We start from the raw sequence: 288,358 nt of genomic DNA, 5'->3' as shown, positions 1-288,358 counted from the left end.
TCCTACTGGGGAGGTAGAGAGAAATCCTACTGGGGAATTTTTCAACCATAACTTTTTACATTGCATTGAGTTCAAAAGTGCCTATTGCAAACGGCTATCAAAATGAAATGGCAGCTCAGAAAAGACAGCAGTGAGAGGAATTCCTTATTTGGGGACAGTGAAGTCTTTCACAAGTCACAGGGAGGTGTGTCATGTCTCTGCTCTCATTACCTGTTTAGACAGGCAGATGGTGAACCCTGCTTCCCAAAGACACCAAGAATCGAGAACTGCTACATTCTAGAGAGGATGCTCCTATCTAGTCTCCAAGTATCCTTCTGTGTGATCTTCCCCATGATGTGTCTGTTATAAGTCTGTTCACACGCTAGGATACGAAGGAGAATCAGTTCATTGCTGCCCCCTCACCCAGCCCCTTAAAACAGGACATTTGTCTTCCCTGCTTAGTGGCTGCCATACACTGTCCATAGGAAATATCTGGTGGAATTGGGGTGTTCCTTTTTCTACCCAATTCTTCCCTTTCCTGAGCAGAGAAAACAAAAATGGTCAAGGCTCTTCTCTCTATGTCTACAAAATACAAACTCCTCATGATAAAAGAAGAGAAATAATTAAGTTGTCACTGGGCTTTTCAACACAGTTCTCAATGTAACTAAGGGTAAACACTTCAAGGCTTGTTAAGCAAAGTTTTAAAAAATTTTGGCTGACTAATCTTTGGCTTTGGAAGATGATAATCAACATGCAAACAAAGTTTTGTTTTTCCTTAAAATCTTGAAAATTCATATTCAAGATAGAAACTAAAAATTGAACCAATCCCAAAGCTCTTTGCTTAATGTTAGACTTTATTTGGAATAGAGTTTTTATCTACGTGGGTGAATGGTGTAATAGTTCTGTCAAGAGAGCAAAGCTATGGGCAGGGCTTTATACGTACAGGGATGTTGCTAAAGGCAGCTTTGAAAAGTTTTCCATTTCATAGAATATGTTAGCCTGTCTTCTCAAGATAGCAAGAAAGTTGAAGTATTTCAAAAAATATTTCAATTTACATTTGTGTCCAAATTTTGGAAGAATATCACAAAGTATAATTAAGGTAATGGTAAACTCCACCTTCCCACACACATATTTTATTATAAATCGTCAATTAAAGTAAGGCATTTTTAAGTTTTGGACAGTTGAATTAATGACTAACTAACCATGCAACACCGTTAATTTTTAAAAAATCCTAGTGAAATGAAACTTTTTTGCTAATGAAATCAATTGAAAATTGTAAAATCTGTTTTCAAGAAGTAGCCTTTATTCTAAATGTTCTCATTATTGTTCTCGCTACAAATAATCTGAAACAATATTCTGAGCCCAAAAGCTATATTTGATTGTTAATACTGTTTTCCACCTGTGAGAAAATAGCTTCTCCCTTCACAGTACTGAAGCATGATTACTAAGAGTAATTTTATTATATTATCCAATTAGTTCTTTAGAGTTCTTTTTCTCTCTCCAATTATACTATAGTTGATAGTTTCTCCTTTTATAAAATCCTCCACAGTGCCTTTAGCAACAATGGTCAGACAAGATAATTAAGGGAAAAAAGCCAATTGAATAATTGAGTAAATAAATGATTTGAATTCTTCCCAAATTTATGACAATAATTATGATTATTGAGTAAAAGAGAGACCAATTTAGTTAGAAAGATCATATACTGTACCAACTTTTACCCAACTTGGAATGGAAAAAAGAAAATGCCCTAAACCATGTAGAAATCCTGAACTTCATAAAATAGTTTGTTTTGCAGTAAAGAACCACAAATTCTTTGCCATATATACTGACATTTCCTAATGTATTAACCCAACCAAAAAATAAAATAAAATAAAACCACTAAAGAGATAACTTACGAGAGGAGGTTAAAATTTTTATAAATATTAGAAATTCAGTGAGCAACTGGGTGAACTGAAGTGGATTGGACTGGATGGCACTGCAATGAATTTGTAGGATTAAAGTACAATGAAGACTAAACTCTGGATTCAAATCTTTCTAGCACTTAGAAAGCACCAGCTCTAAAAACAAAACGAAACAAACAAAAAAAACCCCAAAAACCAAAAAAAAAAAAAAAAAAATTCCACAGATCTCAATCTTTAAGATGATATGCTGCCCGTTTATACAGATAATTCTATTCTTATACCATTTTCCTATTTGTCAAAACTATTTCCCTGGACTGCGTATAAGCACAACATCAGATGGGAGGCAAGGTATGTTTCATATTTCCAGTATGTAAGTATACACACCTCTTGGGTGAATTTCTTGTCACTTGCAAGTTATACCATTCTTGTTATTTCTTTTAAAATTAAAATTAAAAGCTGCTAACATGAAACTATTTTTGTAAATGTCACCAAATGGAATCTCTTCTAAAGATCAACAGCATCATCATACAACACGCCTAAAAATGGAATGGTATTTATTCGTGCGTCACTTAGAGCCTCTTACATATTAAGTCCGCAGCCAACAACAAAACAGAGGACTCAAGGAACTTTAAAAAAAAAAAAAAATCTTTTGACCAAAATGAGTTATTAACTTAGCACTTTTTAAAATATCTGCTTTTTGTTTGTACATTCAAATTGATAGGCAATGTCCCCCAATTTATACAGTTCAAATATGAGGGGGATCCAGAGGTTTTACCTGAGCAGTGACAAAACCACCAGTTAACTCAGAGAAAATAAAATCTTCAAAGCACTCAACTGATTGAAACTGTGTAGAGAAGAAAACTGGCTGATTAAACATTTCCCTTTCCAACTGCATGTGGTGTGTTCTTATGGTAAATCACAGGGGCTAAATATTGTTCTCCATTGTGCACCCAGGTGGCAGCGAGACACCAACAATTACACACTGTAGCTAGGTGCCAAGGTTCATGCCTGAAATTAGTGTCAAAATGAAAGGACCAAAGAAAGTTAGGGTTAAAGGGGAGACAAGCTCATCCTCTACATTTTACCACCATCAACACAGCATGCAATAAGCAGATAAGCATTTGGAACACAGTTTCATTTTTGGAACTCTTAAGGACTGTTCAGCTGCTACTGTTACAATACTGACTGCAGAAATATTCCTTGTTTCTTTTTTGTTATTGGAGTATAATTGTTTTACAATGTTGTGTTAGTTTCTGCTGTACAAGGAAGTGAATCAGCTATCTGTATATATATATATCCCCTCCCTCTTGGACCTCCTTCCCATCCCCACCCCGATCCCACCCATCTCATTACCCATGCTTCATCCTCGCTTATCTCAACTAGGGATGCCCGAAGAATGGGGCTGCTTCAGCAGAGGACCCCCATATAAATTAGAGTGTACACATACGCTATCATGTTCACTGGTTCAGTGTGCAAACCTTCCAGGTTGCTTCACCCAGGAAAATTAGTACATGTTACATATGTATTATGTATTAGTAATACCTCCTTTAAGTAAGCCTTATAGTCATATCTATGTATACAAGTCATGGCTCTTATAGTCAATAAAATAGCTCCATAGCAGAGGTCAGATGTAGTAGTTGCTTTAAGAAATATCCACCTGGATTCTCCTATGAAGTAAACTTTCTACCTTAAGCATTGATTTTGAGAATCCATAAAAATATAGACCTATATATTTCCCTTGAGATTTCAAGGCTACATTTTTTAATATAATTGAGTAAAAACATAAATAAAATTAACCAGAAGAGCTGCTTGTTGATATAGGGGATTTGCACTAGGATTTTGAATGCTGAATTTGAATTTTATTGAAAAAAAAATCCAACATGAAGTATTAACTAATAAAACTTTATGATGGTTAAGAGAATGGCTCTTTTGTGGGGAGCAGTGGCCAGCAACTTCTGCATCGTGGGCCTGAATAGCGATGGAAAACATATACAAACAGAATACAATTGAATTTTCTCTTAGAAACACCAGAAAGTTCATTATATGTCTCATGTATTAATATTGATGAGTGACAATTTCTTCTCAGAAGAAGCAAAAATATATTTGAAAGTAAAGATTATTGTGTATATCTATACATCCCTTAATAGGATCCTTGACCCTTATTAAACATTTAAAGGTCTTTGAAGGCCCTGGGCTATAAATTTAGAAATATTATTTTCTTTTTCCCTGTGAACTTTCCGTCTGTTGTCCATCTCTCCCTCCTTGGGTCCTCTCTTGCCCTCATCCCAGCCTCAAATGTATATTAACTCTATGATCTATGCCAGGTGCTGTACTAGGCAGTGGGGCTCCTGCTTCCAAGCCTTCCAGTCTTAGATTTTTTACTTTCTTATTTTACTGTTGATTCTCTGAACTCTTGCCAACATGTCAGTTGGGTACATCTACAAACATTGAAGCAGCTGGTACACAGGAAATATGTGAAATGTTACCCACCCACAAATCACTTTGGTTGTTGCAAATGTCACATATCAACACAGATAAAAGAATTTTAGGATTTCATTTCTAAGACAGGGCTTTGACCCAGACACTGAAGCATGAGAGGCATTGAAAAAGCTGTGGCAAAACTGTTTCAGGTGCAGGAATGATCAGAGAAAATGCAAGGCAAACCTTGTGTGGGCAAGGAGCAGATCAGCCTTCCAGTGCAGAAAATTCCGGTTTAGAAATAGGCAATAATGCGATCGAAAAGAAAGACTGAAGCCAAATGGTGAGAAGTCTGAAGAAGTTTTGAAATTTGAAAATGTTATCTAATAGGTTCTGGGAAATTCATAGATGCAAAGGAAAATTACATAATGAAAGTATCAAAGTCCTTGTGAGTATCTGTTCTAAGGGCAGAGACTTGCCTGTTAGAGACAACTTCTTTTTCTCTAAACATCTTGAGCAGCCTAGGCCATCGAAAATGCTCAATAATGTTTGTTGAATGACTAGAAGAATGAATAGAGTCTGAAAGACCTGGGGTTTAAGTCCTCTCAGCTGCTTACTAGCTCTGTGACCTCCAGGGAGTTACTTAACTTCTTAAAGCCTCAGTTTCCTCATCTGCAAGGAGGGACAGTGATACTACCTTTCACATAATGTAACTGAAAGAATCAAGGTGAGGGCTTAGCACATTGACTGGTATATAGAAAATAAATGTTAGCCATTAATAATTAGAATTAGAGGTCCCTTAAAATAGTATAAGGAGCTTTGGAAGGAAGCGTAAAAAGCAGTAAAACCAACTTAGTGTCTGCTGCATCGTGGGTCTGAATATCAATAAGACAGCTTATTAAAACTCATTGTGATTGTTTTGCCAATATATTCCTCTAAATTGGTATGTATGCCTAGAATATATTTTAAGCCATTTAAAGAACAGGCAAGAGAAATACAAGTTCCAAAATGATATGGATTGTGATGTGACTGATGATATATGAGTATCTGGTAAGACTTCTATAATCTGCAAAATCAGGCAGGTAATAAATATTGAATCAATGGTGAATATTCAGTTAAGAGCTACAAGAATAGTATCTGGCATAGGGCAGGCACTGAATAAGTGTTTGTGGAATGAACAAATGAATATTTTCTAAATCTGTATGGGAAGACATTATTGTAATTTATTTGATGTCTATGTTTCAGATTTCCAGCAAACTGAATTCTTCTTCAAAGATTTCCTGAAAATCCAATACTTTTAAAGATGCCTGCAGTAAACTATGTTAAAACCCTTGAGATTGTGGTAATTAACTATACACCATATGTTCCTGACCATGGTAAGCTACCTTGTCTTCCTTTCTCTAAGGACACTCCTAGCTTTCTGGTATATTTTAGTCTTTGCTTTTGGACTGTGAACTCAATTGTCAGAAAAATACAGGAAATTCAAGGATTTATGAATCATCGTGCTTAAATAATGCCAAACAATATTAAGAATATAAATAATGGCTTAGAGATATTACTAAGAATGTAAAAAGGTTCTGTTTACTATATAGTATAGGATGATAAAGTCTAGCGCCTTTAGAACAACTTGGGTCATTATGAGTCTATATAGGCCTTCTTTTGATTAAAAAAATTAGAGACACCATTAAGCAAATAACAATTTTCACATTTTAAAATCTGAACAAATTTTAAATGTCTCAATTAATTATTAGTGAGTGATAGAGTATACAGTTAAGCGTTTGAGAAAAATTTTATTTTCTTAATTCATTCTGGTATCATTTAAACAAAAGTATTTGACTGATGGCTATGCAAATTAAAATCTGCTCTTGGATCTCGGAGGTGATTAAACACTAAACACCAGTAGATAAAACTTTACCATGTGACCTTGCCACCATGCTAGGATAGTAAGTTGGGGCAAATCCATGAGTTATCTAAGAGGTCCCCTCCTCTGCCACTTCTTTCTCTATAATAAATTTTCTAGAGGATGGTCAATGTAATTTGAGGTTTGCCAGCTGGCAAACTATTTTGTGGAAAATAAACTAACATAGCTGAAGGAAAGATTTTATTGAATTACGCAAGTAACTTGCCACTACTGGGAAAACCCTGTATCCTAATATCAACCACTTGAACAACATCCCAAGGCCAACTCAAATTTTTCAGCACTTCATACACAATTTCTAATAAAACAAGTTTGGGTTTTTTTTTTTTTACCCCAAAATCAGACAAATAGGTCAGACAATTACCTTCAAAGTCAATACAACTTTCTAGGTGACAGATAAGAATAATGGTACACCAAAAAGACAAAAACCAAAACTATAGGAGGCAGAAAGAAACTAAGAGTAACCAGTTACTCTGCAACACTGGTATCTGGAAAGGAATATTAACTACAAGAAGAAAGCAAACTTGGGAAATTTTAGTAAACACATTAGGAGAGGAGAATAATCTGATACTAGAGCTTAATTTTACTTTTATTAAAAAATGCACTTGCGGCATGTTAATTTAGCAATAATAGTATATTCTGTCTTTAAATATTCACTACAATCAAGCTAAACTGCATAAAAATTTTCTAATTAGCATTTAGAACAATGCAGTTTGGAAGATAATGGCTTTGTGTAACATACACAGAAAAAATGATTTAAGGATTTCATTTTGACTTACATGAAAATTAATATAATATGTCACAACTGCAGTTCCCAAAGTATTTGATTCTTTAAAAGCTATGTGATTAACTACTTGTGTCTACATCTCCTGAAAGAACTGAGGTGCAAAGATGTTTCTGGTAACATTAGCTGCAACCAAGTTACGTTTATATATCTTCACCTCCCTATTCAATAAAGATAGATATAGTAACTGCACATTTATGCACATATTTTTTATTTCTTAGTCCATTTAAAAATTTTTTAAAATACATGATAGCTGCAAGAAAAGTCAAGTCAGTTTTGTCATAGTGTATAGTAATAGTATCTATTCCTTCTGTTTTCTCAGCCCTCCCTGACTTACATGAATGACTGTTGTTTTCCTCTTTAAACCACAAACTATCATATGGAATATTCCTCCCTTTAAGATACACCTAAATCTTGTAAGGAATTACCAAATTAAAATAGGAGGAATCTGGAAATACTCACTGTTTTATCTCAGGAGTTCAATACAATTGCTTCAGCTGAGATAAATTCGTGAAGACTTTTCTAAAATACTTTTACATAAGGATAAAATGATTTCTATGTAAGAAACAATTACCAGCCACACATTATTATCACCAGAAAACTGTAAGCTAGAATGAGCAATAAAAACATCGTATTTGGAATGAGATATTAGAGAATAGCTATTAAAATATTTTACTCAATTTCTATTACACCTTAAAATGAAAGTCATCAAATTGTCATTACAGGCCTTTTCCCCAGATTCTTCAGAGACTGAATTTAATCATTTCAGGAATTTGAGTGCTACCCAACATTCACTTAAATCCTTTGAAATAACAGTAAAGCAAAATACAATGTGAAACTTATAAGACATTTTATATTACAATACGTCCGTATACACACATACATACATACCACATCCCGGGGAATACTGGTCTTTGCATACCTGGAATTAAATATTTCTTGTGAAATTAACCACTCATATAACGTATTACCTTCAAGAAGACCTAAGTAAGAAACCCAAGTTAAGAAGCCACAATTAAGCTTTGCAAAACCTCACTCTTAATAAAGCGCTAAAGTAGCAGTTTAAAAAAATACCTTCAAAAATCAATTTTCCGGAAATTACCTTTACCACAATTATTACTTGTACAACAGAGCATAGAACTTTTAACTGCTGTTCAACTAAAGAGCTAAACATTAGTTGAATTAGTCCAGTTATACTAATAAAGGACTAAAATAAACCTTACGTGTATTTTCAGAAAACTAGCACTCTTTGAAGAATTTTTAAACCGGAAGAGACCATCCATATCACCAAATCCTGTTTTTTCTTAACCAGTTCTAGAAATAAAATCTACATAAAATAGATAAAGATCATTTTAACTGATCCCCCAAATGATTTTTTTCTAAAATATAAAAGTCTGCTTATTTTCAAGGCTGAAAGTAAACATACAAAATACCTGATTCTATTTTGTTAATAAAACCTAGTCAATCTTTAGCAAATGACTAACAATAAAATTCCCTAAGATAGTTTCTTCTTTAAACCTTTTATGTGAAGAACAATAGTTTCAATTTTAAACAGTTTCATTCAGAAAGCAGTTTTCTAATGCTACTGGCAATAAGTACATGAAACGGTTTGAAAATTGCACTTTAAAAAATGTTTAATTGTTACCTTTCAATTCCAGGAGGATGCCGCTTCTTAGGGAGCCCATTTTTCCTGGAGATACTCAGTGCTGGCCGATTTAGAATAAAAACCATTAGCATATTACTATTAAAAGAAAAAACTACGCTACAAAGCCGCAATCTCTCTTGGATGGAAGCTGATGGCGCTTATAAGCCATAAATGCCTTTCCAGATACCTATTTTGTCATCATCGTCTTATTAGCAGAGTGTGTGCTCCCTGCAGCATCAGTTAAGCAGTTTTTAAGGGAACGGGGAAATGCATGAAGGCTCATCTGCTAAGCACGGCTGTATACTCCACAGCCTCTTAATCACCAAGGCTCTTTTTAACAAGGTTCTAGAATGCAAGGACGTCTGGGGACCATTAAGTAGCACATAGGCAGAACATTCTTGGGAGTCACCAATAACAGATACAACTTTCCCTCAAAGAACCGACAGGAGACTGAAGGCGACCGAGCCGTAGCACACCCGCCTGTTTCTGCCTCAGCTCTTGGCAGTTGTAAAGCGGAGGCCAGCCCCATCACAGAAACTACTCCTGACTTCTTACTGCCCCAGCAGAATCCAGGCATCTGAAGAAGGCCTGCTCCTGTTTCACAGACAGCCCCCACTAGAGAGAAAGGAAGGAAATGGAAGGGTTACCCTCTCGTTCTCTATCCACCTAAAGCCGCATCATCCGAACCACAAATGAAATGCTAATGGACGAGAAAGTGAATGCCAATTTCCTGCACTTTGCTCCAAGTTTCAGAGGCCCCTCCACAATAAAAGATAGCCGTATGTGGACGCTGCCTTGTTCCATACCATTAACTCAGAACAAAACATATTTTTAGTGGGACAGCGGTGTTTACTTGTTAGAACTGATGAATTGTTCGCCATTTATCACTTGCAGACAAAGACGTTCAGCCACAATTTTGGACATAAATCAAGGTACATGCTCTTCAATAAAAAAAAAAAAAAGACTGCTTAAGTCCCCCAAACCACAGAGATTGAGGTCAGACTGGCCATAGCAACCAAGAACAGGACTTGGGTCTCCAGAAGGACCTAGCAACCGATAAATGAGTTCAGATCTCTTTTCATCTCCACTGGTGTGAAAGCCAAAATTAAAAAGATTAGATCACCCTGCACCCACTACAAAAGGCGCCACAATGAAAAAGTCATTTCCAGCCTTTGAATCACATCAAATAAATAACATTCATCCCTGCTATAATGAACAACTTTCAAAGTAAATTGAATCTCCATAGTACTGCTTTCCCTGGCTGCACAGTATTTACATAACAATATATCACAGGAAGCTCAGAATGGGTCTTGTAAATGGGGAACTCGGGATAAAAAGCATCTTTAGCCCCGATTACTGTATACTCAGACAGCTTTCCAATTCCCCTCTTTTAAACAATGTGTTGTATCAGAAACACAAACAATGTTTTTAAATTGTGGGAAATGAAAGTTTTCAGTACATTTTTAAATGACTGGACTCACCCATTTTGTGGGGAACCGAGAATGTAGAAATCACTTAACCTCCTAAATCCATGCCCTGGATTCATTTTTGTGACAAAGAATACTCATCTATGTGTACACTTGCTTCTTTGTTCCTGCCAACAGTTTTTTACCCTAAATATCTCCTGAATTTTTATATATTACTTAAGATGAAACCAATTTGAAGATTTTCTTAGCATGTTTCTCATTCATTATTTGTCATTTCCTCGAAAGTATAAGGTATTCTCCATTGCCATAACAATAATATCTGTTAAGTTTCAGCAATATCTCCACACAAAATACTCATCTTCTACAGTCTAATTTTGACAAAATTTCTCCGGTCATTAACAAAAAAAATGTTAAAGACTAATATCCCCAAATACTTAAGCTTCCATAAACTATTGTACAATTAAAATATTTCAAATGGAGTGCATGCAAAAAAGAGTTAGATCTATGTTAAAAATATACCAGCATAATCTTATCTTTTTGAGACAGCCCACGTAGGCATTACTATTTGAACTCCACAGGGAATCTCATTAATTTTTAAAACTCTCTGACCTCAGTACAGTTGAGTGTAAAAATAATTACAAATTAAGAATGAAAGAGCATCACTTGAATTCTACACGGCCATATGTTCTATGTTGCCCAAAACATTGCCAACTATCATCAAACAGCATTTTTTCCAGATATGAATTTAAACAGCATGATAAATGTCACCAGACAGATATAAAAAGCAACTCACCCTGCTGCCCAGCCCCTCTCACACCTCACCTCCGATGATTCTAGTAACACAAAGCCCTGAGAACACAGGTTTGCAGGCAAGTGACAGCAGATGATACTCTGAGGCAAATATTTTCCTATTGAGACTCGCTTTCTATCTCAATGTCTCAGCCACAAGGATGCAAAAATACAAGAATCGGGGCATAAACATTTTCTTACCTAAAACTTGTCAGAGGGACGGTCCTTGGGTCCTTGTCATTACTGTCACCTCTGATGCCCCTCTCGCCACTGTAGAAATTGGCTGCACTGTGTTTATTGCTCTGTGCCTCAGTTACAGCTGTGGCACTCATCTGCCTGCATACAACCTAGGAGGGGAAATGAGAGAGAGAGTGAGAGAGTGAGAGGGAGGGAGGGAGTGGATGTGTGTGCTTGTGTGTGTGTGTGTGTGGGAGAGAGAGAGAGAGAGAGAGAGAGAGAGGGAACGGGAGAGACTGCTGACTTGAGACTAAGAACCTGAAACCTCCGGCCAAGACAAGCCTGAATAAAAATGATCAAAGCTCTGTCCTTCATCAGGAGAATAGACAGATATTTTTTTCTCCTCCACTGAAAAGTGGAACTGTCATTGGGGATTCTCACCAGGAAAGCGCAGCCAGAGGCAGACCTTCTCCAGGGTGTCAGCGCTGCCCAGTAGTCCGTGCAGAATACAGGTACCTATTGTTCCAGAGACAGATATGTAGCCAGCCAGTCAGACTCTGACAGATCTCAGCAAACCAGTGAGCCTGCCTTCATTTTAACTCCTTATTTACTAGTGCTTTTTGGTCAAATGCAAAGGTCTTCCCAACACCCACGAGAAATAAATGGAGATGATACAGATGAGCTCGTGGCAGGAACTAATCCTGTATCTTTTACAAAGAGGGACTTTTCACTACTATTACTGAAATGCTGAATTTGAAGCAACTATCTTATTCTTCTGGGGAGAAATGAAGCATTAGGTTACATGGGGAAGACTTAGCGAGTAAAAGAAAACCTTGACATCCAAGATGAACAGCACAGCCAATTTGAAAAAGGAAGACAGCAATTGGGGCTATGGGAAGCACCCTAGAATGTGAAGGGGGTTACCTGAGCCAAAGGGGTCCCAACATTTTTGCAGAGGGGTGTGGCACACGGAATTCCTTCTGCACAAAAGGCTGCCCCAGTAAACCACTGTTTTCCTAGAGGTTGGAGTCTTTTTGGTCTCTCTCTTTCTAGACCCCACTAGACATCTCAAGCACCCCCCAAACATCTCCCTTCCTCAGATCCTCACAAGTGTTCTAATTATACCGAAAGCAGTAAAACAAAATTAAGGAAGCTCAGAGAAAAATAACTTGTATTCTATATTCTCCCTGATGGATCCTGAGATCCAGAGAGTACATTTGATTCTCTAAATTCCTGGACCTTTCTAGATTACAGTGGGTTTCTAACCTTCATCTTCACGTATTAATTGAATAATTTTCTTCTAAGGAGTGAAAGAAGGCAAAATGCCTTGCATTTGATTGTTTAGCACTATTAGAAGTCAGGGAATAGAAAAAACAAAAGAAAGAAGTAGCTTCTCATTGAGCTAAAGTAAGAGATAGACTTATACACCCTACAAAGCCTTAATCTACCAGCACTTTGGACTTTTTTCCAGAATGAACATGAATTTCATTGATTGTTAACATTTACCCAAGAAACAGTGTGCATATTCTGATATGGTAGGTGTGCTACCAAGTCTATAAAATGGTTATGAAATTCCTTGGTAAAACCCACACTCAAGCATCACTTTACAAAGCCAGAGGGGAAATACTCAAAGCTATAGGAGGAGGTTTAACCATGCATGGCTCTTAATGGTAATGAGACATACAGTATATGTTTATGCACTGCCCAGCAGCTTCTTCTAAATATCTATAGAGTTGTTTTATTTATTGTTTTAGGAACCAAATAAGAGATTACATCATGATGTTTCAAAACTCTATTTAAAGAAAAGAAAAAAAGACCCAGGAAATACAGTTCCCTCCTTTCACACTGTCTCTTATCTTAAATGACAGCATTTTGAAACCAGTTCAAGTCATGCTAATTTACCTAGAACTCTGTGCAATTAATATAGAACTCTTTTAGAAGTTAAAATTGCTTGACGTGGTGACTTCTGAAAGTCTACCTTGTGTACTGTCCTCAGGGAGAGCTTCTATTATGCTCAGAAGGGAAAGGATGTCAAAAGACTTTACCCAAACAGGGAGAAAAGTATACAGGGTTTCTTACTAAGCTCATCTTCACCTATGAGACAGCAACGAAACAAGAGAATACTGTAGCCTGCTTTCTCTAGGTGGGATAAACCGATTTTTTTCAAACCCATTTTAAAGAACATGCATATCTTTGTAAGCTTAAGGGATAACCTAAATTAGCATGGCTATCTTACTAGCAAAATAGCAGGAGCCCATTCAGTGAAAGAAACTAAGATAGATTATAGGTGTACATATAGAACAGAACTGGATCACAGGGGAGGTGACACCTCACAGGCAAGGCTCCCACGACCACCTCAAATGCTGCAGTTTAAAAGGGGCATCTAAGCCTTGCTCCTGAGCATGTGATAAGACTTAGGTGTAAGTACATTTAATTAGAGCATTACCCAGGCCGCATCCAGATGTCATTATCTTTTACGTTTTTTTTTTTTTTTCCTATTGATCTTTCTGTCCAATTTCTGTTGTCTTCAAAAACCCAAGCCTGGTGTGCCAAACAGATTTTATATATTCAGCTCTTAACATGTTTGAATACAGACAGTTCTCACAGTCGGGGTCCATTATTTTCTGGAGGCATGTGCAGAGTGTTATCAACATTAATGAGAGTCATGTGCACATGGAAGTAAAAAACAGAGGATACGCTCAGGCAAAGTGTGTGTGTGTGTGCGTGTGTGTGTGTATAAACGGGAATCAGTATTTGAGCAAGGTACACATTTTTGTTGTTGTTGTTTCAGGAGTGGGGGAAAAGATCATTTTTTTCTCAATAAAATTCTTTGTGAAAACCCTGCTAGGATGTCTTTGTCCCTAGAACACCCCTGAAGCCTATTACACAGCCCTAAGTTTATAATTCACACTTCAGTCCCCAATTTGCCAAATAATTCATGTCAAGCAGAAGTCCAACATAAAGTGCCAACTGTTTCTTGAAAGGAAAGGAAAAAAAAAACTGTTTCATGTGCTGGGTTTTTGAGGACTAAACACACGAGGTTAGGGGCACCACTCATTAACAGTAGCAAGGGGCAGGCTAATTCCCCTGGTACTCCGCTTGTATTTTTCTCTTTTCATCCACATGGCTTGGACTGAGAGACATGAAATTAGGCTTCCCAGAAGAAATGTGAAAGGAAAACAGAATATCTTCATTATATTACGGACTATTCCAATTTTTATAATTCCCCCCCCCCGCCCCCCGCCCCAGGGCTTGCTACAAACACATTCAGTTACTCATTCACACCATAAACCTCATGCTGATAGAACTTCTAAGAGACACTCCGGGAACGTCGCAGGTAACCAGACTCCAGCAAAGTTAAAAATAGTCTCTCCACCAAATTAAATGTTGTCTAAGTTCTCCACACAGTTATTTGAATACAGAGAAGATCACCTCTGTGCATAATCTATAAATGGTTTGGATTACATACTAAAATTCTAATTAAAAGTTTTTGTCTTATCTCAGTTGGCCGATCTGAGATTAGAGAGTAAGTTCTGGTTCAGAGTGAAAGCTCATGTGGGATTGAGATTTCTGACGGCTGCAAGCTGGCAACTGACGGCAGTATTACAAAATATTTCTAATAGGAAGAAAATAATACAAAACTATGAGCACCTTCGGAAACCGCCTTTAGGCCCCGCGTATTTAGTGCCATAAAGAGATTCCCTGGGGACTTATTCCACAGAACTTTACTTTCTTGAGAGTTGGAGAGAAAGAGACACGAGAGATGAAATTTCTGTGGGGTGTGGAAATATTACTCTATTCAAAAGCAACATTAAAAATCTGATCATGCAACTGACTGATTAGAAAACACACCACGGAATATATAAATTTTCTTAATATTTAAGACCGAGGATGGAATAAATGCTCTTTATGTTTCCATTTAATTCACTAAGTGAAAACACTATTTCTAGGAGCACTGTTGTGAAAAGTCAGGGAAAATTTAACGGAAAATATTAGAGGCTAGTTTACAACATCCAAATGCCTGCAATATTTAACAGTATGGCCATTTGATAATTAATAGAGGGAAAAGTATGCATTTTCCCTAACAATTCCCTCACTGCAGCATAGTAATACATATTTTATAGAGTCTACCTAACCGACTTCCTGATATAGAGTTTAAATTAGATAAATATTTGGTTTCAGAAAAAATCAGTGAAATATTTTACTCGTTAATTAGTAAGCAATCAGATATTTTGAGGTGATTGTATTCTGTCTTCCTTAGTCTACAATAGCTGCTGGAAGTCAACTCTGAGAACATACATACAGAGAACAGAATGTTAATATTTTGAACAGTAACAAAGGGAAAGTATTTGCATTGTTCCATGTGTAAATGAAACAATATGTTTTCCATGTTTCCATAAATGTCCTCTTAAGTGGTCTCAGACATACAGCACCAATGAAACAAAAAAAAATTTAACATGGAGCTGATAGATGAGAGTTGATATTCAACACAAAAGCATTTTGAAGAAGTTGGGAAACTCCCAGAGGAAATTAGGCAGAAAAGTTGGTAAAGATTTCCTCGCATTTATTTTGTACAGCATTTAAAAAACCACAGAGTATTCCAGAACATGAATATTTCTTACAAGAAATTACAAATGGAAGTTTTGTTAATATTATCCTGTATCCTGTTCTTTGAGTGAATTAGGACCTTACCTGACTTCAGTGGCTGTTTCCAGAGCTTCACAGGAAGTGGGAGAGTGGCTGATACATGTGTAGCTTCAGCTGAAAGTGCTCTTCTCTCCTGCTTCTGTCATGTGCAGTCTTCCCCATCCAAGTCTTTTGATAAAAGTCAGGATAAAGCATGATTTATTAATATGGCAAAGTCATTACAATCCTGAGCTAAAATGTTATTGGAGCTTTCCCTAGCTACTGCTGTTTAAGGAAGTCTTTAAAAACCAATTTAATTTCCTTCCACCCAGTCAAGTTTTCTCCACAGATAATTGGTTTTCATTATATGCACAAAAAGCATCAGTGAAGTCTGTATGTATGAGGCATTTAAATATTTTCAAATGAAAGTCTGCATATATTTATGTTTGGGTACCCAAACACGTACTTCCATTCGATTCTATATCACTGACCATTAATGACACCCTTCTAACATGAGAGATTGCACTGTGAAAACTGTAAAGGCCGCACAAACAGCCAAGTTAGTCATTAGTAAGAGTAGGAGTTCAATAAAGTTAGAATGGTAGATGGCATATTCTTTTATTTTGAACAAATATATTATTATAAAGCAATGTATTCTCCCTGCTAATTGTGCTTAATTTTTGCATGCTCACAACTAGAATACTCCTGTTTTTATTTTCAAAGCCTTAATCATTTCACTGGGGAAAAAAAAAAAAGAAACTCTAATTTTTTTCTAATCATCATTTACACAACAGCCCTTTTAGGATTTATAGAACTCATCTCAATATATTTTTATCATCAAAAGTGTGTTTGAGATGCTAGTGCAGTCACTAATTGTTCATAAGTACCTTGAAACATTAGATTAGCAATGTTTATAATTGTCTAAGTACAGCATGACGATATGAAATCAATTACCATGCACATCAATCTTTGACATTTCAATGCATTACAACTGTAGTAAAGTTGCCATAAACTTTTTTTAAAAAGCCACAGTTTCTATTGCCTGAAAATCTAACTAATGAAGTAGTATTCAACTGCAAACATTGAAAAGATAAGCATCTAGCCTATGCAGTTTACTGGTTTACTTACTTGAGTATTCATCTTCCTCTGAATTAAGACTACTCTCGAATTTGCAGAATTTCACATTTGAGAATTCTTCAGTGACCTCATACTCCCTCTTCCACAGGTGAACTATTATTAAATAAAAAGTTCCCTATTTTGATATCCATATAATTCTTTTAAAAGTCATTTAACTTCTGAGAACTGATGAGATATTCTGAAACTTCTTCCTTGACTCAGGTGTCTGTTGCTGTCTGTTGTCAGATCAAATTCATCAGAGCACGATCTCCTTCCTTTTTTCCTCCTGAGGGTCCAGAGTGCTGAAGTGAGAATGGCTTCTCCCTGGTATTTATTCGCTTTTTGATTGGAAGGAGAGCGTTAGCATTTTTCAATTCGAAAGCAAGACAGACATAGTTTTCTAAGTTGAATTTGGGTCTGAGATTTGCTCCATTTCTGAATGAAAAACGAACCAAAATAAAACACACAGCAGAACAATTCGGTGTGCCTGATTCCATCAAGTCACTGTGATTTAAAAGAAAAAGACAATCAAATGAGAAAAGAAAGGAAACATTCTAAGCGAATTAGTTTCTTCGCTGTGTCCCACACTATCCCCTTAAACTCCTGACCTCTCTGCGTCTTCCTCCTGTTGAATAGTAACTATCTCTGACCAGATAACACTTAATGAAGCTAAGGTCAGGCTGCTTCCGAGTTGCCATTTGAAGTGATAACAAATCAGAAATGATAGCATCACACAGATTCATGAATTTTTTACCCCTGCAGTCACAAACATCAGACGTTTACTTTATAAAGAGAGCTTTTAGATCCTTCCTGCAGTTTCCATAGTGATTTCATTTTTTTCCCTTTTATCACAGATTGGCTGAAGAGCCGCTACCCTTTGTGCGTTAAAAGGCTTGTGCTACCAACTGTCGATATGAAAGGTAGCTGAGGCAGAGACGCAATATATATACTGCCAAAAATAATTGAAACAGAGACATGTTGGTGAAAGGTTCCAGAAGAATTTTTTTTCCTGTATCAATGTGATAGTACAGGAGAAAATAATTTTGCCTGAGTTCTCATAATTACTTTGAGTTAAATGTAGTTGTATTTTACGCTGTGTACCATACTTATATTAAAACACTCATCATACAGAACATAATCCTTTCATAAAAGGGTTTAATATACCTTACACTGTTCCAAGTGTCTGGGCTTGTTAAACATAAAAGTTCATTATGGAAAACATTTTCACTTCAGTTACTTTAGTTTTGGCTGCAATGTTTATTTCAGTGTTTATTCTTCTCATCTCTCAGCTGATTCAATTTTTTTTCTGTTAAGAAAAAGTGCACTGCATTTTCAAATTAGTCTAGACTGTCCTTAGTAAAACAGTAAAAACCTGGGGAAGAAATTCATGCATTCCTTTCTAGCTTTAACAAAGTAAGGGCTCGGTACTTAATTTGGTTGTATACTGTTTTAGGTACTTCTATTAAAATTGAGCATTTAAATGAATGTTAAATGTTACACTGGTTTTTCTTTCACCTCTCATATTATTTAATAATGTTGGCACCTGAATAATCCTAGTCATAGGTTGCTATAATCCTAGGAGAAATGTCTGCTAACTACTTATTAAATATATTGAATTCTTGTCACGATGCTATAGATGTTTTACAAGTAAACTTTTAGCTCTGAATATGTTTTTTAAGACTGTGAGGAAAATAGCACCATTGTCAATTACCACTCAAGTACATGTTCTATTTATGTATATTAAACTATTGAAATGGGAATAAATATAAAAATAAGTCACTTTAGAAAAAAAGAACATTTCTTTTTTGTTTGTTTGTTTGTTTTTGCGGTACGCAGGCCTCTCACTGTTGTGGCCTCTCCTGTTGCGGAGCACAGGCTCCGGACGCGCAGGCTTGAGTGGCCATGGCTCACGGGCCCAGCCGCTCCGCGGCATGTGGGATCCTCCCGGACCGGGGCATAAACCCGCGTTCCCTGCATCGGCAAGCGGACTCTCAACCACTGCGCCACCAGGGAAGCCCAAAAAAGAACATTTCTATGAAAGTACTTAAGCTATTTAATATGATATATTTGTATATATTTCATATTAAAACCTTTGAATTTCTAAAAGATCTAGAGATTTATGGGCTCTACCCTATGGTTATTACAATATATACTTTACTCCATCTCATTTTGTTTTAATATCCAAAGAACATATAGCCTAAATAGGCTAGCTATTTCTGAATTTTTATTCAGTGTGGACAAAATTACATACCGTAATAAGATTTCTTCTCCTTTTCATCCCACTTTCATCAGAGAAAATAGCTGTAACGTGGATTTTGAAAGAGAAAAATATAAGTTGACTTATATGGTGAGAATTCTAAAAGATAGTAAGGTAGGTAGATATGGTTAAAGGATATTATTTTAGTCAAGCTCTTTGAGGATCAAGGAATAGGGACTGCCTTGACTTAACCTGGCTAGTGGCATACTGGAGTGTAAGAAGATACAAAGTAATAAGTAACATAGAAATCTCCCACCAATCTACAGAACCATACTACTGAACTTCACAGAAGCTAAAATGTGAGTCAAAGAAGCACTAAAGACCTTGCCAGCTAGAATTTTGGCTTCAGTCATTGAACAAATTTTTATTGAACATGTCACATACCAGACACTTTGGTAGATGTTGGGTGTATATTCATAAATAAGACACATTATCTTTGCCTTCATGGAGCTTCTAGTCTGGGGAGGAGATAGAGGGAAAAAAGAATTAGCAAGCAAATAAAATATATATTATATTAAAGAAAATCACAGTGCCTCTGAGAACGACATCTATAATTCAAGACCTGAAGCATGAAGCTGCCATATACCAGTTGTGTGGGAGGAGTGTTCCAGTCAAAGGAAGATCATTCTTGTTTGAAGAAGATAAGGCCAGGGTGGATGCAGCAAAATGAGCAAGGGTGATGATGGTGGCTCGTGAGTTTGTTAGAGAGGGCACAGACTGTGGTTGAAAGTCAATTAGTCCTCACCGTACAATGAAGACAGGTGGAGATTTATAGCCAAGGAGCAGGGTGGGGGTCAGTGGGTGGAAAGTTATTAAGAGGAGAGAAACATCAAGGGTAAGGAGGATTCTAGCTAAACCAACTTGATGGGATTCTTGCTGAAGGCAGGCCAGAATGATATCAAGAGTGGGGGAGGATGAGGGACTTGATTAGATATAGAGGGTAATCAGATTTCAAGGGTGGTGGATTTTTCTAAACAGACTCAGCAGGATTCTTGCTAAAACTGGACTAAGCAGGCCAAGGACAGAGCCCAAGGTCAGGGCCTAGTCACAAAAGGGCTCAGAGGAACCTGTCCAGAGTTTGGTCATTCATTGAGAGAGTCTTTGTCATTGGTTAGGTAGAAATATGAGTTTACCAGATAAACACAGAAGAGCTGTCAGGCAGGCTTGAGGTTTATAATCTTGAATTTAAATGAAATAAAATGCTGGATGCATATTTGATTTTTTCCCTATGAACTTTAACTATTTAATTTGAGAAGGTACCAGTCTGGGGCTTTGCCAAGAAAAACAACAAAGGGATTAGATAAAATGAATTGGAAACATTTGCTAGACCATGGTTATATTAATGGATTATGGAATCTTGTCTTGGGAAGGAGGGAGGAGCAGCCTTTCCTTTCTCTTCAGGAATGAGAATCAGTTATGTTAATGGACTGTAGGTCTTTACAAGGTTGAAGATTGAGTGAATGAGATGGAAGGATGGGAGACTGCAGTCTGAAAATGAGATATTTGAAACTGAGATATCAGAGGAAGCATGGTTCCAGTCAAGGTCATGAGAGTACATAACCGCTACTGAATGAAGAAACAGGCCACTGGCAACAGGAAGTTAAAGACCTGAGAGGTATATAGGGTCAAGGAACAGGGTTGCCTTTCTGGAACACGGTAAACAATTCCTGAATAAAGAACTCTTGGTAAAGAACAGTGTGTTCTAAGAAGAATGTTCTTAGCACTTTCCAACTAAATCGTAAGGGTGATAAAATGGCCTTTGGAAGAAAGGAAAAAGGCCCAAAATTATAGAGAAGAAGCCATGTATGCCTAGTCAACAGTGGGTAAGAAGTACGTAAGTTCTCAAGTAACAGGAAATGTGTCACAAGTAATCAATGTACCTTCCAATGCATAGATATCAATGAGCAATATTTGGACAATAAATTGAAATGAGACACTCAACAAAGGAAGCAAGTATGATCTTGAAGTGTTTCTGATGTTTGACATGATAGGAATCACGATACAACTATGACAGTGAAAAGGAATACTTTGCTCAGAATCAATACATTTAAAGGAAGTGGTGGGAGTAGAACGCAGTGTGCCAGAAAAGAGGGTGTGCCCATAGACAGCTGCCTGGAGCTGCAGATCAAAAGAGCCTGGATAAAAATGAAAGAGAAAAGGAACAAGAAGACTAATGCCATTGGGGTGTCCTTTCTTCTTACTACAGAAGAAAGACATGACAATGCTGAGTAACTCCAATGATCTCCACTTTTTCAGAAAGTCCCCTTCTCTGCCAATGGAACAACCTGATACCTCCTAGTCAATCCCTGCAACAATTTTACCTCAGATGATGGAATAAGCAATGCATCGGGCAAAGTCCCTGAACTTCACTCTGACCAATGAGGAAACACTGAATTCTTTTAAAACAAAAATGTATTGAGATGTTATTATGTGTTTTGCTGGAAACCAGAAGTGGACCCTAAGGACCAAAGATAATATTTCTTGGGGTTAAAATGATGGTAGCCTAGGAAGAACATCCCTATTTCCTGTGGTTTGTAGTAGCCACAGAAAGGAAATATGTACTCTATTATGTAGATTTCAGAAAGTTTCAAGGAAATATAGATGGGATTCTGTGTGTACCAGGAGGAATACAAGAGGGAAGAGGTCTCAAGGGTGATGGGAAATGCTTAGAACCCCAACTCTGGCAAAAAAAAAAATGCTTAGAACCCCAACTCTGGCAAAAAAAAAAAAAAGAAGAAGAAGAAGAAGGAAAATGTGAAGAAAGCAGTATTGCTTGACAATATTCACTTTGAAAGTGCTTGACTGAATAAAGTCATATATAAAAGATAGAAAGAAAAGCATATATCCAAGGATGGAAAGCACAGGAGGGCAAAGATATATAAGATGCTGTCAGAAAGAAAAAGGCCAGACTGAATTGAGGTGTGTGAAAAGTGTAAGAAAAATGAAACAAGCATTTTAACTTGTTTAACCAACTTTTCTAGAAAAACAGGAAAGGGATCAACTCACTACTTGGGGCAAATGGAGTCATTCATTCATTCAGTTATTCAACAAGCTTTTACAGAGTCCCCACTGTGTAGTAGGTATTGTACAAGCATGAAGTTGGAAAGCACACACCTTGCCCTCAAATAAAATCAACAACAACGAATTTAAAAGTAAGAGTTACTAATAAATGAGTGCTTACCATGAGACAGGCACTTTTTAAAGCAGTTTCAGTGCATTAGCTATTGAATCCTACTAGCAACTCTATGGAGAGATACTAATATTATTTCCATTCTATAGATGAGGGTTTCTGATATAGAGAAAGGTTAACTAAATTGTTCAAAACCACACAATTTATACAGAAGGGCCAAGGTTTAAATCCAAGGTATCAGTCTGTAAAATTCATAAATCTCTTATCAGAACCCCCTGGAGCCAGACATGTTTTAGAATTCAGAATTTTGGGGGGGACTTCAGAAATATGAAATAATATATATACTTTCATTTCAAAAAATCCCCAATATAGTCTGAGGCAGTGGTTATGTTACCTTTATTAATAGTGTTGTAGTGAAACATATTTGTTTAATACTAAACGGGATAACAAATAGACTCTAAACTCCATCCCTCAGTTCAAGTTAAGATTTGTGGTCAAATGTGTTGTAGTATAAGTTGAGAGAGACAGAGAGAGAGAAAGGAAGAAAGAAAGAAAAGAGAGAAAGAAAGAAAAAGAAAGAAAGGAAGAAAGAAAGGAAGAAAGGAAGAAAGGAAGGAAGGAAGGAAGGAAGGAAGGGGAAGGAAGGAGAAAACTTGGTTTTCAGTTCTTTCTTAATTTAGCGATCATGGATAAAGAACCATGAACCTGTATTCTATATAAATTGCAGAGGGATAAAACAAGGGTGAAATTCAAAATATTTAACAACAGTATAGCTGGGGCACTCTCCAATGAGAATGAAAACTTGCATTGGGGTAAGATCCTAAAGACCTTTCCATGTCAACAATTAACTTCTTAGTTGTTATATTTTAAGGAAGTCCAAAGAATACCAGAGATGGGTCATGGGGCTGCCAAGGAGACCATGAATGGGAACACTGGGTGGAAAGGTAACCTTGAGGTAACAACTTTTTAAAACAAACAAGAGGAAAGATTTCAATATATTACCAGCAGTACCTTGGAGAGAGACCATTACATCATTTCAGCGTTGGCTGCTATAAATATGTACACAGAGTGGTACAGCAAAGAGAAGGAACATGTAATACATGGGAGTGATTATAGGGGGCAGGAAGGGGGTCAGAGAATATCTTCCTTATTACATTTATACTTTAAGAATGATAGAAATGATAGCAAACACTGATTGAGATCTTATACGTACTGGGTACTATTCTAATACTTTATACACATTAACTCCTTTAATCTTCACAACAGGAGGATAAGGGGGTGCTCTTTAAGGGGATGTTACTTTTATCCCCAGTTCACAGATGAGGAAACTGAGGCACAGAGCAGTTAAAAACATTTTGCAGGCTAAATGGTCACTAGGTGTTGGGGTCTGGATTTGAACCTAGGTAGTCTGTCTCCTGAGTCCACGTGCAAAAACACACCATACATACCATTTTGTAAGTGCAGCTTTACACATCACTCCCTCACATGGGACCAAGGATCTGAGCCCAGGATCAGATTACATTCATTTTTATAACCCCTGCACAGCACACCAGGTCATAGTAGGTGCACAATAAATAGTTGTTATTGCTGCTCTTATATGAGATAATGCTGGAGAGATTGTAAACAGTTAGGAGAAGTGAAGAAGAGGATTCTAGACAGAGAACACAGTGTGAGCAAAGGTAGGGAAACCTTTGGCAGCAACTCCTTTTGCGATTCTGTCTTCATTACCAAGGGAAATAATCCTCAAGATGAAAGGGATAACACTAACATGGGCTGCAAACTCGAAACATTCCATGGACTAGTCCTGCTGTATAAATGTGTGAAAATGCTAGGCTAAAATAGAAAGCTTAGTGAGGACTGGGTGGACTGGAGAGTGGATCTCCTACCCAAATTCAAATTCAGACTTTTGGAAGCACTAGTTTTGATGATGAACAGGTAGGACCATTTTTGGTCCTCTTAGGGTAAATAGATGAATGGGTAAAAGTCCAGATTATGGAACATGGGTAAATGGTGTACTCATACCCAAGAGAAAGGAGAAAAGTTACATTTCTGAGCCTATAAATCAATGAGTCTGACATCAACCTCTGGAGAAAATGCTAGTAGAGATAACTGAATGGATAAGTTATGAGCAATCAGCAAAGGAAACAGAAATAATTGGAAGGCCCCCTGGATTCTTTAGGAAATGAGTTTTCTTGAACAAAATATATTTCCTTCTTTGATAAGAGCTTCCAGACTAGCAGATCATTGTCTTAAAATCTCTTGCAGACGAGATGGAGAGCACTGAGACAGATCTGTAGCTAACAAACCTTGGCCTCTGTCCTCGGCCCTGGAGACAGTCTGTAAAGGGTATTATGTTGAAGTCAAGGGATCCAGCCAATGAGGGTACCATGAGGAGTGGGGGCTCATCCAGAGGTCACAGCCAGGTTGGTAAACTAACTTGAAACCACATCAGTATGTAGAGTAATAAGTAAGTAATAATTTTATTCCTTTACTGAGAGGCTACTTCAGGTCTAGGACTTTATTAAAAAGAACCTCTTTAAGTTCTCAACTTTCTTTTTAATAAAGAGGTTAGGTGATTTTGACCAATGCCATATAGTGGTAGGAGAAAACCCAAGAGTCTGAGTTTCTAGTTCCATGTTTTTTCCACAGCAACATGGCACCTGGAAGCTAATTCAGCTCTTTCTTCATGGTTCTGGGAACTAGAGGGAGATAGTGTTCATTATCCCACTAGATTCTATTGCCTTTCCCCAAGGCTGTAGGGTTCTAAGTAGAAAAAGCCAGGATCTGCAGGTCTGAAACGAGATTTCACCCTAAGTGGTATATTCTTCAAGTGTCATGTAGCAATGTCCTCCTTCTGAAGAATTTAGTCTGCTTCATGAGACAGACTGCATTTGACTTGCTGGTTTGTACTAAAAATCTGTTATTTTCTGGTTGATAGTCAAATCTATTAAACTGACAGAACTTTAAACCTTGTATGCAAATATTCTCCATCAACACATTAACAAAAGTTTGCTGTGCTGGTGAGCAGCAATTTTCAATCACAAGAGCGTGCGCATTTTCCTGTCATTTATAGCAGGGACCACCATAGGGGTCATTTTATAAACCACTTAAATACTCAGTACAAAAAAAAATTCTCAGTACATGTTCCATGGCAGGTAACACTGACACGAAATATTTCCCAAAGAGATCTCAAATAGCCTGCCTCTGTAGGATGACAAACAAAACTTCACCCATGCTGACTGAAGCTGAGCAGCTCCGCTAATTTCAAAACAGGAAGGGAAATTAAGATTTAGCACACCTTTCATATGCCAGGGGCTGTCATATCATCTACTCCCCACAGCTATCTGTAAAGTATTTTATTATTAAATACATATTTATCTGCATATTAAGGTACCAAGAAAGTGTTTCAAGGAGTCTATTAAATAGGTACTAATATTTCAAACTTTCAGATAAAGACACCGAGGTTCTAAGTGTAAGTCATCTGCCCAAGGTGTTAGCTAATAAGTGGAGGGGGCCAAGAACTGAACATAGATATGGCAAAGCTCTGTGCGCTCTTTCTGCTCTATAGGTATCATATGGATCAAAAGTGGTAACTTCTATATGATATAAAAAAATCATATTTAAGGAAAATAGACTTGAAAGTTGAAATGCTTTTATGTTATTTTCGTGGTGTCTATATAAAATCCATGTATTTTCAAGACATGATTTTTTTTTTTTTGTGTGGTACGCGGGCCTCTCTCACTGTTGTGGCCTCTCCCGTTGCGGAGCACAGGCTCCGGACGCGCAGGCTCAGCGGCCATGGCTCACGGGCCCAGCCGCTCCGCGGCATGTGGGATCTTCCCGGACCGGGACACAAACCCGTGTCCCCTGCATCGGCAGGTGGACTCTCAACCAGTGCGCCACCAGGGAAGCCCAAGACATGATTTTTTTAAATCATTCTATCTTGAAGCCAAGTCAATGAGAAAACTAGTCTTGATATACAAGCAAGGTTTGACACTGGGTCTAACCCTTGTCTTTTTCTGTGGCCAGGTATGGCTCGGAATGGACTTTGGGAAGGAAGTGTAGAAACCAGAGTTCTCACCACTGTTTCAGCACATATGCTCTCCGGGGAGCAGTTTCTTCATATGTAAAATGAGAAGCATTGAGCAGATCATTCCTGTAGCCCCTTCTGTAATTCTTAATTTCTTCACTTTCTTCTCTCAAAATTCAAAGTAGTGCTGGACGGGAGAATATCCAGCAGGCACTACAAAGTGGAATAAATATGAGAAATTCAAAATCAAAACCTGAAGCAAACTTCTCATTAGCTTCCAGAAGAAAAGGCCTAGATTACAATACATTTTTTAAAAATGTATTTCCCCCTGCTACCTCAGGCTTTCTGATTTAGTATAGGATCAAGGGTAAGAATAAGAAATGTGTGAGAAAATTTGATCGGCTTGTAATTCTAATCCAATTATAAGCAGTAAATGCCAAATATATCTTCTAAAATCCCATCATTAGATTCCTTGCTCATTTTTATAAGCTTAAGAGTTTAGATAGCTTTGATGCAAATTCTAGACTCCTGGGTACCTTTCATATTCAACCAACATAAGAAGCAAATATGCAAAATTTTACAAGATCAAAAACTCTTCCTCAAGGACACAATTAAATTCATTTATTTTCATCGTTTTTCTTTTTCTTTTTTCCTTTGCTTTACTTCATAATGTCTAAAATGAAGATCTTCATTTGCAGTAAGATAACACAGATGCCTGACACAAAGTTAGCAATCAATAAATGCTAAGCATCATTAATAATTCTTCCAACAAATATTTATAAAGTGCCTACTATGTGATAGGCACTGGGATGAGCACTGGGAATAAAATACTGTGCAAAAACAGCCATATTGTGGACCTTATAGCTAGTGGAGAAGATATTAAAATTGCAAAGGAAAGGGATAGATTCTGTGAGAAGATGCAACAGGACAGCTAGTCAAGGAGGCTAGAGAAAGCCCCTTTGAAGAGGAGACTATTGAGCTGAGATCTGAAGATGAGTGTTAGTTAAATAAGCAAAGGTAAGGGGCAAGTTTCTGCAGTCAGAGGAAAAAGCAAGTGCAAAGGCCCTGGAGTAGGAAAGTGCATGCCAAGCATGAGAGAAGTAAAGATTTTCTGCTCCAGAAAAACCAACTTAGAGGCGTGATGTAAGATGGAGCTGGAGATGTAGGTAAGAGCCAAACCACAGAAACGTTGGTTGACTATGTTTAGGAGTTCTGATTTTTATTCTAAAAGGAATGGGAAACTAGTCAAGAGCTTTAAGAAATAAGGCGGGTAGGAGAGGGAAAGTGATAGATTGTCCTTTCTGAATTCATTATTATGATTTTATATAATTTCTGAGAATTCCTTTAAGGTGTTTTCCTTTTATTTCCAATTCATATAACTTAGGGGGGGGTTTCTATTCCAGCCTCTCCAATTAGAAATGACTCCCTAAATAAAATGAGTCATTATGGTGGGCTTGGATTTAATTTCATCCATTGATGGGGCTGATGTAACCATATGCTCATAGTTTGCAGCCATAAGCACTCTGACTAACAGACTCAGAAACCAGGTAGGTTATCAAGCATTAACAGATCTAAGGCACTATATTTCTAGTTCTGTTATTACTTTTACTGAGAAAAGAAAAACACAATTTAAAATTAGGCATTTAATCCTCTAGATCTTAGGGGCCATTAGTTCCTACTTTCCTTTTAATATAAAGGCTAAAATATAAATTTTATAAGATAAATCTGGTTTTATTTATTTAATCATTATTAAAAATAATCACAAATAATGTATTGATCATTAAAATTTGTTGAAAGAAAAGGGATCAGAATAACTGGTAAACAAAAACATTGTTGTCAACCTGTTATGGTTATGTGAGATATGATTTTTTTCTGACCAACATGAAAAGGCATGGCTAAAATACTTTAAACAAGTGTTTAGGTTAAACTACTGAAATAGAAATATTTCTGGCTCTAATATGATGGTATGAAGTTAGTATTATCCTGCTGGAAATTCTCCTCCCTCAAAGAAATTAGTTGAATGTGAATAAGAAATTTAAGTTCTATATCTGATGAAATTAGGATACAGCTGAAACCTTACATCAGAAAATGGATGAATGGCTCCCAACAGCAGTATAGATCATATGGATGTATATGCAGAAGAATGAAGAGGTGAGGTCCCTCAGCTGCAGAGATCAGAAAGAGATATTAAATTATTCTTTCCCAAACATAAGTTAAGAATCTAAATATCTGCTCTACTACCATAAGAGTGATATGAACCAGCTAGAGACAGGAGTTTCCCCAGATCTGACTTTGTTCTGAAAAACAAAAGAACCCCAGCCAAAGAAGAATAATATAGAAAAGTCAAATTTTGCAGGAAGCAGAATGTGGCAGTGAGGAGAAAAGAGTTTGCATCATGAACCACCCCACAGTTGCTCTTTCTATTAATTGGGGAGACTTAAAGGCTAAACAAAGTCTCACATTCACCTGGGTCAAAAAGAAAATTCCTACTCAACTAAAGCATGATCTTAGGTCTTCCCTATTCACACACAGAAAACTCTTGCAAATGGTGGGTTCAGAAAAAAATTTTTTTACTTCAAGGTGAACAATCAAAAAGGACAGATAAGGATAACATATAGAGATACTGCAATAAAAAACTGAGAAAAGTAATCACTAATAATAGTGATAGATGAAGAGCGCTCACCAAAAAATTTTTGAAAAAAGGTTTCAATGGAGTAGATGAAAACTTTGACAAATATTTAAACGAAATAAATGATACTTCTACTATTAATATGACAATTGCTTCTAAGAAGCAAGAACACAACCTAGAATAGAGGACCCCAGGGAAGAGATGGTTAGGAAACTGGAGATGAAATATGAGCCCCCAGAGATCTGCAAAAAAAAAGTGAAAGAAAAATAAAAGCAAGAAATGAATATGAAATTAGGAGTATAAGAGAGTATAGACACTGCTGAAACACAGTAAGAGATACAAAGAACAGAAATAAGAAAAGTGAGTAAAATCAAATGGAAGGAAGAAAGAAAGAAAGGAAGAGGGCTTCCCTGGTGGTGCAGTGGTTGAGGGTCTGCCTGCCGATGCAGGGGATGCGGGTTCATGCCCCGGTCTGGGAGGATCCCACATGCCGCAGAGCGGCTGGGCCTGTGAGCCATGGCTGCTGGGCCTGTGCGTCTGGGGCCTGTGCTCTGCGACGGGAGAGACCGCAGCAGTGTGAGGCCTGCGTACCACCAAAAAAAAAAAAAAAAAAAAAAAAGAAAGGAAGAGCATGAGGGAGGAAAGGAGAGAGGGAAGGGAAAAAAATAAGGAGGATGCAGAGAAAAAAGGAACTCTAGTTATAGACAGGCAAAAAACAATCCAACATACACATAATTGGAGTCTCAGAAAAAGAAAACTGAAGTAATGAAATTGAACAAATGTTGAAATATATAAAGAATAATTTCTAAAAATGACAAAAGAATTTCATCTTCCTCCTGCAAAGCCACACTATTCCCCCCACACACACACAAAAAGGACTTCATATGCTTAATACTAAGAAGCTATTAGAATACCAAAACAAAGAATACATAGTTTCTCTGGTGAGTAACTTATAATAATTAAAATTTAAAAATCAGGTTGCCTTAAACTTCTCCAAAGCAACACACAACCTACAAAATCCTGAAGAACAGACAGTGTCACCCTATAATCTAAAGCTAGCCAAAATACCAGTTAGGCATAAAGATAATCAACAGTTTAAAATATTAAAGTATTCAGAGACTATTTCACATGAGAACTTCATGAAGAATCTACTAGAAAATAAACTTAAGCAAATTCAGAAATAACTGGAAAAAATGATGGCAAAAGACCACTGATTAAAATTGAATCCATTTAACTGCAGAATTAAGATTAAAACAAGTATGAGGATTATGTTTATATAAGAGAATATAATGATATAAACATGAAAAATTAGAAATGTTATAACTAACAACAGTTTGGAGAAGATAGGATAGAAGATTGGTGGTTTTCTCATATTTAATAGCTGGAAGTCAAAGGAAATCAATTAAAGCTGACACAACATGGAAAAAAAGTAAAAGTTTAATGTTAAAAAGGTAGTTACAAAAAGGTAAGTTTATCATCTAAAACTGGGTAGAAAGAGAGAAGGAGGGAAGAGGAGGAAGAAGCATTAGACATTTTCATTGTTACTTGTGGTAGGGAATTAAGAGACAGTGCCAAAAGAAATGAGGAGAAAGGAAATTATCAAAAGTTCTATAATGATAAGCAAGTACAAAAAATCCATAAATCTTCAAATTTATCAGAAGAAACATACATACACATAAAGCAGTTTAAAAACAAGGTACATGATGAAAGTATTTGAAAGTAATAAAAACAGAAGTTAAACATAAAGTAACAAACCTAACTAAGACCAAATATATCTAATCATACCATTAAATGTTAATGGTCCAATCTCACTTATTAAAAGAAAAAGATGTGTAGATAGTATAGCAGAGAAAACTCCCTTGTGTGCTATGTAAAAGATGGGTAAAGCAAAGAGATTCAGAAGGGTTGAGAACAAAAAGATGGGCAAATGTATAGCAAGTAACTATAAACCAAAAGAAACCAGGGTTGTGAACTTAATCTCAGACAAAGTTTGGTTCAGCACACAAAGTATTAATTAAGACAAATAAAGACACTTTATAATACCAAAGGGTACAATCCACAGAGAAAGTCTCAATATTGTAAGGACCGTTGGCCCGGGTGAAAGGAGGCCCCGGGGGGTAAGAGAAAACATCGACCAGTATGAGGTAGGAGAGGCATCGGGACATAACGACCTCACCTGTTCTGGAAATCAACAAGAGACTCCAACTTCCTGCCCAGAAAACAACGGGGCTGACGGGTAAGGAAAATGGGCTTATGCCCCACAACAGACCAACCAACACCTGGCCCTGCTGTATCCTCACCAAATAAGGAATTACCCTGTATAGCAAACCACCCCCTCCCCTTGCAAGCCGCCTTCTGCTTTTACCCCAATAAAAATCCCCCTCATCCAGTACTGGGCGCGACTTCTCTGGCCCCTTTCTCTCGGACCAGGGAACCTCGCCTGGGAGCGCTCCCTAATAAAGCTCACTTGAAGCTTTCCTCGGTTTCGCGGTGCCGTTTGTTAAGATCCGACCCTACAAATATCTAGTTACCAAATAATATATTAACATTCCTAAAACAAAAACTACGAGTGATACAACAAGGAATAGAGCCACATTAGCAGTTACTTCACTTTAGTCCATAACATACCAAAAGTACAAACATTATACATGAAGATATAGGAGGCCTAAAAAAATTAACATGGTGGTTCTAATGGATACGTATCAAGCCCTATTAACCTGAAAACAGAATATCTCTATTGTTAGATACTGAATGGTCATTAGAAAAAGACATATTTTAGGCCACAAAGTAAGCATCAAGTAACTCCAAGTATTAGCTAGTACTGAAAATATCACTTGATCCCAATCAGAAAACAAAAATCACCCATTACCCCAAAATTTAAAAGCTCACCCTCAAACAACTATTAGGTCAAAGAGAATATTCATAAAACAAAATTGCAGAATGTCTGAAAACTGATAATAAAAACTCTACATGTAAGAACTGCAGTTAAAGCAGCAATCATCAGTGAAGTCATACTTAAAAACGCACGTTAATAAACAAGAAGAATGAATTATGTCTCCAACTCATGAAATTAGAAACAGATTATAAGACAGACATAAGGAATCAGAAGATGAGTATATATTAAAGCAAAAGCTAGTTAATTAGAATATAGAATATATGGAGACCTAACAAATAAATCTAAAAGATGGTCTTTAAAAATAATGCAACAACAACATGCCCACATATAGCAAAATGGATAAACTATTAACTAATATAGTCAAGAAAGGAGGGGACATAAACCCAGAAAAGAAATAATTATAAATACAGAGGAAATGTAAGTGATCATATCAGATGACTCTGATCAACAACTTTTCCAAATTAATTTCAAAATCTGGTTGAAATGGATAATTTTCTAGGGAAGTATAACATTCCCAAGCTGACTTCAGAAGTGAGAGAAAATCTAAACTGATCAATTACTATAGAAGAAATAAAGAAATTTGTGAAATAGCTTCAGCTCCCCATCCCCTCCAAAAAAAGCCCAAGGCTCAGTTGGTTCACAGGAGAAGTTCTGACAAACTTTTAAAGAACAACTAATTATCATGCTATTTTAAATTGTTTCAGACCATAGAAAAGAGAAGGAAGCTTCCAATTGTTTTCTGGAGTAATAAAAACATTTATTCAGAAACCCAAAAACATTGTTCAGAAAGAAAACTACCAACCAATCAGATTTATGAACATTAATAAACAAATGTCATATAAAACATTATTATGTGGAAACAGTAAGCATGTTAAAAGGAATATACTATGACCAAGCAGGGTTTATTTCAGGAATGCAAGATTGATTCTTTATTTGGAAATCTATTACTATAGTTCATTATATTAGTAAGACAGATCTAAGGAGAAAAATCATAATTACTACCAAACATGCTAAAGTAAGTGCATGATAAAATTCAATATACATTCTTGAGAGACATTCTTGATAAAATAGAAATTATAGAAAAATATATGAACATAGCCTCCTTGCTTCCATCTTGCCCTTTCCCGCCCTAGTCTGTTCTTTATATGTTGACCACAGGGATGGCTTTTAAATGCTCGTGAAATCACATTCTTCCTCTGCTGATGACCCTCTAATGTTTCTTCATTGCATGCAGGGTAAAAACCAAGCCATCACAATTGCCACAGGCTGTCCACGACTGGCTGCACTGACTCTCAGGCACCATCTTCCATCACTCTCTCTTGCTCACTACTCAATCCATACTGGCCTCTCAGTTTTTTTCTTGGACATACCAAGTACACCTCTGCTTTAGGCCCTTTGTATCTGCCATTTCCTCTGCCTGGGAAAATTTTAGTCCACATAATGGCATTGTTCACGCCTCACTGTCTTCAATTCTTCTTTTTTGTTTCAAATGTCACTTTAGTGAGGATTTTCCTGATCTAAACATTTGAATTCTCACACCATATCCCCCTTGCTTGCTTTGTTTTTTTCCATAGCATTTATCATCTTCTACCATTCTATATAATTTGTTCCTGTTCTTATGTTTTAATTGTCTGCTCCCATTAGAATGTAACTTTCATAAGGTCAGATATTTTTGCCCATTTTGTTCTCTGTTTTGTTCATGGATATATAATAAATATAATAAACACCTATATAAAGTGTTTATTATATATAATAAACACCTACTGCTGAGCAAACAAATTAATGATATAGTATGCAAAAGTGTGAAAAAGCCCTTTTTGTATAGTTATGGATAAATTTCTAAGATATTTTAAAATGAAAAAAGTAAGAGGCAGTAGAATATGTAAAATATGCTTCTATTTTGTGTAGAAAAAGATGGAAGAGTTGGGGAGGAGAAAAGTGGGGAGAGCACTACCGGGGAGGGAAGAGATAAAATAGGTCTCTCTTTGTATAGGCGTGAACTATTTCTAGAAGTCTATACAAGAAACTGCTAAGATTCAATGCCTTTGGGTAGGACAGCTAGGTGGGTAAGGAACAGGGATGGGAGGGATACTGTTCATAATATAACCTTTTGTTTCTTCTAAATGTGACATATGAGACTATTTTGAAAACACCTTTTTCAAAAATAAATAAATAAATAATTTAAGTGACCAAACAGACATTATAGAGTTTAATGCCAATTAAACACACATACACATCCACACACAAGACATACAAAAATATATTTAAATGAATGAAATAACATCTTACCTTTTCCAAATTCTGCAGTAGGAGAAAACTACCCCAGAAGACATTTGTATATTACATAATTTAAGGTAGCTCTAGTGGACTTCAGAGTTTTGGGTTATTTTGCGGTTTTTTGTTGGTTTCATTTTTTATTTCTCTGCTCAGCATCCAGTCCCCTTCTTACAGTTTGCCCTTGATTTTGACTTTGAGGAACCACCTTTCCCAGTTCTTTCACCATGTGCTTCAGATTAAGCCAGTTAGTGCAGTCCTGCCTTCCTACAGGAGTTACTGGTTCAGATCTAAACTCTTCACCAACTGGGGCTAATCAATGACAACAAGACTCAACTCCAGAACTTTTGACGGATCTATTGAGGCACAGACTCTTATACTGGTCAGGTGTTGAATGGACATGAAATGGACAGGGGGTCACTATATGGACCTGAGAATATACTCAGTGAAAGCACAATGAGAAACAATTTTTTTTGAGAATATTTGAGACCCAGACCAAACCCTTCCTGAAAGTAGACAGCTCTACTCACGGACTTGTTCATACTGGTCCAACAAATTTCCTTTTTCCTTATATCAACTTAAGTAAGGTTATATGTCACTCATAACTAAGCAGTTTTGAGAGTAGCTGTTATTCTCCTGACCCATAAACTCTAGACTACTGAATTACTGAAAAGCTAGAAATTTTGTCCAATGTCACAGTTTTAGAATCGTTAAAACCAAGATTTAAATTCAGGATTGTCTGCCTCTAAAGACCTCATTCTTCCCACAACACCTTGATGTTGAGGCCTCAGATACCACTGAGAGAGAGAGAAAGACAAAGAGTGAGAGAGAGAGACAGACGGACATAAACAGAGAGAGAGAAGAGATAATGTTGTTGGACAACAACATAACATATGAAAAAAAAAAGCAATAACTAAAGGGGCAAAAACTCCCTGCACAAAGCTGATACAGCCATTAAATGGAATAGTCACACAATGTTAAAGACCTAAAGGTTATTTCATGCACCCACCAGCACTCTACCTGCTGAATGTATTTAAGCCACCTTTTAGGTTTTCTCTTATAGAATGTGACTAAAGACTTGAGTATGGGGGAAAGGGTGAAATTTCACTGACTTTCCTTCACATTTTTCCCTAAGTCCCTGAAGAATAGGAACACAGAGATAAACTAATGAAGTATAGTTAATAATTTAAGTTATGATTTATTCTTTAGAGCCAGCATTTCTTTTGACATTTTCTAAAAAGTGAACAAAAAACGTGCCCCAGCATTCCAAACTGCAGGTGGCATCAAAGGAACTAAAACCAAGAAGAAAGTTCCATTCATCAGCCTCCCGCTGGCCAACAATTTCTTCCGATAGGAGCTTGTGGAAGATCACTGTAAGACATGGTCAACCACTTTTTCATACTGTTTTCCTTGTTGGTAATAAAATTGATTTTCTGAAACATTCTTAGGGTTTTGTACACTATGAAGTGCTAGACAAATGAAGGGGTAATACTAATAACTGCTCTCATTATTAGAAAACGGTGGTTTAGAGCAATGATTCTCAACCATGGGTGACTCTGCCCTCCAGGAGACATTTCGCAATGTCTGGAGACATTTGTGGTTGTCACAGTTGGGGGTGGGGGGCAGTGGTGGGTTACTGGTATCTGGGTAGAGGCCAAAGATGCTACTAAATATCCTACAAATGCACAGGAAAGTCTCCCACGACAAAGAATTTCCCGCCCCAAACGTCAATGGTGTTGAGGTTGAGAAACTGATTTAGAGGAAGTGCAGTGTTTGTTTTGTGCAGCCACAGCGATATGACGTCATTGTGTGTGTGTGTGTGTGTGTGTGTGTGTGTGTGTGTGTTGGCAGAGGGGGGGATTTGTAGAGTCAAGATATTCTCTTCCATGCTCTTATAGGCACCCACTGGGCATCCAGCTTTCCGAGGCTGAACGTAGTGTGTCTGAGGTAAGCACTCTGCCAATCAAGTAATCATCTCCAATGGCAATTTCAGGCTGCCTTTATGGAAGAAACAGCTGATATTTATGTAGAAAAGATGGTTTCAGTAGTACATATAAAATTAGCCTCAAATCTGAGTGATTAAAGTATCTCCAGGGGGGTCTTTTGGTCGTTGCAGTTTGGGGTAGCCTCTTATCATCACTTTGGAAGTATTGCCACGTCTCCAGGATGTGCGTTTGTCCCATCTGCAATTTCAGCACCTATTTATCTCACAAGGATGGAAATGACTCTCTCTTTAAGCCTATGTTGCTATGTACTAATTTTCTAAGACTTTCTGTCTTCCCACACATTATGTCTCCCCACTCATCATCATTAATAGGTGAATAATCTTCCCAACCACCTGCGGCCACATTTCAACCTGAAGAGGCTCTTAGAAAATGCCTTTTAAATAAACTCATTAGCGAAATACGTACAATCAAATAACATGCTTAAAGGAAACAGAAATCCTAGGTAAAGAGTGGATCTGCTACCAAGAGTGGCTCTTCTTTCACAAACCTGAAAGGTCCTTCCAACAGAAGTGGAAGGTGATGACACGGAAACTTCTCACTGTTGCTGTCCTCCACTGAAACTCCACTGAGGGAGATGGTCATGGCAAAAATAGATTAATGAATAGTGATTCTTTCCTAGTCAAATCTGAATGTTTTGGCACAGTTCTATATTTTAGTGATAAATGTGGTTCAGACTTACTATTTTAAAACCAACTATTTAGAAAATAGAGTAAAGGAAAGTCCCTGGTTGCCCAGTGGTTAGGACTCTGTGCTTTCACTGCTGAGGGCCCGGGTTCAATCCTTGGTTGGGGAACCAAGATTCTGCAAGCCATGCAGTGCGACCAAAAAAAAAAAAAAAAGTAGAGTAAAAAAATAAAAACCCCCTTCACCCAGCTCCTGTAGTTTCTTCCTGCTTTAGAGATTTAGAGGAAACCACTGTTAACAGCTTTTTGTGAATCCTTCCATATCAATTTTATATCCCTTCATTCAGCAAATATTTATTGAGTACCTACAATGTGTTTGGCTGCTGGCGTTACAAGGGTGAACAGAAGAGATGTGGTTCCTGCTGTTTGGTACCTTATATTTTAGTGAAGGGAAGAAACAGAGAAAAAAAACAACTTCAGATTAACATGTAAATAAAAGAATTATCAACTGTGATCCGCTCAAAGAAAGAAATAAACACAGAGCTGGAAAAGAGAATATTGAGGGGTCCTGACCTAGGCAAAGGGATAAGCAAATGTTCTCAGAAAAACTAAAACTTGAAGGATAAGAAAAGGCAAGCAAAGAATGGGGAGAAAAGTTCTATAACTTGCTTTTCCACTTAATATATAATAGAATTTTGTCCATGTTAATTTGTAAATATTTATTCCCTCTTTTAATCAACAATCACTGAGACCCTACGTGCTAGTCCTGTTCCCTAAAGATGAACTAATGAACAATATCTTTGTTTCCATTGATCTTACAATCTAATGGCAGAGTTTCTATACCTATGATTAATTTTAATTCTGTGGTGTCATACAGTGATATTTACTTAGTTATGCCCCTATGGATGGACATTTTGATTCTTTCTAGTTTTTCACTATTACAATCAATGTTCCTGGAAACATTTTGTTCATATATGACTGTGCACATTTTTTGTAGGATAATTTCTAAGATTATTTACTATGTGACAGTACAATTATTAATGTGTCATTTACAGAATCCTCACAATCACACTTTAAACTATGTGAAGTTCTTATCCCCACTTTATCAATGAGGAGACCATAGGCGGAGAAACTTATTCAAGACTACATGATGGTAAGTGGCAGAGCATGGACATTAAGCCAGAGAGTCTGACTCCAGGATCTGCTATAGCCCCTCCCAGGAATTAGAGTCCTAGATTTTGTTTTTTGGTTATAAAAAAAACTCATAATATGTGTATATTTTCTAAAATTTGAGAAATACAAGTTTTAAAATTTTAAACCATTTTTTAACAGTAATTTATAATAAAAACATCATTCATTATCACATCCATTCAGGAAGTAAAAAGCAACTGAAAGCAATGTCATCATTAGTGACTCTACAAAAACACAGTCCTTTAAAATATTCCTGTCCTGCCCCATCTAGACCATTCCCTGGGGAGAGACTGGTAGACCAGTTGTACTTGGAACTCCACAAGCTCCCTGCAGTGAATGAGTAGCCAAGGTTCTGAGATTTCTGCTCTCACTACAACTGGCTTTCCAGCTGTTCCACTTTGTACTTCCAGCTGCAACCTTGTTTAACACTCCTCAGGAAGCAAAACAAGCCAACAAGATGGTCCAAAGAATGCTTCTAGGTTATAGGTCAGTGTCCTGAATCCTCAGATTCCAGGGCATCCCCTGGAAGTTCTGGTGCACTGTGGGGGAGCAGCACAGAACAGAGATTAAGGACACAGGCTCTAGAGTCAGATGGCCTAAGTCCAAAGATATATGACCGTGGACAAACAATTTAATCTTTCTGGGTGTTGGTTTCTTCATATGTAAAATAGAGAAAACATATTAGAACTTGATCCATATGTTATTAGCAGTAATTGTGAGCAGTATATTTAATATCTTTAAAGCACTTAAGGTAATGTTCTCAGAGTTAGCACTTAATAATGTTATTAGTTGTTGTATTACAAAGTCATCTCTAGGTCTCTCTAAGATTTCTTCCTTAGTTTCAAGCACTTAGTACTATCAGAAGATAAACATAATGCAAACATAGGGAAAAAAAAAAAAACTTGAACGGTCAGTCACCATTGGTTTTCTTTTCCTTTCTCTTTTTCTTTTTTTAGATCATGCCATGTGGCTTGCGGGATCTTAGTTCCCCGACCAGGGATCGAACCCGGGCTCCGGCAGTGAAAGTGCTGGGTCCTAACCACTGGATCACCAGGGAATTCCCACCATTGGTTTTCTAGAGCTAGCAGAATTGGAGTGATATTTTTCTTCTTACTTTTTCTTCCCTGTATTTTCTAAGTTGTCTTTACTGAATATGCGCTACTTCTAAAAAATTAGAATAAAAACATATTTTAAGCAATTTTCCACCAATTCAACTAGATGAGAGAAAATTGAATGATTAATCCCAGTTTTGAAAAATAGATGCTACAAATGTTATGCATGGTGGATTAGTTCTTAGTTGCTTAACCTCTCTTGACTGTTAGCTATTACCACCGTGATTGCAATCACCAACATCATCGTCCTCATCACCTAGTAGTGATACCTTAAATAAGCAGAGCAATTCTAATGTTAATCAAATCACTTGGACACTAAGTTCCCGCGTCTGTCAGGTAGGGTTAGTAACATCTGCTCCACCAATCCCAGTACTTCACAAGAAGATAAAATAATACAAAAATTTAAAATGAATTAATGAGATTGACATTGAGACATACATTAGGAAATCATTTACATAATTGACTCTCATAGTTATACATACTATTGTTTTATTCTGACAAGGTAATTGAGAGCTTTTATTACCCCACTTGAGGAATAAGGAAATGGAGGCATAGAGCATTTACAGTGGCTTCTCAACTCACACTGGATAGTAGTAGAGACTGAACTAAAAACTCAGTGTCCTGATGTCTGATCAGTTCTGTGACCTCTCTGTTCAATATTTATCTGCCTTAATCCAGAGAAGCCCTCTTCCGGCAACTGACAGCTTCTATACCTCTAATGATTGCAATCCTACTCCAAAGCAAGTCTTAGAACGTGGAGTAATATTTTAGAACCATTCAATGACCTTTTCAGTCCAACAATGCTAAGAGACACACTGAAAAGGTTTAGAAAGCATGGTGAGAAAAAAGGCATTTCCTACCACTGTTTATTGTCTCCCCCAATACTTCTACTCACCTATCCTTGAAAAATTAAGGTTCTAAATGTTATGGGGAAAGGTTTCCAATAGTGTTAGGCTGAAATGTAAAATAGGATATAAAGCTGAAGATAGATACATAAATAGATAGATAGACACAGAGTGCAATCTAAATATTGCATCTTTTAAAACGATTAAAAAAAGCCCAAATGTTCATAGTTAGTTGACATTTCACTAGTTATCATCTCTAAAAGTGAGAGTATGAGCAATTTTATTTTATTATTCTCGAAGGCATTTTTCAAATTTTCTACAATAAGCAGACATTACTCTTATGATTATGAAGAGTAAAAGATGCATGGATAGTAGTACAAGTTACAGATGTCTGCCCTGTAGACAGTGGCTACAGGGGCAGTGGCTGGGGTTAGGGAAGTAAGCACAGGTCTTCCTCCAACTCGAGGCCTAGTCCCTGATGGTTAACCCAGTTAGTTTAACCTATACTTAAACCTATGGTTTTACCCACATCCCTGGCTACTTATCAAATAAACCCAGCCCTGTGCAATTCAACCTGTGGCATGATTCTGGCCAGAGGTATTGGTCTAATTTAAACATGACCAGCACGTGGGGCTTCTGAGAAAGAAGGTGATCTGTTCATCTGAGAAAGCCAGAATTTTCTCTTTGGATCTGGCTGGTAGGATATGTAGATGTAAAGCCTAAAACTGCCAAGGCAGAATGGGAGAATCAGCCTCAGAATGAAGCTGACAAGTAAAGATGGGAAAGAAACAAAGACCTCTATGACATCCATGAACAGCTGAATCAAACCAACCCTGAAACCTGGCATACCTTTAGATGGTCCAGTTACAGAAGCCAACAGATCTCCTTCATCGTGAAAGCCAGTTTACCTTTTCTATTACTTATGCAATAGAGTCAGATGTGTGGGTATATGCCATACATATGAATTTATATAGAGAGACTCCTCTACATTAGTACCACAAATTTTTAAGTAAATGGGTTTATTAAGAATAACTTCCCCGGGCTTCCCGGGTGGCGCAGTGGTTGAGAGTCCACCTGCCGATGCAGGGGACACGGGTTCATGACCCGGTCCGGGAAGATCCCACATGCCGCGGAGCGGCTAGGCCTGTGAGCCATGGCCGCTGGGCCTGCGCGTCCGGAGCCTGTGCTCCGCGACGGGAGAGGCCGCACCAGAATAACTTCCCAACTGAGTTTTTTCTTCAGTATTTTCAATAAATAGGTATTGAATTAGATAATCTCTAGATCTACCTCTTGTATCTAAAAACCTATGCTTATCAATTCAAACTACAATGACATGAAATTTTTGAAGTTTAGATGTTTCAAACTTAAGCTTCGGGTGTTTTATGAAGCCATTTGATTTATGACAAACTTCTCCAATTTAGAGAAAATTCTGCCAGTTGTAGTTTTATGCATATGTATAGTCTTCAAAAGTGGAGAGAATAAACTCTAGTAAGATGGATAGAAAATGTAGACAAAGCTCATTAGCCTTGTCAGACATTTGATAAATAATTAGAAACCAACTGCCGTAAGATGTATGCATAAAGCCAACCTTTGATCTCTCTGAAAACAACTGTTCCTGCAACAATTTAAAACTGTAATCACATGTAATGTATCTTCAAGTATAGAACACATAAATGTTCTTTCAATTCTGCCTGAGTCTGGGTTATTTTCCAACTGATTGTTAGTTAAGAAGCAGATTCTATTCTATACCACATTTAAATAATGGGATAAATAGTTAGCATATAATTTGGGGACTAATCAGCAAAATGTTTATCATACACTAAAATGTAATCTTTCCCACATTAACTTGTTAGACTGTGGAAAGATTAACTACACCAAAGAAATATACTCATTAGCTTTTAATGATTGTAACAGACAGATACCATAGCTTTAAATTGCTTTTCAAAGTCTGGTTTCTATATTTATAATCAATGTTCTAACTAAACATTCATCATTATGAAGACAAATCCTGTAAGTCATACACATATTTCTGTCTCCCTATGACAGACATTGATTTAGAAAGGAGAGACCAGATCCAACCTCCAGGAAACAGCTGGTCTCCTTAGATAAGGAAATCATTGAACTGGCTTTTAATATTGTAAGAAAAAAGGAGAGAGAAAGGAAAAAAGGGAGACAGTAGAAGCAGACAACAAAACTCTGAACTATCTACCGGAGACAACACAATTTACAATTCACAGAACATAATTATATTTCTTGATAGTCAACTTTAAACTATCGGTTATATTTTCCCTGAAATCAAAATTGCCAGCTTTGCCATTGATAGTAAAATAAAATGTTCTGAGAACATCAGGTGGCATGAAAGAGTTAAAGGAGAAGAGTTGAAATCCTGGGGGTAATGAAGCTGCAATACCTGATAGGCCTCTCTTGAAAGCACAAATAGCAGTGAAACGTTGAAGAAAGCCAAACGCCCAGGGAACTGCTTTATTTCCCTCTTACGCTAATAGATCCCCGTTGCACAACGATTTAACCCATACAGATATATGATGTTATCAGAATATATGAGATTTTCCCAAGGTAATTGATGATGGAGCACGGTTTGCCCAAACTTCACAAGTTTTAGAAATGAAGGTACATTTTATTTTATAGTTGCCAGGAATGTTCCTCTTTAAGAAACAGACACAAATCAGATTCCCCTTCTAGTTTCCTCAGCAAAACTCTCTACTGGAATCTTCATAATATCAACATTAAAAGAAAAATTATCTCTTCTATATTTGGAACTAAATGTTGCCTTAAGACATGAAAATGTGTTAAGAAAAGACCATTTCAAGTTGCTCGGCTATGTTTAACCAATAGGTTTCCTCGGTCAACTTTTTTTTTTTTTTTTAGAATTGGAGCACTTGGAAGGGACTTAATTTTCATTACCAAATTTATAAAATACTTAAAAGCTCTGAGAATAAAAGTTCCACTGAGTATATGAAAGAAGGTACTTAGAAACTTTAAGGGCTGCGTGCTCTGCACAAATTCACAGGTAATGAAGAGAGCAGTTGCTTACATTGCATGCCACGCTGTTCCTTCTCGGCATACATTTGGTTTCCTTACAACTGAAAGGGATTTTAGGTAATGTACTTCTAGGATTATATGAGCCAATTGCTAATTTTCAATTAACACAAGTCCTGCAGAGAGGAGTTCACCCGCGTGGATAATACAAACCTGCAGACAATCCCCAAATCCTTGTTTGGGGGGATTAAAATGCATTATATGATTTAAAAATATATTTAACTGACTAATTCTATTTACCCTGCCCTAATACTAAAATGGGTTTGCTTGTCCAGGCCACACATCAGTGGTAACCTCTGAACGTTTCAATGATGAGGGAAACCTCCTTGGTTAAAAAAAAATTATGAATAAACACAAAATGGCTAATACTGACTTTTAAGAAGAATTATAAATGCGCAATGTATCATTATGTTTTACTGAAAAGCACATGTCACTTTAGAATGTATTATTAGTGGTAGAGTAGTAATGAAATCATCCATAATGCTAACATGCAAATACGATTACCTTTTCACTCAAAATTGCATATCATCTTCCATGTGCATTCTTAATTCTTATTCTTACATCTTTAAAAAAGAGAAACAGAGCATGAAAGAGAGCTAAGGTTGATAATAAGGAGAAGAAAGAATAGGAAAGGAGCCACAGGTGATGAAAGAGGGAGGTGAAGAGGAAAGGAATGGGGAGAAAGAAAAATCAAAAGACTGGATGGAAAGAGAGAACAAGAGATGAAGAACTCATTACAGACAAAATTAGGGGAAAAGTTAAGGAAACTAAGGTCAAGTGAGATCCTCAAAAAAGAGGCTACAAAAAGCCTCTCTTAGACAAGTCTTAAAAAAAAAACATCTGGATGCAGACAGACCAAGACTGGTACAGGGGCTACTTCCTACTGCAGCATCCCAGCACATGGCTTCAAGCTCAAAGCCATGCTATCATGGGATTGTGCCAACTTTCTTACCCACGTTGCCAGCCTAAAGGAGGACAAGCAGAAGGACAGAGAGATGCCTCGCAGTTGGATTAACTCCCTGTAAATAGACTTCCTGGGATTCCCCTGCATCGCGTCCTTTTGAATCTCATTGGTCAGCACATGGTCATAAGGCCACATGTAGCTATAAAAGCAGACAGGGGAATGCAGTCTAAAATCAGGCAGAAATGTGAGCAGCTGGCTTTGGGGTAGTGTTACCATACAGGAAGGGGAGAATGGAACAGCAGCTCTGACCCACTGCAAATTCTTGAGCTACTGGAGTATCATCTGCACTAGAAAACAGCAATCTGGACCCAGATTGTCCCTGATGAAATTCTGGCTCAGTCCCTTATGAGCGCTGTGGCCTTGTGCAAGAGTCTTTGTTCAATTCTTGTGAGGACTAAGTGAATGAATACATTGTAAAGCACTTGGAACTGTGCCTGGCACACAGTAAATACTCAAGATATGCTAATTAGTAATAGTTTATTTTCAAATATTTGTTTCTTCTGAAAAGAATGGTTTGTAGCTTCCTGGAATTCTGTGCATCTTTAACATGTGTGGAGATAAACGTCATGTTTAGAAAGTTTCTTGAGGATCTTAGCTATGGTGGTCTATTTGGTAAGGCTCCTCTAAAAGTCCCTTGACATTCAAAATGTGTCAGGTTTTAAATTCCTTCTGGTGGTAACATTTTGTGATTGCTTTATCTTTGTTATTTGAGAGATTAGGTAGGGCTGCATCCCTCCTTAAGGCCTGAAGGTTGTGTAACATTTGAAAACTGTGTTTATTTCATGATGCTGATACTTTTTCTAATGTCAAATATATTTTTTGTAATCAAGTTTGGGTCTTAGGGGATAATGCTCGTGAAGGCCAGCAAAAACAAAAGAGAGTCAAGGAAAAATCCTTCAGAAGTAAAAACATTAACCACTGTTAACAACTCCCAAACTATTCTTAGGAACTTGTGAGCAGGGGTTAGCACCTGCTTGGTCCCCGGTTGGTCACTGCGCTCCTTATCTAAGGATGCAGAGAAAATGCTAGGGGGTTGCTTAGCACATTTACATAGGTTGCCCCTTTTTATCTACCCTCCGCTTGGTGAGGTCCTATATTATCCTCCTTTCAACCATAAGAAAGCCGAAAGTTCAGGAAGACAAGACAATCAGCCTGAACACTCGAAGTGGTCAGTGGCTAATTTCACGCAGCCTCTTCAAACACATGCCGCCCCGCTTAGAAGTTAGTATACTGATGTAATTAAACTCCTAAAACTGGTTTTGAAAGGGATTGAGCAGCCCCAGAGAGGCACATGGCCAAAACCTCATCTCTGACTATAGGATGTGAGTTCTGTCTTTTCTGAGGGCCTGGAGAGAACATGTCATTTCAGTCAGATTATGCAGTAGGAACAGATTAATCTTTCTGTTTGCAGAACTGGTTTTTCAGTCACTTCAGTGGGCACTGATGTCATGTGTTGATATGCATGGAGGGTTTGTTTTGGGGAGAACAGGGGTTTGTTTTGTTTGGCTCAAGGAAAAAGATTTTATTGTTGGCTTTATGCTTGTGTGTGTGTGTGTGTGTGTGTGTGTGTGTGTTTGGACACCCAGGAGAGGGAGAAATGAAGCAGACTGGGGACAGGTTGACAGGACATCTGATGCACACTAGCTGAAGGGTGTACTCAAGTGTTTTTCATGGAAGGTGTAATCAGGTTTAGAAGCTGAAGAGCAGGGTTGCTGAAGGACTACAAAACTAAGGGCAGAAGCAATGCTGCTTTTAGGATGTAAAATACTGAGCATACTTTTCTAATCAAATCTCCGGGACAGAGAAAGGATTCTGTTGGTTAGCAAGTGTGGGTGCATAATGGTTTCACATATTCAACAGGCTCCTATTGAAGACCCATTATCTGCTACGCCAAGTTGGGAAACACTGCCACCTGGGCTTGGCATTAGGCTTCAAAAACTGCTAGACTTGGGACTATCAGACATCTGGATCTAGGATGAGGCACAGTTCTTGCACTTCAGAGGCTTATCATTTAGAAGACATCAACAGCCCCCCTTGAATTTTTTCTATATAAAAAGGGCATATCCATAAGTGATATGTAGAGGGACTGGAGTTAACATTGATCAGTATAACCCATTACATTTGCCCTCAACAAGTGGGCATATGGGGCAGGGAAGACAGAGGCAGTAAATAGGGATAACCTAAATGTCAGCAGAGCTCCCCTGCCTTTTGAAATAGCAAAAAAGTTACAACAACATAAATACATAAATACAAAAATACATAAATGCACAGATACATAACTAACTAAATAAATCCTTTCAGTTCCTCTTCTAAGTCCTCTGTGTGCCTTAACTCACTTAATCCTCACAACATCCCTTTGAATGATGAACCAAGAGGCACCTACCATTATAAACCCCACCATCCAAATAAAGACACTCTAACATAGAGTTAACACAAGTTAAGTAACTTGTTCAAGGCCAAACAACTAGTAAGGGAGGAGCTGGGATTTGAACCAGCTGCAAACAGAATTGGGTTAAATCACATTCCACGTGTGATGGGAGAGCCCCGTTCCTGCTGAGCTCTCCAGGAATTTCTGAGACAGGGTGGCAGCTTATATTTTTCCTCATCACCTTTGGCTCCAATTGCATGCTTTTGCTGAACTGTTGCAGTTCATAGATTGTCTTATCATCCTCTGCATACTTTCTTTGTTGTGTAGCTCAACACGATAGATTTGAAACACAACTCCTATATATATACATATATATTCACAAAATATATATATATTCACATAAGATCTTCATATGAGCCACAGAATTAACTGGACAATTTTGAAGGACTTGTAAAACAAAAATTAGATTTATGAGCAAAATCAGCTTTTTAATCCCATTATGCTTGAAATTAGGAATCATAACTACAAAACGGCATTCCGCAAATGGTCATATAAATGCGTTACTGGCTAGCACAACTTTTCAAAATGTGAATCTGAATACCTCAGATGAGGCCAGCACTTTCCAACTCACCGCAGGCCCCCGTCCCTGCTGTTGCAGGCAGGTCAGCTTCATTGGTTTGCATTGCCATTCTAGACCATGAAGCACTTCCATTTGCTATCCTCATAACTACTTCCTTGCCTTAAGCAAGTTTAATGCTTGGGTTGTCAGCTTTCAGAGTCCGGAGCTGAAAACCAGAAGGCAGAATGTAGGGTATGAGGTATTGAGAGCCTACTGTAAATTTCATCCATATTTCTCAAGCTGGAAAAAAAAAATCATTGCTAAATACTGTTTATTATTAATGTATCATTAATCATTTATTAATGAGAATAGAAAAAATCCTATCACTAAATAAGTTCCTCATTAAACAAAATAATATACAATTTGGTCCATGTACCTGGACTAGGGAGAGAAGCCGTGAATTTATGCAGGTGAAAGCTAGGCTTCTGGGAAAGAAAAAATTGGGAAAAGGAAGAACTATTAGAATTTTAAAGTAACTGGAACCTTTGGAGGACACCAACCAGTAAATTTAAATAAGGTGACCTGAGGCAGGCCGTCAAGCCTCCTCTGGATTTCCCCTGTCTTCTGAAAACCTAAGGGTCATGGCAGCTCCCATTCAACCATTTATTCATGCATTCAAGTATCAGGATCCATTCTGAATCAGGCACTGCTGAAGGTCCTTGAACTATAGAGGGAAACAAAACAGACAAAATCCCCTTACCTAGTAGGAAAATCCAGACCGTAAACAAAAACATAGATTATATAGATCTTATGTAAGAGTTTCAGAAAAGAAGTGCTCTAAAACAAAGAAAAACAAAACACACAAAAAATTAAAAAGCAAAACAAACAAACACGGGATCAAGGATGCAAGAGCCACTTACGAGTTTACCAAAGGTTTTGAGAGAGGGAGGGGCTTACATTAGAAACATTCAGAATTCAATATTCAGCTTCCTGTTCTTAGAGTGACCATCATTTCTGCTGCTCAGAACCTAACTCCTCACCAGCTGCCTCAGCCTTTCTTTTCTCCTATTTCTCCTCCTCCTTATCTGTCTCCTTTTACACACCCCTGTACCGATGTATTATGTATTTAAATTAGTTGAGTTCTCTTTGGTTTTCACTCTCCTGCCAACCTAGGCCCTCAGGTTCTCACCCTCCACCCTGTGGTATTTATCAAGTTATGTTCCTTACCCGGCTGGGAAATGTTAGGCAATTACCAAACCATCCTGAATCTACAGTTCATCTCTATTCCTTTTGTATTGTTCCTTTTTCCAACTTGGTTCTTAAATGTCTGTGCTGAGCCATTGCGTTCCATCTGGAAAGTGAATTGGAATAAGGTCATTACTTTGTATACTATTTACACAGTGATTTTTTTGCCCCCTCAAGCAGCAAGAACTTTGCTTAATGATATTTTATTTGAAATGTGAGGGAGATTTCCACATTCAATTTTTGCTAAGGACATAATATGTATTCTAGAACAAAATATATGTGCAGTTATCTGAGGAAAAAGTGACTTTTCTTTAACAAAAAAAGTAAATTTTCGGAAAAACTATTAGCAAATAGAACCATTCAGTTGAGAGTGGCAATAAGTAACTTTAGTTGTGGGTACTAAAGATAATGAACCGCTTATTTTTTGCTTATCGCTGGAAATGGCCAAATCATTATGGATCTCACTAGTAACTAATGATCTAAGACAACAGGGTTTGGCAAATGAGTATTTTATAGCTCAGTGAGTCTTTGAATGCAGGCTAGACCATTCAGGTATTTAAGTGTTATCCATGGCCTCTTAAATTGAACAAATGGGTCTATAATAATTAAAATACAGTAAATACCGGTGACACAATTCCTGAGTTTTCAAAGAGATTCTCTTTATTCCTAACGGAAGGAAATGAGGTGTTGCCTTGTTAGAAATGCACTGTTTACATGTAGAAGCATCTTGACAAGCTGGTGGAAGAGGCTCATTTGTGAGCCCATAGACCCTCGGCTTCCCTGCCTCTGCAGTTCCCCAGAGGTTTCCATGGAGGGGACAGTGAAAGGAGACAGCTGCCAAGCTCACTCTAATGCTTCTTTCTACGGCTTTCCATCTCAGTGAGCAGCCCTTTCACTTCCTGAGACTTCACCATCATATCACACTCTAGATCTCCATGCATCAGGGAAGTAAAAAGTAGTTTCTATTTCTAAAATGATTGGAAACACTCTACATACAGGAATGTCGTCTTCTCACCTTTGGGTGGATATCTCATCTTCACAGCAGAAAATGTTATTACAGACTCTTCTGGAGAAAGGAAGTTCAAACGAAACTCTTGATACATGACCATTTTAACTCTGGGTAGCAAATAGACATCAGGGGGAATTTCTTTTTTTTTTTTTTTTTTTTTGCGGTACGCGGGCCTCTCACTGTTGTGGCCTCTCCCGTTGCGGAGCACAGGCTCCGGACGCACAGGCTCAGCGGACATGGCTCACGGGCCCAGCCGCTCCGCGGCATGTGGGATCTTCCCGGACCGGGGCACGAACCCGCGACCCCTGCATCAGCAGGCAGACTCTCAACCACTGCGCCACCAGGGAAGCCAGTCAGGGGGAATTTCTATTGCTTTTAAAACATTTAAAGAGCCAAAGATATTATTAATTATAGCTTTGAAATATTTTGTTGACCTTTGGCTAAGAGTATATGAGAACACTGAACCAAAGTATAACAAAATGGCGCCGAAAGGAGGTCAAGCAGTGAGGTCAGGTGCTACCTTGTTGAAGTTTAATTAGTTGTACCTCTGAGTGAGAGAAACTACCTGAGCAACCACAATAAACTGGCTTGCGGGAAATAGAAAAAAATATATCCTTACAGGGACACTTTCAAGAAGATATGACCCAAAAAAGGATGCAGTCGATTTCTGATTGACTGTTTGGGGAATGTCATCTCCTAAAAGACAGGATTTGTGTCTTTTTCCGTTAATTCCAGAGTGAACCTAGTCCACGGCCCTTGCCAGATAAAGGTTCAAGCCGTTTACAGAATCACAGACTGAAGGAAGCTCAAGTGGCCATGGCCAAAAGTCCCCTGACTATAGGAAATACCCAATTCAAATAATTTAATTTTTTAAAAGGTAAATTTTTATCTTTTTATTTCCTCAGAAAAAAGTCCATAAGACATTCCAAACATTTTCTTAAAGGCAAGAAGGTCTTCCTGATATTGCAGGATGAACCCCTCTTAACCCGTCAAAAATAAGAGCAGAGAACAGCTGCTTAAATCCATTCAAATAATGTGGCTGCTTCCTTCCCATGAAGATGGTGATTAAGATCTTTCTCTCCCCAGGGTTCTCGGTCTAGGGAGAAAAACCTAGTTCTTTAACATTTCTTCACGAGACTCTTCCCCAGACCATTTAGTAACATTTAAAAATGATCCTTGGGTTTCCCTGGTGGTGCAGTGGTTGAGAGTCCGCCTGCCGATGCAGGGGACACGGGTTCGTGCCCCGGCCCGGGAAGATCCCACATGCCGCGGAGCCGCTGGGCCCGTGAGCCATGGCCGCTGAGCCTGCGCGTCCGGAGCCTGTGCTCCGCAACGGGAGAGGCCACAACAGTGAGAGGCCCGCGTACCGCAAAAAAAAAAAAAAAAAAGATCCCTTACAGGTCTCCTCCAAGTTCTCCTCAATACCCTTCCACTATAAGATTTATGCTTCTGAAAGTAGTGGGTTTTAACAGGCTTTCCCTCTTATTTTAAGCAGACCCCCTTCTCAAGAACAATCCTTCTTGTCTAGTATGCTATAGGGTCATCAACTGACCTGGTTTCCTGGGTTCTCAGGGAGGTCCTGGGATGTGGGGCTCATAGTACTAAAACCAAGAACGTCCCAAGCAAACTGGCACGAGCTGGTCATCCTACAAACAAAAGTCTAGCCTGCTCTGACTGGTGCGGGAGAGGGCAGGCGTCCCAGGGTCCCATCACTCTCCCCCTGAACCACTCTGACAGAGCTCCAAGGCTCCAAGGAGCTCATAGACTGAAAATCATGCTCTAAAGCACATTTAGAAGAATGCGAAGTGTAGAGCCAAGTTTCTCAGCAGCAGCACTACTCACATTTGGGGCAGGATAATTCTTTGTTGTGGGAGCTCTCCTGTGCATTGTAGGATGTGTTGCACCAGGTTGGCCCCGATTAGGTGGGTCATCAAATCAGTGTAGTAAGTCACACCCACAGTAAAATTTTTAAAAAAGAATGGAGAGATATAGAATAGGGTAGGATAGGATAGAATTAGATAGCCTGGGATGGGATGGGATGGGATGGGATAGAAGAGAAGAGAAAATAGAGTTTCACATATAGTAAGGGTAAGTATTATTTTGTTAAACGTTGGTCTCAGACACATACGTGTAATGTACATATATTAGGTCTCAATGTAAAATTATTTTTTACTATGAGCCATGATCAAAAAAGTTTTAAAACTTTTTTAACTTCTTGTTAGGCTCTGTCCATCCTATTTGTGCCTATTAATCCACATTAGGATGCTGTCACCCTCAACCTTGACCTGCCCACTCCACCTAGCCTCTGATACTTAGTTGCTATTCTTTTGCAAAATCAATCCCATGAGGGGCTTATATTTACATAGTTTTAATTATCCTACATGAATTACTTGTGAAACCTCTCCCTGTTTGCATGTATTGGCTTCTCCAATTTGTCAAGGTCACCTTGAACTTGATTTAAGTTCACAAAAGCAGGTGTCACTGACAGACTTAAGATGAATACATTTTATTCCACTATTTGAGTCACTCACTGTAATTCTGTAGGCTCTCAGGGAAATACTTGTGGGGTGCATGTTGCTCCTAGCTGGTAGCATGATATGTCTATGTCCCCTCAGGTTTTGTGAATACTGAAGGTGTTCAAATCCCAGCCATTTCTCCCTGTAGGCTTCATTTCATTGCTTTCTCTGAGCTCACTGCTATTTGGGCAAGGTAGTCTGCCCACGGCATTTTGCTTTAAATCAAGGTTGTCTAGTGTGTAGCTGACTTTCTCAGGTTATGCACAGACCACACCTCACAGATACAGCAATAATAAAACCAGGACTCAGGGGACCCTGGAAGAGTGCCCGGTAAAGAAAATCACTGACATTTTTGTTTTCCTGAAGCTGGGAGGACTGAGAGCAGGGTAGATTTGTAGGCCCTTGATCAGGGATCAGTTGGGCCATTAGAAAGAAATTATGGTGGGTTTGATTTTTAGTGGAAGTAAACCTTGCCAGCAGTCCATCGAAGACCATTTGTCTTGCTCCTCTATTCACTTATGGTCAGGAAGTAAAAGTCAGCACAGTGGAAGGATTTGTGCTTTTTGACCGATGCTGAGCATAACCAGCCTGGGCTAGTATGACCTCAAGGCCGGCCAGGGAACAGCCCTTCTCAGGAGGCCTATTTCTCTACAATAGTTCTGATCCAATCCCAGGTGGAGGTGGGGAGGACAGAGAGGGTGATTCAGGGACCGCACATCCCTCTTCTCATTTGTAGTCCGCGACTGTTTTGGATGGTATGGGTTGAACTGTGTCTCCCCAAAATTCACATGCTGAGATCCTAACCCCCAGCACGTCAGAATGAGACCTCTTTTGCAGATAAGGTCTTTATGGAAGTAATCAAGTTAAAGCGATGACATTAGGGTGGGCCCTAATAAGTACGACTGGTATCTTTATAAAAAGGGGAAACTTGGAGACAGACATGCACAGAGGGAGAAAACCATGTGAAGACTGCAGCTGTGCTGCCACAAGCAAGGAGAAGAGGCAAGGAGAGAAGCCCCCTTTCCTCAGAGCCCTCAGAAGGAACCAACTCTGCTGACGAACTGTGAGGCAATACATTTCTGTTGTTTAAGCCACCCAATCTTTGGTACTTTGTTACAGCAGTCCTAGCAAACAAGTACAGTGGGGAATGGAATCATTGTTTTCCCATCATCATGCACAAAAATACATGCACATAAATACACACACACACACATACATACCATACACACCCCACATACACACACTGAATATACCACACACCTGACATTTTCATTTCTCTTAATCATCTTTCTAATTCACCTTCGTTGCTAAACAAACAAACAAACAAACAAAAACCTCTTTAAAAGTATTTAGAATCTTGTAAAGTAAGATATCATTTAAACCAACTCTTTCTTTCTCTCTCTCTCAATCTCTTTCTCTTTCCTTTGAGGAAAAGAGTAGAAAAGTGTAAAGCACATGTCCTAGGTCACTAGCAGTTTTGAGAGCACAATCTAGCGTTTCTGCCTCAGAGTGCTTCACAGAAGAACTTCTCAAACTTTCATATGCTGATGCATGGAGAGCTGGGTAAAATGTTGATTCTGACTGATGCAGTAGATCTGGGGCGAGGCCTGAGATTCTGCATTTCTAACAAGCCCCCAGGTGAGGCTGACACTGCTGGTCTGCAGACCACACACTGACTAGCAGGTTTTACAGGAAAGCAGTGTTTCCCAAATCTGGTCCATCATTAGAAACCACCTCAGACCTACTGAAACCAGAATTTCCGGAGACAGAGCCCAAGACTCTTTTAGTTCAACAAAAATCCCTAGATAATTTAGATCATCATCAAGGTGTGGGAACCACTGCTCCATATCGTGCTGCCCTTTGATTGGATTTTCACACTCTGTGAGCAAGGAGGAGAGAATGAATGGAGTTCCAGAATCAAGCAACCCAGACCCAGACATCATGGCGACAAGGTCCCAGGAGGATTCTTGACCTGACTGGGTGTGAGTTAATAACCGTAACAACAAAGTTGGGTAAGCATTTACAGCCCTGTTTTGGGGAGGCAGGGGGCAACAGAAATGAATGAAAGAAGGCAAAGGAGGAGGAAGAGATGGTGGAGACACTAAATCCAATTAGAAATCTATTATGCCACAGACACACTTTGAGTTTCTAGGGGTACAACAAAGATCACTAATAGAATGAGATTTCTATTTGATGCTGGTAATTGAAGAACTCAAAAATGATAATATAATACTCACACCAGGCCCAGGTGATAGCACAGATGTGGGCTTCCCAGGATATGGACGAATTTCTATTCCAACTTTGTGAATGTGACCACAGCTATGATGCCTTGATATCAGATTTAAGGCCAGTTTCTGGATTAAGGATAAACAAGGCAATGTTTGCCAGGATGAAGCTCTTCAACATACTTAAATCTACGCATCGAGCTGAGTTGTGAGAGGTTACGGTTTATGCCTGGAGTGTGGTTCAAAGTTATCCGCCCTGTGGATGCTTGATAAATACTTGTTGAATATCTGATTTAACCCCACCATGAAAGCTGAGCTCATCTGTATTTTCTATAATCATGTCAGATACCTTGGAACCACAGAAGCTCCAGGGTGGGAGATTTCTCCCATCTCTGCAAGAACTCCCTGTGCTGCTTATAAATATGCTGATGAAAACCTGCATCAAAGAGAAAACACATTTCCATATTCCCAGCTTCCTTTATGATCAGAGAATGGATCAAAGAGAAAACACATCTCCCCATTCCTGTTTTTCTTTTCATTCCTGATTTAGAGGCCAAAAATGATTCACCTGTGGGAATAGAACAAGCAATGCAAAGTCCACTTAGGGGAAGAACCCCGTATGAGCTCGAGGTACAAGTATTTTCAAATTCTTTCCCCAGATGCACTTACATGGATAGAAAAATGTCTCAATTCTTTTACTTAATATATTCTATTTTACTAAAAGGTGATAATAACCATTTTTACATTTTGATACTTGAAATAAAAAGGAAAAGTATTGTAAGACTTAATATAGTGCATGATGATTTATCGAATTTTAGTTATAAGGCCTAAATTCAAAAACAATATTTGAGGATTTCAAATGCACCTTAGCTATAACTAAAAGATGAAAATGAATTTGCTCCTTTTAATTGAAAATGTTCTAAGATCCGTCTCAAAACTGACTCACTTCCTTGGTTGTTTAATTGATGATGACTAGGTTAAGTTTGAAGATTTTAATTGTTGACTTTTCTCTCAATATTTGCACGTCATTTCTTTTTGTTTTAGTTTTACAAACCCAGAAGTAAGAACCCATGCTGTGAACATGAGCAATTTTCCTAACAATTTAGTGTGAATTAAAGAAATTAAAATGTGCTGTTGTGTTTGTTTGAACGGCTTACCCAGGATTATAATATTAATGTTTCTGCTTTTCTTTTGTGAAGGTGCTATTGACCCTAAGACAACCTTATTACACATTTTAAAGCAAGTGCCTGCCCAGAAAACAAATACACGCTTTTACTTCACAGCTCCATTTAGATAAAGAACTTGGAATACATTTCAATATATTAAATAATTCAATCCGAATAACAATTTATGGACCAGAGTGAACTAAAATAAATACAATTTCTTAATATACAAAAAGTATTATAATTATTCATCCTGTTGCTAAGGGGATTATTAAACATGCCTTCCTAATTTGTAAAAGAAAGGAGGGCCGGCAGAGGGGAAAATAAAGGAAGGAAGGGAGGGAGGGAGTCAAGCAGCAATTTACTACGTAAATTTAAGTTCTCTTTAGCTTTAAATGAACCAGCTATGTCACTATGGATAACTTCTTGAAGATTAGCGTCTAGAAAATGAGGCTGTTGAATCAGATGGCATCTGAAATCCTTTCAGCTCTGTCATTCCATGATTCCATGCAAGAAAATCAGCCACAAAACGTTCATAGAAGTTTCCCTATAGATAGTCGGTACTGTGAATTTTACTTTGGAAAGCCAGAATTTCTAGAGTTCTCCCACATTTCTTTGTGGTGTTAAAAAATATCTCCAACTTTCACAAGGAGATTTTACAACTCGCATCGTGGGCTCAGAGCAGACATTTCCAGGGGCTGCAGCACGATCAGTTCTTCTTTTAACTTGAAAGAGAACTCTCTTACTTGAAGCTGCTTCACAGCTCGCCATGTGAAGACTCAACACTAAATGACCTCCAAACGCCTCCCCTACCTCCCCCTCCTACCTCCCTCCACGGCCCAATAAGCGTCTCAGGTAGCGGCACCAAAATCTTTCTGGTCTCTCGAGTCCAAGTTCTTTTCTACACCACTCATGACTGATAAATTTCTTGCTTGAATCTCTCCTTTCTTACGGGTTTGCATAGCCATCCATGTCATCATCACCTTATCATTTCAAAGCAAGTTTCCTTGGGACTACACACACACACACACACACACACACACACACACACACATACACATGCACACACACATAGACATATTACTTTTTTATTGAAGCGTAACTTCCATAGTCAAGTACACAGCTTGACAAATTTTAACTAACATACTGTAACATGTACTGCTTCACGAATTAACATATGTATTCACCAATGGAACCACCAGCCAGATGGAGGTAAAGAACATTTCCAGTACCCCAGCAGGCTACCTATCACCGTTTGCCAGCCCTTGTGACTTGATTTTCACAATTCCAAACATCGACATGTGTTAGAAGAAAGACTCTTCCCCATCCAGTATTTGGTCATGTCATGACCTCCTACGATGGCCTCGGTTTTCCACATCCCCTTCTTCATCTTGCTGTCTTCACACGGCTCAGTGATTCTTAGCCTGCCCCAACGCTCTCATTTCTTTCCACACAGAGCAGGCCCTGTCCTTAAGCACAATAAGAACAGCAAACATTCTGCCACTGGTATCCAGCCCCTACTACAGGCACACTCTGTACTTAGACTGAATATTCATTATTTCATTCAATCCCCACACATAACTTATTTGTTTCTGTAGACTCTGCTAATGTCTCTTTCAAGTCTCTATCTATTTAAACCTACTCCTCCAGAAAGGCTTTCTGATAGTAACAACAGCTGTTACTTACTGAGCGCCTGTTGTATGCCATCAACAGGGCCACCCATACAAGAATGGGAGAAATTACTAGTCTCACTTCTACAATTAAAGACGAGGCGACACACACAAGAACACTTCTAGGCAGTAATGAGGGGGATAGTCTTCATTTTACAGGTGAGGTTCACAGAGGCTAACTGTTATGCCTGGGATTACCCAGCAAGTAAATGGTGGAGATGGAGTCTAGCTCTAAAGCCTGTGTACTTTCCCCTTCTATTCTATGCAGTGCTTTCATTCAACAAATATTTATTGAGCTCCTACTATGTAGCCGGTGTTGTTCTATATACCCTGGACGCCCAGCAGTTAGAAAACAGATAAAAATCTCTGCTCTCAGGGAGATTACATTCTAGAGGGAAGGCAGCAAAAAAACCAGGATAACATAGTATTATTACATTGTATAAAATGCATTGGTGAAAAATAAAGGGAGGGGAATTGTGAGCATTGATATTGGTTGAGGTTGCAGTTTTAAAGAGGGGACAAAGTAGGCCTCACTGAGAAGGTGACTGAGTGAAGTCTTGAAGGATTTGAGGAAGCCAGCCATGCGTTTCTCTGGGGGAAGAGCATGCCAGGCGAGGGACCAGCAAATGTAAAAGCCCTGAGGTAGAAATAATGAGCTGACCAGTATGGAGTGAAAGAAGAAAAGAGCAGAAGAAAGGGGAGTCACAGAAGTAAGAGGGGCTGGTATCCAGATCGTGTAGGACCCTGGAGATCACTGGGATGATTTTGTCTTTTCCTTTTCATTATGGCTACAGAATGGCTCTATGTGTGTGTGTGTGTGCGCCTCTGTGTGCTTTTCCATATTGTTAGAAATTCAGATTTGCTTTATGTTTTTGTATGGACCATATCCCAACTAGATTATGTGCTACTTAAAGACAGAGAACACTTCTTATATTTCTTTGGAATTTCTCTGAGATTCCAAAATACTATACCAAAGAGGGCAAGTATAGCATCACTTCCCACCTCTTAAGCCCATAGCGTCTGTGACATTAATCCTTTCCTGCCATATACTGACATGGCCTCAGAATCCTAAAGAACTAATTACATTTCAAAGTGTTTCTGCATATCTATTACCTTTTTTTTACAACTGCATTCACAGTGGTAATCATTCAGTACATCAAAAACCATTTTAAAGCCTAACATTCTTCTCCACAGAAAATTTCTGGCTACATTACATCAACTGTGTGCATTATATTATGAACAATACACATCAACAAGGACAGTGAGATTGTAACTGTGTGGTTAGATTTATGAAACATACTACCCCAAATAAGACAGCAATAGAAAGTTTCGGTTTTCAACAGTCATTAATGGTATCACTGTAGATTGTGAGACCACAGCGCGCTAATTGCCAACACACTGTGCCAGTGCAAACATGAAACAGAATCCTTCTTGGATGCAAGCATATATCTAAGTCAGAAATCCTTAAGTGTAGTCCAGGAACACAAGCTATGTATTAGTTTATTCAATAAATATTTATTGGGACTGTACTCTGTACCAGAATTGGAAACACAGTGGTGAGCAAAAATATATAGTAGGTGCCACAATGGTTCTTCCTTTAATCAGATTGTCATACAGGTGCCACCATGATGTATGAACAAAAGGTACACATGCTATGAGAGCTGACAGGAAGGGAATTTGACCAGTCAGGTGAAGACTTATCTGAGAAAGTAAGGCTAAAGCTGAAATCTAAAGGACAAGTGGGTAATTAACTAGGCAAAATGTGGGGGGACAGTGCTCCAGAGAGAGGGGACAACCTGTGCAAAGGCCCTATGGTAGGAGGAGCATGGCAAGGACACATAGATCACTGGTGATATCACCACATTCCTCTCATGGAAAATGGGTATAGAGAAACTGAGAAGGAAAGTACAGATATCATACAGGAGATCCAGAAAGTGGCTACTGGAGACAAAACTGATGGAAGTAGGAGCAGGTATATCTTTTGACTGCAATTATTTCTTCTATCACCCATCCCAAGCTGTGCCTTCCATGTCCACTACCCAAGAGGTTGAATTTTGTTTAACATTGGAGTGCTAGAGTATCTGCCTCATTTCTTCAGAGACAGATGCAATAAACTGAAAGAACTAGACAAATAGCAAGATACATCTTAGGGATTGAATGAGTTGTTAAGTTGGGGGAAGAAAGAAAAGGTGGGGTGTGAAAGGTGGATCCTATAACAGCAGGAGAGAGCTCTAAGAAAAAGATCTCCTTCCTAATTCCATACTGAACACCAAGATACTACAGTGTCTATTGTACTCTTAAGAGTTGGCAAATTATTATTTCTTTTGAAATGCATATAATCAGGCTTATTATTATGACTATTTCTTACAGATAAAATTAATATTTTGAGGAAAATGTCAGTGATTTAAATCAAAAGGCTATATTGAAGGAGTTTTTAGGCACCTTATGAAGTCCTGGATTATTTGAATATTATTACTTTTTTGTTAATAGACAATCACTCTGATTTAGCATACAAAACTTCGAGCAATCAGCATAACTACTTAGTCATCCCAGTCTTGAAGTTTTTTCTGTGCGATGAATCTGAGACCCTGATGATATTTATTCATTACATTTTTAATGATATATCAGGTTACCATAGCAATTCTCGTTCCCTGGAAACTTCTTTCTTGCAACACACATTTACTGTATGCCACATTAACAGCCTGATCCTATTGTTTGAGCTGTCTCATTAGCTCGAGCAATCTAAAGCTATTTCAAAATGTTAACCAGTAACAATGTACAGAAAATATGATTATTTAGAAATAACATTTACTTAAGGAAGGAGCCCAGCAACAAATGACCCTTTGTCCACGAAGTTTTCCTTGACCCTGCAAACCATCATTTTCATTAAGTTTTAGAATACGTAGGGGTTTACAGCATTCAGTTTAATGACTGAAAATATGCTTTTTTATATTGTTCATTAATTATTCTTATCTTGGTCTCGTATCTCTCTCTATATTACAGTTACTATAAATTAGAAGCTGTGATGGACGGGTTGAATTGTGTTCCCTAAAAGGATGTTGAAGTCCAATCCCCCACTATCTGTGAATGTGACCTTATTTGGAGATAGGGTCTTTGCAGATGATCCAGTTAAGATGAGGTCATTAGGGTGGGCCCTAACCGAATAGGACTACATCCTTATAAAAAAAGGGGGGTAGATTTAGACACAAGAGACGGGTACAGAGGAAAGACAATGTGGAGACATAGGAAGACTGTCACATGATGATGAAGGCAGAGACTAGGCGATGCTTCTATAGGCCAACGAACACCAAGGATTGCCAGCAAACCACCAGAAGCTAGGAGAGGGCATCGAAAAGATCCTTTCATCAGAGCCCTCAGAAGAAACCAGACCTTAGGTCAGTACCTTGATCTAAGACTTCTGGCCTCCAGAGCTATTAGACAATAAACTTCTCTTGTCTAAGCCACCCAGTTTGTGGTACTTTCTTTCAGCAGCCCTAGGAAACTAATACAGAAGTCAACTCTAATATCTTAATTTGTATCCTTCTTAGTTTCTAAAGCAATGGATTTTATTTTTATTAAGAAGTAAAAGAATGCTTTAGCAGGAAGAGTTCTTTAAATCATTCATTTATTCACTTGTTCGCTTACCTATCCGATAAATACGAACCATCACATTCGCTGGGCAAGGTGCTAAGCATGGGGGGGAGGATCAGTAATAGACTCTTTCTTCCAGTTTCTAGTAATAACTTCCCTGTAGTTTCTGACGATCATCTAACAAAAACTGTTAGATAGTTTACATGTATTTTTCCATTTAATCCTCAGAACCAATCTATAACTGTAGGTATTATTGCCCCCAATTTTCTGAAAAGACCAAAATCACTATGGTTTAAAAAGTTTGAATAAGTTACCAACGATCACAAAGCCAGTAGGTCAGCAAAGCTCACAAAGCCAGTAAGTCAGCAATAGATCACGAAGCCAGTAACTAGAGTTTTTGGCATTTAAAGTCAAACCAGTCTGACTCTGCTACACATTTGTCTTCTACTTCATTCTGCCTCTGATAAGGTACTGGGGACAGAGGAAAATGAATGACTCTGACGTGAGGCAGACACACAGTAAGAAACAGAAAGAAGAGAGATGCAAAGCACTATAGGTGTTCAGTGAAGGAAGATGACAACTCTTTGGATGAATCAAAAAAAATAAAAAATAAAAAAAACACCCTAATGGAGGCTGAGAAATGGTCTCGGCAATTAGAAAGAGAGAGGGAGTGATAGTAGATAGAACAATGGCCCAAACTAAGGCAGATCATTGGAGTTGAAAACAAGCACCTCCAGGATGCTAGAGGCCATCAATACAGATGTTGCTAAGAAGAAGGCCTCTATATGGGGTAGGGTAAAGAAGAAACTTAGGTACTGAAGTCTCTGGATAAGACTAGTGTGTTCCCGTGGTACGGTACCTCTCCAAAAGATTGTATCCATTTTCAAGAGGAAGAGTTTTGCTGAGTGATGGTGGTAAAACAAAGATGTGGGAGTATCAGTGGGAATAATAGTTGGCTGATCCCTCTTCCTAAATAACTGACTCAAGATAGACTAAAGTGTACCCTTCAAAGAAGGTGGCTTCTAAGGAAATGATATCGTCACAGGAAAACACATTTCAATTAGGGGAGGATGGAAGAAGCATCTGAGGCAAAGGTGATGGTAGAATTTATCCCTAAATGAATAAGGATTCCATAGGTTATAATGAAAGGTGTTGGCTGGGTCAGAATTATAGATCTAACAGTGAAATCTTCTATCCTAATATATAGTGAGTGGACAGTGATGAACGCCACATGCTGAGCCTTGGTAAATCCCAACAACATAAGAAAAATATTATTTTTTCTCTATAGTTCCAAACTTTTGGTCTTCTTCATAAAGTGCTGCATTTTTTTCTCTTCATTGTAGAAGCCCTGGTGATGATCTTCATAATTCCTAATGAATTCAACTGAATGGAAGTTGGCTTTGATTAATATAATTAGGATCTGAGCTACACTATACACTGGCCTCCCTTCTCTCCTTCCACCTTTCTGAATATGGGCATGATGAAAAGATTTGGAAGAAAACAAATGTTTCTGATACAAATCTGTGATGATGTTTGATGACATTTGATGAGGAGAAGAAAAGCATTGGTCCTACTTTGCGGGCCTCTCACTGTTGTGGCCTCTCCCGTGGCGGAGCACAGGCTCCAGACGCGCAGGCTCAGTGGCCATGGCTCATGGGCCCAGCCTCTCCGCGGCATGTGGGATCTTCCCGGACCGGGGCACGAACCCGTATCCCCTGCATCGGCAGGCAGACTTTCAACCACTGCGCCACGAGGGAAGCCCCTACTTTCTGATCTAACATCAGAAGAGATAAATTCTGGTAACTCAAGTTGACGAACTTACTGGGAGGAAGAAAATAACAAGAGAACTAACAATCGCGAGACAATAAGAGAATACAAACCCAAGTATGATGCCCAAACAGAGAAGATCTTGGAAGGATAGTTTAAATACAAACATTGATTGTAAGCCCTGATAGCAAAACAAAACAGTCTCTGGCATTCCACTTTGTAGGATGAATTGGGCCCATCCTTGGGACACAATAGAAAGGATAGGACCAGAATCCTCCCTATATCTCTAGGGAAGCACAGCAAGACAGATGATTCCTGAACAAGTCTGAAATTAGAGTGTATTTAATTTCAAAGAATCTAAAGTTGATGTCTGAGATTAGAAATTATACCCCATTCACTGCTAGAGTTTTGAACCAATTAAGAGATAGACAGACGAGATGGAGACATCAGGCAGATGGAGACCAAAGTGTCAGCTTTATTGGCCTGTGGAAAACAGAGCTTAGGTGGGCAGCAACAAGGACTTCCTAATTTGAAGCTCAGAATTATAAAAACCTACTCACTGAATCACAGACAGCACTGCTACTGCAGACACTGGAAAGTCTAAGATCAAGGTGCCAACAGTTCAGCATCAGGTAAGGACTCTCCTCCTGGTTTGCAAATGGCTACCTTCTTGCTGCATCCTCACATGGTGGAGAGAGTTCTAGTCTCTTCTTATAAGGACACTAGTCCCATCATGAGACTCCGCCCTTATGACCTCATGTAAACCTAGTTACTTCCCAATGGCCCTACTTCCTAATATCATCACATTGGGGGTTAGGGTTTCAACATATGAATTTTGGGGAGACACATAATACCCAGGGAAGACCTGAACACTTATAATCTTGGTGGGCCTCCTTATAGCAGGTGACCTGAACTTAAGCAACAATGAGAACCTATGGGGGCAAAGGGGGAGATAAGAACAGGAAGGGCAGCGTCATTTCTATGAAAGTTTGCGAAAAGACATTGTGGGCCATCTTCTACCCATGACTCTATTTTTCTCCTTTCACAAGGTTTTAAAAATAACTAAATAAGACACCAACATTTAAAAATCAGGATATTCTACTTAAAATTCTGTGTTACTGTCTTCTGTAAAACCCTGGGTGGCCTGGCACCCTGAGCCCATACTGTAGCAAGACAACATCCACTGGGCAAATTGTTATTGGCTCTTCACCCCAGCCCCCGACCTGCATGCTTGACTCATTACTGCACTCATTTGGCCCTTGGAGGAATTCAGGTTAATAACCTTTCTCTAAGTAATAAACAGATTGTTTGTTTTGCCTTTGGACTCCTGCAGGAAGGTATTAAACAGGAAAGCTCAGGAGGAACAAATTGAGATGGAAAGAAGGGTGAAAGAAAAAATTTCAATATGCAAATTGGAAACTGGCCCACTTAGAGGAAGCAGGAAAAACGTAGTAACGGAAAGGATCAGGCAAATGGCAGTTGAACAGTCAAGAACCTGATTCTAGGGCAAGAAAATCAAGGATGTGGGACTGCTAGACACATGAAAAAAGGCAGTCAGGGAGAGTAATGCTGAGGAAACCAAAACACTGTTCATCCAAGAAAAATATTACTTCCAAAATCATTAACCTTCTTGCCAATGAGTCTCTGCAAAAGACAATGTTCTCTACAACCAACTGCAGTTTAAAAGTATTACCATGATCAAAGACAATTCAAAGTGCAAGGCAGAGAGAGACGTCGGGATGGACTGTGACAGAAAATCACCTCAAATCTGAGACAGATGCTTGTAGCCATGTGCTCTCACTGACTCCATTTTTTTGCTAATATTAGTGAGAAACGGAACCACTATGAATAAATTAAATACTCAGAACACCCACACATCTACAATAGCTCCCTGATTTAACTACTTCCCCTAGATTTGTTAGACAGCAAAATGTTATAGCATAGTGTCACTCTGTGGCTTCTATATCACTGAAGCCTGGTCAAAGTGGCCAGTTATATTGTTCAAAAAGTTACTTACCCACGATCTTGGGCCTGCATTTCAGTTAACTTCCACCAGATGGTAGTAAGCTGCACAACAGTGCTCATAATCGGCTGCAAAGCACAGAGGTTGGGAGTAGAGCTAGAGTGTAAAAGTAAATATTCTGGGCCCTGCCTACAAACATACTGATTCCATAGGTCTAAATAGGTTGGAGTTACAACTTAATTTTCTCATGTCTTTAAAAACTTTCCCTCAGGAGATTCTGACCTGCAGTCATCTGGGGAATCACTGGATTGACTGCAGCTTACAAATACGGTTTCCTCAGAAAATATTAATCACTTCAAAGTTAGAGATAAACACAAGAAATAAATTTTAAAAAGCAAACTAAATAAAACCATTATGATATTATTTCAAATGCTAATCCAGACTAGATTGTTCTGTGTAGGAATTAGTAAGCTATACAAAGCAAAAATGTAATAAAAGTAGCTTCCTATGCACTTTAAGTTGCTTTCAAACTAACTTTTTAATGAATCTCTAACCTGCAATGAATATCTGTAATGAATCCCTCTCTCAGCCTATCAAGGATCTGTGTTGGCTTCATATGTGGCATAGGACCTTTTATATAGTAGGGGTCACTCTTGTCTTATGAACTTAATGGTTGAATTTAGCAAGATAAAAATCTCAAGGCATCTAACACCTTGTTCACTATGAGCATATCTACTAATTAGGTAAGCCGTGTGATATCTCTGGGCCCTGATATGTCACATGAGATGAGAAGAAGGTTTTTACTAAAGTGTTAAATTGCCGGTGAGAATCACTTCACATCTAACAATAACAGTAAACAATGTAGGTAGTGCCAAACATTTATATATGTCAGGCACTGTTCTAAATAACATAAAGGTATTAGAACAAAAAATTTTTTTAGTTTGTATGGAAACACAAAGACCCTAAATAGCCAAAGCAATCTTGAGAAAGAAAAACGGAGCTGCAGGAATCAGGCTCCCCGACTTCAGACTATACTACAAAGCTATAGTAATCAAGTCAGTATGGTACTGGCACAAATACAGAAATAGATAAATGGAACAGGATAGAAAGCCCAGAAATAAACCCATGCACCTATGGTCAATTAATCTATGTCAAAGGAGGCAAGAATATACAGTGGAGAAAAGACAGTCTCTTCAGTAAGTGGTGCTGGGAAAACTGGACAGCCACATGTAAAAGAATGAAACTAGAACATTCTCTAACACCATACACAAAAATAAACTCAAAATGGATTAAAGACCTAAATGCAAGACCGAATACTATAAAACTCCTACAGGAAAACATAGGCAGAACACTCTTTGACAAAAATTGCAGCAAGATCTTTTTGGATCCATCTCCTAGAGTAATGGAAGTAAAAACAAAAATAAACAAATGGGACCTAATTAAACTTAAAAGTGTTTGCACAGCAAAGGAAATCATAAACAAAACAAAAAGACAACCTACAGAATGGGAGAAAATGTTTGTAAACAAGGGATTAATCTTCAAAATATACAAACAACCCAATAAAAAAATGAGCAGAAGATCTAAATAGACATTTCTCCAAAGAAGACATACAGATGGCCAATAGGCACATGAAAAGATGCTCAGCATCTGGCTTCCCTGGTGGCGCAGTGGTTAAGAATCTGCCTGCCAATGCAGGGGATACGGGTTTGAGCCCTGGTCTGGGAAGATCCCACATGCCGTGGAGCAACTCAGCCCATGTGCCACAACTACTAAGCTTGCGCTCTAGAGCCCATGAGCCACGACTACTGAGCTGGCGTGCCTCAACTACTGAAGCCTGCACACCTAGAGCCTGTGCTCTGCAACAAGAGAAGCCACTGCAATGAGAAGCCCACACACCGCAACAAAGAGTAGCCCCAACTTGCCACAACTAGAGAAAGCCTGTGTGCAGCAACGAACACCCAATGCAGCCAAAAATGAATAAATGAATGAATTTATTTTTTTAAAAAAAAAGATGCTCTACATCGCTAATTATTAGAAAAATGCAAATCAAAACTACAATGAGGTATCACCTCACACCAGTCAGAATGGCCATCATCAAAAAGCCTATAAATAATAAATACTGGAGAGGGTGTGGAGAAAAAGGAACCCTCCTGCACTGTTGGTGGGAATGTAAATTGATACAGCCACTATGGAGAACCGTATGGGGGCTCCTTAAAAAACTAAAAATATAGCTACCATATGATCATGCAATCCCACTGCTGGGCATATATCTGGAGAAAACCATAATTCAAAAAGACACTTGCACCCCAACGTTCATTGCAGCACTACTTACAATAGACAAGACATGGAAGCAACCTAAACGTCCATTGACAGATGAACTGATAAAGAAGATGGGGTGTGTATATATATATGTATATACACACACACACACAATGAAATATTATTCAGCCATAAAAAAGAATGAAATAATGTCATTTGCATCAACATGTATGGACCTAGAGATCATCATGCTAAGTGAAGTAAGCCAGACAGAGAAAGACAAATATCATATGATATTGCTCTTATGTGGAACCTAAAAAAATGATACAAATGAACTTATATACAGAACAGAAATAGACCCACAGACATAGAAAGCAAACTTATGGTTACCAAAGGGGAAAATGGGGGGAGGGATAAATTAGGAGACTGGGATTAACATGTGCACACTGCACACTGCTATATATAGAATAGATAACCAACAAGGACCTACTGTAAAGCACTATATTCAGTATTTTGTAATAACTTACAAGGGAAAAGAATCTGACAAAGAATATACATACATAAATATAAAAAAAAATATAAAAAACTGTACTTTGCTGTACACCTGAAACTAACACAACATTGTAAATCAATTATACTTCAATAAAAAAAGATAAATATGGGTATAAATATAAAATACATATATTTAACTATATCTTCCTAACAGTCTTTATAACAGCCTATAACCTAGAGCCCATTATTATCATTCCCAATTTATCAGTGAGGAATTGAGAGATAAAAAATTCAGTGACCCAGGAAGCAAGTAGCACATATCCATGTAGCAAATAAATGAAAGAGCCAGGATTTCAACCCCAAATGTATGCTGCTTCTCTAAGAACCAATGACTGTTTTTTTCTTCACTGGCTTGATTGAGCCTGGACTTGGTTTTAAAGTCAGTCATATTAAATTTTTAAATATAATAAGTCTTTGTCCTTTCTTAAATCTAAGGATACTAGGTATATTATTAGATGTTTAGAATTCTAGCTAGTCTCATTGGGATAGGCCATTATCTAAAATAGAACTTCCCTGTGGGTTTCTTGGCTATATAAAATAACCATCATTAGAGAGCATGCCCAGCCTATTTTGATAAACATTTATTGAGCATTTTCACGTTCTGCACTGGGGTGGAGGGGATAAAAAGATGGATTAGACACAGGCCTGAACTCAAAGACCCTGCATCCCAGAGGAGGGATGGGCACCGTATTTGCTGACACATACGTCTTGCGAGTTAAGATGAATGCTAACTTAACAAAGAATTTGGGGGGGGGGAATAAAAAACCCATATGAGCTTTTCTTTGTCAGATATATTTTGATAGTGATTTTACATAGTTCTGTGTGGAAAACATATTTTTGAACTTACATGCTGCGTACTGAAATCTAGTAAGAAAATTAATGGGCATCATTTATAGGCTGCTAACTAGAAAAAAATCCCACACCTAAAATAGAAAAATACTGGTATCAGTAAACACTAGCACCTATCAAGGGCTGTAGTGACAATAAATTTAAATCTCAAATGATAGGAGAATGACAACTGTGCCTTACTGTCTTTTTTCAAAAAACTACCAGCTCCACGTGAAACCTTAATGTTTGTTAGATGTTTTGTTTTGGCTCTTCTTGTACACTTCCCCAAATGTACGTTTTCTACATGTAATCACGCTCATTGGCTAGGTTGATATTTGGAAATTCTGTTTTGGGAGGTGGAAAGGGACATTAATGTACCCCATAAACATGGTTAGATAACTATTATAACACAGTTTAAAACTGTCATCATTAACAGCCAAAGGCTTTATGAAACTAGATGAAAGATGTACGATTGTCAGTAAAAAAGATGTGGAGAAGTTGGGGCAGAATATATGGATTTGGCAGTTAGCACGTAGGACAAAAGAAGAGGTGGAAGGGATTACCCATGGAGAAAATGTAGAATGAGAAGAAAATATTTGGGATGGAAGACTCAGAGTCTCTCTTTCTCTTTTATCAGAATTCATAGTGTTGGCCTCATGGCTGTTTTGGCTTTGTGAGAGCTGGATTGAAGCTTAATGATACGTGCACATACTAGAAAATCATTCAAACCATAGAACTCCTGCAGTGTTACTCTAAAGGCTCTGATAAAGTCTGCAGTACATACAAAAGGGCTCATAGTGAGAGTAGTTAGTATAGAGACCTTATTATGTAACAATTTGAAACATTCATTTGAAAAAGTCAATATATGCAGGGGATCATAAAAATGATACATATTTCACTCCGAGGTTTATTTTAACTAAATTTGTATGGAAAGTCAAAGCTTTTTTCTTTAAGTGTGGGTCTGCTGAATGGAGTTTCTTTTATTACTCTTCCCCAAAGCTTTTACCTTTTTTTCATCTGCTCCCAATTTAACAGCAATTTTTGTTTATGACTCAACTTTATTTAGCCTTTCTAAAGCAATTTAATTTTTATACAAATAACAACTCCTGTCTTCCCTCTCTCTCTCATATTTCATCGGTTTTATATAATATTTAATTAAATAACACCCAGTTTGGGAAGAAATACAACTGTTTCTTGGTAAGCACGCAAAGCGGCTGGTGAGAGTAAAGTGTGCAGGCAAACTGGGGAGTCCATTAAAAAGGCTTCCACTGCCCAGAACTGCTAACTTCCATCAGATATTTTAAACACATTTAAGTAGAAATAGAAAGGGATCTTTTCCAAAAGAGAAATATGATGTGATTTTACTCGAGGTTGCAAATTTCACTTTGAAAGTCAGTAGTTACGAGACACCCAATACTCAGCTGGAATTGCTAAGCCACTCTGAAAGTCTGTCTGAAATGTCAACCTCTCCATGAAGCCTTTCCTGACTCTCTACTGGCAGTGCTCTCTCCTTAGGAATCCCTTTAGCGATGTTTTTAGACCTTACTTATGGTATGTATCTCATTTTACATAACAGCGCAGAGATTTATCAACCACTCCTACCTCTCTTTATAGAGTATAAACTACTTGATAAAATGGACTATACCACTCTCATTTACATAATTTGCAAAGTCAAAGTGCTTGGCACATAATGGGCCTTCACGCTTTGTTGAAGGTGTGTGCATTTGTGTGTGTGTGTGGTGAGGTAGGAGGTGGGGCAATGGGGGGGCACAAAAAATATCTCTCTTTCCTTGTTTATAAATGCCCATCCTCCCATGAGATAAGGACGTGTTCCAGAGATTCCCACTCACCTCTTTCCACATCGCTGCATGTGTTGTTATGGTACAGTGTTTACCTGGCACTCTTCCCATAGACATCTCAGCAGTAGAGACTATATTTTATTTATCTTTAAGCCCAGTGTCTGCTACAGAGACCGCCACCTAGTGTGTATTGAGTAAATGTTTGTCGAATGAATAAACAAAAGACTGAATTGGAAAGTCTCCTAAAGAGTCACGGAGAGTAAGAAATAAAGAGGATACAAAACTGCCTCTAAGGAGAGTGAGTTTGACCCTTCCTTGACTATATAAGATATATTCAAACCTCTAATACATTTTTTTCCCAGAAGTGTATAAAATATTAAATTTTAGAGCCAGAGACGTCGTTAGAGATTATCTAGCCCAGTCCCTCTTAAAGATGAGTTAATGGATTGGTCCAGCATCAGCCAGCTAGTCATCAGAGTGAAACCAAAGCAACGGTCCGTTTTTTTGGCTATACCGACTCCAACTGCCTTTTAAAAAAGGTACATCAGTGGATCCTACAAATGAAGTTTTTGGCAATGAGAATCACTGCTAGGAGTTAAAGAGGATTATAGGGCATAAAGGTGGGGAAAAGGAGAGAGGGCAGAATGGGGGTCCCAGTTTAGGTCTGTCTGACTCCCAGGTGGCCCACATGGACCTCTGTGATGTGCTATTCTGTCTTGCTAGAAAGTGGCAGAATGAGGGCTCAGACTCAAATCTCCTTACCTCTTTACCAGAGGTCTGATATCTTCCCTGGTGGCGCAGTGGTTGAGAGTCCGCCTGCCGATGCAGGGGACGCGGGTTCGTGCCCCAGTCCGGGAAGATCCCACATGCCGCGGAGCGGCTGGGCCTGTGAGCCATGGCCGCTGAGCCTGCGCGTCCGGAGCCTGTGCTCTGCAACGGGAGAGGCCACAACAGTGAGAGGCCCACGTACAGCAAAAAAAAAAAAAAAGAAAAAAAGAAAACCACTTGTTCATAAATATGGCCGTAGAAAGTTTTGGAAATCAATTACAATTAAAAACAAAACCACAATAGAGCCTCCACAAAACAACATCACTTTCACCTGGCAGTAAATCTTTCCGCAACAAAATTGTAAAACTAAAAAGTCACATAAAAGATAAAATACAAGAAACTTAAGATGAATATGAAATGGGGTATTTGAAAGAGTTGAGCAGTTTTACCTAAGCCCAGAAACTTAAGTATTTAAAAGCAAGTGGGGTGGGTGTGAAAGAGCCTGTTTTTTGAAAACTACAGCTTAACAGCAAGAATGGGAAAATTATGATGAAACCCATAAAAAACTAGTTTCTAATTTAAACATTTAAAATTATCCTTTGGCTATATATGATCCGTTTTTGCTAATGATCTGTGTGTGCTTGAGAAGGTGTATTTCCTATAATCAGGGTGTGGAAGTTTTATACATGCATAAAATCTACCTTACTGATGAAATAAAATAAAATAAAATCATCCTTTGGGACTACGAAAAAAGAATCTCTTTGGAGGAGGCGAGATATCTGTTGTTGAAGGAGTCATAGCACTTTGGTTTTCGTTCTCAACACCAAAAAGCCATTTTAAAATGGAAAAATGTTAAGATTGCCCAAGGTGGGGATTTAAGCTCCTTTTGTAATATTCTCCTGTCATGCAGATATCAGTTCAACTGGTTGCCTATTTCTAAAGGACCCACTGGTTTGTAGCCCATCAGATCTGAAAGGTCCTGGCACACAGTAAGCACCGTAAATACCTATCAACTAAACAAGCAAATGAGTATCACACTCCAGAAAATGCTTGTGTTTTGGAGGGTGAATGTTGCTCTTTGGGGGGAAAGTTTTCCTGCTGCTTTTATCAGGAGAAATCCTCATAAAAGGAAGCTTGTGAGCTCTAGGAGTCCTTCCCTTGCTGGACATTTATAGCTAATGCTGGAGACTTAACTCTTTCTTAAATAGACAGGTCACTTGATCTCATTTTCTATCCCAAACCCCACACTGATATATATCCATTCTCTGCAGCAAACTGCAAGTATACAGCTGAACAGCAATGCAAAGGCCCACTGTAGAAGCTGAAGGATAAAAGTAGGTGTGCCCTGTGGGGGGGAGAGGAGGGAGAAATAAAATCAAAATCGAGAAGAGCAGTTCAACAATGACGGTAGGCACTGGGAAAATAAGAATGAGTAAGTCTAGAACCAAAGGAGCCTACAGTTTAGTGAGGGAGGCAGGCAAAGTCACACCCAGATCTAATATAAAATCCCATGTTTTATGACGGAAACATATCTAGGATCAGTGAGAACTGAGAGCAGAGGAATTTAGCCAGGTTCAGGGGAAGCTGCTGGAGTGGAGTGGAAGCCACACGAAAATGTCTGCAAGCATTGACGTGAAAGGCAGTGTCTCTGGAGGATGAGATGAAGTGTCCCAATCTCCTGGAGACTTTCTTGAATCTTTGCCTCATTCTCTAGAGGAATCCATTCTCCTGAGTTTGTCTAAAACTATCTTGTGTTGCTACAGACACAAGGCATTTCAAACCCTTTATTCGTTTGTTAAATATTTATTGGAGACTTCCTACGTCTAAAATTTTAGCTTCTTAAAAAATGCGAACGACAATAGGTTTAATCAGTTAAAGAAGGTAGATCGAAGTTGTGCTTAAAGTGACAAGCCTGAGGAGGAGAAAGTGTAAAATGCAGAATCCCTATTAAATATTAACAGAGGCTGGGAGCCCCGTGAATGTCAGGCTGCCACAGTAACTGAGGCAGCCTCTGAGCTGCCTGGGTGTAGCGGACCCCAGAGCTGGGCCAGGTCTTGTAGATTAGCACATAAGGGTTGGCTCTACTTGACTCTCTTTTTTCTCTCTTCTATCTTGGAAGAAGGAACAGTTGAAGCGTGGCAGGCAGAGAGGTGGTTCTGACAGACTGTAAGGTAGTCCCACAGAAGGGTGTTTGCTAGGTGTTCCAATCAGCATCTAATTGCAGATTTGATGCCTGGAGGGAGTGGGCAGCAGCACAGGGGTTTCTCAGGCTTCAGAGGCTCAAAGCGCCAAAACTGCTTGAGGCCATTTAGAAGCAAAGCTGCTAGTGGCTGCAGGGCCCTTTGAATCCTGGCGTCCTGGAGTGAATACCACGCCAGGGGCTCCAGACCCTGAAGGGAAGGGAACTGAGCCACAGCATAACAAGGCTGGAGTTCTTGAGGCTGAAGCTGCTATTTGAACCCTGGGGTGAGTGCAACCCCAGGTTTCCAACTCTGAAGTGGAAAGAAAAGTGGGCAAGCCCGTGACAAGCTGGGGCTCCAGAGGTTCCTTGAAAACTAGAGACTCTGCAGGGATTGATTTTCCCAGACCTTTGCATTCAAATTCAACAAGCAATTACCGACACGTAACAATTCCCTGGGACTGTGCAATGTGCTTCACGTGCAAACTTACATCATCTACTCTTTCGTTGGTGTTCCAAATTTGATCTTCTTTTTTGCTGTTATAATGATAATGTATACATACATTATCAAGTTATATTTTGCCAATAAAATATTTAATTTACTTAAGGACATAGCCTCCATTCTGGAGTTCTCTGGAGACCTATCCACTGGAAGAGGAACAGGCTACTGTGGAGTTTAGCTTCCCCTCCTGCCAGCTAGCCATCCTGTGATGACCTGAGCAAACTACAAGCACTTAGCAATGCACGAAGCAAGGAAGAGGGGCTGGGGGAGCTGGACACCTGCTATAAAGTTCTTACAGAAGAAAATAAAAGTAAAAGTGGAAAGGAGCTTAGGATAATCCAGTTTAATTCATTCATTTTAGAGAAGAGGGTTTTGGGAATCTGAGAGGCCAGGCAAATGCCCCAAATCATATATGTAGGTGTCCCTTTCTTAATAAATTTTTGCATTGCATATTTGGGGTTATTTTCCCAGAATAGTGGCATATACTTTTATTCCCAACTAAAAACACTTTTTTTCACAGCAACAAAGACACATAACCTCAACTCTGAATCCTGGCCTCCTTGCTCCACATTCCACCCGCTTGCCTCAGCACCTATGCTCAGCGTCATCCACAGAGTGAATCCTTCTCTCCCACTTCGTGTTAGCTAGGCTGTGTCAGCGCAGGCTGTTGCAACAGAACCATACTTACTGGGGCTTAGAACACAATTATCGCTCACTGTTCTGGAGGCTGGGCTGTCCAAGATCAAGGGGCTGGCATTTCTCGTGAGTGCCACTGGTGAGGTAGCCACTTCCTGGTGTGCAGACAGCTGTCTTCTCATTGCATATCCTCACGTGGCTAAGAGACAGAGAGAGAGAGAAAGCTAGAGCGAGAGCGAGAGCGAGAGAGAGAGAGAGAGAGAGAGAGAGAGAGAGAAAGGGAACATGTACATTCCTGTCTCTTGTCTTATAAGGGTATTAATCCCACCATGAGAGCTCCATTTTCATGACTATCTACCTCACAAATGCCCCATCTCCAAATACCATCATACCAGGTATTAGAAAGTCAACATATGAATTTGGGTGTGGGGTGTTGGGGACACAAACATTCAGTCTATAGCAGACACAGGCCAGGTCTTTTCCGGTGAAGTATCATATTCAAATATTGACCAAAGTGCACTTTCCCTCTGTAGTGAGCTGAGTGGTAACCCTCAAAAGATACGTTCATGTCCTAATGGCCAGAACCTGTAATTGTTACCTAATTTGCAAAAAGGATCTCTGCAGATGTAATTTTAAGTTAAGGATCTTGAGGTGAGGTTACCATCCCGGATTACCTGGGTAGACCCTAAATACAGTGACAAGTGTCATTATAACAGACACACAGAGGAGAAGACAGATACGGAGGAGGAGATATGAAGACACAGGCAGAGACTGGAGTGATGTGGCCTCAAGTCAAAGAATGTCCACAGCCACCAGAAGCTGGAAGAGGTAAGGAGCAGGTTCTCCCCTAGAGCCCCTGTCCGCACCTTGATTTCAGGCTTCTGGCCCTCAGAGCTGTGAGAGAATAAGTTTCTGTTGCTCTAAGACACCAGTTTGTGGAAATTCGTTATAGCACCCCTAGGAAACAAATACAGCCTCCAACGGAATACCCTGCTTCTTCTACCATAGCCATTTCTCCTCCTCTGAAATGTTATGAATCTGGTCACTTCAACACTGAGTGGGACTCAGACACCATGGAAATCAGTAGCCATACTTCTAATGTATGTATGTATATATATATATACATATATATATATATATATATATACACACTATTTTTTAATAAATTTCAGATGTTTTAGCTCAACCCTTAATTTTACGTTATTTTTAAAAAATCAGTTAATTAATTAATTAATTTATTTTTGGCTGTGTTAGGTCTTCGTTGCTGCGCATGGGCTTTCTCTAGTTGTGGCGAGCGGGGGCTACTCCTTGTTGCAGTGCGTGGGCTTCTCATTGCAGTGGCTTCTCTTGTTGTGGAGCATAGGCTCTAGGCGCGTGGACTTCAGTAGTTGTGGCACACGGGCCCTAGAGTGCACAGGCTTCAGTAGCTGTGGTGCATGGGCTCAGTAGTTGTGGCGCACTGGCTCTAGAGCACAGGCTCAGTAGTTGTGGCACAGGGGCTTAGTTGTTCCGCAGCATGTGGGATCTTCCTGGACCAGGGCTCGAACCTGTGTCCCCTACATTGGCAGGCAGATTCCTAACCACTGTGCCACCAGGGAAGTCCTCTAGTGTATATTTTTAAAGACTTCTTTTTCTAAAACAAATTAAGTGCATTAGGATGAGGATGGGTGTCCCAGCTCTATAACAAAGGGAAATACTAAACCAAAGTTCCTTGACTTTAAATTTAGAGCTTCCTTCCAATTTACCCATTTCCTCCCTTATTCAGTGTCCTGCAAAGTTCAACACAGGAATAGATGTGATGAGTCAGAAAATTAGACCAACGCAGCTCCTTGCAACGTACAGCAGCTGCCTTGTCCAAGCCTTCATTATTTTTTGGCTCGATCGCAGATGTAGCCTGTGTTGCTCTCTCTACTTCTCCAAACTCAAAGCCAATGTTTCTTAAATGGTTTCTTAAACTGTTTTTGTCCATGTCACTGTAAGAAGAACATTGTGTAGCAGTGCAAAATATATAAAAATAGAGCAATGCATGCTGATTTTTCTATTCTCTCTCTCTCTGTGTCACACACACACTTTCTCCATCTCTAAGTGTGGGCCATAACCCAACCTGCTGTAATCCATGCACTAAAGCTGTAAGCTGTACCCCATACTGATGCCAGGGTCACCTTTCTAAAATACAAATCTCATCATTTCACTCCCTTAATTAAAATCCTCCAATGGCCCCCATCACCTTCATTCATTCCAATGATACTTTTACATTGTGAATCTATAAGGGCCACTCTCTAATGACTAAGAGTTAAAAAGGTAAAAATACATAGTCTGTGCCATGACACTCAGAATATACATACATATATGTATAAATTTAAGATATATAAAACGCAAAAGCTTTAAAACCGTCTCCTGCTTTACCCTCTCAGGCAGCTGAATTCTCATACCCAGTACAGTATTATCAGGCACCCTGCTATTTACTCCCTTATCCTTCAAGATGCAAATCCTTTCACTTAATTCTTCTTTCTTTCCTTCTCCTTTCATTTCTTCAGTCATCCATCCATCATCCTCCAATCCTTAACTTCCTTCAATGACTGAAACTAGCTACTCTGAGCCCTTGTGAAGCTGACAGTCTAACTCAAAAACCCTTCCCAAATCCTCTTGGTAATCCTCCTCCCATAGCACAGGGAGAATATCTTTCTTGGTGCACTCCTCAACCATCCCATAATGGATGCTACACATCTCTAACTTCCCACAAGACTGTGAGCCCCTGGGGTTTCTTTTTTCTCTGTCAACTACTGATAGAGGTGTGTTGAAGTCTCTAACTATAATAGTGGATCTGTCTATTTCTCCTTGCAGTTCCATCATCTTTTTGCTCTATATCCCCACCACCAACACAGTACCTGGCCCATAGCAAGGCTTGAGGAAGAAATAAGGGAAGAAAGGATGAAGGAAAGAAGAAAAGAAGAAAAGAGGCTTCGTCCTTCATCCAGCCTGGAAGAGGGTGCAGCATGCCAGCCTCAGCTCTGGACAGCCATGTGGCTGACAGGGTCTTGGTGCTCCGGCCTGGTGTCAGGCCTGAGCCCCTGAGATGCGAGAGCTGAGTTCAGGACACTGGACCACCAGAGACCTCCCGGCCCCATGTAATATCAGTTGGTGAGGGTTCTCCCACAGACTTCTGTCTCAATGCTAAGACCCAGCTCCAACCAGCGGCCAGCAAGCTCCAGTGCGGGACACCCCATGCAAAACAACTAGCAAGACAGGAACACAACCCCACCCATTAGCACAGAGGCTGCCTAAAATCATAGTAAGTTCACAGACACCCCCAAACACACCACTGGATGTGGCTCTGCCCACCAGAAAGACAAAATACAGCCCCATGCACCAGAACACAGGCACCAGTCTCCTCCATCAGGAAGCCTACACAACCCACTGAACCAAACTTACCCACTGGGGACAGACACCAAAAATAATGGGAACTACGAACCTGAAGCCATGAAAAGGAGACCCCAAAACAGCAAGTTAAGCAAAATGAGAAGACAGAGAAATATGCAACAGATGAAGGAGCAAGGTAAAAACCCACCAGGCCAAACAAATGAAGAGGAAATAGGCAGTCTACCTGAAAAAGAATTCAGAGAAATGATAGTAAAGATGACCCAAAATCTTGTAAACAGAATGGAGAAAGTACAAGAAACATTTAACAAGGACCTAGAAGAACTATAGACCAAACAAAGAATGATGAACAACACAATAAATGAAATTTAAAAATCTCTAGAAGGAATCAAGAGCAGAGTAACTGAGGCACAAGAATGGATAAGTGACCTGGAAGATAAAACAGTGGAAGTAACTACCACAGAGCAGAATAAAGAAAAAAGAATGGAAAGAACTGAGGACAGTCTCAGAGAACTCTGGGATAACAGGAAACACAACAACATTCGAATTATAAGGGTTCGAGAAGAAGAATAGAAAAAGAAAGGATCTGAGAAAATATTTGAAGAGATTATAGTTGAAAACTTCCTAACATGGGAAAGGAAATAGTCTATCAACTCCAGGAAGCCCAGAGAGTCCCATACAGGATAAATCCAAGGACAAACACGACAAGACACATACTAACAAAACTATCAAAAATTAAATACAAAGAAAAAATATTAAAAGCAGCAAGGGAAAAGCAACAAATAACATACAAGGGAATCCCCATAAGGTCAACAGCTGATCTTTTGGCAGAAACTTGATCTTTCAGCAGAAACTCTGCAAGCCAGAAGGTAGTGGCAGGAGATATTTAAAGTGATGAAAGGGGAAACCCAAAGTACTCTACCCAGCAAGGATCTCACTCAGATTCGATGGAGAAATGAAACCCTTTACAGACAAGCAAAAGTTAAGAGAATTCAGCACAACCAAGCCAGCTTTACAACAAATGCTAAAGGAACTTCTCTAGGCAGGAAACACAAGAGAAGGAAAAGACCTCCAAAAACAAACCCAAAACAATTAAGAAAATGGTAATAGGAACATAAATATCGATAATTACCTTATATGTAAATGCATTAAATGCTCCAACTAAAAGGTAGACTGGCTGAATGGATACAAAAACAAGACCCATATATATGCTGTCTAGAAGAGACCCACTTCAGACCTAGGGACACATATGGACTGAAAGTGAGGGGATGGAATAAGATATTCTATGTAAATGGAAATCAAAAGAAAGCTGGAGTAGCAATTCTCACATCAGACAAAACAGACTTTAAAATAAAGACTATTACAAGACACAAAGAAGGACACTACATAATGATCAAGGGATTGATCCAAGAAGAAAATATAACCATTGTAAATATTTATGCACCCAATATAGGAGCACCTCAATACATAAGGCAAATGCTAACAGCCATAAAAGTGGAAATCGACAGTAACACAATCATAGTAGGGGGCTTTAAGACCCCACTTTCACCAATGGACAGATCATCCAAAATGAAAATAAATAAGGAAACACAAGCTTTAAATGATACATTAAACAAGATGGACTTAATGGATATTTATAGGACATTCCATCCAGAAACAACAGAATGCACTTTCTCAAGTGCTCAGGGAATATTCTCCAGGACAGATCATATCTTGGGTAACAAATCAAGCCTTGGTAAATTTAAGAAAATTGAAATCGTATCAAGTATCTTTTCCAGCCACAGTGCTATGAGACTAGATATCAATTACAGGAAAAAAACTGTAAAAAATACAGACACATGGAGGTTACACAATACACTATTTAATAACCAAGAGATCACTAAAGAAATCAAAGAGGAAATCAAACAATACCTAGACACAAATGACAATGAAAACACGATGACCCAAAACCTATGGGATGCAGCAAAAGCAGTTCTAACAGGGAAGCTTAGAGCAACAAAATCCTACCTCAAGAAACAAGAAACATCTCAAATAAACAACCTAACCTTACACCTAAAGCAATTAGAGAAAGAAGAACAAAAAACCCCCAAAGTTAGCAGAAGGAGACAAATCATAAAGATCAGATAAGAAATAAATGAAAAAGAAATGAAGGAAAGATCAATAAAACTAAAAGCTGGTTCTTTGAGATGATAAACAAAATTGATAAGCCATTAGCCAGACTCATCAAGAAAAAAAGGGAGAAGACTCAAATCAATAGAACTAGAAATGAAAAAGGAGAAGTAACAACTGAACACTGCAGAAATACAAAGGACCATGAGAGATCACTACAAGCAACTATATGCCAATAGAATGGACAACCTGGAAGAAATGGACAAATTCTTAGAAAAGAACAACCTTCTGAGACTGAACCAGGAAGAAATAGAAAATATAAACAGAACAATCACAAGCACTGAAATTGAGACTGTGATTAAAAATCTTCCAACAAACAAAAGCCCAGGATCAGATGGCTTCACAGGTGAATTCTATCAAACATTTAGATGAGAGCTAACACCCATCCTTCCCAAACTCTTCCAAAATATTGCAGAGGGAGGAACACTCCCAAACTCATTCTACAAGGCTACCATCACCCTGATACCAAAACCAGACAAACATGTCACAAAAAAAGAAAACTACAGGCCAATATCACTGATGAACATAGATGCAAAAAACCTCAACAAACTCCTAGCAAACAGAATCCAACAGCACATTAAAAGGATCATACACCATGATCAAGTGGGGTTTATCCCAGGAATGCAAGGATTCTTCAATATACGCAAATCAATCAATGTGATACACCATATTAATAAACTGAAGAATAAAAACCATATGATCATTTCAATGGATGCAGAAAAAGCTTTCAACAAAATTCAACACCCATTTATGATAAAAATTCTCCAGAAAGTAGGCATAGAGGGAAACTACCTCAACATAATAAAGGCCATATATGACAAACCAACAGCCAACATCATTCTCAGTGGTGAAAAACTGAAACCATTTCCTCTAAGATCAGGAATAAGACAAGGTTTTCCACTCTTACCACTATTATTCAACATAGCTTTGGAAGTTTTAGCCACGGCAATCAGAGAAGAAAAATATAATAAAAGGAATCCAAATTGGAAAAGAAGAAGTAAAACTGCCACTGTTTGCAGATGACATGATACTATACACAGAGAATCCTAAAGATGCTACCAGAAAACTACTAGAGCTAATCAATGAATCTGGTAAAGTAGCAGGATACAAAATTAATGCATAGAAATCTCTTGCATTCCTATACACTAATGATGAAAAATCTGAAAGAGAAATTAAGGAAACACTCCCACTTACCATTGCAATAAAAAGAATAAAATACTTAGGAATACACCTACCTAAGGAAACAAAAGACCTGTATGCAGAAAACTATAAGACACTGATGGAAGAAATTAAAGATGATACGAACAGTTGGAGAGATATACCATGTTCTTGGATTGGAAGAATCAACACTGTGAAAATGACTGTACTACCCAAAGCAATCTACAGATTCAATGCAATCCCTATGAAACTACCAATGGCGTTTTTCACAGAACTAGAACAAAAAATTTCTCAGTTTGTATGGAAACACAAAAGACCCCGAATAGCCAAAGCAATCTTGAGAAAGAAAAACGGAGCTGGAGGAATCGGGCTCCCAGACTTCAGACTATACTACAAAGCTACAGTAATCAAGTCAGTATGGTACTGGCAGAAAAACAGAAATATAGATCAGTGGAACAGGGTAGAAAGCCCAGAGGTAAACCCACTCACATGTGGTCACCTTATCTTTGATAAAGGAGGCAAGAATATACAATGGAGAAAAGACAACCTCTTCAATAAGTGACACTGGGAAAACTGGACAGCTACATGTAAAAGAATGAAATTAGAATACTCCCTAACACCATACACAAAAATACACTCAAAATGGATTAAAGACCTAAATGTAAGGCCAGACACTATAAAACTCTTAGAGGAAAACATAGGAAGAACACTCTTTGACATAAATCACAGCAAGATCTTTTTTGACCCATCTCCTAGAAAAATGGAAAGAAAAACAAAAATAAACAAATGGGACCTAATGAAACTTAAAAGCTTTTGCACAGCAAAGGAAACCATAAACAAGATGAAAAGCCAACCCTCAGAATGCGAGAAAATATTTGCAAATGAAGCATCTGACAAAGGATTAATCTCCAAAATATACAAGCAGTTCATGCAGCTCAACATCAAAAAAACAAACAACCCAATCCAAAAATGGGCAGAAGCCCTAAACAGACATTTCTCCAAAGAAGATATACAGATTGCCAAAAAACACATGAACGGATGCTCAACATCACTAATCATGAGAGAAATGCAAATCAAAACTACAGTGAGGTATCACCTCACACCAGTCAGAATGGCCATCATCAAAATATCTACAAACAATAAATACTGGAGAGGGTGTGGAGAAAAGGGAACCCTCTTGCACTGTTTGTGGGAATGTAAACTGATACAGCCACTATGGAGAACAGTAGGGAGGTTCCTTAAAATACTAAAAATAGAATTACCATACGACCCAGCAATTCCACTACTGGGCATATACCCTGAGAAAACCATAATTCAAAAAGAGTCATGTACCACAATGTTCATTGCAGGTCTATTTACAATAGCCAAGACATGGAAGCAACCCAAGTGTCCATCAACAGATGAATGGATAAAGAAGATGTGGCACATATATACAATGGAATATTACTCAGCCATGAAAAGAAATGAAATTGAGTTATTTGTAGTGAGGTGGATGGATCTACAGTTTTTTGTACAGAGTGAAGTCAGAAAGAGGAAAATACCATATGCTAACACATATATACGGAATCTAAAAAAAAAAAAAAAATGGAAAAAAAAAAATGGTTATGAAGAACCTAGGGCCAGGACAGGAATAAAGACACAGACATAAAGAATGGACTTGAGGACACAGGGAGGGGGAAGGGTAAGCTGAGATGAAGTGAGAGAGTGGCATGGACTTATATATACTACCAAATGTGAAATAGATAGCTAGTGGGAAGCAGTCTCATAGCACAGGGAGATCAGCTCGGTGTTTTGTGACCACTTAGAGGGGTGGGATAGGGAGGGTGGGAGGGAGACGCAAGAGGAAGGAGATATGGGGATATATGTATATGTATAGCTGATTCACTTTGTTATAAAGCAGAAACTAACACACCATTGTAAAGCAATTATACTCCAATAAAGATGTTAAAAAAAAAAAGATGTGGCACATATACACAATGGAATATTACTCAGCCATAAAAAGAAACAAAATTGAGTTATTTGTAATGAGGTGGATGGACGTAGAGTCTGTCATACAGAGTGAAGTAAGTCAGAAAGAGAAAAACAAATACCATATGCTAACACATATATATGGAATCTAAAAAAAAAAAAAGCTTCTGATGAACCTGGGGCAGGACGGGAGTAAAGACACAGACCTACTAGAGAATGGACTTGAGGACACGGGGAAGCGGAAGGGTAAGCTGGGATGAAGTGAGAGAGTGGCATGGACATATATACACTACCAAATGTAAAATAGCTAGCTAGTGGGAAGCAGATACATAGCACAGGGAGATCAGCTCGGTGCTCTGTGACCACCTAGAGGTGTGGGATAGGGAGGGTGGGAGGGAGACGCAAGAGCGAGGAGCTATGGGGATGTATGTATATCTGATTCACTTTGTTATACAGCAGAAACTAACACACCATTGTAAAGCAATTATACTCCAATAATTCATCTATGTTAAATAAAAGAAAAGAAGAAGAAAAGAGGAGGAGGTCAGAATAGGGTCACAAAACTGGCTTCTATCAGATGAAAAAAAAGAAGACATGGGATGAAGATTGTAATGTCAGTGGGGAGAGATTTAAAAAAAAAAATAGAACGCAGGGGAAGGGGAAACAAATGTCCCAATCCTTTGAAACCTAGATTAGAGGTAAATCCAGAAAGAATTTCCTCTTTTATGAAGCCATACAGCATTCAAACCCCTACCCCACAACCCAAAGCCTGGAGCAGGGACCATGAAATGTGCTTTCTCTTTTCTGGAAGCTAGGCTCATAAATGCACCGCTTCTCAGTCCCATTCCTTTGAATCAATTACTGCCTCCACCTGATGGAATCGAGTACCCGAATCATGTTGAAATTCAGCTGAAAGTAATTTTTGGAGTTTTCAAGTGCATAATGATGTCTCCAGTTCCCTGTGTCATGCTCTGATTCTAGGAAGTCCCACATTAGCACTTCAGGAAAGAAAAGATCCACGCTCTGCTTGAATCTTGCTGGTGTCATAAAGGATGCTTAATGCCTTGTAATGCAGACTTCTGTTTCACAGAAAAATTTCTCAATTTGTTTTGCACTGGAAAACTGCAAATGGATACCCTTAATCACACAGTCAGAGGGAAATCACTTGCGAGCAGGAAGACGGCTTTACTGAGACCTAATATGAGGGACCTAATTTAAGCGGTCATTTGATGATAAGGAAAGGATCTCTGCATTCTGCCAGCAGGTCTATTAGTGAGTGAGGCCTGGAGAGTTAATGAAACAGTATCTGGGTGTATGACTTCTAGACAGACTCACTATACATTACCTGAATACACCTTAAAATAGCGTATTACCTCTCTTTTTCTTTTGCCTCTAAATTTACAAGTCACCATCAATTTTGTGTCTTTTAGCTGTGATTCCCATTGAAGACCAGCTCATCTTTCATGTTAAAAAAAGAAAAAAAAAAAAAAGCTCACCAGTAGACTGCCCAATTGATACTGAGGATGACCAGCACGGTCTTCTCAGTGGCTTCGATTGTTAAATTCATTTTACTTTGTACGTGGCAGTTTTCAATGTCTTTGAAAAACACTTAGGGTCAAATTCAAGGTCAGACACAGGGGCCTAAGAACATTCATCCTGGTGAGGTACAAACCCCTCCATCACTACCAGCAGAGCAAGCAGACATCGTTTTTAGAAAAAAATATGTAATTGATTTTGCCTGCCCAAGGAAAAGAAAAACATCCCTTTGTGTAAGTATGTGGATATTCCTTGTCAGGTGAAATAATGCGTGAGTTAACTTTCCATCTTCAACTTGAAACGTCTTTGTCCCATAATGGTCATCCTGACCTCCCTGCAGTCATACATCTGCTTGAATTGGCTCTCATCAGCTTAATATTTTTCTATCTTTCCAACCAGATTACTTACTTCTGAATTTAACTCTCATTCTAAATTTTAGTCTCTTTCTCTTAAAATATGCCTTTCTCCATGTACCTAATTTTTGTGTGTGTAATAGTTGGTAAAGCAGTGAAAAAATATTGTGAGCAGCTGCTATCAGGTGGGGAAAAGGAGAAATGAAAGTAAGGCTCGGTTCTTTACTGTTACAAAATAGTGGAAAAGACATGAAACCCATATGTACGATAACAATGAGAAAAAATTTTGATCCAAAACACAAAGACAATTGCAAATTGAGAGAGAAAAATATTACAAATTGTGCCAATTTAAAAGTTCAAGTGCAATAATAAATGAGATGTTTTGTGAGAATTTTCAGGTACTGCTTCCTGGAAAAAAGCAAGAATTGCCGAATATGGTTTACTTCAGTCTGTGTGTGGGGGGGGGAGGGGCATTTCACCTCTCTTTGGTGTTAGCTTCCTTTATTTGCCAAAGGCACATTAATTGTATTTACCTTGACATTTATTTCCCTCCATTTGCAATCAGAACTCTTAATCCTAAAAGAGAAAATAGAAAATGCCTTATTTTATATCTGCTCTGTCTTTTCTATTTCCTATTATATTTATATCATTTCTTAACTATTTAATCTGATGGTCTCATATTACTGTTGAATATTCATATTTTGGTCTCAATATATTATTCATTACCACTCAAACCCACTTTCATCCTTTTAGAATTCATTCTCTTTCTTTCCTTCATCTAGGCTCCTCAAGTTTATTCATTACCTCCCATCCTGGTCTCTGTAATTCACCCATGTTGGTCTTTTGACATTCTGTCTCAAAACACTATTGAAACCCTATTTAAAACCTTGAATCGCAAATAATTTATTCCCCTACTCCATCAAGTCTACTGATTTCTAGTTCATCTCTGCCTCACATTCAAATGGCTGACTCTCATTTCCCCGTAAGCACTTTATAAACCTTTAACTAACATTATCTATTTCTTCCACAAAATTACATGTATTTTCATCTCTTTGTGAAGCCTGTTTTCTAATTGGTTTCGTTTATTTAGCTTATCTCTCCAATTGTCTTCTTTTATAGTCATTTTTCATAACTCTCCTTATTGTGCCACTTTTAATCATGGAAATGCACCTTGGTTTAAATGACCTGCAGATAAATACTGAAAATGCATATCTGCATAGTCTAAACTTGATTACCTAATGGTTTGGGTGAGGATAAAAGGAACATGAAGATAAATAGTCACCAGCCAGATTTAAATACATAACAGGCTTTGGCATTTATATTCCCATATCCAGTGCCTCCTATGGCCCCTCAACACTCATCTTTCTCAAGGCTAGAAACAGCAAAGCAATCCAAGATGCATTTTTCTCCCCAGTCCAAATGTTACTTTTCATTGGTAGAAGCCAGGCTCTTCAAACATGGAACAGACCATCTGTAAATCAAAAACTGAGTTTTGACCAAAGACAAAGAAATTTTAAGAAACTTTATGGTTTCTTAATGGTTCCATCAACACCTATTCACCTTGCATTGTTTTCAAATCACTTCCACGATTATACTTTGTTGAATCCACTGATATTCAATAAAAGGTGTTGATACAACAGTTAGGTCAAAAGCAAAAAAATAAAATTAGTCACCTAATGAAATTGTAAACATGATGCTAACATCATTTCTTAAAACCCTAAACAATTTTTTTTTTACCAGCTGAGCAGATCTCAATCAGCACTTTGCAGAATGATTCTGTTCAGAACACGGGGCCATTTGAATTCTTCTAAATTCACAATCTGGCTTATACCAAGGCAGGCCAAAGTGCCAGGCATGTTTTTCTTCATTTCAATGGTTGGCAGATCTTCTCTTTATTTCTTTGGAGAAAGAGATTCTCATCAGCAGGATACGTCGTATTCACAGAAAACAAATATTCCTACATCTGGTTCTGGGTTGTTTATAAATCAAAGGTTAAGTGCTTCACTGCTTCTAAACCAAAGATGTTCCAGTCCAGCCCCCGAGGCCTTCCTCTTCATGTTAGTCCATATTAACATTTACACCATTTGCCCTTTCAAAGCTCAGAGAACCTCGACTCAATCCAGTGCTCAGTTACACACATTCTGTACCTGTGGGCTTCACTAGGATTTTACCAGTGGCCATTGCCATGTGTATAAACTAGGAGGATCGTTGGGAATTTGCATAAATTGTATTAAAACCTGCATGCCTTTGCCTAAATTATGACATCTATCCAACGCAGTTTTACAATGGAAACTGAATTCTGGCTATCTCTTGGGTAGGTGCCTCCCTAAAAGTAGTTATCAACTCAAATGGCTGCAGAGAGGGTGCAGACAGATAATATACATGAGTGGGGCAGGCCAGTAGCTAAGAATAAAAAAATAGTGGACACTTTAGCGGACAAAGGGCAGAGCCTCAACAATAATCACTTAGCCAAAGAAAACACATCTCTGAGCCATAAGCAGCTGGAGGTACAGACCTACAGTTCTTATTACTATACAGGCAGAAACTGCTCCTGAGCTCCTCCCACAAACACATGTATAAAATGATGGTTTTCTCTACAAGGTACCCACTCCTCCCTCATGCGCAGTCACCTGTATTTACTACAAGCACCTAGGGCACTTGAGATTTCAACTGGTTTGGAGAAGCAAGGAGCATTGGGTGGGACCTTAAGACTGAGTGGTGAATTATAAAAAGGAACTCACCCTGCAGGCCCTTTCCTTCGGGAACCCAGACCAGCCAGGATGTGTGGGATGTATTCTCCTTCAACAGCAGCCATGTCTCCCAGGGAGAGGGCTGTAGGATAAAATATAGGACACTCAGTTCAATTTGAATTTCAGACAAACAAGAAATGATGTTTTAGTATGAGTATGTCCCAAATATTGCATGAGACATACTCACAGCAAAATATTGTTATTTATCTGAAATTCAAATTGAACTGGGCATCTTGTATTTTTATTTGCCACATCTGGCAACCCTCCCACTTCTTTCTGGGTAGTGCCTTCAGTCCCAGGTTGTCGTAGTCTCATGTGACAGCAGCAGGAAGATGGGGCAATCACTGGTAGAGTAGCGGTGGCGTTATGTGAACTCTAGAATCAACTGTACTGCCTAGGTTCAAATCCCCGCTCCACAACCTCATGAAAATGTATTTAACACCTGTACATCTATTAGCTTCCCAGTCTGCAGAATGGGGATGATGGTAAACACCCTACTTTTTGCATCTATTGAAAAGAGGAAATGAGATAATCCATACAAAAGTGTGAGGTTCCATGTTAGGCACACAGTAGGCACTCAATAAATGCTATAATCTCCACCGCCTGCCTTGTCTGGTACAGACAGTAATCTACTTGCTAATTATGGCTGCATTCTAGCCGATATTTAAAACTATTTTACTGATGTGATAAATACTTATTTGGCATCTCCCACATGCCCCTTATCTGGAAGAAAATATTATTTTAAATTCATATTTAGAAAAATACAGTTTTAAATTCTAATACAGAGCACCAGAAAATTCTTAGGTTACATTAAACTCACAGGATAGACTGTCAATTCTTCATTTGTTCCTCAGTCCTATTTATCTTTTTTTCTCCCCCTGGCTTCAGCTTATCAGAAGGAAATGTAAGAGCAGCAAACAGTCACTTGTTTTATCCACTAGACAGAACAGGACGCTATCTCCGTCGCAAATGATTTACTTGCCCCCCAGACACTCCCCGCTGCAACAGATGCACACACACACACACACACACACACACACACACACACACACATATCCGCCTGTCCCACCTCTATCCTCACCCTGGAACTCTGTGTCTTGGGACATTATTGTTCTCCTCTTAACATAATAAGCAGGAAACTTGCTCAAGGGGGCACAGAGGGAGCCAACTGGGGAGCTGAAATTGAGACTGTCCCAGTTCTTGGCTCCCTGCCCAGTGCTCTGTCCAACAGACCATAGTGGACACCTGGGTCTGCTGAATAGGGGCCCCACGGTTGCTAGGGCACAGAATGAAGCCAGAGTTGGAAAACTCTTATGATGCTCCCCATGGCGATTAATCTGTTTGAAGGTCTGGGCTCTGAACCTTGGATTCCAGGTCTGCATTCCTTCATAAAAGCTTATGTTTTGAAAGCCACAGTCAATGACCCTGTGAATTTAACTGGACGCATTCTTACAAAGAAACATCATAAAGGAAAGCTCCTAAGTGATCGGAATCTGCCAACCTGCTGTCTTGTGCTCCTGGCTCCCAGTATGGGGGCCCGGGAGAGGAGAATCCCGAGCCAAGTCAATTTTCACCGCTTGGGCTCCCAGTGTGGAATGCTGGGCTTCCTCAGAGGCACGGCTGTCATTCTGGATGCTCTTCTTAATGAAGGCTTAGGCGCTAATCTAAAAGGTCAGTGCCTGCTCACACCACAGCACCGGTGGCCACGCTTAAATACATATCCACGGCTGGCAGGGTAGTGTCTCTTTCAGACGTGAGGAAACCCACATCTCTCTAACCCAATAAGATGAAATCTATTTGCTCTTTGCTTTTAAAAGCTTCTAAGTCTTTATCCATTTCAGTGGATAAGCGAAAGGACAGGTAAATTCAAGTGCCACAGCCTCCTAGAAAGGACACTGTGACCTTTCTCTCTCTCTCTCTCTTTCTCTCATTAACTGCTTTCATGAGAACTAAGGAAATACAAGAAAAAATGATCAAATGATTCTGGTTTAGAAAGGAAAATGGTCTCCATTGTGTTTAACATTCTTCAGAAAGGTAGCCTCCAAGAAAGTGTGCTATACTTATTCTGATTAAATACATTCCATTCAGTCATTCAACCTTATTTACTGATCTGCCTCCTACCGGCTGTGTGCCTGCAGCTGAGCCAACGCTTCTACTTAGAGGGACATTAGAAGCAGGACCATGTGCATCAGAGACCATCTGCCTAGTTGAGGCACCTGTGATTCATTGGGCCTGAGTAACCTAGACCTCTAAAAAAGCAAGGCCAGCTGTAGACTCCTGGCTTTTACCTGCATAGCGTCCATTTTAACGAAGTGTGATAACATTCTGATTTTCCTTTCAAGAACTATGCTTCCTTTCCATTCTCAGTCTGTGTGACTGAGATGCGACCAATCCCACCTGCAACAGGGCATATAACCTAGGCTTAGGCAGTCAGCATTTTCCTTTCCTTTTGCCAGAATCATTGGTTTTACACTGTGCCTGAGACTCGACTTAGACCAACTAGAGTCAGGGGGGACTTTGCTAGAACTGTGAGGAAAACGGCACTCTCCTCCCACTGGGCTTGTGGGGCTGGGAGATCATGGATTGCCACCCCAGACGGAAAGCTGACCCGAATGAGATGAAGCAAAGCAGAGAGAAGCCGTGCTGAGCGATGAAGAGAGACTGATCTCTATTGATGTTAGAGACATACCTAGAGCCAGCTTTGCAGCAAGTCAGTAACAGCCCTGGTGATTTCAGGTACAAGAGCTGAGGCACCCGTCCTTTGGCCTAAGCCAGTGTGGACTGGGTTTCATCACTTGCAGCTGAAAGACTGTTGATAATGGTGCAAAAACATGTTGTGGAGACTGCCTAGATTCAAACTCTATAGTGAGAATTAAACGTACTACACATACTCATATGTATAAGCAACCACAAAGGATGTATGTGGTTTCTGTTCTTAGTCTCTGCTTCTCCTCACCAAAATGAAGGAACAGTCCCCATCTCTATCCCCACCCCTTCATCAAAACAGCTAAGCAAATAATTCTTGCCCATTCTGTACCCTTTTCACTATCTTCTACGTTGGCATTGTCCCAGATAGCTCTACTAGGTGATTGAATTTTTCGTATTTTTTGATTAGTTGGTTCTTTCTGTTTGTTTATTTGTTTGGGAGAAGGAGGTGGGTTTTGGGTTTTATTGCTTTTTGTTTGTTTGTTTTGGGGGGTATTTTTTGCTTATTAATGATCTAGATCAGAGATCAGACAACTATGGACTGGTAGACAAATCTGGCCCACTGCCTGTTTTTGTAAATTAAGTTTTACTCGAACACAGCTATGTTTGGTTTTTCTCATATTGTCTATGGCTGCCCTAGCACTACCAGGGCAGTGCTGAGTAATTGTGACAGAGACCACATAGACCACAAAGTCTGAAATATTTACTATCTGGTCATTGATGGAAAAAGTTTCTTGACCTCTCATCTAGATTATTAACCTGGGAATGACTGCAGCCTTTAGCACATGTGTGTTTTGTGTCTGCAGTGTCTTTGGTAGCTCTATTCTCCTTACACTCAGTATTCTTTTGCAGGCTATGGTGATGACAGGGGGAAGTTTAAACTCCTTTTGATTATAAAAGTCACTGCCGGGTCATATGGTAGTTCTATTGTTAGTTTTTTAAGGAACCTCCATACTGTTCTCCATAGTGGCTGTATCAACTTACATTCCCACCAACAGGGCAAGAGTGTTCCCTTTTCTCCACACCCTCTCCAGCAGTTATTGTTTCTACATTTTTTTATGATGGCCATTCTGACTGGTGTGAGATGATATCTCATTGTAGTTTTGATTTGCATTTCTCTAATGATTAGTGATGTCGAGCATTCTTTCATGTGTTTGTTGGCAATCTGCATATCTTGTTTGGAGAAATGTCTGTTTAGGTCTTCTGCCCATTTTGGGATTGGGTTGTTTGTTTTATTGATATTGAGCTACATGAGCTCCTTGTAAATTTTGGAGATTAATCCTTTGTCAGTTGCTTCATTTGCAAATATTTTCTCCCATTCTGAGGGCTGTCTTTTCATCGTTTATGGTTTCCTTTGCTGTGCAAAAGCATTTAAGTTTCACTAGGTCCCATTTGCTTATTTTTGTTTTCATTTCCATTTCTCTAGGAGGTGGGTCAAAAAGGATCTTGCTGTGATTTATGTCATAGAGTATTCTTCCTATGTTTTCCTCTAAGAGTTTTATAGTGTCTGGCCTTACATTTAGGTCTTTAATCCATTTTGAGTGTATTTTTGTGTATGGTGTTAGGGAGTGTTCTAATTTCATTCTTTTACATGCAGCTGTCCAGTCTTCCCAGCACCACTTATTGAAGAGGCTGTCTTTTCTCCATTGTATATTCTTGCCTCTTTTATCAAAAGTAAGGTGACCATATGTGCGTGGGTTTATCTCTGGGCTTTCTATCCTGTTCCACTGATCTATGTTTCTGTTTTTGTGCCAGTACCATACTGGCTTGATTACTGTATCACCTCACACCGGTCAGAATGGTCATCATCAAAAAATCTACAAACAATAAATGCTGGAGAGGGTGTGGGGAAAAGGGAACCCTCTTGCACTGTTGGTGGGAATGTAAATTGATACAGCCACTATGGAGCACAGTATGGAGGTTCCTTAAAAAACTAAAAATAGAACTACCATACGACCCAGCGATCCCACTACTGGGCATGTACCCTGAGAAAACTATATTTCGAAAAGAGTCATGTACCACGGTGTTCACTGCAGCTCTATTTACAATAGCCAGGACATGGAAGCAACCTGTGTCCATTGACAGATGAATGGATAAAGAAGATGTGGCACATATATACAATGGAATATTACTCAGCCATGAAAAGAAACGAAATTGGGTTATTTGTAGTGAGGTAGATGGACCTAGAGTCTGTCATACAGAGTGAAATTAAGTCAGAAAGAGAAAAACAAATACCGTGTGCTAACACATATATAAGGAATCTAAAAAAAAAAAAGGTCATGAAGAATCTAGGGGCAGAACGGGGAATAAAGACGCAGACCTACTAGAGAATGGACTGGAGGACACGGGGAGGGGGAAGGGTAAGATGGACAGAGTGAGAGAGTGGCATGGATGTATATACACTACCAAATGTAAAACCGATAGCTAGTGGGAAGCAGCAGCATAGCACAGGGAGATCAGCTCCGTGCTTTGTGACCACCTAGAGGGGTGGGATAGGGACGGTGGGTGGGAAGGAGATGCAAGAGGGAGGAGATATGGGGATATATGTATATGTATAGCTGATTCACTTTGTTATAAAGCAGAAACTAACACACCATTGTAAAGCAATTATACTCCAATAAAGATGTTAAAAAAAAAAAAGTCACTGCCTACCTAGAATGGAAATAGAAGCTAAAAAAGGATTTTCCTCTCCCTTCTCCCACCGCACTATGAAGAAACACAGACGCCATCTGTGCCAGATTGTTGGCAATTTGTTACTATTCTCTCCTTTAGATTATCCCATGTATCTTACAGCAGGGGTCCCCAAACCCCCGGCCGTGGACCTGTAGCGGTCCTCGGCCTGTTAGGAACCGGGCCGCACAGCAGGAGGTGAGCAGTGGGTGAGCAAGCAAAGCTTCATCTGCCGCTCCCCATCGCTCCCCATCGCTTGCATTATCGCCTGAACCATCCGCCCCTCCCCTGTCACCCTCCCCATTCGTGGAAAAATTGTCTTCCACGAAACCAGTCCCTGGTGCCACAAAGGTTGGGGACCGCTGTCTTACAGGCTAAACTTCTAGAAACTACATTTCCCAGAATCCTTTGCTAGCAAGTTTCCAGGCTAGTTGGCAACAATAAAAAGAACTCCCATGAAATGTAGAAGACAGAGGAGCAACAGAATGATAGTAGTGCTCTTCCAGCAGAATGGGGATGGGAATGCATGGGCTTTAGGTGGTGGGCAAAAAGTTTGGCAGTGGTCTCTGCAGATCACATAATTTAGTGTACCAAGCTGTGGTGAACATTCTGTGGGTCTTGCAGGAAACTTTAGTAGGAACCTGAGATCTAGCAGAGCCTTTTTCCTGACCTTTCAACCTCCAGATCTTCCAGAAGTTTTTTTAAGCATCCATTCCTAATGTTAACATCCCTCCTGTTTGAAATACCTAGAAGAGTTTCTGTTTGCCTGTCTGAGCCGTGACTGATACACCATAATATTCCCTGGATAACACAGTGTAATATTTCCATCAGCCCCAGAAGCAATGGATGACAGTGCTGTGGTTTCTTAATACCCCTGCATGTTTAGTTAGTGCGCCGATGTTTTAAATCACTAGGTGACGGATCCTAGCAATCTGCCGATTGATCATTGCTGGGCAGGCATTGTATGCTGCCGCTAAGTGCCACTATTGTTATGATCGTTCTGGCAGAAGGTGTGGTGTGTGCAAGGATGCAAAAGTGAGACTAGATGTGTACAAAGGACAGAGAGTAAATGTGGGCCCCCGAAGCATGAGCCCTGGGAAGACTAGAGAGGATGACGATGGAGGAGAAATTTTATGCTAAGCCAAAGTATTTAAAGTTAATATGACTGCCTGTTTCCTCAGCCTCCTGGAAAAGCAGAAAAAAGTAAATGAATGCACAAACCCATTGGCATTTATCTGACTGTATTTTCAAGAAAACTCAAAGTGACATCAAACTAGGGATAATGGGAATGGTGACCTGACTGCAGGGACACTGCATATGACAGTGACAAAAGCCCTGAACTGATTTCAGGAAAGGCAATTTCCAGGGCAGCTGCAGCCACAGCTGCCTGAATGACCTTGGCTGAGTCACCCTTCACAAGGTCTTAGCCCTTTTCTCCACGAAATGAACTAGACAACCTCAAAGGCTTTTTTTTCTTTTCTTTTTTTAAGGCAGTGATTCTATTATCCATGGCTTAAAGGGGATTGAGTCAATGGAGGGTCTCAGGAGCTGTGAGCAGATTAAGGCAACAGAAGCACAGATCTCATCCAAAGCACAAAGTTCTTTCTACCCTTGATAAGTTATCACAGAATCAATCTCACTCAGTGGACACCAGCGAAAGAGCCAAAGCGGCCATCAAGGTTTGCCTCCCTCCCTCCCTGTCTTGTTCCTGCTGTCCCATCTACAGCAGGATGGGTCTCTTTTTCTTTCTTTCTTTCTTTCTCTCTTTCTCCCTCCCTCCCCTCCCCGCCTCTCTCTCTTATACACATATACTCAGGAAGGCCTGACTTCAGTTGGGGAGAGAGAAAGCCAGGGGTAGGGGGAAATTACCGAAAAGAAAACAGACTATTACTAGCTTTTGGTATTCTCTCTGCCAGTTGTGCACAGACATCACTGTCACTGTCAAATTCGCTTTTCTGTAGGGAAGAGAAAGAGAAGGGACAAAGAGAAAGACAGTAAAGATGCTAACATGCTTTGTTAGGAAAATTTTTTAATTAACCTGGAACAGAGTCTACTGGAGTAGGAACATCCTCTATAGAGGACTTATATTCTCAGCTGTTTTCCAACTGTGACTTCTATAAAAATTAAGCTGTATAAAATGTTTTTAAAAAATATTTTTTCTATTCATTTACAGCTGATTTATTCAAAGCGCTGCCCCTTTTTTGGAGTAGGGTGTCAAACTAAAAAACATTATATATTTGAGATTTGAAGCTGTCATGGAATTATCAAAAGAGATTTAACACTTGATTCCAAATGTCCTTCTCTCTACAAAGGCAAACAGTGCTTTGGTATTTTAAGTGAGCCAAGTCCTTTTAATTAAGGAAAAAAAAGTCTTGTTATTTATCCATTCCCAATCAATCCTGCATTTCTTTGTATGACTTATTAATTTATTTACAAACTTTATTGGTGACCATGTGTTTGCTCCATTTGGGAAGGCTGCATGGCTGTCATCTGTTTAGTGTCTCTCTACAAGTCATTGTTTTGATAAAACAGCACAGTCTGCATTTATGAGTGTCAAAAGGGACTTCAGCAAGGACTTCAAATTAGACTCGCCAGCTGTGTGCTCCAGGAAATGGGAACTTATGGGCCCGTCTCACTGTCCCTTGACTCTGACAGTCTGACACACATACATATACCATTGTTTCTGTTTCTCTGAAGAGCTCTAATATAACCAGAATCTAGAATCTAGATTCTTCTCACAACTCCAAAGAAGTTTTTCTTGATATCCATGGAAGATGACCAGAGTGCAAATAAGAAAATTCTTAGCTGGTTGCAACACTTTACTGAAAGAGTGCCAATTAGTAAAACTATGTCAGTGTAGAAGGAAATCTTTAGGACATGCTTCAGGGCGCCACACTTGGTGCTGTCCTGTTCAACACTTCTGTCAGTGGCTTATGATATAGGATCATGCAAATCCAATTTGAGGATGAAATGAAGCCAGGAAGGGATAACTAACATGACAGATGACAGGATCAAGATTTTGACAGGTTGAGTTACTGTGCTGAAACTAACAAGAAAGATAATGGTAAAGCCTCACATTTTAGATTAAAAAAGTCAATAGTTACAGCACAGCTATAGATTTAGATTTATAAGGGTATATTTTAAATGGAAAATTTGAATTTTGTTCTTCGCAAGTTCAAAATGAATCCACAAAGTGACACAGTTCCTGTAAAATGTTAATAGTATTAAAATCAAAAGATAAAAATATTAATGCATCCTATGTAACGGTCTTTCTGTAATTTGCGTAAGTCTGAAAATATCAAAAATATCACAACTGATTCTAAGTGAAGATTCTTCTAAGTGAAGATTCCACACTTCATAAGGGACATGACAAAATAAAGCACGAAGGAGAAGGACAACTGGAAACGTTTAGAATTTATTTGCAACGAAGTGCAGTGTGAGAAACTGAGGGTTGATGTAACAGAGGAGAAGATATCGGACAAAAGAAAAAGAGGGATCTTCAAGTACTGAAAGGAAGAACTAGCCTTCTTTCCGTGCACTTCCAAACAGTAGAACTAAGATGCGAATATAGAAATTCCAGGTCAGTAAAAAGAAAGACTTTCTAAACATTGGAAATAGCTAACGAGAAATCTAAGGTATTCTGGGCAAAGAGAGGTTCCGTGGCTGAAAGTATCCAAGTTAGGCTACCTGATCACTTTATCTAGTGCCTTTCAAAAAGGACAGACCACGTCAATAACATTCCCCTACTCCTTCCATCTCACAAAACTAACAAAAGGGACAGGAAGTTAATTGGGCATGATCTGTTCTTGGTGAGCCATTGCTGACTCTTAGGAACCACCTAATTCTTTTCTAAGTGATTGCAAGTTGGTTAATAATTTTTCTTACGTTTTCTAAAGAAGGGTGTCAATTACACCATCTATTAATTTGGAATTAAATAATTGTGTTTTCAAGAATTATTTTCCTATAATCATGAGCACGAATAACTACCGCTGCTATTTTGTCTTATCATTTCTATTACTAGGCCATTCACTGTGATGTTTTAAATATTTAATCTCATGTAAATCTTGCAACAATTACCTGAAGCTCAGAGACCTTGGGTCTCTACCCCAGGACACTAGCTTGCAAAGAACAAAGCTAAGATTTAAGCCTAAATCCATCTGATTTCAAAGACCCTGCTCTGAGCTGCTATAATTTGTGGGCCTATCTCCACCAATGCCATACATATCCTTATTTTCCACCATGCTTTCTTTACGATGTCACCTACAGTGCTTTTCTACCTCCTCTCAATGCTCCCTACAAGATCCAGCTCACTCTCATCTCTGAGATAAAGTCTGCCCACACGGATTAGCTCAGGCTACAATGACCTTCTTTCTGTGTTAGATATTTTAGTTATGAGTGGAAGAAAATCAAGTTGAACTACTTTATGCAAAACGGAGAACTTTTTTACTCACAAGAGCAAATAGCAGAAAAGAAAGGGAGTAGATCCACTTTTTGAAACTTCAGGAACAAGAGACCAGAACCTTCCGATTTTCCCTCTCCCTGTCTCTCATCTTCACCTCTGTGTATGTCAGCTTCTTTGTCTCAAACTGGCCTTCCCCATAGGGCTAGAACTGAGGCCTCAGGCAGCTCTGAGTGTATATTCTCAGCCTCAGACCCAGAGAAAAAGTTTTTGGATTTTTTTTTAAATTACCTATATTGAGACATATTTAACATACAATAAATGTACCCATTTTAAGTGTACATTGTAATGAGTTTTGTCAAATGTATATGTCTATATGCAACCATCATTACAGCCTCAATATAGACTAGTCCCATCATGCCAGCTCAAGTTTTACAAAACCAAAAGAAGGACTCTGGTGAGTTTTGCATCAGTACGTGCTCTGTAAACCAATCACAAGGAGGTTGAGAACTAAGATGGACAGCCCCCACTAACATCAAATGCTGGAGTAGAGAAAGAACAAAAAGTTAAGGTCTATAGCCTAGAAAGAGCCCTTGGAGACATCATTATGAGTTTGAGGTGGGGGGGGAGGGAAACACACCCTATGTCATTCTTGGTCTAATTAGGAGACTGAAATTACACAGTAATTTTAACAGGTAAATTTTAAATATAAAATGCATTAACTATAGCAAGGGATTGGCTAATAAGAAGTAAAGAGAAGTCTAAAGAGTATCAAAACAGCTATTATAAGGAGCAGCCACTATCCCTAGGGCTGAGATAGAGCACCCAAGAGAGAGGCTTCCCCTAGGGTTGAGGTCTTCCAGACCGGCACACCAGAACTAGGAAGCAAAACCCTTTTTTTTTACAATGACAAAGCTTAACCTCATGCCAGCTGGCAAAGGAGAAATATGTAAAGGGCCCAGATCCATTTTCACAGACCATGCAAAAGGGATATATTTAGAACTGAGAGATAATACATCAATAATCAGCTCACACCTCAGTTCGTTTCTAGTAATCATCCTCTGAATTCCAACAGTACCCACTGGAATTTCATATTGATTACCTGCCTCCCTAGTTATTTCTTATATGTATCTGTACATAGACACACATAAATTGGTCTTTCCAACTAAGGAATTCCCAGAAGGTAAGGAACATGCCCTAAATTACTGTAGGCTTCCCTTCTACCCATCCCCATAGTATTTAGTACAATGCTAGGCCCACATGAGTACCTTTAATGCATGTCATGTATTGGCAGAGATTGTAAAATAACCCCAAACCCCTACACCAGAGTTGCAAAGCGGAAGCCTCCAGCCAAATCCATGCCACAAGCATGCTTGTTCATTGTTTAAATATTACTTGCACAGCATTTTTTTTAAATAGCGGTCAATATGCAAACTTGGAAATTTCACATAGAAACTGAGCATTCTGGAAAAATGGAAGGTGACGCAACAGCAGGCCCGCACAAGTTGGCTGGAGCTGACCATCAGCCTCTCCTCTCCTTTGTCATAGTCTTCAGATGGCCTGTTCATCTGAATCAAAGGTTGGGATCCTGTAAGTATTTGAGCTCTCTACCCCTACTCTATGGGACAGATCCCCTTAACTCCTTTTGTGGGTCAAGGAATGTAGAAAATAAGCACTAATTCGATATAAATATTTTGTAAATACTGATGATTTCTTAGTCCCTTCTTTTCACACACACATCAGAATTGCTGAGTACCTGAGTTCGTAAGAAAATTAACACAGGTTTTGAATTTAGGATCATTGATAAGGTATCGGAAGAAAAAATAGACAGAGAGTCTAGTTTTAAGAGCCATCACTGCTATTATCTAGCCAATAACCCAGCACATCTCACACTCTCCCTGATCTCAGTGTCCTGATCTGAAAGTAATAATAGGGCTAGTTCTGACACTGTGATTCTAAGAGGTTGTTACAAACAGAGGCTCTACTCATTTTGAATAATATGAGGACCTGGGCCTGGTAAAAGAATGCTTAATTAGGCAAGAGTTTTAATTAATTACTCAGGTTTTTAAACTTTTCTCTTTGCTGCTTTAAGAACACCATCTATTAACGCCTGCCTCTCTTGCGGATTGACAACTTTGCCATGGCTCTTTTATTACCAGGAAAACCACCAGAACAGCCTTTGAAAAGAGGCAACTGTATTGTAGTCTCATCCACAAGAGTAGGAATCTCAAGGAAAAAAAAAAATCTAAAAATGCAACTAGATTTGTTTAATTATCAAATATTTATTGACTGTCCAGCACTATACCGGCACTCTCCTGTAGGCTGTGTATACATGTGGGCCACCTCAGCATTATTACAAGCTATGCATCTCATTTACAATCAACACACACGTTAAACTTGGGTCCAAAGTGTTAATTATACTTTTAAAAATGAAAATTATATTTTAGTCAAGTGCATTAAAAATAGGCCCTTCAGAATGTGCCTATTTATTAATAAGGTCACTTAATTACTTTATCACACATTCAGATGTGTAAGGAAAATGTAGCTTATTTATTTATTAAGATACCGCACCCTCCCTCTGAGGTATTTGATACCTCATTATTTACTTATTTATTTGATACCTCATCCTCCCTCTGAGATTCTTCCTGCTGCGAAGAACCTTTTAATCCAAAAGGTAAATCAATCCAATGAAATTATTTCAGCAGCTCCTTTCACTGAATGCTATGTCTTGCTATTTCAGACCTCCTGAACCTTGCCGTCTCCTTCCGAGTGATGACTGGATGTGTGGAGTTGACCCGTGGAGAGATGGCAAGAACCCTGAATGCACAGAGGGTCCTCTGCATCCTTGCTGGTCTCTGTTACAAAGTGGCTGGACAGTGCTCCTCTCTGTTCTCTGAACCATCAGTCACACTTGACATAACTGATTACTCCCTTCTCCTTCAAATGCTTTCTTCATTTGGTTTCTGGCTACCTGTCTTAATCAGCTCAGGCTGCTATAACAGACTACCAAGGACTGGGTGGCTAAAACAACAAACATTTATCTCTCACAGTGCTGGAAGGTGGAAATCCAAGACCAGAGTGCTAGCATGGTTGGGTTCTGGTGAGGACCCTCTTTCTGGTTTGCAGTTGGTCATCTTCTGGCTGTGTCCTCACATGGGGGAGAGCAGAGAGAGAGAGAGAGAGAGAGAGAGAGGGAGAGAGGGAGACCCCATGTCTCCTCCTTTTAAAATAAGGGCATTGATCCCATTAATGAGAGCTCCACCCTCCTGACCTAATTCCTCCCAAAGGCCCCACCTCCAAATACCATCACACTGGGTATCATCACATCAACAGCTGCATTTTAGTCCACACATTCAGTCCATAACACCACTATTCTCTGCTGGTCTCCTCACTGGCCAACCCTTCTCAGTATCTTTTGTTAGTTGCTCCTGATCTCCTGACTTCTCAACATTACAGTCCCCAGGCTTCAGCTCTTTGTCCCCATCTCTTCTCTATTTACACGTATTCTCTAGGTGATCTTACCAGCTTCATGGTGTTAAAAAGCATCTAAATGCAGTAACTCTCAAATTTATATCTCTAGATAACACCTCTCTCTGGAAGTCCAACTCATTTGTCCTACTTTGACCCACAATTTCAGTTAGAAGGCTCAAAGTCATCTTAGATTCAACATGTCCAATTCTGAATTCCTGACTCAGAATTGTCCCCACATGTGTCCCTCCTATACTCTTGCCCATGTCATGTACATATCATTCCAGATGCTCAGGCCATAATCTTTGGAGCCATTTTCAACTCTTTTCTGATCTTATTTGCACCCATAAGTAAATCTTATTGGTTCTGCCTTCAAATATATCCAGAACCTGACCAGTTCTTATCAGCTCTTCTACCTGGTCTAAACCACCATCATTTATCACCTGGATAAATGAAAAGGCTCTATAATTGGCCTCCCTGCTTCCACCCTTGTTTCTCAAGCTATCTGCACCCAGCTAGTGTGATCCATTTAAAATATTATTTTTGAGTTCAAAACTCTGCTCAAAACCTTTTCATCTTACATAAAGTAAAAGCCTAGGTGCTTATCTGCTCTGTATCTTCTACCACCTCTCTGATCTCACTTTCTTCCTTGCTGATTCAAGTCAAACTGAGCTCCTAACTTTTCTATAAAGAGGGCAAGCAAACTCCAACCTCAGGGCCTTTGCACCTGCTGCTTCCCTAATGTAATACTCCCCTAAGATAGCCATATGGCTTCCTTCTCCATACCCTCAAGATCTGTATTTAAATATTATCTTATAAGTCCTTCCCAGATCACCCTTTATAAAATACTAATTCCTTTATCTGATACTTCTCATCTAATTCCCGTACTTTATTTTCTCCATAACATCTATCACCATCTGACATATGCCCTATACTTGCTTATTTATTTGTTGTCTATGTTTCCCCCACTGGGATAAAGCTTTTTTAACCATAGGGACTCAACTGGTTTTGTGAACTGCTGTACCTCCAGTACCCAGAGCACTGTACAGCACACAGTAGATGATCACTAAATGCTTGTTGAATGAATGAATGGACAGGTGACCTATGACATTTGTCTGAGCCTTAGCTCTTGAACATGATGTTAACACCCATTGTGTGGGTCTTTTGACCAAGTCTTGGCCTTTTGCCCCTAATTTCATTGCCACCTACAATGGCCTCTTCACCCTGACCCCAAAATGCCATTCATAGGCACCTTCAGCACCTTCACGTCCCCATCCTGGGGCACATGAAAACCTCTGCATAAGAACATCAAAGTCAAAGCACAAGGCGCTCTGCCTTGGACACATCTATCCACACACTGTCGGCTGCTACCCCAGTGCCCTCAACCCACGCCATGTGGAAACAGCTGTGTATGTAGCTTCACCTAATGAGCTACAGTCTTCCCCTGTAGTCGGGGGATGTGTGCTCTTAGTCTGAATGCTCTGTGGCTCTCCATACTTAACTGGGCCTTTGAAAAGATTTCCTCTTATGAAAAACCTAAACACACAGCACAGTTGGGAGAATTTCACAGTGAAGACTTACATACTCACCATTTAGTTTCTACCATGAACAAATATACTTTATCACGTATCTATCCATCAGCATACTTATCGTTAATTAGTTATATTTGTTTATGGTTTTTTATCTTGATGTAAAATTTACATACAATGAATTACACAAATCTGAGGTGTATATTTGTGGATGCTGACAAATGCATACACATACTTATCTCTGTGCTACCCAAACTTTTATCAAGATATCAGACCATTATCACCACCTCAGACAATTCCCTCAGGTCCCCTCCCACTCAGCTGTCCCCCACCACGTCCTCACCTCCCCAGAGGCAACCAGTGCTCTGATTTCTACCTCCCATAGATTAGATTTTCCTCTTCTAGAACTTCATATGGACGAATACTATTTGTGCTCTTTTTCATAAGGTTTCTTTCACATAACTGTGAGCAAACGGAACTAGTAGACAGTAAGTATGCTGAATTATTTAGCAGGAAGTATACAGATGTCTGCAATTTACTTTGAAATACATCAAAAAATAAGATGATGGATGGATGGATGGATGGATGGAGAGATGTCTGGGGGATTCATCCACGTTATTGCATGTAACAATAGTCCACCTTTTTTATTATTAAATAGTATTTCAGGGTATGACTATACCGCATTTTATCAATTTTCCTATTGATGGACACTTGAGCTATTTAGGCCTGTTATGAAAAAGCTGTTCTGAACACTCCCGTACAAATCTTTTTGTAGACATATGTTTTCATTTCTCTTGGGTAAATTCCTAGAATTGAAATCTCTGGGTCATAGAATATCCATATTTTTAGTTTCACTTAAAAAAGACAACAACGACTGCCAGACGTTTGTCAGAGTTTATGCCACAATACACTCTCACCAACAATGTATGAGATTTCCAGTTACTATCCAGTGACTGGGTAGCTTTAATGCCCAAAACATGCCTCCCTAGCTTCTGCTCTCAGGGGAAAGGAGAAAAGAAATGACCAGCTCCCTTTACCTGCATTCCCTTCTTCCCCAAATCCCTCCTCCTTTACTTCCCTTCCCATCTCCCTGCTTTGTCCACTTGCTCACAGGATCAGGGAGGGCCGTCTTCAGCTTTTCTATTTCCTCTACACCATGTCTTGTAGCAGTCTGGGTCCAACCAGGAGAGAGAAACCACATAGTAGGTTAAATGGGGGAAATTTAATATAAGAGTTATTATCTTTGATTAAAGAGAAACTGTAAGAGAAAGGAAATTCTGTCTGGTACCCTGGGGCTGAGGGAGAGCACCCAAGGAAGGACAAACTTGCAAGGGGTACAGACCTCATGGGAGGAGGGGTGGTTTGGTCCTTGGATAGCAGAGAAGTGAGCTGGCCTGGAGTTGCTGGGCAAACACTAGGCGACCCTATGGCGAGCAGGCAGGGGAGCAGACAGTCAGCAACCAGTGACAGAGGTGTGCAGTGAAAGTCGGGGTGCCAGAGGGTCTGGGGCAGAGGTCAGCAGAGTGCCCAGTCTGCCCAGGGTGGTGGAGAAGAAGGCGGTGTTTGCAGAAGGGATCACAGCTCGGTGTGTGACTCTCTGAGCTGTAGGCAGTCTGTAGGTTGCACAGGGTTTGGTTTCCATGTGGAGAGGGCTGCAGAAAGGTTAGCACCAGGCCAAAGCTGCAAAGTCACACAGGGACCCCGGGGCCTCTGGCTAGGCAGGCTCTCTGGGGTGCCTCACACCCACGCTGCTGACCTCAGTCCATCAGCAACTGCAGAAGTCTCTTCCTTTTGTAATGTCCCTCCAGTGCCCTCTACTGAGAAAGCTTACCACCGTGCTCGTGGTAAGGAGGAACGTTTACAGAATTTCACTGGCTCTCACAGAGCGTATATATTGAAGGGTGCATTTAGAGCTGAGAGGCAACAAATTGATAACTGACACAATGTCCTCCTTCTCTATTCCAGGCTTGGGCTCAGCCTTAACGATTAATGGGGAGTGGTACAGAGACAGATGGGCTTTCCAACTGCGGTAGACTGTATGCACAAAAAACCCCCACAATAATTCTTTTCTTCTCTGCATTCACAGCCCCTTGCAGCTCTCACCCTGAAGAGGGACAGTCTCTTTCTTCACTCCTTGAATCTAGGTCGGCCATATGTCTTGTTTTGGCCAATAAGACATCAGCAAACCAATAAAGACTTGAAAAGTGCTTGTTCATTGGAGCTTGCTCTCTCACCACTGGGAACAGAAATGCCATCACATGCATAAGCCCGATGGCCTTGGAGGATGAAGAACCATGCGGAGACAGGACTCAGTCATCCCAGAAATCCCAGCTCAGACCACCCTAGACCCTCTGGGGCCAGTGAAACCAGCCCAGACCAAAAGAACCACCCAGAAGACAACTCACAGAACAGAGGGAAATAATAAATGCTTGTTGTTTTAAGCCACCATGCTTGGGTATTTTCATGGAACAAAAATGACACAAAAATAATAAAACTTGTATTGAGAGTTATCCTAAAAATGTATGCTAATATATTAATATCATGAACAGTAAGATACTAATACTAAAAACTTCATTACAAGAAAAAAAAGCTTTGTTTCCCCTGAGGAACAGGTATGTTTGTTCCTTGAGGATCATTTGTCTTAGGAAATGGATCCTGTTTCCCTTTTCATTTGGATACCAAGAAACACAGAGCCAATCTGTGCTTCTCTTTAGCAACTGTGTCCTCTTATTTATGTTCAAACTCTTCCCCAAGTTTGACTCCCTATTCTGTTCCTGTTCCTGATTTATAACTCATTTATAATGTGTGTATTTTGGTTTATGTATTTGTATAATCGGTCTCAAATGATTGTTTGAAATGAGATTAGATATAAGCATATAAAACGAATGTAACCATTTACAGATATAATATTCAAACCATAAAATTCATAATACTCTCCTCTGTAATAAAGTTACTATGCTTTATTGTATGAAGTGTTCTTTTTGCAAAAGATCGAAATAAAATTGGTAAGCTCTGGATTAGAGGCGACAATTATCTTAAACTGAAAAGCACACAAACAAAAAATTTCCATTTTTATAAAATTTCAAATTTTTATGAAATTGAGAAGGATGGCTCTGTGTAGTTAGCATAAGTCAGAATACAAGTCCAAAACAAAACAAAACTGAGTTTCAGTAAGTCTTTAGACACAAAGTAAAACAATCTTCTGGTTTTCAAACATTCTAGTGCTTCTATTACTGCTAACCTAAGCTTGAAAGAACTTAGTTGTTCCTGCTTTTTAAAAACTATATGTAATTTTTAACCAGACATTTGGATAATGTTAAACCATTTTGCTGTGTTGCTCCATTCCTTTCCCAATCAAATTGTTCTTGAAAGAAATATAAGAAAGTTAATAGACCAAAACAAGTTACAGATCTTGAATTAACAAGAAGTGATCTTTTTAAAATGACAAGATTGCCCTTTTATGATAACAAATGTGGATCTACTATTTGAAAGTGGACCAGAATCCCAGACTGGGAGAGGGAGGCCAGTCAACTGTGAAATAGGTTGTCAAAAATATAAGTCTAAAATATGATTCAACCAGAAAAAAATAAAAATCCCAATTGTGTTGGAAAGTCTAAGTAAATGTTCATTTACTTAGCAGCACAAAATCAGCTGAGCCTCACTGGAGAAAAAGTTGGAATTCCACAAATAAAACTTTGCCACAGTGACAAATCTCCCCGTAATTGGAATTCTTCAAAATATTAAACATGTAATCCAAGAGTAATTGGAAGGCAGCACATGTTTCCATAATTAGCCCATCATTTTATTTACCTCATGTATAATACATGGCAGCCCACATCGTGAAATAAATTAACAGCTAAATGTCAAACCTGCCCTCTTCTTTAGGCCATCTGCTTAGGTGTTCAGACTGACACCCACTGGCATAAGAAATTATAGAGACCAGGGAAATCTGACCGTCAGAGAAGAGCTACTGGCAAATGGGTCAAACATCAGGACTTGTTCTTTCTGGCTTCCTCCTCCACTAGCTCCCCCACCATCAACTACCAAAGTCTAAGGATTTTATTTATATTACTACTGTTGCAAGTCTTTTTTTAAATTTATTTATTTTTCATTTATTTTTGGCTGCATTGGGTCTTTGTTGCTGCATGCAGCTTTCTCTAGTTGCATCGAGCAGGTGCTATTCTTTGTTGCGGTACGCGGGCTTCTCATTGCGGTGGCTTCTCTTGTTGCGGAGCACAGGCTCTAGACCGCAGGCTCAGTAGTTGTGGCACATGGGCTTAATTGCTCCACAGCATGTGGGATCTTCCCGGACCAGGGCTTGAACCCGTGTCCCCTGCATTGGCAGGCGGATTCTTAACCACTGCGCCACCAGGGAAGCCCCTGTTGCAAGTCTTGACCACATCTCAGGACACAGGGAATTGAATCAGATATTCTCTTACAAGAATGTGATCCTCACATTACCTTCAATTACATCACTGAAGAAAGAAAGACTATGGGTTCAGAGCCCATCATAGTTCCATCCATGAACCTTTCAGGAAGGAGAATTCTGGAGAATACTGACCAAGCTCCCTTTCTTCGTAACAACCAGGTCTACTAGTATTCTTTCTCCTCTGAAATCAACATTGGAAACTCAGATTGGTACCCCGATATCAGAGGGCAGTCGGGAAGTCTCAATCCCGGGGAGGCCTAGGGGCTAAAGAGCAAAAGCTAGAACCACTGCTCCTGGGTCCTCCAGCCTTCCTTCTCCACTCTGGGATCCCTACTGGTACAGCTCAGGAGAGCCAGGCCAAGGGGTTTGTACCCTTATTACTTTCCCATCGGCCCAAGCAAGAGCAATATCATCATTTTACCAATTACATAAACTTAGATTTTTCAAAGGCAAATTACTATCCAGCCATATCTTCCCTATCGCCTGCCACTGCTGTCCATCCTTCTCTTGCATAAACTTGGAGGCCCCTCTGATATATTTTCAAACTTCTCATCAGGTTCATTTCAGTAAGTGTCATTATTCAAAAAGGAAAGAAAGTGACTCAAGTGCCAATAATGCTGCTCCCCGCCCCGCAGAGTGGGAAGGGAAGCCAGCCGGTTGGTTTCACTCCCATAACACTGCTTTTGGGAGCAACCTGGATGAGAACCAGTAAGAAGGGCTGTGATACAACAAAATGCCAGATTAGGCTTGAATTTCAACTGTCATGTAAATACTTTCTGCGGTTTGGGACAAATTACATAACCATCTCATCTTCCTTCAAACAATAATAAAATAATAATTTATCGTAACACAACTTTCATCGCCATAGCTCAAATGCTTAGATTAGCTCCCTACCTACCTATCATGCTGTGATGGGAAAATTAATTAGCTAAATGTCTGTAAAGTGCTTTCAAGATGAAAAGTGCCATATGAGCGCTAAATGCCACCTATGAGTACCAATAAAGACAGCTGTCATAGAGAACATAATAGATCGGCAGGGGACGAGTGAATAGCCAGCTTGAGAAAGCAAGGTGACAAAAACGTAAATAAATACAGTGACCATACAGAAGAGTTCCCGCTTCATAGACTTTATTGTGCAAGAAAAGCAACAGGCACGCACATATGGAAGCAGACTTTTGGATCAGGACTAGAGCCAGTGGTATACTCAAAGGAGTGTCATTAAATCCACAGGACACTCTTGGGGAATTTTAGCACACACAGATGTTCTCAGAAGAGGTGTAATTCAGTGGATACGATGGACTGTTTCCCTGAAGACCACTGCCTTTGTCTAGACAAAAGAGATAAATAAATGCCTGTACTTATCCATAACTTTATAATTTTCCAAGTTCTTGCCTCATAGTCTGTCTCTCTTCACCTGCAGATGAACACTTATATCTGAGGTGGATACAGTGAGTTTTACTATTCCTGTTTTACAGACGAGGACATTGAATGTTAGGGATATTGATTTGATCAAAATTATAGAGTGAGCAATCAACGAAAGAAAGCTCCCGCCCAACCTTCTACCACAAACACAGTGTTCCTTCCAGGAGGCCATATCAGTTAATGTGCATTTTACAATTATAAGGCATTGCCAATATATCTCAAAAGATTTCAATATGTGTATATGCTCTAGCCAAACAATCTCACTTCTAGCAACTTATCCTAAGTAATTAATAAGATGCTCACAGATCTAGCTATCTAGATGTTCACTGAAGCACTATTTATAAAAGTGAGAGGTAGAGACAGCCCAAACGTTTACCAGAAATGATTGAATAAATACTATTACACCCAAAGGTGGAATATTAGGAGGCAGCCAATTAACATAGCACAGAAATATCTTTACTGACATGAAAATTTTCACCATATATTGTTAAATGTTGTACAATATCCTTTTAAAAATACTCTATGCACGTATCATAGAAAAATATCTAGAAGGCTATGCAGCCCACTATTCACAGTGAATACCCCTGGATGATGGGATTGTGGTGGTTTTCATTTTTGTCTATTGGATCATCTGTACTTTCAGATTTCATTTCATTTATTTGTACCAAAAAAATCACAAGAAAAAGCACTGCTGTAACCATTTAAGTCACTTGAAATCGCCACGAAGGGACTGGACTGCAGAAAGGCCAACTCATTTAAAATGCCTCCCTATAGGGCTTCCCTGGTGGCGCAGTGGTTGAGAGTCCACCTGCCAATGCGGGGCACACGGGTTCGTGCCCCGGTCCGGGAAGATCCCACATGCCGTGGAGCGGCTGGGCCCGTGAGCCATGGCCGCTGAGCCTGCGCGTCCGGAGCCCGTGCTCCGCAACGGGAGAGGCCACAACAGTGAGAGGCCCGCGTACTGCAAAAAATAAATAAATTAATTAAAATAAAATAAAATAAAATGCCTCCCTATAAATGGCCTGAACAAAGGCTGCTACTAGGGAGTGAAGGCGGGATGGCTCCATCCCACTGCCATTGTGTGGGGGGAGGTATGCGGCTGTCTCTTCAAGATACTGACTTCATTTCCTTCAGATATATACCCAGGAGTGGGACTGCTGGATCATATGGTAGTTCAATTTTTAGTTTTTTGAGGAATTGCCATACTGTTTTCCAAAATGGCTGCAGCAATGTATCTTCCCACCAACAGTGCACCAGGGTTCCCCTTTCTCCATATCTTCGCCAGCATATTTCTTGTTTTTTTGTTAAAAGTCATCCTAACAGGTGTGAGGTGATATCTCGTTGTAGTTTTGATTGCATTTCCCAGATGACTAGGGATTTTGAGCATCTTTTCATATACCTGTGGTCCATCTGGATGTCTTCTTTGGAAAAACATCCCTTCAGGTCCTTTGCCCTAAGCGGGCATTATCTTAGGTCACTATGTTTGTGGTAATTTGTTATGTAACAACAGAAAACTAATAGAGTTAGAAAGTGCTATAGAAACTATTTTGTCCATTTCCCTCATTTTATCATGAAGGAAGCCGAGACCCAGGAAGCTGTAGAATGTGGGGGGAAATTGTGGCAAAGCTGGAGCTAGAGTGCAGGTCACAGGGGTCCATGGTCCAGTGCCTTTTCCACCATCCTACTTCCCTGCTCCCAGCAAGCGTCCTAGGATCACTTTTATCCAGCCTGACTTAGAGTCTAAGAGGAAAGACAAGATTGTCAGTTGAGGTCCCTGCCAGCATTACAATTCTAATGTATTTCTTGAGTTCTAAAAATTGAACTGAAATTGATATTGAACACACAGACACTTCTCTAATTTAAAACAATCAATAATATTTATAACTTTCACCCAAGATTTAATATGCTGACAACACCATACAATCCACTGCACTCTCCAATAAGTGACAATTTCAGTTTTCAGTTCAGTGAAATTCAGCCAAATTTACCGTCTTCAAATTCCCTAGGAGGTCACACATGGGAGAATCTTTTAAGGCAGGGTTCTACAGTTTTCCCTAACTGAAGTGACTTAAATTGTTTGAAAATATATGAAGAAAGTTAAGAAACTTTTATGGAGAAAAGCCTATAAACCTTTAAATGTCAAATATTTTTACATTGTTTCTATGACAGAATGTCAACGTGCTATTACATGTATTTAATTCTAGTCACTTATTCTGAAGGCAATGCCATCGGTTTCATTTCTAGTAATTGTCACGACTAAGACAGACGTTAGCTCCTGCCTCCCTTGGGATTAATTGCGTATCATTAATAAATGTAGCGCAATTCGTGATGATGTGATGGATCACTGGGAACTTACAGAAGCATGAGGAACCAAGACTGAGTTTCCTCACTTTCTAAGGATGATTAAATTCAGGTACATTCAAGAAACAACCAAATCACAGTGTGTTTGCAAAGGGCCAGTTTTAAGATGACTCATGTGTTCCACGTTTATTTCAATTTCAATTGTATAATCCCGTTTTGGGGTTTGGATTTGGGTCTGGTTTTCCTCCCATTGCAGCTCTTTGGGACTGACTCATGGCTCCCCGATGGGATGCTGAGAGGTGATGCTGAATGGTGACTGATGATTCTTTCTGTTTACCTGAATATTTCATTCAAGAGGAGCCAAGGCCTTTAAAATGCACTACACGGTGCAATTTGTTCTTTTTCAATTCCTTGCTAATTAATTTCCACAAACAGGGTCTGGTACTCACTTGACTGCACAGTTTTTTTCCTGTATTTTGCAGACCTCAGCTTCGAAATCCCAGGTTCTTTGCAGAGTTTACCCTAGGGCAGTGCTGCCTAATACAACGCTTGGCAGTGATGGTGGAAATGTTCTCTGCATTGTCCAATATGGTAATCACTAGCCACATGTGGTTTGGGGCACTTGGAATTTGGCTAGTGTGACTGAAGAACTGAATTTTTTATTTTGCTGAACTTTAATTAATTTAAATTTAAATAACCATGTGTGGCTAGTGGCTACCGCAGTGGATAGCACAGCCCCAGGGATTTAGGTCAGGATTAACACAGGCTCTTTAAAAGTATAGCCAGGCCAGCACTAGGGGGTGGGGTGGTACAGACCCCTTAGATGTGTGCTTCTTCAAGACCTCTCACTTACTTTTGCAGTCTTGCTTTCGCTTCATTATCTGGCCATTCAACACATAAAGTACATGTAATGATGTCCCTTCTTTGCTTATAATAGTAATAATAATAATGGCTCCTATTTTTAGATTGCCTGTTGAGGGCCAGGTATCATACCAGACACAACTGCATAAAATCTCCTAAGAAAGGTTTCTGCACACATAGCTTCATGCATTTTACAAGTATAACAGTTGAAGCCAAATACATGAATCCACCCTGGTTTAGATGTGTTACTTGCAGCATTTGATGTTTCCCTTATAGCCATATATTTTACCTTGCAATATACCCTAATACTCAAAATCGGATAAAGTATTAGCATTACGTTTCTCTCCGTAAAAGCAGAACACGTTATGTATAATATTTCATCGTATAAAAGACATCTTCACTGCTTTCCTGCCAAGCTTTGGCTCTATTACTCTGTCAGTTTCTCCTGGTTTCTTTATAGCAAAGCACCAAGACCAATTGTGAGTGCGTGAAAAAAAATTAATCTGAAAGAGAGTTGGTGCCAAATACATGCCCCGAGATATTTTGGGTAAACTTGCCCCCAGAAATGAACCGCTTAGGAGAGAGAACAAGTTTCTTGGCAGAAGGGCGTGGGGCTGAAGGGTTCGACAACTGGACAATACAGTGACTAGGTCTAAAAATTCAGGGGGTACAAGATGCGGAAGACATCTGAGTTTTACGTAAATCTCTGGCTAAACCCACTCCTTCATTTTAGGGGACCCAGAACTGAGACCTTTAAGGATGGTACCATCTCCTCAGCAGTGATGAACAGCAACAGCCCCCACCAGCAATCCACCACTACTTACTACAGACTCTGCCTTCATGTTTTGCTCTGAACCTTTTATACCCAGTAAAACATTAAGGTGTTTATGATCAAGTGTAATTCAACCAAGTTGGTAAAGTACTATCATAAAGCTGAAGACTTAATAACAACCCGGGTTCAGAGACCGGCTGTCGCCAGCAGGCAGAGAGCTGTGGTGCACAAAAAACGCCAGTGTGTGTGATAAAAGCTTGACAGCCTTGCCTACACACAAACCAAAGAAAATAACGTGCCCGTGACAGCTACAACAGCAGCAATTTTAGACTTCCCACTGATGAAATGCATTTTGCAGTCGTAACTCTTGCGTAAATCTAGATGTCACTTTTTTTCACGTTCTAATTCTGCGATCCAGTGGATCATTGTGTAGACCCTCTACCTGCAAATGAGCTCGATAATGCAAAATGTGCACAAAGCATGGAGCTATCAGTGCCATCAGGGGTTTGGCTGCTGGGATTATTAACAGATATTTTTTCACCTAGAAGCACAGACTAAAATCAATCATTCTGATAACTAGGCATGGCATGAGCTGTCTGCACTTTCATTTCAATCTGATTAATCACATATACACAGACCTTTACCTTAAAGGAGCAACTGTTCACATTTAATCACAAAGAAACATCCAAGCATACCTCAGACATTACTAAATTTAACCACAATTGATGCTCCCTGTTTTAGCAAATATGTTTGTGATAATATGGGTTCCTGCATGTAAATGCATTGTTTCATTCTCTTTACAAACGCTAAAATCGAAGCTAAGTAAAATAGTCCACCGTGTTTTATATCGTGTATCATCTATTTGATGTTTTTGAAATTTCCATTATAGTCATATATTTTATTGCACAATTTATACTGATAATCACAGTACAGGTACATTATTAGCATTATATTTTCTTTAGTAAAGTAGAACATGCTAGATATCAGATTTCATCATGTTACTTGTCCTACTCCTTGCAAAGATTTGGTTGTATTACCCTGTCAATTTCTCCTGACTTCCATAATGCAAGAAAAAAAAAATACAGTCGTGGGCACAGGATTTTTTTTTTTCAGTCTGAAATAGAGTTGGGACCAAGTGACTCTCTCTTACGATCCTTACAACAGAGTTCGCAGGAAGCGTAACATTCTAGAAGGCACAGCTGTTGTTACTATAACAACAGAAAGGCTGAGTCTAAAGAGACTCTGATGATTCTCTGATTCTAAAGAGAATCATCTGTCCTTGAGGGCCGTCCACACGCCAGGATGATTCCTGGGTTCCTCTCTAAGAAGCGAAAGGTGAATTTAAACAAAGCAGAATTTGAAGAAGGTTTTGATTTATGAATGGGGCATAGGGCAGTCAGAACTTAGGGAAGACAGAAGGGCAGCTCAAGAGTTACAAGCTGCTTCTAGACCAAAGGTGCACAACTTCTATCAGAGAAGTCAGCTGCCAGAGCTGTAGGAAAATATCCTATTCCTGAGATATGTGTATAAAGTTAAGAACTGGTCAGAGGTGACACCAGCCAGAAGAAAGAATCACCCTCCAGTTGTCTGACCAAAGGACAAATAGCACCGCCTTCAGAAGGAAGTGAAGCCACTGGCCCAGGAATCAGTCCATCTAACACTTTGCCTCTTTCCTGCCTTAGCTTCTGCTTCATTGGCTTCTTTTCAGGTCCTTGATCTTCTGGGTCTTTTTGTCCCTCTTCCCATACTGGATTGATCTCCATTTGGGAGTCCACCCCAGCCTGTCTGCCATTCCAAAGAAAACCCTAGCAGGTCGCTAATCCCACTGTCCATCCCTAGTCTCTTGGTTCCAATTTCTTCCTACCTGAGCTCTAGTTTGGCCTCAACCTGGAGTTTTCTGACCCTCCCTGGATTGAACTTTGCCCCTTTTATGGTCAAACTGGGTCATTCGCTGATTCAGTCATTGTCCAGTGGGGGAGATTAATGTCCAGCCGTAAGTAAATAAACAGACACATAAATAAAATAAAAAATGGAGTGGCATGAACCTCCTTTTGTAGGGTGGTCAGCAAAGATATCTCTAAGGAGGTGATTTTTAACTTGAGGTACAGGAAGGGGAGAAGTAGCCAGCCACATTAACTTCATGTGCAGAACCTTGCAGCACAGGAAAGAGGCTGTGGTCGTAGAACAGAAAAACCAAGTGTGGCTTCTCAGTAGTGAGCTCCAGGTGGAGGGTCAGGAGATAACGGTGAGAGGTGGGTATGGGCCAGATCATGGAGAGATTTACAAGTCATGGTTAAAGAGTTTGGATTTCATTCTAAGTTTCTTGTGTGGCATGTTGTCACAAGACCCAAAGAGGCTTTTGGGACTCATTTCATCTGTCAGGTAGAAGGTAATTCTTTTGCTTTTTATCCATGCACCAACTTTTGTAAGTCAACTTGACTAATGTTTGTTTATAATTAGTGAGTAAACTGCTACTTTAATACTGCCAGCCTGGAAGAGGCCCCTTCAAGGCATGTTGAATTAACTGATGTGAATAGAAACAATGAATAAAAACACCTCCCTCTTTTAATGAGAACAGCAACTTCTATTTCCCTGGGTTTTTTCAGTCCCATAAGACCTTTTAAAGCAGAGTGAATGTATTCTGGTTCAAATGCTAGAAACATAACCTCGTCTAAACATAACCTCGTCTCTCTCTTGCTGGGTTGTTTTGAGAAGCCATTTTAGATCAATCTTCTTGAGTACAGAAGCTCCCAGCAGCTGCGGCTAAAACATACCCAACACCACTGCCAGGGTGGTCATTTTCCCTCCAAAGCGGTTCTCACACGGAACCAAAAGGCATTGTAACCCTTTATCTGACACATGGACCCTCCATGCTCTGGAACTGTTGATAAAGAAGCCCCAGAGCTCGTGCTCTGTAAGGACCTGGTTTTCCATCCTCATCTCAATGCGAAAGGTTGGGTAAAATGCCACTTCTCTAACTTGCCATTTCTAGACGGTTATAAAAAGTTTACATGGAGGGCTTCCCTGGTGGCACAGTGGTTGAGAGTCTGCCTGCTGATGCAGGGGACACGGGTTCGTGCCCCGGTCCGGGAAGATCCCACGTGCCGCGGAGCAGCTGGGCCCGTGAGCCATGGCCGCTGAGCCTGCGTGTCCGGAGCCTGTGCTCCGCAACGGGAGAGGCCACAACAGCGAGAGGTCCGCGTACCGCAAAAAAAAAAAAAAAAAAAAATGTTTACATGGATACTTTCTGAATCTATTCATATGTTCTGTCTGTACCACCTCCATACATACGTATTAGATTACGTATGTTTATTATTCACTTTACGAAGAAGCAAAGTTGTGAACACTGGATTTTATTCCAACTCTGTAACTAATCTGTTTTGTGACCAAATAAAACTTGTTTCCTCTCTAAGTGCTATTTTTTTATTTGCCAGATGACCTCTATAGATCCTTCCAGCTCTATTACTCTGTGGATCTCTATCAACAAGGACTCAGAAATAATGCCAGTATTAGTTACAGTAGGCTAAACTTGTTACAAATAGACCCAAAAGTGCAAGTGCTCAAACAAAACAGAATTTACTTCTCTTTTACACAATGGTGCAAGACAAGTATTCTAGAGCAGCTGACAGCTCTGCCCCCTCCTTTGATTCAGGGAACTGGTGCAACAATACTTGGTCTCCAAGGTCACTCTGCTAATAGCCCTACCAGCCCATCAGAAAGGCGACAAGTTGAAGTCCAGGGCCAGCTATCTCCTGCAAGGTAAATAAAGCAAAAATGATACACATCTCTCCTTCTTTCATTCTTCCGACAAGAGCTTAAACACATGGCTACACCTAGCTGTAAGGGAGGCTAGAATGTACAGCCCCAGGCTGGATTCAGACAGAAGTCCATTACTAAGAAGGGAATGCACTGGGTGAACAGACTGTAGTCTCTGCTTCATGCCCAACACCTGTAAGGTGCTTCAAAACCTATAAGGCTTTCCATCTGTTGAATTTCTACCACAGCTTTGTAAGATAGTTATTAAGATCTCCATGCTACAGAGATGAAACTACGTCCCAGAGAGATTAAGTAAAATATATGAGGTCTTACAATTAAGAGCTGAGCTGAGCTTCAATTTCAGGTCTGCTGGTCAGTGCTTTCTCTATTACAAATACTAAATTGAAATATTTGCATAGGAAGTAATCATTAGCATAAATCTGCATGAATATGATGGGGTTTGAAGAACAAAGAGGCTTTATTATGAAAAGCAATGGGAGAAGCAAGTGTTAAGAGGTCTCCAGATAACCAGGAGGGAATCTAAAGTGAATATATTTTTTAAAAAGTTGCTAAATAGTTTGCAGTTGAGGCACGTACTCATTTTGCTCTCACTCTTAGTTGGTCTACAAAGCACATGTAAGGACAGGGGTATTGCAAGAAACACTGTGGTTGGAAGTAAAAGTAAATCATTAAAGAAGGCCAGAGTCTAAAAATATTAAAAATAAAAGTTATATATGGTCATCTCACACAGAGAAGTGGTTTTGTAGTGGCAGTAGATTTGCAGAGAAAACAATATATACCTCCCTACCCCAACCCACCACAGGCATTCACAAATCATTTGCTGCTTCAACTATTTTATGCTTGCTATGAAAATCCAACCATAAACTGCCAATAAACCAGCCTCATGTCTTTGGAAGGAACAGTCAAGCAATCCCTAAGCACAACACTGAAAAACTGTACCTGGGTTCTTCCTTAGCTTAAGCCAAATTTCTTTGAAAATAAAGAATCCCTAAAGAATACATTAGGTCTAATTATTCCTAGTTTTAGTCTTCAAAAAGAATTGAAATAGTAGTATTTCAGGAGGATTTCTCTCCCACCTCTCTCCCTATTCACATTAATATGATTTCACAGTTTAGAAGTAAAGGTCCCGTTTCTCACAAATCTGTTCAAAATTGGTCATTTTTTACAGGGACGGTAGTGTTACGGATGACCAACTCTATATAAGAAAGGTTGTGATGGGTCTCAGAGCTTGGCCGTCATTCATCAAGCATTCAAGATGAACTCTCAGAAAAGGGATATCAGTGAAGCTCACCAAGTCAGTTATAATGTACCAGATGTGACAAGGTAATGTATTATTTCATACAGCAAGTTAATACAGTGCTGCTGTGCCCTTTCTGAGAAGGGTAGGAAAACTTATCAATGGATATGATTCCTTATGGAGAATTTTAAGAATTATGCCACCCTACATCCTATCATGACAAAGACTTTGCTAAGTCTTCTGGACATTTTCTCCTAATTCATCTTTATTCTAGACACTCCGGGCTGTACCGAGACACCTTTTGTCATCATTTAAGGGAAGCTGGGAATTCCGCCAAACTGCACCATCATGGCCTTTAAAAACTCTAACCATAACCAACTTACTTTAGCAATTTTTAGTGCTGTTTTGTTTTCATATCCAAGCCTGTCACTGTCGGGTTATATTTATTGAACACTTGTGTGTTTATAACACTGAATTCAGCAGATAACAGAGCAGAAAAGAGACAGAAGTGGAGGATTTTTACAAACTAGAGAAAAGAATCTAAATCTACTTCAAAAGCTAATAGCATTTTATAAATGCAGTTTATCCTAATGCTAATTTCTCTGGTCTTTTGTTTACACAAGAAAGCTCCAGGCTGGTTTATGGTGTCACATTTATCAGCCAGTAGAATATAAGCAAATCCCATTACACACGGATTCAGCCACCCAAATAAACCAAAATATGGATTACGATATCTTTTATGCTGCAATTTCTACTTAAAAACAGAAACATGATTTTAATACTCAGCAAATACAAAAGAAAAGCCAACTGGTTTTCTCACAATTCCTGCTTTGACTCTCATTGTCTGAGCCCTTGGGCTCATCAGTAACTATATAAGAAGGAAAAAAAAAATTAAAACATGATCACAAAATGATTCAAAGCCAAGAAAGTACAGTTACGGTGCCAAGCAGCCCTCTTTATATACTCAGACCATTCAGCATTCTCTCAAAATTCTGCAGATTCTCAGATGTTTCCGTCCTTATGTAACTTAGAAAATGCCTCTTCTTTATCATAATATCACTGTTTTTCATAATATCCAGCCCCTTTATTCCTTTCTTCCTCCTAAGGAAAAAGCAAAGCCTCATCTCCAGTTTCAGGACAGACCAAGTTCTAGGTGACGCGGTCAGAAAGGACCAGTGCCCATATTTATTGTACTTGTTCAAGGACTTTCACATTAAACACTCAAAGACCAAGGGTGTGGTTCTCCCACTGGGGTAATCGGGGCAGGTTTGTTAAAAACTTATCTACAGCAACTTCAATTAAAGGAGCTACCCTTTCAAACTTAAATGCCACAGGGAGAGTATATTGGTGAATATAAAGTTTCACCCTTTAAAATAGAAAAACCTAGTTCTGTTCAATCACCCCTCCTTTTGGTCTCTTTTTCTTAATGTATCTATCCATTAGAGCTTTGCCCACTTTTATCTAAATTACATTACCCTTTTTGCTGGTTCCAAAAGATCTCAAGGTCAATTATTAGAGCACAAACTCAACCATCACTTATCCATACATTCATTCACTGACTATTTGTCACGTGGATAACAGATCACACACACACACACACACACACAATCTTAGGGTTTGAGGATTACCAATACATAGCACTCTTCTTCCCCATCCAATTCTGACCCAGTTGGGAAATAGGGCAAAGGAGTAATAAATGAAGATCAAATTATCATTTTTTTGTGTGATAAAGCTGCTAGAGGAGACTGTGTCTAATCTGCAGACAAGAGGATTTCTTCATGCCAAACACCAGATTAAGGGAGGTTTATCACCCAGGCACAGGGGACTCCAAATGACCACAGCCCTCCCCTGTGAGTTGCAAAGCTCACCACCTGACCAAGAGCATTCCAGAGCACAAACTCACAGACCAGAGTTTGCTAAGAGAAAGTGGGGAGGAAAGGGTACAGCTATGCACATGCAATTCCTTACGCCCAAATCCTACCAATCAGGCAAGTGACTCCTTTCCCCCAGATGAGTGAGGGGCTGGAACAGGGCCGCGAGTGTCACACTTAGCAACGACCCCTCAAGTGGATGGAAGTATGGAGTAGGGCGCAAGTGCCTACAACTGCCACAGCATCCCCAAGGGGTTTACCCTCTTAGCCACTGTACTTCATTGCTAACCAGGGGCGTGAGTCTGCCCCTGGGAGAAAGAAATAGCACTGTCAGGACTTAGGGCCCTGCACGTACAAGGCCCCTCCATCCCCAGCATACACTGCTCCTTTGCAGATACTCCTGGCACCACTGACCCCAGAAGGTTCCAAATTGGGCGGAGCCATATACCAACTAAACCCACACTTGCTGTTTCCCCAGGTGCTGGCATCGCTCACTCCCGTACCTTCACTCAATTTTCACCTTATCAAGGATGCCTTTTCTGACCACGCTATTTAAAACTGAAAGTGCTCAGCCATCTCAGCGCCCCACCCCCCTTTCCCTGCTTTTATGTTTCTCCAAAGCATTGATTGGCACTTGACATGTCACTTTGCAATTATAAAAAATGTATTTGTTATTGGCTGTCTCCCCAGCTCCAATGTAAGCTCTTTGAGGGCCAGGCTTTGGGATTGCTTTGGTTATTGCTACATTTCCAGTGCTGGAACAGTATGTGGCGGCTAGTAGACACTAGTTAATATTTGTTGGATGAAAGAATGAATAAGGAGTCCCTCAGTCAGGCACAAAGCACCACAGGCTGCTGGAACCTGCAAGCTAAGACTCCCAGGAGTCCAGCCTCCTCCCCAAAGTTTGAAGCCATCTGTCCAGGCCCTCCATCTTCTCCAAACCTAATCTCCTTGATTCTTCCCTCAATATTCCCTGCCTGTGCACCAGATGTTGATACTCCTGAATTGAATTAACTTCCCAAACTTTAAAGCTTTTGTTTAGAGGAGCAGGACAGAATATACGGTCTTTGGGGACAGGACTTTACAGAGAGAGAAATGGGGGAAGGGGCATAGCTTTGTGTACCCATTTCTTCACTCAAATTCTCTCAGTTAAGTCATTTATCTCCCATGCCCTTATTCCAAGGGGCAAAGTCTAGAAGTATTACATGGATGGATTCCCCCCGTCACATGGAAGGAAGCATCAGATAGGGGGAATAAATCTTCCCAAACCCAAAATGTTATTTATAGTCCAGAGAATTTATGATCTAGAGACACAGACACATAAACTATTATTAAGAAAAATAAGTTATGTAATAATATTGGTATAAAGTGTCATGGGAACATAAATGAGGAAACAACCAATTCTATGTAGTTTGCTTATATCTGCCAATGTACTGTAAACTCAGGCTAGCTTTTTTTAAACATTAGCTATGTAACCACTAGTATATATATTTGTCCTAGAATAATTCCTTAATTTCGTAGAGTCCTTAATCTATTTGCAAAGTAAATTCTTACGTATCATCTCATTCAATCTTCACCTCCCCCGCCCTTGCCACTTAGGTATGTGCACAGCCTCACACACATGCAGAAGCACAAATACACAGGCACTTATACATACATGCGTGTGTGCGCACATGCACACACACAGTCAGGGATCTGTGGTGTCCCCCAGGGATCATGCTTTCTTGCTTCAGTCACAGCAACCACCACATATACCTGGGCACATGGCTGCCCCAATAAAGACCATAGTTCTTGATTGCCTTTCCATCTAGATGTGGTCCCAGAGTACAAGTATAACTGATGTATGTAACTAACAAGGGATTGGGAAGAGTGAACTCTTCCCTTTGCTCCTTCCTGTCCTTGGGAACGTGGCTTTCATGGTTGAAGTTGGAAGAGCCATCATGAGCCATAAGGTAGTTTTGAGAATGAGGCCACATCTGGCAGAACAAAATGGAAGAAACTTGTGTCCCTGACACGATGAAGGGCTATACTATCCCTGGGCCCTACTTTTAACCTTTATGTGAGAAATTAGTGAACCCCCATCTTGTTTAAGCCGCTGCTATTTTGGAATTTTAGGCATTCACAGACAAAACTAATTCTAGTCCACCCACCCACACACTCCTACGCTGCCCCCGTGGTAGAAATCTTTGTGCTTCCCTTTGTTTCTGGCTCAGGTGCTAAGAATGTCTTTCTTCCACTTATTTCTAACCTCTCTTATCCCTCCGTTGAACGATCACCTCAAATGTCACTTCACCCCCAAAGCTTTCTTCTTCTCATCCCTGGCCACTTTCTTAGACGGCCCAGGGCAACTTCTGCCAACTTTGATGGCCCACAGTGTAAGCTTCGATTAACTAACTTCTTCTCAAAAAAGTCATAAGCTTCTTAAAAGCAGGAATCAAAATTATTTTACTTGATATTCCCAGAGTCTAGCCACATGCCTGATGCAAAGACACAGCCTTCAGCACATATTGGATAAAGTAGGCAGGGTAAGTATTAATAACCCCATTTTACAGATGGAAAAACTGAGGTTAGCCACCTAAGTTAATATTCAAACTGTGTTTTCCTACTGTATGAAGATTCAAATTTAAAAATAATTATGATTTCAGGCACTTGGATATATCTTTCTGTTCCAGGCCATAGCTTGTTCACAAATAGACCCAGGCTTGGAGGAATAATTCATGGATGCCTGCTATGTTAGTTTCCTTCACTACTTAATTTAGGGCCCAACACATATTCCACAGTCCTATCGAGCAGCTAAAGGACCTACTGAGTTAGGGGAAGAGAAATCTCAGTCTCTTTAAGATTGAACCACAGTCAAGTTTCTTCACGCACATTTATTCTTCTGCTTCTGAGTTGAGCAATTTGTGACAAATTTTTTAGGAGGTGATAACAACTTTTATGCAGCTGTAGCATTTAACATAAACGGATTTTAACTTTTCTTGCATAGTCAGAGCCCCGTAAACCAACCTGTACATTTATCTAAATGACATGCAAATGGATTCATTACCAGATAAACTGAAAAATATGTTTTGCGATATGATATCCTAACAAATTCAGGAAAGATACCTAAATCCACGTATGAAAACTGGAAGACAATGATAAACTCCAAGGCCCACACTACTTAGGAAGGGAGTAGGCAGATTCCTCAGAAAAGGTCTGTCTCCTTCTCTTTCTGCCCCTCCGTCTCCCAGAAGAGCCTGGCCACATGGGTAGTAACGCAGCCAGGTATTTACTAGCTTTCTCTGGGGTCTTCTCTCTGACTCCAATTCACCCATTCATCCCCCAAGAAGCAGGTGCTTCACACAACCACAGTGGGAACCTCTGCACGTACATCAGACCGTTTTGCTCCCCTGCTCGAAGCCCTCCAGTGACCCTCCAGATGAGGGGGATTAAGTCCTCCCCAAGGCCCACTCAGCCCTGCTACATGGCCTGGTCCCTGACTACCCCCATCCATTTCTCCTCCCTCTGCCCCCCTTGGCTCATGCCACCCCAGCCTCACTACTCTTTGCAGCTGTTGACTTGCATTCCCTCTACCAGGAACAGTCTTTCCCAGGTATGTCATGTCTCACTCCCTTGATTCAATTAGATCTTTCATGAACAGGGAGGTGGTCCCTGATCACTAATCTAAGACAGCAGCCTCCATCACTTTCTTCCTACTGGCCCTCCTGTATTTTTGTTTACAGCAATCATTATTCCTGACATTACATCAACATCAATCAATCAATTGCTCTATTAATATCTCTCTATCATTTTCTTTTTTGTTTGTTTATTATCTATCTTCCCCACTGCAATGTAAGCTTCATGAGGGAATGGGCTTTGGTTGTCTTCTGCACCATAGAGCACTGTGCCTGGCATATGACAGACTCTCAATAAATATTGACTGAGCAAAACAAAATTGATTAGACAACTATCTGTTCTGTCTTAGGCCTTGTGCAGGATACGTACGATCAATACTGTCGCTGCTCTCATGATGTTGACAGTTTAAATGGAAAACAAGCTGCTATTATTTTTTAAGCATTCTGGGGAAAAATTATTTTGTCTCTGGTCTTAAAGGCTCCCTACCAATGTTAGAGGAACTACGTATCTAGTGTATTATTTGGTCCATTATGTAGAAGGTTGAAGAGCTAAATGCCCTTTAGGAAGTATATTTCAGCTATCTGTTGGTTCTATTTCCCCTTTGTGGTTTCAGCTATCAGGCTACGTAGGCAGAGACAGCTAATATGTCAGGTGGCTTCTCTCCCAGTTAATAAGAGAGAATTGGATTAATTCTAGTGTCTAGTTTTAGAGTTATCTTGGCCAATAAAGCAATATTATCAATAAATAACCGAATCTCTATAAAACATGTCCAGAATGCATAAAACAATATAAACGGCAAAGAGGACTCAAGAAATCTATAATAATAGATATAATAAAAATTAACACCTATTGAGTACTCTGTGTTCTAAGAACTACAAAAATAAGTGCATTTAATATATCACGATAATCTTAAGAGTTATCTTTCCACAGAGGAGGAAACTGAGGCACAGAGGGATTAACAACTTGCAGTGATGTAAGCAGAGAGGCAGAAGTGGCACCACGTGTGGCTCCACGCTTCTGTTTGTTCAGGCTGACGTGCTTTGAAGCTCTTCTGTCTACCTTGGCTTCTTCACCTGTGGGCACACTCCCGTCTTAAGGCACAGTCTTTGTTTCCCTTTCCCTTTCATGAATCTGGGGACTTTCCTGCTGTTCTGAGCTCTGCAGTGCCTTGTGCATCATGTGGCAGCTCTCCTTAGGTGATTGCTTCTGGCTCGTAGACTCTGCATGACATTGCCTTTCCCTCTGATAACACTGACAGAGTGAGGAATCTCTCTGTGAGTCTGTTCCAACCTGGTTCCAACCACACCTTGAATTAGACTTGACAGTAAGATCTCTTTAGAGATGTTGGGTCTCTCAGTTACAGCTACCAAATTCTGCCATATTGGTGAGAGCTGGCAGAGTGGAGGAACGTGCACAGTGCGCCTCCCACCGGCATCCCATGCCCTAGTTCTGCTCCTGCTGCTTTAGGATATGGACCACCGACAGCTGTCTTCTGGCTGTTCGACACATCACATACAGAGAACTCTTTACTTCCACTGCTTTGGTGGAGGATACAGAATGGCTGACAATCCTGATCACTTTGGCCAGAAATTGTTTCCTGGGATAACTAAGCACATTTTAAAGGTCAACACAGCGATCTGCTGGACAGTTATTCCTGGCAGTGCTGCCCCCTCCCACTTGGTTTGAGGTGAAGAGCGTCAGAGAAGAGATAAGCAGAATTTTACATCCTTCCCACATTCTAAGAGGACATCACCTTGCTATCAAGTGGGGAAATGAATCCTACTCATTGCTAAAGTGCACAAATTAGTCACCAAAGCAAAAATGTAGGTTTCTCTTTCTCTCTTTCTTTTACACACAAGGTGAATAAAAACCACTTCCGAGCAACAATTCAATACACCAGAAGTGGAAAATTACAGACACAGTTTGTAAATGTTCATGGATTGCAAAATACCAGAAAGAAAATCAATATAGTGATAAACATTGATTATAGTTGGAAGAAACTCATATTTATAGTTCTTTTCAAAAAATAAAACATGTTCCCCGAAGATGAAATTCTTCAAATATATATCAAAAACATGATTCAAGCCGTTATTTATTTGCAGTCAAATGATGCTATCAAGAAACCTATAGCTTACATGCGTCAGGACTGTGTCTGGCTCTATGCATCTGAATCTATTATAGAATCTTCTAGTTTAAAGGAATAACTAGAGGTTGTCTAATCCAGGCCCTCTAATTCTGGGATGAGAAATATTTAAACCACCCATCCAATAGATTATCTATTTCATATCCTATTTTAAAATCCTCCAGAGATGTACAGTCTCCAAAATTTTTTAAATTGCCTATTTAAATATTATCAGTTTGGTTGCTGGGTAATTCTATAGAGCTATCTTGAGGAGAAAGGCAGGGAGATTCAGGAATTACTGATGTCCAAATAACGACACAACAGAGGTGGGAGTGTGGTGGGCTAGAAGAAAATGAAAGGAATGATAAAGCTAGAAAAGTTTGGAAATTTTAAAGAATAAGTCAGACTGAGATTTCATTATCTGAGAAAAGAATAGAAAATATGCCTTACCAGGGATAGGGAAAAGGGATTTGTAGAAGTAAATTTATCCCATAATTTAAGAACTCAGAGCAGGAATCCTTCTATATGTGTCTGCCAATAAGGGTGCTGAGCAATCCAGCAGAAGTGGGGGGAAAGTGGCTGCGTTCAAGTTATCTATTGTGTGTAACAAAGCACTCCAAAACTCAGTGGCTTAAAACAACAACTATGTTATTATTATTGCACAAATTTGCAGGCCAGGTACCCCTTGGAAGAGTGGGGCACCTCTGGGTCTGTCAATCAGAACACCTGTATGTGGGCCCTCCAGATTTCTTACATGAGGAAATAGAAATAATACACTTCAGCCCCTTCTGTGTCATAGAACAATTACTGAGTGCTTCTTTGTGCTGGTCCATAGTATGTACTAGAGACCCCCAAAAAGCAAAATGGGAGCTTATACTCTATGGTAGAAAGACAGTATTGTAAACCTACAGGGGAATTTATGAAATTTTAGAAGACTTACTGATATGGGTATGATTAATGGTGTTAGAGTTCCGAGGAAATTTCATGGAGAGACAACTCCTAAGCAAGGTTTTCATGGGGGAGGAGGAGTTTATCAAGTGAACTAGAAAAAGCAAACAGAATGTGCAAAGATAGAGGAGGCTGAAGAACCATGATGGTGTGTGTGCGTGCGTGCGTGTGTGTGTCTGCAAGTATTTTAATGTGTTGAGGAAGAAAGAGGGGGAAATAAAATTGGAGAGGAAGGCAGCGGGCTTATCTTTTTAAAAATAATCTTGCATTCTATGTGCTTGATTCAGAAAGTTAGGGAAAGACATTGTAGGGTTTTTGTTTTGTTTCGGTTTGGTTTTTTTTGGTACGTGGGCCTCTCACTGTTGTGGCCTCTCCCGTTGCAGAGCACAGGCTCCGGACGCGCAGGCTCAGAGGCCATGGCTCACAGGCCCAGCTGCTCCGCGGCATGTGGGATCTTCCTGGACCAGGGCACGAACCCGTGTGCCCTGCATCGGCAGGCGGACTCTCAACCACTGCGCCACCAGGGAAGCCCCATTGTAGGGTTTTAAGTAGAGGTTAAACGGAGGTGATAAGGTTTCGTGTTTTAGGAGGATTTCTCTGGGCCACGTGGAGAGGTTGAGAGCCTCTCAACCAGGCCACCTCTCATTCTAAGTAAAGAGGAAGTTAAAGGTGTTGATAATTTAGCCATTATTCAGAAATCCTTTCTCGCAACTAAGTAACATTCCCCTTACTCATGCCCACATTCTCTTGTTGGAATACCTGCTGTTGATGCATCCAATTGTACTTCTGGCTTCTCTTTCTTCCCTCGGATCAAGAAGTCTTTCCCTCTTGACTGGCTAAGAATGTACCCAGCAGCCCTATTTCCTGCTGTAAGAAATATAGATCCGATGGGACATGCTCTCATTACAGCTTTAAGGCCCCCCTGCCCTATGAGTTCTGAGAGATCAAAACAGAAAGAAATGCTTTGGCTTTGGCGTAGAGCAGGTTCAAATGCGTACTCTTTTTATTATAGAATTTATTTCAGTTTGACATTCTTTAAGTTGTTGTTTCCTTCTACCATGTTATAAATCCTTCTGAGGCTGGAAACCACTTCCAAACCTTGCAGCTCTAAGCCTACGAAATCAGGCCATCATGGGCCAGTATCACCTTTAAGGTAAGTTCTTTATATGAGAGTAAGATTACTTTCTAAAATTAGAGAGGACTGTGTACATACAGTACATAGTTTTAAATGTGCAAATAAAATGCTTTTCTTGATAAATATGGAAGGTTGGAGTGAAATAGCTTTGAAAGTTGGGCATATAGAATTTTCTCAATTTATTTAGAAAAAAGATCTAAGAAAAGATTGAGATTAAGCCTGCATTCAGTCAATATTAAATAACTTTTGAAAGCATTAAATATCTCACTTATGAAAAAGTTCTTAATTCTAATTTTCTTTCATGATAAAAACTATATTTATTATTCAAATTAGCCATGTTAGGAGAAATAAGAGTAATACATTCAAGGTGGACAGGTTGAACAAGCAGATATTAATCATTTGTAATGCACGGTCCACTTTGATAGGAGATGAGAGAGCTAGCTGCAGCCAGCTGGCCGCTTGGCCCAGCTCCATAGGTGACCTGAGCCATGGTGAGAAAGCGTGGGTGTCTGATGAGCTGGAATGGATTTATTACGCCGGACACTTTTCTGTTTGAAATATCCTTGTTGCTGACCCCTTCAAGGCACCTTTTATTACAGGAAAAAAATTGCATTTGCCTTCAAGTACAACAGAGGATGCTCGCTAGAAAATTAATTTTATTTTTAATTAGGAGCTGTTCACATCATCTGGTTCATATCTCATCCTGTCAGCACACCGTGGTACTGCATTGTACATAAACAGGAATTTTTACCAGAAGAGTTCCTTTCTAGCAAAGATATATTTTACATAATGTCTATATTGCCATGCATGGGTTAATTCATTTCCTGAATATCATACCCTTATATTTCATTCAAAAGAGTCTTGGGAGAACTAGAATAATATTTTGACATTTAAGCAAAAAATAAAAGAAAAAATGTAAAAAAAGGAATGTTAACCATGAGAATCAGCTAGATATCAGTTTCTAGCTGAACATCAGAATCACCTGGAGATCTTTTAAAAAATACCATTATCTATGTTGCTCCCATTGGTATTTTTCTAAAAATATCTCAGGAGATTCTAGTGTGAAGCCAAGCTTGAAAACCACAGCACCAAAAGATTCTCTGGAGACATATAAGTTATACAGAGAGAAGTTTTTTGTTTGTTTGTTTGTTTTTGCGGTACACGGGCCTCTCACTGTTGTGGCCTCTCCCGTTGCAGAGCACAGGCTCCGGACACGCAGGCTCAGAGGCCGTGGCTCACCGGCCCAGCCGCTCTGCGGCATGTGGGATCTTCCCGGACCGGGGCACGAACCGCGTCCCCTGCATCGGCAGGCGGACTCTCAACCACTGCGCCACCAGGGAAGCCCACAGAGAGAAGTTTGAATAATCATATTTGAAAAATATTTTCTTCATGGCCTATTTTATTTGAGGCTTTCAAATAACATGTCCAATACTACACAAAACATTCTCTCCCAAATTAACTTTAACAATTACTAGGAGCCCATTGTAAGCAGAACACTTTACTTGATGCTGTAAGTTTATGTGAAATGGAGAAAAGCTTACCTCAAGCACAGTAAGACTTATCAGAAAGCTAATGAGTTAAATTTCAGGGCCTTCATGTTCACAGACCCATTCCAATAGCAATGTGTTGACATATTCATATATTTTTATAAAATCGGCAAAAATCATATAGTTTTATCACTGCTATTGCTTTCGCTCTAACTTCCCCATCAAACTTCTCCCTGTGCCTGGTGGTATCAGAGTGCTTAGTGACACTTTTGCAGCAAAGGGGAAGTGAAGTTGAGGATACATTTAGTTTTGGTTTAGTAGAATATATTTATGTGGTTTACTGTCATTTCTGTGTATATTTAAGTTATTGCTAGCTGTCCTAATATAGGAATGGCTTGCAGAAATACTACTACTGCCCATGCACTTAGTCACCCAAGTGACATGAAATTTCAGGGCTGACAAAAAACTCATCATGACATTGATGAAAAACTGGTTAATGAATGTTGTCAATTCTAAGGGAATTTGTGATTAGTCACTGCACATGAAAAGCTTGAAATGACCTGAAGTGTTACAGCCCATCTCTGAAAGAAACTAAATAGAAGCTTTCCCAAATTCAACAACAATTCCAATAATGTATCTGACATTACCAATGACAAAACTTTAAGATGAAAGAAACTTTTCATACCTTTCAATAATGAGTGCTGGAGGAAAGATAGGATTATCTTTTTATTTTTATTATTTTGCAAAATTGTTGTCATATTAAAAGCTAAAGAATGCAGCCAAAAAGTGGAGGGGGGGAGTATTATCAGTATGTGTCAGGAAGTAAGGTTGTTTTTAAGTTATTAATTTTATGGAGCTTATGATGTCTATGAACTTCACAGTTTTTTAAAAAACTTTAATTTGTTGTGGTTTCTTTTTTCAATCTAAATAAATATTCACTTTCATATAAATTTTTATACTTGTAATTTTGAACTCTCTTTCTCAAAGAGAGCCTCTTAAAACTTCAGCTCTCCCCCAGATCCACCCCTGCCTCAGAAACTCACAAGTGTTAGCCCATAATGACATGACCCAGAAACCAGCCATATGGTTAAGATTCCACCTTCCTCCAAAATTAAAGCATTTGGTTTCTAAGGAAGAGAAGACAAAGAGTGGGAAGTAGATGCTGATGGTAGAAGGTCAGTGGGAACAGAATACAAAGACAGGGGCTTGGGCTCCCCTGGTGGCGCAGTGGTTGAGAGTCTGCCTGCCGATGCAGGGGACACGGGTTCGTGCCCCGGTCCAGGAAGATCCCACATGCCGCGGAGCGGCTGGGCCCGTGAGCCATGGTCGCTGAGCCTGCGCGTCCGGAGTCTGTGCTCCGCAACGGGAGAGGCCACAACAGTGAGAGGCCCATGTACCGCAAAAAAAAAAAAAAAAAAAAAGAAAAGACAGGGTCTCTTTGGTCTGGAACAATGAAGGGTTACAATATTAAAATAGTGTTTATCACATTATATATACACAGCATTGAGCAGTTTCCAAAAATAAATCACATTGTAGTTGCGTTGTGCATGTATTGAATTCATAGCAGTCAGCTATACCAGCTGGGCCAAACAAATTACAAAGAGAGAAAGTAGCAATTTGCATCCTACAAGTACTCCAGCCTGTCACTGTGGTACGTGAATATCAGCCTACAGGCGAGTGTCATGTGCGACACCCAGATGTGCTGGTCCTTGGTTCTTGGGTCCCCAAGGACCTCGTATAGTGTCAGCATCTTCCTAGCTGAGGATGAGTCTAGTATTTTCAGGTACATGTGTTTTCATACAACATGGAGCCTAAACCAACTTCCTCATCTGACAATGATGATCATACTCAATTTTTGCCTTTTGTGCTGACTTTTCAACCTGAAATTTCCAAGTATATAAAAAAGTTGAAAGAACAGGGCAATGATTATCCAGTTTCCACAGCAAGTGTTCACATTTTGCCATATTTGCTTCATCTCTCATTCTCTCTATCCATCTCTACACCCTTATTTTTATATTTATATAAGTGTTAAAAGTTACAGACACCATGCCACTTCACCCCTTTGAAATACAGCTCCTGAAATAAGGACGTCCTCCTAACATCACCACGATGCCATCATCACACCTGATAAAGGTAACTCAATACGGTCCACGTGACCCATATTCAAAGTTCCTCAATTGTCCCTAGCATAATTTTTAGAGCTAGCTTTTTCAAATCATGATCTAATCAAGTTTCATACACTGCATTTAATTGATATGTCTCTGTTTAAAAGACCAGGCTCGATATCTTACAGGAGATCCCACATACTGAATGTATCTGATCGTTTCTTAACACTAATTAATTTGTTCTGTTGTCCCTTGACTTTCTTGTAACCAGAAGATCGGATCTATATGCTTGATTAGATGGAAGAATACTTCATAGGTGATTCTAAGTCCCAACTTTGGAACTTAATCTCATAAAATGCAACTTCACCATATCCTCTTAATTCATCCTCAATGGAACTCTTTAGAGCTCCATTCCATCCAGGAATTTCTATCTTTACAGATAAAGATATTAAGACTGAGGTGACTAACTGACTTGCCTAATGTCACACAACAATGAAATAACTGATGATTACAAAGAATCAGAATAACATGACTTAGGGCTTGCTCGTTTTAATCAGTCGGACAGTCTAAATGGGCACTTTCCTGAAGCTTGAGAGAGAACGTATTGGAAGAAACAGAGATCAAGGGACTATCTAAGTCACCTGAACTCAGTGGAGCCAGAACCCTGAGAGTCACCCATGACGGCACCCTCTCTCTTACATGTCACGTCCAAGCCTGTTGATTCCACCTCCAAAAAGAGATCTGAAGTCAGTCCTTTTTTCTCCATAGCCCTTGTCACCACTCTTACACAAACGTCCATCCTCTCTCACTGGGACAATTACAGTGTTTCCCTGCTTCTCCTTTCACTCTTGGTTCCCTCCGATGGTTCTCCACAAAGCTACAAGAAGAATCTTTTTTTAAATAGAAAATCTGATCACATTTCCCTCCTCCTAGCCCCACATACAGCTTAAACCTCTCTGATGATCTCCCATTGTGCTCATTATAAGGTCCACAGATGTTAATATGGCTAATAAGCCTCCTCCGCAGGATCTGGCTGTGTTTCCCTCTCTCAATCGTTTGCCTGCTTCTCTTCATGCCTTTTACTCAAATGACAGTCCTTCTTTGAAAAAGACGATCATGCCCTCTGTAGCCTTAGAACAATTGTTCACCTTGTTCCCTCTGCCTGGGACGCTGTCCCCTTAGCTCCACCATGCAGCTCCCCACATCAAGCGACTTTCTAGTCCCCCTTCAGTTCTCCAGTCAAATGTCTCTTCCTTAAGCAGGAACTCTTTCCTGACTTTGCAGCCCCGTCTGGGACCCCTATGATCCCCCATCATCAGGCCCTGTGCTTTACTTTCACAGGTCTAGCCATCATTTGTGATCTATATTTAGCCATCACCAGACTGAAAGCTCCGTGAGGACCGGGACTATGTGATTTCCATCACTGACTTGGCCCCTAGAAGGGGCTCATGAAGTTGCATTTCTTGAATAAACCAATGGAGCTTACATACCTAAATGCTTAAGGCTGGCCACCAAAAAAAAAAAATGGTGAAGGATGCAGAGGCCATAGCTCAGAAGACTGGGCCACTGCATGGGTGGGACCCAGCCACATGGAGGCCTCTCATGTACTTGTAGGACAAATGCTATATAAGCAAGGGGCCTAGAGCTAAGCAAACACCTTATAAACCTCAAAATCCTTAAAAATCTTAAAACCCTTCAATAACCATTCCAAAACATTACCACCTCTTGATGGATAAAGAAAGAATAAATCCAGGAGTGAGCTCAGGAGTGAGCTTCATCAACGCCCACCCCCATCCTTTTCCATCTCAAACCCCTCTGCCTGCATACCCATCCTTACCCTCTTTCCTCCAATCCCAGAGTACAAGGTATCCCTACCCCGTCTTTAAGAACAACCCCCCTGTATGCTGCTAATCCAATTCCCTCCCATCTCCTTCAACTTCTCTGCAAATTACTCTCCTTTTCTTAGGTCTCAAACTTACTCCTCTTCCTTAGGTCTCCTTCCTCTCTATGAACACGCTCAGGCCTCTGCCTCCCCAAGTATGAAATTCACCCTGACCCTGCCTCTTTCTCTAGCTGTGACCCTCTTTGTTGGGAGAGTAGTTGACATGCATTGTCTCTACTTCCTCACCTTCCATTCCTCCCACAGTGTCCTGGCTTCTGCCCCCACTGTTTCATCAGAAATGCTTCACCAAGTTCACCAATGAGCTCCATATTTTAAAACCTTTAAGGGACACTTTCTACCATTTTACTGAACTACTCTGCTGCATCTGGCAATGGAGATGACTCTGCTATTTGAAATTTTTTCTGCCTTTGGTACTTGTGGTTCCCTGCACCACTTGTCTTGGCCTCCTAGAGCACCTCATTCTCAGATTGGCTGGCCCAATGGTACTCCTTGGGTTCAAGGGGTTTCTTTCACTCTCTTCAATTATACATACTATATTGTATACTATATATACTATATTATATTATATTTTATATATATATATATATATATATACACACTGCCATCTATACGTTAATAACTTCTAGACTGACATCTCTCCAGAAGTTTTGATTGCTAGCTCCCCTCTTGAAAGTCTCAGAAGCATTTTAAAATTAACATGCTCCAGACCGAATTCATCTCCTGCGCCCACCTCCTAATTCTCCTTTGACTTTCCTCACCTCAGGTCCTCATTACCACACCACATACAGTCATCTGCTGGTATCCATGGGGGAGTGGTTCCAGGACCCACCACAGATACCAAAATTCACAGGTACTCAAGTCCCTTATATAAAATGGCATATAACCTATGTATATCCTCCCGATACTTCATCTCTAGATTACTTGTGACACCTAATACAATGCAAATGCTATGTAAATATTGTTTCTATAATAACAGTGCTACCTAAATAGTTGCCGATGTGCAGCAAATTCAAGGTTGGCTTTTCAGAACATTCTGGAATTTTTTTCTGACTATTTTTGATCTGCAATTGGTGGAATCCATGGATGCAGAACCTGTGGTTATGGAGGGCCAACTGTACCTGAGGAAAAATACCTGTGTAATGGTACTGTTCACTCAAAAAAGAACTGGGTAAGGGGAGGAATCTAGGGTGCAAAATTTAATAAGCACACGGAGAATCCTCACATCCGCTGAAGCGCTGTTTAGGTAATGTGCACGGATGACCCCATTTAGTTCTCACAGCTCTATGAAAGCCTGATTACCTCCACTCTCCATAGGAGGAAGCCAGTGCTCAGGGAAAAGGCCAAGGTCACCAGCCTATACATAGCAGAACAGAATTTAAAAGCAGCCCCAACTCCCTTCAAAGACTTGAGCACGCCACTCTATGGTACTGTCCCCTGATGATAAACTGAAACCTTGTGCCCTGCTACTTGCAGGCTGCCTGCTGCCCTTTCCCTTCACTGCACTCCCCCCACAGTCCCAAGGCACCCACCTCCTTGTGAGTTTGGCAAAAACACAGCATTTCATCTTACTTGGTTTCAAGGATCAGTTTGTGATCTGTAAGACAAAAAAAAAAAAAGTTCCTCTCAAGGGAAAGATTTGGCTTCCTTGACCCACCCCAGTAGCTGAGGGGAAGTTTCCAGCTGTCTGAATCGCACCAGCAAACCAGGCAAGAGCTGGTATGTGCACCAGGTTTCTTCCAGGCAGTGCCAAGTTCATTCTGTGAGCAGGGCAAGCTAGTGAGAGACAGATGAGAGAACTGAGAGAGGAGAAAGAGACGAACATGCAAAGTATCCATTTGAAGACTCCCATCAGGACCTTCTACCTTTTTCAAATTAGTATTAACGGTTTCTAATTTGAAAATTATCAAGCGGAGAGGCAAGGGTCAAGAGGAAAGCCATTTTATAAGCTTTACTTCAAGAGCCCTGCATGTTCCAGAGAGAATTATCTTTTGTTGTTTATATGGCCTTAGGTTTATTTCTCATTCAATGCAATACAAGTCCACACACACATACTTTTATTAATAGATTCCCTAGTTTTTCTCACTTTTCAACATGAATTTAAAACTTTCTTATGTGAGCTACATCTTAGCATCGCCCTAGCTTCCAAATAGGACTGTTTCAAGGGGAAAATTTCCTAAATATTCAGGCCATTTCTCTGGCATTGGGCCTTGCCCCTGGATCCTACACTCTGCTGAAGAACAGAGATGAAAATAAGGAAACAAAGATAAGTAAATAAAAGTTATAAATGCTATAAAGAAAGAAAAAGATGGAGAGGTGCTCTCTCTAGAAGAGGAGAGATTTATCTGTATGTGAATTATTTGACTTTATGGGAAACGAATGGTTGATAGTTAACATCAGGCTTGGATTTTCCATTACCTGTGTCCTAAATCCCACTCTCTATTCCTGTTAATTTGTGGAAGGCAAACCCAAGCCCTCCTGAACTTGGGGGCCTGAGCTCTTCTCTTTCTTATATCCTTAACTTCTCTTCTCTACTGGAGCCTTCTTGAAAGCGCTCAAACTTGTCATTCTCTCTTAACTTAAAAACAAGCTAACAAACAAGCACAACCTATGTGGATCCAAATAATCTCCCCCTTTTCCTCTTCAACCAAACATCAAACTGTATTCACTCTGCTTCATTTCCCACCTCACATTCTCTTATCAACTCACTGAAACCTGGCTACTCAAATAATTCCCTGCAAAGTCATCAAACATCTCCTTACCCCCATGTTGCCAGATCCTCAGGACACTGTCCACTAGGACACTTTTGATCGTATTTCTTGCAGCATTAGGCCTTCTGGATCACTCCTGTCCTTTCGAAACTCTCTTTCCTGGGCTTCTGACACCACTCTCTCCTTCCTTCCCCAGCCTGTCTCTACCTCTTCTCAGTCACCCTTTTTTCAGGCTTATCTTCTTCTGCCTGGATCTTAAATGTTAACGTTTACTAGATTCCTTCTCAGGCCCCCTTCTCTTCTCTTGCTACCTAATTTACCCGAGGGACTCTTCCACTCCCATGGCTTCTGGCACTACATAAACATCGATGTCCCCCCAACCTGCATCTCTGGATCTCGCTTTTTGAGTCAGAAGAAGACCTGAGGTTGAATCTTCCTTGTGCTGTGTATTAGCTGACTGGCTTGAGCCATCACAAACTCTTAGTGCCCCCGTACTCTCATTTTAGGAGTACATATAACAACAAAACTTCACTTGTATGGTGGTGGTGAAACCGATCACAATTAGTTTGCCTGGCCCTTTCTCAGTCACCTCCTCTGTAAAATGAGGAAGTCTATCCATATCACCTGCATGGACCTGTCTCCGCTTTAAACTCAATAACCCAATGATAAAGGTATAAAGACTCATTACAATGCCCCCCTCATGTTAAGGGATCCTTTGCCAACATCCACTCAAAAAGAGGCACCAGCCATGTCAAATGTCTTACATAAGGCTTATCTAAATCCACCAAGAAGAGAAAAGAATTTCCCATCTTACTGATTGGAAAGGAGTAAGACAAATCCATGAATTATGCTCATAGCACAATACTAGGAGGGTGAAAACCACTGCAAATGCCAGTCCCCCTCAGGTGCTTCTAGAATAGAAAGGGCTAGCATCTCCTTTAAAAGAGCAGTGCTGGAACAAAGTATGTACTTTAGAAAGCGAAGATGTTGGGGAAAAGACAAAGGTAAGAGATGTGAACCACATCCCTTGGATCCACTTTAGTCATATTCTGTTTAAGCAGAAATATTCTGATCTCAAAAATCTCCCAAAGAATACTGCATGGCAGAGTTTCATTCTACACCGCCTGAAAGGCATTTGGTCATCACTCATTCAGAAACTCCTGAAATTATTTGTTGAGTGACTGTTATGTTCCAGGCACTGTGCTAAACACACACGAACACACTCTGGGATAAAATAGTAAACAAGACAGACAAGCTCCTCATCCTCCAGAAGCTTCATTCTGCTGGGGAGAAAGACAAAATGCACAAGTAAGACCTAAACGCTGAGAAAGCGCCAGGCATTCCCCCGGCCAGGAGAGGCACATTCCAGACAGAGAGCCAAAGCCAGAGGCAGGAAGAGGCAGAAGGCAGTGCGCCTGGAGCAGACCGAGCGAGGGAACGGGAGGGAGAACTGGAAGAGACCGAAGAGGTAGGCAGGGGCCCGATCATAAAGGTCCTTAGGACTTTACTGAGCACCTACTACCACGCAAGGCGCTTTTCAAGAAGCATTTCATGCTGCTTCTATTACTTCCATAGTATTTTCAAAAAGTGGGTCAAGAAATCAATTTGGTGGATTAACACTGTTTAGTGACACAATAGAAAAAACCAGAATACTAAATATGAAAGTGCATTACATAGTAGGGATGGATAAGTATTATCTGTGGGAACTTCATTTCACCTACATACGCATGCACGTGTATACATGTACCAGCCGAACCTCAGCACTGCTGTCGTGCACTGTAAGCTGTTTAACGGCATCTCTGGCCCCCAGCAGATGCTCACATACACTCCCCACACCAGGGTGGGACAACCACAAATGTCTCCAGACATTGCCAAATATCTCCTGGTGAGCAAAATCTTTCCCAGTGAGAACGACTGTACTAGTTGTAAAATGTTCCCGACAATGGCTCACGGTCTCTTAATTCCATCTCGGCCACTGTCTCCTCCTCCTACTTCATGTTCTCTACCTCCTATCCCTTCTCGCTTACCACCTCTTCACCAGAAACTCAAGACCCGAACAATTCTCTAAGTAACGCTTTGGAAATCTGCAGATCATTATCTTTGTAGACAGGGCCCCGTTGCAGAGGTGGCAGCCTAATGGGCACCCAACAGGTGTGTGCCTGTGCTTTCAGGACCTCTCTCTCCTTCATCTTTCTCCCGGTCTTTCTTTATGTATTCTGTATGTATATTCAGAAACTCGAGGTTATGGAAAGAAACCTTATCCTCTGGCAAAGTGTTGGAGTGGAAGGAGTGGGTGTAGTAAACCAGAAGACTTTTGAAAATATCTGCTAGACGAAAGAAGGCAAGAAGTGCTCGCAGCGGTGGCGAGCTAGGAATGACCTAACAGGTCTTTTCCATCCCTAATTTCTTTGCTTCCCCGGCTCTGTGATGCCTCTCTGCTCCCTGCTGTGTGCATCTGCTGTCTGTCTCACACTTGCCCCCTCCCCCTGCAGAGGACGTTCTCTGTTACTGACACCCACTCCCTCTCCCCCAGGAGGCTGCCGACGTCCCCCTGCTGTGTGCAGCCACCATGCCTTTCTCTCTCCTCTCCTGCTGTTCCTGTGTCCACCATCACTCTCTCTTTCTATGAGTCCTCATCTTGGCTCCTTTTATATAAGCTAGACTGTTTTCATTTTTCAGTCTCCGGCGCACACTCTCAGCTAGCTTTCCCGTTCCCCTTCCTTCCTGACCCACAGTCTCTAGTCTCTCATCGGGATTTTCTCCTTCTTTCTTCCTGGCAAGAAGCTTTCTCCTCAGTTCTCTCTTCATTCTCCACAAACCTGCACAGACACATGCAGACAAATACTTCCTCACCCTAGATATTCCATAAACGTGCTCGTGGAAAAGAGATCAAATACACAGTCGCTCTTCTTCCAAGAGCTTTTGCAAATGCAGCTCTGTTCAAACTCGCTTGTTCTGCACGTGCTTGCTGGCTCACCTCTAGCAGAGCATGGATGTCTAGAGAGGACGCAGGTCACACCTCCCCAGTCCTGGACGCTCAGGGTGGCCAGTCAGTAATTTTGAAAAGACAATGTTGCTAGCAACACAGGTGGCACAGGCGGCTAAGACTCTCCGGTTAAACTCTTGAATGTCGTACTCGCTGAGTTTTCTGTCTCTTTCTCCCATGGCTCTGACAAAAATCACCATTAGGCAGACTTCATTGTGTTTCCCGTGCTCATGTGCCTGTGGAAGAATGGGAGGTCTTTCAAATGGGCCTTACATGTAGCCAGTGTGCTTCTACCTTTGTCCGCCAGGACCCACCAGACAACGATAAAACCATGGTGTATGGTGTAGGTGTTTTGGAACATTTGCACCCAGTATTCCCTGAGCAGCTTATAACAAGCCCAGGAGGAGGGAGGAGAAGGAATAAGGGGGAAAAAAACCCAACAACTTTAAATGACTCACTACTACAAATAGGCACCATAAGGGGGTTTTATATACATAATCTCATTTAACTTTTCAGGGCAGCCATACAGAGTTACTATGCTGATCCATGCTCACAAAGACGAAGAGATTGGGGCTTATCCAGCTGGTGCATGGTAGAGTCAGGCTCATGCACTTATCTATTCAACAATAATTTATTTTGAGCCTTGACTGTGAGCTCAAGCCTTGACTGTTTTAGGCCCCGCATTCCACGGAATCTCTTTGCCAAGGGAGCAAAAACTTGCATATAAATATATACAACCTGCATTACTAACAATGAGAAGAGGAAACAAAATTAAATTCAAGCCGAATAGCACAGGGAGATCAGCTCGGTGCTTTGTGATCGCCTGGAGGGGTGGGATAGGGAGGGTGGGAGGGAGGGAGACGCAAGAGGGAAGAGATATGGGAACATGTGTACATGTATAACTGATTCACTTTGTTATAAAGCAGAAACTGACACACCATTGTAAAGCAATTATACTCCAATAAAGATGTTTAAAAAAAAAACAACTAAATTCAATCTCACTCACACCCAAAGAACCCAGACCTACAATGGCATAAAGAGTATAAAGGAATATGTACCCTAGTTATCAAACATACTGCAGTTATCTGTCAGAAATGCCTATTTTGAATTTTCTGCCTTATGTACCAGGTATTAGCTTTCTTCATGAAAGAGTAACTTTCTAAGCCCAGGTTAAATAAGTCTCAGAGAAGAGACACCTTAAAATAAAGACCCGGGCTCAGAGTACAAATGCAAAATCGATGGCCTGCCCAGTTCAGCTGGGTCAACTGGCGCTCTGATGCACACACACCTGGTGAGAAGCCATCCTGGGTGGCATTTGTCCCCTGAAGGGCTGCACGTGCTCTGTAATAACCTTCCCTGTCAGGACACACAGCCCTCATCTGTGCCTTCCACTTCCCAGTGTTTATGCCTTTCTCTTCTGGCCTGGAAAAAAAAAAGGGCACTGAGATAGTTGTCTTTCTATTATGGGAAGGAAATGTCCCTCAAGCTGGGAAGGGAGAGGTGAGGAGAGCTGTCACGTGAAGCCCTCTGGAAACGCAGGGGCTGTGCGCCTGCATGTCCTCCCACTGGGTCCCCACAAGCACTGCCAAAGGCCGTCAACAGCATTCACATCCCATAAAGAAGCTCCTTACAACTGCTAATGCAGAGCAGATAATGAAGGCAGGCCAGGAAGTGCTCAACAAAGTGATAATAGGGAAATTATGACATCTGCGGCCCCATTTGGTCTCTAGTCAATAAAGCACACGGCCCAAATAACTCTCCCATTTCCCCAGAACTGCTGGAAACAGGGCTGGTCCCGCTAATAGGCGAGGTTCGGAACATAATATATGAGAACCGTGTTCCATCTCACACTCACGTCAGCCTGCCGTCCTCTCCCCTCACCCTAAACAGCATAAGCTCCAACACAATTACAGACTCCATTTCACAGCCCTCATGCTTCCTACATTCACCTGCTTCTGGGCCCCTTTGCCAGACATATCTGTATGCAAGGCAGTGTATTTTTTTCCTCTAAGACCTAACTTAAAAGAAGAGGGTTGCTCCCTTTAAAATCGCATTGCAAACACTCATCTGAGCTTTTCAAGAGTCTAATGTTTAGATCTCCCCTTTCTGACCTAGTCCGAGAATGTGGTGCTTCTCCTCTATTGTGAGAGGAGAGGAGCTTCTTAGCTCAGGAAGAGCGAGTTAAACACTGACAACAGAGATAGTGTCTTTGGAGAGCACCGGTGGGGAGAGTCTTGTATGCTGCCAGCAATCCAGTCTCACGGAACTGAAATGAAAAGCTTTTTGTTTTTTTAAAGAGCAAAACTCAAAAATACGAAGGCCTGAGGTTTGGGGGTGGGGTAGTGAATAAGCCAATCACTTTAGCATGAACATGTGGAACCAACTCTTTGTTAATAAAGATCAAAACATGAGGAATACAGAGTGAGTAACACAGAGTGAGTAGTCACCTGCCATCATGACATCCCTTCAAATGTATCCCGGGAACACGTTTGCCCAATGAATGAGAATCAGGATTGTTGTCATAGAATTTCTAATTTCAGTCATGTCTAAATATGTAACTCATCAGCTAACACAATCATAATATTCCTTCAACTACAATCTGAATTTTATTTTAACCAGCCACCAAAGAGGAAAGAATAATCCCACGCTAAGGGAACGTGCCTTTAAAACAAACCTTGAATGTTGAATGCTTTGTCCTACACATCTACAGGAGATGTCACTTGAAGAGTGACACGAGCTTCAGAACATGCTCACTCTCAGATTCAATATAAAATGTAATTCTCTGCAGAAACACTGTCCAGAAAGCTAATAAGGGGACATCTAGAACTAGGACTTTATTTTATTGTGCACATGCATGTGCCTTTATTTACAACCTCTTCCGTCACGGTGTTGGAATACAAACAAAGAATACATGGAGAGGGCTTCCCTGGTGGCGCAGTGGTTGAGAGTCCGCCTGCTGATGCAGGGGACACGAGCTCGTGCCCTGGTCTGGGAGGATCCCACATGCCGCGGAGCGGCTGGGCCCGTGAGCCATGGCCGCTGAGCCTGCGCGTCCGGAGCCTGTGCTCCACAATGGGAGAGGCCACAACAGTGAGAGGCCTGCGTACCGCAAAAAAAAAAGAATGCATGGAGAAAGAATTTATTGAGTAGAACACATAAAAATGGATATAATACTAAACTAGGAAAAGGGACAACTCACAGACCTAATAAGAGCTTGATAGCCAAGAGAACTGGGGAGAAAGCTTAAGGAAGAGAGGAGGCTGGAGGGTAAACTGTGAAATGTCTCAAGCGTCTGGATGACAACAGCCACTTCGCCTAACGTGGCTGTCAGGAACACTTCATAACTGATGCACATTCTACTGGTGCCCTCTCACCCTGCAAGAAAGCTTCTTGGGTTTACTGAGAGAAGCAGTCCAATGATGATAACCTCATCCATTCACGTGCCTTTTCATTACAGCTGTTATTTATAAAATGTTGATATCTACGGTCTTCGAATACTCAGCCTCGAAGGTGGACAGGGAGATGGACAGCAGAGGGTCAGGTCTGGAAGACGAGTCCTGCGTTGGAGTAAGCATTAGTGGTACAGTAACTAGAGGCGGTCTCAGGTTAGAAAATGGAGAGGAAGAGCTGGGGTGCAATGGGAGAGGGGGAACAAGAAGGGTGACTATAGCATCGCTAAAAAGTCATCATTTCCTAAAAGAGAGAATGACAAACTGTTAGTCTAACTAGATTCTAGCCAGGTCTTTAGATAGCTTAGAGAAAGTATGCAAGGGCAGACCACAGACACAAATTGGTAACCTGAGAGCTGAATTTAGTCTGCAGACGTGTTTTGTTTGGCCTGCACCATTTATTTAGCTTGAAATTCTGCAGATTGGCCATTTAGGCTGGGCTCAGCTGGGCGGTTCTCTAGTCTTGGCTGGGCTTCCTTGTGTATCAGCAGTCACCTGTAAGCTTTGCTGATTGTGGCGGGACACTGTCACATCTCTAGACAAGGACAACTGGGCTAACTCAACTCTGGTCCATGTGGTCTTTTATTCTCCAGTAAGCTAGCCTGGGCTTGATCATATGGTGGTTGGGCAGAGTTTCAAGAGGGTAAGAGGAAGCACACAAGAAACAGCACTTTGTCACTTTCACAGCATTCTATTTGCAAAGTAATTTATAAAGTCAATCTGGGTTTTAAGGGTGAAAAAATAGGTTTCATCTCTTGATGGGAAGCAGTACAAAGGCCCTTTGCAAAGGGAAGCAGATGTCGGGATGAATGAACAATTGCAGCCATTTTTGCATGTGCTTTCCTACATCTGGTCACTATGCCTGCATTCCTAAGTGACAATAATCATCTGAACCCAAGTTATGGTTGCACCTTCTATGTGACTATGCCCAACAAGGATCCTGGCACTCCTCAGTACTTTCCTCTAGTTACAACCAGCCAACCTGATACATTTACATTTCCTGTTCCTCCCCTATTATCTTCTCATTTTATTAAGTGAATAGAAGGGAAGAAAGTGAGCTAATATATCCTTCCAGGTAGATTAAGGGATCTATCCTTTCAATGTATCTCTTGTTCTTTTTTCCTCATAACAAAATTTTTCCTTTCATGAGCATTTCTCTTGGCCCTACTTATTTTAATACTGCTTATACATTCTGACATTTAATGAAAATGGATACCATTTCTAGGGGATAAAATTGCCCACAAAGACTCCTTTAAGGCGTCAGGGCCTAGGTATGGCACAGAGGAATCCCGAAGTCAAATAGGTATGGCTGGGCAGTCCTATAATAGCTCATATCTGTCCACTGATAAGGAGCAGAAAGGCTGAGTATATTTTGAACACACTTTTCAAAATCTCTGCAGTAGAAAAAGAAATTATTCAGATCATAAAGTTCCTAAACGTCCCCTCCTTCCTCTACTGCTACTTGTTTCATCAGTGATTCCAGGCAAGGGAAATCACTTCTGCTGTATCTGTGGCCTGACCATGGAATTCCATCCCTAATTCAATTTCCTTCTCCTCTGTTCCTCTCACCTCCAAGTGTAGAAATCACACTCATCTTTCAGATTCAATTCCAAGGCCATCTGAACCTCCTGTGACTTTTCCCTCTCTCCTATAACTTGTACCTTACATCTTCACAAGACATTCTGCCTTCGTAAGTGAATTTGTAGTTCGTATGTACCCATCTCACCCTCTCTTCACTTATCACCCAGTAAACTGCAATTGTCACTCTACCCTTCGAGTGTCTAGGATAATGTTTTCCATATTGCAGACTCTGAAGACTTGTCAGAGGAATAAGGGAATTCATGATCTTAATCTTGGTTTATTACCAACCTTGCATTAATTTGCATGGTGCCTTTATCTGTTTCAAAATGCTGGCACATGTATTATTTCATTTTATCCTTCACAGTAACCATGAAGCTTCAGTAAGAGGATTATGATCGCATGTTTGGATTAGGAAATAGAGGACTATAGTAGTTACATGATTTGTCTAAGGTCACCCAGGTAATGAGTGACTGGGCTAGGATCAAAACCCAGATCTCTTGGCTTTAGTTCAGTGTCCTTTGTTCTCATGGACTCAGTGACAGCTCTCTAATTTAAAAATTAAATATAAACGATGTGGCATTTGGGGGAGGAGGGCCCTTCCGAGAAGTCAAAGGTCATTAGGAGGCCACAGTGCCTCAAAATTTCCTTGGGCTGGCTGCTACGGGTATCTACGTCAGTGGGCCATCAACACAGTCAAAGTCCCTCCCCACACAGAGATTCCTACTGAGAGCTAATCTTTAATAGATTGAATATGGCAAGTTGCCAGTTCCCAAGCTAGTTTCCTTCTGGCTCCATAAACCTAATGATTTTTTCTAGCTAAGATAGATAACAAAACAACAGAAGCTTGCATAGTGTCCTTCACCATAATTTCATTTGAATGGAGTCTCAGAATATCCCTGATGGTAGGTTATTGTCACTCCCATTTTACAGATGAAGAAATCAAGGCTCAAAGATTAAATGACTTGACCCAGAGTCACCTAGTTAGAGAAGAGCAGAGACTTGAACCCAAGGGTCTCTGCAAATCCTGTGCCATCCATCTGCTGGCTATGGAATACTTTCTAATATTCATCTCCATGAAGATCTGAAGGCAATTCTAGAACAGTCTGCAGGGAATGAGATCAATTTTCTCCGCTCTTTCTCTCTTCACTAAATCTCCTGCAGTCACTTGATGCCAACAGCTTTACTCCCTTGGCCAAGCAATGCATCTACCTTCAGACAGTTGAGTGAGACAGTCAGGAACATTGTCTTGTCTTGCAAAGTGGGCCTAATAAAGAGAAAGTGCTTCCTGGCGGGGGGTGAGGAAATTAAATGAGATCATTTTCATAAATGGCTTGGTTTAGTGCCCGGCAAATAGTAAGTTCTCCATAATGTTGCTAATGATGACAATGATGAAGACAATATTATTGATGCATTCGTAAGAAGCTACTAACTTATGAGCCTTAACACAAAACAATCTGGAAGAAAAGCATTTCTGGGAAACACAGTATAAATCAGTCATCCCATTTGAGAATCAGTGATCATAGAATGAATGTATAAACCACAAAATGATTGCTTTAGGTAGATTGAGGGATGAATGGTATGTGAATGTTTGTCACTGACTCATTTATTCACTTACTCAATATATATGTTAGGAACTGGTGATGCGAACATGAATAAGATATAGACCTGCTTTACAACTTCAAATAGAAAATACTTGGCACAGGGTAATAGATAACATTTATTAAACATGTAACACTGTTCAAAGAACTTCACACGTATTACACTATTCAACACACAGTAATCCTCTGGATTAATTCTGTTATTATCCTTCATTTTACAGAGGAGGAAACTGAGACAGATTAAGTAACTTACTTGAGATCACATCGCTAAGTGGCAAAAGTGAGACCCAAACCCAAGGAGTCTGACTGCAAAGCCAGTATGCTCTTAACTACCGCTCTACACTGTCTCTTGGTAAGGACTCAATAAACAGATTTTGAAGTCAACTAATATTTGCAAAGAGAGAGCAAAGAATAACTGAGCAGGACCCAATGGGGCCTTCAGAGGACAGGCCCCTCCCCCCAGGTCCTCTGCTTTAGCTCCTCTCAGAAGTACTTAGATAACTGTATTTGATGCACATTTCCTGAGTTGTTTTACAGATGCTAAAACCCCTACCAAATGGAAGAAGTTAACTACTTGATGACCATGAAAAAGTAGCCTCCAGACCTACTGGAGCCTGAGGACTGATAAGGTGAACCCCTGCGACACTGACCTGTTACCTTACCATCAACCTATCCAGAATTGTGCACGAGGTTATCACATGCTCTGAGACTCCCCTCACTCACCGTGCATTGAAAATGCTTTCCCAAAACCCATCGGGCAGTTTGGGCTTTTTGAGCATGGGCTGCCCTGGACTCCTCATCTGGCACCCTAAAAATAAACCCTTCACCGCAACCTGGTATCAGGAGATTGGCTTTACTGCACACCCAGAGAGCAAACCCACGTTTGGTTTGGTAACATACATGCTTGAGCAGAAATGTCCCCAGGATATGAAGACACTGTAAAGTCAACAGGGATGGTCTCTGAGCTTCCCTGGTGGCGCAGTGGTTAAGAATCCGCCTGCCAATGCAGGGGACACGGGTTCGAGCCCTGGTCCGGGAAGATCCCACATGCTGCAAAGCAACTAAGCCCACGAGCTACAACTACTGAGCCCGCATGCCACAACTACTGAAGCCCACGTGCCTAGAGCCCGTGCTCTGCAACGAGAGAAGCCACCACAATGAGAAGCCCGCGCACCCAATGAAGAGTAGCTCCCACTCACCGCAACCAGAGAAAAGCCCGCACGCAGCAACGAAAACCCAACCCAGCCAAAAATAAAATAAATAAATTTATAAAAAAAAACAGGGGTGGTCTCTGTCTGGGGACGGGGAGGGGGATACCCTGACACACAGCAGAGAAGGCTTCAGAGAAGGGCCTTAGGAATGCTCCTAAGGAAACACTGATAGAGAAAAGAAAGGGCATTTCAGAGGAAAGTTACAGCATCTGCAAAGATTCAAAGTGCCCATGGAAAATTACATCCAGGATTCCAACACAGGAGGCCTGTAGCATTTCCCTTTACTTAAAATGGGGTTAGGGATCCCCTTTCAAAATGGAGGCAGGGATTGCCCATCAAAGGTGGTAGGGAGCGAGGATTCTTCCATCTGCCTCACTCACTCGAGCTATGAGGAGCTCTCAGAGCCGGGGTCCCACACAGGGCCCTGTGCTCAACGCATAGTAACATGTTCTGCGTGAACAAATAAGCCCCCGTTCCCAACTGGATAGGGGCTGCAGACAAAGCGGGAACAGGACCTCTGAAGCTGGAATGTGTGCTAAAGGTAGATACTTCTGGAGACGGGATGGGAAAGGAGCGATAGGGGAAAATGGAAACTCTAGTAGCCAGGATCCCTTTTATCCAAAGTATTATAGAACCTGTCCTTCTCCCAAGCATCTCTCCTGGCCCCAGGGAAAGCTAGCCTACCTTACTTTCCCCATTTTATTCCACTACCTCTAATGATTTTTTAAAAACCTTTTACACTGAAGGGCAAGGAAAGTGGGAAAAGAAAGGTGCTGCATTCTCCCAAGCACACTCCATGCACCTACCTAAGCCATTTGTACCAGCCCCAGGTGGAGCCTTCACTTACAAATGCAAAAGAGAAAAACAAAGGCACGCTAAGATGCTGACCCTCAATCTTCGAGCTCTCAAAGGACTGTTGGAAGATATATCTACATTTCAAAGGAAAACCAGACTCAGACCGCCCTGAGTATTTGTAGGAAGATCTGAGTCAAGAACTTTAGGATAGAGTCTGGATTATCAGGAGAAAGAGAGTTCAGTCTGCAGAAAGAATGGGAGATGGACACCTGGTCAAGGGAATCTTTGGAAATAATCAAAATAGCCCACCAGTCTCTGTGACTATGTTTGTGGACCCCTAGCGGTCAAGGAAACTGAAATGGAAACCACTTTTCTAGTGTGAATGCCTGAGCAGATGCCAGTCCAGGCAGACAATGGCACCTGTCAAAGATACAGACCCCTCCTCCAATCAATGCTTACCGTACATAGTTCCTAGGACCTCAGTGAGGACACCCAGGACAGACCACCAGGGTCGCGGTGTACGGTTGTAAACATTGTAGCTTTATGGGTAACCCAAGACAACCCTGTGGTATCTCCTGTCAGGGATTATGCTTCTGCCTTCTGGCAGACAGACAGGTCCACATAGAAATTAAGTTCAGTTATAGAGAAATAAACATAAGTTTCTTGCACACTGGAACCAAGATCCACACCTGTTCCTCATCCTCCCTATTCTAACAGCCTGAGTCTGTTAAACTACAGGATTTACCCTCTTTCAACCCTAATACCCTGTCTGTCACCAAGTATTGCCACTTTAGAAATGTTTGTTTGGAATTATCTTCCCCTCTCCATTCTCTCTGCTAAGTTATCTTTGCCCCTAAACTGTTATAATCCATGTCATTAGAGATATTTATGCAGGTTCCTGGGTCTTAGGAATCAGCCTCATCAGGTCCAAGTCCATGAAGCATTCTTCTCTCACAACTTCTGGCAGCCCCTCATCTCTGTTCTCTGAAGTGGTACTTCACAGCCCAGATCCTATGTATTCTCCAATTTCCTCTTAGGTAATCACTTGTTTTCCTAGCTAGAGTTTTCTTCCTCCAGGGCAAAACCAATGTGTAAACATTTTTAATCCAGGAAAGAAAAAAGAAATAAGCATATTATGTGCCAACAACTATGCTAGAAGGGTTCCCACATGAGTTCTCATTCACTTCTGACAAAAACCCTTCCAGGTATGGTTGCAGGGTATGTTATGTCAAAGCTTAATTTTCCAAATGTTAAAAACATAATTCTTATATAAACATATAGTGAGTATGTGCCAAATTTTGTTTAGCTCATTATTAAGGAAACTAGCAGGATGGTTAAACCAGTTCAAAAGAGTTATGAAAAACAAGAATTATAGTCAGTGGGGTGGAGGGGGGAAGGGAATTTGGGGAAAAAAAGAAATGCTGAGAAAGTACTGTTAAGTTAGTTGCAAAACTAGTTAATGTCCTACAAGGCAATAAAACCACCACTTTTGTGGCAATCTTCTCCATTGGACAGACGTGTATATCATCACATCTTATTAATTTTCCAGAATTGGAAAATATCTGGACCCTAATCAATTACGCACATTTACATTTCCCTAAATAGTCAGATGTCCTTCAGGTGGACTTTTTAGAAAATATTCTTAACATGCCATTAAAAGATCACTATATATTCTTTCTGCCTGATTTCCTGTTTCAAGAGTTTTTAACAGTAGGTATAATTTATTCCCACTTTACAGATGTGGACACTGAGGTTCAGAGTAGTGAAGTCCCTTGCTATGACCACGAATAAGCAGAAGAACCATATATCAGTGCTAAAGTTTGTCTGATTCCAAAGCCCAACTCTCTTCTACTATATTATACAGTTAGGCACATAACATACAGTTAGGTATTCAATAACTATTTCCAAATTGATTGACACAGGAGTAGCATTCAAAGGCTTAGTTCTTAAAATACTAGTTGGATAGTTAATCCCTGTCCCAAGGTGCTTAACTTACTCATTGGCAAATCTTATACACACAGTAAAAGGGAATTTGGATGATGGTCCTTCAATTCTAGGTCAGATCCTACATTCTAGAAAGGCAAGCAACCGTCTTGATTGCCTCTCTACTGTAAGCAAGATTGTCTTAGATGCAGATATAGCACTTTAACTTTGTACCACTTCTCCTTAGATAATCATTCAACAAATATTTTTGATCACCTACTGGACACCAGGAACCCTAGTCCCACCAGTGCCAAACTTCAAGTTAATATATTTTAAGACATATAAAAGTAAATATTTTGTTTTGAGAGGTGTAAGATTTTATTTCAGATGATCAGAAATAACCTAGTGTTAAGTAATGAAGTCACTTATTAAAACTGAAAGCTGTCTTGGTAGTTAGGCGATCATGTTGACTTCCTTTTCTTTAATTCTAGTAATTTCCTTCCCTACTGAGGAGTACCATCAAAGGTGGCATTTGGTAACCGGCAATGAAAGAGAAACACTATTATTTTTCTTTTCAAGACAAATGCAACGCATTTGCATTTGGGAAGAGCTGAACAATTCTGCAGTAAGCTATAGCCCCTTTCCTTTATATATAACTTCAGTAAATCCACTACTTTCTTCTTACGGAACACTAATTCTCATGCTCATCTGTATGGTTGTAGTACTGATTCTGGACAGCAGAGGTCACTGTTAACAGATACACTGGATTACTGAATTTTAATAAATGCAAAAGAGCTGGAGAAGGAAGCAGTTTTACCTAAATTCTGTACTCTGTGGTCAATGTACAAAATGACCAAAAATGTCATGCATCCTTTGAGACCCTCACCACCTCCTTCCCACCACACACATACTAGAAAAAAGAGTTATCAGAAAGAGAGCGTTTACTGGCATTCCACTGATGAAAAAAATAGGAAATTGGTATACTAAGGAAGAGGTTAGCAGCTGCCTGGTTAACAGTACATAAGTAATCAGGAGACTATTCTCTTTAAAAACTGACATTAGAAAATCCCCATCTTTACCTAGTGATAACACAGGCGTGAAAATGAGACTCAGATTACAAAACAGCTATTGATTAGAAATCACCTGTTAGCCTGACTGTATAACTAAAAGAACCCTAGGATTTGAGGTTCCCCACCTTTGGTTTGATCAATTGCTGGTAATATTAATAAAACATCCAAATCATAAATAAGAGTTCAAGTCAAGAGTACTAAATTCTAGGTAGCTCTTAACATCTGAAGATTGGACTCTTAGTATCCAGGCCCTAACTGGCCAGTGGTTCTCAAGCTTTAATCTGCAGCAAAATCACCTGGAAGTTCTTGTTAAAACACAGACTGCAGGTCCCATCCCCTGGGTCCTGATCCAGTAAGTCTGAAGTGGGGCCCAATAACCTGCAGTTCTAACTGGTTCTCAGGTGAAGTTACTGCTGGTCCAGGGACCACTCTTTGAGAACCACCGCTCTCTACCAAAGCCTGCATTACACAACCAACACAACACCATGGCCAGATATAGGGGGAGAAAAGCTTTATTCTATTAATTCTAGAGCTCAACAAGACACATTCTGGTTGGCTGGAACTCAACGTAAGAACACTATTATTCTGTTGATATTTTAATCATGTCCTGTGTCATCCCATTATTTTTCTTCTGCCCTTATCTCCATGTTACCAAATGTTTTACTGGTTATGTTGCTGCTTCCTATCAACCTGTCCAGTACCTTAGTGCCTGTGCTGAATTCTTTATCTCAAGTTAAACAGCTCTGTAACAGAGTTATAATTTCTGGAACATTGAACTTAGAGCAATAGACAAAAATCATAAAGAGACAAAGAGAGTAAGTAAAGCTGTGAGCTAATGAGAAGTGTTTTATTGAGAACAGCCAGAAAAGGCCTCCCTAAATCTAGATTTTCTAAATATGGAACTGAGTTCCCCCTCCTTTGGCCTGTTGTTTTGCTCAGTCATTAGCAGGCAGGCTGGATCTTGACTGGGCATTAAATAGGCTGCTGTAACACGACATAAACTTCCACGCTAACAGAGAGAACTATCTCAGCAGTAAAAATATGGACAGTGAATATAATGCAACAGCCACAGCAAAATATCACTGACTCATGAATTCATCTCTCAGTCTCCCAGAAATATATATTAGTGCTTTTATAGTTACATTCATTGGGTCAGATGGAGGCAGGTGAATAGCCACAGTACAGCTAAAGGGTCTTTAGTGCCCTCATGAAAGAATTCACCTCATTTCTCAGGGCTGTGAGTGACTGAAAATAAGAAATTACAATGGAAATCACACTGCAATCTTCACTCTAGGCTAGGTTACAATGAAGACTATAATAATACATAATAAATATGCAGCAAACCATGCCTGTTAAAGGAGACGTTCCTCTGCAGGCGCCGAGGACTCATCCATCGTGGCTCATACAATAGGCCAACAGCTCCACGTGGCAGGAGCCATGCAACTCACGGGTAATTACGGGCATGAGAATTTCCTGTGCGCGGAAAAAAAGGAAGTAAACGTGCCTTTAACAATACAGGCCCGTACACACTTGCTTTGCATGCAAAACTGTCCTGTTATAACACTGTCACCCTTGCCTCTTGAGATGAATATTTATAAAGAAGCTTCTGGAACAACAGCTTCATTTTAGACCCAGGCTGCAATCAAATACGTTAGGTTTAAAGGGCCAAGACTTCAGAATGTTAGGATGTCCAGGACGAGGATGACTGAGAGGCAAGATGAATTCTAACCATAACTTCAACACAGTACTTTAGAAACAGTATTTTATTAATTCACTCCACATACAGCCTTCTCCAGACAGACAGAATTTGCATTTTAACTAATTCACTTTGTGATAAATATCAGAAATGGAGGAGTGTGCGCCATGAGCGAATAAAAAGCCTAGAGAAATTCCTGTCCACTGGATTCTGGGGCGGTGCAGCCTCTCAGGTCTGTAATTGTCGTGTACTGTCAGCAGCTTGCTGCAAAGCACAGAGCATATGGCATCCTCCAAGGATTTGCTACCATTTTTTTTAACATGTGAGTCAGTTGGTTACTCTAGCTCCTCGGTGGGATAATTCAAACAGCTGATCCCAACCAACTTAAAGGTGGGAAAACGCTCTGTCTTAACTTTCTATCTCACTGGTTTGCGTAGCGTCACAGCATTTTATCTGTGGCTAATGTAGTAGTTCCTAGCTAATTGACCTCACTACCTCTGAAATAAAGAATGGAAAAATTCATTCTGTCCACAGGACACATCAGAACCAAACAGGTAGAGTTATATTCTTATGTGCCAAAAATTAGCTTTTATCAAATGGCATCTTAGATGAAAATAAATTGCAAATTTGTTTTTATTTCACTAACACTGAGAGATATTGGGAATGTCATCGATCTAAGATCAGCTCTGCTTAGAGAAAGAAAAATCTAAGAGACTTTTAAATAATTTTAGTCTTAGTCAAAATCTTGTAATGCAATTTATAGAATAATATTTTCCTTCAATCTATTCTTTGTTTTGTTTTGATCAGAACAGGAGGATGTCTACTGTGATTTTACTAACTATGATATTATGGACACTTAACATAGAGCAAGGTCATGAATATCAGACTTCTTTGAGTTCTTATCTTTCATGGTTCACAGATCTCATCTCTTCTTTGATCATCAGGGCTGCTCCCAAATTGAATCTGTTTTTCTCTCCCTTCTCTCTCTATAGCCAACCATTCCAATCTGGACCAAGAGATTAATGAAATCATGGCTACAGTGAAAAAGAACCCAGTGAACCAAAGGATGATAAATGAGTAAATAAATTTCAAAGAATTTTAGAACAGAAAATAATATGCCTAAGAAGGAAAGTAAATAGAAATACAGATCTGGCAATCAAACTTGAGTATCATATACATTTATGGATAATGAAAAAACAGGAAAAAAAAACACCTCCAAACAGAGTTTAACCCCAAAGGGAATCTTTAAAACAGAAAAATGTTTTCACAGCATTTTATTGACATAATTTTCAACCATTCCAATCTATAGCCAACCATTCCAATCTGGACCAAGAGATTAATGAAATCATGGCTACAGTGAAAAAGAACCCAGTGAACCAAAGGATGATAAATGAGTAAATAAATTTCAAAGAATTTTAGAACAGAAAATAATATGCCTAAGAAGGAAAGTAAATAGAAATACAGATCTGGCAATCAAACTTGAGTATCATATACATTTATGGATAATGAAAAAACAGGAAAAAGAAACACCTCCAAACAGAGTTTAACCCCAAAGGGAATCTTTAAAACAGAAAAATGTTTTCACAGCATTTTATTGACACAATTTTCAAGTTTACATTTAACTGTGACTAAAATGGTAAATGAATTCTAGGTTAGACTCAAAGAACGTATGAGTTGATCCTGGGCAGGCACGGCAAAGACAACTGAATTCAGACACAAGTAATTCCCCCCTCTTTCTAAACAATGGCTGTAGTTTCATTAAAATGTCTTCATCAGATAACAAATAAATGACGTAATATAGAATGACACCAAGGAGAAAACCATGACATTCTTCATAACTGTCCAGCTGCCTCAAAAAAAGGCACATGTTGGCCAAGGGCTTTCCAAATGCCAGTGGCTCTCCCAGATCTCCTGGTTGCAACTGTCAGGAGACTTGGGGTACCAACACGATTTCTCATGGTTTTATATGACAGCTCCAAGTATCCAGCTGCCATGATTCAATTAAAGGAAAACAAAAACAAGACTGGGGTTTATGTCCTGCTTTTCTCTCCTGGCTTATCCAGGGCAAGGTCTCCCTGTGCTTCCAGCAGCTGTGCCCCCCACTCCCTCCTGATGCCTTATCAACCATCTCACAGTTCTCAGAAAAGCCAGGGAGGCATCTGCTCCAGCTGAGAAGTGATGGGAAATTTTTAAGAGAAAGGATAGCAAGGCAGCAGAGAGAAATTTTAATGACTAAGTAGAAAGGAAGGTAAAAGAAAAAATAAATAAAAGGAAGGCAAGAGAGATTAGATGATGCTTAGCTACAGCACAGGTAGGAAAGAGTGGCTCACTACAGGCCAGTCCACAGCTTTTCTGAACCTAAGAACAAAATGCAGCAGCCAGCTGCCATCACCAAGACTGTCACAGGCACTGGAACCCTCCTTTCTTTAAGCAGCTAGACTGTACTAGGAGCATTCAGCTTGAACAGATACAGAAACATCAGCCCTGGAACTAAAACCAATGTCCAGAAGCCTCCATGAATGTACCATTGTGTGCAACTCCTGAGAGGGTGACACAGTACACTGTGCTCAAATATTCTACCTTGTGGTCCCCTATGTGCAATACTTATTAAAAGAGACAGCATTAAATGTGAAAACAGACGGTTGGCGCTTTTTTTTAAAGCTGAACAAGTACAAGGTATTACTATCACAATATTTAATAAGAACATGACTGTCATTTTCCTGAGTTTGATTTATTAAAAAAATATGCAATCAATATTTGAAAGCAGCGGTCATTAAAAGAGTGATCTTTGCAAAATGCAAACTGTATTACAATCCACCCCTACCCACCTTCCTTCTACAAGCATTTCTCTGCTTACGCTTCACTGTTCCCCGGAGAGAAAAGACCCCTGGAAAGCTCTCTACTAGACCGCTGTCTGCTCCTGCAGCCCCATCTCATGCCCCTTCTCCGGGCTGAGCCACGCTGCCCGGTTCCTCACACTCACCAAGCTCCTGCTGCCACAGGGTCTTCCACATGCTGTTCCTTCAATGTAGGACACTCTTCCCTTAAACTATTGGCCAACTAACCTCTCTTCTTCCCCCAGATCTTAGTTCCAGAGCCGCTTTCTCAGAGAAGCATTCCCTGATCTCCCTAATGGAGCTAATCCCACTGGAACAGGCTCTTGGCATCCCATGTGCTGCTCTCTCCCTACTGTAACCCCATGCACTTGACATCTGAATGATGTCTGTCTCCCTCAGAAAACTAAGGTTCATGAGAGTAGGGAGCGTGTCAGCTTTACTTACCATTTGTCTCAGCACCAAGAATAGTGTTTGACCCACAGCAGATGCTCAATAATCATTGAATGAATGAACGAACAGATAAATAAATAAATAAAAATAGAAAACACTGATCCATCATCAGGAAGTTAGCCAGCTTGTTTCATCTCAAAAACTAAGTTTTTGCATTGCAGTTCTTCATTAAAGATTCATTCATTGATTGATTTATCCAATCAGTATTTATTGTGCTTTCTGCTAAGTAGACTACATATAAAAATAAACAAAATACAATGCTTGCTCTCAGAGCATTTCTAGGTTCTGTAAAGTGCCAGATGGTAAATATTTTCAGTATCTCAGGCCAGACGATCTCGGTCACAACTACGCAACTCTACCCTGTAGTACAAAAGAAGCCACGGGGGATACATAAATGAATGAACATGGCTGTGTTCCAATAAAACTTTATTTATAAAAACAAGTAGTTGACTTTGGTTTAGTTGGTTGTTGGTTGGCTGTAGCTTGTCATCCCCTGCTCTAGGAGAAGTAACAGGACATATGTGTAGACATATGTAAGACTTTAATTCACATTAAATCCTTTGATTCCACAGACATATGATGGGTCCCTACTATGGGCCATGCACTGGGTTAGGTTTTTGTGGGACACTCAAGATCAAGAAGGCTGGACTTGCCCAGGGGAAGTTCATCATGTAAGGAAAGAGACCCTCATGCCCATTCATTTTTAAGACAGCTTGAAAAGGATGTAGGATTAAAGTCACTACATAACACAGTAAAAACAAAGTATTCTGAAATCTCAGAAGAGGCAGGGATGCAGGCATTTGGTCTCCTGAAAGATTCATCACTGGTAAGTGGCATGTGGAAAGCCATGCTTTAGAAAGAGAATCTGAATGCCTTGGGTTGGGTGGATGCTAGGGAAACAGGCAGGGGGGCAGGAGGCCATGTAAGAGCCTGTGAGTAGAGCTGGGTAGAAGGCTCTGAGCTGGTGTGGTGGCTGCTGAAATGGGGAAGAAAGGACAGATTCCAGCGACACTGCAGAGGTTCCATCTGTGAGACTGATATGCTAATTGGTTTATACTGTAGCGATATGGCAGGGCTGTCCTTCAACTTACAGAGATAATGCCACAAACGTGCCGTCAGAACTTGAGCTCAGGGCTGTTTATCTACCAGTGGTGACGGACCAAGGCCCTGAGTCATCGAAACTCCATCTACCAGGTCATCCTATGACCCACACGGATTTATAAATAAAAGACCAAGGTTAGGAACAGAGTGAACAAGTGAGAAACATGGTTTGCCTGCATTTATGCTCTAACCAGCCTACTCTCAAAGCATCGTGGATGAATAAGCCCCTTCCATAAAAGATTCTATTTTATGTGTGATTCTGAGTCCAAGAGGGACCATCTCTTGGTCACTGCCTTTAAAAACCAGGCCTTCTCTGGAAGACCCAGTTCTAAGCTTACTAACCAGAGCCTGGTTTGCAACCTGTTCTTCCCTGGGTCTGGACAGCTGTTCCAGGTATGCGGGCTTATGGGCCTGAGAGACCTGAGGAAGAATTCCTCGACACCCCAAGAGGTACGCTGCTTCAAGCGATGAGCCAACTGCTCCAGCAGTCACTTCTTCTAACACCCTCTGATGGAAATGCTGATGAGAGTGAAAACATGAAAGGGAAGGAAGGGAGGCCGGCCCCAGGGGAGGCGGAGAACCAAGGGGGCAGTAGAAAGCACCACTGACTAATCATCCTGATTCATCCAGATCTCTTGGACCATCTTTCACATCTCAGTTGTTTTACAAAGCTCTGTGGGAACCTTCATCAAGTCTCCTCCACCTGAGAGCCCACATCCTGTTCCCCAGCAGGCTATTCTTCACAAAGAATCACCAAGAAGTGGGCTGGGCCTGGGGGCTCCGAGCTCCAGTTCCAGCTCCAGTGAGAAACTAACGACAGGTTATTTTCTCTCTTGACACTTCTGCTTCACCCTCAGAGTCTCACAGAAGGGGAAGCACCATTCATCACCCCTAAACATGATTTTATTGGCACGATCCCTGACTCAAGTTAGAGAAACCACACATTATTCTTTTCCACAGTTGTGAACAATGTAAGGGTGGGGAAGCAGAAACCCCAGGGTCGAACCTTCCCAGCGCAGCTGATGGTCTGATGTTGGGTAAGTCACCCAACCGCTATAAGCAAGCATCTGTAACTCAACTCTAAGATGGGAATAGTGGCTAGGAGCATGGAAAAGGACTTGGGAAATGATAATAGTCTTTCTAGCTCTTATGAGAGGAGGCATGGAATTTGGAGTAAGATTCAAATTCATGTTCTGCTCCTTAGGTGAAATGCATGACCTCTTAGAACACTCATCTCTTCTTCTGCATGAAGGGGAGAGTGCCACCTCAAGGGACTCTTAGAGGGTGCAGTGACATAATGTGTGGGAGAGTTCTGTAAACTGTAAAGTACAGGACAGATGTGGCTGTTGTTCCCATAGCAGTATTTTTTTTTTTTATAAAGTGGAGGTACTTTTTTCAATGTGGGAAATATGATATGAATAAGGCACACTGGAAAGTTTTTGGGTTTTTAAAAATTATTTACTTATTTATTTATTTTTGTCTGTGTTGGGTCTTCGTTGCTGTGCGCAGGCTTTCTCTAGTTGCAGCGAGCAGGGGCTGCTCTTCGTTGTGGTGCACGGGCTTCTCATTGCGGTGGCTTCTCTTGTTGCGGAGCACGGGCTCTAGGTGCGTGGGCTTCAGTAGTTGCGGCTCGTGGGCTTCGGTAGTTGTGGCACGCGGGCTCAGTAGTTGTGGCTCGCGGGCTCTAGAGTGCAGGCTCAGTAGCTGTGGCGCACGGGCTTAGTTGCTCTGTGGCACGTGGGATCTTCCTGGACCAGGGCTCGAACCTGTGTGCCCTGCATTGGCAGGTGGATTCTTAACCACCAGGCCACGAGGGAAGCCCCCCATACCAGTATTTGATAAATCACTAGCCAAGTTCAATTCTATCTGTGTTCTGAGAAAAGTACAGAAAGGACATAAAAAGGAGACAGAGACAACAGCACTCGACGCTGGGGAGATTATGAAGATTATATTTCTCTATGCCAGTAAATTAATTCTTAATGGAGAACTCCTGAGGAGAGAAATCGGCTAAAGCTGAGAGGCCAACTGGAGCACTTTCCAAGGAGAAAGTCATCTTCCTCAGATCAAGTCTGAACTTTGCCAGGTGTGGTTCATTGGATAGTTGAACCTCAAAGAGACTCCAGTCCCAGTGTAAGGTTGTCATTTGTCTCAAAAAGAAGAGAAAACTTCAACTTATTTTTCTGTCAGCAACATAAGCCCTCTGCAGCTCGACAAACTGCAGCTGCTTTTGTACAATATTCTGCACACACTTGAACTAAACCGGATGATGAGAAAAGAATGTAATTGCTGGAGTTAGATCGATTGGAATTCCAGTCCACTGAGAACTTGCACAACCATGGACACACTGTTCAAGCTCTCTGAGCCTTTTCCCTTCAACTATAAAATAAAGACTAGGGTTCATTCCTCATAGGCCTGCAGTGAGGGGCAACACGTCAGCCAAACCCTCAAGAGAGTGCTACTTAGAGCCTTGGATAAAAAGAGTCCCCTATGCTGGAAGAAACTATGAATGGGGATCAGAAGTCTCTTTGTAACTTTAAATAGTAAGTATTGTTAGTGTTCATGGATTAATAACTTATAAATAAATGCATATTTGCAAAAGCCACAGATATGAACCATTTTTTGCTAACCTTTTATTTTCCTTTTCCTTCTCTTTTAAGACCTCAGATGCATAAAGTTTGGTTGACCATCCTCATCTCCCCTCACCTCCACACTAAAGGATTCAATGTATATTCCTCCATTTCACCTCCTACAAGTGTGTCTGTGTGCACATGCTTGGAGAGAGAGAGAGAGGTTGAGCTTTTCTGTTGTTTGCCTTGATTTTACATATTGATTCCCCTCGTGACAGACACATCACAGGGTGGACCCAGTGATCGGTATTCCACAAACACCATGGCAATGAACAGCTTCGTGAGGGTATCTATATGGCCCCAAGTCAGCTTGTCAAAAAAGTCTGTTCTCAGAAGCTGAATTTCTAGGTTATGAGATATGTACACGCTTAAATGCATTACGTAGAGCCAAATTCTCTCCAGAGTGGCTGCTCTAATTATGCTTCACTCTTAAGTACACGAAAGGTATGTGCATCCTCACATCTTTGCCAGCACTGGGTATGATTTGACTGCCTAATTTTTGCCTACCTGTTGGGTCTAAAGTGGTAACTCATTGTCATTTTAATTTGTATTTCTCTGATTACTCGTGAGCATTTTGTCATTTATTAGCCAATCAGATTTCTCCTTTGGAAGTTACCTATTTAACCCCTATTTCCCATTTTTCTATTTTTTTATTGCTGATTTACCATAATTTCTCGCTCAATTCTAGATAATAACCCTTTGTTGGTTTTAGACATCACAGATTTTTCCCACTCTCGACTTTGTATGTCCCGAGTTGAGCATATATCTTTGGTTTTGATATAGTCCAATCTGTCAATATTACGGTTTGTGATTAGGGGTCTTGTTTGAGAATCCCTTGCCTATCTGGAGATCACAAAAATACCCCTTTACTTCACACCAGAGTCTAGAACCAAGGAAAGAGTAGGTGAGTGTCACCTGCCATGTGAGGCCCTAGCTCTCCTCTTGTCTTTTATGTCCTGTAGTGTTATTGCTTCCTATTTCTCCTTGGTTATTAGGCACTGACATGTCTTTTTCCCCCTACTATATCAATCCCTATTCTCAACTGTTTTCATAAAAGTATGGGTAAATATATTTATTATGGCTGATAAGATTAAGGGCATAACTCTTCTCACGGTATCTTTATTTTTAAGAGAGAATATTTTAATGATACGCTAGTACACAAGAGAGTATGGTATTGTGAAAGAAAAAAAAAAAAGCATGAATCTTTGTGTTGGGCAGACCTAAATTTGAATTGACTGTCAATTACTTTGTAATGTTAATCAAATCATTTAACCTCTCCGTGTGGCTTTTGGGAACAATAACAACTTGATAAAATATACTAGTTAGAAATAATAATGAAAATAATAATAACTACTATATAGGATCTATTGGTTAGAAAAGACTAGATTATACTAAGGCCATAAATGCATGCTGAAATCGCAAGGGATTAACCAAACAAAGGTTTCTTTCTCTCTCACAGCATCCAGGAATGGTGACTGTTGGCAACTTACAGCCAAAGCCATCCACTGTGTTCAGAGAAAGGAAGGTGCTGCTCCCAAGGCTATGCTCCCCACCCAGGACAGCCTACATAGAATGACTGGCTGGGATAGGCTGTGAAGGTCCAGGCCCATTGCCTCAAGGGAGGACAACTCAGGGCCATCCCCATGCTAGAGCTCCATAAAGGACCGGCCAAGTCTTCTGTTGCCAGACAACTTCATGGCAGTTTATCTTCTCCCTTTCTCCAATCCTATTCCTTCACAGGTGTTGTACCTGGGAACACCCAGCAATAAAATGCCTGCAAGTCCCTGCCCGAGAGTCTGTCTCCTGGGGAATCAGACCTAAGAGGCTTGGTACTGGAAGGCCTTCTAGGATGCCGACTCTAACATGGGACTTTAGAGATGAATCACCGGTGTTCCAGCTGGCAAGGAAAGCCCCATCACTTCCGGCAGGTGAAGTACTAATAGCCCCTGGCATACTGCGGTGGTACAAACTTTTCAAATGTTCACTGATGGTGAAACAGAACGGGATCGCAGTGAAATAAAATACATCAGCAGATGTAATACCTAAGGAGCTTGAGAGGTTTGGGGAAAATGATAATTAGAAGGGGTACGGAATTGAGTGGCTATTATTGGGTCCTATCAATGCACTGGAGAAAGACAATGAAAATCTAAGGATGGTTTATCTCTAATTTAAGGTGAATTGTGAAAACCAGAGGGCTTCCTTGGCAGTGCATGAAAAGGCTCTTACCTACTGCTGGCAGAGGGCAGAAAAGCTGAGGATTAGGCTAGGACTTTATTACAGGGAGGTGAGAGTACCAGTGAAGGTTGAATTCTTAGCCCTAGCAAGTCTGCTACGCCAAGGTCAGGAACCTAATTGGGAAGAAGTGGGACCCAAAACCTGGTATGGGTACACCTGGATCAATGCATTTGAAAACCTTGAGTCCCCAGATTCCCCAGAACCTCTATCACCTGCAGAAGTGTCCCGCAGCGGTGTCTCTGATGGGGGGGGATCAATACAGTTTGGATGGATGCATTCTCTTCCGATCCTATCAGGTCGGCAGATCTGAAGCAGTTTGAATTCACATGGGACAAAAAAAAAAACTGCATACATTTGTGATCTTACCTCAGGGTTATGTAAATTCTCCCACTCTCTGTTATAATACAGTCTGAAGGGAAGTGGGCCATCTGGACACTCCTCAGAACATCATATTGGTCGGCTACATCAATGACTTTTTTTTTTTTTTTTTTTTGCAGTACCCGGGCCTCTCACTGCTGTGGCCTCTCCCGTTGCGGAGCACAGGCTCCGGGCGCGCAGGCTCAGCGGCCATGGCCCACGGGCCCAGCCGCTCCGCGGCATGCGGGATCTTCCCGGACCGGGGCACAAACCCGTGTCCCCTACATCGGCAGGCGGACTCTCAACCACTGCGCCACCAGGGAAGCCGAACATCAATGACTTTACGTTAACTGGAAATGATGAGCAAGATATGGCAAGTTGTTTGGAGGCATTAGTAACTCTATGAGAATTCAAGGGCTCCCTGCCTTAGTGAAGATTTTAGGAACCTAGCAACGTGGGACCTCCCAGAACATCCCCTCCAAAATAAAGGGCAAATTACGGCATTTCACGCCTCTACCCCTGTGAAGGAAGTGCTCTGGAGATGGATCACCTGCATACCAGCTGACAAGGAAAACCCCAGGGTTTTGGGTTCTAGAGGCAACATAGTTTATGCTTAGATATTCTGCTCCAACCCATTCACCACATGACATAGAAGACTGCCTGAGCAGATCCAGGCCTCAGCGCAAGCAGGCCTGCTGCTTGGGCCACACCACCTGCCAGTCCCTATGGTGATAGAGGTATCTCTGGCTGGGAATCCCACTCTCTGCATGGAGTGTGTAGTAAAGAATTTAACCTTGTAAACATTTTACAGGGTTAAATTCTATGGCTCCTGGAAGGTAATCAACACTTGCAAGGTGTCTTGGGCTAGCCATACAGTAACAAAGTGATTTCAAGTCACAATGTGATTTCACCTTAAGGTGGCAGCTACCTCTGCCAGAAAGATCCACAATGTGATTTCGAGTGAAGGCTTTGAGTCATATGACATCAGTGGACCTGGAGACTGAGATCAAGCATGCGGGCAATCAATCTTCTCTATGTAACAGAGCCCAATTAAGAACTCTGAAGACCTAGGTTTGGATGATTTCCCTGGTTGGCAATACTCCTGTGTGTATCATCACACATCAATGCTGGGAAAGTGCTGTATTCTGATGACTCCTCAGGATGAGGACAACTTAGACTCCACATTCGCTACTTCCCCAGACTCTGTCCTAGGTAATTTTTTCCTTGGCTGATTTTAATTTGTATCCTTTCCCTGCAATAAGTCATAACTATGAGTTTAATAGCTTTCAGAAAATTCTCTTAGTCTTTCCAGAAAATTATCAAAGCTGAGGGCAGTTTTAGAAACCCCCCCAGACATGCAGTTGGTGTCGAAAGTAAGGACAGTCTTATGGGAGACTACTTCCTCTAACTTTGTAGTTGGCCTAAACTCCTTGCCTGGAGCTATGGGGCAAGGCCTAATAGGAGAACTACAGTGTAGACCCCTTAGGATTCTGGAGCAAGGCCACGCCATCTGCATTGGAGAATTATACACTACTCAAGAAACAGTTCTCGGCATGCCACTGGGCCTTAGAGACTGAGTGTCTGAACTCCAGTGACCGTGTGGCTAGAACTGCCCTTCATGAGTTGACCCTGGCATGTGCTGCAAATCATAAGGTTGAACAGCCCATAACAATCTATCATGAGATGGAAAAAGTACATCCGGGGTCAGGCACAAGCAAGGTCATACATAACCAGTGAGCTGTACTAGCAAGTGGTCCAGACCCCCATATCAACACTGTTGCACCATCACCTCCCCTCAACTCACACCTGCGGTCCCACAGTGGGGTCCCTTAGAACCAGCTGGTGAACAAAGAAAAAAGACGGTGCTTGCTTTACAAATGAATTGATTCAGTGTGTAAATACGAACCGAAAATGGACTTCAGCTGTCTTGAAAGATAACAGTGAGAGAAAATCTTCCCATTGGACAGAACTTTGGGTGGTCTTCTGCTTTCTGTGGCAAAATAATATACAAGCTCTTGGACAGTCGTGAATGGCTACAGTGGTTGGTCAGAGGCATGGAAGTTAAAGATTGGAAGATCAGGATAAGCGGGTCTTGGAAAAAGTCAGGTACATGGACCTTGGAACACCCACAATGTAAAAGGCATTTATTGAACAACCAACTTGGCAGGAGAGGCAGAAAAGGAGATACGATGACAGAGTAGTATGAAAGTCAGAAAGAGATTTGAAGATGCTACACTGCTGGCTTTGAAGATGGAGGAAGGGGCCATAAACCAAGTCAAGTAGGCAGCCTCTAGATGCTGGAAAAGTGAAGGAGACAGATCTTCCCTAATGCTTGCTAGAAAGTTCCAACAGGGCAACGAACTCTACATTTACATGGCATCACTAGCGTGTAACATGAGGCTTTCTGCAAAGTAGGCACTTGGTAAATATTAACGGATAAGTGAAAGAATCACTGAATTAAATCTTCACATGCATGATTCTCTGCCGTCATACACTATGTGTGAGCTCTGTTCTGTCTTTGGAATGACCTTTCTCTCTCCTGATAAATCTCGAAAAGTTCTACCCATCCAGAGCAATGTCTACTGTGAAACCCTCTCTTCTCCCCAACACGGTTAACTTCGAAATGTGCTTCCTTCACTGTTCAAACATACTTCCTCCACAGCATTTACTACGGTGAGCTGTATTTATTTATATACCTGATATCCCGTAAGACTGTGAGGACCTTAGAGGATGGGGGTGATGAATTATTTATCCAGGTATCCCCTAGAGTCTGGTACATAATAAATTGTTGAACATTTGTTGAATGAATAAGTGAATGAAGGGTGAAGGAGGGACAATTACAAGTCTGTGCAGAGTGATTTCAAAACCCAGGGGAAGAATCTGTAGAAACCAGCTAGGGAAGAGATTTTCCCTGCGAGAGAGCCAAGGGCTGGGTTTCTGGGGACCAGCCAGAGGAGCGGTTGGGGAGGCATCTTTGATGTTGCTGCACAACAGCCTAAAACCCAGAAGAGGAATGTTTAATTGTAGGGATGACAACATGAATCCAGTGGTTCCTCCTTGGACCATGAGACTCAGAAAGGAGGCGCCGATTACATCAGACTTCCCAAAGCTCCTAGCCCCAGCCCCCTGGGGACTATGTCTGAGCAGTGTACACTCTAACAGACAAGTAGACACGGGCTCTGAAATCAGGTTGCCTGGGCTCAGATCTCAGCTCTGCCACCTACTAGTTGTGTGACCTGGGTCTCAGTGTTTACATTTTCTATGCCTCAATTTCTTCATCTGTAAAATGGGGATAATAATAATACATACCACTAGGGATGTCTTTTTGAAGTTTAAAATAGATGCTATATGACATGTGTTTAGAATACTGCCTGGTACATTAAAAGCAAACAACCAGGATAAGTTATATGTATGAAAAGTTCAGACTATCATTTAGAATCATCTAAGAAAGGCTCTCAGGACTATATAAAAGAGATTTCTGAATACTCTCTAAAAAACACAGAAATGGTGACTCAGACTGTTACAGAACTTTTTAAGATTCCTGTAAACTTTGTAAGTCCCCAAGGGCTTATATATTTTGCTAACCTTTATTTATAGTCCCACAGAGGTCAGCAGTTAAAATCTCTAAATAGAGTCTCTATGAGTTGATCTGGGGGGCATTAATGAAGAGGGGAGATAAAAACGATCATTCAGCTACGAAATCTGTTTTGGCAGAAGGGCTGCCCCCAATGTCAAGCGGATGCTGGCACCTGAAAGAAGAAAGGGAAGTAAGCCGACTCCCCAGGGCGCGGGAACTATAGGAGTGAAGGCAACAAGGGCCTTCCCAGGATAAAGAATGAGCTCCGAGGACTTAACCTGCAGGCACGCAGCTCCCTGACCATGTCCAAAAGTGACCTCCTCATCTCTGCCTCCAAGTGTCCCATTTTCTGGCAGATAACCATTCTTTAAGTGTGTCACAATAATGAACTTGAAATTGTTTTTGTTATTTACTTTCTTCCCTTTTATTCTTCATATAAAGCCTATCACCAAATGTTATCTGTTTTTCTATTTCTAAATTTTTTCCATTTTATTATTGAAATATAAAACTTGTAAAAGTATATGTCCACTTTAAAGAACAATAACAAGTACCTGTGTACCCCTCCATCCAGCTTAAGAAACAGAATACTAGGAGGGCCTTAGATGTCCCTAATGGGTTTCACTCTGATAATCTTAATGACTTCTTACTTCACCAGTTCCCATGGATTCACCCTCACTGCTCTAATTTCATTGTTGTCATCAGATTATCATTACCTCATGCTAAGACCAGAGCCGTAACTACTTCATTCATTCAAAATATTATTGGCACCCCCTACTAGATGAGCAGCATGCTGGACCTTACTGATATCAAAGTTGAAGCCCTGCCCTCCAGGAGGTTAGACTTGAGGGTCCAGACAGACCAGAGATGGACAAGTACAACCAAATGTCATGAACACATGACAGAGGTAGCACAGGCTGGGGGAGATCCTTGGTTTGTCTCCCTGTCTCCTATCTCTCCAACCCTCCTGCACTCCATTTTTATTACATTATACTCCTAGTCTAGGATTAACAATAATTTCCCTCTACCTGGCCTAATAACCTTCCAGGAGCTGGCACAAGCGAGTGTGCATCAGGTGTAGATCTGACTCTAAGCTCTCACCCTCACAAGCTGTGTGTCATCTTAGAAACCTCTTAACCTCTCTGAGCTTCGGGATCCTCATCAGTAAAATGAAAATCATGATACCATCTCCTACTGAGTTAGTGTAGGGATGGATTCCATGATAAATGTGGAAGTATTTTGTCAACTAAAAAGCACTATGTAAATGTTTTATGGGATGTTCTCTTTCTCCCCCTTTGTCCTCGTTAAAATGTATCCTCATTTAAGATGCAACAGTATGTCTTCCAAGAACCCTGAAGCTTCCAGTCAATCTCTTTGCTCCATTGACCCCTCTTGTTATTTTGGTCAGCACCACATATCTTGGGCTGTGCTGACTTTACAGGAGTGAGTTTAGTTTCTCAAAGCAGGCTGTGAGCACTCTGATAGTAGTATCATGTCTCATGTTTTCCTAGTGTTCTCCCAAGACCTAAAACTTTCTTTAACACTGAGAACTTTCTCACATATTCATTGCTTATTGAGCAGAGTATGACCAGCACAATGTTAGAAATCAACTGTAGAAACAGTTCTGATGTTATTTTTATATATTTCAGCCAAAATTTGTTATGAAATTAAAATGGCTGCAATGAAGAAAATACCAGCAATACCTGAATATCTAATGTGTTGTTAAATTGACATCAAATGAGGAATTAGAAGTTCCAAATTTGAGGGACTTTCCTGGTAGCGCAGTGGTTAAGAATCATCCTGCCAATGCAAGGGACACAGTTTTGAGCCCAGGTCCAGAAAGATCCCACATGCTGCGGAGCAACTAAGCCAGTGCGCCACAACTACTGAGCCTGCGCGCCACAACTACCGAAGCCCGTGGGCCTAGACCCCATGCTCTGCAACAAGAGAAGCCACCACAATGAGAAGCCCACACACTGCAACGAAGAGCAGCCCCTGCTCACCGAAACTAGAGAAAGCCCGCACGTGGCAACGAAGACCCAATGCAGCCCAAAATAAATAAATAAAATAAATAAATTTATTAAAAAAAGAAAAAAGAAGTTCCACATTTGGGTTTACATTCCCCATCATTGACTGCATTCCCTCAGACAAACCTTTCAGTGTAGCCATATGCCTCAGTCTTGGCATCTGCAAAATGAAGTCATTAACAGTTGCCTATCAATTCTGAACGAATTAAGGTTCAATATATTCTATGAATAAGGCTTTGTAATGCCATGATCTTCTAGAAATAAAGAAAGGAGTCAAACATTGTTCTGGGTAAAGATTTTTTGGATATGACACAAAAAGCACAAGCAACAAAAGCGAAACTAGGTAAGTGCAATTGCATCAAACTAGAAATCTTCTTCAAGTAAAAGCAAAAATAAACAGACTGAAAAGTCAACCCACAGAATAGGAGAACATATTTGCAAATCATCTATCTGATAAGGGGTTAATATCCAAAATATATAAGGAACTCAAACAACCGAAGAGCAAAACAAAACAAAATAACCCAATTAAAAAATGGGCAAGGCACACAAACAGACATTTCTCAAAAGAAGACGTACAAAAGGCCAAAACATATGAAAAGATACTCAACATTACTAATCATTAGGAAAATACAAATCAAAACCACAGTGAAATACCACCTCACACTTGTTAGAATGGCCGTTATCAAAAAGATAGAAGTTTTGACAAGGATGTGGAGAAAAGGGAACTCTTGTACACTGCTTACAAGAATGTAAATCGTTACAGCCATTATTGACAACAGTATGGAAGTTTCTCAAAAAATTAAAAATAGAACTGCCAAATGATCCAGTAACCCCACTTCTTGTTATATATCCAAAGGAAAGGAAATCCGTCTCTCGAAGAGGTATTTGTAGTACCATGTTCGCTGCAGCATTATTCACAATAGCTAAAATATGGAAACAACTTAAATGTCCACTGACGGATGAGTGTGTGTGTGTGTGTGTGTGTGTGTGTGTGTGTGTGTAAATGGAATGTTACTCAGCCTTAAAAAAGATGGAAATCCTGCCTGTTGAGACAACATAGATGAACCTGGAGGACATTATGTTAATGGAAATAAGCCAGGTGCAGAAAAACAAATACTGTATGACCTCACTTATATGTGGAATTTAAAATAGTTGAAGTCATAGTAACAGAGAGCAGAATGTTGGTTACCAGGGTTTAGGGGGAAGGGGAAATGGAGAGATGTTGGTCAAAGGGTACAAAGTTTCTGTTTTACAAGATGAATGAGTTATGGAGAACTAATGTACAGCAATGTGACCATAGTTAGCAATACATTATCATGTACTTTAAATATGCTAAGAGGGTAGATCTTAAGTGTCCTCGCCCCTCACCCCACACACAAACGGTAACTATGTGAGTGATGGATACATTAATTAGCTTGACTGTGATCATTTCACAATGCATACATATATCAAAACATCACGTTGTATACCTTAAATACATACAATTCTTACTTATCGACTATACCTCAATAAAGCTAGAAAATGGGTCAAATATATTCAATATATCTTTATATTTATTACTGCTTCAGCTTTATCCCAAATTAGCCACAGATATCATCATAGACATCCACCACGGATGAAGTGAATTCCAAAATCTGTTTTACTTAGCCTAAAAAAAACTGAAAAGGTTTGAGAGTGAGAGGATACACATGGAACTGCAGAGAGGGGAGGGGATGCTGGTAGAACAAAGAAAGCTTCTAAATCGCACCCTGAAAGCCTTGTTTTCCTCAGTCCAGATTCCTTCTCATGCCCCCGATCGTCAAGCTTTAAAGTGAGAAAGAACAAATTGCTCTGAATGCCAGAGAAATTATGATTCCTTTCTCATCATTTCCCTTTGATTTTATGATTAGCAGTTGGCAATCTAAAACAGAACCTATTTTGGGATGAACTGGGAGATTAGGTTTGACATAAATACACTACCATGTGTAAAATAGCTAGCTAGTGGGAACCTGCTGTATAGCACAGGGAGCTCAGCTTGGTGCTCTGTGATGACCTAGTTGGGTGGGATGGGGGGGTGGGAGGGAGGTCCAAGAGGGAGGGGATATATCTATGCATATAGCTGATTCACTTCATTGTACAGCAGAAACTAACACAGCATTGTAAAGCAAGTATACTCCAATCAATCGATCAATCAATAAAATAGAACCTTATAAAACAGAGTCAGAATTCTGACTTTTAATTTTTTTTAAGGTGTTCTGCTTTCCGTATCCAGAGTTTGTCTATATTTTGAAAAGTTCACATTGACTATTGGTAGAACTCCAACCATGCACCAATAGTTGGTGTTAAAGGTAAATAAATAAACCATTGCCATGAATTAATGTACCTTATCATTTCTTAAAGGAAAGGTGCAGAGTGGAGCAGAAGAGGATAAGATTTAGAACCAGAAACACCCAATTTGCAACCCAGTTACTTCCCATCTAGATCATGGGCAAGTTACCTTCTCCAAGACTTAGTTTTCTCATCTATACAATTTACCCTACAAGACTGATGTAAGAATTAGAGTGAATGTATGTAAAACATCATCACAGTATTTCTCTGAGTAGTTACACAATGTTAAAGATCTTTCTAGGCTAGCAGCTTGCATTAAATTACCTTTAATCTAGTTTTCCATATCTCTATTTCCACTGGCCTTGACCCTAGCGGTCGGGGGAAAAGTGATCACAATATCCGGGCAAGGAGGAAGGAAAAGAATAGTGTTTGAAAAAAAAAAAAGCATGTTCAATATTATCGTTATTTTGAATTGGATAATTTGGTTTATTAGGGACATGTTTCCAGGTTCTCTATAGGAGCCATGGTCCATCTTCCTGGTCATTTAGATTTTGTTTCAGGTGGGTTGAGGTTTTGTTGTTTTTGTCACTGTTGTTTTAATGAATGCCAGAACTGATCATCGTCACCCTAGAATAACTTCCGAGCAGACATAGTTTTAACAACCAGCATTAACTGTGGCTATAGATTTCCTGGTTGCATCTGCACGGCCGCTGCTTATAACGCTAGAGTTCAGAAAGGTAACGAGTGTCTGACAGCACACTTCTGGCATTTGAAGATTTTATTTGACAGTATCAACTGCAGTTAACTGAACACCCACCAAGCAAACTTGATAAGAGTATCTCTTGTGGTTTTGAGAGTCAGTCTGATACTGCCTCTCAAAAGAGGTTTGGGCTCCAAATTCACAACAGCTGGTCCCACCCCTGATTCTACATTGGATTTGCTCTGTGACCTCGAGTATTTTATTGAAGCTCTTTGGCACTGGGCAGCATCCGTAAAATTGGGGCAGTATCACTGTAATACAGTGTCAACTCACAGCTGGGTGGCATGGCATTCCTATTACAAGCAATGGGATGGAAGCACTACTAAATATGGAATAAATCTTTTGGCTGACAAACTGAGCTGGGAAGGCAGGTCATAAACCCAGAGGAAAAATGAGGAAATAAACTCAGTGGAATTACCATGGATTACTAAGACTTCTACAAATATAGTTTTAGATAGACTAGTGTAATGATGACAGTTAAGAGTCAGGAGGACCCTGTGCCCACATCAGAATAGAAGGACAGGGAGACTGGGGACTCTAGCTGGCCTCCATTTTAACACTTAAAGCTACAGTTATGGTGCTTTTGCTGGACATCACGGTCAGTTCATTTGCATGTTCCTGTCTGATTGGCTGAATTCAGGCTTTGACATGGCTTTTGGCTCTAACAGTAGGTGAGACTCGTGCTATCAAGAAAAGTCACATATGCAAATAGCCCTCAGCTTCTGGCTCTTATCAGCTGCAACCATAGGGGAGGAGGGGAGCTGTGGTGTGTCTGTTTATGAATTCAGTGGCCTAGAGCCCAGGGAAATATGGCGATTCTTTATTGCCACAGCTACTACCTCCTGATAAATGGAAGAGAGACTGTGGCTGTGAGAAAGAGATCAAAGTTACTGCACTAGGCTAGGATGTCTCATGAAAGTGCTGCTGCGTAGGAGCATGTGCTGGGGAAGGCACCTGGACGGAACCAGAGGATGGAAGAGAATCCTGTCACTGTCTCCGTAAAGTAGTAAAGCAAACCCCCACATGCAAACATGATGCAATGAGAGGATTCGATTTGAGAATCGGGGTGCAGAACGCGGTACGACTCCTGACATTGGGCAATATCCCCGGTCAGGGGTGTTCAAGGTGTCCTCTACACACTGAGCCACCACCTATGGCAACACAAATACAGAAATTGAGGGTAAGTATCTACAGACTTTTATAGCAGTTTCCTAGAATGTCCATTGAATCTAACACTAAAAAAAATTGGGCTTGTATTTTGTATGTCTTTTAAAATTTTTTATGTTTCTAATACTTCGTTTTTATTATGCTTTACAAAAGTATTGGTTTATGAAAGATTTGGAAATTAAATTTTCAAAAATGATCTTCACTACATATAACAGGTTGAGAAGCAACAGTCTCATTCTCAGCCCATATTAGTCCCTTTAGGTTAACGGGCTTTGCAAACACACATGCTCCAGGCTGCATGTGATCTCAGTAAGTATCTCTTATGCACGAAATAGCATGTTGGTAGGAAAGGAAGCAGATATAGTGTAAGTAGAGCCAGAGAAAAGACTATAATCAGAATGTCTGTGTTATAAAGCGGTAGATTTAGATTCAATGTATGTATCAGTCTGGGTTTAATCAGGAGACAGAAAGTCACACAGTAATTTAAACAGGGGAAGTTTAATTTGAAGAATAAATTAATTATGGTAGAGGAAACAATACAAAGATGTAGAGAGCACTCTAAAGGGTGCCCTAGGGCTGAGGGAGAGGACCCACAACTGGGGATCAGACCTCACTGGAGGAAATGGAGGGCTGAGAAGTCTGCCGGGTTGCCTGATCCAGAGCTGGCCTACCGCTGCAGAGCAAGCAGGTACCAGCCTCCACGTACAGCTGTGTCAAAGCTGGGGGCAGGGAGGTGGACACTGCTGGAGGTACGAGACCTGGAGTGGGCAGTGTTTAAATCACGAGGGCCAGGGCAAGGTGGTCACCAGGCCCAGGGCAGGCTGTGCATTGGCACACACTAGGCACATGGCCGGGACAGAGCAACACCAGTCATGTGAGCCCCCTCCTCCTCCCGCAGAGCTCCTCCAGCGCCCTCTACTGGCAACGGTTAACAGCATGCTCACTGTAAAGGGGAAATGCTTACTGCCCAGTCCACTATTACAGAACAGGAACTCAAGGCTGAATGCGGAGCTAAGGGCCCATACACTGATAACTGGTGTAAGATTAGAAGGAACACAACTACACACAACTATCACAACGGATGATGAGGAGAACTGACTTAAGAGGCAATTCCTCATAATAACTCAATATGTCTTATTATCCCCATTTTACATATGAGAAAACTAAGGTTCAGAGAGGTTAACTAACTCACCCCAAGCCACAAAGCTAAAAAAGTGGTGGAACTGGGATTTTAACCCTGGAAATCAGGGTTAAATTAGAATCCTCTCTTTTTAACCATCATGTGATGATGCTTGTTGTTGTGGGATAATAAGTAATAACAGCTAACACTCACTGAGAACTTACTAATGTCAGGCATTAGGTTGAGTACTCTATAGCCCTATTCTCATTTCATCTTCATCACATGCCTATGAAATAGAGACTATGGCTATCCCCTCCCTTTTGGAGATGAAGAAATAGAGCTTCACAAGGTTAATTACTTTGCCCATGGTTGCCCAGCTAGCAGGTGGTTTTGCTTCCAGGTACTCTTGCTTCTGACCTTGTGCACATAACTACGCACTTCTCTTTGTACAGGAGGAGTAAGAGAGGAAAGAACGCGGTGGTCAGAAGCATCAAAGAAGGCTTTGGCAGAGAGGTGAAGCCTAAGCTGGACTTTAAGGTCTGGCAGGATTTGAATGAGCAAAAGTGCAGAGCAGGTTTGCTTATTTGGCATACAAACATTTTTTGTCTTTATTATAATGCACTTCCACACCTTTAAAAATCTAGAGATTTCATAAAAAATCTGGATTTCTAGCTTCTAAAAATGTGGAAGATATGTCAATACTAGGCTATACTGTGATGTGGCACCCTTAACTAGGGCCTAGTAGTGCCTGTGCCCTGTAGACCCAGTGTGCCTGGTCCAGCTTGCCATGCTCCCCAGCACTCCCTGTTGTCTCACACCCATCTGCTTCACCCATTTATTGTTTCACTACATGGCCCCTGTGGGAAAGTGAGACTGAATGCAGAGGCAGAGAATCTCAGGCTGGAGAGAAAGCATGTGGAAAGGCCTGAAAGCAGAGTTTATCATGCTGTGTGTCTGTGTGCACACGCATGCACACATGTGTGTAGTCCAAGTCAGAGAAAAAGTAGGGGAGTAAGAAGTGAGTGGCAGCACCACCTAGAGCAGAATGGACAGATTTGATGGGAGTCGAGCAACGGAATCAAGGAAGGACAGAGACGCATTTCAGCAGCGAGATCTATACGCATGACTCCTCTCAGGAGTTCTGGACCTGGGGGTGTGACATTTTGAAAGTTGAGCTGGGTAGGAGAGATTACATAAGGGAGAAGTGGGTGGGGAGAAGACTTGGGAGGACATTGCGATGACCCGCATGGAAAGCAATGAGAGTCTTAGACCAAGAAGGAACTCTTGCTTCTGCCTGGTTCAGCCAGGAAATATTTAGCACCCTGTCTAGCTCTGTTTACTTCAGTCATCCCTGGCACAGTAAGCGGAGTGGGAAAAGGTGATGTTTGGGCTAGAGGGCTGATCTGGAAAAGAGATGATTCTTCACTGCTTAACAGATGGGGGAGATTAAACAGCAGAGTGCTGGCAAATAGAGAAATGTCACAAAAGGAGTCTGCAATAACCTTAAGCCATGAGTGTCTCTTTTCTTTTCCTTCTACTCAGTCTACACCCAATCCTTGCAACTTCCTGTACACTTAATAAAAATAGTGTACGTGAAAGCAGTTTGCATAAGCTGGGCACCTAGCAGGTGCTCAGTAAATGTTAGCCTGGATTGAGACAGACATTTCAGTTTGCCCATCTATATTTCTGTCAGGTCTGCAAAGACCAGCTTCAGCTGTAATAGATTCAGTACTTCGAAGGCATTACCACAGCTCAAGAGGAAGGAAACCACTAATGAGGAGAAACTGCAGCAAGAGGAATAGGATGAAAGAATAACACACATTTTTATTCCTACAGGAAATAATTGCCTAGAAATCACATAAACTTTCCCAAGTTGAAAAAGAATACTGCACTTCAAATTCCCTCTGAAAGCACATGATCTAGTGACCACGTTTTAACCCTGAGTTGAGTTGTTTGGCATAGCAAATACAATAACAACCAAAGTCAATACAATATACTCTTTCCGTTGAGCATTTCCTTTCATCAGTGGGTTTCAAAGGGTTGATGTCAGTATGGGCCTGAAATACCCCAGCCCAAAGCATTTAAGTTATGGGGACATGAAGAATTTCTTCTCCCATGTTAAATTTTTTATGGGAACAGCGTGATATAGTATAAAGAGTATTAATATAAAACATCAAGAATTCTACTACTAACCTGGCCAGGTATTGAGACTTTGGACAAGTCACTCTACCTCTCTGGGTCTCAACATCTCCCTATAAGACAAGAGGAGATTAGAGGAGATCAGTGATTTCCAAATCGAGGTGGATAACAGAATCACGTGGTGGGCTTTTAGAAACACAGATTCCTGGGCTCTACTCACAGAATATCTTGAGATGGAGCCAAAATCAGGCCCTTAACAAAGAATCACAACATCTCAGTGGCATACATCAACAAATACTTAAGTCACAAGTCTGTGGACTGGTTGGCCATCAGCTGATCTCAGCTGGGCTCAGCTGGAGGGCTCTGCTGATCCTGGCTGGCCCAGTGACATCTGGAGGGGCAGCTGGGGCTTGAAATTTGAGGGCTGGGATCCACGGGGGTAGCCCAGCTCTGAGCAATGTGTATCTTATCCTACTCCAGGGACCAGCATGCTATATTGGGCATGTTTTCTCACAGCAATAGCAGAGGTGCACAGGAGCCAGCCTAACTTCACAAGAGCATTTCTAGCCTCTACTACATCATGTCTGTTTAATATCCAGTTGAGCGAAGCCAAGCCTAGGCTAACATCAGAGGGGAAAAGTATGTTCTTCCCATAGAAATTAGGAGGACAGAGTGAATAGTTTTCAAGAATAATCCAATCTGCCACAGGATGCCAAAAAACTGTATATGGTTTTTTTTGTTTGTTTTTTTTGTTTTTTTTTTTTTTGCGGTACGCGGGCCTCTCACTGTTGCGGCCTCTCCCGTTGCGGAGCACAGGCTCCGGACGCGCAGGCTCAGTGGCCATGGCTCACGGGCCTAGCCGCTCCGCGGCATGTGGGATCTTCCCAGACCGGGGCTCAAACCCGCGTCCCCTGCATCGGCAGGCGGACCCTCAACCACTGCGCCACCAGGGAAGCCCTGTATATGTTTTTTAATCCTGGATACACAGTCAGGAATAAATGATCTGTAAGGTATTTTCTGGTCTATCATCCTAAAAGATGCTATAAATTGGAAGAGAAACTGAAATTGGGTTGAAGAAAAGGCAATCTGGTAATCTGGGCAGGGGAGATAAACGAATTCTTATCACCATCCAGCAAAAGCCATCACTGAAGGAAATATGGGAGACTGTCCTGCTAGGAGCATCTGTTCTCTTCCAAAGACTTCGTATGAGCTTTCTTGTTTTGTTCCAGACAAAACCCCTGCTAGTTAGGTGTTATGACCCTCATCCTTTTTCCTTCTTCTTTTAGACAAAGAACATGGCAAAGAAAGATGAATCCTCTTGCTTAAGGCCACACAGCTCAAACATTGCAGCACGAGGTTTCTATCCCCATTTGGCTGCAGAGTCCCTGCTCCTGTCACTGCACGTCCACTGCCTTAACATGGGTTCCTACAAGGACCTACCCAGAGTCAGAGACCCTAAAAACTTCCTGAGAACCCTAATATCTCCATGCCTCCTACAGAAGGTTTTGCATCTCTGGTGGCATTTATTCAGTTTTATAACATGGTCACTTACTAGTTGAGAGTGCCTGGGCAGGTTACTTAAAACCGGGCAAGTGCCTCAGTTTTCTCTTCTATAAACCAGGTATAATAGAACCTGCCTCATAGGGTCTCTGTAATGAGTAAATGAGTCGATAACTGTAATACTATGTATTATGTATATATACAAAATCTGGCACATGGTAAGTGTTAATTAGGTGCTTATTAAACAAATAATGCTCTCATTTGTACACCTATCTTGTGTATAGGATATAGAGCGATGAGTCTCAAAACATGTTCCATAGAACATATTGCACACCAAGTGAATTAGAGACTCTGGGGATGGATTCGAGCGATCTGAGGTTTACCCAGTCCTCCAGGTGATTCAGATGCATGCTAAAGTAAGTTAAGAATCCTTCTGGCTCTTATTCGAGAGTTCAATAAATAAACATCGAAGTAATTAATGGTATTTGACACTTATTGAGCCCTCCAATGCATCAGGTACTACACTAGACACGTTTAATCCTCCCAAACGCCCAATGAGGTAATTGCTATTATTATGCCCAACCTGCAGATGAGAAAAACTGAGGCACAGGGTAACAGCGAGTAAATCGGCAGATCTGAGATTTGAACCCATTCTGTCTAACATCAGAATCCACACTCTTCAACCTCACACCACACGACTAAAGGAATGATGTTGAGTAAGTCAAGCATGGACAAAGCTCTGGCTTCGGGCACCAACCTGCCCTCCATAAGCACCCACCCTCTGTAGGGATTTATGGGCAGAGAGTAGCTGCTCTTCTCTAGGATCAGAAACAACTGCAGCGTCTCCCATCTGCTGGAGCCTCAACCTCCACCTTGCTGGATGCTAGACCCCACCTGCCATAATCTCCCCAAATTTGCTTAACCTTCCTGCCTTGGCTGCCTTCCTAGACTCACTCTCTGTTTTTAGATGCCTGATGTTCAGGATTCTACCAGATTTGCCGTTTTCTTTGGTCTCCAACGAAACTTGGGTTTCCCACCAAGCCCCTCCCACATCTCTGACCTCTTGCTTGGCCATCCCTGGATGTGCCCAGAAAAATATACAGAAACTGTTACTGTTACCTGACTTCTCAGAAACACACACACTCCTAAACATATTAAGAGTTTTGTGAGAGACTCATAGGACTGTCTTACTTGGCAAATTTTAAAGCCACACTATCGACTTGTGCCTGGTTCCTAAAACACAAAATGAAATATCCTGGGTTTTGGCAAAGGGACCATTTTTAAGGGCAGCTGTTGACTCTCAGAATGTGTATTTCTTTGAGGACAGTTATGTGAGATTATATAATCTTCTCCCTCCATTCACTGCCATTTTGTCTGGGCCATTTCAGCTTTCATCACAGCCATAACACATATGCTTGTGTGCGAAGTGCCCACCGCTAAATGCCCATGCAGGGAGGAGAGCAATAAAGGAAACCTTGATCTCACCTGGCATGGAGGCCAGCAAGGCTAGCCAAAGAAGGAGACAAGAGAAAGAGCCCGGCTCAAAAGGGGCACCACCCTCCCTCCCCAGGCCTCAGAAAGAGGCTTCAGACAGAGTGAGAACGGCAGACAGAGGATGCCTGTGCACATGTGCTGTCAAGAAGGGCTCGCAGAGTCCAAGGATGCCCCGGAGGAGAGAGCAGCTGCTTTTGTTTCCTCGGAGGCAGAGCCCAGTAGGGAGTGGGTAAGCCAGGAGCCAGGGAGACAATTACTAGAAAGGCATTCCCTGGTGTTCTAATGAGGCAATTAGAGCCACTGAGGTTTCCAATGTCAGAGCAGGACAGGGCTCTGAAGACCCCAGGCCAACACCCTCGTTTTGCAGAAGAGGTAACTGAGGCCCAGATGGGGAGAGTGACTTGCCCAGAGTCACAGAGCCAATTAGGGCTGGGAACGGAACCGTAATTCTCTGCCTCTGCCAGAACCACCCTACCCACTGAAGGGCCGCCTCTGAGGGCCGGTGGAGGAGGAAGTGGCTCATGGCAGTAGAAGCGTTTTCACTCTGAGCAGCCTGGCTGTGGGATTCCCTCGGGGGCACAGTCCACGTTCAGGAGGCCTAAGCAGTCGCTGACCAGAAGCCTGGGGTCTGGGTGGGGAGGTGCGAGGGGCTGAGGAGGGGATGGAGGCGAGGGTGACAGTGAAGTGCGCTGCGTCAGATACTATGAGGCTATGACTTACCTCCCTGTGCCACGTACTGTCATATCCCTGCCACTGCCAACAAAAACATGCCTCATCTCTGCATTTCTAAGGAGCCCATTCCCAGGGTTCTCAGGGGATCCTAGGAGGCAGAGAGTCCCAAGATGCCTGAGTTTAGAATTCTGAGGGACCTCCCAGGCCTGGAGGCCACTAAGCCTCACAGTATTTCCTTAGTCCTTAACAAGCCCAATAAATCTGCTCACAAAAGGCGAAGAAAGAACCTGAAGAACGTGCCCTGCCTTCGCCCCACTACCCCCCTGCTCCCTGCACACTCGTCCGCCTAAATGGCCTCTTAGTGCGCCCTTCTCCCTGAACAGGCTCAGCAATTTGCATCTCTGCTGTTCTCCTTTTTAAAATGACAGAAAAACACTCAGCAGAATGGGGCCTGCCAGGGCCAGGCTTCTGCCCACAGCAACAGAGGCACAGAAGGCAACCTGACGTTTAGCCGACGTGACCTTCCCATCTGTTCACACATACCACAAAACAGACTTTAATAGATGAGGTTTGGAGAGGGGGGCATGAGGAAGGGATCGAAGGAGAAAAGGCACCGCGATCTTTTTATCATGTACGACTTAGTCAACATTTTCGTACGTGGATTCTCGTGCGTGAGTCGCTGGAGAAGACGGGCTTCCGGACACGCTACCCCAACCATGTGGCACCTGGCGTACTGAGTACTGTGAGGCTGAAGGGCACTCTGAACTCCTCCCTTGGCCGAAACAGGTCATAAAACCCTCCTGTGAGAGGTGTCCTCCCCCATCCTGAGGGAAGGAGCACCCTCACCTCTGAAGACAAAGGGAGGCCGAGAAGAACCTGAACTAAGAGGCCTTGCTGAGCTCCCCTGCTTTAGCACCCCTAACCTCACACCCCTTACCCCGTCAGCTTCCTCTACCACTGTGCACTCTTCGTCAAGCCTGGCAAAAGAACACTCAGCTCTAACTGTTTCTTTGGGTCCTTATTTCTTTATGAAGGCTCCTGTGTCATGTAAAACAACTAAATCTGTATGCTTTTCTCCCGTTCATCTGTCTTCCTCAGTTTAATACTCAGACCCAGCCGAGAACCCTAAGAGAGATGAGAAAAACCTTTTCCTTCCCCACAGAGACCAGTGATAAGCCCTCAGTGGTGGGTTTTCTTCCCCCCTTTCTCTAGCCTTTCAAGGGGGAAGGAAAAAGATATGTGAGAACTATATATCTAATGTATTGTTGTTCTTTATTGCAATTAATTCTTCAACACCCCAATATTCTCATGCTGTAGAGGAGCCTGTTGTGCATCAGAGAGGTTAAATATCTCACCCGAGGATACCTGAGATTCAACACCCCTATGCTTTTCCATACCGCTTAGCTCTGTGGCTTTCTAAAGGTGCTATATTTAGGGAAATGGAGAAGATATTGTCACTCAAAAGCCTACATGTTCTTCCAATTAAAAAGATATGCTGAAAGGACCTCTTCTGTTTATCTTTTTTATATAATATACCCACTAGCACTTTCAGCTGTCAGTAATATTGCTCACTATACATTCGCAGACAGAATGAAGGAATTCATCAGAAGGTAGAAACACTCCACAGCAACTACATAAGAAGCCCTACGGTGGGACTGGGCACTTCATCCGTGTTCATGAGGCACGAAGAGCAGTGGCAGGTGCATGTGGAGTGTGGCTAAAAGAAATGTGGTTCTCAACTTGGAGCTGTATGTGAAATACAGGCAGTCTGTAGGGCGGTGAGGGTATGTGATATGTTTTTTAGAAGGGCCATTTTCCCCCTAGGGTTCTAAAGGGCCAGAAAATAATCTTACAGAATATAAAGCAGATAATTCAGGCTTCAGTGTGGTTCAGGTGGAATCAGACTCCGCCCCGTTTACAAACAGAGGTGAGCCCCACTCCGCATTCTGCCAACAGCCAGGCTCTGTCATCCTTCACTGCCTTCTGAGAAGTGCATCTGCTTTGAACTTGGGAGCAGGCACTCAGGACTGAGACTAACAGCCAGAGGCTGGAGACTCGCACTGGGGAATCTCTTGGCCTGTTCTTCAAGGTCTGTGGGAGATGCTGGGAGCAAGACTGAGAGGAAGGTATGGAGATTTCCCATACACCTCCTGCTCTCAGACATGCACAGCCTCCCACATCTGCACATCAACTGTGGTAAATGTACCACTCTGGTGGAGGATGTTGATGTGGATAAAGGGGGAGGATTTCTTGATTTTCTGTCCTGTCATGTGGGAGATGGCAGTGCATGAACTGGGCCAGTGCTAAAGTCTGATGGGACTTGGCACTTCCAGATGCAAGATATTTTCTCCTCAAGCTAATGGATGTGGGATGGGGAATTAGACCTCCCACTGCCAGATCACAGGGCTGAACATCCATTCCTCAAAGAGCTCTTAGACAAGTTTTCTTCTCATATACATGACTGCCCAGAGGGTGCCCAGAGCTTACAGTCAGTAAATCTCATCCTAAAATCTTAGTCTTTGATGGCGTGAGTATAACCAGGAAAACCTATATTTCAAACCTTCCCTTGTTTTGCAAGAGGTAGGGGCTATTCAAATGAGATTTTTATAAAATTGAGCACATGAACCAAGCTGCTTTAAGCACTGGTGTCAACAGAGGCCAGCGGGGAGAGGGCATGCTATCATTCTTATGGACTGCGGTTCCATTGTTGTACCTCAAGAGGAGACTTTGGTGAGTGTATGGAGATAGAAGTATAGGCAAAGATACTAGATTTTCATGAATTTCTAGCATAGCACTTGCCACATGTAAGTACTCAACTAACTGTAAGAATGAATGATTGGGATTCTCAGCATTGGTAGCTAGGAGATATTGTCCCAGGCAGAAACAAGTTAAGTCTGAAAATGGAGATGAAAGTGGATAGACCATTCAACTAACAGGCAGGAGAGAGATGGCCTATGTGCGGCATTCCTTTATAGGTCTCCAGACATAACTGAGGTACATATTAAGGGGTGGAGGGAGAGTAATATTCTATTTGGTTGGGAGAAATTAACTCAAACGTTGGAGTCTATAGCCAGGTGAAGTATACACACACATTGTTTTCAGGCTTTAAAGGGTAAGTGTCCCCCTGTTGGTGGAAATGTAAATTGGTGCATCCACTATGGAAAACAGTATGGCAGTTTCTCAAAAACTAAAAATAGAACTACCACACGACCCAGCAATTCCACTACTGGGTATATATCTGAAAAAAACAAAAACACGAATTTGAAAAGATACACGCACCCCAATGTTCATAGCAGCATTATTTACAGTTGCCAAGATATGGAAGCAACCTAAGTGTCCATCAACAGATGAATGGATAAGGAACATGTGATATATATACACACACACATACACACAGTGGAATACTACTTAGCCATAAAAAACAATGAAATTTTGCCATTTGCAGCATCATGGATGAAACTGGAGGGCATTATGCTGAGTGAAAGAAGTCAGACAGAGAAAGACAAATACAGGATGATGTCACTTACATGTGGACTCTAAAAACCCAACAAACCAGTGAGTATAACAAAAAAGAAGCAGACTCCCAGACATAGAGAACAAACTAGTGCTTACCAGTGGGGGGCAGGGGCAATATAGGTGTCGGGGAGTGGGAGGTACAAACTATTGACTCTAAGATAGGTTCAAGGATGTATTGTACAACATGGGGAATGCAGCCAATATTTTATAAAAATTGTAAATGGAGTTTAACCATTAAAAATTGTATAAAACATCTTAAAAATTAAAAAAGAAAAAGTGTTCCCAAGTCCTATTTTTCCAAGTTAAAAAAAAAAAGTACAAGCTCAACCTTGCCAAAATTATATTTTGAAACCATTTGAATTGCCATTTTCTTCAGGAATACAAAAAGCTTCAGGATATCAAATTACTGAAAACCATTAAATCATTTGAAATCATATCCAGCACCAAGTTATGAAGGACTAATTGAGCCTGAAAGTTCTAAAATGTCAAACCCGAAAGTGAAAAAATAAATAAATAATAATCATAAAAGAAAAATACTAGTAGAAAACACTAAAAGAAAAAGAAAGTAAAAAGTGATTTTCAACTACTCTATAAATTATTTTCTTTCATCTCTAGTCTGATGGGAGCTTCTTTAAAAAGCCAAGAACCAGAATATCACCCCAAGACATCTGGTCCTCTCATCGTTTCGTGAAGTGCAGATGGAGCGTCCTATGTGGTCTTGGTAAAAGAATTGGTCACGCTCATTAGCCTGGGCAGATTTAGGTTTCAAATAATAAGCTAAATTGAGAACTACCAAGAGACCAACTCCTGCAAAAGCAGCACTATAGCCTGAAGGGGGACATGCCAATTTTTGATTAATTAAAAAGGTTATTAAATTGTTCGGATGGCATGTTAATGAACAATCTGCATGGCACTCAATCAAAACCACACCTCCCAGCCTTAATTACAGGACCCTTATATTGAAAAGAATCTGGGTGAGCCCGCAAGGGATCTTGAAGTGTATCAGACTTGAATATAATACGATCATGGTCAAGCCAGGACAAATCCCATGAAGAAAGATGGTAGTTAAGCTTATAATGTAAACTCTTTCAGGAGAAAGGTGCTGCTGATTCCAGCCAGCTTAGAGACACTGAGATGTTAGCATTAGAGAGATACAATAGACGCTGTGCCTTTATAATACATTTTGTACCCAAGAGGTCCAAGTGCTCGGTATATTTTAACTCACATTTTCCCCAATCCTGGTGGTAAAATTAGAAGCCAGAAATGATTGTTTTTTATTTCATAAAGTGTACCTGAATTTATAGTTTGAGACACTGTAATATCTACCATCTACTTTAGAGTTCCAATGCCAGAAAAAGACAGTACTTCTGCCTGGATCAATGATTCTCAAAGTGTGGAACACATGGGGCCTTCTCATAACCCTCAGCCTAATCTACCATTGCAAGTCTCTGCTTTAGTCTTTTGGGGTGAATTACCCATAATTCCATAGGCCTTAGATTATATGTACAACCAAGGTTGATTTTCCAGTGAATTCCTAAATCAGTTAAAAGTCACTAAAATTTGGCATTCATAAACTAAAACTAAGTAGCTCCTAAAGTTTATTGAGGAATATAATTCAATATCCATCTAAGACATCTGACTGCCATACGGTGTTTGGCAGGGATGAAAACTTCTATTGTGTATAATAACTTGCAGATTACTGGAAATCCCACAAAATTCAGAAAGTATGATTTGTTTTTATTACCTCAAGAATTTTCTCAAGCTGATTATGATTTGAATAACTGTGATTATTCCTTTTGAATTAAAAATTGCTGTTTAATTTATTTCTATCTTTATCAAGGTAGGTTGTTGTGGATTGTTTGGTTAACCCTATAGTATTCTTTTGCTTTTGATGTTTATTTTTTATTTATTTATTTTTCCTTATTAGTCATCCATTTTATACACATCAGTGTTTACATCTCAATCCCAATTACCAATTCATCACACCCCCACCCCCACCCCCCGCCACTTTCCCCCCTTGGTGTCCATACGTATTTCATCTACTTCTGTGTCTCAATTTCTGCTCGGCAAACTGGTTCATCTGTACCATTATCTAGGTTCCACATATATGTGTTAATATACGATATTTGTTTTTCTCTTTCTGACTTACTTCACTCTGTATGACAGTCTCTAGATACATCCACGTCTCAACAAATGACCCAGTTTCATTCCTTTTTATGGCTGAGTAATATTCCATTGTATATATGTACCCCTTCTTCTTTATCCATTCGTCTGTCAATGGGCATTTAGGTTGCTTCCATGACCTGGCTACTGTAAATAGTGATGCAATGAACATTGGGGTGCATGTGTCTTTTTGAATAATGGTTTTCTCTGGGTATATGCCCAGTAGTGAGATACCTGGGTCATATAGTAATTCTATTTTTAGTTCTTTAAGGAACCTCCATACTGTCCTCCATAGTGGCTGTATCAATTTACATTCCCACCAACAGTGCAAGAGAGTTCCCTTTTCTCCACACTCTCTCCAGCATTTGTTGTTTGTGGATTTTCTGATGATGCCCATTCTAACTGGTGTGGGGTGATACCTCATTGTAGATTTGATTTGCATTTCTCTAATAATTAGTGATGCTGAGCAGCTTTTCATGTGCTTCTTGGCCATCTGTATGTCTTCTTTGGAGAAATGTCTATTTAGGTCTTCTGCCCATTTTTGGATTCGGTTGTTTGTTTTTCTAATATTGAGCTGCAAGAGCTGTTTATATATTTTGGACATTAATCCTTTGTCCGATGATTCATTTGTAAATATTTTCTCCCATTCTGAGGGTTGTCTTTTGGTCTTGTTTATGGTCTCCTTTGCTGTGCAAAAGCTTTTAAGTTTCAATAGGTCCCATTTGTTTACTTTTGTTTTTATTTCCATTAGTCGAGGAGGTGGTTCAAAAAAGATTTTGCTGTGATTTATGTCAAAGAGTGTTCTTCCTATGTCTTCCTCAAAGTTTTATAGTGCCCAGTCTTACATTTAGGTCTCAAATCTATTTTGAGTTTATTTTTGTGTATGGTGTTTGGGAGTGTTCTAATTTCATTCTTTTACAGGTAGCTGTCCAGTTTTCCCAGCACCACTTATTAAAGACACTGTCTTTTCTCCATTGTATATCCTTGCCTCATTTGGCATAGATTAGTTAATCATAGGAGCGTGGGTTTATCTCTGGGCTGTCTATCCTGTTCCATTGATCTATATTTCTGTTTTTGTGCCAGTACCATATTGTCTTGATTACTGTAGCTTTGTAGTATAGTCTGAAGACAGGGAGTCTGATTCCTCCAGCTCCGTTTTTCTTTCCCAAGATTGCTTTGGCTATTCGGAGTCTTTTGTGTCTCCATACAAATTTTAAGACTTTTTGTCTAGCTCTGTAAAAAATGCCATTGGTAATCTGACAGGGATTGCACTGAATCTGTAGATTGCCTTCGGTAGTATAGTCATTTTCACAATGTTGATTCTTCCACTTTAAGAACATGGTATATCTCTCCATCTGTTGGTATCATCTTCCATTTCTTCCATCAGTGTCTTATAGTTTTCTGCATACAGGTCTTTTGTCTCCTTAGGTAGGTGTATTCCTAGGTATTTTATTCTTTTTGTTGCAGTGGTAAATGGAAGTGTTTCTTTAATTTCTCTTTTAGATTTTTCTCATTAGTATATAGGAATGCAAGAGATTTCTGTGCATTAATTTTGTATCCTGCAACTTTACCAGATTTATTGATTAGCTCTAGTAGTTTTCTGCTGGCATCTTTAGGATTCTCTATGTATAGTATCATGTCACCTGCAAACAGTGACAGTTTTACTTCTTCTTTTCCAAATTGTATTACTTTTATTTCTTTTTCTTCTCTGATTGCCGTGGCTAGGACTTCCAAAACTATGTTGAATAATAGTGGTGAGAGTGGACATCCTTGTCTCGTTCCTTATCTTACAGGAAATGCTTTCAGTTTTTCACCATTGAGAATGGTCTTTGCTGTGGGTTTGTTGTATATGGCCTTTATTACGTTGAAGTAGGTTCCCTCTATGCCCACTTTCTGGAGAGTTTTTATCATAAATGGGTGTTGAATTTTGTCAAAAGCTTTTTCTGCATCTATTGAGATGATCATATAGTTTTTATTCTTCAATTTGTTAGTATGGTGTATCACACTGATTGATTTGCGTATACTGAAGAATCCTTGCATCTCTGGGATAAATCCCAGTTGATCATGGTGTATGATCCTTTTAATATGTTGTTGGATTCTGTTTGCTTGTATTTTGTTGAGGATTTTTGCATCTATATTCATCAGTGATATTGGTCTGTAGTTTTCTTTTTTTGTAGTAACTTTGGTTTTGGTTTCATGGTGATGGTGGCCTCACAGAATGAGTTTGGGAGTTTTCCTTGCTCTGCAATTTTTTGGAAGAGTTTGAGAAGGATGTGTGTTAGCTCTTCCCTAAATGTTTGATAGAATTCACCTGTGAAGCCATCTGGTCCTGGACTTTTGTTTGTTGGAAGATTTTTAATCACAGTTTTAATTTCATTACTTGTGATTGGTCTGTTCATATTTTCTATTTCTTCCTGGTTCAGTCTTCGAAGGTTATACCTTTCTAAGAATTTGTCATTTCTTCCAGGTTGTCCATTTTATTGGCATAGAGTTGCTTGTGGTAGTATTTTAGGATGCTTTGTATTTCTGTGATGTCTCTTGTAAGTTGTCCTTTTTCATTTCTAATTTTATTGATTTGAGTCCTCTCCCGCTTTTTCTTGATGAGTCTGGCTAATGGTTTATCAATTTTGTTTATCTTCTCAAAGAACTAGCTTGTGGTTTTATAGATCTTTGCTATTATTTTCTTTGTTTCTGTTTCATTTATTCCTGCTCTGATCTTTATGATTTCTTTCCTTCTGCTAATTTTGGGTTTTGTTCTTCTTTCTCTAGTTCCTTTAGGTGTAAGGTTAGATTCTTTATTTGAGATTTTTCTTGTTTCTTGAGTTAGGCTTGTGTAGCTATAAACTTCCCTCTTAGAACTGCTTTTTCTGCATCCCATAGGTTTTGGATCATCGTGTTTTCATTGTCATTTGTCTCTAAGTATGTTTTCTTTCCTCTTTGATTTCTTCAGTGATCTCTTGGTTAGTTAGTATCGTATTGTTTAGCCTCCATGTGTTTGTGTTTTTTACCTTTTTTTCCCTGTAATTGATTTGTAATCTCATAGGGTTTTGGTAAGAAAAGATGCTTGATATGATTTCAATTTTCTTAAATTTACTGAGGCTTGATTTGTGACCCAAGATGTAATCTATCCTGGAGAATGTTCCGTGTGCAGTTGAGAAGAAAGTTTAATCTGCTTTTTTTGGATGGAATGTCCTATAAATATCAAGTAAATCTATCTGGTCTATTGTGTCATTTAAAGCTTCTGTTTCCTTATTAATTTTCTGTTTGGATGATCTGTCCATTGGTGTAACTGAGGTTTTAAAGTCCCCCACTATAATTGTGTTACTGTCGATTTTCTCTTTTATAGCTGTTAGCAGTTGCTTTATATATTGAGGTGCTCCTATATTGGGTGCATATATATTTATAATTGTTATATCTTCTTCTTGGATTGATCCCTTGATCATCATATACTGTCCTCCCTTGTCTCTTGTAACATTCTTTATTTTAAAGTCTATTTTATCTGATATGAGTATTGCTACTCCAGCTTTCTTTTGATTTTTCATTTGCATGGAATATCTTTTTCTATCCCCTCACTTCCAGTCTGTATGTGTCCCTAGGTCTGAAGTGGGTCCCTTGTAGACAGCACATATATGGGTCTTGTTTTTGTATCCATTCAGCAAGCCTGTGTGTTTTGGTTGGGGCATTTAATCCATTCACGTTTAAGGTAATTATCGATATATATGTTCCTATGAACATTTTCTTAACTGTTTTAGGTTTGTTTTTGTAGTTCCTTTTGTCTCTTGTGTTTCCCACTTAGAGAAGTTCCTTTAGCATTTGTTGTAGAGCTGGTTTGGTGGTGCTGAATTTTCTTAGCTTTTGCTTGTCTGTAAAGCTTTTGATTTCTCCATCGAATCTGAATGAGATCCTTGCCAGGTATAGTAATCTTGGTTGTAGGTTCTTCCCTTTCATCATTTTAAGTATATCATGCCATTCCTTTCTGGCTTGTAGAGTTTCTGCTGATAAATCAGCTGCTAACCTTATGGTAGTTCCCTTGTATGTTATTTGTCATTTTTCCCTTGCTGCTCTCAATAATTTTTCTTTATCTTTAATTTTTGCCAATTTGATTACTATGTGTCTCGGCGTGTTTCTCCTTGGGTTTATTCTGTATGGGACTCCTGCCCTTCTTGGATTTGGGTGGTTATTTCCTTTCCCATGGTAGGGAAGTTTTTGACTATACCCTCTCCAAATATTTTCTCAGGTACCTTCTCTTTCTCTTCTTCTGCGACCCCTATAATGTGAATGTTCTTGCATTTAATGCTGTCCCAGAGGTCTCTTAGGCTGTCTTCATTTCTTTTCATTCTTTTTTCTTTATTTTGTTCTGCAGCAGTGAATTCCACCATTCTGTCTTCCAGGTCACTTATCCGTTCTTCTGCCTCAGTTATTCTGCTATCTATTCCTTCTAGTGTATTTTTCATTTCAGTTATTGTATTGTTCATCTCTGTTTATTTGTTCTTTAATTCTTCTAGATCTTTATTAAACATTTCTTGCATCTTCTCATTCTTTGCCTCCATTTTTTTCTGAGGTCCTGGATCATCTTCACTATCATTCTGAATTCTTTTTCTGGAAGGTTGCCTATCTCCACTTCATTTAGTTGTTTTTCTGAGGTTTTATCTTGTTCCTTCATCTGGTACATAGCCCTCTGCCTTTTCATCTTGTCTATCTTTCTGTGAATGTGGTTTTTCTTCCACAGGCTGCAGGACTGTAGTTCTTCTTGTTTCTGCTGTCTGCCCTCTGGTGGATGTGGCTATCTAAGAGGCTTTGCGAAGTTTCCTGATGAGAGGGAATGGTGGTGGGTAGAGCTGGCTGTTGCTCTGGTGGGCAGAGCTCAGTAAAACTTTAATCCGCTTGTGTGCTGATGGGTGGGGCTGGGTTCCCTCCCTGTTGGCTGTTTGGCCTGAGGTGACCCAACACTGGAGCCTACCCATGCTCTTTGGTGGGGCTAATGGCGGACTCTGGGAGGGCTCACGCCAAGGAGTACTTCCCAGAACTTCTGCTGCCAGTGTCCTTGTCCCTTGGTGAGCCACAGCTGCCCCCAGCCTCTGCAGGAGACCCTCCAACACTAGCAGGTAGTGGTTCAGTCTCCTTTGGGGTCACTGCTCCTTCCCCTGGGTCCCGATGTGCACACTACTTTCTGTATGCCCTCCAAGAGTGGAGTCTTTGTTTCCCCCAGTCCTGCTGAAGTCCTGCAATCAAATCCCAGTAGCCTTCAAAGTCTGATTCTCTAGGAATTCCTCCTCCCATTGCCAGACCCCCAGGTTGGGAAGCCTGACGTATGGCTCAAAACCTTCACTCCAGTTGGTGGACTTCTGTGGTGTAAGTCTTCTCCTTTGTGAGTCACCCACCCAGCAGTTATGGGATTTGATTTTTATTGTGATAGCACCCCTTCTACCGTCTCATTGCGGCTTCTCCTTTGTCTTTGCATGTGGGGTATCTTTTTTTGGTGAGTTCCAGTGTCTTCCTGTCGATGATTGTTCAGCAGTTAGTTGTGATTCCAGTGTTCTTGAAAGAGGGAGTGAGAGCATGTCCTTCTACTCTGCCATCTTAAACCAGTCTAACCATATAGTATTATTCTTAGGCACTGTCATGTTCTTATTATGGCTTTTCTCATTAGAAAGTAGAAATGAGCGGAGTTTCTTGTACTATGGACTGTGGGTTTCTTGTACTGTCTTGTGGGGTACAGTAAAATGCAATGGAAAGCCATTAATCTAGAAAAACAATAGGGGGAAGCAGTTGAATTATAGTTTCAGACATACTTTGACTATTTCTTAGAGCTAATAAATGAAGAAAAATTGAGGTAAGTCAGAAACCAATAGTTTTTACACTGTTCTAAAATTTTGCCTTTAAAACAAATGAACTGATTAAATAAATAAACATTCATTAAGCATTTATTTTGGACTGGTACTGTGTTGTGGGCGTTTTCCATTAATTCCCTCAAATGAGAGTTGCCAGATTCAGCAAATAACCAGTTAAATATGAATTTCACCTAGACAACAAATAATTTTTTTACTGTAAATTTGTCCCATCCAATATTTGGTACATACTTACACTAAAAAATTATTTGTTTATTTGAAATTCAAATTTAATTGGGTGTTCTATATTTTATCTAGCCACCTCATCCCAAGCAATCTTGTATTTTTATTAAGAGCCAAAAAGTTTAGTAAAACAGGGTTTGTCTTAAGTGCTGAGTCACACTGATTGGTATTGCCTGTCTGGAATGATCTGAGACTGTTAAGTCTTGGTTCAGTCAGAGAAAAAAAAGTCATGATCAATTGGTGATGTCTGCCATGGATAAGTAACAAGGATTTACTGATACAGATAATAAATTTTTGCTATCTCTTCCTTAGGGGCTAAAATAGAACCTCTATCTTGTAAAGTCCTGCTAGAAGTTATACATTGATTGCGCAACTCCCTAGTGTGAAATCTTAAAATCCTTCAATGTCTTCCACTGCTCTTTGGATAAAGACCAAATTGAGTTCTTAACATGGTTTGTAAGGTGCTAGATGCTGCCAACTTCCTAGCATAGCCTTTTGCCATGTTCCCCCTCACTTTCTGTGTTCCAGCCTTCCTGGCTTTGGTCAGGGTCTTTAAGTAGGTTTTTACCTCTGCCTGGAAACCCCTTGCTCCTTTTCTTTACCCAAATGACTTTTGCCCATTCTTTAGATCCCAACTCAAACATCTGTCCTCAGGTAAACTTCCTAACATCCCGTAGAAGGTCAAGAACCATTTAATGGACTGCCAGGGTCCCATGATCCAGGGACAACTTCCCTGGGAGAACAAACGGCGCGCATCAGCCTGTTGTAACGTCACACACCGGCCTCTGCCACCGCAGGCTCACCCCACATTCTGTACCCCGCCCTCCCCCCAGTCTGAGTGAACCACAGCCCCCTAATCAGCTGCTCCTTTAACCCCATTCTGTTTGGGCAGGAACAGACACCCTCAGGTAACCTACATGCAGAGGCGGGCAAAATCCAAAGCTGAACTCCAGGAGCTGTACAAAGAAAGAAGAGAAAGGAAAATTTCTCCCAGCAGCCTCAGGAACAGTGGATTAAATCTCCACAATCAACTTGATGTACTCTGCATCTGTGGAATACCTGAATAGACAACGAATCATTCCAAAATTGAGGCAGTGGACTTTGGGAGCAACTGTAGACTTGGAGTTTGCTTTCTGCATCTAATTTGTTTCTGGTTTTATGTTTATTGTAGCTTAGTATTTAGAGTTTATTATCACTGGTAGATTTGTTTACTGATTTGGTTGCTCCCTTCCATTTTGCTTTTTTATATAGAGATGTATATATTTTTTTTCCTTTTTCTCTTTTTGTGAGTGTGTATGTGTATGCTTCTTTGTGTGATTTTGTCTGTATAGCTTTGCTTTTACCATTTGTCCTAGGAGTCTGTCTGTGCTTTTTTTTTTTTTAAATATAGTTTTTAGCGCTTGTTATCATTAGTGGATTTGTTTTTTGTTTGGTTGCTCTCTTCTTTCTTTCTTTTTTCTTCTATTGCTTTTTAATTTTTTTGTTTTTTATAAATTTTTAAATTTTTTATTTTAATAATTTTATTTCTATTTATTTATTTTCTATATTTCCTTCTTTTTTCCTCCCTTTTCTTCTGAGCCGTGTGGCTGCCAGGGTCTTGGTGCTCCGGCCGGGTGTCAGGCCTGTGCTTCTGAGTGGGAGAGCCGAGTTCTGGACATTGCTCCACCAGAAACTTCCCAGCTCCACGTAATATCAAACAGTGAAGGCTCTCCCAGAGATCTCCATCTCAATGCTAAGACCCAGCTCCACTCAACAACAGCAAGCTCCAGTGCTGGACACCCCATGCCAAACAACTAGCAAGACAGAAACACAACCCCACCCATTAGCAGAGAGGCTGCCTAAAATCATAATAAGGTCACAGACACCCCAAAACACACCAGTGGACATGGTCCTGCCCACCAGAAAGACCAGATACAGCCTCATCCACCAGAACACAGGCACCAGGCACCAGGAAGCCTACACAAACCACTGAACCAACATTACCCACTGGGGGCAGACCCCCAAAACAATGGGAATGATGAACATGCAGCCTGTGAAACGGAGACCCCAAACACAGTAAGTTAAGCAAAATGAGAAGACAGAGAAATACACAGCAGATGAAGGAGCAAGGTAAAATCCCACCAGACCAAACAAATGAAGTGGAAATAGGCAGTCTATCTGAAAAAGAATTCAGAGTAATGATGGTAAAGATGATGCAAAATCTTGGAAATAGACTGGAGAAAATACAAGAAACATTTAACAAGGACCTAGAAGAACTAGAGAGTAAACAAACAATGATGAACAACAGAATAAATGAAATTAAAAATTCTCTAGAAGGAATGAAGAGGAGAATAACTGAGGCAGAAGAATGGATACATGACCTGGAAGATAAAATAGTAGAAATAACTATGGCAGAGCAGAATAAAAAAGAATGAAAAGAACTGAGGACAGTCTTACAGACCTCTGGGACATTAAACACATAAATATTCAAATTATAGGGGTCCCAGGGGAAGAAGATAAAAAGAAAGGGACTGAGAAAATACCTGAAGAGATTATAGTTGAAAACTTCACTAATATGGGAAAGAAAATAGTCAGTCAAGTCCAGGAAGTGCAGAGTGTCCCATACAGGCTAAATCCAAGGAGAAACACACCAAGACACATATTAATCAAACTATCAAAAATTAAGTACAAAGAAAAAATATCAAAAGCAGCAAGGGGAAAAACAACAAATAACATACAAGGGAATCCCCATAAGGTTAACAGCCAATCATTCAGCAGAAACCCTGCAAGCCAGAAGGGAGTGGCATGATATATTTAAAGTCATGAAAGGGAAGAACCTACAACCAAGATTACTCTACCTGGCCAGGATCTCTTTCAGATTCGACGGAGAAATCAAAAGCTTTACAGGCAAGCAAAAGCTAAGAAAATTCAGCACCACCAAACCAGCTCTACAACAAATGCTAAAGGAACTTCTCTAAGTGGGAAACACAGGAGGAAAAAAGGACCTGCAAAAACAAGCCCATAACAAATAAGAAAATGGTAATAAGAACATAAATATTGAAAACTACCTTAAATGTGAATGGATTAAATGCTCCAACCAAAAGACACAGGCTCACTGAAAGGATAGAAAAACAAGACCCATATATATGCTGTCTACAAGGGACCCACTTCAGACCTAGGGACACATACAGACTAAAGTGAGGGGATGGAAAAAGATATTCTATGCAAATGGAAATCAAAAGAAAGCTGGAGTAGCAACAGTCATATCAGATAAAATAGACTTTAAAATAAAGAATGTTACAAGAGACAAGGAAGGACAATACATAATGATCAAGGGATCAATCCAAGAAGAAGATATAACAATTATAAATATATATGGACCCAAAAGAGGAGCACCTCAGTACATAAGGCAACTGCTAAAAGCTCTAAAAGAGGAAATCGACAGTAACACAATAATAGTGGGGGACTTCAACACCTCACTTACACCAATAGACAGATCATCCAGACAGAAAAGTAATAAAGAAACACAAGCTTTAAATAACACAATAAAGCAGAGAGATTTACTTGATATTTATAGGACATTCTATCCAAAACCAGCAGATTACACATTCTTCTCAAGTGCACATGGAACATTCTCCAGGATACATCACACCGTGGGTCACAAATCAAGCCTCAGTAAATTTAAGAAAATTGAAATCATACCAAGCATCTTTTCCAACCACCATGCTATGAGATTAGAAATCAGTTACATGGAAAAAAACATTAAAAAAAACACAAACACATGGAGGCTAAACAATACATTACTAAATAATCAAGAGATCACTGAAGACATCAAAGAGAAAATAAAAAAATACATAGAGACAAATTACAATGAACTCACGATGATCCAAAACCTGTGGGATGGGGCTTCTCTGGTGGCGCAGTGCTTGGGAGTCTGTCTGCCAATGCAGGGGACATGGGTTCAAGCCCTGGTACAGTAAGATCCCACATGCCATGGAGCAACTGGGTCCATGTGCCACAACTACTGAGACTGCACTCCAGAGCCCATGAGCCACAACTCCTGAGCCCGCAAACTGCAACTGCTGAAGCCCACACACCTGGAGCCTGTGCTCTACAACATGAGAAGCCACCACAATGAGAAGCCAGCGCACCACAATAAAGAACAGCCCCCACTCACTGCAACTACAGAAAGCCTACGTGCAGCAATGGAGACTGAACGCAGCCAAAAATAAATAAAATTTTTTAAAAAAAGAAAGAAAAAGCTTTCAAAACCTATGGGATGCAGCAAAAGCAGTTCTAAGAGGGAAGTTTATAGCTGTACAAGCCGACCTCAAGAAACAAGAAAACCTCAAGAAACAAGAAAAATCTCAAATAAACAATCTAACCTTACACCTAAAGGAACTAGAGAAAGAAGAACAAACAAAACCCAAAGTTAGCAGAAGGAAAGAAATCATAAAGATCAGAGCAGAAATAAATGAAATAGAAACAAAGAAAAAAATAGCAAAGATCAAAAAAACTAAAAGCTGGTTCTTTGAGAAGATAAACAAAATTGATAAACCTTTAGCCAGACTCATCAAGAAAAAGAGGGAGAGGACTTAAATCAATAAAATTAGAAATGAAAAAGAAGTTACAAAAGACACTGCAGAAATACAAAGCATCCTAAGAGACTACTACAAGCAGCTCTATGCCAATAAAATGGATAACCTGAAAGAAATGGACAAATTCTTAGAAAGGTATAACCTTCTAAGACTGAACCAGGAATAGAAAATATGAACAGACCAATCACAAGTAATGAAATTAAAACTGTGATTAAAAATCTTCCAACAAACAAAAGTCCAGGACCAGATGGCTTCACAGGTGAATTCTATCAAATATTTAGAGAAGAGCTAACACACATCCTTCTGAAACTCTTCCAAAAAATTGTAGAGGAAAGAACACTTCCAAACTCATTCTATGAGGCCAGCATCACACTGATACCAAAACCAGACAAAAATACTACAAAAAAAGAAAATTACAGACCAATCACTGATGAATATAGATGCAAAAATCCTCAACAAAATACTAGCAAACAGAATGCAACAATATATTAAAAGGATCATACACCATGATCAAGTGGGATTTATCCCAAGGACGTAAGGATTCTTCAATATACACAAATCAATCAATATGATAAACCATATGAAGAAATTGAAGAATAAACACCATATGATCATCTCAATCGATGCAGAAAAAGCTTTTGACAAAATTCAACACCAATTTATGAAAAAACTCTCCAGAAAGTGGGCATAGAGGGAACCTACTTCAACATAATAAAGGCCATATATGACAAACCCACAGCAAACATCATTCTCAATGGTGAAAAACTGAAAGCATTCCCTCTAGGATCAGGAACAAGACAAGGATGTCCACTCTCACCACTATTATTCAACATAGTTTTGGAAGTCCTAGCCACGGCAATCAGAGAAGAAAAAGAAATAAAAGTAATACAAAATAGAAAAGAAGAAGTAAAACTGTTACTGTTTGCAGATGACATGATACTATACATAGAGAATCCTAAAGATGCCACCAGAAAACTACTAGAGCTAATCAATAAATCTGGTAAAGTTGCAGGATACAAAATTAATGTAGAAATCTCTTGCATTCCTATACACTAATGAGAAAAATCTGGAAGAGAAATCAAAAACACACTTCAATTTACCAGTGCAACAAAAAGAATAAAATACCTAGGAATAAACCTACCTACGGAAGTAAAAGACCTGTACTCAGAAAATTATAAGACACTGATGAAAGAAATCAAAGATGACACAAACAGATGAAGAGATATACCATGTTCTTAGATTGGAAGAATCAATAGGGTGAAAATGTCTATACTACCCAAAGCAATCTAGATTCAATGAAATCCCTATCAAATTACCAGTGGCATTTTTTACAGAACTAAAATCTTAAAATTTGTATGGAGACACAAAAGACTCTGAATGGCCAAAGCAGTCTTGAGGGAAAAAAACAGAGCTGGAGGAATCAGACTCCCTGTCTTCAGACTATAGTACAAAGCTACAGTAATCAAGACAATATGGTACTGGCACAAAAACAGAAATATAGATCAATGAAACAGGATAGAAAGCTCAGAGATAAACCCACGCACCTATGGTCAACTAATCTATGACAAAGGAGGCAAGGATATACCTATATATGGAGAAAAGACAGTCTCTTCAATAAGTGGTGCTGGGAAAATTGGACAGCTGCATGTAAAAGAATGAAATTAGAACACTCCCAAACACCATACACAAAAATAAACTCAAAATGGATTCGAGACCTAAATGTAACACCGGACATTATAAAACTCTTAGAGGAAAACAAAGGAAGAACACTTTTTGACATAAATCACAGCAAGATCTTTTTTGATCTACTTCCAAGAGTAATGGAAATAAAAACAAAAAATAAACAAATGGGACCTAATGAAACTTAAAAGCTTTTGCAAAGCAAGAGAAACTACAAACAAGACGAAAAGCCAACCCTCAGAATGGAAGAAAATATTTTCAAATGAATCAACAGACAAAGGATTAATCTCCAAAATATATAAACAGCTCGTGCAGCTCAATATTATAAAAACAAACAACCCAATCCAAAAATGGGCAGAAGACCTAAATAGACATTTCTCCAAACAAGATATACAGATGGCCAAGAAGCACATGAAAAGCTGCTCAACATCACTAATTACTAGAGAAATGCAAATCAAAACTACAATGAGGTATCACCTCACACCAGTTAGAATGGGCATCATCAGAAAATCTACAAACAACAAATGTTGGAGAGGATGTGGAGAAAAGGGAACCCTCTTGCACTGTTGGTGGGAATGTAAATTGATATAGCCACTATGGAGAACAGTATGGAGGTTCCTTAAAAAACTAATAATAGGGCTTCCCTGGTGGCGCAGTGGTTGAGAGTCCGCCTGTTGATGCAGGGGACATGGGTTCGTGCCCTGGTCTGGGAAGATCCCACATGCCGTGGAGTGGCTGGGCCCATGAGCCATGGCCGCTGAGCCTGCGCGTCCGGAGCCTGTGCTCCACAACGGGAGAGGCCACGACAGTGAGAGGCCCACATACCACAAAAAAAAAAAAAAAGACACATGCACCCCAATATTCATTGCAGCACTATTTACAATAGTGAGGTCATGATAGCAACCTAAATGCCCAGTGACAGACGAATGGATAAAGAAGAAGTGGTATATATATATATAATGGAATATTACTCAGCCATAAAAAGGAACGAAATTGGGTCATTTGCAGAGACTGGATGGGTCTAGAGACTGTCATGCAGAGTGAGGTAAGTCAGAAAGAGAAAAACATGTATCGTATATTGATGCACATATGTGGAACCTAGAAAAATGGTACAGATGAACTGGATTGCAGGACAGAAATAGAGACACAGATGTAGAGAACAAACGTATGGACACCAAAGGGAGCAAGTGGCAGTGGGGGTGGTGAGGTGATGGTGAGATGAATTGGGAGATCGGGATTGACATATATACACTAATATGTAAAAAATAGATAACTAATTAGATGCTGCTGTATAAAAAATAAGTAAAATAAAATTCAAAAAAAAAAGAGAACCATTTAATGTAGACTCATAGAAACTATCACGTTTGTGAAAATTATTTGTGTCAATATTTAATATGTTTTTCCTCCTTGACTAGACTGTAGAATTCTTGAAAGCAGCATCGGTCAGCATTTGTTTTATTCACCATTCTATCCACAGAATTCAGATTAGTGTCTGCCATATACTACCTTTCACATTATATATTTGTTGAATGAATAAATTTATCGGCTTAATGAGTTCTATATTATAAAAACTCTTAGTAGTTCATTTAAAAGACAAGCTAATTTTATTTACTTTTCTTTCTTAGGCCATAATTATAAATTCAGGTAGAACAGTAAAAATGCAATAAATAAAATAAGCATTATTTCTCCCAGTACAAATCAAAATAACTCTTTAAGTTGTACATTTGCCAAGGTACTTTTAAATGTTTCCTTAGGAAAAACACTTTGGTGAACAGTTGAATATAGTAGAAGGAGAGTTCTTCCTTTTTTTGTTATTATTAAACTACTACAATTTTTGTTGAATACATTCTAACCATCATCCTTTGATAAACATTTTATTCGGTTTACCCATCTGTAATAGTTTATGATATGTCAGCTTGGTTAGGCTACAGTTCTCAGTGATTCCACCAAACACTAATCTAGGTGGTTCTGTGAAGGTATTTTGCAGATGTAATTAAATCCCTAACCAACTGACTTTAGTTAAAGTCCAAAAATATCCAGGATTTCATACTATATAATATGGGTAGAACTGTTATGTATATTTTACAATAAAATTTAAAAAAAAATCAGGGCTGAGGCTTCTCCCAAAAGCAGAAGAAATTCTGTCTTTGGACAATAGCTTCAGCCCTTGCTTATGAATTCCAGATGGCTCATGACCTTCCCTTCCTTACAGATTTCAGACTTGCTTAGCCAGCCTCCACATTCATGTAAGCCAATTCTTTGTAATAAATCCGTTTATATGTCTATCTATCTATCTACCTATCTATCTATCTATCTATCTATCATCTATCTATCTACATCTCCTACTGGTTCTATTGATACTTCTTTGGTTGAACCCTGATATACCATACATCAGTCTACACAATCACACAAGTCTTGACAATTCTTGTGTCCAGAACATTTAAAATATAAATGGACACTGAAATGGATAGGATAGAGCTAAAAGCATTGCTGGTTGCAGAACTTTTACAGTCCAGGTCACTCCCTAGCTCTGCCTCACCCCAAACCAAGCAAAGTTACAAGAAATAACTTACTGTAACTTTCAAGCTAAACCAATACAAACTAGTTTTTAAAATATCATAGGAATAACAATATGGAAAAATGTAGCTGCTGGCTCTAGAACTCATTTCAAGAAAAGCTTTATCTCTGTTGTGAAGAGACTTTGATAAGCTACATTACAGTAAATATTAAGCCCTAAATGCAGATGGAACTTTTCTGTATGAGGGAAATGGAAAAACTCAGTTATACTGGAGGATATATTGGAGGAAGATGAATTGCATGGGGAAAGCAACAAGAAGGCTAACTGCTGCATCCTCTGTGAGCAAATCCTGTATTGATCCCTTACCCCTTTCCCTGATTCTTTAATAAAGTTACTAAACTCAGGTTCAAGTGAAGTTTTTAAAAAGCCAAGGAGGGAACTGGGCTTCATGCAGACTGATGTGGCAACATGGTGGCTCAGCAGAGAGAAGGGGAGGGGAGGTGAGGGCAGGGGAGAGAGAGAGAGAGAAAGAGAGAGCAGGGAGAGAGGGAGAGAATGAAGGAGGAAGTAAGCTTACTCCCTCGAACTCCCAAGCCCGCCCCCACCACTACCAGCATCATCACCCCCAGCCACATAGGGAGGGCTATCAGTGCTCGCTGGGCCACAGAACTGTGGTTCTTGGGAAGTTATCCAGCTCTCCTAGGCGGGAGTGAGAAGGGCATTGGTTAATATCTAGTTACCCAAGCATGATGTCATGTCTATAATACTTAGGCATTTCCAGGAAGCTGAAAGTTTTACCTAATTGGCCTAGTGTTAAATTGTTAATAGGTCATTGTACATTCCCCAAGGCAGCAGCCAAATATCAAATTGCCTAATTAGCTATAAAATATTTCAAATATTGTTAAAATTCATAGCAGGTTCAGATTCAACAACTTCTGTCTTGATATGCTTAAAAAGATAAATATTTACAAGCCACTAAGTATATTGAAAATTTCCTACTTTGGTGTGAACCCTTCGAAACTCTTGCCTGTTAACGTTTTCTGGTAAGTGTTTAACAAAAGAAGCAAGAAAAGGGTCTCCTCTCTTCTAATATTTATGACTATACTCACTGGAATTTCCCAAGTGAGTTTTCAGGTACCTGGTTCCCTTCCTGGCATTGTATATGGTGGCTTGGAGACAAGGTACAGACTGGCCAGAAATACATTGCTATCTGAGATTCCTGGCAGTGTTTTTTTCTGTGCTTGTTCAGTCCAATTCAACTAATTTATGGTTCAGACTCTGTGTTATGTGATAGCAACAGAGATGATTAATATATAGTGCCAGTGCTCTGTGAGTTCAACATCTAAATAATTAAATGCCATTCACATGATAGGAGTACAATAGAGGCAGAGAATAATGGAGAGAGCGGTTGGCTCTTTCTGGGGTTGATGGGAGGTCAGGGAAGGTTTCACAGAGGTAGCCTCATGTGATGACATAATTTGAACTCAATAAATTAGAAATTTAAAAGTTAAGATGCATTTTAAACAGTATTAAAAAGCTAGGGATGAGTTGTACAAGGAAACCTTAAACTGGAGAATATTAATGGGCAACTAACTGCTACTTAGCTCAATAACATTCATGAGGAATTGGAAAAGGAAAGGGCAGCTCGAATAAACAAAAAATGGATTAAGTACCTTAGTGCTTTTGGTGGTTGATAATTAAAGAACTGCTATCGTGACAAGACATAGCACTGCAGACTCGACCTTAGGTCCTAGGGGCAGTTAGATGCCTTGAAAGTCAGCATTTTAAAGATGAGTAAGGATCTAGTATGTGTGCTTGAGACAGCTGCATTTCTTTGTTGCTCTAGTTGTGTTGTATCTAGTTCTAGTACCTTTGTTCCCAGCTGCATTGCTACCACCTTACACATAGCAGGTGGTCAATAAATAATATGAGTAAGAGCCATCATTTTTTACTGAGTTCAGCTTCTTATGTGTCAGGACTGCTCTCTCTTGGTATTAACAAATCTGAACGAGGAGTCACATAGAGAACTTATATTCCCAGAACTTATATTCAACATGCAAGTATACACTCTCCATGGGCAACTTCATTTGGTGTCATGGTTTCAGCTTCAAAGTAGTTAAAATAATCTTCAAATGCTTATGTCCTAAACTCTGTCTTTCAAAGATTTATGAGTTTAAAGGCATACTTGCTCCTCCTATAAAAACTCTAAGAAACAAAGTTCACGGAGTAGAAAAATATAAATTAATGGAAAGAAAAAAAACAGAAAAAGATGGAGGGAGCTGGAAGGTTAAGTAACTTATCCAAACACCCACAACAGGAGAGTTATCCAGGCAGGATTTAAACCCATGGCTGCCTGTTGAATGAGGGTAGTGGTAAAAAGCAAAGAAGTTTTGAAAATCAGGCAACTCAACATCCCAGGAAGGTAGCAACATTAGGGTGAATCACTTCACTTCCTATGCCTTTCTCAAAACACTTATAAGAAACATCAAGCAAAGAGTTACTTTTGCCTCTTTCTTTCTTTCTTCATTTTTTTCTTGACCAATTTCTGGATAGGTACTTTTGGCAAAGAAATAGCTTTAAAATGAAGCTATATAACTACCTTAAATGTAAATGCATTAAATGCTCCAACCAAAAGACATACACTGGCTGAATGGATACAAAAACAACACCCGTATATATGCTGTCTACAGCAGACCCACTTCAGACCTAGGGACACATACAGACTGAAAGTGAGGGGATGGAAGAAGATATTCCATGCAAATGGAAATCAAAAGAAAGCTGGAGTAGCAGTTCTCATATCAGACAAAATAGACTTTAAAATAAAGTCTATTACAAGAGACAGAGAAGGACATTACATAATGATCAAGGGATCAATCCAAAAAGAAGATATAACAATTGGAAATATTTATGCACCCAACACAGGAGCACCTCAGTACATAAGACAAATGCTAACAGCCATAAAAGGGGAAATCGACAATAACACAATCATAGTAGGGGACTTAAACACCCCACTTTAAACAATGGACACATCATCTAAAATGAAAATAAATGAGGAAACACAGTTTTAAATGATACATTAAACAAGATGGACTTAACTGATATTTATCACACATACCATCCACAAACAACAGAATACACTTTCTTCTCAAGTGTTCATGTAACATTTCCAGGATAGATCATACCTTGGGTCACAAATCAAGCCTTGGTAAATTTAAGAAAATTGAAAATGTATCAAGTATCTTTTCTGACCACAACACTATGAGACTACACATCAATTACAGGAAAAAAGCTGTAAAAAATACAAACACACAGAGGCTAAACTGTATACTACTAAATAACAAAGAGATCACTGAAAAAATCAAACAGGAAATCAAAAAATACCCAGGAACAAATGACAATGAAAACATGATGACCCAAAACCTACAGGATGCAACAAAAGCAGTTCTAAGAGGGAAGTTAATAGCAATACAATCCTACCTCAAGAAACAAGAAACATTTCAAATAAACAACCCAAACTTACACCTACAGCAATTAGAGAAAGAAGAACAAAAAATCCCCAAAGTTAGCAGAAGGAAAGAAATCATAAAGATCAGACCAGAAATAAATGAAATAGAAACAAAGAAAAAAATAGCAAAGATCAATAAAACTAAAAGCTGGTTCTTTGAGAAGATAAACAAAATTGATAAACCATTAGCCAGACTCATCAAGAAAAAATGGGAGAAGACTCAAACCAATAGAATTAGAAATGAAAAAGGAGAAGTAACAACTGACACTGCAGAAAAACAAAGGATCAGTACAAGCAACTATATGCCAATAAAATGGAAAACTTGGAAGAAATGGATAAATTCTTAGAAAAGCACAACCTTCTGAGACTGAACCAGGAAGAAATAGAAAATATAAACTGACCAATCACAAGCACTGAAATTGAAACTGTGATTAAAAATCTTCCAACAAAAAAAGCCCAGAACCAGATGGCTTCAAAGTGAATTTTATCAAACATTTACAGAACAGCTAAGACCTATCCTTCTCAAACTCTTCCAAATTATAGCAGAGGGAGGAACACTCCCAAACTCATGCTACAAGGCCACCATCACCCTGATACTAAAACCAGACAAAGATGTCACAAAAAAAGAAAACTACATGACAGTATACTGATGAACATAGATGCAAAACTCCTCAACAAAATACTAGCAAACAGAATCCAACAGAACATTAAAAGGATCATATAGCATGATCAAGTGGGGTTTATCCCAGGAATGCATGGATTCTTCAATATATGCAAATCTCAATGTGATAAACCATATTAACAAACTGAAGGAGAAAAACCATATGATCCTCTCAACAGATGCAGAAAAACCTCTCGACAAAATTCAACACCCATTTATGATAAAAACCCTCCAGAAAGTAGGCATTCAGGGAACTTACCTCAACATAATAAAGGCCATATATGACAAACCCACAGCCATCATCATTCTCAATAGTGAAAAACTGAAACCATTTCCTCTAAGATCAGGAACAAGACAAGGTTGTGCAATGTCACTACTATTATTCAATATAGTTTTGGAAGTTTTAGCCACAGAAATCAGAGAAGAAAAAGAAATAAAAGGAATCCAAACTGGAAAAGAAGAAGTAAAGTTGTCACTGTTTGCAGATGACATAATACTATACATACAGAATCCTAAAGATGCTACCACAAAACTACTAGAGCTAATCAATAGATTTGGTAAAGTAGCAGGATACAAAATTAATGCACAGAAATCTCTTGCATTCCTATACACTAATGATGAAAACTCTGAAAGAGAAATTAAGGAAACACTCCCATTTACCACTACAACAAAAAGAATAAAATACCTAGGAATACACCTACCTAAGGAGACAAAATACCTGTATGCAGAAAACTATGACACTGATGAAACAAATTAAAGATGATACAAACAGATGGAAAGATATACCATGTTCTTGGATTGGAAGAATCAACACTGTGAAAATGACTATACTACCCAAAGCAATCTACAGATTCATGCAATACCTATCGGACTACCAATGGCATTTTTCACAGAACAAGAACAAAAAATTTCTCAATTTGTATGGAAACACAAAAGACCCCAAATAGCCAAAGCAATCTGATAAAGAAAAACAGAGCTGGAGGAATCAGGCTCCCTGACTTCAGACTATACTACAAAGCTACAATAATCAAGCCAGTATGGTACTGGCACAAAAACAGAAATACAGATCAGTGAAATCGGACAGAAAGCTCAGAGATAAACCCATGCACATATGGTCACCTTATCTTTGATAAAGGAGGCAAGAATATACAGTGGAGGAAAGACAGACTCTTCAATAAGTGGTGCTGGGAAAACTGGACAGCTACATGGAAAAGAATGAAATTAGAACACTCCCTAACACCATACACAAAAATAAACTCAAAATGGATTAAAGACCTAAATGTAAGGCCAGAAACTATAAAACTCTTAGAGGAAAACATAGGCAGAACACTCTATGATATAAATTACAGCAAGATCTTTTTTGACCCACCTCCAAGAGAAATGGAAATGAAAACAAAAATAAGCAAATGGGACCTAGTGAAACTTAAAAGCTTTTGCACATCAAAGGAAATCAGAAACAAGATGAAAAGACAACCTTCAGAATGGGAGAAAATATTTGCAAATGAAGCAACTGACAAAGGATTAATCTCCAAAATTTACAAGCAGCTCATGCAGCTCAATATCAAAAAAACAAACAACCCAATCCAAAAATGGGCAGAAGACCTAAATAGACATTTCTCCAAACAAGATATACAGATTACCAAGAAACACATGAAAGGATGCTCAACATCACTAATCATTAGAGAAATGCAAATCAAAACTACAATGAGGTATCACCTCACACCAGTCAGAATGGCCATCATCAAAAAATCTACAAACAATAAATGCTGGACAGGGTGTGGAGAAAAGGGAACCCTCTTGCACTGTTGGTAGGAAAGCAAATTGATACAGCCACTATGGAGAACAGTATGGAGGTTCCTTAAAAAACTAAAAATGGAACTACCGTACAACCCAGCAATCCCACTACTGGGCATATACCCTGAGAAAACCGTGATTCAAAAGGAGTCATGTACCACAATGTTCATTGCAGCTCTGTTTACAATAGCCAGGACATGGAAGCAACCTAAGTGTCCACTGATAGATGAATGGATAAAGAAGATGTGGCACATATATACAATATAATATTACTCAGCCATAAAAGGAAATGAAATTGAGTTATTTGTAGTGAGGTGGATGGACCTAGAGTCTGTCACACAGAGTGAAGTCAGAAAGAGAGAAACAAATACCGTATGCTAACACATATATATGGAATCTAAAAACAAAAACAAAATGGTTCTGAAGAACCTAGATGTAGGACAGGAATAAAGACACAGACGTAGAGAATGGACTTCAGGACACCGGGAGGAGGAAGGGTAAGCTGGGATGAAGTGAGAGAGTGGCATGGACATATATACACTACCAAATATAAAATAGATAGCTAGTGGGAAGCAGCCGCATAGCACAGGGAGATCAGCTCCCTGTTCTGTGACCACCTAGAGGGATGAGATAGGGAGGGTGGGAGGGAGATACAAGAGGGAGGAGATATGGAGATATATGTATATGTATAGCTGATTCACTTTGTTATAAAGCAGAAACTAACACACCATTGTAAAGCAATTATACTCCAATAAAGATGTCAAAAAAATTTTCAAGAGATTAGCTCATTTATAGAATTGACATTGTCTTAAAAGACAGTATTTGGGAGTCCTCACAATTTATAGGATTCAAGCTTTTATGTACTATGCACATTTTTCCATGTCCTACAGTCTTGGAGGACACCTCTCTGGCAGTGTTATATCCACTGTGTGGTCTCTTTTCACATGTCTCCTGTGTTCACTAGACTGAAATATTTATTAATACTCATCTCTGTCTCCCAAGTTATAACTTTCCTAAATTTAGATGCCTTTTAGGACATATTTCCTCACTTTAAAAGAGGGGAGAATACTTTAATCTCATATACATTTCTGTGAGGAAAAGCTCATAATTCTAAATTAAATAACATGAAAGGAATAGAAAAGAGGTGTTATGTGGAATTGAAGAGAGATTTAATCAAAAAAGCTTATCTTGGAGAAAACTGACACGTCAGAACTTTAAAATATCCAAACATTACACATATCTGAGCAATAAAATTCTATTCACAGAAAGGCTCTGTCTCCTTGATCACAATGACTAGAAATATGAAAGAGGTAATAAGGGCATAAATTGAGTTGCAAATGAACATAGGTAACCTGAGTTGCAAGGGTAAGATACTGACATAAAATCATGTAAAAACATGCCTCTGTTTGAGTTAAGGCAGATGATCATTAAGTGTTTCAAGGGTACAGGAAGTAGATGAGAGAGGAACAAGGTACACAGTGGAATATGTTATTGGCACTTGCCTTTTTTTTGTTGACTCTCCTCTGAAAAATAAGAGGAAGAAATAAACAGTTCGTTCCAAATAAAAGCATAATGTCGGCAAGGAAGGAGAACAAAAATTGGGACCCCTTTCATAATATACTCTGTGGTGCAGCTTGATCCATATTTGTGAAAACTGGAACCATAAGATTCCAAAGGACATCTCACCAATCAGCGACAGTGTTGCTTTACATCCCTCCACCACTTCATGCAAAAGGAACTAAATTAGGAAATGAAAGTATAAGGGGAGGTAGGGAAGGAGTTCTTTTGGGATACACAATATCAATCATTCTTCTTTCATTGGGCCATCCTTCTTCACATTAAAATGCAAATGTATACACGTGCACAAGGCAGGTACTTAAAAAGTGATGAGGAAGCATACAGAGAAGGCACACATCTGTGCAAAACTGTATCGGTAGCAGCGGTCATATGAGACTTGCTATATTCATTAAAGTGGTATATTTCTAAATTCCATCCCCCAGAAACAAGAATATAATTGAAATTGTCATGAGAAGGGAGAGTATTAAAGTCTGAATGATTATATTAGGTTTTCTTTGGACGTTTGCAAGACAATAGTGCTTGTGTCCTTCATTCAATGTTTGCAATGTTGAGAGATGTATTTCAACTTTCTTTAAGATATATAATTCTTCTAAAAAGATTTAATGGGATTTGCAGTTTGTTGTTTTGATAATTATGTAAATAAAAATGCAAAAGAAAAAAAATGCAGTTATATAAAACATCAAAGGACGTTATGATAAGAAGAAACATGATGATCCACAGGCCAAAACGTCAACTGACGTCATGGAAAATTTGTTAATACCCTGACCTTTACCCAAGCATGGTGGGCAAAACACTAGTCCTAAGGATGATGTGCATGCATGCTATATACACACACACACACACACACACACACACACAGATACACACACACACACAGAGATACACACACACACAGATACACACACACACACACACACACACACACACACACACACGGTTCCATTAGGGAAGAAGTTTGGGAAACACTTTTGATTATAACTCCTCCCACATTCCTCTTGGTAGTTCGTTAATGCTGAACCTTTGGAGATTTTTGAATTTTAACTCAGAATTTCCCAAACTTATTTGAGCATGGACCTTTCCACAACATACATATTCATTTTGTTTTTTGTGTTTTTGTTTTTGTCAGACAACTTATTAAATATTATGGAAACCACTGGTTTGTGGAACACCTTAGAAAGTACTGTTATAACCAGCATCTGATCATGTATATGGTGTGGTCTGAAGAACATATAAAGGTCCCTCCTGACTCACTGTTATAAGGTCTAAAATATCAATAACTCTTAGAGGCTGTTGGACTTTGGAGGTCTTTATTAATAAACAAATATCCCAGGAATCAAAGCCAAGAGATAATAACTTGTTAGCACAGCCAGTGATCAATGTGAATCCTAACTAGCTCCCTAATTGCCTAGATGCTATCCAATTTCCAGTGGAGAGAAGAGGCTGGCAAGGTCAGGAGTGAACACACACTCTGCTGCTATTAGTACATCTAGACAGTCTCTCCAAATTGTGGATTTCTTTGTCATAAATATTGCTTCAATATATTATGTCCATTACTACCAATCTAGCCCAGACTTTTGTAACCCCAAGCCTGTCTCTTCCAGGCTCTCTTAATCTTAACCATCATGCACATACCCACCAAACAGATCCCCCTCAAATGCCACTTTTCTCCTCTGCTGAAGAATCTTGAACGATTCTCCACTGCCCATCAAGTTACTACTCTCACCCCAGCACTCAAAAGCAAACCTATCCATATTCCTCTGCCTTTAATTTTCATTGCTCCCCTTCCCTTCACTGTATACAGCTTCTTAAAGTTTTCTCTATGAGTTCCAGGCTCTTCCTGTTTCCCTTTATTTTCTTTTCACATTCTCCTAACATTCTTTCTCACTTCCTATCCAGACTCCACTTATCTTTCAAGTACTACTCCCCTCAAGAAGGCTTCTAGTAACTTCACCCAGCATGGCTCTCTCTCTTTCCTGTACCACAGAGTTGAGGGTGTTGTTAAATGCATTTAGCATTTGATTGTGTAATTCTATTTTATTCTCCATTACGATTGTGTATGTTTTGTTCCCCTCTCACCACTCCTTGCTTCTAAACACAAGTCTCTTCACTGTTGTGGCCTCTCCCGTTGCGGAGCACAGGCTCTGGACGCGCAGGCTCAGCGGCCATGGCTCACGGGCCTAGCCGCTCCGCGGCATGTGGGATCTTCCCGGACCGGGGCACGAACCTGTGTCCCCTGCATCAGCAGGTGGACTCTCAACCACTGCGCCACCAGAAAAGCCCCACAAGTCTCTTCAGAGAGCAAACCTTAATTTGTACTCCCTACTGCATTTATCATGTACTGAAACACAAGAAACACTTCCTCAGTGATTGACTGAAATGAAAACAAAATGATAATTATAAATGGATATGACACAGTTATTAAAGCATGCTAGAGAGAAACTTCCCTTGATAATACTTAATTGGCATTAACTTTAAGATATTCTCTACTATAAGTAGCAAACTTACATGCCATTATAGACTAGTCTATAATTCATCACTTCAGACCAACTTCCCCCAAACAAACTCAAAGACCTCTTTCCTCTCAGAACGGATGGAAACAAAGAACCAAGCATGGCTCTTAGGTTTCATACCTCCACAGTCCAGGGTTATGTGTATGTGCAGACAGACTCTAATTGCTTTGGATATGACCTCAATCAATCCAAAACCCCTTTGCACTACTTTGACAATCTCTGCATGGCTGCCATGAACTTTCAGAGCGTGCATGATGTGACAACAGAGGCCAGGTTCCTCCTAAAGCTGGTCAAAGAGGGCATGGTGAAGGTTCTCAGCAAAGGCATCCATTGTGAATTTTGAATACAGAAAACCTCACTTGAAAATATAATTCTGACTCTGAAGGCTGTTTTTCATAGCCTTCTCGATGCATTTCATCCTGCAAATACTTTGAAGTGCAGCTGCTGTTTTTAACTTTTAATTTAAAAAACAAAACATAAAAACAATTTAGCTCTTCCCACTTTTCCCCCTATTTATTTGAGGTCAGTGTTTTTTGCACAAAATTGTGTAAGTTAATTTTGAAGATTGAATTGGAAAGACTTTTCAAAGAGAATTGTATGTAATGATGTTTTATTGTATTTTTTAAAGTCATTTAATTTGAAAGTTATTTAATTATCCCTGCCTCTTTATATTCATGCCCTTATGTAATCCCATTTTCTTGAGTGTGGGTGGGACCTATGACTTGCTTTTAACCAATAGACTATGGCACAGGGATGGGATGTCATTTCCATGTTTATGTTACATAAGATTGTAACTTCTATCTTGCTAGCTAATTCTCTTTTCACTTTTCAGCTAGCATGCTCTGATGAGGCAAGTAGCCATTTTGGAGAGGCCCACATGGCAAAGAACTGAGGGTGGCCTCCAGCGTACAGTAAGCTAGGAACTGAGGCCCTTATTCCACTGGAACAACCCCCCAGAAACAGAATTTTGCTAACAAACACATGAGCTTGTTAGCAGGTCCTTCCCCGGCTGATTCCTCAGATGAGACCCAGCCCTGACCAACACCTTGATGGCAGCCCATGAGAGACCCTGATGCAGAGAACCCAGCTAAGCTGTGCCCAGAGTCCTGACACACCAAAGCTGTGAAATGATCACAGGGTATTGTTTTAAGTCACCAAGTTTGTAGTAATTTATATGCAGCAATGGATAATAAATATAGGGTGTTAAAGAATATCTGTGTGATTCTTTCCATTGAAGATGTACCTGTCAAAAGAACCAAACTTGTGATTCAAATATTCAGTGTGGAATCGCGCATCACGGAAGCTCATACAATCATGCTGGAGAGATTAAGAATGTCTTACATAATACCTGGTAGAAGCTTGAAAGTATAGACAGCTATCACTGACCATTCACATTATAACTTTGTTTGAAACCTGGCCCCAGTGTTCAAAAAGTAAAGTTTAGAAGAGGCTGGGAATTTGTTCACTTTAAAAGAGTCTATATCAGTTGTCTCTGACAAAGGCCACACATTTTTAAAGGAGCTAAAGCTTCATAGTATAACACTAAGGTGAGCATGTCATGACTAAGTATATGAATTATATTTGATGTACATTAATTGGTAAACATCTCCTAGCTAGATAGTCAATGGGAGAGAAAACTGAAGGGTTTGAAAAGCTAGGGAGTAGAGAATTGCTAATTAGAAAAAAAACTGTGGCTCTTTTTACAGGCTTACATCTCACACCACTACATGATTGGCTCTTTGTTATAGTTTGGTTCGTTATTATTTAGCAGCTGGGGGGGTCCACAGACATTTTGAATCTTTCTCCTAGGAATTTATGGTTTCTTTGGTGAAACAGTAGTTCCTAGACTTTTGGATTTCAAGAACCAGGAAAAAAAAAAAGGTAGTTGGATGAATAGATGGATTGAGTATTTTGCCATAGACAGTAAGCTTCATTTTGCCAAGTTAGTACATTAAAACAACAACAGCAAACGTGTTGTCACTGTCACTTCATAAAGAAAGGACAACTCAACCACAAGTAGTAAAGTCATAATCTCAAAATAAAACAGAACTTTAATTTCAATAAATCCATCTTTAAGAAAAATTCACCACATTGTCCATAGTTTTCTCTTTTCCTGGTAGTTCATCACAGCATTTGGTAGTCCTGGGCTAAAGGAATATCCTAAGAGAGCAGAAGCTAAGAGACTTTTGACCTAAGACTACCTGGAACGCCTCTAAGGAGGTTCAACTCGTTTAGGAAATTCAAGGTGAGCTTCTTTTTGTAAGGTACAAGTGACAATAGCTGATGATTACGGAGAAGTTTACCAAAGGTATGTGTTTCTTTCAGCCTTGAAGTACATATTCAGACCTTTTAAAATGTAGTGATTACCAGGCTCAGATATTTTAACAAAATTCCTCCCTGTTCCCCCATAGGACAGACATGGTTGGGCAGAAATGTTACTCTGATCATTGTCTCAGTTATCTCCTCTTCTGGGAGGCCAGGTTTCTGTGACCCGGAAGTGACAATCCAGCCACCACTGCGTCCAGGCAGCAGCCATCTTGAATCAAGGTACGGAAGCTCAAGGAAGTAACCTCTGGAGGCTTCCAAACCCAAGCCTAAAATGTCAAGTGATGGCAAGCATCACATCCACATTTTACACCCCTCCTTAAGGAACAAAACTAAGTGCCCACAGGACCTACAAGTCCCCAGAGATCAACAGACTCTCTGGTGCACTCTGACAGCAGAAGCGCATCATGGCTGGATAGGTAGCAGCCTCTGATCTCCAAATATGTCTGTGGGTGAACGTGCAGCAGGCTGCTCAGCCGCTGATGCTGACAGGACTTTGGAATATATCATAGGACTTAACTGGAAAGTGCGTGATCCTCCCACGGATTTACTTCCTTTCTCTTTCTTTGGAGGTGACCTCTCCTGGTGCCTATTCGCGCTCTCAGACACCTTGGGGAGCCGCTGCCTTGGGGAGCCGCTGCTGAGGGAAGCACACAGGCGTCTGTTGTGGAAAAGAGCAGTACCTGAGACGGATATCAGGGCCAACATGAAGCTGATTGGCACACGTTAAAATGCAACATAATAGTGTATTTGTCGCAGTGGCCCTCTCCTGCCGTTGGCTCATGAGGAATAATGATGGCTCACTGACAGAAGCAGGGACTCGCCCGCTTCATAACATTGTCGTGCTGACGGTTTGAAGAGCCCCACCGTCACTTGCATGTGGCTGGGAACAGCAGCCATTCACGCTTTCAGGCAGGGTGCTGAAAACAGACCCACTGCCACGCACAATGCTGGCCATTCTGAAAGGCTTAAGTAAAGCATTCTCTGCCATAATTTCCATTGTGGTTCTTCCCCACTGTTTATATAATACGGCCAGGAGTGGGAGCGGTGCAAACAACAAACACGGGAGCTGAGTTTTCCAGGGAGAGGATTACCAAGCTTCCTACAGAGGCAGGCATGCCACAGCACACACAGCCTCCTGCCTTATTAAAGCAGCCCTTTCCTGGGAAAAGAACATTGCCAGGGAAATAATGCATTAATTTGGCATTTCCTTAGGTCTCACTCAGCATGCAGTGTGCTTCCCTAAGCATGAAAACAGCACATCTTCACAGAAACGTTTCTAAAATGATGTGCCTACTCATAGAAAAGATCAATTTGAATAGATTCAATCCCCAAGAGGGCAATTCAATAAGAAAAGTTTTCAACTAAAGTCAAGACAGATTGTCCAACTAGTTTTCAAGCCCAGCATAGACCATTATCTTTGTCCATATTTCAGCTTATCAACCTTCTCTCGTTCCCTCTCCCACTATGTATATACAGGCACATACACACATTTATTTGTAGCTCTTGGTACACTGAGAACAAAGCTCTTGCTATGTCAGCATAAAGGCCATTGCTGTTCAAGTGAGGGAAAAAAAGTGTGCTCCAATATAGGGAACAGAAACCTAAAGTTACTGAATGTGACTTTTGCCTGAGAGACTATATTGGGGTTGTTGAAAGTTAGAATAAGAGAGATGAAATAGTATTATAAACTGGGGGTTGGGGGAGGATTGAGAAAGAAAGAGAGAGATTGGTTGAGTAAAACGCTAGCTGGTGGCTACAGTGTTGAAAACACAGATCAGAGAGGTGAAAGGCCATACTTAGTGCAGAACAGCCAAAATGGAATTAGACTTTAAAAGTACAATTAGCAGGGCTTCCCTGGTGGCGCAGTGGTTGGGAGTCCGCCTGCCGATGCAGGGGACGCGGGTTCGTGCCCTGGTCCGGGGGGGATCCCACATGCCGCGGAGCAGCTGGGCCCGTGAGCCATGGCCGCTGAGCCTGCGCGTCCGGAGCCTGTGCTCCGCAGCGGGAGAGGCCACAACAGTGAGAGGCCCCCGTACCGCAAAAAAAAAAAAAAGTACAATTAGCAGACTGAGGGCCAGAAGCCATGCATTGCAACAGGAAGTGATCATTTTAAATGGCTAAGGAGAGGATAGAAATCCAGAAGTCAGTGCTGCTGAGGAGGGAGGCTGGAACGCCCCGAATCAAGTACAAGAGGACAAAACACACGACCCACCAACACTAGGATTCATTGAGTGAAAAATCCAACAGCTATGTTTTTTTTCTTTTCCTTTCATTCATACCTCAAGTGTTGTTGCAACTGAATTTCCCAGGCTGTTTCTTGCCTGGTTTTTACCACGGAGACCTAACTGCTGTTAAAGCAGAAAGCTAAAAATCCTCTAAGACCTGATTCCAATATTCTCTGCATTTTCTGAGCCAATGACTTATGATACCATAGATACAGGACTTATTATTGCCATCCTCCATCCCTTCATAAGTGCCTGAGAACAATCTGTCCCAAGTAACTTTAATACATACAAAATCAGGAACCATGCTGGTTAAGTTAGCTCATTAGGTAAGAGCCCCATACTAAGAAGCAAAGAGTATAAAGTAGTGGTTTCCCAATGTGGCTGCCCATTAGAATCACCTGGACAGCGTGTTAAAACTCCCCATTCCAGTGATGTAGACCAAAGGACACACATTTTCAGTTATCTTGATCCTGGTAACCACTTTATGATGTCTATGTACATCAAGTCATCACATTTAAAATTTTAAATATATACAATTACATTTGTCAACTATTCCTCAATAAACTTTTAAAATAAAGTTTTAAAACAGAAAAAGAAAAAGGAAAACCAACAGCACACATGCATACAAAATACCCCATTCCAAGGCTCTATCCTAGACCAATGAAATGAAAATTTCTGGGGTGAGACAGAAGAATTCTTTTTTTTTTTTAAGCTTGAGAACCACTGGTATTGAGAAATCCCTGTGGCCTCAACAACTTTAATCAGCTCCACACTCCTGGATGGCAGTCTCAACCCCATCCTGTCCAAGCCCTCAAATATTGGCCAGTAAACCTTAGAAACCTCCAAAGTAAACGTGGATAGCCCAGCACCAATCCTTCTCCTCACCCGGCAGAGGCACTCTTAGGTACCAACAGAGTCAAAAGCTTGATGATAAAGGCCAACAGAGGTGGTTTCAGAAAGCAAGCAGCAGATTCAAGTTTGCAAAAGAAATTTCACCCATGAAATAAATGTGAGCTTTTATGTCCTTCCACCTAACCTCTTGTATAATATATATCCTCTAAACACTATTGCAGGTATCATTTCAGGGCCAAAAGTGGGGAGCTTTCTACTCAATTTTGTGGGCTGACAAACAGTAACTGGACCACTACTAGTGCTTTTCTGACCTTCGGGATTTTTGCTGTATGTTGAACATTCTTCCTTAGTGAGAAGTAACCCACTAACATTCAAGGTTTGCTCTGATCCCACAGGCTTCTTCTTTATTCTTAGGGACTCAAATCAGAAAGCAATTCCAAAAATTCCCTGCTTGATTTTTTTTTTTGTATCAATTGAAGTCAGAAAGGCTGAGGGAGCTCTTCCTTAATCCAAACACACAAAATGGTACTATATATATAATGCTTTCTATATTGTCATATATTTGCTACATCATGCACTACAAACCCCTTTTCTACAGTAAATTTTTATGCCTCCGTTCTTTATGAGGATGATTTTGTTAATCCTGACTTTAAAACTTACTTCTGAGTCAAAATCCCACCACCTCCTAAAACTCTTTAACATATTTCCCTCTACACCATTCTCCTTATTTCTTAATTCTTATAATTCTCCTGAATTATTCTGGCATTTGTGCTATTATATCTTTTTTTAAAAACTTGCAATGGCTCCCCAATGCCCACTGAATGAAGTTCAAGCTCCACAGGCTGCCTTTCAAAATATTCCATAATCTGCTTCCAACCTTAATTCCTAGTCTTTTAGTTAACTGACCTCTTACTGTCCCTGAAACACGCCATGCATGGGCCCATCAATGCACTGTGCAAGTGCAATTCCCTTCACAGTGACGGTCATCTCCCCACTTCTCTATGCTAGACTCGTTGAATAAAAGGGTTATCTTGCTTGATCCCAGGGCATGAGTCCTTAACCTGAAGTCTATCCACTTGCTGGGGTCTTTAAATGGATTTATAAGGTATGCATACCTCTTGAAATCATTGTGCATGCACACAGTAGGCTGGACCTTTGGTGGTCTGTACTAAACTTTGCCTCCCAGTATTCATGTGTGTGTGTATTTTCCTCCCGTGAACTTGGGTAAGCTCTGTGATCTACTTTAATAGAATTTGGAAGAAGTGTCTCTGTGCCAGTTTTGAGATCTAGCCTTAAGATTTCAACCTTTGAGGAAAGCCAGCTGCCATGTAAAAATCCCGGCGACTCTGAGACCACCAGACTGTTGGAAGTCCAAGCAGCCACATGGAGATGCCCATGAGGAAGACATCTGAAGCCGATGGCCAAAAGCTAGCAGCTGCCACCAGCTTCCAGCCATGTGAGTGAGGGCTTTTTGGAATTTCCAGCTTCCCTAGTGTCCCAGTGACACCAGATGAAGCAGAAGAATCACCTGCCAATGAACAGAATCATGAGAAATTTTTAAAAAACAAAAACTGTTGTTTGGGGGTAGTTTCTTCCACAGTAGCAGACAGTAAAACAGAAGATACGTGGATGCTACTGAGTGCAGATTTTTCTGGGAAAAGGGTTCAGATTCTCAAAGGAATTAGTGACACAAGACAAGTTAAGTATCTTTATATGAGGAGATCCCCGTAAAGCATTTAAAATAGCACCAGCCATATGGTAAGCACTCAGTAAGCCTTTAGCTATTATTATTATTATGCAGCCAACAGTCCACTCTAAGTATTTCAAGGAAGAATTTCAGGAAGGCAAGTCATCGCTATGGTTGAGAGAGAAGCCAAAATTATAATAAAAAAGAAACAAAAACAAAAATCTGTGCATTAAATCTGATGGGTGAGTAGAAAATAGGATAAACAGCCCTGAATCAGGAAACTCAGAAATAGGGTGGCCAAAGTTTCAAAAGATCATATGGGAAAATTCAAGGTGTAGCTTGAACAGAAAGTGTGCACTAAGAATCCCCCTTTTCCCGCTCTATACAAAGCACTTAACGACATCCTGGACCGCCCTGATCAGTTTGGAGTAAAGGCCCTAGGATGGAAGAATGGGCGCCGATCAGGCTGACTTTTGGATGGAGAGGAGGTAAGTTGCAGGAGTGCATGCCCAACAGCCCCTACATTTTCAGTGAGGCAGGAACTCATTCTCTCTGAGTGACCAGGGATGGGAAGGGTACTGGGAAGACTGGTGAAGGTTCCAAATGTCCATTGTAGGAACAGGAAGAGCAGCCAGCCAGAGATGAGTGAAATGATGGCCAGGTAGCATGGAGGGCTCAACTATAGCTGCAGGGCTTAGAATGAAATGTAGATCACTGCTCATAAACAGAAATCTCACCAGAATTCTTCCTTGATTTGCAAAAATGATACACAGGCAGTAATCTGTGCCTGGAGATGATGGGTGGAAGCAGGAAGGCCATTTGCCAGCACTGCTGTCAGGAGGAATTAGGCACTGGGTTTGAGAGCAACCCACATGACTGTCAAAGTCCGTCCTGCCCAAGGACTTCCTAGCATTTGTTGGCTTCTTGACCTTGGACAGATTACTTAGCCATTCTGTGCTTCAGTCTCCTCATTTGGAGACTCAGAATGACCGTTTTGAGATTATATAAAAATCATGCAGGGAAAAAAAACAGCTGGAGGAATCAGACTCCCTTACTTCACACTATAGTACAAAGCTACAGTAATCAAGACAATATGGTACTGGCACAAAAACAGAAATATAGATCAATGGAACAGGATAGAAAGCCCAGAGATAAACCCACACACTTATGGTCACTTTTTTTTTTTATAAAGGAGGCAAGAATATGCAGTGTAGAAAGACAGCCTCTTCAATAAGTGGTGCTGGGAAAACTGGACAGCTACGTGTAAAAGAATGAAATTAGAACACTCCCTAACACCATACACAAAAATAAACTCCAAATGGATGAGAGACCTAAATGTAAGACCGGACACTATAAAGCTCTTAGAGGAAAACATAGGAAGAACACTCTTTGGCATAAATCGCAGCAAGATCTTTTTTGATCCACCTCCTAGAGAAATGGAAATAAAAACAAAAATAAACAAATGGGACCTAACGAAACTTAAAAGCTTTTGCAAAGCAAAGGAAACTACAAACAAGATGAAAAGACAACCCTCAGAATGGGAGAAAATATTTGCAAACGAATCAACGGACAAAGGATTAATCTCCAAAATGTATGAACAGCTCATGCAGCTCAATATTAAAGAAACAAACAACCGAATCCAAAAATGGGCAGAAGACCTAAATAGACATTTCTCCAAAGAAGACATACAGATGGCCAAGAAGCACATGAAAAGCTGCTCAACATCGCTAATTATTAGAGAAATGCAAATCAAAACTACAATGAGGTATCACCTCACACCAGTTAGAATGGGCATCATCAGAAAATCTACAAACAACAAATGCTGAAGAGGGTGTGGAGAAAAGGGAACCCTCTTGCACTGTTGGTGGGAATGTAAATTGATATAGCCACTATGGAGAACAGTATGGAGGTTCCTTAAAAAACTAAAAATAGAATTACCATATGATCCAGCAATCCCACTATTGGGCATATTACCCAGAGAAAACCATAATTCAAAAAGACACATGCACCCCAATGTTCATTGCAGCACTATTTACAATAGCCAGGTCATGAAAGCAACGTAAATGCCCACTGCCAGACGAATGGATAAAGAAGATGTGGTAAATATATACAATGGAATATTACTCAGCCATAAAAGGGAATGAAATTGGGTCATTTGTAGAGACGTGGATGGATCTAGAGACTGTCATACAGAGTGAAGTAAGTCAGAAAGAGAAAACCAAATATCGTCTATTAACGCATGTATGTGGAACCTAGAAAAATGGTACAGATGAACTGGTTTGCAGGGCAGAAACAGAGACACAGATGTAGAGAACAAACATATGGACACCAAGGGGGGAAAGTGGCGGGGGGGTGGTGGTGGTGGTGGGATGAATCGGGAGATTGGTATTGACATGTATACACTAATATGTATAAAATAGATAACTAATAAGAACCTGCTGTATAAAAATATAAATAAAATAAAATTTTTTAAAAATCATGCATTTAAAGGACTTGTTACAATGTTAGCCATTATTATTATTTCACAAACACAAAAAGACACAAAAATAGTGTCTTTTCCTTTTTGAGACTCAAGTCCCATTCTCTGGAATGCCTTGTGAATTTTATACCTCTGTTATTATGCACACCCAAAGCCTGTTCCTTTAAAATGTAAATGCGCATCTCTATGCTTACGTATTCATACAGTAGTTTCCACAGATACCATCATCAAAGGCTACTGGAATCTGTTGTCAAAAGTTCTGTCCGGCTTTACACATTCATTCTTGTACTTCTCATCCACACCAATAAAAAGCTGAATTCTAGTGTTGATTTCTCCAGTCAGTCAATGATGTTTCCCTTTCCTTTGGGGATAAAGTGATCACATACACACACACACCACACACCTTGTAGAGCTTAAATAAGAGAATTCATATAGTGGAAAAGTCAATGAATATAAAATCTCACCAGGCAAGCTGTGACGGTTCATTTTATGTGTCAGTGTGGCTGAGCTACAGAGCCCAGCTATTTGGTAAAACAGTATTCTGGATGGTTCTGGAGGGGATTCGTGGATGAGATTTACATTTAAGTTCATAGACTTTGAGTAAAGCACATTGCCCTCCCAATATGATGGGCCTCATCCAATCAACTGAAGGAATTAAAATAACAAACGACTGGGCTTCCCTGGTGGCGCAGTGGTTGAGAGTCCGCCTGCCGATGCTGGGGACACGGGTTCATGCCTTGGTCCGGGAAGATCCCACATGCCGCGAAGCAGCTGGGCCCGTGAGCCATGGCCACTGAGCCTGCGCGTCCGGAGCCTGTGCTCCGCAACAGGAGAGGCCACAACAGTGAGAGGCCCGCATACCGCACAAAAAAAAATAAATAACAAATGGCTGAACTCCTCTGAGCAAGAGGGGATTTGGCCAGCTGATGGCCTTCATATTTCCTCTGAACATTTCCTCTGTAACATTAGCTCTTCTGTGTCTCCACCCTGCCAGCCCATCCTGCAGACTTTGGACTTGATGGTCTCCATAATCACCTGAGCCAGTTCGTTAAAATAAATCTCTCCATATATATATACACACACACATCCTATTGGTTCTGTTTCTCTGGAAAACCCTGACTAGTACACTAGTTATTTCTGATGTTCTCCTGATGGGCCACTTGAGGGCCTAAGGTGATTGAAGCTTATTTAATGGAGACCTAACAGGTAACAATATATAGCATACTCTTGGCCCCAAATTCTTTTTTGACTGTGAATTTATGGAAATACAGAAACATTTCCTCAGCATCTGGAGATTAAGAAAGGCATTAAATCAAACTTGATGCCCTTCGGGTTTGTGAATTTTATTCTCCTATGGCAGCACCATTCTGCCTATCAGTTTGTGGAATGCTTTACCTCTAGAACAATAGTCTCAGGTTCTTGTAATACCTACATTTCACTCAAGGCTTTTAGCAAAATCTGCCATCTCAGAGATAATATTCTTTCCACATCACCCATATCTGGGGGCCTCTAGGTTCCATGCTAGCTAGCATTTCTCCTATATTTCAGGCAATACAACTCTCTGTATTATTTGTCAGAAAGACTCTGTCATACATATTCAGGAAACATTTGACTGGGAGACAAACGCAGTGAACATTATGCTGTAAGTAGAAGTGGCTCCTATCCATTCTTTCTGTCCCATTTCAGATAATAATGACTATCTGTCTATCCTTTAAATGAGTATTTCTGGACCGCAGGCAGAAACATTTTTAAAAAATCACTAAATACCCAACTTATTATTCAATTTCCCATCTTGCCTTGGTTTAATGACAGATTTCTTTCTCACTGTATTTGTTCATTATTTTCCACTTTCTTCTGCTCTTCCGTATTTGCTCTTATTGTTCTTTGTGGGTTTCTGTTTTGTTGCTCTTACCTTCTCCTTCCTTTTCTCAGACCTTTTTTCAGCTGAACTACAAAGAGCATTCCACTGTTTTTTAATTCAGCTTTTGCCCACTGAAGCTCTTTCCCTAGCTGTAAAAATATCACCTCCCCAAATTTATACTCCCCCCAGTAATTTTATTACCCATCCATTATACAACGGTTGCTTATTATCTCCTTTCTTCATAACCTTTTTCTTAGTAGTTGAGAAAATTAGGAAAAGTTAGCTAAACAATGATCATTTCTGGCTGTTCATTATCATTCCTCATAATTATTAACCACAGGAGATGTGAATACCAAGTAATATGATCCATTTCTAGTTGTAGGAGCTCCAAGTCTAACTTCTCTGCCTTCAGCTTGTTCACCTGTAAAGGGAGTTTTATAACAATGATAATACATGCCTTGGAGGACGAGGGTTAGGATTACATAAGATTAGCATATTAGAGCATGTTATAGACTATGAAAGTGTTAATACAAAGTTAGTATCTAGTCATCCAGGTGTGTATTCACCCAGAGACTTCCTGGGTGAATACAGGAAGATTAAAAATTAAATTAAAAACTCTGCCATAACAAGTAAATAAAGAAACTAAACAGCACACAATTAACAAACTTAGTCTCAATTGTGCTACATTCTTTCTGTCACCTAGAAACTAATTAGTACGACATAATCACATACTTCCTGCCCAGTAAACATACAAGTCCCAGAGGAACAAATGATTTGTATCATGAATCACTGGCCACTGCTTACTGGTAATTATCATATAAATGAGGTTCTTCAAGTTGACCTCTGATTCCCTAGTTCTTTTCTGAGACAGCAAAGATACACCACTTATGCAAAAACTTGATAAAATTTAAATTACTTTTCTATTTTCTAGCCTCGCCTTCTGGATAGTCTTTTGAAAAAAAGATCACCACCCCTACAAAAGCCCATCAAAACAGGTTCTAAAATACTAAAATATTAGTGCACAGTGGTATGTTTCGAAATGGCTTCCACAATTAAAAAAGAAAATTCAAGAAAATCTGTAATAAAGCTCCAAGAGTCAACATTCACCTTGGCTGTATGCAAGAGGCTGTCTTCAAACTTTTCTGGGTGAGCCAACAAGTCAAAGTGAGAGCAAGACACCCAGCTCTGTCCCTGATTAGCTAGAAGAATTTTGTCAGTCACCCGACTCATCTCACCCATGGTCTCTTCCTTTGTACAATTAAGCAACTAGGTTTTAGGGCTCCTCCTGCCTTAACATTTCTTGATTATGCATCTTGAAGAAAGAAATATACACGTCACATACCTTAAATATCATTTAAAATAGCTGTTCTCAACATGAGCTGCACTGTGGACTCACCTTGGGAGCTTTAAAAAAATACTGACGCTGAGGATCCCCCCGCAGAGAGTGGGAATTAATTGGTCTGGGTGCAGCCTAGCCACAAAGGATTGCAAAAGCTCTAATGTGTAGCCAAGATCAAGAAGCACTTATTAATTACTACATCCTTTTTGGATGTGGGTAGTTTCCTCTCTTTTCTTTCCTCATCTGAAGAAGCTAAATTATCTCTCTGAGGCTGCCTTGTCATTAAAACATAGAGACCTGACCTGCGCTGCATGATTGCAGAAACCCTGCGCGAAGCAGCAGCAGCAGCGAAGATTCCTGGCAGGGCGCTGGCTCCCAGGATGGACACAACAAAGAGTCATTTATTTCCTTCCTCCTACTTCCCAGGCCCCCAAGACCTCCAAAGACTAAAGGTCCAAAGAGTAGTGGACCACTCTCCACTACTTATCAAATATTGGTGTATTTCTACAAGAACTCAAATAAATTTTCTGAAGTAGAATTTTCCAAACTATTCCATCGACTCAAATGAAAACATGCTGAGGGCAGAGATCCCATCACCATTATTTCCCCAATACTTAGAACAAATTTTATTCAATGGAGAGCTAAACTGGTCAATGTTTCTATAGGCCTTTGGTCTCTGTCCCTCACGCCACCCCCAACACACACACACACACACACACACACACACACACACACACCCCACGTGCTTCACCATCTTTCCTTAACTCTGCTTTTCACTGATGTAAAGGATCTGAGCCTGGACCACGTCTTTCTCTTTCCCCTCATTATGGTCTCTCTACTACTTATCACTGGAGATACCACCCTATAGATAGCATCGTATAGATAATGTCATATAGAAAGTCTCAATAAAATACTGGTTGGATGCATGAATAAGTGGACTCAGACTTCCTCATACATGAGTTTGGAATATGATTACAGAAATATTAAGAAATGACAGAATTAGAGAAAACATACCTAAAAACCTGACTTTGTGGATGTGCAAAGCCACCTGAGGTGTGCTTTTGTAGCCCTAATGAGAGCCTCCATTCAGTGACAGGAGGGCCCCCCAAATCAACAAAAAGATGAAGGTGAAATTTTTTATCACACTGAGCCTCCACCAGAGGAGTCTCTGTTCATAGCATTTGCCAGCCCAGTCCTTGATTTCAGAGATCATTACGTGACAGACACGCAGGGCCAGAAATAGAAGAGGAGAACAATATTCTATCAGCCAATGTTCTTAGTCAATCAGAATAATTCCTGTGTTTTCTCTTTCAAGAGGAGAAGGTGGAATGGAGGATGGTTAAAGGATGAAGTTATCAGTGAACAAGGAAAAAAAGACAAATTTCTAATGTTCCATTCTTTCCGCCCATCAGCTCCAATAATAACAGTGCCTACTTCATCATTTTGTTCATACAGTCAAATATTCTCTGAGGATTTTGACCAGGAGTCTTCAACTACCCTCCTGATTGCTGAACAAGTCGGGCTGTCTTTGGCATTTTGTTCCTGTGCTCATTGATGACTTGAGAAACAAGTATGTTATGAAATACTTAACAGTGGGTAAGATTGTTGAACTGTCTGGCATGCCACTCTTATGTGCCTTTATAAATCAATTCAGCACAAAATGGTGTTTATCCTGACTAATCGTATCTGAAAATTACAGACTGAATAATCACTTGTGATTATAGAAACTTTAAGGGGGCCGTCTTCATGACGCTCTGCATGGGCCGTTTTCTAAACCCAGCATGTTCACAAGTCTAGAATGAACAGGAAGGAAATATTCAGAACAAACCAGATGGCTTTAAAGAAGCAAAGCTCTTTTAAAAGACTGGGTAAATAGGTCATGTTCTTCCTAAGGAAACCAAACTTAGTCCTGGGCATCCCTAGACAAGGAGTGAGGTGGGGGTAAAGCACAGCTCTTCTTCCCCAGGGAAACAGAGGTGATTCATCCACCTTGAGGAGGGCCTAGTGCTCATTCAGCCCACTGGGGAAACATTTAGTGAACTTGAGCAGCAATTTGCTAAATGAGTGGTAATTTCCTTAATGAATCTTTTCCCAAAACCTTTGTGAAGATAATTAGGTGTAATTTCAGAGGTGGAAAAAGGCTTGAAGGGGCCAGAAATGACTTGCCCACAGTCACACCATGAACTTTAGAGATTTCACAGCTGCTTCTTAAGCCACTGGACTGTACGCTTGACTCTAAAAGAGAGATGATGAACTGGGGCACATGCCTGAATAAATCATCAGAGCAACTGCCACAGGCTTGCTTCCAGAGCCATCCACGTTATTAATGGGAACCTGCCTGATACAGTCACATTTTCCTTCTGCCCTTTACATACTACTGTTGGTTATTCACAGATGTTGAATAACCAAGAGAAATGGCGCTTTTTAACTTTTTGAAATAAGAGACTAAATCAATCACATTCTACTCAAAAGGCAATTCCCTGAATATGTAAATTTCAAAGGAATATTAGAAAGGCTTCATTTTCTTTGTCCCCTGTATTTTTTTAACAGCACGCAGGTTAAAAAGCAGTGAAAATAGTTTCCCTAGAAGTATTTTTTGTTTCTCTATGGAGTAGGATCAGAAGTTTTTGCTTCACCTCATCTTTTTACATTATCTTTCATAATACCTTTGAAGATTATGGCACTGTTTAGAATAGGACTTAACTGATTTTAAGTACGGGAAACAGAATTGTGCAAGAGGAAGTGGACAGGCTTAAGAATTGTAAAATCCTGGGTTCAAATTCCAGCTCTGCTGCTAGCCTTGAATCGATTCTTTCACAATACTGCACTGCAGTTTCTTAACCTCTTCATAAAATGGGAGGAACAACACCTATCTCATACGGTTGCTGTACACACAGAATCAATGCCACACACAGTGCCTGGTTCATCGGAGTTTCTCCAAGTCATGAACCCTCTCTTCCTCTCACAATTTTAATCAGTCCAAATCCTGGTATAGTCCCAATCAGTTTCAATTTTGTGGAGATGTGAGAAAACTCAGCCAACCATACTACAAAAGCATTGCGAACAAGAATGCCAAACAAGGTAAGAATCAAAGGTGTTTGGGGACAGGGAGAGTGAGCTGGAATCATCCTCACCTGGCCATTTACATGGAACCTCAGGCAAACTCCTCTCCATGTCAGTTTCTTCATCCGAGAAAAACAGTCAAAATAGTACTTGCTATTCAGACTTCACACGTTGTTTCAGAGAACCAAATAATGTGCTTAGTAAATGATGAAAGTGTCAAGTATAATTCTTAAAGGTAATATAACAATAAGATCATGGGTAATTTCATTTCACCTGCTTTCAGCTATATGCATTCAAAACTTATTTCTTTGTATAAGAATGCTATACTTTACTTCTGTTATTTTCTTGAACAAAGGCTATATGATCTTTTTTTTTTTTTCTGGCTGCGTTGGGTCTTCGTTGCTGCGCGCGAGCTTTCTCTAGTTGCGGCGAGCGGGGGCTACTCTTCGTTGCCATGCACGGGCCTTTCATTGCGGTGGCGTCTCTTGTTGTGGAGCACTGGCTCTAGGTGCGCGGGCTTCAGTAGTTGTGGCACATGGGCTCAGGAGTTGTGGCTCGTGGGCTCAGCAGTTGTGGCTCATGGGCTCTAGAGCGCAGGCTCAGTAGTTGTGGCGCGTGGGCTTAGTTGCCCTGCAGCATGTGGGATCTTCCTGGACCAGGGCTCGATCCCGTGTCCCCTGCATTAGCAGGCAGATTCTTAACCACTGCGGCCACCAGGGAAGCCCTAAGGCTATATGATCTTTAACTTTGATCTACAAAAAATAATTGTGTACGTAGTTGTGTTTGTACACACACACACACACACACACACATACATAAAGGACATGGGATGATAAGAGATATCTTTGAGGAAGAAAGCATTTAAAATTTATTTAGAGTTTTTCTATGTTTTTTAAGGGTTGGAAACCACTGAAGAAGTAATTTTTAAACTTTAAAGCTGATGGAAATTAATCACAGAATATTATTAATAACAATAGTTTATGTTTATTGGGCAACTACCAGGTATCAGGTATTGGTCTAAACTCTTTTTTTTAACCTCCTTCATCCTCAGGATGATCTTCTGATGTAGGTCCTAAAATTACTCCCATTTTCCAGGTGAGAAAACTGTGACGCAGAGAGGCTAAATAATCTGCCCTAGGTCACCGAGCTGATAGGTGGCAGGCCCAGGATTTAAACTCATATCATCCACTTCCAGAGTCTGCCCTCTTAAGCACCATGTGCTTTTGTTTACATTTCAAGAGATCAACCCTGCTACTGAATTGAGCTCAAAACTTTACCAGGCATAGAAGGAAAGAATACAAAGTAAATATAAGATAAAGCTGTCCATCTCAAGGGTGTTTCAGTAACTCTATAAAAATTAAGATAACTTCTAAAACAATACACAAATACATCTTAATATAGTGCCAATGCCACATTAGGGACTAAAGAAAAAGAGTAATTACAGAAAGTATGGTGCAAACCTACTCTAAGAATGAATTAGTGGAAAAGGCCAGTGAATGGGTTGTCAGAGAGGAGGATGTGCGTGTGCTGGGGTAGGGGATATTTCCAGGAGAGACTACACAGCGTGAAGCACGGAACTGTGTCCTCTTGAGTAAAGTTGCCTATTTTTAGGAGGAAAAAAAATGTACAGATGACACAAGTGGTAGCGGTTGGTAGAAGACCATTCTTCTTGACTCAAGTGCAAACTGCAAAATCAACAGAGAGAAAAGGGTCACATCTTGGGGTGAGTAGTCTTCATCAAGAGCTGTCAGCAACCAATTCGTCATCAGCCTCCACATGCTCTCTGTTGTACCCGGTGTGGAGAGGGCAAGCAGGAAATTACGTCTTCCTGTAGGGAAATCTCCCCATCTAAGAAGTTTTATAATTATGGATAGATACATGAAGTGGCCAAAGAACTCTGGTGAGTGATGTTATCAGCAAGTACAAAACAATAAAATGTATTCCCAAGCTATTTAAGTACGGGAGAGAGAGCCCACTAGTCTGTTCTCATCTGTAGACTAGAAGCAAGAGGCAATTCTGGCTTCACGTGTAGCTTGATGGAGAGGCCACCTCATTGGCACTGGAACCATTTGCCTTTGTTTCTTTCTTCCCCTCTGCCTTCCTTTTTATACTGACTTCATTATCACATAGATCATACGATGGCTGTGGCTGCTCTACACACTTCATAACTTCAGGAAAATTGGAAAAATAAGATTCGTTTTCTCTTTATCTCATAAAAAAAAACCCAGAATTAATTCTCATTGGCTTTTACTGGCTTGACTCTTTTGTGTGGCTATTCCCAAACGAATTGCTGACTGGTGCATCCTAAGTCAAATATTCCATCTAAGGAATTCTGATGCTGGAGTCAGTTTCATACGCGTTCATAGCGAGGCAGGTTCACTACCCCAAGTAAAATTAGGATATTGCCAGACAAAGATAGATCACCAATCCCCAGCCAACCCACAGACACATGAGTGAGATTAAATGCATGGTGTTTTGGGGTGGTTTATTACACAGCACTATTGTGACATTTGCTGATTATTCCATCCTGTTTCCTCCTGTTTAAACATACCTTCCTTCAAAACCCAATTCCAATGTTACTTCCTCCTTGTACTTTTTTTGATTTCTTCCTTTTGAAAGTATCACCTCCTGTCTCTGAACTTTCCTATTGTTTTATCTATACTTCTCTTAAAGCACTCATCTTCTTCCCTTCCCTCTGCGTTTTATTTTGTATTTATGCTTTACTTCCCCATTTAGAATATCTACTACTTGAGGGCAAGATAGATGATTCATTTACATGTGACTCTATTATGTTTTGAATGGAATATTCAATTAACTTCTGTTTAGGTTCTTAAAAAAAAAACAAAAAAACAAAACCAGATTTGACCCTGGGCCCTGCAAGATAGAGGCAGCAGAATTTAATTCAAATAGTTACAAAAATAAATAGAAGGGGAAAGAACCCTGAAAGTAGGATGCCACCACAAATATAATGAGTCATGAAATTGAACAGCTCCTGCCCAAAAGGGGATTAATAAGAGATAATTATATCTCTCTCCAGATCGGGAGGGCCCCCCTCCCCTTCCACTACTACCAGCCTAAGCCACGCCACCGTCATCTCTTCTTGGGCCACTAGACTAGTCTTCTGCCTAGTGTCCCTACTTACATGCTGGGCAACCTGCGATCTCTTCCATATAGTGGTCAGAGGAATCTTTGCAAAATATAAACCAGGTGTTTTCTTGCCCCTGCTTAAAATTCTTTATTGTGCTGAGAATAAAATCCAAACTCCCTAATTTCATGATCTGGCCTCTGCCCACTTTTTTTCTTTTAAATTTATTCATTTATTTATTTATTTTTGACTGTGTTGGGTCTTCGTTGCTGTGTGGGGGCTTTCTCTAGTTGCAGTGAGCAGGGGCTACTCTTCGCTGCAGTGCACAGACTTCTCATTGTGGTGGCTTCCCTTGCTGCGGAACATGGGCTCTAGGTGTGCAGGCTCAGTAGTTGTGGCTCGTGGGCTCTGGAGCACAGGCTCACTAGTTGTGACGCGCGGGCTTAGTTGCTCTGCAGCATGTGGGATCTTCCCAGACCAGGGTTCGAACCCGTGTCCCCTGCTTTGGCAGGTGGATTCTTAATCACTGCACCACCAGGGAAGCCCTGCCCCACTCTTCTTAACTTGTCTTATACAATCTCATCTTCTCCACACTCTGGTAACTGTGACTTTCCTCCTGTGTTTAGGATATGTCAAGTGTGTTCATACCTTAAGGATCTCACTCCTGCTGTTTCCTCACCTGGTGTGCAGTGCCTCCATGACTTTGTAGGACTGGCTTCTTCTGGTCACTCAGGTCTCAGCTCCCATGTCAACTCATCAAAGAGGTCTTCTCTGAACACACTAGCTCACGTTGTCCCCACTCTCCCAACAAGCCACTCTCTTGAAATTAATGCGTTCATCTATTTGTTCACTCTAGAACAAGCTAGAATGTGACCCACTGTCCTTCAGCTTACATTCTTGTAAGTGGTAAGATTCTGCGGTTTTGAGATTGGGCTCTGGAGTTAGACTGTTTGGATCTGACCTTGGGCAAGTTATTTATGTTAGGCAATTTTCTTGAGCCTCAATTTTCTCATTTGTGAAATGGAAATAATATAGGAAATTACCTCATAGGTTTGTTGTCAGTTCATATGTAAAAAGCAATTAGAACCATCCCAGGCACATAGTGAACACTATAAATGTTCAGCCTTATTATTGCTGTTGTATTACTATTCACCATTGTATCCCAATGCCTAGGACACTATTGGTCATGCAGTCAGCACTCAATAAATATTTGTTGAGTAACTGACTGAATAAATAAATGAATGGATGATGGAACTGTCTATGAGACCCAATAACCTCATTTCAAGGTAAAAAATTCATCTGATTCTATTTCTCATGACCTAAATCCACTGTATTATTGACTTAGAACCAAAGGAGAAACCACTGTATACATGAATCACATAAAAACAAGTCTGATCATTTCCTAGAATTTATTCAGGAAGCCAAAATATATCCCAAACTGAAAACTCATAGGAAATCCAATTCCAGAGAATGAAAGAAAATCTTCAGAACTTTCAGGTCCCAAGATCTGGCTGGGGATAGCACAGTGAGGCTAACTCCAAGCACAGCATTTTGTCAAAGTGGCCCAACATGGTCTGGAAGACCAACCTGGCATTTCCAATGACAGCTTGACTGCAGTGCCCCTCAGGGCATCAGCCTCTTGGCCCTGTTCACTGGTTTATAATGGAGGGTAGGGATGAATAATCCATCCAAACCAAGTTTACACTTACTTTTCCTTGCTCTCCTCAAGAATAAGCTTCCCTGCTTGGCACTGCTTTTATGTCCCCAAAGTCCCACTTATGACTTTGAATACATTCCCATTAATACCAGACACGAAAAGAATCCAACCAAAATTAGACACCAACATGACTTGTGCTCTTCCACAAGCAAGATCCTGGTGACAAACCCCAGCCCAGCTCCCCTTAGGCTAGCTCCACCGCCAAGAGCAGCGAACTGAGCTCGTCACCTTCTTGAAGTTTAAATTGTGACAGATACACACCTATAACTGCAAAAACAGAAGCACATTAAAATACATCCTTGTAAATAATATTTTACATTACCTCTCTTCAATATTATGCCCTCAATTTTTTATTGCAAAAAATATTTGGCCCTGGAATTAGGGGAAAGAGCATTTAACTCAAATATTTGTAAAAATAAAGAAAAAAAAGAAAGCAGGATTCCATTACAAATATAAGCTGCTTTCTGTTGTAAGTCGAGAGTGAGCAATATTAAAACTGAAATAACCTCAGGTTTGTGCCCATTTTAATGTTCAGCTACTGCAGAAGCCTCACTAAGTTTACTTCAAAATCATTTCCAGTGTTTATTTGGAACTTTTTTGGAGAAAACTTACTGCTAGTGCTTTCAATCAGGAGCTGGATAACAGTTCACCTCTACCGGAAACAACGCTGGCAGCAGCCTGGCCTCGCAATAACTCACAAAGGATGGAGCCCTTGGCTAAGCCAGGTAGCTACCTTTCCAGAACGTAACAATGATGGCAAAGGACGGCACAGTTCACCTACAGACCCGCTGGATGATTACTAGTGAGTGCACTATCACCTCTGCAGTTTCATTACTTGTATTAAGAGGAAGAGGCGGGCTTCCCTGGTGGCGCAGTGGTTAAGAGTCCGTCTGCAAATGCAGGGGACATGGGTTCATGCCCCGGTCCGGGAAGATCCCACATGCCATGGAGCGGCTGAGCCTGCGCATCCGGAGCCTGCGCGTCCGGAGCCTGTGCTCCGCAACGGGAGTGGCCACAACAGTGAGAGGCCCACTTACCGCAAAAAAAAAAAAAAAAAGGAGAAGAGGCTTCAACTGCACCGTGACCCGACTAAGCTGAGCCTAAAAAATCATGGCGCCTTGTCTGTCTTTCCCTTAGCTCATTCCATGACCACAAGCAAATCACTCACTTCCTCTGCCCACGCCCCAACTTCTCCTAACTGTAAAGAGGGCAAAATAACAAAATAACGTCCATAGCTAACACGATCTTTAATCTGCATTGATTTTTGAATGCTCCATACATAACAAAATTAACAGGTAAAAATATACAACATTTTAAAGACTCCTTTTGTGCATATTTAAAGAATTTAATAAGGATGATCACTGTTCTAATCCTAGTTCCACCACTAATTAGCTGTATCTTAACCCATCTGAGGCTTGGTTTGCTCCTTTCTGAAAAATTTTTTTAAAAATCCTACCCTTTCTTGCAGCTTTTGTGATAATCATATAAGGTTATACATATAAAAGTACTTTTAAAAATATAAATTATTATGAAAATGTACAAGCAGTAACAGGAGTCCAGCCAAAAATCCAAAGTGTACCTTGATCTCTCTCTCTCTCGATTGCCATGCTACAAGAACTCGGCTTCTCTTCCCCGAATCACAAAACACCAATACATGAAAAATGACTCTGCCCTTTAGAAACTGCTCCTTCAAACCAGTAACCAAGAATGTGTATCTTCTCTTGCCTCCCACAAAAAGCATAACAAAAAATAGTTCAGCCTCTGGAGAATATGCAGTTATCAAAAATCAAAATGAAAACTCAAAGGAAAAAGAAAGAAATAGCAACACTTCCCAACAGTAGGTAAATACATTTTTGATAGATCGGAACTAGGAACAACTGTCTGGAGGAGGAACGTTCTAGCAGGCATTGTTCTCAGCAAGCAAAAAGCAGATGCCACCCCACATTTTGTGACATATTTATGACTACCGCACACCCTTTTGGGGGAGCAAATTGATGACTCTTCTACCCAACACAATCACCTGGGGTGTGCCAAGACCAGCCGCGATCAATCATGCTGATGTGATTTGTTTCGCCTCATTCAGGCGCTGCCTCCCCTTCAATCCCACGTCCAAGAGGAAGAAGGTGAAAAAGACGGAGTAGCCAAGGCATCTCTCATCAGTTTTTTTTAAATGCCAAGAGTTATAGTGTTTGGGGGTATTGCTGCTGGATACGGAAGTGTTTTATCTCCTTCAAACTGGCCAAACAAATGGGGGACTGTGTTAATCCCATTTCAGTCAAGTGCCACCTATTCCATATTTACAACTATGCGCATAAAGCTGTGTCACAAGGTAACGTTCCGCTCTGCATAAGATTTAAAAATCAGAACACACACTGCCGAAAGCTGGATTAATGATGGAAATTCACACCAACAATGGATAGAAGTGGCTATTGCCAAAATACACTTGAGCACACAACCAGACTGGAATTAACTCTTTAGATTAGAGAGAACTGGATATTTATTCATAAGCATGTATTGAGCATCTATTGAGCGCTAGACAATGCATTATGCAATGATGTTTCCTTCTTTTCAAGCAAGTGATTAAAATGCACCAAGTCTTCCATGATTGAATCCCAAATTTATCTCTCACCGCAGCCTCTTTGATATCCTCTCTTCCAACAATCTCGAAGTAGTCACTTTGCACAACTTGCATTCTCTTGCTTTTACTCAAGCTGTACCCTCCTCCCACGCATCCCTCTCTTCCTTGCTGCCAAAGTCCTATGCATTTTTAAGGACCCTGTTCACATACCACCTCCTCCGTGAGCTCTTCCTAGATTTTCTATCCTTGACCGTCACCAATTTCCCCCTTTTCTCTTTCAATTTCACATAACTTGTATACTTCATAATTCTTACCTCAATCTGATTTTTTGCAGACTTAGCTCTGGGAGGCTTATCTACAGAATCAATTGATCGTATACCTGTGGAGAACAGGTGCCAGCCATGTCTTATTCAACTTTGTTCACCTTCTACATCTAGTAGGTAAAAGATTGTCATGATGAAAAAAAGAAAAGTGCACTGGTTCAATAGGATTAATTGTTCCCAAAGATACCACCCTCATTTAGGGAGAACGCCATGGTATGTTAACACTTCCGTGCCAATTCTTCCTCAGGCTAGTTATGTTATTAGATTTTATTTCTGGGAAAGCACTAAGAAGGACTAGCAGATACCACTCCACCTTCCCCTCATCAAGCTAGGCACCATCATAAAGAATTATCCCTGAGGGAGCCTGACCCTAGAGCTGTCTGCCCTGCCACAGCCATTGCCAAGAATGAGAACCGCAACACTTCCCCTTCACCTCACCATTTATTCCCATCTCTGATAACCTCGACTGACAGAAATCTTCTAGCTCAAAGATCTTCACACTTGGAAATGTTTTCGCCTTGTCGGTGCAAGTGTTTGTTCATCAAAAGCAGTGGATAAGCTGCTAGTTTTTCATGTTTTGAACTTTCTGTTCCTTGGGGTAAAAATACAGAGAAGGGGCACTCAGCAGCCCAGATATGGTCTTTGTACCAGCATTTTCGCTTTAGGATGTGTGGTTTATGTGCTATGTGAAAAAGCTATGTAATAAAAGGAGAAGGGAAAAAATACTCACTAGTGACAAGAAAACTTAGATACAAAATTGACCCCCCAAAGCCAGTCATCTACTGGTAGGCTTTATGGCTGAAGAGCTGTGTAAGAACATGGAAAGTATCAGGGGCGAGGGGGACAGAAATTGAGGACTGTAATTGCAAAGGCAGAAACTTTGCACAATATTTCCTTCTCAATATAACACTCCCAGCAGAGAGAGATTTAAACCTCAAATGTGAGAAATACTCTCGAACTATTTATTTTTATTCATCTAATAACCTACATTCTGTGATGTATTGGTGGCACAGTTCAGTTGAACATATACGTGAGATTTTAAATGGTAATGGAACAGCATTCATTATAACCATAGGCACAAGATCACCAGGCCAGAAAAGCTGGATTATGGCCCAAATGGCTTAAATTTTCAGTATTTTTTATTTATAGGAGACTGTGTTGCCTAAAAACTGACCTCCAAAGCAATTACAGGAATATATGCATATATACATACTCATTCTAAAGAAGAGGAGAAGTTGAACAAATTACGTTATTTACTCACTGTACCAAAATAAACACCATCTAAAGAAATTATGAACAACTCCTAGCTAAATATCAAATGCTAATGTCCATAATAGGTGGTATCAATTCTTAGATTAATCTGTAAGGGTCCTCTTTACCAAGTAACCAACTACTAAAGCTAAGAATTTGTTGAATTAGGATGTGGTGGGATTTTCTTTTTTATCATGTTCAAAAGAAAATAATGAAATTCTTCAATTTCCATAGTCTTGAATTTCTATTAAATTTTCAATAACCCTGGGGTCATTCTTCCTTGGCCAGAGTTCTGGCTCTGTCTCATAGAAGCTGTGTGACTTTGGGAAAGTTGCCTAATTTCTCTGTGTCTGTTTTCTTATATATAAAATGAGGATTAAAATAGTATATGCCCCATTAGATTGTCATGAAAATTAAAATAGTTAATACATATAAACTGATCAGGCTAGGGTCAAAAACACAATATATACTCCATAAAGTTGGCTGATTTTGTGGGGGAAGTTGGGGGTAGAGTCACAGAGTCAGTTAATACTTTTCTGTTGTGATTTCAGTATCCATTATATTTAAATTCTGAAGAGGGTGCTGACCCTTACATTTTCTCACTGTTTCTTCCCTTTCTAGATGGTAGCCAATGCCATATTTCAACCATAATGTATACACCAAAGTGCTCACATGTAATTTTCAAGAAAAGGAAGTAACTTCACCGTTATTCTCAAACTGTAACAAAATCAAGTCATACCTTCAACAACTTCTGTGTTATTGAGACGCTAAAACTATCCATAACATAGAGATAATAAAAGATTCAGGAAAGGTTCCTAACCTTTGAGGTTGACATCGTGGAAAACAATAGTGCCCTTTCCTCAACAGATCCCTGGGTGGCTCTGAATAGCCGGACCATGGGTCCAAGCCAGGGAGCAGCTCTGCAGCTCCCAATTCTCCTCTTCATAATCTGTCATCATCATATGATATTGTTTTAAGATGTTCTTAATGCAGGCAATTTTTTTATATGAAATCTATATGCTATTATAAATGGTAGAATAAAATATTTGCCAGGTATACAAAAAAGAAGTATTTATATATATGCACTTTATAATACCTTAACTTTCAGCATTATTCACCTACCAAACAAAAACAAAACCCAGTATCTTTCTGGTAATTACACTGAGGTGTAAATTTCCATGAGGTTCACAAGACAAGGATACTAAACATAAAACAGTCAACTGAAGAGTGATACACTTTTCTTAAGGTTTTCTTTGTCAAATTGTTTGCAAATTACAAAAGTAATATTGAAATTAAGATTAAAATTGGAAATGGAAAAAAAGAAAATAAAAAAAGTAAAAGTTAATAATTAACCTCCAGCCATCATCATTTTTATCTCTTCCAATGAGATAACCAAGTTAACAGCTGCTAAATAGTCTGTTACATACATGCTCATTAAAAATACACAAATGTACAGAAGATACCTGCTGTTTGTTTTACAAAAATTAGTTCATAATACACACATTATTACAAAATTGATTTTTGTCACCTAATAAGACATCATGGATATCCTTCTCCATGTTTAGATATAGATCGAACACTTTATTTTTTAATATGTGCATAATACTCTACATTATAGATGTCCCACAAATTATTCCCCTAATTGTTAATACTCAGGTTTCTTTCCAGTAAATTTTTAACCACAACAAAAGGTTGGATCTTTGCATATTTATGTTTTTCAAATGAGAGATTGCTGAGTGAAAGAAAAGTTGTACTTTTATTTTTAGTAGATTTTGCCATATTACTCCCATCAGCAGTGTATGAATGCACTTGCTTCCCACCATCTTTGCCAGAACTGAGTGTTATTATTTCCTCTGATTTTTGCTATTCAGACAGGTGAAAAAGACATCTCATTGTTATTTTAATTCATATTTCCCAATGTGAAATTTTAGTGTTGAGTCACTCTTACCATTGAACAACATTTTATCATATTTCTCTAAATTAGGGTTTCTCGACCCCTGCACTATTAATATTTTGGGCCAGATTATTTTTTGTTGTTAAAGCCTGTCTCATAAACATTGTAAGATGCTGAGTAGTATCCCTGGCCTCTACCCACTAGACGCCAGTAGCACCACGACCTCTATTAATGACACCCAAAATGTCTCCAGACATTGCCAGAATCACCCCCAGTGGAGAACCTCTGCTCTAAATGCTTAAATTAGAAAGATTGTAATTTTTTAATTTACTTATTAAATTTAATAAACAACAAGATTTCAGAAATCACCTCCAAGACATTTTTTCAAGGTAGATAAATTTCAAAACCTTCTCAATAATCTCAAAATATAAGTGAATATATGGCAAAGACAAGGCATGATGAACACATCTTTAGGTACACAATTAATTTTACCCTAGCAAGACTAAGAGTAGACCCTTCTAACACACAGAAGGGAAGTTATTCAAAACCTGGGCATAATACCTACTTTAATTTCAAAGTCAATAGCCTTTTTTTCATTTCATTCCAACTCCCTGTTTATAACTTGTGAACTGGTAAAGATAAAAAAGAGTTGTTAAATATTTAAATATCTATTCACTGACAAAATCTCAAGTGAGGCTGTTTCTTTTGATTATTACAGTATTTTGATTCACTTTGATTTCCTAATCCAAAATAGACAAATGATTTTCCTAGAACTTCCTATAATTGGAGGAAGGACTTGCTCTTTTGTTAGGAAATCAGGTTCCAAAGTATCTTTGCTATTTGAAAAATATGGAACATTCTAATTGTTTTTAGTTACAGAGCAAATTTTCCCACCCTCAGAAGAGAAACATATGAAGAACAGAAAAAGCATAAGAAAAGTTTAATTGAAATTCAATAATAAAAGCAAGAACTAATATAACAATTCATTATTTTTACCTATTCTTACAAATAGGTTGAATGCTGCCTTATTTATAGAAGTGATAACATGAGGCACAAAGAGACACATAGCAAGTACTCTGCAAAGAGACTGACCTTTAGCAATTTATTCCAGGCGTAATTTTCTGGCTTTAATTAGAGGTCAGTATTCCTTTCTGATGAATTCATAAATAATAATAAAAAGGCACCAGCTAGTCCCACCAGGCTTCGGGGTTCCAATTCTCTATAACAGCAAAAGGGATGGTTTTAAAAAGGCAAAATGCCAGTCATGAGATCTATGTGACTATTGACAAAATCCTGACAACAGCACTACAGTGAATCAATCAACAATGCAAAGAGCTGACCAAAACAGAAATGTGGAAACCTGCCCTCCTTTGCAGGCTGTGGGCTTTTGTGATAAAATCGCATGGCCTGACAAAATCTCCCTGCGTTGTCACATCACTGGCTTCCCGCACATGCCACCCTTATCAAAGTCCATTTTTGAATTCTAGATTTTTGGAGCTTGAAACTATTCACAAAGTTTATGTTGAAAGAGAAAATTAAAGTTTCTTACTTATGGCTCTGCTCACTCTCTACCCTCTTCCTTGAAAGAGAATTTTTTTTTCCAAGCTCCTAAAAATATGTTAACTGAACAGTTTGTGTTCTATGAGTTGATAAGTCAATTAACAGCTTATATTTTCGTCACGTTGCTGCTCATTACCAGCTCTTTCAGGTAGCTGTGTTTAATTATTAGAGTCCAGAAATGAATTGAAAAACAACATTCCCAACTAATGTTGCTTGGTTTCCTATTATAAGCATTTTAAAAAATCTTTATAAATCACTAGATTAAATAACAAACAATTGTTGGTGTTCTTCCAATTACAGCACCTCCAGCAAAAACTCCAATACACAGAAGCGAGTTGAATTATGATTAATTTATTAATAGATTTGGAACAGCATATAATGAGGTGGTTGATATTGAATCCACTTAAATGTATTTAAATAATCAGATTTCAGAGAGTTTTAAAAATTAAGCTAACTTTTCCCTAAGAGAACTCAAAATCAAAAAAGCAGAGAAGGAAGTAATCAGACAAGCCGTGGCTGGCCAGCCCACAGAGGCACTTGAGACAATCACACAGCTTTGAGAAAGAGCCTACCCACCACCTACCTCCTGCTGGTTACATTAGGAGCGCTTACCTCTGCCCAACACAATGGGTGGTCTGATGCAATCATTCTAAAGTGGTGGACCAGAACGAGGAGGTCAGACAGGCTCCTGGAGATCTAGACAGTTTGTTAAGTGTAGCGGTGGGAGGGGGGGGGGCGGGGAGAGGGTGGACTGACTTTTGTGGTAAATTCTGCTTTTTCTATCTCTAATATCTGTAAGGAAAATATAAAGTGTCTGTTCTTGTGATGAAAGCAAGTATTAAATAGGTTAATATTATTTGTTTCTAAGAAAAGTTACCATTACTGGCATATCCTTTGTGGTCTATTTCTGAACTTTTAAATGGCTTCTTAATGTATTTTACTCATTAAGAGAAATAGTGGTACGTCAAAAAATTATATGTAAGTTGCCCATCAAGTAAGGTCATGGAGAGAGAGATGAACATTTACACTATTATTTTTTGTCAGTTCCAGATTTAAATAATTAATTAGGGCTTGAAGCCTGATTTTAATCTCACACGTCATTCCTCACTCCCCTATATATTGTCCCTTGTAAGATTTGTACAATTGTAAGAAATTAATTTTGTGATTATTTTTTAATGACTGTATACCTGCAAGAACACATAAATTCCTGAAGTCACAGACTTAGGGAATTAGTCACAAGTCTCATCTATGGCTTTATTGCCAGGGCCGAGCACAGTGCCCGCACACAGCAGAAACTCGGAAAGTTCCTATTCTCCATTCAAGAGACAAAGATTGGCAGAATGGATGAAAACACATGACCCAACTCTATGCCGTCTACAAGACTCACTTGAGATCCAAAGACACAAACAGGTTAAACATGAAAGCATGGAAAAAGATATTCCATGCAAATAGTAACCAAAAGAGAGCCAGAGGAGCTATCCTAATATGGGACAAACAGCCTTGAAAACAAAAAAAGGGTTACAAGAGAAAAAGGACATTATATATTAATAAAATATTCAATAAAGCAAGAAGATATAACAATTATAAACATTTCTGCACCTAATGACAGGCCATCAAAATATATGAAGCAAAAAACAACAGAATTGAAGGGAAAAATAGGCAGTTCCATAATAATAGTTGGAGACTTCAATACCCCACTCACAATAATGAGAAAAACGAGACAGAAGATAAAGAAAGAAATTGAGAAATTACACAATACAATAAACCAATTAGATCAAACAGACATACACAGACCTACTCAACAACAACAGAACCCACGCGCTTCTCAAATGTACACGGGACATTTTCCAAGATAGACCGAACGGTAGCCCACAAATGAAGTGTCAATAGATAGTAAGAAGTTTCTGCACCCAATTTCCAATGTGTGGGGATGGTTTCCCACCCAACCAATTCTTGGACACCAGTTCAACTCAATTCTGAAGCTATCTACCTGGAGGTAGTAGCAGATTCTACAAGTTAAGGGCTCAGTCCTACAAGACTGGCCCCCACACCACTTCAAATGCCAACTGAAAGTCCAGATTATCACCTGTGCTTCTGACCACCCAGCTACAGATCTGAGGTTCCAACGACCCCCTCCTTGGGTTTGATTAATTTGTTAGAGTGGCTCACAGAATGCAGAGAAACATTTTACTTACTAGATTATCAGTTTATTATGATAGAATGTAACTCAGGACTATAGCCAGAAAGGATGCATAGGGCAAGGTATGGGGAAAGGGCATGGAGCTTCCATGCCCTCCCCAAGAGTGCCACTCTCCCCAGATTTCTATGTGGACATAGGCAAAGATTTTTTAGACAGAAACCTGAAAGCACTAACCATATATTTTTTTAAAAAAAAAAGATATAATGGACTTCGTTAAAATTAAAACCTTCTACTCCTCAAAGGATACATTATGAAAATCAATAAGCAAATTACAGGCCAGCATTACCCTGATAGCAAAACCAGACAAAGACTTTAAAGAAAAGAAGACTAAAACCCATCCTCCCTTATGATCAAAAAAGCAAAAATAGTTATCAAATATTAGCAAAAATAACCCAATGAAAATGGGCAGAAGTCTTAATCAGAAACATTAAAAAAGAAAATACATAAATGAGCAACAAATACATGAAAAAGCACTGAACATCATTAGCCAACAGGAAAACACAAACTAAAATCACAATGAAATCTCACTTGAACGTCTGATAAGTACTCAAGCTTAATATATCTACAGTGTACCAATTTCTATCCTCCCCTCCTTTGAACTCTATGTCCTCTAGGCCTCCCTAATTCAATACTAGCTCCAGCCCTTGGTTTCTCAAGCCATCAGTTACTCAGGTCACAAAGTTCAGGAGTCATCCTTGATTCCTCCCCGTCCTTCCACAGTTTCTCCACTCTCGGCCAATATTTAGCAAGTCCTGCCAGTTATCACGCCAAAATAGATACCAATTCTTCCAAAACTTTCCCTTTCCATGTCTTGGTCCAAGCCACCATCTTATTTTGCCAGAATTACTGCTACAACCTCCTAATTGAACTCCTTGTTATATATTTGCTCCATGTTCATCCAATAGCGTAAATCAAACTATGTTTCTTACCCTTCTTAAAACTCTTCAATGTTTTCCCTTGGCACCTAAAATAAAATCCAGCTTCCTTTGCAATGCCTAGAGGGCACCACATAACCTGCCCCCTGCCTGCTCTCTCACTGGTCACAAGCCATCCCTATCCTTCAGGCCACCCCTACTGTGAGCTCCAGCCATCCTCCTTTTCTGCTCCTTGCGCCTGCCACACCTATTTTTCCCCCTTTGGGCCTTTGCCCTTGAGATTCCTCTCTCTGGAGCACTCTCCCCACTCACTCTTCCACTTATCCCTCATGTTTCAACTCCAGCTTATCTTAGAGATCCTTAACTATTCAGTCCTCTCTTCTAACTTCCCCACTGGAGTACAAACTCCATGAGGCAGGGGCCTTAACTGTCTTGTTCACTTTGATAAGTCCAGGACACAGCACTAGATCAGGCACATGGTAGGCCCTCAATAAATGCCTGCTGAGTGAACAAATACACAGGTAATTTAAAATTAACAAGCAATAGTGTTCCAGTTTCCTGGACATTCAGAATTTGTTTGGCTAGATTTTCTAGTTTGTATTTTTCCAGTTGCATCATTCCTGATTTACTTCACATTTTTAACTTCTCTAAGTGCATTTATGCTACAGCAGTACTCTCACTGGTGCTAATTTAGTAGCATCTGTAGATTTCATTAATTTATTGTTTACTGCCTATTGAAGATCATTAATGAAGATGTTAAATAAGAAGAAAGCAACATCATTCCTTATGTGCTGCAGTAGAAGAACTAATCACTTAGCAAATGCTGAAAAAAGCATTTAAAAAAAAGTTTTTCTGCATATATAGAGAGACTCTACTGAAAATACTAAGCAAAATTCATTTCATTCAAGTCATTCAGTCATTCCTTCACACAAATATTCAAAACCTTTATTTAAGCAGTAAGGCCATGGAGAAAGGAAGAAGAAAACAAATTAACTAGTTTACAAGGACCTAGCTATCCAGTCTGTTGATTCCATTATGGAAATACAGTCAATCCTCATTACTTACCAGTTCTGTATCTGCAAATTCCTCTATTCTCTAAAACGTATTTGTAACCCCCAAATCAATACTCTTGGTGCTTTTGTGGTCGTTCACAGACATGTAAAAGGCACTGAAATTTTCGAGTTTCCTGATGTGCATGTTCTCAGCAACAATCTGAGACAGGACTCTGCCTTCTTGCTTCCACTCTCACACTGCCAACAACTGTTCTTTTTCAATTTAGTGCCACATTTTTCACACTTAGTGTCCTTTTGTTGCTGATTTTGATGTTTAAAATGTCCCCCAAGTGTAGTGCTATAGTGTTATCTAGTGATCCTAAGCACAGAAGGCTGTGATGAGCCTTATGGAGAAAATAAGTGTGTCAGATAAGCTTCATTTAGGCATGAGTTATAGTGTTGTAGGCTGTGAGCTCAATGTTAATAAACCAACAATATATAAACTATATATTATATAAGGTGTCTTTAGACAGAAACACTCATAAAACAAGGTTTGGTATCAACTGGTTAGTGAAAATGTTGGGACCACAGGCTCTCAGGAACCTAACCCTGTACTTCCCCCAGGAGCAGTGGTTCAATATTTGCTAATTCAGTGTTCAAGATGACTTTGTAGAACATACCACAGCGGATAATGAGAACTGACTCTATGCATAACATGCTCTGGGAGTATGCATTATTCAAGGATGGCCTCATAATGGAAGAATGGTTAAGTAAACATTTAATTAGAAGTTCAAAATGGGGTGGAGGTGTAGACAATGACGTGTGCAATGAAGATGGAAGGGCATTCCAGGCAGAAGGAACAACACATACAGAGGCACAGAGCAGGGGTCAACAAGCTACAGCCTCTGGGTCAAATCCAGCCCTCACCTACTTTTGTAAATAAAGTTTTACTGGAACACAGACATGCCAATTTGTTTATTTATTGTCTGTGTCTGTTTCCAGCTCCTGGCATAGAGGCACCAGAGGCACAGAGCATTTAGAGAAAGAAAAGTAATTTGTAGCAAATTGTTCAAGTGGGAGAGGGACAGTAAGTGAAGACAGACAGTTGGCAGGAGCCGGATAATGAGTAACCTCAAGGGCCAGGCAAAAGGCCTACACAGGGGAGTGTATGTTAGGTTACTGGATGCCCTGCAGACTGGAGAGGAGAGAGACTAGAGGCTGGGAGACGAGCTAGCGGGCTATGGAAATAGTCCAGCTGAGAGAAGATGGGCACTAAAGTGAGAGGGGGGAAATCTGAAACACTTTTAAGGAGACATAAGTCATTATAGCTCTGTGAACATTTTGACTTGGAGAGTGCAAAAAAGAGGGAGGAACACAACATGATTCCTGGGCCTGAATCTGATGAACCAGTGAATGATGGTGCCATCTTCCACGACTCCCAAGATTTCAGAGGAAGAGTTTTGAGAGAGGGGAAGAATAGGATTTGGGTATTGGACATTTTGAACTTGAGATGTCACTAAGATATCCAAATGTAGATGTCCTGTGAGCAATTGTATATACAGATCTATAGAAATAGGGAGAGAAGTCTTCATTGAATAAACAGCTTTGGAAGTCATCAGATGATAATGAAAACCTGTTTGCCGTTAGCTTGCTTAAAGAAAGCACAAATGATGAGAGATGTAGGGCAGGAGGAGGGATGAAAGAATTAACCCATTAGAGGACAACAGCCAGGCATGGGTAGAGTAAGACCTTGCCAATAGTTTGCGATAGTGTTTAAACATAGGAAGAACAAGTGATATCTCAGGCATCACCTGGATTTGAATCCTTATCTGATATGGGTGAGTCAAACTCTATACAGTTATGTCTTCTGAGTCCTCTTTAATCTTAACTAAAGACAGCTAAACCCTGGAGTGAGCAGTGTGGCAGTCACACAAGTCCAAAACTGCGCTACATCAGGGCCTACGGAAAATCCTTAGACAAGCCGTGCAGCTAACAGGGTCCTGGGGCTCCAGCCAGGTGTCAGGCCTCAGCCTCTCAGGTAGGAGACCTGAGCTCAGGACATTGGTTCACCAGAGACCTCCCAGCCCCATGTAATATCAAATGGCAAAAGCTCTCCCAGAAATCTCCATGTCAACACTAAGACCCAGCTCCACTCAACAACCAGCAATCTCCAGTGCTGGACACCCCATGCCAAACAACTAGCAAGACAGGAACACAACCCCACCCATTAGCAGAGAGGCTGCCTAAAATCATAGTAAGTTCACAGACACCTCAAAACACACCACCAGACTCAGTCCTGCCCACCAGAGAGACAAGATCCAGCCTCATCCAACAGAACACAAGCACCAGTCCCCTCCACCACGAAGCCTACACAACCCACTGAAACAACCTGACCCACTGGGGGCAGACACCAAACACAATGGGTACTACGAACCTGCAGTCTGAGAAAAGGAGACCCCAAACACAGTAAATTAAGCAAAATGGGAAGACAGAGGAACACACAGCAGATGAAGGAGCAAGGTAAAAACTCACCAGACCAAACAAATGAAGAGGAAATAGGCAGTCTACCTGAAAAAGAATTCACAGTAATGACAGTAAAGATGATCCAAAATCTTGGAAATAGAATGCAGAAAATACAAGAAACGCTTAACAAGGACCTAGAAGAACAAAAGAGCAAACAAACAATGATGAACAACACAATAAATGAAATTAAAAATTCACTAGAAGGACTCAATAGCAGAATAACTGAGGCAGAAGAACGGATAAGTGACCTGGAAGATAAAATAGTGGAAATAACTACCACAGAGCAGAATAAAGAAAAAAGAATGAAAAGGATTGAGGACAGTCTCAGAGAACTCTGGGACAACATTAAACACACCAACATTCGAATTATAGGGGTCCCAGAAGAAGAAGATAAAAAGAAAAGGTCTGAGAAAATATTTGAAGAGATTACAGTTGAAAACTTCCATAACATGGGAAAGAAAATAGTCAATCAAATCCAGGAAGCACAGAGAGTTCCATACAGGATAAATCCAAGGAGAAACATGCCAAGACACATATTAATCAAACTATCAAATATTAAATACAAAGAAAACATATTAAAAGCAGCAAGGGGGGCTTCTCTGGTGGCGCAGTGGTTGAGAGCCTGCCTGCCAATGCAGGGGACGTGGGTTCATGCCCCAGTCCGGGAAGATCCCACATGCCACGGAGCGGCTGGGCCCGTGAGCCATGGCCGCTGAGCCTGCATGACTGGAGCCTCTGCTCCGCAATGGGAGAGGCCACAACGGTGAGAGGCCCACGTACTGCAAAAAAAAAAAAAAAAGCAGCAAGAGAAAAACAACAAATAACACACAAGGGAATCCCCATAAGGTTAACAGCTGACCTTTCAGCAGAAACTCTGCAAGCCAGAAGGGACTGGCAGGACATATTTAAAGTGATGAAGGAGAATAACCTACAACCAACATTACTCTACCCAGCAAGGATCTCATTCAGATTTGATGTAGAAATTAAAAACTTTACAGACAAGCAAAAGCTGAGAGAGTTCAGCACCACCAAACCAGCTTTACAACAAATGCTAAAGGAACTTCTCTAGGCAAGAACACAAGAGAAGGAAAAGACCTACAATAACAAACCCAAAACAATGAAGAATATGGGAATAGGAATATACATATCGATAATTACCTTAAATGTAAATGGATTAAATGCTCCCACCAAAAGACACAGACTGGCTGAATGGATACAAAAAGAAGACCCATATATATGCTGTCTACAAGAGACCCACTTCATAGCTAAGGACACATACAGACTGAAAGTGATGGGGATGGAAAAAGATATTCCATGCAAATGGAAACCAAAAGAAAGCTGGAGTAGCAATTCTCATATCAGACAAAATAGCCTTTAAAATAAAGACTATTACAAGGGACAAAGAAGGACACTACATAATGATCAAGGGATCAATCCAAGAAGAAGATATAACAATTGTAAATATTTATGCACCTAACATAGGAGCACCTCAATACATAAGGCAAATGCTAACAGCCATAAAAGGGGAAATCGACAGTAACACATTCATAGTAGGGGACTTCAACACCCCACTTTCACCAATGGACAGATCATCCAAAATGAAAATAAATAAGGAAACACAAGTTTTAAATGATACATTAAACAAGATGGACTTAATTGATATTTATAGGACATTCCATCCAAAAACAACAGAATACACATTTTTCTCAAGTGCTCATGGAACATTGTCCAGGATAGATCATATCTTGGGTCACAAATCAAGCCTTGGTAAATTTAAGAAAATTGAAATTGTATCAGGTATCTTTTCTGACCACAAGGCTATGAGACTAGATATCAATTACAGGAAAAGATCTGTAAAAAAATACTGAAGAAAACAAAGAGGAAATCAAAACATACCTAGAAACAAATGAAAATGGAGACACGACAACCCAAAACCTATGGGATGCAGCAAAAGCAGTTCTAAGAGGGAAGTTTATAGCAATACAATCCTACCTTAAGAAACAGGAAACATCTCGAATAAACAATCTAACCTTGCACCTAAAGCAATACAGAAAGAAGAACAAAAAAAAGCCCAAAGTTAGTAGAAGAAAAGAAATCATAAAGATCAGATCAGAAATAAATGAAAAAGAAATGAAGGAAACAATAGCAAAGATCAATAAAACTAAAAGCTGGTTCTTTGAGAAGATAAACAAAATTGATAAACCATTAGCCAGACTCATCAAGAAAAAAAAGGAGAAGACTCAAATCAATAGAATTAAAATTAAAAAGGAGAAGTAACAACTGACACTGCAGAAATACAAAAGATCATGAGAGATTACTACAAACAACTCTATGCCAATAAAATGGACAATCTGGAAGAAATGGACAAATTCTTAGAAATGCACAACCTGCCAAGACTGAATCAAGAAGAAATATAAAATGTGAACAGACCAATCACAAGCACTGAAATTGAAACTGTGATTAAAAATCTTCCAACAAACAAAAGCCCAGGACCAGATGGCTTCACAGACGAATTCTATCAAACATTTAGAGAAGAGCTAACACCTATCCTTCTCAAACTCTTCCAAAATATAGCAGAGGGAGGAACATTCCCAAACTCATTTTACGAGGCCACCATCACCCTGATACCAAAACCAGACAAGGATGTCACAAAGAAAGAAAACTACAGGCCAATATCACTGATGAACATAGATGCAAAAATCCTCAACAAAATACTAGCAAACAGAATCCAACAACACATTACACGGATCATACACCATTATCAAGTGGGGTTTATCCCAGGAATACAAGGATTCTTTAATATACGCAAATCAGTGAATGTGATAAACCATATTAACAAATAGAAGGAGTAAAACCAAATGATCATCTCAATAGATGCAGAAAAAGCGTTTGACAAAGTTCAACACCCATTTATGATAAAAGCCCTCCAGAAAGTAGGCATGGAGGGAACTTACTTCAACATAATAAAGGCCATATATGACAAACCAACAGCCAACATCATTCTCAATGGTGAAAAATTGAAACCATTTCCTCTAAGATCAGGAACAAGACAAGGTTGTCACTGTCACCACTATTATTCAACATAGTCTTGCAAGTTTTAGCCACAGCAATCAGAGAAGGAAAAGGAATCCAAACTGGAAAAGAAGAAGTAAAGCTGTCACTGTTTGCAGATGACATGATACTATACATAGAGAATCCTAAAGATGCTACCAGAAAACTACTAGAGCTAATCAATGAATCTGGTAAAGTAGCAGGATACAAAATTAATGCACAGAAATTTCTTACATTCCTATATACTAATGATGAAAAATCTGAAAGAGAAATTAAGGACATACTCCCATTTACCATTGCAACAAAAAGAATAAAATAGCGACGATTAAACTCACCTAAGGAGACAAAAGACCTGTATGCAGAAAACTATAAGACACTGATGAAAGAAATTAAAGATGATACCAGCAGATGGAGAGATATACCATGTTATTGGACTGGAAGAATCAATATTGTTAAAATGACTATAGTGCCCAAAGCAATCTACAGATTCAGTCCAATCCCTATCAAACTACCAGTGGCATTTTTCACAGAAATAGAACAAAAAATTTCACAATTTGTATGGAAATACAAAAGACCCCAAATACCCAAGGCAATCGTGAGAAAGAATAACGAAGCTGGAGGAATCAGGCTCCCGGACTTCAGGCTATACTACAAAGCTACAGTAATCAAGACAGTGTGGTACTGGCATAAAAACAGAAATATAGATCAATGGAACAGGATAAAAATCCCAGAGATAAACCCACGCACATATGGTCACCTTATTTTTGATAAAGGAGGCAAGAATATACAATGGAGAAAAGACAGCCTCTTCAGTAAGTGGTTCTGGGAAAACTGCACAGCTACATGTAAAAGAATGGAATTAGAACACTCCCTAACACCATACACAACAATAAACTCAAAATGGATTAAAGACCTAAATGTAAGGCCAGACACTATCAAACTCTTAGAGGAAAACACAGGCAGAACACTCTATGACATAAATCACAGCAAGATCCTTTTTGACCCACCTCCTAGAGAAATGGAAATAAAAACAAAACTAAACAAATGGGACCTAATGAAACTTAAAAGCTTTTGCACACCAAAGGAAACCATAAACAAAAGAAAAGACAACCCTCAGAATGGGAGGAAATATTTGCAAATGAAGCACCTGACAAAGGATTAATCTCCAAAATTGACAAGCAGCTCATGCAGCTCAATATCAGAAAAACAAACAACCCAATCCAAAACTGGGCAGAAGACCTAAATAGACATTTTTCCAAAGAAGATATACAGATTGCCAAGAAACACATGAAAGGATGCTCAACATCACAAACATTAGAGAAATTCAAGTCAAAACTACAATGAGGTATCACCTCACACCAGTCAGAATGGAAAGGGAACCCTCTTGCACTGTTGGTGGGAATGTAAATTGATACATCCACTACGGAGAACAGTATGGAGGTTCCTTAAAAAACTAAAAATAGAACTACCACATGACCCAGCAATCCCACTACTGGGCATATACCCTGAGAAAACCATAATTCAAAAGGAGTCATGTACCACAATGCTCATTGCAGTTCTATTTACAATAGGCAGGACATGTAAGCAATGTAAGTGTCGACAGATGAACGGATAAAGAAGATGTGGCACATATATACAATGGAGTATTACTCAACCATAAAAAGAAATAAAATTGAGTTATTTGTAGTGAGGCAGATGGACCCAGAGATTGTCATACAGAGTGAAGTAAGTCAGAAAGAGAAAAATAAATACCGTATGCTAACACATATATATGGAATCTAGAAAAAAAAAATGGTTCTGAAGAACCCAGGGTCAGGACAGAAATAAAAATGCAGACATAGGGAATGGACTTGAGGACACGGGGAGGGGAAGGGTAAACTGGGACAAAGTGAGAGAGTGGCATGGACTTATATATACTGCCAAATGTAAAATAGATAGCTAGTGGGAAGCAGCCGCATAGCACAGGGAGATCAGCTCGGTGCTTTGTGACCACCTAGAGGGGTGGGATAGGGAGGGTGGGAGGGAGACGCAAGAGGGAGGAGATATGGGATGTATGAATATGTATAGCTGATTCACTTTGTTAGACAGCAGAAACTAACACACCATTGTAAAGCAATTATACTCCAATAATGATGTTAAAAAAATAAATAAATAAAAAATAAAGACAGCTAAACCCATTCCACAACTTCAAACCAGAATTAAGAGAGCTCTGCAAGCTCACACTTTGTGCAAGTTCCCAAATTCAAGGCACACTGAAACTACTTGGAGTGTTTTCACACTGCTGGAGCGGGGAGAGAGGAGGTATCAAAACATGACTTGTGTTAGTACTGCTCTGTGTTAAATGACCAAGTAGGAATTAACATCTCTTTTTCAAAGACACAGGGAATCTGAAGTATTTTATTGAACTCTTGCTGTGTATTGGGCACAGTGCTGGGTACAATTACAGAACATTTAAGCTGAGGTGCTCTTAGGGTACACCTACTTCAGGGGTTACAGACTGTGCTCTTCAGAGTCCTAGGCAATCTTTCCTGGGTGCCAGATCCCATTCTTTATGGCGGAGCCCAGCTATCTGCTTACCAAACTCATTTCTTATTGTCTGTCCTGAGTACAGAGGAAGATCACATTTCCCAGCCTCCCCTGCAGTTAGGTGTGACAGAATTGATGCTCCTACTTCCAGGCCTGGACCATAAACAACCTCCCATGGGTAACCCTCTCTCTCTTCTCCCATTTTCTAGTTGGAGTCTAGTTCTAGGGCTGCCTTGGAGCCCCCATGTTGAAGGTGGCAGAGACTCTGTCTATCGGCTGTAATAATCCAGAGAGAGATCTAACCCCTCAACCCCTACTCTTGGCTATAAATTGACTTTATGTGAGTGGGAAATAGACTGTTTTGTTCCATTACTGAGATTCAGGGTCATTTGTTACAGTACTAATGTTAATATCCTAACTAAACACTCCTTCTTCAATCTACATAGCACTGTATTTATCATTTTTACATAAAGGGTTTCACATAAGCATGTGTTTAAAGACAGAAAAGACTCCACTATGAGTAATGTTAGAAAACTATGGTTCTAATTTAACCTCTCCATTTTAAAAGATGTTCTGACGTTCAGGCTGTTTAGATATCTTGCCAAGGCTACCCACTGACTACCTAAATACTGGCTTAGGGAGAAGTTCCCCCATGAAATCAGTGGTACATATGGTGTCACTTGATCTAAACACTAAGAGACACTAAATTGAAGTGGAATATAATGATTGCTTAATTGATCTACCTAACCCTGCTAGAAACAGAAGAAAAAAACTGGCCTGATGAGTGAATGTTCTAGCCTTCTTCTCTTGACTTAACATTTTTTAGGTACTTGAGGTTCTCCTAGCTTCTTTTCTGAGCTTCATCATATACTTTGCAAAAGGATTTTTGTCTTTGGAGCTTTATTTCAAAAAATTAAGCAGTTATGTGAAAGCAGCTGAACTCAATATTCAAAAGACATCCAATCAATGTCAACTAAATATGCTCTAAGCAGTGTACTGGGTCCTGGGGATATAAAAATGAATGGTTCTGACCCTCAAAGGGCCCCTGGCCTAGTAGGTGACACAGACACACAATCAAAACACTGCAAAATAGTGAGGTGTTAACAAATACGTGAAAACTACAGGAATACCAAAGACAGAGCCATGGCTATTTAATATTCCATAGGTTTCATATAATTTAAGGTCCTAGAGGATCTTATTTATCACAAAGACTATTCATCAACAGCTATGAATAAGACCCAAGAGAACAGTAATGAGACTATTATTCACCACCACCAGGCAGCACCTTCATATTGATTGTAACCACTATTACAGATGAATTTCTACTTTTTAATCATAAAACAATGAAGATTGCATAAAGTGCTTCACCAGTGAAATACAAGAGAAGACCAAAACTTTGGGGTTAAAATACTTGTGGATTCTATTAGTTTCTATTGCACCAGAGAGATGTGATGAATTTCTGTACTTTGTCTATCATTGGGATGGAAAAGAGTAATAGAACTTTGGAGACCAAAAGGACCTTAGAGATCACCTAATCCAACAAGATGAATAAACTTTTCTTTTCCATTGCCAATAAACTGGCAAAATCTGATGAACACAACTCTTTTGAGTCATAGGTGGTTTGATGAATTGAGATAGCCATGTTCAGCCTAAGACACTAGAGTTTCTCCACACCACAAAAAATGAACTTTTTTCATAAAGTCAATTTAAGTTAGGTAGCTTTCATCACTTCTATAAATATACTATCAACGTGGGAGCAAAAACAACGCACCCAGAAAGAGAAACAGATGAACTTTTACATAGTTTCCCTTTGAGACGTTAACAGAAAATGTCGCAAATCCCTACTTATACTTTTTTTTTTAAAGAAATTATTATTGAAAATGACTGTAGCCTATTTTCAAGAAGGTACTGTGAAATGCACTTAAGACACAAGGATTTCTCAATGGTTGATGATCTTTGTCTAATAATAGTCAGACACCCATCAGATTTTTTTAAATTTTATACCTTCAGCAACAACTTTGAGGCCATGTCAAAAGAAAAGGTTGTGGTTCTAGATGTCCAGGTGTGTGACAGCACATACTGTCAAACCCCAGAGCTTCTGCTTTTCCTTTGAGTAGGAAGTTATCCTGGTCACCATCATTCTTTTAATCAAAGACATTTTAAAAAAACATTTCACTCACAAGGAAAGCAGTTTTCTAGAGGCTAAGTGGGGTTCATCAGATGTTCTCAAACCTGGCTGAGAACCACCAGAAGGGGCTTTTAAAAAATACAGATTACCAAATCCTACCCCCAACTACTGATTAAATAGGTCACAGATGGGACCTGGGAACACGGAATTTTTTTACCTTTAAGCTTTCCAGTTGTATACAATGGGTTTGGGATCAAATAATGCAAATTATCAAATCTTTTAATAGCAAAAACGTTATTTGCATCCTTATCTACTGGATGCAAAGTTTAATCCTTATCTACTGGATGCAAAGATATAATTTATCAAAGAAAAAACTTTTTGCTTTATTGTATCAAAAATAATTAAGCAGGCTCAGACTACAATTGTCTCCTAAGAAACAGTATCTCCAGGATAAATGATGCAAAAGCAAATACTTTGTTACCTCAAAACACTCTCTGGACATATTGCTGTAATTTTGTAGTTGACTATATTTGACAAAACTAGGCATTGAAAGAATTCGTTTACATTATATTTTGGTTGCGTCAGTAACCTTTTCTTTTCCTTTTCTTATGGGTGACCATTAGCTTTCCATAGAAGGCACGATGGCTTGCTTTCTATCCTCTCAGTGGAGGCTACTGCTTTTTTTGTTTTTGGTGCATTGTACTATCTTTCCGGCCAGAGGCACAATTACAAATCACCCTATAAGTTGCTTTCATGACTAGAGCTCCAAGGGGGATTCAACAAGATTTCTGTATGTAATTACCCAATTGGAAGTTAGCCAGATTCCCAGGACTGCAGCCCTTACACTTGTGAACAGAACTCTTTGATTGTTAATAATCACACCCAGTCAGCTACCTGGTATTTAGAAATCCTTAGAAAGCAACTTAATGCTCCATGAAAAACATGGGGGCAGATCACAAGAGGAGTAGTATTTTCACAGAGTTACCTATTGGGGGTAGGTCCCACCAGCTGATAATATAGCCAACTGGTATTCAAAGTCATCTGTTTCTGCATTCAAGGTGTTTAATAATTGAGTGCTGGCACAAATGTGTATTTCTTTGAATTTTCTCAAAATTCATTTCTCTGAGAAATTCCACACCTTTCACGTGGCTTTATTTCTATCTGTCACGTGTGTCATTTTTCTTCCTTTTCAGTGACAATGTTGTTAACAATACAGCTATCTGTGAGCACGAGAATGGCACAAGATGTCAAAATGTACTCTAATGATTTTTCTCATTGAATGCATCTGATTAGTGGCAAGGGGCAACTATTGACACTGCTTGCTGTCATTTGCCACTCCAATTTTTTTTTTTAACTCACAGAATGAGTCTCGGCTCTTTTTACTCTGGTCAGGTTATCAAAAGTGGGCTTCCGTGAGATCTGGTGCTGTTTCAAACCCCTAAGCACATCGTGGTTCAGTGGGTTTTCAGTATAGGTATTAAGGCATCATGCTGTCATAACCTTCATCCAAAAGTAAAGGTCCTTCAACAAAACTCTTCTCAATGTTGTCCCAAACAAGTCCTGAATATTCCTCATCCAGTAGGCCTTCTTTCCTCTTTTCTCTTTACCTAGACACTTCCCAGGAGACCTAGAATTTGAACTCTAGAGTCACGCACAAAGTTCAAATCCTGGTCTAACCACTTATAAGATGTGTGTTCTTAGATAACTTGTTTAGCCTCTCTGTACCTCCATTGTCTTATTGGAAACATGAGGATACTCTAAGTACTTAATTCATTGGGTTGTGGGGAGGATTAAGTAGGTTTATAATGCTTTGTATACTCTATTATTATCCTTCAAGTCCCTCCTGTTCTGTGAAGGCTTCTCTCACTGCTCCGGGTCACATCTATTTTCCTAACCCATTCTATGCCATTTAATGAGTAAACATACATTTGACACTTAATATGTATGTCAGTATATGCTGCTATACATATTATAATATTTCCAAGATTGAGGAACTGGATTCGTTTTTTTTTTTTAATGTCTGAACATTTATATTAACATACTTCCATACAAATAACCCAAAGAAAGTTTAGTATTAGTTGTTTTGTTTGTTTGTTTATACTGCTGGTTCTTATTAGTCATCAATTTTACACACATCAGTGTATACATGTCAATCCCAATCGCCCAATTCAGCACATCACCATCCCAACCCCACCGTGGTTTTCCCCCCTTGGTGTCCACACGTCTGTTCTCTACATCTGTGTCTCAACTTCTGCCCTGCAAACCAGTTCATCTGTACCACTTTTCTAGGTTCCACATACATGTGTTAATAGACGATATTTGTTTTTCTCTTTCTGACCTACTTCACTCTGTATGACAGTCTCTAGGTCCATCCACGTCTCAACAAATGACTCAATTTCGTTCCTTTTTATGGCTGAGTAATATTCCATTCTATATATGTACCACATCTTCTTTATCCATTTGTCTGTCAGTGGGCACTTAGGTTGCTTCCATGACCTGGCTAGTGTAAATAGTGCTGCAATGAACATTGGGGTGCATGTGTCTTTCTGAATTATGGTTTTCTCTGGGTATATGCCCAGTAGTGGGATTGCTGGATCATACGGTAATTCTATTTTTAGTTTTTTAAGGAACCTCCATAGTGTTCTCCATAGTGGTTGTATCAATTTACATTCCCACCAACAATGCAAGAGGGTTCCCTTTTCTCCACACCCTCTCCAGCATTTGTTGTTTGTAGATCTTCTGATGATGCCCATTCTAACCGATGTGAGGTGATACCTCATTGTAGTTTTGATTTGCATTTCTCTAATAATTAGTGATGTTGAGCAGCTTTTCATGTGCTTCTTGGCCATCTGTATGTCTTCTTTGGAGAAATGTCTATTTAGGTCTTCTGCCCATTTTTGCATTGGGTTGTTTGTTTCTTTAATATTGAACTGCATGAGCTGTTTATATATTTTGGAGATTAATCCTTTGTCCGTTGATTTGTTGGCAAATATTTTCTCCCATTCTGAGGGTTGTCTTTTCGTCTTGTTTATGGTTTCCTTTGCTGTGCAAAAGCTATGAAGTTTCATTAGGTCCCATTTGTTTATTTTTGTTTTTATTTACAGTACTCTAGGAGGTGGATCAAAAAAGATCTTGCTGTGATTTATGTCAAAGAGTGTTCTTCCTATGTTTTCCTCTAAGAGTTTTATAGTGTCTGGTCTTACATTTAGGTCTCGAATCCATTTTGAGTTTATTTTTGTGTATGGTATTAGGGAGTATTCTAATTTCATTCTTTTACATGTAGCTGTCCAGTTTTCCCAGCATCACTTATTGAAGAGACTGTCTTTTCTCCATTGCATATCTTTGCCTCCTTTGTCATAGATTAGTTGACCATAGGTGTGTGGGTTTATCTCTGGGCTTTCTATCTTGTTCCATTGATCTATGTTTCTGTTTTTGTGCCAGTACCATATTGTCTTGATTACTGTAGCTTTGTAGTATAGTCTGAAGTCAGAGAGTCTGATTCCTCCAGCTCTGTTTTTTTCCCTCAAGACTGCTTTGGCTATTCGGGGTCTTTTGTGTCTCCATACAAATTTTAAGATGATTTGTTTTAGTTCTGTAAAAAATGCCATTGGTAATTTGATAGGGATTGCATTGAATATGTAGATTGCTTTGGATAGTATAGTCATTTTCAGAATATTGATTCTTCCAATCCAAGAACATGGTATATCTCTCCATCTGTTGGTGTCATCTTTAATTCCTTTCATCAGTGTCTTATAGTTTTCTGCATACAGGTATTTTGTCTCCCTAGGTAGGTTTATTCCTAGGTATTTTATTCTTTTTGTTGCAATGGTAAATGGGAGTTTTTCCATAATTTCTCTTTCAGATTTTTCATCATTAGTGTATAGGAATGCAAGAGATTTCTGTGCATTAATTTTGTATCCTGCAACTTTACCAAATTTATTGATTAGCTCTAGTAGTTTTTGAGGAACTGGATTCTTAGACTTCTGTACTGCACACAGTGTTTGACCCATGGTATATATATACGACTTTTTTTTTTGGTGATGCTGAGACTATAAAATGCTGAAAAGGAGATTACTCAAGAAAAATGGGAGGTTCTTTAAAGAAAAAGAAAAGTAAATCTGAGAACGAAAGAAGGAACTGGAGGAATCAGGCTCCCAGACTTCAGACTATACTACAAAGCTACAGTTATCAAGACGGTATGGTACTGGCACAAAAACAGAAAGATAGATCAATGGAACAGGATAGAAAGCCCAGAGATAAACCCACGCACATATGGTCACCTTATCTTTGACAAAGGAGGCAGAAATGTACAGTGGAGAAAGGACAGCCTATTCAATAAGTGGTGCTGGGAAAACTGGACAGCTACATGTAAAAGTATGAAATTAGATCACTCCCTAACACCATACACAAAAATAAGCTCAAAATGGATTAAAGACCTAAATGTAAGGCCAGAAACTATCAAACTCTTAGAGGAAAACATAGGCAGAACACTCTACGACATAAATCACAGCAAGGTCCTTTTTGACCCACCTCCTAGAGAAATGGAAATAAAAACAAGAGTAAACAAATGGGACCTAATGAAACTTAAAAGCTTTTGCGCAGCAAAGGAAACCATAAACAAGACCAAAAGACAACCCTCAGAATGGGAGAAAATATTTGCAAATGAAGCAACCGACAAAGGATTAATCTCCAAAATTTATAAGCAGCTCATGCAGCTTAATAACAAAAAAACAAACAACCCAATCCAAAAATGGGCAGAAGACCTAAATAGACATTTCTCCAAAGAAGATATACAGAGTGCCAACAAACACATGAAAGAATGCTCAACATCACTAATCATGAGAGAAATGCAAATCAAAACTACAATGAGATATCATCTCACACCAGTCAGAATGGCCATCATCAAAAAATCTAGAAACAATAAATGCTGGAGAGGGTGTGGAGAAAAGGGAACCCTCTTACACTGTTGGTGGGAATGTAAATTGATACAGCCACTGTGGAGAACAGTATGGAGGTTCCTTAAAAAGCTACAAATAGAACTACCATATGACCCAGCAATCCCACTACTGGGCATATACCCTGAGAAAACCATAATCCAAAAAGAGTCATGTACCAAAATGTTCATTGCAGCTCTATTTACAATAGCCCAGAGATGGAAACAACCTAAGTGTCCATCATCGGATGAATGGATAAAGAAGATGTGGCACATATATACAATGGAATATTACTCAGCCATAAAAAGAGACGAAATTGAGCTATTTGTAATGAGTGGATAGACCTAGAGTCTGTCATACAGAGTGAAGTAAGTCAGAAAGAGAGAGACAAATACCGTATGCTAACACATATATATGGAATTTTAAAAAAAAAAAATGTCATGAAAAACCTAGGGGTGAAACAGGAATAAAGACACAGACTTACTAGAGAATGGACTTGAGGCTATGGGGAGGGGGAAGGGTAAACGGTGACAAAGCGATAAAGAGGCATGGACATATATACACTACCAAACGTAAGGTAGATAGCTAGTGGGAAGCAGCCGCATAGCACAGGGAGATCAGCTCGGGGCTTTGTGACCGCCTGGAGGGGTGGGATAGGGAGGGTGGGAGGGAGGGAGACGCAAGCGGGAAGAGATATGGGAATATATGTATATATATAACTGATTCATTTTGTTGTGAAGCTGAAACTAACATACCATTGTAAAGCAATTATACTCCAATAAAGATGTTAAAAAAAAAAAAAGAAAAATGGGAGGTTCTTTAAAGAAAAAGAAAAGTAAATCTGACCTCTGACCTTCAATTGCAAGTAAATCTCATCAGGAAAAAAAGAAGTACCCAAAGAAGCCAATTCTCTGAGATACTCAGGTTTTTAAATGGAAATATTCTAAAGATTGTCAGAAAGGCTCTTAAACAGTTGAAAGAGGCATGGGCTTATAAGAACTGTATCAGAAAAGCAGAAGCCCCACGTGAACTGAGGCTTGATGAGAAAAATGTGAGGGACAACAGAAAAAGCTTCTACAGTTTTATTCAGAACATGAAGTCGACAGCAGCTTGCTGCCTGGGGCTGGTGGTCTAAGTCGATGGATAACCAAGAGGAAGAAGACCAGGGCTATGTAAAAGTGGGGGACTTCCAATCTGAAAGGGCTGGAGCATAGATCAGTTAAAGAGATCACCAGGAGGGAGTTAAAGAGCTCTGAGATCAAAGGCAAAGAACCGAGACAGGTGGCCTGGTGGTGAAGGAATATGAGCCTTGGGTTTGAACTTGGCTCTGACAATCACTAGCTATGTAACCGTGGGCAAGTTACTTAACGCCTCGCTGCCACAGCCTCTTGATCTGTAAAGCAGAGATAAAATGCTTTCTTCATAGGAGAAATTTGTAAGGATATTTAAAGATAGTATGTGGAGTTGCTGAATAAATTATAGAAGTGGTTGTTGTATTTAAAATAATATTTATATTCGTGCTATAATAAAGGGTATCCAGATTCTGTTAAGGGGTTCAGGTCTGCTGCCTTGTGTGAATTATACCTCAAAGGACCAAGAGAGACTTCCAAGGGGATTGAACAACCTCCACAAGGTAGAATCTGAAGAATCAGAGAAACCTAAATACCCTAAGACAGGAGGCCAGCAAATGCACTTTTAATTTTCAAACAAGGTAAGGAGAAAGCTGAAATCCATGAACAGACCAGCTAATTGGGATGGTTGGAAACACCTAGAGAAGGAACAGTGATGGCTAGGATGGACCACAAAAAAGTCATTACTGGCTGAGTTCAGTTCAGTTCCCTTCCCCAATACACACACACAGTTTTTATTCTAAATCAAGTTCCTAGACCAGAAGATGAGTGACAATGAGCTAGAATAGGGACACTGTCTCTTTTGTTCACTGTCAACTTCTCAGTGCCTGGCACCTGGTAGGAGGCACTCAATGTTTCCTGGTCGAATGAGTGGGTGAATAAATCAACAAATAAATAAATGAAACGGGATAGGCCAGCTGTACCTGTATTTCTGTAGATTCATGTTCTATGGTATTCATCAGAATACCGTAATATTGCTGTGGAGAAACAGAAAGATGGCAGTGCCCTGAGGGAGATTCGTAACTAGACAAAACCCAATACCCAAAAGGTACTGATTAACCAATTCATGCCAATCAGATGAGCAGTCTGCTTTCAGATCTCTCTCTCTCTCTCTCCATGGTTCTGTTCTATTCAGTGTGTCTTTACAATCAGTTACCGGGATGAATATACAGAAGACATATTCAGCAATTTTACTAATGACTTGAATTTAGGAAGGCCGATGAATATACTGGAAACTAGAATTAGTATTTAAACATATTTAATGGGCGGGGACAATGCAAAGATCTCAGAGGACGAAATGTTTTAACATACTGATTCACATCTGACTATTACGTTAAATTATACAAAGAGCCTCCATAAACCTTATTTTGTGTAGTCCTCACAGCAGCGCTGTGGCGGGTTGAATGGTGGCTCCCCAGAAGATCTGTCTTTCCAGAACATGTGAATGTGACTATATTTGGGAAAGAGGGTCTCTACAGATGTAACTAAGTTAAGGCTCTTGAGACGAGATCATCTTGGACTAGGGTGAATGCTAAAGCCAATGACAATGGTTTTTAGAAGGGAAGGGGATACGGCACAGAGAAGGTGATGTGACGATGGGGACAAAGACTGGAGGGACGCATCTATAAGCCACGGGACATGAGGGCTGTCAGCAGCCACCAGAAGCTACGACAGAGACATGCGAAGTATTTTCCCTCAGGGCCTTCAGTCGAAACCAACCTCCTGACACCTTGGATTTTGGACTTATGGCCTCCAGAACTGTGAGAGAATACATTTCTATTGTTTTAAACCACCGAAGTTTGTGGTACTTTGTTCCCACACCTCTAGGAAATTAATACAAACATCTCTCATTTTTAATTCTATTTTATGTTTTTTACAAAGAACCCAAAGTTGGAAATGTAACAATTTTCTGAAAAATTCATTTGATAAATATTTGTTGTGTGCCTACTATGTACCAGGCATTATTCTAGATGTTAGGATTCAACAGTAAATAAAACAGACTTGGCCTTAAGGGACTTTTGTTCTAATTGAGGAAAGCACACAATAAGTAATGAAACCAAGTGAATATGTTGTTAATGTAAGCAAACCAAAACCTAAGCCTGTAAATGCCTCAAGGTTACGAATCAAACCCTAAGCCCACCAATCACAAACAGCCAACTAGGCTTTAAGCTGTAGCCAATCAAATACTTTCCCTTCTCTGCTTCTGCACCATCTCTATATAAATCTTGCCCCTGGCTCCTGTCAATGGAGTTCACGTAACCACCTGTGGTTTGCTGCCGCCTGATTTGAATCAGTTTTTGCTCCAATAAACTTTTAACATTTGTAATACGCCTCAGTCTGTCTTCTAACAATGTACTATGGCAGGCAGCGGAGAGTGCTACTGAGGAAAATAAGGCAGCCTACCGAGGACGGGGGTGCTATTCTATACAGTTACGGAAAGGTTCTCTGATAAGGGGACTTCTTTTTTTTTTTTTTTTTTTTGCGGTATGCGGGCCTCTTACCGCCGTGGCCTCTCCCGTTGCGGAGCACAGGCTCCGGACGCGCAGGCTCAGCGGCCATGGCACACGGGCCCAGTCGCACCGCGGCATGTGGGATCTTCCCGGGCCGGGGCACGAACCCGTGTGCCCTGCATCGGCAGGCGGACTCTCAACCACTGCGCCACCAGGGAAGCCCTGATAAGGGGACATTTGAGCAGAGATCCAAACACAGTGAGGGAACGTGCCGAGCAGATATCTGGTAGAAGAGGGTTTCGAGTCAAAAGGTTCTCAACCAGGTTGTTAATGAGTCTGAGGAACACAAGGAGCCCACGGCTGGATGGAGTGAACAGGGGGGAAAGTAGTTTGAGACGAGGAGAGAATCACAGGGTAGGAGGGAAGGAATAGATTGTGTGGGGTATTGTAGGCCTTGCCAATATTTTACCTTTTGCTCTGAATTAAATGATAAGACACTGGAGAATTTGGGGCAGAGGAATAATATGTTCTGACATGATTTAAAAAGATCACCTGGGCTGCTGTCTAGAGAACGGACTTTAAAGGGGCAAACGCGGAAGTGAGGACACCAACCAGGAAGCTACTGCAGCAATCCAGGCAAGAACTGACACACTTGATTCTGAGAGGTTATGATGGAGGGGGTGAGAAATGAGCAGCTTCCAGAAATGTTTGGAGCTGAAGCAGGTAGGAATTTTGAGAGTGGAGTCAAGGCTGATTTCAAGGCTCTGGGCCTGAGGAACTGGAAAGATGGGGTTGCCATTTACTGAGACGGAAAGACAACTAATTAGCAGTACAGCAGGAACTTGAGCTCAGGGCATACCTGCCCTTGTCCAGTGGTCAGCCAGTTCAGCCCAGGTCCCACAGGAGTAATTGGTGCTAGAATTGAAACCAAAAACCAAAAAACAGAAAAACAAAAAACCCTCAAACATACAAGATGGGGGAAGGTGACTGAGTAGCCACAGGATTAAAACTCTTAAAATCTTTAGTTGAGGTCAAGCCCAGATCAATCCTCCGCAGGATGGCATCGCCAAAACCACAAATGCATACTGCCTTGCAAGAGCAGTCTTAGACCTCAGTAGGTTAAAGCATGGTTGTAATGACCAAGCCTACAGCTGGACACTCAATTCTCAGCATTACACTTTTACAACAAAGAAAGACAGACAAGAGAGAAAGAACTCAGAGGGCAGCAGCCAGAACAGAAGGGTATCCAGAGACTCGGAAGTTGAGTGAGACAGGTTTGGAGAAAGTTAAAGGTGAGACAGAGGAGTGAGGAAAGTGTTCTGTGAAATGGAGGATAACGATGCTTATGTCACAGGGCAATTGATAGGATTAAATGTGATAATGTATGTGAAACCACTTTGTCCTCGAGCAAATGCTTTACAAATGTTAAGCACCATTATTAAAATTGAAGGCCTGTCATACGGAAGAGGTTTTAGATGTGTTCTGTGTGGACCCAAGAGGTTCAGGTGGGAGAAAGAGCTAAAAGCATTTCTGTTCAGAGAAAAGAACTTTCCACTGATGGGAAGGACTGTTTCAGTCAATTGACTTCCTCAAGTCTGGAGATGTTCAAAGGCTGACCAGCTGAAGACTTGACATGAAGGTAAAAGGGGAATTCTACCATTTAATGGTCTGTAAGTTCTGTGTTTTTTTAGTGACTCTGAGGCTATAGTAGCACTTAATATTTTGGGATTTAAAAAATTCCATTTAAGTATAGTTGATTTACAATGTTGTGTTAATTTCCGCTGTATAGCAAATTGATTCGGTTATACATATATATATTCTTTTCCATTATGGTTGATCACAGGATATTGAACATAGTTCCCTACACTACACAGTAGGACCTTGTTGTTTATCCATCCTATCTATAATAGTTTGCAACAATGTTTTCTTCTTGCTGCTTCTGTATCAGGTCCTAGGCCACATTCATCCCACAGAAAGATACTTCACCTCCCCCAATTAATCAGTAAAGCCACAGGTGGCCTTCCTACAGGGGCCCAGTTATGCCACTTAAAGTAGTCTCCTGATAGAATTTATTATAGAGGAGTTTAGAGAAATCTATTCTCCCTAACTTATCAAAGGCCTACAATCAAAGCCAATAATAATAATTATGTATCTCACCAAACTATGGGAAGTGTGATTAAACCAGTGAAACTTTTCTTTTAGAAAAGTGGAAACAATGTAAATTATTATTAGATAACTGATAAACACAACAATGATGAAATGTTCTTGCTAGGGTAAAATAATTGAGATGATAACTAGGCATAATTAGCATTGTTATGAGTCAATCATATTTCAGTGAAAAGAAAACATATTTGGCTAAAAGGATATAATTTTGTTTTTGGTACTTTTCAAATTCTTTCTGGTTCAGCTAGGTCACTCATTGTATTTACCAATCAATTATTTTAGAGATGACTGGAGATTTCCATTTTAACAAAAGCCTATTTTAGCAAACAGCAGAGCTTTTAGAAGCCCCTCTCCTTGATATGTCTGAAATTTTTTCACCGGCTCTTGTCACTCTCTTGCCAACCGGTATATCTCATAACGACTATTACCAGTGTCAGAGGCAAGCCAACAACTTAAAACAGCAACAACAAGATGACAGTGTTGAGAAGAAAGGACTACTTTATTTTCTGTTTGATGATACAACTCTCATATATTTGGCAGGGGAGGGATCGTAGGGGGAACAATATTTATCCCAGAAAACAATCTTTTTCATTTTGCCATGTTATCCAGAATTTTTAAAGTTGCATTTATTAATTAGGTCACTTCCCATCTACACTAAATCCCCAGAGGATTTTTTTTTTTTCCTCACATCTTTCTAAAAGAATTCTTAGGATCTTGGTTAAAAAAAGAGTAGAAAAAATTTTTTACAGTAAGGGAAGGAGAGTCACAATAAAAGAAGGCATAGAAATACAGTATTGAACAAGTTAGCCAGCTGCTTAGCGGAGGTAAAAAGAGGGCATCAGAATAAACAAGGAGACACACAAATGTGTGATTTAAATTCCTAGCACTGGGAAAGTTATGCTGGTCAACCCCAAGGAGAGGCTGAGTAGTGTTCCAGCTGTAGAACAGAACACGGTTTTCTACAAGGAGATGGGGTGGTTCTTTAAAAATTCTCTCAAAATGTGCTTAAGAGGGGAAAAAAGGCCCTAGAAGGAAAGTGGCTAACAATTGTCACAGTTATAGCAATAACTATGACATATACAACTGTGATATAACTGACAGAATAACCATGATCCCAGGATTTCAGCAATCAAAATGGAAAATTACATTTTCTGAACTCGATATAATCCCTACCCTGAGAGGAGAAGGATGGGGGTTTCTAAGGATGTTATGATAAAGAAAATGAAAATTTCAAGTAAATAAAAAATCTGAATTCCTCTTTGATAATCCATACTTTCCACAGAAGCTTCAAAAGCCCAAAGACCCCATTAGATATAAATTCTAATGAACATAGAGAATTTTCACAGTTTAAATGGTGTAAAGAAATACAATAATAGTGAGCATTAAAAAAATGAACTACGAGATGTTCAATGTTAGGTAATAGCAGTTACATAGCTTTTCACGTCTCTCAATGCACTTATCAATAATTTATTCGGAAAATGTCAAAATGTCCTTGTTATCAAGGTACACAGGATAATAGTACTTGCTTTAAAAGACAGTCCATGCGAGAAGCTGCAAAATGATAGTCAGGTGTTCAAGGCATGCTCCCAACTCTTCCATCTAGCCACCTACTTAAATATTAGGGAACATAAATCAAAGGACACAACAGCTAAAAATGAGTCCTTTGAAAATGTAGTCTTCCACAATGAAATGCAGAAGAGGCCTGATCTTGTAACTGGCATATTTTATCATTGTCTTGTAGCTAAAGACTCTAAGAAATATTTTGAAACTCTTGTTTTGCCATTAAATCCCCTAGCTGAATACTATATTATCTCATTAGTTCAATAAAGTTAATATTTTTACCTCTGTCATCTCTTGTTTTTCCAGATGTCATCTTTTCACCTTAATGAAATATGAGCATGGTAACTACAAAGTAATGTGAGTGACTTTTAACTAGCATCCCAATGATATCTGAGAGAGTGATATCTCTTTCAAGGAGATTGCAAAAAATGTAAGCACAGGCAGCAAAGAAGGATTAAATAAGGAGCCTGCTTCCCCATGTTTGAAGGACAGCATTCAATTGAAAGCATAATTTGTGGTACAGATGGTTGAAGACACACTGTTTTTACTCTTTTGCTTTGCCTTTTATTTTTAACAATCACTGTTATGACTGTTGTTACTACCTTGGGTGAGAAAATAAGTGCTTCAGTTGCCTATTGATTGGCAATAGCTCCATGTGATCAAAAGACACAATATATATCTAATAAGTATGTTAATTTTACTTCTCTGATATTCATCCACCCATCCACCTATTCATCCATCCACCCATCCATCTCTCTTTTCATTGCTAACTATTATGCACCAGCTACCGTATTAGGTACTGTTGTATGTCAATAAATAAGATATAAACTTTACTCTCAAGAAACTTATAATGGTGGTGTCTGGTTCAAGGTCTAATCCATCAACATTTGTGCAAACATGGTAGTGAAGAAATGAAGCCAACTCTGTGTTATATTGTGTTAGTCAATAAATCACTGAACTTAATATTAAAGGGAACCAAAAGATATTATTTGTTTACCAGCTCTGTGAGTATTAGAGACTTCTAATATGTCATGGTACTGAATGTGTATGCAATACAATTTAGATTCCTGCCCAAAACAATAATGGAGATGCTGTAAGAGCACAAATAATCAAAATAAAAGTTGAGGAATAAAGTACAATGAAGATTCAAGGGAAAGACTGGATTCGAAGGAGCGTCGTCCTCTTGATTCTACATACTTTGGAACAGTTAACTGCAGTTAAAGAGTTCACGTTTAACTTTTTTTAAAAAATTAATAATTAATTAGATTAAAGAACTCTCGTTTCTAGACCAATGCCTTCATTTTCTTACAACATCAAACAGAAAAAGAGGAAACTCCACACTTGGCCAATTTCTCATTACAATCTATATTAGCGGAGCTTTGTTGACTATTGGTGTCAATAGCAGACTAACATCGTTGAAGTACTTAGGACTCTATAATTTTAAGGGGAGGAAAAATGAATTCACCCACAGCAACAGCACAGAAAGTGTGAGCCAAGATTAAGTGCATATCAAGGTACAACAGCTTAAGTGAATTATAGATTCGAATAATTACTTATTTTCTTATAGTGGTAAAATGTATTTCTGTATCCAATGAATATCAATAATCTTCATACTATTTGCCAAATACTGGGTACTGGGTTTATAAAAATTAATAAAACTATCTCTAATCCCCAGGAATTCACAGCCCGGAGAATAATATTGTTACAGATATCATGGTGTGGTACAGTACAATGATGGAGTTTCCAACATTATTTTAACATATTTAAGATCATGAAATCCCAGATCTACCATTTACCATGTACCTGAATTTGTACCTCAGTTTCCTTGTCCGTGTAATGGAGATAATAATGTGTTGTGAGATTAAATGAGGTCATTTATGTAGAGCACTTTAGGATAGTGCCTAGCTATAGGAAGCACTGTATAAGCATTAGCTATTAAATATTATTGTTGTTATTATTATTAGAATTATACTCATAATCTCAACGGAATATTGAAGTCTCAACTGAATGAAGAAGGTGAGAAGTTCCAGGCTTTCGATACTTATGCCTTTTTCCAGTAACACAAATTAAATATGTTCACATGTAAGGTGTACTGTTAGATCATAAATACATACAAACATCATTTTTCCAAGGAACTGGTTGCTTTTTGCAATCATTAAATCGATAGTATGTGCAGAGAAAATAAATATTTTAAATCTAGAGTGTGATTAATTCATGTCTGAATAGAGATCAGCTTATATAGAAACTGAAGCAAAATTTAAAATTAAATTTTAGGGCTCCCCTGGTGGCGCAGTGGTTGAGAGTCCGCCTTCCGATGCAGGGGACAGGGGTTCGTGCCCCGGTCCGGGAAGATCCCACATGCCGCGGAGCGGCTGGGCCCGTGAGCCATGGCCGCTGAGCCTGCGCGTCCGGAGCCTGTGCTCCGCTACGGGAGAGGCCACAACAGTGAGAGGCCCGCGTACCGCAAAAAAAAAACACTAATTAAAAAAAAAAAATTAAATTTTAAAATTAAATTTTGCTTCTTCAATGAAAAAAAATCAACACACATATGTGTATAGAGTAGCTAACAGAAGGTAGGTTTCAAATGGTTGCCACATCTGGCATAACAGCTTTCTATACAGTTTTACAACCCAGTTTTCTAACTATCTTGAGCCCTCAAGATAATGAATATATGGGTCACATATCAGCTATTGTGGCAGTCTGCATCACTGGTCCCAATTTTTCACCCCTTCTTCTTTCCCTACCCTTTACCATGTGACTTTTCACTTCCTCCTCAAGGAGGTCTAGTTTCTCACCTCTTGACTTTGGATGTGGTCATGTGATTGGCTTTCGCCAAAAGAATGAGGCAGAAATGAGCCAGTAAGGAGCCTAAACCTCAAGAGACTGTGCATGTTTCTGCGTTTAATCTTGTGCCTCTACCATACCATGGAAAAATCATGCCTGTGCTAGTCTTCTGGTCCCAGAGAGTAAGGGACACATGGAATGAAGCTGTCCCAGGCAAACTGACTCAACCCAGCTCAGACTCAAGCACAGCCCCAGTTTATCCTCAGAAGAATCAACAAGCTGGCTGACCTGCAGTAGGCTCACGATCAAGCCCAGAAGATATTAGCAGAGCAGCTCAGCAAAGCTGCACCACAATCAATTGACCCCAACCAACCCCCAGGCAGTTGCCCTACAGTAATAAATTACTTTAATTGTTTTTAATAAGTAATTGAAATTTGCAGTATTTTGTTATGCAGCAAAAGCTGACTCATTTAGTTAGAATGTTTTCCATTTTAAGTTATATAAAATCAGACTCTGGGGCTTCCCTGGCGGTGCAGTGGTTAAGAATCCGCCTGCCAATGCAGGGGACATGGGTTCGATCCCTGGCCCAGGAAGATCCCACATGCTGCAGAGCAACTATGCCCGTGCGCCACAACTACTGAGCCTGCACGCCACAATTACTGAAGCCTGCACGCCTAGAGCCCGTGCTCTGCAACAAGAGAAGGCATCGCAATGAGAAGACTGCGCACCACAATGAAGAGTAGCCCCCGCTCACCACAACTAGGGAAAGCCCACGCAGAGCAACAGACCCAATTCAGCCAAAGATGAAAACAAATAAATAAATAAATTTATTTTAAAAATAAATAAAATAAAATAAAATCAGACTCTGGCTAGCTTAAGCATTTTTTAAAAATGGATTGTTTCACCAAACTGAAAAGGCCAGTGATAGTTCTGGCTTTAGGTTCATTTTGACCCGTAAGTTCAGCATGTCCTCCGAAAATCTCTGCAAATTTCCCTGCAATCTGTGGCCTCTGGACTCTTCCATGTGTCAGCTTTGTCTCTTGGTACAAAATGGCATTCTTACATACTTCATCTCACATATTTCATCTTGAAAAAAGAGAGATAAAGAGTGCCTGTAGGACTTCCCTGGTGGTGCAGTGGTTAAGAATCTGCCTGCCAATGCAGGGAACACAGGTTCGATCCCTGGCCCAGGAAGATCCCACATGCTGTGGAGCAACTAATCCCATGTGCCACAACTACTGAGCCTGTGCTCTAGAGCCCGCGAGCTACAACTACTGAGCCCACGTGCCACAACTACTGAAGCCCGTGTGCCTAGAGCCTGTGCTCTGCAACAAGACAAGCCACCACAGTGAGAAGCCCACACACTGCAATGAAGCGTAGCCCCCGCTCGCCGCAACTAGAGAAAGCCCACACGCAGCAACAAAGACCCACGCAGCCAAAAATAAATAAATTAATTAAAAAGCAAAGCAAAAAAAAACCAAAACATAAAATTTACCAAAAAAGAGTGCCTTTATCCTGGCACTCCAAACAAAAGTCCTGAGATTTACTCTCACAGGATCATCTTAGATCACTGTTTGCTCCTGAACCACTTAACACAGCCAGGGAAAGAAATGTTCTGATGGACTCTTCTTAAGTCATGGGTTCCAAGCCTGAAGCTAGAGGGGTTGAATCAAATTCAACGGACTGTTGGGAGGGGGAAAGAAAAATAAATATGGAAGAAGCAACTAGAAGTACACACAACAAATTTTCTTCTTTGCAGTGCATTTTCGTGTCTTTCTCACGTCGTGTCTCAGATAGTCAAAGCCTTGGACTGTTATCCCTGCCAAATATTCTTTTATTAAAAGCAATAAATACAACTTACTTGAATTAACCATACACGCTGAAAGGTATAAGGAAATTTTTTTAGATAAATAGAAATGTAAAGAGACAAGAAAACAAAAGAAGTTATAATGCCACCATTTATTCCCGCAGTAACTAGAAACAGCTTCTATTTGAAATCTCAGTACCACCTGCTTTGCATCTGCTCGACCAACTGAGAAATGCAGGTCTGGCAAGGAGAGAAAATCCATTTTAAGTAGATCTGTGACAATACAGGGCGAGGAGGTCTTGAAATCCACCAAGGGTTTTAATCAATAAGACTGACAGCACAGAGCATGCCAGAAACCAGGAAAAGTAGAGTTTGCAAAAAGCATTCAAGAAACAGCCTGAGCTATAAGGTTCTGGTGACAAACCAGGGCTGGCGAGGCAGAGGCACATACCACCATCTTTCTCTTCTGATCTAAGGAAAGGCGAGAGAGGAAAGGGCTGGTTAGCTCAGGGGGGTGTTTTGTTCTGTCCTTTTAGATTCCAACTTTCTGAATCAGGGAAGAATTCTAAAACCCATTGTCTAATTTCAAAAGTTGGATTTGAAAAACACTACAAGCTCTTTCTTTTTGTTACCTAATTCTCAGCTGTAAACCGAAGCTTCTTGAGTGTGCATGCTTCATAAAAAGCAAAGGGACTTAATTGAATTTTGCATGCCACTTCTAAGTGGATTGCTAGGGTATACCAGGATTAATTAGTTTCGTGTTAATTCAATTCAGAGGTTGCTGATAAACTAAGACCATCAAACTCCATTAGGAGAAACAAAAACTTCTTAATTATGACAGCATCTTTGGAGCTGTGACTAAGTTTTCTCAGTATGCTAAAGTTCCATCCTGAGCATTTAGGATGTGTGATGGACCTACCGCAGTGGCCCAAAGAGACCTCAATGATTAAAGCACTTTTCACCAAACTTTTTACTTTTCAAATTTGGTATCTTTCGAAAAAATTCAATCCTTGGTTTCAATGATTCCTTCTGCCCTTTTGAATGTAAAATTCTTTTTTTGGAAAACTAACCCAAGGAAAATTACTCGAGCCTTTTCACAGGCATGCACATCAAATGAACAAAGTGGCAGATTTATATTTTGCCCCATCTCCCTGCCCTCAACCCTTTACTGTACTGTCACAATCATAGTACCATGATCCCTTATGGGTGAAAAAAATAATCTATCACCCACATATTTTATTTTGTGTAGAGGATGTTGAAAATACGATTTCCTACATGGTCTTGCAAATAACGGCTTCTCAGCCTTTCACCCAACCAAATCTCCCCTGTATATGAAAGCACGCAGGTGAGCACGTGTGCACATGCTGGCACACACACCCACTCGCTTACCATTTGGTTTGGACGCAGATGTGTACTGCAGTTCAGGATCCAACCAACTTTCTTTGCAGCCTGCCGTACGAGGTCCCTTTAACATCTTTCCCTATTTAGTGCAAGGGACTTTCTGCATCTGGAACACTCCCCCAGGCATGTGCATACGTGCACACATACATGGACACACACAGATACACACATAGGCACACATTTCTATTAATTCCTCCTCACTCCTCAGCTCTCACTGTACCCTTCACCCCACCTAGGACATCTTCCTTGCTTCCCAGGACTAGGTTGGCTAATAATCCTATGGGCCACTTCAGTACCTATGTTTAGCATTAATGTTGCAATTGACACATTGTAATAGCCTTTAAATTTATCAGTAAGTCACATCAGGAAATTCGGTTCCCGAATGACCTGGAATGTACCATATTCACGTTTTATCACCAAACAGTACAGTGTCTGGCACACTGAAGGAATTCCATCAGCATTTGTTGACTAGATGAACGAAGGCCAGAATCACTACAAAATTAGCTGTGAAGCCCCTGCCTTCACATATCATTCCAAACTACATCACTCCAGTAAGGATGCCCTTTACTTCTCCTCCCCATCAGTCAGTCATCTCTGTGGACTGATTAATCTCTAGCAACTCCTCCTAGAGACTTCTAGCTGCCTCCCAATGTTGATTCTCCCCTTTCCCTTTGTAAAAGAACACTTGAGTTTTAGCAGAGAATACAGATATTGGGTGGAATTGGGGACACATTTCTCATACTTCAAACTAAACTGGCCATTTGAATAGGTATGGTCATTAAAATGTAAAAGTAAGTACTACGTGGGACTTCAGGGAAGTCTTCTTAAAAGGAAAAATATATGCCTTTCTTCAATTCTTCCTCTCTTTTGCTGCTTGAGATGTGGAAGTGATGGCTGGCTCTCTAGCAGCCATTTTGAACCATGAAGCAATATGCTAAGGATAAAAAAATGTCTGTGCCACACCACATAACAACTTACCGCCAACCTTCTTTTGTAGGAGAAAAAGAGACATCTCAGTAAAGTCACTGTTATTTCAGGCATTTTTTTCTATAACAACTAGACTTAATCCTAAAAACTGCAACCAGTACAGCCAGAGACTTTCTGTATCCATGCACAGGTCTTAGGGACAATTGTTGGTCCTTGCCCTGGGTAAGCCTTGTAGCAGGAGAGGAACTGATGTCCAGTCTGGTTTTTCCATATAGCTGTAGACTCACCATTTCCCAAGGCTATATATCTGCTCATCCTCAGTAAAACTCTAAATTTGCCAAAATGTATTCTCCAACCCTTTCAATTTTTTGTTTTGTTTTGTTTTCCAGCAAAAGTGGTTGCAGGTGACTCGAAGATTTTTCCTAGAAAATATATTTGTATTTTTTCCTGAGCCTTAAAAATTTAAGCCAGTGTTTCTCAAAGGGTAGTCTCAGATCTTCATCATAACCCCCTGGGATTATTATTGTTACCGTGGAGTCCTGGCCTTAAACTAGACACACTCGGTCACAATTTCTGGAGGTGGAGCCTCTACGTTCTATAAGATTTCTAAGGGACTGTGAAGCACAAAAGTCTGACAATTGTCTTCTAACAGACACTAGAGGCAATTTTTGCTAACCCTCAAATCATAACTCAGAGGACCCCTCTTCTTCCACAGGGACTCAGGCTCCCATCCATCTTGTCAAAATAAGAGCTTTAGAAATTCTACTGCCTTGCTGTCCTAAGTGCGGACCATGGACCAGTGGTATCAGCGCCCCTTTTTAGAAATGCCTATCTTGAGCCTCACTACAGACTTACCAAATCAGAAACTGCACTTTAACAAGATCGCCAGGTGCTTCCTAAGCAAGTTAGTGTTTGGAAAGCACTGAGCTCCAGTACTGTGCCCTCTCTTGAAACACATCAGAGCCCTCTTCCATTCCCATTACTTGGATAAATGCTGCAACTTACACTGTCCACAAACCTTCTGCTGCTGAGGCCAGTGGTAGAACCATTTACTGAGCATCTACTGAATACCAGAGACAAAATGGTAGAAAGATATCTGTGATGGTTAATTTTATGTATCAACTTGGCTAAGTTACGGTACCCAGATATTTCTTTCAAAACTAATCTAAATGTTGCTATGAAGTTACTTTTTAGAAGAGTTAAGTTTTAAATCAGTAGATTTTCAGCAAAGCAGATTCTCCTCCATAATGTGGGTGGACCTCATCCAATCAGTTGAAGACCTTAAGAGAAAAAAGACTGACCTCCCCCAAGAAAGAGAGAATTCTGCCTGAAGACTGTCTCTAGCCTGCTGCTCTACCCTGAAGATTTTGGACTTGCCGGCCTTCATAACTGCATGAGCCAATTCCTTAAAAATCAATCAATCAATCAATCAATCTCTCTCTATATATATACATATGTATGTGTATATGTAAATAAAATGAATAATATATATTTGTGATATTTAAGTATACTTTAAAATATTAAATATATTTAATATTTATAAATATTATAAATAAATATATATACACATTCACATACATATCCTATTCGTTCTGTTTCTCTGGAGAACACTGACTAATACATTTATTATTTGTATTATATATTCAATACATTAGTCAATATACTGACTATACATTACAAATTCATTGCAAATCTCCTTTAGATAGATTCATTCATCTCATCAGAGTCTTCCATGTTTCCCTATTGCTTATGGAATAAACCCACAACTCCTTAGCGTGCAATTCCAGGCCTCCAAGTCCTCCTCAGCCACACTGCACATCTCTGCCTCTCATCAGCCTATTCTGTTTTTCAGACCAGCTTTCTTGTCTCTGCTCATTCCTTCTCTCCCTTGGCCTCCTAGGAGGTCTTCTCATCTCTGATGCTTAGCTCATATGACCCACCTTCGCTTACTAAATACAAACATACAAATGTTTGTTGAATATTACTGAATAAAACCTTCCCCTTCCCAGCATCTTGCCAGTTGCAATTAATCATTGTTCTCTGAAAGAACTTTGATTTCAGAGAACGTATTTCATTAGGAAATACGTTATATTTTGGTTAAATATATATCTTGTCTCTCACTAGACTTCAAGCTCCTTGAGGGTAGGAAATATGTTTTTATTACACATGTTATTTGTTTGCGTGTATTCCTTTCAATCTATTCAGTAACATTTATTGAATGAATAAAAAATTATGTTTGATATTTGATTATTGACATTATTATTATTCTAAATACTAAGCAGAGAAGGAGAATAATCTGTCCTTTTATCCTCCTTTGTCTTTTATCCTGCTTTTCTTTTTCTTTGTTATACTACCTAGCATTTCATTTACGTAGGATTTTGTTTATCTTGTATCTTCTTCCTCTAGAATACAAGCTCATGAGAGCACAGACTTTGTAAGTGCTCAGTAAATATGTGTTGAATGAATTCATTTATTTGCGAGCATGAATGTGTGGTCAAGGCAGGAGTGCCTACCCACTGAAAATAAAAATATTTACATACTTAAGACAAAAGGAGCTGAACACAATATCTTGCTGTAGAATGGTGAAAAGTTGGTCTTACTGATTTTGGTTTTATCTTGGGTTACCTAAGATGGCTAGGTTAAAGGTTTTCCAAATTAATTTTTGGCAGCAAAGCCCCATTTTGGAAATCAAATGTTATAGAAAACCACAGCCACCCTTTTGTGGTTCTGTGTCCACCCAGAGGAAGAGGGACTTTTTTTTAACTAGCATGAAGGCTCCATATGGACTAGAGGTAGCCCTACATGGAACACTAAATACAGAAGACAGATGAAATCTGTATTGCTCTGATTAAAGCAGGGACGAGGAACCCTTTCCTCTGAACTTCTGCTTTATCATTTCCCTTGCGGCCCCTAAGGCATCTTTGGGGAAACAGGACTTCGTGAAAAGAACTTTAAAACCACAGCACTCAGTGCCTCTGAAGATACTTCCAGATCTAAGCATCATTAAGCAGGTGGGACTCTCAGTCTAAAACAACTGAGGCCTAAGGAGGTGTGAAGTTGTGATGGAAGTTGATGTGGTGCTGATTTCATAGAGAAGCAAGACGGCTGACAGTTAGCATCTGTAAGCATTTAGATTATAATGGAACCGGGGGCAAAAAGCAGCCTGGATTTTAAGATTGAATCAAGCTGGGCAAACCTAATTGCTTTTTTTTTCTTCCTCTTTTAAAGGGAATGGGAATTGCATGATTAATAAAAGAGAAAGTAAAGATGTAACATAATCTAATTTTGGTAATGCACTTAATACAGTTTCTAATAAAGTCTTACTTGCAAAATAAATTCAAATCGGATTGGATTTGGACTCCAGCATTCTCTACTGGCTGAAAGCTGAGGGTTGGTGACATAGAAACCAAGGATAAAGGCAATGTGTCACATCACAGAGGTGTCTGGTAGCCCTGCCCCAGGAATCAATGAGGCACTAGCGTTAGTCAACAGCTTCATTAATGATCTACATGATGAGACAAAAGAGTATCCTAATGAATGTTACTGAAGAAACTGTGGGGAGATGCTGTGAATTCTAGTCTCAACAGAGAGAGGTCTGCAACAAGAAAATAAATATACAGAAACAACTGGGAAGAAACACCTTAGAAGCTCATATTTGGGGGAAAATGGTTTGAAAGATTTTGAGGAAACCCACTTCTTAACTCTTAAAAAATATCATTCTTTAAGATTTGAGTAAAACAAACATTTAACCCAACCACGAAATTAAGTGCTAGCCTACATGCCTAGGACAATCCTTTCCCCCAACGAAACAAATAAAAAATAATAATAATAATCATCACAGGGCATGAAAAGTAGCAACTAAATAAAAGTCTTTTTCTTCTTCACGTTTTCTTTGTCTCTTGGAGTGTTAGTGGGAGAACTCTGAACTCTGAATAATAGAAAGAGATGTGATTTTTTTTAAAAGGAGAGGGGGAGATGGCACGCAGGTAGAGGCAGCATTTGTAAATCTCTCCCAACCCCATCCAGATAATGATTTCAGTGGCCTCTTCAGTTTTCTAAGCTTGAGACAGAGAAAAAAGAATCTAGTAACTCACATGATCTCAAAATCCAGTACCTCTTCCACCATCCTCCACCTCCCCTTCCCTAGGCTGCCTGCCTGGGAGCTGATCACCTGACCCTCTATAACCTTCAAAAGAATGACTCCCTGGCATCTCCCATCAATCTTCTCTCTTCCTTGGTGAGTAACTGTCATTACAATAAACCTTCATTACATTATATGTTTTAAATAAATGATGCTTATTTACTTTAAATTGTCATTTATTAGTTATATAAAGTTATTTCTGTTGCTCAATTGATCATATTATCCACCTTTGAATATTGACTGGGTGTTCTGTGTTGGGTGGAATTCTTCATAACTTTTCCCAATTAAAATTAATAGAAAAAAAAGTTTTTATTTAATGGCTTTTCACTTAGTGGCGAGGCTTTTAGAAACAAATTAAAATCATTAAATGAGAGACAGCAGTTTCTGGTTTATCCTTCTAGTGTTTCTTTTGTGCAAATATCCATTTCTAATTAAATAAAAATAATATTAACAATCTGGTCCTTGTTTTTTGTTTTGTTATTGTTTCTGGTTTCTTGTTTGAATGAAAATTACCACTTTATTCCTCATGATGCCTCTCTTTGTAGGTAGGTAGGTCTCACTTAAAAACTCCTGCTTACCTGCCCCAGAGGTTCCACCTCCAAATCATGTTTCCCTTGCTGGGGGGATCAAAGCAGTAGGGCAGCAATAACAGGGCTAACCATGACCTTCTCGATTGTCGGCAGATTCAACTTTCTCCAAGTCCAGCCCCCAGCTAAGCTGAGTGACAGGAAAGCCATGCCAAGACAGGAGCCCAGACTGTCTGGAATGTTTGTGCATTTAATGACTGACCACGGGAGGTCCAGTTGTATGAAGGGACATGGCAGAGAGAGAGAAAGTTCTTCTGCAGTGGGGCAGGGGTGGAGGGTGAGGAGAAGCATTTGGAAGGGAATACATAAAAAGGGATGCACACACACACACACACAGACCACACACACACACACACACACACAGACCACACACACACACACACACACACCATACACAAGAAGTCACTGAAGGGATGGAAGAGATGGAAAAACAACTTCCTCCATTCAGTCTGTTCTACGCTAATTAAGGCACAGTGCTGACAAATGTTTGCTAGGGCAGAATCTTAATGTCAGGTTCACACCCAGGCCCCTGAGATAGTATGAAAATTAATCTTGATCTGCCTTATTTCTGAGATAAATTTTCATAGATTTTTTTCATCTCATTGGATCCCTAGACCAATCACTTGAGCACTAAACCCATTAAAAAAAAAAAAGGTCAGTATGCTTCCTCAAATCCCAAAATGACGCATAATAGCTCTAATGTATTCATTTTGCAAATAACCTTTATTTTACATGGAATCTGACTCATTCAAACAGTTCTGGCAGAAGACATATGGCAATCTCTCAAACTTGATAAGTGTGACATGAAGGCTAGATGGGTTTTCTTTTGGATTCTGACATGACAGTCACAGAAAAACAAAACACAAACCAGTGTTACTAAAGGACAGATCGTCTCATGGCTCATTCTGCCTGGAAATTACTATTAATAGCAAAGAAATAAATTCTATAATAGAGAAATCTGCACTTTTAGTGGTGGCATTAATGTCGTTTATGCTTGACTAAAATCAAATAGAAGAGCTTGTCAATAACATAGACATTTTGAAATTATTAAAATCACTAAAAATAGTTAATGAGAAGAATCTATTTTTCCCAACTTTGTATTATGAAAACTTTCAAATATATAGAATAATTGAAAGAATTAGGTCTAATGAATAACTGTCAATTTAACCACCACCTAGATTCAACAATTATTTATATTCTTCTATATTTGCTTTATCTATAAATATTTGTGTATGTGTATATATTTTTTCTTTTTTTGCGAGATCATTTGCAAGTAAATCTCAGATGACATAATACTTTAACCTGTAAATACTTCAGTATGCTGCTCCTAAAAATAAGGCACTCTCCTACATAGACACGATTCTACCATCACACCTAAGAAAATTAACAATAATTCCATAATATCACATACCATTCAGTACATACTTAATTTCCCTATCATGCCCAAAATATCTTTTAAAGCTGTTGTTTGTTGGTTGGTTGAATTTTTAATAAGGATACAATCAAGGTCCTCACAGTGCATTTGTCCCACCCCTTTAGTCTCTACTCTAGAACAATTCATCCATCTTTATGTTCTCCTCATGACATTGACTTATGAGGAAACCTGGTCATCTCTTTGGTAGACTGTTTCACATTCTAGATTTGACTGACTGTTTCCTCGCAGCACTGTTTAACTTGTTTCTCCATTCCCTTTACTTACTATAAACTGGAAGTGATGTCTAAACCTTGATTAGGTTCCGGTTAAATATTTTGGGCAAGAATACTTATAGGAGATGCTGGCTCTTCAGACTGCATCACATGGAGACACTTAAGGTTAGGATGTCCCACTATTCATGACACTGTGTTTGTCACCTTGATTATAAAGGTAGGCCCTCCCTTTGCAAATAGCAATTAACCCGTGGGCTGATCCTTTGGCACCATGTCCATATCCCATGCCCTAACAACCTCTCACCTAATGTTTTTCTCGTCCATGTACCATCCTTGTCTAAATCAAGACTTTCGCTGGAGGCTGCAGAATGGTGATTTCCTAATCCCATCATTTTCTACATTTAGAGGATTTTTTTTTTTTAGGTAAAGAAGAGCTTTTCTCAACAGCCAGGAATAAATATACTTCTTCCTAAAAAGCATATAGTAAACCCTTTATTTTCATTGTTTTGTTTTATTTTCAATCACTACATTTCAGAATAAAGAGCTGATGTGATAACCATTTCTAATATTGTCAGATGACTCTCTCTCTTGGGATTCATGGTTTCTATTCAGTCAATGTTTCAAACTTAATTATAATAATTATTCTTTTGATGCTCAAATTACCACAAATCTGGGGCAGTGGGAGCCCCATCAAGCTGGCTCCTGAGTTCTCTGACATGCCCCGTTAGGCTTTCGAGTGTTTCTTTCTCTTCTAGCACCATCTGTCCCTTGCTCATATTGTCCCCTGTTCCAAATTTGCAATTAGCCATTTCTCTAATGAGCTCTGGTTTCTTCGAGTGGGGAACGGTATTTAGAAAACAAAATTCATTATTAGATGTGCTCACTGAGACTGGGGTATTATTGGTCTTAAATCCGTTAGTGATTTAGAAATCGCAAATTCATATTTATATTTTTCAGTTCAAATTTAAATTGCAGGATTTTTCTTAATGTCTTCAATTTTATATTTATATTAGAATACCTTGGCTTCTAATAGCATTAACATTCTTTTTTTAATACAAGAATATACATGAAATAGCTTCAAGTCTATAACACCATGTTACTACTACTAACAACAAAATCATTGAATGAAATTCAACATTTTTGGGTAGTTGTTTTTAATCATATATCCCACTAATGAACAGTCAGAGCATTGTGCTCAGAAGTCACTTGGGATATCCTTCCTATATGATTGTTATAATTCTGATATAGATTCAGACTGACTTATGTCCATTTGTTCACATTTGGGGGGTTGTCTTTTTTTAATCCTTTGAATTAATTTTGTCTTTTGCATTTGTAAAATATTTGTATGATCAAAAATCAAAATTATATAAAAAATTATACTCAAAGGAGTCTGGTTTCATCTCTCCCCATCCATAAAGGTAGCCATTTTTATTAAAACTGACTTATCCTTCCAGTGTTTCTTATCTCAAAAATAAGCAAATAGGGACTTCCCTGGTGGCTCAGTGGTTAAGAATCTGCCTGCCAATGCAGGGGACACAGGTTCAAGCCCTGGTCCGGGAAGATCCCACATGCTGCAGAGCAACTAAGTCCGTGCGCCACAACTACTGAGCCTGAGCTCTAGAGCCCACGAGCCACAACACCTGGGCCCATGTGCCACAACTACTGAAATCTGTGTGTCTAGAGCCCATGCTCTGCAACAAAGAGAAGCCACCACAATGAGAAGCCCGTGTGCGGCAACGAAGAGTAGCCCCTGCTCGCAGCAACTGGAGAAAGCCCACGTGCAGCAATGAAGACCCAACACAGCCAAAAATAATTTAATTAATATTTTAAAAATTTTTAAAAATTAAGCAAATAGCCACATAAATGTTTTTTATTTAATTTCTTTTCTCACCAAAGGTAGCATACCATATACTTGAATCTGTACTCTGTTGGTTTTCACTTAACAATATACCCTGGAGACCACCACAATAAGAATCTACGGTTCTTTCTCATTCTTTTTTGCAGCTGCATAGTACTCCATTGTGTGATGATACTATAATTTATTCAGTCAGTCTCATAATGATGGTTCCTGTTTGTCAAGCACAGAAAAATCTCAGCCAATACTAAAATATAAAATACACACCAATGTTTATAATTTCCCCTTCTGATATATAATATTGTCTGCACAATTATTTATATTCTTACAGATAAATACTAGTCTTTTCAGTTAGACACTAAGTTCCTTAAACATAAAGACTGTCGTACATCTGGTATCATACAAGACTTGATGATACTGTGTATCTGATAATAACAAGTCATACTTATTGAGTATATACTATGTTCCAAGTAGTACCCTAAGTACTTGTTTATACATATTATGTTTATCAATTCATTTAATATCCAAAACTACCCTATGAGGTGGACATATTACTATCGCCATACGACACCTAAGGTCTGCTCATGGGGCACAGCTTACAGTGGTGGCAGAGACCAGGGTATAAACCCAGGTAGACTGGCTCCTGAACTTGTGTCTTAATCCTGAGAGTATATGGCTGTATTAAATGCCACCTTTACTTAGAACTCTCCCTGACCCAAGCACTTGACATGGTCAACTTTCAAGTATCTAAGTAGATTTGGCTGAATTGGGGTTGAGGGACCTAGAATAACTGCCTGCATGGCCCTCCCTGATCCTTAGTCTGAGCCCACATTGCTCAGCTTCCCCTTCTCTCCTCTTACTCTTCCAGGTAGATGGTCAGCAATCAAGGTTAATCAGCTCGTGACCACCCAGCTCCCATCCCCATCTCAGGGAGATAAGCAGGACCCCATCCTTGTTTGCCTTAAGCACACCATGCCCTGGCCATCAACTGCTCAGTATTAACTGTAGTTTAATTTTAACTATGATTATACCTTAGCAGGGGCTTCCTTCCCACCTACCAAATGGTCCCGACTTAACTATAGTAGATACTGCTGCTGCAAAGAGGCTCAAATGAAGCATCACTATAACGAAAAAGCAGGGAAATTTGGTTACTTTCTGTAAGTAAAACTTTAAACATAAAAGAGACAGATTATCTCACTTAAAAGTATTCCCCATCAAGAAGAAAAAACAAAAACTATGTTGAGCAGAAGAGGAGTTAGTAAGCCAGAGCAGAAAAGGAAAAGAAAACTGACAATGGAAATGCCCATTCAAGAGAGAAGGTGATCAGCCCCATAAATGAGGCTGCGCCACCTGATCTCGCCCCAGGCTCAGGCAGTATCTTTCTGATTGTGACTCGGCATCTGTATTGGCCAGTGATTGTTACAAAATGCTCCATAACAAACAAGGCAAAAATCTCACTAGCTTTCAATAAGAAACATTTGTTTCTTGCTCATAGATCTTTGGGTTGACTGGGGTTGCTCTATTTTAGACTTCAGGCTGGGTTCAGATCCGTTCCACGTGTCTCCCTCCTAGTCCAAGACTCAGGATGAAGGACTATGGCTACCTAGGCATGCTTGCAGGGTAAGAACACAAGTGAAATTTAAACCACACAAGCACATTTAAAGCTTCAAATTGAAGGGTTTGTACATGTTTTGTACAGAATGCCGCTCACATTCCATTGGCCAAGCCAGGTCATAGGGCCAAGACCAGTCAGTGAGAACAGTAAGTATATTCTGCCCTCAGTCAATCATGGCGAAGGTGGAAAGAAAAGGAAGAATTGTAAACAAATAATGCAAAAAAACCCACAAAACAAAACAAAAAACCCACGGCCTTCCATGGAGCACATGCACAAAAAGAGACTGGGCCACCCCGTTCTTCCTGATTTTATATTTCTTATAGTAAATTCGTAATTTGGCATATGGTCTCTGCAAACTTGATTAATATGAGTGTTCTCCAGAAATAAATGCATTTTCCACGGACTGACTAGTCAGGTTTGTGTTCAAGGTATTTGCCAAGAACTGCACAGCATGACCCATGCAAGTAAGTCTATGCTCCATAGACAATTATGTTCAAAGTTTGGCCAATTATGTATTGATTTTGGTGCACAGTATTCAATACCTATACAAAGTTCAGTCACCCTTCACCTACTTCTCATTCCCCATATCTTCACCCATAATCTTTAAGGGATGAACTCACATACATCTTTATATCCAGCCAGAGAGCAATGCTACTACTTGGTAAAGTAGGAAGAGACTGGACTTGGATTCAAACAGTCCGGATTCCACCAATTGTCATCACTGTGATTCTGAACAAGTCACCTGATTTCCATGACCCTCATCTGCTTTAATGGTAAAACGGAGGTGATAAATACTTCCTTACTTAACACACATTGTGAGAATCTAAGTCAAAATAGATGGACTATGAAGTTCCAGAGAAACAGAAGAAATTGTTATTGAGGACACTTCCTTTCTCACCCATTCTGCTCCACCACCTCTGCTGGCATTCTGCTCCAGCCACCTGTATCCTCTACACACACTGTACAGCTCTAAGAGTTATCTGGACCAAACTGTAGGGCACTCAGAGTGCTCCAGCCACGGAATCTGTCCATGAATCATCTTTGTACATGCAGCTTGTTCCTGGTTGACGGCAGCTGTGCACCACTAATAGCCTCCTAAGCCTCAGAGCTGCTCTAGTGCAGCGATTATTTGCATTAATCAAAGGCCTGAAGCAAATCTCCCATTTTTGGCTGAATAGTAAAAGTGTATATTCACAGTGACCAAATGAGAGATTTCACAGGAAAAGGGATACTTTGGGTGCCTATTGCTACTATGGTATTCAGCTTCTAACCAAACTCTCACTTACAGAAGGGGAAACTTTGCTGGAGAATATTACCTGTATGCAAGCTGACTTAGCAAAAGAGAATGTGGTAGTATACTAGTATACGTGCATAGACATATTTGCTAATTAAGCAATATCTGAATAGGTGTAATATCACTGTTGTATGCATTTCAATTCAAGAGGGCTCTCTAAGTGTGGAAACGAGAGCTAATCAGCAAGGACAGACTCTTGTTTGAATATCCAGGTGGGATTTTAAATGAATCATTCTGGGCTTCCCTGGTGGTGCAGTGGTTAAGAATCCGCCTGCCAATGCAGGGGACACGGGTTCAATCCCTGGTCTGGGAAGATCCCACATGCCGCGGAGCACCTAAGCCCGTGTGCCACAACTACTGAGCCTGCTCTCTAGAGCATGTGAGCCACAACTACTGAAGTCCGCACACCTAGAGCCTGTGCTCTGCAACAAGAGAAGCCACCGCAATAAGAAGCCCGCGCACCACAACAAAGGGTAGCCCCCGCTCACTGCAACTAGAGAAAGCCCACGCACAGCAACAGACCCAACACAGCCAAAAATAAATAAAAAATAAATAAATTTTTAAAAATAAATAAATGAATCGTTCTCAGCCTTGCATTTGAAGGTGATACCACAGACTGGACCCTCTTGCACTGTTGGTGGGAATGTAAATTGATATAGCCACTATGGAGAACAGTATGGAGGTTCCTTAAAACTAAAAATAGAACTACCATACGACCCAGCAATCCCACTACTGGGCATATGCCCTGAGAAACCATAATTCAAAAAGACACATGCACCCCAATGTTCACTGCAGCACTATTTACAGTAGCCAGGACATGGAAGCAACCTAAGTGTCCATCAACAGATGAATGGATAAAGAAGATGTGGTACATATATACAATGGAATATTACTCAGCCATAAAATGGAATGAAATTGGGTTATTTGTAGAGACGTGGATGGACTTAGAGACTGTCATACAGAGTGAAGTCAAAAAGAGAAAAACAAATATCAAATATTAACGCATATATGTGGAATCTAGAAAAATGGTATAGCTGAACCTATCTGCAAAGCACAAATAGAGGCACAGACGTAGAGAACAAATGTATGGACACCAAGGGGGGAAAGGAGAGGGTGGGATGAAATGGGAGATTGGGATTGACATATATACACTACTATGTATCAACATGAGAACCTACTGTATAGCACAGGGAACTCAGTGCTCTGTGGTGACCTAAATGGAAAGGAAATCCAAAAAAGAGGGGATATATGTATACATATAGCTGATTCATTTTGCTGTACAGCAGAAACTAACACAACATTGTACAGCAACTATATCCCAATTAAAAAAAAAGATGGAATAACAAAAAAAATTAAAAATAAAAAAAATTAAAAGATACTACAAAAGAGTGCTCTGGGAGCTTGAGAAGATTCCTGTCAAGCCCACTGGATTTCTCTGTGGTCAAACTAAATGTAAATTCTTTTTAACTATCCAACCAGATAGAAAAGAAAAGGGAGACTGAAAATTTCTCAATTGCTGTGTGGTGACTTGTTCTCTCTATGCTGTAGGATTATTAGAATAATGAGAAGGAAATTCTGTAGCAACTGAATGATAAGAAGCCCACTACACTCAGGCAATATTCATTGAGGAGCACAGTGGGTGAGCTGTAGGAAAGAGGGACTCAGCCGAGCTTGAAGAAATTCCTCTCCTCCAGAGACCTCTGCCTGTGCACCCCAAGTTCTCTAGCCTATCGGTAGTCCACTCAGGTTACTGCTTTAAAATTTCACCATGTATTGTTTTTCTAAAATAATAAGAACTTACATTTTAATGAAAGGATCATTATCATATTCAAGCGTACTCTTTCCCATAGGACTTTATTCTTTGCATATTTATGATTCTACTGGGCTAATGCTGAAAGAAATTTACAAAGGAAAGGAACACGTTGACTTCTGAATAAACTGTCATAAAATGCTAGTTGTAATTATTACTTACTGTTTGTTTGTCCACATCCACTCAACCTTTGTCAGGTAAACATACCCCAGTTTTCCTCTAGAGAATCACCTTCTCCCCCACTCTCAATGTTTCTGTTAGAATTGATGATGTTCTTGACTCCAAAGGTACATGATTCAAGCCTGTCCATGGAAAGCATCACATTCCTCCAGGCCATAATGATAAATTTGGAAGTGCGTATGTAACCTAACTGAGCTAATAAGGGTTAGGTCCAGTTACTGGAGAAGAGAGGGGTTCTCTTTTGCCTTGGATTTGAACCTGGGAGGATGCAGTCCTGGTATTGTGGGCAGCCATCTTGCCACTGCATGGAGTCTACAATGAAGCCACGATGATCAGAAGCCAGGAGATGAGAAATTAAGACAGACCTGCATCTGCATTAAGGCCTAGACTTTGTCTTGCATGAGCCACTAGGTTCTGTTTTCTCACTTAAGTTCATTTGAACTGAGCTTTTTGTGTGCCCGTATCTGAAGAGAACATGCCAAAGAGATTCAAAACTCTATTGCATATTTCACCCTCCAAAGAAGGAAATAACCCTTTCCATGCCTGACTTACCACATAAAGTAGTAGAAAAGGGTTCTGGTCAGGAACAGGAAGACCTGCTTTCTGGTTCCACGAGTGCCTCCCAAACTGTCTGTGAAAAAGTGGTCAAGCCACTGAGTCAGCACAGACACCCAAGGAAATGAGGGGTCTGAATTGGAAGATTTCTAGGAGCTCTCCAGCCTCATCATTTCGCTCTAATGCCTGCCCAACCATCCTGACTGGGAGGACATTTAAGAAATAATCAGAGGGCTTCCCTGGTGGCACCGTGGTTGAGAGTCCGTCTGCCGATGCAGGGGACACGGGTTCGTGCCCCGGTCCGGGAAGATCCCACATGCCACGGAGCGGCTGGGCCCGTGAGCCATGGCCGCTGAGCCTGCGCATCCGGAGCCTGTGCTCCGCCACGGGAGAGGCCACAACAGTGAGAGGCCCGCATACCGCAAAAAAAAAAAAAAAAAAAAACCAAGGAAATAATCAGAAAGAAAAAGCATGTTTTCTACTCAAATGGGCAGATTTTTGGTGTTCTTTTAATCATCTCTATCACAGACCCTAAGTCTGTCCCATGGCAAAGGGCATGGCTTAAAAAAATAAATCAAAGAAACAAATTCCTCAGTACATGTATTTCTTTACCTGCTAGAGAGGTTTCCTATGTGAATCAGATTAAGCTATTTTCCCATTTTCAAATCAGGCCAGCAGAGCAAAGCTATACCATCTTTGATAAATGAGAAGGAAAGCCTCATTAAAGAGACCATCCATGCTTTCTTTTTCTTTCTTGTTTCTTTTTCCTTTTTTGTCAAGAACCTCTGAAAGCTACAGTTAACGACTGGAACAGTCTGCAGGCTGCAGTTAACTATCCACGTGGTGTTTGTGTCTCTGCTGAACTTGTTTATTTGCATTTAAAAGAGATTTAGGGTAAATATAAACACTTTGATGGGATTTATGGCAGAGACAAAGGTCGGTTAATATTTTGATCCAGTGGATAGAAAACTGAAAAGCCATAATTAAATTGATAACCAATAGTATTGAAGTTACCTTTTGAAACCACTGAAAGAATGTTTGGAGCGTGAGAGATCAAAACAAAAGCTATAACTCAAATGAAGGAGGGTGGGAACACTGACCTTGTTTTTGGAATTTAAATACTTTTATTTTGTAATCACGAAATGAGAAGCCAAGGCACTTTATGTTTTTATTAATCAATGTATCCCTGAAGATAAAAAACTGAAAAAGGATTAGTCATTATATGGACAATTTGGAATAGAGGTACATGAATGCTGTACCTATCAGACTGCCTGCCTGCCTTCAGAAGGGCCAGCTGAAACCAAGGAGAAGCTTGGAAGCATTCTTATCAGCTCAAAGACACCACAGCACAAAACCTCTTTTATCTCAAGTAATTCAGAGGCTCACAGAGCTCCCGGACACTTCCCTAGGAAAGATGGACCTGTGGACTTCCTGGGGAAGAAACAGAGCAGAGTCAGGAAAAAAGGTCTGGAGGCAGACACATGAGTTCAAGACCCAGATTCAGTACTTTCTGCCTGTTAGATCCTTGAGTCTTAAGAGTACCAAGCCTCATTTCCCTCATCGATACAAGTGAACAGAACAGCACTTATCTCACAATTTTCATAAAGATTCAACACTTTCTCCCTGATTCCACCAAGCTGGGATCAATGCATCTCCTTCATGCTTCCTTAAAACTGAACTTACATTCCTTTCACAGTCCATGCTAGGAGTGATGAATTTTGTCCGTGTGGTTTTCTGTCCCTGTCAGGGCACGGCAGACTTATTGGGGACATATTTGCATTCACTGATTCATCAAATATCTATTATGTGACAGGCAGCCTCTTGGGTACTCAGAATTCATCAGTGAATAGACAAAGTGGCTCCCCTCAGGGGGCTTATAGTCTGGTAGTAGCAGGAGAGGTTCAGGCAGAAAACAGACAATTACAACATAATCTCATTTTGTGAGAAAAGGAACAGGGCATTTTTAGAAATAAAAGGCATCCTAGATTCTCAATTATTTGTTGAAGGAATGATTAAATGAATGAGTAGATAAATAAATGAATGAATAAACCACTCTATTCAATCCCTTTGGGAGGCATCAAGAACTCCTTCATTATACAGGCGTGGAAGTGGAGGATTAGGGAGGCAAGTGACTTGTGAAAGGCTCGCATTTGGCTGATGATTACTTTGTACTATAGTTTCCACCACTTTGTTCAAAATATGTAGAATCATGAGAATGTCCCGATTTGAAACTCAGCCTCAGTTTAGAGAAGAAAAGCTCCACTTTTCAGATTTTGGGGTGTATACGGTATGAATGTGAAACCCTTGATCTATAACATTGTCTTATAGATGTCTTATAGACAATGTTCCTAACAGGAATCAGATGGCACACAGGGTAGACTGCCTACTGCACAGTATTAGTTCCTTCTTTTGATTTTTATTTAAACTTTCTTCAAAGCTTCAAACTCTTCAGTAGTATCTAGGAGTGATAATTGTATCGCTCAGGAGGTACATCTAATATTTAAAAAGAATCGTTGACTTCTAAGACAATGAAGGAGCTGTTTACATTTGTGGCAGCAGCCAAAGCCATTTATCAATAGCCTGTCTCTCCTAAATGAGTTAATATAACTACTCATAGGGCCAAGACTATTGATGTTTAGTATATCTTGGGCCCTTTGAATTAATTTTCCCACTTCTGAGTAGCAATGAAAGACTATTCATATTTGTCTTTTAACACTGGAGTAAGCAGAACTGTAAAGGAAAGTGCACTGGTTTAGCCTGGGTGTCCCCAAACTAGACCAACTCTCCCAACTGTGTTTTTTCATTTTTCTACCACAAATTTAACCTTTCTGGACCCCAGTTTTCTCAATTGTAAAATGAGAGAATAAAACTGGAAAATCTCTTGAAATCTCATGCAGCTCTGATATTCTAGGATGCTAATATTTCCAACTTATCAATACGTTAGATGCAAAACATTTTTAAGAAAACAAAACTTTTGGGCACCCCCCCCAATATGTAGATATGCACATGCCTCCTCCCCCAATACACACACAGCCTCAGAATCACAGGCCAGACCTCTATGCCTCAACCCCTCCAATGTAAAGTTCTGGAGCCACCAATGCAGATTCCTAAGCTCCAAGTAGAAAGTAAACAAGAGAGACAAATAAAATAGAACTGATTCATGTAGTATATACGTGAAAATTTCTTTTGATAGGATCTGGAGTCTGAATCATGTGCATTTTGAGAATAAATTTTAGAATCCTTATTTTGCCCTTTCAATAGAAGCACATGGTAAATAAGGGAGAAGCAAGACAAGAGGCATCTATGAGACCAGAAACATATTTTCCTTGGGTAGCTGAAGTCACAAAGGCAAATGGCACAATGTCCAGAAATAAAGCAAAGACGGTAAGGACCTTACCTGAAATAAAAATGAGTATATCATTAAGTTGTTAACTACTCTAAGCACATAGTCCTGGGGATTTTTTAAATAACATTATTATAGTTAACAATATTTAAGATGAAACATTAGGTCACAAGCTTGGACAGAATGACTATCTTTGGTCTGCTTTAAAAGCTCTTTCAGTACATAGGCAGACTGGGAACAAGATGCATAAGTAAAAAGCAGGCAAATAAGTTACGCCATTAAAACAGATATTAAGAGCCAGTTAAAAACCAATCCAAGGTCATGTGAAATTTCAAAGTATGGGATAATGGCGCTCAATAAGAGAACTCTTCAACCAAATTAACCCAGATAGTTGATGGTCATACAATTCTGAAAAAAAAAAGAGCTAAAAAATCATTTCTTTATGGCACAGTCCTGCTTAAAACCAGTCTTCAAAATTCCATCTGCACTGATTCTGGTGCTGAAGGAGGTTCTGCTCTTACCGATGCTTTGCAACCTGTCTCCACCAACCAGAAAGCATGAAAGTGCCTGGAGACTCACTAACAGCTCTCAATCCTTCATTCATTCAACAAATTTCTATTGCATTTCTAATAAGTAGATACACTGGATCAGATGCTGGGGTTGCTGTGGTGAAAACATCATACAAGGTCTTTCTTTGCCTTCAAAATTTTGCAACCTAGTTAGTGGGAGGGTAGGTAGGAGTTCCCAATCACTAGTAACCATTGAAAGAATGTAAACACCCACCAGAAGGCACTAGAGGTTTGGTGGTGAAAGTAAAGTGTCCTAAGGTCATTGCCATACAAATTACTTATCATGGTATACGACAGTGACCATCGTAAGTCTTGAGTCAGAGTGTATGATGTGTATAACCTCACATTGGCTCTCTCAACCTTCATTTTACCCTGCTTCTATATGGATAGTTTAGAAAATGTAAAATGACATTTCCCAGACTCTCTTGCAGCTAGGATTTTTAGTGTGAATTGTGTTTTGCTAACTAGATACATTTGCAGAGATTAAGACTGTATTAGCACAGAGAGGCCGTGGTCAACTTCCTGTGAAGATCTTACAGTGGTGGGCTTCATTTCATGCAGGCCCACTCCATGGGTATAAAACAATTGTCACAGCAGGTTTTTGATGCCTGGATTGTAGCTCCAGTGCTGAACCTTCAACCAGCAGTCTGATAGAACGCTCTTGACTTTGCTTTTCTAGCTCTTACCTTGTATATTAGTCAAGGTACTCCAGAGAAACAGAATATATATATGTTCATAATTTTTGAATGTTTTCTCCTAGTGACTCTCTCTTTAATGTTCATTCAATCCCCCTCCCTTCCTCCCTTTCTCTTCTTCTTCCTCCCCCCACCTTCCTTCCTTCTGTCTTTCCCAAATTTTACATATATATATATATATATATATATAGAGAGAGAGAGAGAGAGAGAGAGAGAGAGAGAGAGAGAGAGAGAGAGAGAGAGAGACTGAGAAGTCCCATGATCTGCCAATTTGAGTCTGAAGGACTGAGGACAAGGAGTGCCAATGTCCAAGGGCAGGAGGAGTTGGATGTCCCAACTCAGACAGAGAGCGAATTTGCCCTTCCTCCTCCTTTTTGTTCTATTCAGTCTCTCAATGGACTGGATGACACCCAACCACAATGGTGAAGGTAATATTCTTTATTCAGTCGACCACTTCAAATGTTAGTCTCTTCCAGAAACACCCTCATAGACACACTCAGAAATGTTTTACCAGCTATCTGGGTAAAGTTAAGTTAACATATAAAAGTAACCACTGCACCTTAATTTTGTAAAGACCTGTAATTCTGCATATTAAATCACTTTGTGCTTGAAATATAGTCTTTTCGGTTTCCTGTCCTTAACCCTTGACTTATAAACATGGTGAGACCATCACCACATCCAAACATTGAGCTTGATGTCTATCCCTAGCACCGGGAGAGCAGAATGGACATATTGAGCTCAGAAGGGTAGGAAAGGACACCCACACACCTGAAAAGAAGATGGGAAATCTCTCTCATCCCAGTATTCTGGAAAGGTAGATGAAATACTTACTATATGACTTTCTGCTTTAGGATTAGGACTCTTATGTGCAACATGAACTATTTAGACAAGAGGGGATTTAAGGTCCTTCCTGTTCCAATTCTATGACTGGGACTGTCTCCAGGTCTATAAAGCA

Source organism: Orcinus orca, chromosome 11 (genome assembly GCF_937001465.1).
Source record: "Orcinus orca chromosome 11, mOrcOrc1.1, whole genome shotgun sequence".
Lineage (NCBI taxonomy): Eukaryota > Metazoa > Chordata > Mammalia > Artiodactyla > Delphinidae > Orcinus > Orcinus orca.
This window is presented reverse-complemented; position numbering follows the sequence as displayed.